This window comes from Pipistrellus hanaki (genome assembly GCF_964339955.1).
Source record: "Pipistrellus hanaki genome assembly, chromosome: X".
Classification (NCBI taxonomy): Eukaryota; Metazoa; Chordata; class Mammalia; order Chiroptera; family Vespertilionidae; genus Pipistrellus; species Pipistrellus hanaki.
In genome coordinates, this window is record NC_140524.1 from 26,995,986 (window position 1) to 27,284,343 (window position 288,358).

Consider the following 288,358-nt stretch of genomic DNA (forward strand, 5'->3'; position numbering starts at 1 on the left):
GGCAGAGTTAGTGGTGATCAGGCTAGCAGGGGGGCAGTTAGGGTCGACCAGGTGGGCAGGGGGGGCAGTGAGGGGCGATCAGGCTAGCAGGCAGGTGAGTGGTTAGGAGCCAGTAGTCTAGGATTGTGAGAAGGATTGGGCCTAAATCAGCAGTCAGACATCCCCTGAGGGCTCCTGGGTTGGAGATGGTGCAGGCTGGGCTGAGGGGACCCTCCCCTGCCCATGCACAAATTTCATGCACCGGGCCTCTAACGTATATACTAGCTGGCCCGGTGCATGAAATTCATGCATGGGTGGGGTCTGGCCAGCCTGGCCACAGGGAGGGGACATGGGCGGTTGGCCAGTCTGCCTCTGGTCGAACTCCTGGTCGGGGGGGACAATTTGCATATTAGCCTTTTATTATGTAGGATATACACTGAATAGCCAGATTATTATGAGCTTAGAGATCATAATAATCTGGCCACTCAGTGTACATCTTTTTAAAGCTCTGCACTGTAGCACTTGTGAAATCCCTAGCTGGCCCTCCATTTTTCCCAAGATGTTCTCGTGACTTCCTCCCTCCTACCCTCTAGCCTGCCCCATGCCCTCCGACCATCTATAAGTTGGGGTGAACTCAGAAAAGACTAAGTCCTCTCCAAACTGAAACCACACTTTATTGGCTCAGCCTGCAGATACATGAAAAGATAGACTTGCTCCCTGCGGGCCTGCGTTTTCCATCCTGAAAGCCCCTCACTGTCTGCCTGGGCCTGTCTGCCAGGCTCAGCTCATAAACTGCTGAGGTTGTACCGCATGGGAAGAAGCCCTGACAATGATGTAGGGGACCCATTGGGCCTCTGGTGCCTGGGGGTGGTGCTATCGGGACCCAGAGCACAGCCTCATGAGATGCTGGGTGAGGGCTGCGGCTGCAAGGCCTGCGGGGTGTGTGTGTGTGGGGGAGACAGGGGTGGGGGAGTGGGGGGAGCTGGGAGCCAGGAGTGGCCAGGCAGGGAGCCACTAGCTCGCAGAACCTTCCGTGTCCCTGGCCCGCGCACAGGATGTGCCCACTTCCTGTTTGCTCAGCCCAGGCAGCTTGCTGAGCTCACACTCTAACCGCAGTCTTCAAAGGCAGCCACCTAACCAGGCCGCCTGGGAAAAGGCAGCCGGGGGCGGGTGTGTGAGAGGACCTCGGAGAAGAGCACAGAGAGAAGTTCAGCCTTCAGTGTTTTTGTTTGTTTGTTTTATATATCTTTATTGACTTCAGAGAGGAAGGGAGAAGGAGAGAGATAGAAACATCAATGATGAGAAAGAATCATTGATTGGCTGCCTCTTGCACCTCCCATATGCCCTTGACTGGAATTGAACTGGGACCCTTCAGTCTGCAGACTAACGCTCTATCCACTGAGCCAAATCAGTCAGGGCCAGCCTTCAGTGGTTTCAGTACAGCCCTCCATTGCCTTTTTAGATCTGTCTCTACTGGCCCAAAGACCCACTTCTGGGAGTCCAGGGCTCTTCCAGCAGATTGCTCTGGCCTGAGTCCCATTAGGTTAAGCCCCAGCTGGCCAATGGGTCTTAAACACTTTTAAAACGGGTTTTCCTTCTGGGCAACACGTTTGCATTTGATAAGTTGCATACTAGGTACACAGAGCCCTCAGCTAAAGAAGTAATATGCGTCAGTAGTTTACTGAACAAGGCCAACTCCAACTTGATAATGGACTGGCAGACCTAGCTCTGGACAGAGGCTGTGCTAAGGCACCTTGAGGAGATGTGATAGAAACAGCTGTCAAGGTCCTTTGCACCTGGGAGTTTGATCCTAGGTGGGGCAGCAAGATACATTTGCTCAGCACTTGTTCTTTGCCAAGCACTACATTAATCCTGACAGAACCCCCTGAGCTAAGCAGTCATCCCTCAGTATGGGGAGGGGGAGGAATTGGTTCCAGGGCCCTTCGCAAATCCCAAAATCCAAGGATGCTCAAATCCCTTAGTGAGCCCTCCATATCCAAGCATTCATGGATAGAGGGCTGACTGTAGTTTAAATTGGGATTATTATTATTGCAAAGATGTGACCAGTATAAATGTGGGGCAAGAAAACCTTAATTTAGCACCAGTATTGTAGTGTGTGTGTGTGTGTGTGTGTGTGTGTGTGTGTGTGTGTGTTGAGGGATGGTCCACTGATAGAGAGAGCCATCTGAACCCTCAAGGGGGACACAGAGTTGCCAGAGACACAGGGTCTTTATAGGCTACATTCATATAGAGCAGGACCCCACCTGCATCCCCTAAGAGATCCCAATTTAGCAGAAGGTTATGGGTACAGTGCTGATTTGAGAGAGTAAGAGTTTGGATAGCCAGGGTACGTATATTTGGGAAAATTTCCCAAATGATTATTTTTTTTTAAAAAAATCCTCACCTGAAGATTTTTCCAGTGATTTTTATTTTATTTTAGAGAGTGGAAGGAACTGAGGAGGAGAGAGAGAGAGGAGAGAGAGAAACTGATGTGAGACACATCAATTGGTTGCTTCCCACAGGCACCCTGACTGGGGGTGGGGATAGATCCTGCAACCCAGGTATGTACCCTTGGTCGGAAATCGAACTCATGATCCTCCAGTGTGCAGGCTGATGCTCTAACCACTGAATACACCGGTCAGGGCCTCAAATTATCCTTATTCTCACCTCTCTCTCCCTCTCTCTCCCTCTCTCTCTCTCTCTCTCACAAACACACACACACACACACACACACACACACACACACAGTGAACTCTACTACAACCCTATAAGGTAGGCACCATTGTTTGCCCCATTTTCCAGGGGGACACTGAGGCTCAGAGGGACTCAGCAAACTATGCAAGACACAGTTAGGAAGTGGTGGAAGCAGAGTTTAAACATAGGATTGGTCTTGGTCTACAGCCCATGCTACCAACAGCTAATCTCAAGTGTTTCTAATGCAAAGTTACACAAAAAAGAGGTGAGGTGAGAGAATTGACACATTGGTCAAGTACCAGACTAGGTGCCACAGGGCCACATTGAAGTAGGTCCAGAGGATGGGGTGGGCATCTGGAAATCATATCATATGCAAAATAGCTGGATAGATTAGGGCTGATTTAGTGGGGTGACCTATAGGGGAGCCTTTGTCAACCTGGGGAGTACTTAACACCAGTAGTATTTGGCCTAGAGGATTGAGTAGAAAAGCAAGTTGACTTCAAACAGCTGATGTGTAGGGGATGTGTTCTGGGTGGCCAGGAATTATGGGAACAGATAAATGGAAGCCTGTATTCTTTCCAAAGAAGACATTTTCAATATTAAAATAGTGCCACCTGCCTGGCTGGGTGTGGGTCAGTGTTTGAGTGTCGATCCAAGAACCAAGAGGTCACTGGTTCGATTCCCAGTCAGGGCACATGCCAGGGTTGCAGGCTTGATCCCCTAGTAGGGGGCATGCAGGAGGCAGCCAATCCATGATTCTCTCTCATCATTGATATTCCTTTCTTTCTCTCCCTCTCCCTTCCTCTGTCTCTAAAAATCAATAAAAACATTTTTCAAAAATGATATCACCTGACCCTAGTAAATAGTAATCTTCCCTACTCTAGAAATGCTCAGAAACCACATAGTTCCTTGAAAACACCTGGACATTTCCAAGGTGAAGTCCACTTGGTAGCCCAACGTGTTAGCAGATTTCATGGTGATAATCTTAGGCAGGAAAGTCGAGAAGAGCAAAAGTGAGATGGGAGAAGGAGGGTAGAGGAGAGCTGGGTAAGAAAGGTCCATTTCTCATGCACACAAACAGTACACACAGAACTTGCAGCTCTGGGGACACTGGGGAGCCCCTGGTAGCAGGGGCTGATGGGAGGGAGAGACAGTCATCTCTGAATAAGTTCTTGGTTTAAAAACAAGAAAACACCTGCAGGCAGCTGTGGCGGTTACTATCAGAAGAGGAGGATGGGTTTTAGGGCACAGAGGAAAACTCACTGGAGGCCCTTTATATGGGAGACTGGGAGGGATTGGGCTCTCTGTCTAGGCCTCTATCCCAAGGTTAGAGTGACAAAGGCTGCTGAGCAGTTTCTATGGAACACTTGTATAAGGCTCTAACAAAGAGAAGGAGCAGGAGAAGACCTACCAGAAATGGAGTCAGGTAGAACGCCATTCAAATCTTAGTACATCACATATTGGCTATATGATCTCGGGCAATGAGTTCTAGTGAAGACATTAACAGTGATCATGTGAGCCTTGCTTGGGGAGGGGGAACGGTGTGTGTGTGTGTGTGTGTGTGTGTGTGTGTGTGTGTGTGTGTTAGTAACCAGAGTTACCCAGATAACCTGTATAGAGAGCACTCTCAGCCCAGTTCCCAACTCATGGAAAGTGCTTGGTGACTCTATATCAGTTTACTCCAGACTCAACCCAGTGTTTCTTCTCCTGCCTTGGCACTTGCTTCTATATCCCAGCTGGGGCCCATCTGAATCACTGCTCCATGATTTTGTGGTTCATAACCTTGTCAAAGGCAGGGTCCCTCAGGCCAAGCTATTCACAGGAGGTGTAACAAGTAAGAGGACTAAGAACTACTTACGTGGGACTGCAGGAAAGGAAATGAGCTTTTCAGCTTTAGGGCCTCGCCATGGACCACTGGGGCTTTCTCAACTACCCATTTTACTCTACTTGCTCAGTTCCTGTTTCACAAAGAAACAAGGAAGTGAAAAGATGGGTGGCCTCAGAGCAAGGGTTGGCTGGCTGGGCGGGGTTGGGGAGCCACGCCCACTCCCAGCTGAGACAGCCTTGGAGGGCCGGAATGGATAAACAGGGAGGAAACAGTTGTTATTAAATCTTTCATATATACATATATATATATATATATATATATATATATATATATATATATATATATATATATATATATTGGCACCAAGAGTGCCCAACCACTGATTTGAGGAAGTGACCAGTCAGTGAGTTGATAAAATGCACTGCTGTCTTGGTTTAGCTGGGTGAAGATTAGCCAGTCCCCCACCCCCTCCGCCCTTGCACAGTCCCAGTCCATGAAGATCTGGATCCAGCTGGCTGGCAAGTGAGTGAAGACTGACTCAGTTAATTTTTATTTTATTTTTGTTAATATGTTTTTTTTAGATTTTTTTAGAGAGAGAGGAATGGGGAGGAAGAGATAAAAACATCAATGATGAGAGAGAATCATCGATCTGCTGCCTCCTGCATGCCCCATACTGGAGATTGAGCCTGTGACCTGGGCATGTGTCCTGACTGGGAATAGAATCATGACCTTCCTGTTCATAGGTCAATGTGCAAACACTGAGCCATGCCGAAACTGGTTTGGCTCAGTGGCTTGCGGACTGAAAGGTCCTGGGTTCGATTCCGGTCAAGGGCATATACATTGGTTGTGGGCACATCCCCAGTGGGGGGTGTGCAGGAGGCAGCTGATTGATGATTCTCTCTCGTCGATGTTTCTAGCTCTCTATCCCTCTCTCTTCCTCTCTGTGAAAAATCAATAAAATATATTAAAAAAACAAACAAACAAAAAAACAACAACACTGAGCCATGCCAGCCGGGCTATTTTTAAAATGAACCATTCAAAATCTGTACATCTATCTATCTATCTATCTATCTATCTATCTATCTATCTATCATCTATCTTCTTACCCATGCACTTTCCTATTCCAAAAAGGATTTAAAGCATCAAGAAATGTATCTCAATGCCATCATAACCACTGTTGTCACAGATATGTGACCTCACACAGCTCTCCTTGGGTCCTAATTTTCTCATCAGAGGTAGTAAAGAAGGGACAAGCATCCACCGAAAGTGAGGAAGGAGGCAGCACAAAGCTGAGTCACAACACTGGGGGTTATTCTTAGCTTTGGCCCGAATGGGTAGTGTGACCTTGAGCAAGTCCCATTCTATTTCTGAGCTGCTGTTGACAATTGCCCATTTGTACAGTGAAGAGATTGAACCCACTTTTTGTTTGTTTGTTTGCTTGGTCATAGAGCTGCTAGTCAGGACTGGCTATCGAGTTTGTGGAGCCTGGTACAAAACAAAAATGCGGGGCCCCTTGTTAAAAAATTATTAAAAACTTCAAGATGGTGGCAGCAGAGCATTACATCAAGTGCCACTGCACAGGGGGATGTCCCATGAAGCTGGCCTGACGACTACTTCCAATACAATATGATAGGAACCGTATATGGGCTGCCTTTGGCTGGAGCTCTTTCTGTGGCAGCCCTGGTGACATTTCTGAGGAAGCCCAGGCTCTAAGGAGCAGAGCTGTAACAACACAAATTAGATAATTGCTCAAAAGCCTGTCTAATTTTTAATTTAGGTCCCAGCTCTGACCCATGAGCACAGTGGATAGAGTGTTGACCTGAGCACCAAAGGGTCATGTGCTTGATTCCCGGTCAAGGGCAGGTTCCATCTCTGGCATGAGCGGTCAGGTAGCCAGTTGATGTATCTCTCATATCAATGTCTCTCTCTCTCTCTCTCTCTCTCTCTCTCTCTCTCTCTCTCTCTCTCCCTCCCTCCCTCCCTCCCTCCCTCCCTCCCTTCCTCCCTTCCTCCTTTCCACTTTCTCTAAAAATATAAAAAACAATCCTTGGGTGAGGATTAACAAATACATACATACATACATACATACATAAAATTTGGGTCCCAAACCTTTTCCGTACCTAGCACCAATGGTGAGGCAAGAGTTGAAGTCATACTGGGCAAATAATAGCATTATCATCGCTTTCTGGCTTATAGGGTCCTGTCACATCCAGATTTTATGGGCTTCTCACTGTAACCTCCTGAGGCAGGTGTTACAAGTTGTTTACAGGAGGGATAGCTGAAGACCAGAAAGATTAAGAGACTTGCTCAAGGTCACCTAGCGTGCCCAGCTCTTGGGAAAAGAATCCTAACTCTTAGGAAAAGGGGCTTTTCCACATGGCCTGCTCCACAGTGGCAATCAGGGGCAACGAGGGGTTTGGTAAGCCCATCCTCCAGCATAAAGACAAAGGACCAAAGCCCAAAAGACATTTATTTATGTAAAATTTTTTTTTTATTGATTTCAGAGAGGGATAGAGGGGAAGAGAGAGAAAGAGAGAGAGAGAGAGAGAGAGAGAGAGAGAGAGAGAGAGAGAGAGGGAGGGAGAGAGAGATCAGTGATGAGAGAGAATCATTGGTTGGCTGCTTCCTACACACCCCACACTGGGGATGGAGCTGGCAATCCAGGCATGTGCCCTGACTGGGAATCAAACCCTGGTTCATAGGTAGATACTCAACCACTGAGCCATGCTGGCAGGGCAAAAGGTCATTTATTTATCTTTATTTCCTAAGGATGGATGTGTCAAGTGCCTGTGTTTATTTTTATATATATATATATATATATATATATATATATATATATATATATATATATATATATATTATTGATTTTGTACAGAGAGGGAGAGAGATAGAGAGTTAGAAACATATGAGAGAAAGTCATCAATCAGCTGCCTCTTGCACACCCCCTACTGGGGATATGCCCGCAACCAAGGTACATGCCCTTGACCAGAATCGAACCCGGGACCTTTCAGTCCCCAAGCCGACGCTCTATCCACTGAGCCAAACCGGTTTCGGCAAGTGCCTGTGTTTATGTTAGCCTTGCTGTGTGGATCTGAATGTTTCCCTGCCTGATCCAGAGTGCAAGCCTTAAAGCAGGATGGTAAGTGAGCCTGGAGGGACACTGGAAGGGAGGGTTTAGGGTGGAAGCAGCCCCCTCTGCAGCTATGCTTCTGGGGTGGGGCTTCCCAACCCCAAGACTGTGAGTTGGAGGGGGTAGTTAAGTAACAGAGAGGAGGTGAGGTGGAACCCCAGGTCTTGCACTGAAGAGAGGAAAAGGGGACTGTGTAAGCCACCTTGCACTGAAAGGCCTGCTAGTGGGTCTTGGTTAGACACCCAGGACCCTCCTGCTGCCCGGAGCCTGCCAGAACCCCAGGAGCAGGGGTCATGGGCCAAAGGTAAAGGCCTGGGTGGGTAGGCACTGGGGAAGCGGTGTGAGGAACACTGGTTGGGTCGGAGTCCCAGTTCACCAGCTTTTTGATCCTAGTTGAGCCTGTTTTCTCATCTGTGAAATGGTGTAAGCCATACTCCCCACCCTTTTCTGAGAGTTCTAGAGTCATCTGACTGGTTTGAATCCCGTTTTTTTTTTTTTTTTTTTTCATTTCCTGGATGAGTGACCTTGAGTGAGTTGGTTAATCTCTATGAGCCTCTCTTGTAAAATGGGGACAATAAAAGAACCTCCTCATAGGTCATGGGAATTAAGTGACAAAATGCAATAGTGTACCCTTAAATACTTATTATGAAGGTAGATCTCACATTTAGTGTTTTTACCACAGTAAAATAAAAAAAAAATTTTTTTTAAGAATGCATGTAAAGCACAGATCCTGGTACGTAAACACTCCATAGAGAGTGCTGATGACGACGGTGTTGGTGAAACTTGTAATTTTATTATTAGTAGTTGTCTTTGTGGTGTGAGCATGTGAAGGAGCAAATGACTCAGCCAACAGAGGCCCACTGTTGGGTGCTAGAGGCCTCAGTGACGCTGGTTCAGGGCTGTGGTCCTTGAATGTAAGTATCGCTGGCGATAACTGTCACAGGCAAACTAGGCCTGATGGTCCCAAGCTGGGGGACTCTGCCTGGTGCCTTTGCCCAGCACTCTCCTTCAAAGGCTTGGCTCTCTCTTCTCCCAGACTCTGCTCCTCTGAGCAAAGGTAGTGGCCCCAACTTTCCTGCACCACATTTGACAAATCCCCAGTGTGAAGCTCACCTCTGCCCCCTCCATAAGGCTCCAAGACCTTTATTTAGCTCAGGAAGTAGTTGGCTGGGCGTGGCATGCATGGGAATACAGGAACACTGCACGCATGCTCTCAGGCACGTTCTCAAGCACATGTGCTCCCCAAGCGAGCTTCTGGGAGCCTCACATCCTCACCCCACCCCGCCTCCCCTACCACAAAAGCCACAGGTAATAGAAGTCCCCAGCAACACAGCAGACACAATGCAAAACCTAAATGCAGGCTTCGTTGCCAGGTTGTTTTAAATATCTAGCAGGATGTGAGCCCAGGTGGTTAACGGCTGGGCTGGCCAGAGAAAACTACCCTTCCCCACCCCCCAACAACAGTGGCTCAGAGAGCCAGAGAGGGCTGGGAGGTAAGATAAGGGATTCTCCATGGTGCCGAGGGTCAAAAGAGTTGGACTGGTGGCCCATTCTGGTCCCACCATGTCCCAAACAAACACTGTGTATCTTGGGCAGATCCCATTCTGTCTGGAACTCAGTTCTCCTATCTGTAAAATGGGGAAACCAGACACTGGCCTCACATGGTAATGGTCATCCAAGGATGCTGAAGGATTTAATAGTATTGTCACTGTGTCTGTACTTTGGAAAGTTAAGTCAGGAAACCTGAGAGAGTGATTCAGCATCACTGTTCAGGCTTTTCCCAACTTTGGGTAGGGCCATATTCCAGAGCACTTTCCACATTCCCTCCTACCCCATAGCCAAATTACTATGGGTTAAACCCCTATCCTGTCACTTGGCATGGAACCCACCCAGGGTTTGGGAGCGATGGGCTCACACGTTGGGTGGAGGGCTGTTGTGCAGGCCCCTTCCCTGGCTGGTCTTGCTGTATGGCATCAGAGGACTCAACCATCCTTTCTCTCCCTTTATAGGCATAGCAGGAAGCCTGGAAGCGGCCCTTGTTCCTTCAGCCTATGGGTAGCAGCCAGGAGGTCACTGTAGGGCCAGGCACAGCTGAGGGTGAATAGAAGCAACCTCAAGGGCATGGGAAGCCCAAGGAGTTAGGAGCCAGTGTAAGGGAACAGCTCTGGTGGTTTTAGGGTGGGGCTCTCCCAGGGCCATGGGGCCCCTGAGGGTAAGGCACTGGCCTATATTGGCCTTTGAAGCACAGCAGCAATAGGCTCTGGTTATAGGTTAGGCTCACTGAAGGAAAGGAACTAGCTGGCTCACCTATCCTGGTGTTTGGAGCCAAAGATGAGGTGTATAAACCTAGAAGGGGGCCTGCCTGGGACCAAGAAGCCCTGAGTGGCTGGGTTCTGAGAAGGAAGCTGAGGACAAAGGTTTCTGGGCAATGGGCCAGCAGGAGCTCTTAGGGCCTGGGTGGTATAGGATTAAGGGAACTGAGTGACAGGGTTAGCAGGGGTGTTCTGGGCCTCTAGACACTCCAACCGAGGATGGCAAGAGTGGAGGCTGCCAACAGAGAGGCCAAGAAGGTGGTGCGCGGAGCTCTCCCAGACAAGGGCTCTGTGTGCTTCTGCAACCACTCGAATTCCTCCAATAGTTTGCGCTGCTGCAGTTCTGGGCCCACCTTCTCTCGGATGGTCTGGTAGTAGCGATTCAGATATTGGATCTGCAAAGGGTAAGAGGGATGAGGTATTCCTTAGGGTGAGCTGCCAAGAGCTAAGATCTTGGTGCCATCTAGTTCCCTGCTGTGGTAATCCAGCTGCCCACCTTGGCCCAAGTACTCGTAGATGCCCATAGAGGATTTATGCACTTAGTACCCAATCTCTGGTCCTTCACTCCTAATTCCTCAGCCATCATCAGGCTCAGGCATTCTCCAGAGCTTTTCAGAGGCAGTTTGACACAGTGGCTGTTTAATGTCATAGTGACTTTCTTGGGGTGTGTGTTGGGGGGAGTGGATTTCAGGCCTGGCAATGACAGTAAGTAGGGCAGGTTTTATCCCATTTTACCAGAGTCAGGGAGGGATTGATTTTAGTTCTAGGACTTGAGATGGCAGAGTTCAGAGACCTAGTCTCAGACTCCCCAGGAAGTTACTACCTGGTCTTACTGGAGCGCTCTAGAACCCCTGGGGTCTCTGGTGAGCCAGGAAGGCATACAACAATGTGTGCCTACAGATGCCAACAGTGTGAACCTTCCCAGTGGAATGGAAGGGGCATAGGGTCTTGGGGCAGGGGGAACAGAGGCGAGAGAGGCCCAGGGTGGAGAAGGCAGGAACTGGTTCGGGGTTTGAAGGGTTGACAGTGCTGAAGGGCACTTACCTGCTCTGGAGACAGCAGTCTGACATCAATGAGATTCCGGTCATAGGGTACCAATGTCACCACTTCAAAGGTCAGATAGGTCCCTGGGTACTGAAAGGCCACGGAGAAGGTGGAAAAGCAGGAAGTAAGTGAGGAGGAGGAGCTAGGCTGAAGGGAGGCTGGAACACTCCACCCAGAAGCTATGGGCACAAGGAACTGACCCTTATCAAACCCAAGACTCAGAGGAGGCTTGAGTCTCCCACAATTCCCTTGGTTATCCCCCTTTCTACCACTTAGCACCCCACCTTTGGTGGTTTCCTCCTAATTCGTGAATTTAGACTTAGGTCTGTATTTCTCAAACTTTGTGCATCCATACAGCATCTTGGGAGCTTGTTAAATGTGTAGATTCTGTGACCCATTCCCCCCAGACACTGGAGTGAGAAACTCTAGGGTGGGGCTGGGAACATACAATTAAATAATTTAAAGATAAGTATTAGAATTTTATGTCTATCTGTCTATTTCCATATATTTATCTACATATCTATTGATGAATCTATAGAGATAAGTATGAAGAAAAAATAGCAAATAATTCCCATCTCTCATAGAGCTCTTGCATGTATATGCTTAGAAAATTCTAACTACAAAAAGATACCCAACATTTGAAAGTCTCCTCCCTGCCTGCTTTCCTTCCTGAAAACATTTTAGACATACACAGTATATATGTCTATATTTTTTAATTTATGCAAAATGGACCCTATCATACACTATTCTGCACATTCTCTTCTGCACCCCACCTCAATAGTAAACCTAGGACAGCAATTCATATTAGCCCAGGGAGATGCAGCTCATTCTTTTTAAGGGTTGCATGAGGATCCATAGTATGTGGATCACGATTTATTTAACCAGTGATAGATGTTTCTACTCAAACTATGACCATTGATACTACAATCAACATTATTGTATATAAACACCTTGGTGACCTTTTGTGACTATATCCAGAAGGTATATATTTGGTAGAGAGAATGTTGAGATAAAAAGAACAGGGGGGAAAAAGTATAGGCATTTTTGTCTTATTTTGTTTTGTTTTGTTAATCCTCACCCAAGGATATTTTTCCCGTTGATTTTTAAAGAAGTGGAAAGGAGGGGGAGAGACAAAGAGAAAGAGACATCAATGTGATAAAGACACATTGATTGGTTGCCTCCCTTAGGCACCCTGACTGGAGATTGAACCTACAACCTGGGTATGTGCCCTGACCAGGAATCGAACCCTTAACCTTTCAGTGTATGGTATGATGATCCAATCAACTGTGCCACACCAGCCAGGGTCATAGCTGTATTTTAAATGCTCATTTTTACAAATAAACTTTACTACCATGTTGTGAAGTTACAAGGGCATTCAGTTAGTACTGCTGAAATTGAGATTGGCTTGAATTTATAGATTAATTTAGGTAGAAATGTCATCTTCAATACATTGAGGCTTCTTCCCGGAGAGCACCATTGACTTAAATCTTTTTTTATATTCCTGAGTAGAGATTTTTTCCATTAAGTTTTTAAAAGTTTGTACCTAGATAGTTTATCTTGTTGGTTGCTATTATACAAAATTGTTACTTCTCAGAAGCTCCCCTGGTGATCATTATGTACATTAAGAACCAATGATTTAGGGCAGGAATACTGACTCATTTGGTCTAGATTGGTACCTGGGCATTCACATTTTTTTTTTTAAAAGAGTTCTCTAGATGGTTCTAATATTCTAATACGCAAATAGGTTTGAGAAACTCTGATTTATGGAATTTTTCTGGAGCTAAGGAGGACTCCATATAAATCCATGTCCACACATTGAGATGCCCTTTTCCTGTGACCTTCTGTAAATCCTCACACACACACACAGCCCAAAGTCACTGCCATGCTGTTTAAACTTCCAGCCCATCTCAGTGGCACTTTACCTTGGTCTTTGCTTCTACCACGAGGGCCACATCTTCAAGGCGGATCCCAAATTCACCATCCTGATAGTAACCAGGTTCTGGGAGACACAGAGATGCAGGGGGAGAACCTGAACTCAGATTCCCTGTACCAACTGAGGAGTGGTTACAGAGTATGGCTGCCTGGCTGCCCTTGCCTGGTGACCAGGGCAGACCCACCGCTTGTTAGATTTACATTGGCTACCCCGAGGTAACCTGCTGGGCCTCAGCTCCCTCTACCTTCCCTTGTAGCCCAGTGGGGAAGACTTTAGGGTCCACTTGGATCCTGAAGGTACTTCTATCTCCCTGTGTTCAACTGCTTTTTACACCAATAATTGATTGGAGACTATAGTTGGATGTACAGCTGGGAACCAACTCCCAAAAGCAAAATGAGGGTAGGGGCTGAAGAGGCCTGTGGTTAGGGTGGAGCAATCCATTTGGGACTGAGTGGGGAGTAGAGGGAGAGCAGCAGTTGAACCCAGGTGTGCCTGTGCCTGCCATGCTCCCTAGACTGCAGTCCTGGGCTAGTCTTGGGGTGCAGGGTGAGGGGTGAAGGAACCCAAGAGTCATACCAATGGAAGTGAACATGCCCTTGCCCATAGTAAGACCGCTGGAATGGAATCCCACTGGCCCTGGAAAGGGAGATAGAGGTAAAGTTTTAGTGCTCTTGTATTCACCAGCTTGGAAATTAGCAGGCTCTCTGGAACAGTAGGTAACTGGGCACCTCTAGCAGCATTTGCTATATCATTGACTACCTTATCATTGTCTACCTTACAGACCAGATTGACTCTAGCTTTTATTTCTGCAGGGTCTCTGCCAGTCAGCTACTAGGTATTGCTACTCCTCTCTCTGGGGCCCTCCCAAATGCCAGGCAAGCAGCAGGAGTGGCCAAGCTGCCAGCATTTCTCACTTAACCCACAGAGCATCACTTTCCACTAGGTGGGTAAACTTGGATGGTCACCGCATCTCTGAGGGTCTTGGTTATTTCCATAACTGTGAACGGATCTACAATGTTCAGAAGAAGGAGAACCCTGAGGGAGTGTTGAGGAGATACCTACACTCGTGCACACACAGGAAGTTGCCAATGCCATGACCTGTCCCGTGACCATAATTGAGTCCAACATCCCACAAGGCTTTGCGGGCAAAGGCTTCCAACATTGGTCCTGCAAGAGAGATGGCCCCAAGTCAGTCTGCTGGACCCCAAACTATTCACCTTGCTGCTTTCTTGCTCTCTTGTTTCAGAGCCAACTACCAGGATGCTGCCTGTGGAGAGGGGTCGCTGAGAGGCAGGTAAGCCTGTACTATCTCCAGCACACCTTACACCGTACACATTATCTGGACTGATGACTTTATTACAATTTCTCAACATCTGTCAAGACACCTACTTCCTCCAGGAATCCTCCCATGACTCCTGCAGCCCACACTCACCTCCCCAACCTAAGCTTAGATTAAGAGGCAGGAGACCTGGGTTCAAAGCCTGGCTCTCCTAGTGACTCTCTGTGTAACCTTGGGCAAATCGCTTTCTCTCTCTAGGCTGGGTTTTCTTATCCATACAACGTATAGGTGATGATATAATCCCTTCCCCCCAGTAACTTCGCCAGGGTGGTGGTCTGAGTCTAGTGAAATCAGTGTCTAAGACTCTGGGTCCAGCCTGGTCTCTGAAACCTACCTGATGTACCAGCAGGAAAGATGAGTCTGGACAGATCGATATTTCCTATCAACACACGGGTATATGCCTCCTGATAGAGGATGGGAGGGGGAAGAGGGAGAAATAGGTGAAACACAAGAAATGGAGCCTGAGAGTTTCTAGCTGTTTGGCCTGTGTATATGCAGGTGTGTGGGCCCAGACCTGTTTCTGTGTGCGTGAGTGTGAGTGGGGGGGGGGGTGTTGGGAGGGAGGTGAATGTTCATGTGTGATCATCCAGGTTCTAGAATATGCCCAGAGGTGGCTGAGGGGGACCTGCCCAAAGCTTGGTGCATGGGATGCTTGTAGATGGATGGTGAGCTAAGACAGTGACAGCAGGGGCTTGGGAGGCAAACTCCCTGGGTTGGGATCCTGACTTGGCCACTCTGAACCTTAATAAGGCACCTTTAACCTCACTGGTCTCACTTTCCTGGTTTATAATGGGATAACCACAGTATTAGCTCATAATGTTACTGGGAGGAGTAGCGAGACTTCATGAACGTAAGGTACTCCCAACAGAGTAAATGCTCAAATTGAGGTCAGCATCCTTATTACCATTATCATGATCATCCTTTAGTTTTTTTAAGGTTTTTAAATTTGGGTTGGGGTCTGTTAATGTGTCAGGTCATCCTCGTTTGGTCAAGGCTGTTACCTTGTGGAAAAAGAAAGGAAAGTGGTCCTAGCCAATTTGGCTCAGTGGATAGAGCATTGGCCTGTGGGCTGAAGGGTCTCGGGTTTGATTCCAATCAAGGGCACATGCCCAGATTGAGGGCTTGATCCTCAGTAGGGGACATGCAGGAGGCAGCCGATCAATGGTTCTCTCTCATCATTGATGTTTCTATCTCTCTCTCTCCCTTCCTCTCTGAAATCAATAAAAATATGTTAAAAAATAAAAAATAGGAAGGAAATTGGGCTGACAGCAGCCTCTTATTCTGGTCAGGCTCTGTAGCAATGTGTTGAGTCCCCTTCAACACACACACACACACACACACACACACACACACACACACACACGTATTTCATCTCAGGCAGGAGAGCTAGGGCAGCAGATTCAACCCACTAAACTGTGAGCTCCTTGAGGCCTAACCAGTGCTGACATTTTCGCTGTTTCCAGCGCAATGCCTGAACCACAGTCTGCTTGCTGAATGCATGAATGCAGTCTCCTGCTCCCCACCTTCCCTCACCAGAGGCCCCCTAGTGAACATAGATGAGGTCCCAGCCTCTGTACCAAGCAGACCAGCCCTCACTGCTTCCTGAAAAGCCCCAGCTCCTTTCCACCTCTGAGACTTTCCTCCTGGAATGCCTTTCTTGCTCCTTCCTGCTGAGCACAGAGCTAGGCACACAGACAGCACCAAGTAAGTATTTGTTCATTGCTTTCCTGAAATGAGATGATAAGCTTGGGCACATATAAATGAATGCCATTCACATAATGGTTTTGGACTACTTCCAATGAGAGCACACAGGCAGCCACACAGATGATGAAGTTCTTTTGGTGGCCTGAAACATCTCTGGGGAAGAACTCGGGAACACTGGGTTTTGTGGTACTAACTTGCTGTGTGGACGTGGGCAAACTAGTTAACCTCTCTGGGCCTCAGATTTGGTAAAATGAAGGGGCTCTTAGTAGAGTGATCTCTTGGGTGGCCCCAGAGTGAGGATGGGTAGAGGAATATAGGTCTAATGCTTACCTTTTGGAAAGCAGATGGGGTGCCCCAGTGGACTGTTCTAGTGATGTCTGTGGTTCCGCCCCTGTGTAGAAGGAAAATCAACATGTCCAGCTCTGCTGAACATCTGAGGGTAGGGATCGTGCCTGTGTGCTTCCAGTGTGCTCTCAAGGAGGGTTTGAGTGGCAGAGCTGGGACAGGGGTGGGGTGGGAGTTGCAAATGCCCATCGTTAGCATTTACGGGTGAAGGAGCTGCAAAGCTATCAAGATCAAATTACTATATTGTTGGGCAATCCTAATTTTTCACAAACAGCTCCCCATTCTGGCAGTTTTTAAACTTGGCTCACTCTAAAAGCAAGGCTTCTTTCAGGCCTGGCCAGCATAGCTCAGTGGTTGAGTGTTGACTATGAACCAAGAGGTCGGATTTGATTCCCAGTCAGGGCACGTGCCCAGGTTGCGGGCTCTATCCCTAGTGGGGGACATGCAGGAGGCAGCTGATCAATGTTTCTATCTCTCTTTCCCTCCCTCTTCCTCTCCCTTTCTCTTTGCAATCAATAAAAATACACTTAAAACAAAAATAAAAGCAACACTTCTTCCAGGCTTTGTGAAAGGTGGGAGGGGATTGTCCCATTTTTACAGACTGGGAAACAGATCCAGAGACATCATAACACGCACACATCCAGATAGTTATTTACTACCCAGTGAACACTTGTGGCAGCTCCCTTGGAAGGAAGATAGAGCAGGTTTCATTCTCTCCATTTCACAGATGAGGCGTTTAAGGCTGAGATACCCTGTCCCTCTCTGAGCCTTAGTGAAGCCAGCCCTGAATCAAGCATTCACTCTCCACACAGTTGCTCTACTGTAAACATGGATCTGGTCCAGGAATCTGCTCAGAGTCCCAGTGAGCTGAAGCCAGAAGCCAAAAGGCTGACTCCAAACCACCAGCTGCAGCTGTTCTCCTAGGATGGCCCTTGTGGCCATCCCGGGAGCGGGGGAGGGAGAAATGGCCCCAGGGCCCTGGGGACTCCTCCTTGGGAGCCGATCACAGGGTGTGGCAGACTTCTTCAGAAGGAGAGAAGTGAGGTGAATGACCATTTCCCTGGCCTCACCCTGCTCTGAGCATGCCCCAAACCAGCAACGCCCCACAAATCCACTTCCCCTTTGCACACTGGCTGTGCCCAGTACACAAAGAGCCACAGTGGTCACTAGGAAAGGCTGCTGGGCTGAGTGCCTGCTCTTCTGGCTCCCAGGGCTGCACTCAGAGCATGCGAAATGCCTTTGTCATTAGCACATCCACCATTTCTACATGATAGAGGATGACAAACTGTTCAAAGCTACTCCTCCATCAGTCCCAGAAACACTTTTCCCCCAGTCCACTTGATTCCTAGATGAGAAGGGAAACTCTTCCAGCTCCTCTCAGCTCAGCTCCTGTGTGAATGATTGGTTACATATTTAGAAGGAATTGGGTTAGCCTGTTCTGCATGGCTGGCATATCCGGGTGTTCAGGGTGTGCACTGTGTAAGGGTAACACATCCAAAGGAACACCATTCACTTCATGGTTCTGTACTAATTTTCATGAGAGCACACAGGTAGACACACAGATTGTGAAGCCATGATGCAGGGGCTACAGCAACCTCTTACATAGAAACATGTTACAGCAAAACATTGATCTGCTGCCTCTTGCGTGGTCCCCACTGGAAATTGAGCCCACAACCTTGCCAGTGTGGCTCAGTTGATTGGGGTTGTCCCATGCACCGAAAGGTTGCTCGTTTGATTCTTACATGATCACACATGCCCAGGTTGTGGGCTCCATCCCCATTGGCGGGGGGTGGGGGGTGGTGGTGGTGGTGCAGGATCAATGTTTTGTTCTTGCATCATTTAACTCTCGCATCAATGTTTCTCTCTCTCCCTCTCCCTACCCCTCTCTCTAAAAGGCAATGAAAAAAACCTTTAAAAAGCAAACAAACATAGGACAGTGCTCTACATGTGGTTGTGCATGCACTCAGAGGAGCACACACCGACATATACCCATGCTCTGGGTGTCCCCTGAGGTTGCTTCTCTTGTGGGCCTGTTGCTTTTGGATTCTGCCCCTACTCCCAACCTGACATGGTCACCTCACCCATGCAGGTGGGAGGGGAGGGGGCTGAGGAGGATGCATGGCCTGGTGATGTGTGCATGAGTGGGTAAGAGTATGGGTACACTGTTTGTGCAGCAAGGCAGGGCTGCTAACCATGCCTGTTCAGACTGTGTAATAATATGTGGGTTTAAAAACATTTTATTTGAGCCAGAGGAATCATCCTTATTCTCACTGAGGTGCTGCATGGGCAACCTTACTGTTTTGGCCTCTGTAAGTTTCCCACTGTGCAGAAACACACACACACACACACACACACACACACACACACACACACCGCCTGCCTTGTGCCCCCCTTCCTCCACAGTGTAAAAATGAGAAGGCTCATTCAATGCAGGCCTCTCCTTTCTCAGATGAAGAATCCATGACCAGGATGGGAAAGCTTTGGCCAGCTATTGGTCACCCAGGATGTCTGGGCTGAAACAGCTAGGCCAGAGCGTAGTGGGGGGCTACATACCAGTATTGTCCCCCAGAATCCACCAGGTACATCTCATCTGAAGTCAGCTTGCGGTGTACCTCCTTTGATGGGCTGAGAAGAGGAGAGATGCTGAAAAAAGGAGCAGCCTATCCCTGTGTTGGGTGGGGTGGGGGTCCTCTGTGAAAGCAGAGGAATTCCCTCAGCCCTGGGGGCTGGGCTTCCAGGTTGACTCCTTTGGTGAAGTCATTATCTCCCAAAGGGCCCTAGGAAAGTCTTTAGCTTCTGCCACTAATGTCCTCAGCATGTATCTGTTTATCCTGTACTTCATAAGCAAGGCCCTGATCTCCAAGGAGGAGAGAAGGAAAGAGCCCAGAATGTGGGGGCTGGGAGAACCGCAGAGCGCACCCACTGTAGTCATCACCTTTTACATAAGGAGAAACTAGTCTGCAGGGGCCAAGGGAGTTGCAAAAGCCAAGGGGTAAAGCGGGGAGGGAGCTGGGCCTGGACTTTTTCTCTAACTTCCTGCTGCCTCCTAGAGCAGCGGGCCCTGAGGCGCCCAAGGTGCAGGTACTCAAGGATTGGGCTGGAGAGCAAGGTTTGGTAGGGCCCAGGAATTCCTACCTAGGCCAAGGCAGATGAGGACTTGGGAGATGCCATGGAGGGAATTCTGGGATAAGCTAGGCTGGCCCTTGGAGGATGTCTGACCTAGCCTTGTGCCCATGCCAGGCTGAGGCATCTGGTCAGCTTGACCCCCTCCACCCCCACAATTTCATCAGGCAGGCCTACAGGTGTTTGTGTCCTATGGAGTTAAACATTTGGCCAGCCTACATCTTGGGCCCACCTTAGTTGGTTCAGGCTGAATAAATGGACCTTTCTCTCCATGTGCTTGGGAGCTTTAAGAATTAACTAACATAAATAACTCACAAAACACCAAGGAAAAGCATCCTGCATTAGCCCTGCTTCCCTTTCAGATGCCTTAGCCATCAGTACTCACAAAGTCACAGCCTCTTGGGGGAAAATTGCTCAGGCCTTTTAACTCTAAGGAGACATTCTGCCCCAACCTACCCACTAGCCCTGACCCCAGCCCCCACGGTACTAAATGCCTCAAAGTTTAAATATGGACTCAGGTCCCAGAGCATTGCTTCCTCTACCCCCACTCCCCCTGCTCATACACTGGGATCCCTAGAAATTTCTTTTTCCTGAAGTACCTGTAGTGAGCCAGGGCAGCATTCAGACCACTAGCAGAGATGGTTTGGAAACTGGGTCCAGCAGAAAACTTTTCTTCGCTGTAAAGTACAAAGCAGGAATGGTCCATGAATGGGCCCAAGATAGCTAACAAAGGCAAATGAAGGTTACAGCTGCCTCTACCTCAGCCAGACTCTCCCAGTCCCACCTCTTGGTTCTATCTTCCCAAGTCCTGACCTGCCACTTATAGAGCATTCAAGGTCAGAGAAGGAGGGACTGTACACAGTATTTTTTCCTCCTCCACCTCCATTTTACAGATGGGGAAACCAAGGCCTGTATGGCCCACAGTATGTTCATGGTAAAGCAAGAGTGAAGAAACCTATTTCCTTATATTTAAAAACTTCCCTAGCCCAGGAACAGCATCCTTCACCTGAAACCTACAGCCTGCCTATGACCTGGTACTCTCAGGAAACTTCCATCTTCACCTTAATATTCTCAAGTGGTCCAGGGGCCAATAGACCTGAACCAGCTATCCCCAGGGAGAATGGGCTATGCCTGAAGCAGACACTAGGGGATGATATTGGGTTGTGGCCCTTGAAGTTGTTCTACTGTCAGCTGGGGCTGGAGAATGTCATTCAACACTCCCTGCCCAGCTCCAGGACCACCCAAGAATGATCACTCCTAGTTCCAGAGAGGCCCCCAAATACAAGGAGGGACTTCCTCCCCCCAAAGTATGGAGACCAAGTCCCCCTCCCTCCCCCACTGCCACATTAAAAGATAGTCAGCCAAAAAGGAGAGCCGTGGCCCTTCACCTTCGGAGTTTATCCAGCAGCTCTGCCCCGGAGAACTCGTCCACTGTGCCTTTGGGCACATTCTTCTCCAGCCAGACTAAGTAGCGGATCAACGACACGGCATCCTGCACCTGGAACAGGGCAAGCAGAGAAACCGGCTGAGGAACAATCTCAATCAAGGCTCTGGGATGATGGGACCAGGTAGCTGGTCTGGGAACTGAACTTTAAGAACATGAAGGTTTCACCAGCTATCCTATCTAATAAAAGGTTAATAAGCAAATTAACCATCACTCTGTCACAAAGATGATGGCTCCCATAGCCACAATATTGTGGCACCCAGTCCTCAGCCCTGCCAGTGTCCCCCAGTCCTGCGGGGGAGGAGGGCTGCTGCGAGTGAGCAGTATGAGCGGCCTGGCAGAATGCTTGCCTCATCATCATGCAGGTGTTTCATCCTGGCCATGGAGGGTCTCTGGGCAGCGGACACAAAGTGGCCAGGGAAGGTGTGTGTGTGTGGGGGGGAGGGAGTGGCGTGGGATGCTTGCGTCGTTGCCCCGGTGACCAAGCAGGTGTTCCGTGCCCGGCTGCAGATGGGCCTCTGGCCAAGCTGGGGAGCGTTCCACCCCCAGCCACAATAGGCCTCTGGGCCTCAGAGAGACTCTGGGCAGCAGGCACAGAGCAGCCAGGCCCCACAGAGAGCTAATGGAGCACAGATTCGTGTGCAGGGCTACTAGTTTGATAATATGAAGGGATTCTTGTTAGTGTTTATGTATGTGATCACAGAGTAGTGATGTTTTGAAGAGTCCTTATCCTTTAGAGGTATTTACTGACGTGTTGACAGAAGAAAGGATATAATATCTGGAATTTGCTTTAAGGTCACCCAGCAGCAGAGGGTAGGGAGTGGAGGAGATGAATAAAGGTTTGCAGACAAAAGTGGAATTGGTCAAAATTGATGACAGTTGAAGCTCAGAGATGCTGTATGGAAATCATTATGCCATTTTCTCAATTTTCACACATGTTTAAGATTTTCCATAAGAAAACGTTTTTTTAAATGAGGTGCTTTATCCTTATTTTATTGGGAATATCCAAAAGAGTGAGTCATCCTCTTGCCAGGGTGAGAAAATAATTACAGCAAACACTTATTTAACACTTGGAATGTGCTCAAAGCAAGACATATATCATTTAATATAATAATTACATGTATATAATTATATCTAACTAGAGGCCTGGTGCACAAAATTCGTGCACGAGGGGATGGTAGTGTCCCTCAGCCCACCCTGCACCCTCTCCAATACGGGACCCCTCTCACAATCCAGGACCTCTGGCTCCCAAATGCTCGCCTGCCTACCTTCCTGATTGCCCCTAACTGCTTCTGCCTGCCAACCTGATCACTCCCTAACCACTCCCCTGCCAGCCTGATTGATGCCAAACTGCTCCCCTGCCAGCCTGATTGCCCCTAACTGCCCTCCTCTGCAGGCCTGGGTCCCCCCAACTTCCCTCCTCTGCTGGCCTGGTCACCCCTAACTGCCCTCCCCTGCAGGCTTGATCTCCCCCAACTGCCCTCCCTTGAAGGCCTGGTCTCTCCCAGCTGCCCTCCCCTGCTGGCCATCTTGTGGCAGCCATCTTGTGTCCATATGGGGGCAGCCATCTTGTAAGTTGGAGTGATGGTCAATTTTCATATTACTCTTTTATTAGATAGATTACAAATTTATATAATTCATCTGATTATCACATATTTGTATAATTACATATTTATATCTATATACACATTATATGTATTTAAATATATGTATATACATTTATATAATATGTAATTATCTATACTAATAAAAGGGTAATATGGTAATTAGACCAGAAGACCTTCCAGGAGACCTTCCAGAAGCCCTTCCAGACAAAGCCATGGTGGCAGGGCCGAGGCAGAGGCAGTTAGGGGTGATCAGGCCAGGAGAAAGGGCAGTTGGGGTTGAGCAGGCCAGCAGACAGAATGGTTAGGGGTGATCAGTCAGGCAGGCAGGTGAGTGGTTAGGAGCCAGCAGGCCCAGATTGTGAGAGCGATGTCCAACTGCTGGTTTAGGCCTGATCCCACAAGGTGTCCAAGATTAGAGAGGTTTCAGGCTGGGCTGAGGGACATCTCCCCCCCTCCCCCATGCATGAATTTCATGCACCAATATATAATATAAAAGGCTAGTATATTATATATTGACTAGAGGCCCAGCACATGAAATTCATGCACTGGGGAGGGGGGTAGTCCCTCAGCCCAACCTGCACCCTCTCCAATCTGGGACTCCTTGGGGGATGTCCAATTGCCAGTTTAGGCCTGAAACTGGCAGTCAGACATCCTTCTCACAAACCGGTACTGCTGGCTCCTAACCATTTGCCTGCCTGGCTGCCTTATTCCTCAAACCACTCTGCCTGCCAGCCTGATCACCCCCTAACCGCTCCCCTGCTGGCCTGATTTGATACCTCACTGCTCCCCTGCTGGCCTGATCACCCCCAACTGCCCTCCCTGGCAGGCCTGGTTGCCCCCAAAAGACCTCCCCTGCTGGTCATCTTGTGACAATGTGGGGACAGCCATCTTGTGGCAGCAATTTTGTGATTACGTGGGGGCAGCCATCTTGTGATGCGAGGGTGTGAGGGTCAATTTGCATATTACCTCTTTATTATACAGGATTATATAATATAATGGAAAAATTTAAACATATATTAATTATTTATTAATATTTAACTGGTATAGCCAGCCCTCTGTAGTCACAGGCTCTGTATTCACGGATTCAACTAACCATGAAAAAGTTTTCAGAAAGTCGATCCCTAAACAATACAGTATAACAACTACAAGGTGGAATAAAAGTCGGTTTACAGATCTTCATATGCAAAATAATACATTAATAAATAATACAAGAATAAACTGTATTTCATGTACTCACAACTGTAAATCTACTTTTGCTCCACTCTCTATTTATACCACATTTGCATTGCATTAGGTATTATGAGTAATCTAGAGATGATTTAAAGTGTATGGAAGGAGCCCTATTTGGTTTGGCTCAATGGATAGAGTGTCGGCCTGCAGACCAAAGGGTCCTGGGTTCATTCCAGTTAAGAGCACATACCTCTGTTTCAGACTTCTCCCGCGCCTTAGTCTTTGCCCTGGTTAAGGGGGGGTGCAGGAGGCAACCAATCCATGTATTTCATTTACATTGATATTTCCCTCTGTCTTTTCCCTTTCTTCCACTCTCTCTAAAAATCAATGGAAAATTATCCTCGGGTGAGGATAAATAAATAAATAAATAAAGTATATGGGAGGATGTGTGTAGGTTGTATACAAATACTAGAACATTTTACATAAGGGACTTGAGTCTGCAGATTTTGGTATCTGCGGGGGTCCTGGAACCAATCTCCTGTGGATATCAAGAGATGACTTATTGACATTGTAACATATGTGTTTTATGTACACATTAAGTGACCATTGTAATCGAATGGATAGACAGAACAGGCTGTGTGGGGCAACTAGGCCGGCAGGGGTGTTAGTGAGGAGTGGCCAAAGGAATGAGCAACAGACTGTGTGGGGCAACCAGGTTATCAGGGGGTTTAGTGAAGGGCAACCAAACGACTGAGCAGCAGGCTGCGTGGGGCAACCAGGCCAGCAGAGGGGGCAGCGAGGGGTGACCAGGCTGGGGGAGGGGGGCAATTGGAGGTGACCAGGCAGGCAGGGGTGTCAGTAAACAGTGATCAGGCCAGTGAGGGGGGCCAGTAAGGGGAAACCAAGCTGGGGGGGGGGCAATTATGGGCAATCAGGCAGGCAGGCAGGTGAGCAGTTAAGAGCCAGTGGTCCCAGATTGTGAGAGGGATGTCCAATGACCAGTAGTCATCAGACATCCCCCTAGGGGTCCCAGATTGGAGAGGGTGCAGGCTGGGCTGAGGGGACCCCCCACGCACGAGGGCCTCTAGTGTATCATAGATAGTATAGTATCTATATATATAAAAGGCTAATATGCAAAGTGTCCCCTCAGGCTTTTGACCAGGAAAACAAGTTTGATCGCTCACTATGACGTGCGCTGACCACCAGGGGGTGACAAAGAACATGGTGGGTGACCAGCAGGGCACTGAGGGAGTGAGGGAAGGAGGAGGCAGGGGGAACCTCACAGTGCCAATGCACAGGTGGTGAGGGATGTAGGAGGTGGGGAGGCAGGGAACCAAATCAGCCCTGATTGCCAGCCAGGCCTAGGGACCCTACTCGTGGATGAATTTCATGCACCAGGCCTCTAATATATTATATATTTATTTAATCTTCAAAACAACCCTATGCTGTAGATTGCTATTTTTGAAAATATATATTTTGTTGATTTTTTTACAGAGAGGAAGAGAGAGAGATAGAAATGTCGATGAGAGAGAAACATCGACCAGCTGCCTCTTGCACACCCCCTACTGGGGATGTGCCTGCAACCAACGTGCATGCCCTTGACCGGAATCGAACCTGGGACCTTTCAGTCCGCAGACTGATGCTCTACCTCTGAGCCAAACCAGTTTTGGCTGTAGATTGCTATTTTAATCCTCATTTTACAAATGCGGTAACTGAGGTACAGAGAAGTGAAGCCACTTGCCCAAGGTCACCCAGCTAGGAGGTGAGCTGGAGTTTGAACTCTGATACCCTAACTCCAGGGCCTGTGTTCTAAACCACTGTACCATGCCAGGAGTAAGGGAGTAAAGCACTGGCTTATACCTAGGAATTCTGTGTCCACTTCCGTTTCATTGAAGGGGCTTCTTCAGGCTCCCCCTGCAGGGTCCCCTTTTAACCCCTAAGATTGGGAGCTCTGAAAAGGCTGGTCTGCCTTCCCATGGACTTACGTGGCTGTCCTTGAGGAGGGTCTGCTCCTTGCTGTTTTTCACCGCCTTGGTTACCATCACTGGGGAGTAGGTTTCTGTTATGACTTTACCCTGTCATGGGCAGAGAAGATGTCTGAGAACCTTTTCCAAGGGACAGTGTGTTTGAAATGGATCGACAAGAAATCCCTACTGAAGGGAGACTTGCCCATCCTATGGTGGCAATGACTTTTCCTTGTGTGCTTTCTGGCTACTCAGGTCTTTTCTAGTCTTCCATGGCCACCTTAACATTCCCTCCTTTCTGTCCTTCTATCACTCCCTGCCTCTGGATCCCACTGGTGCTCTGGGACAGATCAGAGCCTGGCCCCCACTAGTTGATGGGCTGTTCTGACAGTGAGTTTCCTGCCCATCATATCCTAACATCTATCACTTATTGAGCGCCTACTGTGCTCCAGGCACTGTGTTTTACATGCGTTACTTCCTCTATAGCACCTCAGAGCCACTCCTCTGAGGTTGGGACTCTTATCCATTTACAGGTGAGGGAAGAGAGGTCCAGCTTGGATAATTCAGTTGTCCAAGGTCATTGCACAACCAGTTGGGGCAAAGCCACGACTGTCTCAGGCTTGGCATTCTCAAAGCCTCTGCTCTACCAAGCTGAGTACACATGTACTCTCTCTAGCCTCTTTGACAATCTCTGAGTTCTCTGTGGACAGACAACTGATTTTTCTTCTTCCTTCTCTTCCCAGGAAGGCCTAGAAGGGAACTCACTGCATTATTTCTGACTGACCAACTCCCTGAATGGTTGAGAGACTTATCAGGGCTGGGGCCTGGCAAACCCACCTGGGGTATCACGTTGTAAAATGCATACATAGTATTGCTGGTCCCAATCCAGATCCTCACAGCTCCTGAGGCGTAGGCTTGGACGCTGTCATAGACTTGGTTATAATCTTCGAGTTGCACACACATAGGTCCTGTGCAGCTGGAGTTCAGATACTGCAGGGTCTCGGAGTTAAAGCGACTCTTGTTTACAAATAATCTGAGTAGGGAGGCAAGATCAGGAAGGTCCTGAGAATCTCTAAGGACAACGCAAAGGATCGGAGGCCCTTTGTTGCTGGAGGCCAGGGAGTGGGAGTAGACCAGGTTTGGAGTAGGTGGTAACAGCGGTCAGGGGGTCAGGAAAAACTCCAAGTTCATGGAAAGGCTGCATATGGTGGCAGGGTAAGTGGTGGAACAGTGAGAGGTAGAAATGGGAGGGAGTCCAGCACAGAAAGCCAAAGAAAAGCCATACCTGATGGACGAGTCCGTGAGCAGCGTGTAGGAATAGAAGAAGGGGTTATAAGGGATGTCATTACTGCGCAGATTGAAGAGCCCTGGGGAGGAGGAAAGGGACTATGTATGAGGTTGAACTGCCTGAAGCCAGCACATTTGATGCTTATGCCGCACTATTTCCTTTGGCACCCCAAAGATTGCCAGCAGCACCCCTGCTTCATCTATCTTTGCATATTTCTCAGTCTTTGGGGGTTGGGGTGTCTTTGAGGCAAGGATGAGAGCTATGGACCCTTCTCTCAGAAAAATGCAGATGCCCAGCCAGAAGTAAGCACACAGTTTCAGGGAGTTCCCAGATTACCTGAAGCCTAGAGCTGGGGTCAGATAAGAAGCCCTGAGCCACACAGGGACAGAACAGCTTCACTGGGTGCTAAAGCTGGATGGGTGAGTGCCGTGGGATGGGGGCGGGGCTGCTGGGAGGTGTTTACTGAGCTTCTTCCCCTTCATGAGACAAAAAACCTTTGCTGTTGTGTTCAGGCCACTCTTCCAGTGGCCTGGGGGCTGGCCCCAGATTGCCCTGGGCTTCCTTGTTGCTTTATTTAGCAGATATGATCTCCTTCCCTCTCCCCTTAGTACACATAGGCCATGGCCAAAGAACTCTCAGAAGTGGTGGGCACCTGGTGGCTGGGGGAGGAGTCCTACACTGCAGGGTCCAGGAGGCTGAGGGGTTGGAGGAAGCCAGTGGCCCACATGTGTACTCACAGGCTGTCTCATCAAGCATTGACAGAAGCACAGCAGTTGGGGCCTTGCGATGCTTCTGCATTTGGCTGCGGATGTTAGATACTTTCTCCTGCCAGGTGCTCCCTAGAAGCAAAGGAGCACAAAGAAAGCATGAGTAGTATACCTTCTCTTCGATACTCTCTGAGGGGGCTCCCTTAGAGCAATAGTTTTTCATTTCTCTAAAAGCAGTGGAACTCTTTCTTTAAACAAACTTCTACTCGTGCAGTCCTTAGGGATATGGGCTCTGGACCCATGCTACCTGGGTTCAAATCTTAGCTCTGCCATTATTAGCTGGGTGACCTTTGGCAAATGAGTCAGCAGCTCTGTGTCTTATTTTTCACAAGTGTAAAATGAGAATAAATCATAATGATAGCATCATTAGGGTTGTTATGGGGATCAAATGAATTCATATATAGGGTGTCCCTCCAAAATGTATCATTCACATTGAATAATTACAAAGGCAGTGTTTATTAAAATGCATTTCATTCTTAAAACTGAGCTATCAGGCTGAAGTGAGTATACATTTTTGGGGATTCCTTGTATTTAAAATTTTTTTATTGAATTTATTGTGATGACATTGGTTAGTAAAATTATACGGGTTTCAAGTGTGTATTGTATTGTGTGTTCACCACCCCAAATCAAGTCTCCTTCTGCCACCATTTATCTCCCTTTACCCTGAATGTGTGTGTGTGTGTGTGTGTGTATATATATATATATATATATATATATATATATATATATATATTTTAAATATATATTTTATTGATTTTTTACAGAGAGGAAGAGAGAGGGACAGAAAGTTAGAAACATCGATGAGAGAGAATCATCGATCAGCTGCCTCCTGCACACCCATTACCTGGGATGTGCCCGCAACCAAGGCACATGCCCTTGACCAGAACTGAACGCGGGACCTTTCAGTTTGCAGGCCAACACTCTATCCACTGAGCCAAACCAGTTTCAGCATGAATGCATATTTGTAATGCGCATAGAATGGTGTACTGGGGTATAGTGAGCCTGATACAACTTTCTGATCAATAAATATGCATGCAGAACAGAAAGCAGGAGAGCAGCCCTCGCTGAAGGGCAAAAGAATAGGACTGGGCCATGTTTAAGTGTCTTCCCTGCAGTAACCCTGGTGATTAATAAGCCACAGATCTGGTCTTAGGCATTTTGTATACATTGTTTTAATTCTTACTTGGTCCATTTTACAGAGTCTTAGAGGAGGCAAAGTGACTTATCTAGGGTCTTATAGCTGGCAAGGGGTGGAGCTGAGATTTTAATCCAGTTGGTTTGACTACATGGTTCACACTCTTAATCTGTACAGACCCTGAACTATATTGCTAACATTGTCAGTCTCCAAACCTGTCCTTAAATTCAGTGTCACAGAGCTGTACTTTCTGGGATGCTTGTATCCTGGTCCTAGGACTTTAATTTTCATCTTTTATTCCTGCTCCCTCTAAAGAACCTACCTCTACACAGGGTTAGGAATTTACCCGTAGAAGGTCATAACCCCTTAATAGGGTCCTGGTTGGGTTCAGAGATTAGCATAAATAACTGGATGCCATTTAAAAAAACTGCAAAAGCTAAAACAATTCAACAAGAATCAAAGCTTTGGGTATCACACCTTCCCTCCACCCCCCCTTTTCATTTCCCCCAACTTGGGTATAATACTTTTTAAGGTTTATTTATTTTTATTTTAATAAAATTTTAATGTTCAGATTATTACAGTTGTTTCTCCTCACCCCCCCCCATAGATCCCCTCCAAGATTTATTTTACTTTAATGTGGTAAAATAGATGTACCATAAAATTTATCATTATAACAATTTTAAAGTGTACAATTCAGTGGCTTTAAGAACAATCATAAGATTGTGCAACCACCATTACTATCTAATTCCAGAACATTTTCATCATCCCCAAAGGAAACCCTATAGCCCTTATGCAGTCTCTCCCTATTCCACCCTCTGCTGGATATTTCATACAAATGGAACCATACAATATGGAACCTTCTCTGACTGGCTTCTTTCACCCAGAGTTATGCTTTCAAGGTTTATGAATGTGATAATTATTGAGACAAATAATGAAAGAAAATTTAAATTGTCTGATACAGCCCTAGCTGGTTTGGCTCAGTGAATAGAATGTCAGCCCAAGGACTGGAGGGATCTAGTCAAGGGCATGTGCCTTGGTTGCAGGATCCCTGGCTTTGGTCAAGGTGTGTGCAGGAGGCAACCAATCAATGTGTCTCTCTCACATTGATGTTTCTCTCTGTCTCTCCCTCTCCCTCCCATTCTTTCTAAAAATCAATGGAAAAATATCCTCGAGTGAGGATTAACAAAACAAAACAAAAAGTAATCTGATACATACAGGTATCTTTGAGTAACCAACTTTTCAAGTTCTTTATTTTGCTCCCTCTGCCCTTTAATGAATTGCTAGAGAAACAATCTCTCATCTGTATAACTTTAGAGACTCAAGAACTTTATTTTCGGGCTTCCAGGCTCAGCTCTGGCGCCTGATGGCTCTTCCTTGGACTAGCAGCCAGCGATGGCTCGGTTTCCCCTCATTTGTGGGACGTGACAAAACTCATGCAAATTGTCTCCCAGTTTCTGGGAGGTTTTCTTCTTTATCCCCTCCCCTTCCCAATATAACCGTGCCCTTCTTTATCTGAACCAGATAAGTTTTATGTTTGATGGAACAGCCTTGGATATAAAGTTTCTTTAAAACCTGCCAAGATGCAGAAAGAATGACTCTGTAAGTTACATCAGAATGGATAAAGAAAATTGGACACAATTTTAAAATTTCATCAGAGCTGCTATTTTGAAATTTCCCTCCTGCTTTTTTGTCTCATCTCCAAACAACAAATGTGCATGGACCTGCAAGTGAAAAGGGGCCTCTCAGATTGCCCAATATTGCTAGGAATCCAAGTTCACTGGCCCGTTCAAAATTCCTGGGAAGATAGAAGGTGATGGTGGCCAAGACTCTGATTCATAGTCAGTAAGTAGCCTGGTCCCGCCAGGATTTTAGTCACTACTTACAAGAATCATAGAGCACACTGTTCATTTATGACATATTTAGATGGTGTCAGCAGGGCTAAGGTTACTGATGTTAGAGTTTTTGGGGTCACTTAACTTTCTTTTGTAGTCCAGCTGAAACTTGAGTCTTAATCTGTGCCACACACTGACCCTGATCTTATTTACTGCCTTTGTCCACCCTGGCCCACCCAAATCCAGCGACCTTAAATCTAAATTCCTCATCACAAGAGCGCTGGAAATCAAAGTTTGAATGAGTCAAAGGGAGTTGGTCTCCAATACCACATCAGCAACTCACATTGTGTCTTTTCTCTCTTCAAAAGGGTGTGTTATTTTTCATCTTTCTCTGATTCCCCTTGTTTTCTCTCTCCCTGCTTCCTATTGCTTCAAATACTAACACTCTTTTATTCCAGCATTTTCTAAATATGGTCTGAGGACCTTTGATTCTGAGTCACATTTAAGAGGGCTCAGAAATCTGCATTTTAAACAAACATCCCAGGCAATTGGAGTGGGCATGAAGTTTTGAGAACTATTGCTTTGGTACCTCACAGGACATTTTTTTTCCAGTCAAAGTAGCAGCAGCAGGGGCCCGTGTTGCTACATGTTGGGAAAGAGAGCTGGCTTGAGGATTCACCTGTGAACGCCTCCTGCAGGGCATAAATGGGCTCGCTTGGAACTGGAGGCCTCTTTGAACCCCATACCAGGTCCACAAGGTTGGTTGTGATTGGCTTCAGCTCTCTGTCAGAGCCTTGGAGGGCTGTGTCATAACTCTTCCAGGTGCCTGCAGAGACAGGAAGGAGTCACTTGTCCCCTGCCCACTTAAACCTCAGGAAAAATTGTGACTCAGGGACAATTAATTCTTATCTAGTCTGTCTCCTGCTCTGCTCCTGTAGCCCTAGCTGTCCAGAGCCTGTCCAAGCAGCCTGACCCTCCTGAGTCCTATCTTCTTACCTTCCTCTTTCCACTTTCAAAGACTAATTTCCCTGAGCCCGCTCCAATACTGTTCATAGCCAATTGGCTAAGCTCATCTTATTAAGTACCAATGGATGTGGGGCCCTCTTTTGGTACTCTCCATTTTGACTGAGCTTCAATGTCATATCCCAAAGGAATGCTTATGTTTAGGCCATCGGAAAGGCTGTCAAAAAAGCAATTACTGAAGTGGGAGCCTTTAGTACATATTCACAAGGACTTCATCCTTGGGGTCAGGCTGGCCAGAACCCAGGGAGCTGCATTCCTGGGGCGGGGGGGGGGGGCTGGAGTACTATGCTTCTTTACTCAGAAGCCCTCTCAACTCCTTTGACCCTTCCAAGCTGCCTTCCAGAAGAGGGCTACCAAATCAGTGATTCTAGTGCCCTAATTGGTGGAGTTCCAGGTCCCAAAGGGTTGTTCTGGGTTCAAAGACATCTTAGACTATTCATCTGCTAGATCTTAATAGTTCCCTGAGTCTTCTAGGTTAGGTCTCTTTAAAAAGTCTGTATTCATTCTCTTAAATATATTTTCATTACAAAATTCATGAATACGTTCTTGTTACAAAATATTCTGCAAGCACAAGTTCAAACACTATGTCTTTAGTCTCCCTGCCCTTCCTTGTACCAAACTATGCTTCTTTACATCCCAGGGAAACTGAGTCATCCTCATTGGTGTGGAAAAATACAGGGACTGAAGGAAGAACTTACCAATGGAGAAGAGGAGGGGGTCAAAGCCCACATGCCCTCCAGCAGGAGTCTCAGTGAGGAGCCAGTTGACAATGGGAATACTGCCAACTTAAGGGAAGACAGCAAGGAACAAAGGTCACCTCCAGGGCCAGCCCCAGACCCTCTAGCCAGGTTTCTGCCGTCACAGTGCTGCCATGTGTATCCTCCTTGATAGCAGCCTCAAAGTTTAGGAATGACCTCGAATTTCCCCAGCTTTCCATAGGGACCCAACTTGGCCTTGAATGTACCCCAGCACCTAGTACACCCTGAACTTACCATAGTCTGGGTTCCAGGGCATAGGGAACAAATCCATGCAGCCCCTTTACCTTCCTTATGGAGCTCCCAATTGCAGTCCATCTCTTTCTCAGCCTGGGTCCAGTAGCGACTGTCAGTCCAGAGACCTGCTTTCCCCATGGTCACCACTGCGGTTCCTGGGGCAGAACAAAGAAACTTGGAGGTGAGAGTGAAGGTGAGGGATGTGGTTTTACTAGTGCCTGTGCAAGAATCAGCAAGAGAAGCGTGGATTTCATTCAAGGAGCCAGGATCAGGGTGGGAGGCTTCTTCAAAAACTGAGACCTCATATAAGGCCTCTCTACATGTATGCCTCATTTGGCTGTGTGAAGTGATGCTTCCCCTAAAAGGACCAGCAAAGCAATACTTTGTTCCCAAGTGACCCAAGGGAATCAGCAGGCTTCTAGTGGCTAGACATAGGAGTAGGGACTGTCCCAGAAAAGAAGCTCAGGTAGTGCTAGGCTGGGCTTGGCAGTAGCAGAGGCAATGAGCACGGGAAGGAAGCCAGGAGGGCTCTCTGCCTCATGCAGAAGTGTGGCTGGTGGACTATGAGATGTGTGCCCTGGGGAACCTGATGGAATACCTGCTCTGGTGACATTTTTTGCAATGATGGAGGGGAGGCAGAGTAGTAAGGGGCTTCTGGACACCAGGTTCTGGGGTCTTGGGTGCAGACAACTAGCCACACCAGGGCACCTGTGACCACCTCTGAGTCGACCAATAGAAGCAATGAGGGCAGGGTAATAGTTGTTACCTGAAGACCCTGTAAAGCCTGTCATCCATGTAAGCCTCTTGTCATGTTCGCCAATGTACTCACTCTAGGAAATTAACATTATTGTTAGCTTTCCTCATGAAATCAGACCTCATAGGAAAGGCCCCCAACCACATCCCAGTTTTGTTTTGTTTTTTTGTTAGATTGACCCAGTTCTAAAAGCCAGGCATTTTGGGCACCTCTTCAGGAAGCACTCTGGAATTCCCCCCAGCTCTTAGGATCTCTTCCCTTGAACAACTATATCTCTTAGAGTCTAAACCCCACAATCTAGTACTGGAATGTTCTGCAAAGGAGTGTTGAATCCCTGGACAGAATTCAAATTCTGTGCAGTCTGGGATCATGTCTTTTGGTTCCTCTGGGTTCTTCCCTCCAACTGACATCCTATGTCCCCAGTCTAGCATAGTACATTGAGCCCATCATTTCTGCAGAGGGCTTTATACATTATAGTATTTTGATCCTCATAATTCTCAGACACAGAGTTCATTATTCCTGTCTTGCAGAAGAGGAAACTGAGGCTCAGAAGTTCAGACACTTAGCCAAGGTTCTTAAGTCTTTCCCAGCAGGTGGGCAAACTAATTCAAATAATCTTATTGACACTAAAATTCCTCCTCTTCTAAATGGGTTTGTGCTGGAAAGGTGGATGGAGTGAAGGGGGAAACAGTAGTAGGAAAGGGTGGGCAGGGCTCTGCTTTGGGAAAAACAGTTCTTCTTCAGACTATATTATTTCCTATCTGCTTCCCCTCCCCTAGCCTATATACACCCGAACTTGTGTAGTCCAGGGCTCTGGATTTCAGTGCCCCATCCATTAGGCTATGAAAAGGGCTGAGCAGGAAGGGAGTTTAGCATTCTTCCAGTCCTATTCCAAGACCTCATTCTATCCTCCTAAACATTCATTGTACATCTGCCATCTAGAAAGTGATAAAAATCCATTCTGAAGTTGTTTATAGTTTCATTGCCTGAGGTCAAGATTTGACAATGTCTTCTCTCCTATGTAAAGGATTGCATTCTTTCAGCTGCCTTAAACTCCCATGTCCAAGCTCCACATTTCCTTCCTTTGCCTGTTAAATCCTTCCTCTGCTTTTATCTTCTGAGTCATAACAATCTCCTGTTTGTGGCCTGTTTTCATAAGCTGATCTGGGGTAGCAGAAAAGGCAAGGATGGGGGGTGGGAGCCATCTCTTACCATGTGGGCATCCGTGTTTGGGATGATGTAGGCAGAGAGATTCCAGGTTCGCATCTGCTGGCGAAGGGCTGTGAGCTGCACTGTGGTGTTGACCACAGTAACTGGAAGGTACTTACACAGGACAGAATGACACCAAGAACACACAGAGACACATATTGTTTAGAGAAAATTATGCCTGGGCCCCCACCATCCGGAGGAGCCACCAGCCTCTTCTTAGGCAGGGTTTGGGGGCTGGTAGGGTGGATAAGCTGGGCTGGCCTGGAGAGGGATGGGGAAACAACTGATGTTATGGGTTAGTCTAGATTAAGGTGTATGGGCTGAGAGGATATGGAAATGTTGAAGAGCTTGGAAAGGAACCCTTTGTGAAAATAATGGGACCTTAGTCTAGGATTGTGGAAGTTGCAGGGGACAGTCTCTCTTTGGATATCTTAGAGGTAGTACTACAAATTTAACAAATAAAAATACAGGATTCCAATTCAGTCACATTTGAATTGCAGATAAACAATGTTTTAGTGTAAGTATGTCCTTTGCACTATTTAGGGCATACTTATGTAAAATATTATGCATTATCTTAAATTCAAATATAACTTGGAACTCTGTATTTTATCTGGCAAACCTACCTCAGAGACTTTTTCAAGTTTCCATTCACTGGTTTCAGATGGCAAAGGAGAGTGAATGAGTAACCCCAGGAGTTTAGGACATTGTCCAGAAAGATCTCCTCCAAGCCAGACAGTTTTTAAAGGTTGCTTTATCTTTAAAATAAAGTGTGGGTTTTTTATTTGTTTATTTTGGTTTGTTTTGCCTTCTACTCCACAATATATCCATGTTTGCTTTTAAGGAAAAGTAATGTGGCTGGCCCTGTCAGCCCCAGTGGACTTATAAAGTTGACAATGCACGCAGATGTATCCCTGAGATTTAGCAGATACTGGTAGGCCCACTAGCTCTCACCTTTTGGCTTACCCCTGCCTGGGGAAGCTCTTTTACCTATTTTGGTTTTGGAAAGAATCACTTGGGTGTCCAGCCAAGAAGATGATGATTTTTCTGCTCTAATCTATTGGGCTTTCTCTAAGTCTTCACACTCTAGGCCCCCCTCTCTTACCCTTCCATTGGCTCTTCTAGCCTTCTGTCTTCCTCCCTCCTCCCTTCTTTGCCTTCCCTTTTGCTGTTCCTCTAGAATTATTGTTTTCTTTCCTCCCAGCTTCCTCCTGGCCTCTGCCTAGACTCAATAAAGTTAGTTGTGGGCCTCCTATCCACTTTCTTTCCCCTTATCCCTCCTTCTGATGGGGCTGTCGAAGTCCAAGCCAGGACAGACGTAGATAGTCTGCTGTAGGAATGGGTGGGAGGGAAGGATGAGGGGTGAATATAAGACATCTGACAATTGGCTGCCCTTCCTGAGGAATGTTAATCAGAAACAGTTTGGCCCAAAGTCCAGAAATCAGAAGACAGGCTGGTAGAGGGAGAGGCTAGCAACTGAGCCAATGCGGGATGGGGAGGACGATGGGACCTATAGTGTGGGCTAAGCCAGGGACTCACAGGAGGGCTCGCTGAACAGTTTCTCACGTTCTCTCTTCTCAGGTCCATTGGCTTTGCATGGCCCCAGGCACAAACTAGAAAACAGGAGAGAAATCCAGGGTCACTTGGCTATCAGATAATTTTGAGAGAACACAGGGACGTGTTCTCCCAACCTTCCTTCCTGTCCCTTGCAGACCCTCTCTTGTTTGAAAACACACAATGCTGTCCAACTCTCCTTGAGGATAAAAATAATCACATTTCATAGGAAATCAGAATGAATTGGCTGGCAACCTGGGTCACAATAAAAGAAACCTGATCCATTGCCACTTTGGGAACGGTTTTAGTGCTCATTAAATCAAAATTTTCCTTCTAATCTAATTGGGTCTCTTCAGGGTCTACTGAACTGGAAAAGTTGTATGTAAATTAAATTTTTGTAATCAAATTTTCTTTGAAATGCTAGGATCTCACTAAATAATCACCCTACCTTCATTTTACCCTTCTATAAATCTAATTTCATATACATTGGGTTTACTTAAACTCAAGGCCCACTTGTATCATCTATATATATAAACAGCCAGTGACCATAATGGCCATAACAACCTTAACTACTGGTCGCTATAATGCCCACTGTAGCCAGCAAACCAGCTGACCAGGGAGTGGGGCTGGCCGACCAATCTTGCAGCCCCTCCCCCCTGCCAGCCTGCCCCTGATTGGGCTCTCCCATCCCCATAAAGAGCAGAGTCGGCTGGCCAAATGCTCCCCCCCCCCCAATCAGCCGGCTCCACCACATAGGCTTGCAGCCCCTCTTCTTGACCAGCCCAATAGGGGTGGGGCTGGCCAGCCAATCTCCCATAGCATCTCTCCCAGGCTGGCCCCACCCACCATGGGTCCCCACCACCCTGATCAGCCTGCAGCCCTTCCTCCTGGCCAGCCCTGCCCCTGATGGCTCCATCCCCACCCCAATAGGGATCGTGGCAGGCCAACCAATCTCCTGCAGCCCCTCCCCAACCCAGCCCCACCCCAGATTGGTCCCCCCACCCAGATCAGGGGCAGGACCAGCCGGCCAACCACTCAAGGCCCCTCTCCCAGGCCTCTGGCCCCCAACTGGCACCCCCCACTCCATTGGGGCAGGGCTAGCCTGCCCACCGCCCACAGCCCCTCCCCATGGCTGGTCCCACCCCCAATCGGGGCAGGCCCGCCAGCCAATCACCTGCTGCCCCTTCCCCTAGCAGGCCCAGCCCAGATCTTCTGGGCAGGCTGGCCAACCTCCTGCCATCTCCTCCCCCCAACAGGCCCAGCCCCGACCCTCCCGATTGGGGCTGGGCCGGCGGGACCCCGCCCATGCACTGGGCCTCTAGTTTCATATAATCCAAATCTCTGCCTATCATTCCAGGCCAGTTTGAAGTATGTAAAACAGGCAATCCCAGTCTGACATCATCACCTGGTGGGAAAAGGTGGGTTAGCATTAAAGAGCTCCTACTTTGTGCCAGACACTTAAGTCAACAATTTATTTATAGTATCTCATTTGATACCTGTAGCAATTCTGTGAGGTGAGTATTATTGTTTACTTTCTACAGAGGAGGAAACTGAGGCCCAGATCATTTTAGTAACTTGACCAAGTTTTGCCACGGTAAGTCAGTGGTAGGTCAGTGGTTTGAAACTGGGCCATCAGAGTACAAAAATCCAACCATGGAAGGATAGTGCCACAGAAGGGACAGAGTGCATGGAGAGACTTAGTTTCCAACTTGGGCTGGGCCCCAAATTTGGTGTGATCCAAGTAGGATTGCCAAGTATTCAGAGTGAACATTTCCTAAGTGCCTACTGTATGTCGGGGGCTGGGTTAAATCCTATAGGCTCTGGCCTTAAAAGTCCAGTGGTCTCTGATAGTCTGTCCCTCTAGCACCCCACCTTTAAAAATATTTTCATTGATTTCAGAGAGATAGGGAGAGGGAGAGAGAGATAGAAACACCAATGATGAGAATGATCACTGATTGGCTGCTTCCTGCATGTCCCTTTCTGGAGATTGAGTCCACAACCTGGCATGTGCCCTGATCGGGAATGGAACCACAACCTTCTGGTTCATAGGTCAATGATCAACCACTGAGCCATATTGGCTGGGATAGCACCCCGCCTTTTGAGAAATAATGGGGACCTGAGTATGGACACTCCCACTGCACTTTTACTGAGTGGGTTGAGCTATAGATAGAAGGAGGGTGACTGGTGTTTAACATCATGAATGCCCTGCCTGGTTGTCTTGGTCTTATAAACTCAAGGGGGAGATTAAATCTTATTGATTTAAAATAATGAATCCTCATTTCTGCAGGAGCAGATCTCTGACAAAATGATGGTGCTAAGATGCCAACATAAAAAGCAAGACTCAGCCAACCTATGTCCTGTTCTCTGAGGCCCAGGCTGTGGCTCCCAAGAGTAGGCTGTGCAGCCAAATCATTTTGTGGTCCCTGACACAGGGCCTGGCACTGGAGAGGTACTCAGGAACTGGGCACTGAATGAATGAGCAAAGTCCTGCAGACAGAGAGCAAAGGGAAGGAAGGCCTCTCTACAGCTTGAAGTGGAGTGGGTATGGAGAATGCTGAGCTGGGCTGTTCATTGTGACCAAAGAGGACAAATGGGGTACCATAAAGGGTGACAAAGACCAAGCTTTATTTATGCTCTTCCAAGCACTTTTCTCAATTAGACCTTGACTTTGGCCTGCCATGCCCATCCTATCCTTGATGGTCCTGAATCTACCAGTCTTAGAAAGAATATTCCTAAGTTAGTTTAGAGAGACTCTCCAACCCTTAATATCTGATTACCTCTTGATATCTGATCAAATTCCTCACTCCTACCCTTGGTATTTGATTACCATGGCCTGCCTTCCACAAGTATCCTATTAAGTCAATTTAGCAAGAATCTCCCTACCCTTGCCTAGCCAGCATGGCTCAGTGGTTGAGTGCCTATGAACCAGGAGGTCACAGTACAATTCCTAATCAGGGCACATGTCTGTGTTGCAGGCTCAATCCCCAGTGTGGAGCATTCAGTAGGCAGGCAATCAATGATTTTTGCTTATCATGGGTGTTTCTATCTCTCTCCTTCTCCCTTCCTCTCTGAAATAAATTAAAATATTTTTAAAAAAGAATCTCCTTATCCTTGATGTCTCCTCTTAGGAATTTCCCATCCATTGACTTCCTTTCTCTGATCATTGGCCATCTTTGTTGTATTCAGAGTTAAGCCTGGTCTTCCTCCCCTATTGCAATGTCCCTATTGCAATAGTCTTGAATAACATCTTCCTTACTTTTGTTTTTAATTGAGAGAGGAAGGGAGATTAGAGAGAGAGAGAGAGAGAGAGAGAGAGAGAGAGAGAGAGAGGGAGAAGACATTGATCGGTTGCCTCCCACATGTGCCCCTACCAAGGAACGAACCCACAATCTGGGCATATACCTTGACTGGGAATCAAACCCACAACCTTCTGGTATACAGGATGACACTCCACAACCAACTGAGCAACACAGGCCAGGGCTCTTCCTTACTTTAAAGAAAGTGCCAGAATAATTTTCCCCCTTTAACAGGTGGGAATGGAAAGGTGTCAAACAGACTAGATCTGAGTCTTGAGGGTCTCAAGGACTGGCCCTGGTGTTCTTCCTCAAGACAGAGGGAGGCCAAGAGAAAAGAGGCAGCTGGGTCCAGCCCTCACTCCAACCATTTCTGGACCTACCCTCCCAGCGTCAGAGGGGATGGAGAAATCGGGATGCACATACCAGAGAGGAGGACAAGCCAGGGGCAGCAGCCCCAGGAAGCCCAGGCCATGGAGTCTGCAGATGCTGGTGCTGGGTTAATGGAGGGACAGGGGAGAAGGGCAGGTCTCTTCCTTTCCTGGCCTCTTCCTCCAGGCCTTTCCTCGGCAGGAGCAGCCAGAGGGCAGGGGCTGGTGATGTGGAGATGTCTGGCTGGTTGATGAAGAATCCTCTTCTGCTTTGTTGTTTATGAAGGATCCAGGACCCAGAGTGGGCAGAGAAGCCTCTGCTTGCTACCAATCTCCTGGAATAAGGTGTGATCCTGCCCCTGGGGCAGAGTCCAAAGATCTGTTTCTCTCAGTCCCCTTTATCTACAGCAGCCAGCCTCTGGCCATTCCTGAATTCTGTTCCCCTCCCTCCGGTAAGCTGTTTCCCATTAGCTCCCCACCCCAGGCTCTGGCTACAATCCCACTTTGGCTTCCAGATGGAAGTTTATCCTTCCTCCTCCTTTAAGGTGGTATGTGTCAGAAAAAGCCAGTGACCTCTCTCCCTAGAACCTGGGAAGCCCCACTGCACTCCTCAGGGAAGTTGTTTATAGCTAGACAGTTACTTTCTTGAGCTGCAGTGAGTCCCCTCAGGAGAGCCCACTTTGAAAAAGTGCTGCTGGCAGAGGGTAAGACTGCCTTTCTCTTGGGACTGTTAATACCATTCACACCTGAGATGGGGAAAGGCCCAAAGGCCGGTTTGGAAGGATTAGGACAGTGGTTCCCAATGTGGAGCACACACTCCACAGGGGGGCAATTTGGTTTTTAAGGGGAGCTATTTGAGAATGAGTTATTGACAGTGAATTTTTTTTGCATTTCTTACAGTTCTAGGGGCCTCATAGACAGCATATAAATATATATTGTGACACATTTATGCATTTCAGTTCTCTATTTGTAGAGGGCCAAATGGGAACACACCTGGACATTCTTTAGATTGTTGTTGACTGGGCCCGGGATATTGGCGGAGTCATGTCAGTTGCACTCCTGCCCTGGGAGTGCAGACATATTCTTAGTTCCTGGCTTGTGTTTGTCCAGGAGGAAGGAGTGGGTGGGCCCTGGGCCCTCCCAGGTCCTTGTTTTCCTGTGAAACCCCCTTGGGATTGGAGAATAAATAGATGTGCTGCGTGGCTCAGGAGGTCCTCAACTGTCTCTTCAGCAGAGGAGGTCGGCGGCCCTCCCAGCTCCCAGATTAAAATCTATCTCTCTGTCTTCTCTCTTTATTTCTTTTATTTCTCAATCCCTGGCCATCTCCACTTAGAACCGGTTCATTCATCTCTTTCCGTGCAGGACACGGAAAAGGGAGATCCCCGCCGCATCAGGCCCCCGCATCTATTATATGTTTTGAAACTTTATTTTTTACTAGTGGCCCAATGCACAAAATTTGTGCACATTAAAAGAGGATTAATTAGAGGAAATATTTTAATATTACTATTTGCCCTTTCTCTATAATAGAAGTGTCAGAGATGAAAGAAAATTAGTAAAAGGTATATGAAAATCTCCCTCCTGTCAGAGTCTGGGATGCACCGTGGGACCCAGAGTCAAGTCCCTGCCCACTCATGTGTGCCTCAAAATTGTGCAAAACCCATACCCGGCTGGCCTGCCACATTGGGTTAGATCCAGACCTAGCAGATCATATCCTTGTCAAGCCCTGCTGGGTGGGGGGCATTGCCTGAGGTTGCCTGGCCTGGTGTCAAGGCAGGGGGAGCAGCCCAAGGGCCACTGGCTCAGTACCAGGGAGGGCCGTGCACCTTGAGGTCCCTCTTCAAGTCCTGCTGGGTGGGGGGTGTGGCCTGAGGTCTCTTGTCAAGCCCCACTGGGTGGGGGATATGGCCTGAGTTACCCTGTCAAGTCCTGCCATGTGGGGGGCACAGCCTGAGGTGCCCCAGCCCAGCACTGGGGCTGGGGGGGAGAGAGGATGCACCTTGAGGTCTCCTGTCAAGCCCCGCCAAGTTAGGGGCATGGCCTGAGTTTCCCGGCCTGGTGCCAGGGTTGGGGGAGCAGCCTGAGGTCCCCAGTCAAACCCCATGGGATTGGCGGAGGGGTGAGCACAGCTTCAGGTCCCTGCTGATTGCTCCCTTAAGTCTCCTTATGGGAACTTGACCTCCGCTGTGGGCATAGCCATCTTGTGTTATGGAAACCCCGCCTCCGCTGTGGGCACCGTCAGTTTTGTAGTGGAGTGATGGTCAATTTGCATATTCCCTCTTTATTATATAGGATTTCTTCATATCATTTCATATTATTTTAAAAAAAAAACAATTTTCTAGTGATTTCTTCTTCAGTCCTTCAATTGTCTTCTTGTTCTTTTATTTTTCTCTTTCATGGATGCCATATTCTTTGGAAGCTTATTTAGACAAAGCTAATGGCCTTTTATGCTCCCTCCACTTGAATAGGAATTCACTTATTATTTATTTATTTATTTAATTTTTTTAATTAATTTTTTTATGTAATACTTTATTTCCCCCCCATTTTTATTAAGATATTATATGTGTACATATCTTACCATTGCCCCCCCACTCCCATACATGCCCTCCCTCCCCAGAGTTTTTTGTCCATTGGTTTTGCTTATATGCATGCATACAAGTCCTTCAGTTGATCTCTTATCTCCCTCATATTTCCCTACCCTCCCCGCTGTAATTTGACAGTCTGTTTGTTGCTTTACTGCAGGGGTCCTCAAACTTTTTAAAGTGGGGGCCAGATCACGGTCCCTCAGAGAGCTGGAGGGCCGGACTATATGAACTACTAATTCCTACTGTAACACCTCGGCTGCGCTCACTGCCCAAAAAACTTGGCGGGCCGAATCAGACTCCTCTGCAGGCCGCATGTGGCCCGCGGGCTGTAGTTTGAAGACCCCTGCTTTACTGTCTCTGTATCTATCTTTTTGTTCATCAGTTTATAATGTTCTTTATTATCCATAAATGAGTGAGATCATGTTGTGTTTTTCTTTTATTGACTGGCTTATTTCACTCAGCATAATGTTTTCCAATTCCATCCAGGTTGCTGCAAATGATAAGAAGGAATTCACTTTTTTTTTTTTTTTTTAATAAATCTTTATTGTTCAGATTATTAAAAATGTGATCCTCTTCCCCCCCTCAATTGCTCCCCTTCACCAGGTTCCCACCCCACCCTCTGTCCTTTCCCCATCCCCCATTGTCCTCATCCATAGGTGCACAGTTTTTGTTCAGTCTCTTCCGCACCCTCACTCCCCTTTTCCCTGAGAATCGTCAGTCCATTCCCCTTCCATACCTCTGATTCTATTATATTCACCAGTTAATATTGTTCATCAGATTTTTTAATTCCCTTGGTTTTTAGATTCACTTGTTGATAGCTACGTATTTGTTGATCATAATTTTTATCTTTATCTTCTTCCTCTTCCGAAAGAACCCCCTTCAGCAATTCATATAATTCTGGTTTGGTGGTGATGAACTCTTTTAGCTTTTTTTTTATTTGTGAAGCTCTTTATCTGTCCTTTGATTCTGAGTGATAGCTTTGCTGGGTAGATTATTTTTGGCTGTAGGTTCTTGCTATTCATCACCTTGAATATTTCTTGCCATTCCCGTCTGGCCTGCATGGTTTCTGTTGAGAAATCAGCTGACAATCTTATGGGTGCTCCTTTATAGGTCACTACCTGCTTTTCTCTTGCTGCTTTTAATATTCTCTCTTTGTCTTTTGCTCTTGGCATTTTAATTATGACGTGTCTTGGTGTGGTCCTCCTTGGATTCCTTTTGTTTGGGGTTCTGCGGGCTTCCTGGACTTGTAAGTCCATTTCTTTCCCCAGGTGGGGGAAGTTTTCTGTCACTATTTCTTCTAGTATTCTTTCGGTATCTTGCTCTCTCTCTTCTTCTGGAATCCCCATAATTCTGATGTTGGTTCGCTTGAAATTATCCCAGAGGTTTCTTACACTATCTTCAACTTTCTGGATTCTCTTATCTTCTCCCTTCTGCAGAGGAGTGTCCTCTGGCTCTTTGTGTTCTAAATCTTTGTCTTGATTCTTGCGATCTTCCAGTCTGTTTTTAGGACTTTGTATAATATTTTTTTATTTCAGACAATGTTTTCTTCATTTCTAGTTGATCCCTTATTATTTCTAGTTGCTTCCTTTTCATACCCTCATAGGTCTCATTTATTTTATCGGCCTTTTTTAGGATATTGTTGAATAACCTTATAACTGTAGTTTTGAACTCAATGTCCAATCTTTTCTTTTCCTCCATCTCCTTCCTTTGTATCCTTCTTCTTGTCTGCATTTTAGTTGTTTCCCTGATTTGATGGAATAGCTTTGTGTGCTAGGTGTTCTGGTAGAGCCCAGTAGCACAGCCTTCCCAGTTACCTGCGGTGGACAGTCTTGGTGTAGTCCTTTGTGGGCTGTGTGTGCAGTCTTGTTGTTAAGCTTTGCTTATTGTTGGTATCACTGGGAAGCGTTGATCTCCAAGCCAATTGGCTGTGAGGATCAGCAGTGTCTCAGCTAGGAGGGCTTCTGTACTCTGCTTGGATAGGGCGGGGTCTCGAGGTGGCGCAGACAACCTTTGGTTCCCTGTCAGTCTTGCCTTAGAAAAGTCCTGTTCGTGGAGAGTTTCGGAACATTGGTTGCAGGCACGCGCACCTCTTTGGTAAAGGCGCAGACAACCTTTGGATTCCGGCCAGTCCCTCCTTAGAGAAAGCCAGCCTCTGGGAGAGCTTCTGTGCTCAGCCACAGATGGGGCGGAGTCTTGGGTTGGTGCAGACAAACTTTGTTTTCCCTTCGGCTCCTCCCCAAGACCCGCAGTAATGGCCTCTGGCTTCACACACCTCCAAGAGATCTCTGCCCGCTGCCTGACAGCCTGGCCTCTCCCTGTCTGTGGCTGTCTATCAGAGCAATAGGGTGATTCTGTTTTCCTCTCGAACAAGAAAGCCAGCCGCACGTAAGCTGTTCGCCCTCTCCGTGCTCCAGGAGTAAGCCAGTAGCGAACTCAGCCCGGCCCGCCCTCTCTGCGCACCGGGAGTAAGCCAGCAGCAATCTCGGTCCAGCCCTTCCTCTCCGCGCCGGGAGTAAGCCAGCGCTTTTTCCACGCACACAGTTCTCCGTACCTTCACAGTTCCTGAGGTTCAGTGTACCTTCTCTCTCTTTCCCAGATGGCAGAGCTCCTCTCAGCTAGGCGTCCGGCGCTTCAGGGCAATGCCTCCCCTGTTTTTCAGTTCTAAATTCAAATTTGTTGTGGTAGGCTGCATTCCGGTGTCTACCCTATGCCGCCATCTTGGTTTCTCCCAGGAATTCACTTTTTAAATAATAATTAATTGCCGAAATCAGTTTGGCTCAGTGGTAGAGCATCGGTCTGCGGACTGAAAGATCCCAGGTTTGATTCCTATCAAGGGCATGTACATTGGTTGCAAGCAAATCCCCGGTAGGGGGTGTGCAAGAGGCAGCTGGTCGATGTTTCTCTCTCATTGACATTTCTAGCTCTCTATCTCTCTCCCTTCCTCTCTGTAAAAAATCAATAAAAAATATTTTAAATAATAATTAATTATATGTCATGGGGTGGGGAACATCAGGATTTTAGAGATGCTTAGGTGGGGCATGACCAAATACTAGAAAAGATTGGGAACCACTGGATTAGGGGATGCCACTGAAGGAGAAAGAAGACCTAGAGAAGGGAGTTTGGGGGTTCCCAGAAGACAAATTTGGTTAACTGGACTGGACATTTCTGTTATAGCTTCTGGAACATGACTTTGGTTCTCCTAACCAGCATGGCTCCCTATGATGGAAGTGGTGAAACTCGGCCCAGCTTTGTCTCCACAGCTATTGAATTAGTTGACAGCTTGCTGTACCAGTGCCAAAGCAGCTCCCAGTAAATGTCCTCTAGAACCCTCAGCCTGGAAGGAATACTTCTTTTTTAAAAAAAAACAAAACACAAAAAACATATATTTTTATTGATTTCAAAGAGGAATGGAGAGGAAGAGAGAGATAGAAACATTAATTATGAGAATAATTGATCAATTGCCTCCTGCAGGTCCCCTACTGAGGATAGATACTACAACCTGGGAGTTGACCTATGACCTGACCTTCTGGTTCATGTTCAACCACTGAACCACACCAGCCAGGCATGGAAAGGAATACTTCTGAGAAAAAACAGACCCAATGAACAAGTGTTCACCTAGCCTGGAGGTCCCACTTTTATATTTTAAATTTCTTTATTGATTAAGGTAATACATATGTGTCCTCATCCCTCCATTATTTTTAATGTAGCTATACTCTGCTTACAAGCACAAGTTTAAGGCAGCTTTGAGAATCCATACAAATACAATAGAATGGACCATCTTGAAGAGGGAAAGGGGGCCTTCCTGGGACTCTCTGAGGGAGGGAAGTCTAAATAAGTGAGAAGGCCCTAGCCAGTTTGGCTCAGTGGATAGAGCGTTGGCCTGTGGACTGGAAGGTCCCAGGTTCGATTCTGGTCAAAGACATATGCTTGGGTTGTGGGCTCGATCCCCAATAGGGAGTGTGCAGGAGGCAGCTGATCAATGATTCTATCTCTCCCTCTCCCTTCACCTATGAAAAAAAGAGTGAGAAGATTCAGTGAATTCTACCTCGAGGAACAAAAGCCGAGGCAGAGCCCTCAACCTCAAAGGAGTGACTGGAGACAAGAACTTTGAGAACCCTGTGTGGTCTGGGCCTGCAGACATGCTTACTATCTTTTCTCTACCCCTTTGCCCCTGCCAGTCCAGGACTGAGAATAAAGTTATTCCCAGAGACCAGAGGTTTGGGGAATGCTCCCTCAAAGGCCCTTCCCTCCCATCTGCACCATAATAATTATCCAGAAGGGCAAGCAGGTCAATTTGATGGGATCATGCAGGAGGAAGGGAGTGCTGTGGCAAAGGGCAGTGTTAGATGACCCTGAAGACAGCTGTCTAAGACAAACGGCCCTACCTTCATCATCTTAGGAGCCAGATACCAGGGTTTCAATACTAACTCCCACTCACTAGCTGCATGGTACTGTGCCAGTCACTTCACTTCTGTGAACCCACAGTTTCCTTTCCCTGTGAAATGGGGTAATAATAGCACTAACTTCCTTAGGGGTGTGATGAGGGTTAAGTTGATTAATGTCTGTGAAGCTCTCAGAATGTATTTGCTATAGTCAATACATAAGTGTCTGTTGAGCTAAATACATAACTAGAAGTCATACCTGTCTCATCTATACCTTGTTATTTCTGCCCCTGGCATCCAACACTGCTGAAATGGCAGTTAATATTATACCAAAGATCAGCTGGGCTGAAGTGCCAACTCTGAAAGCAAATAAAACTATGAGTGACCATCCCCATCTTCTGGACTCTGCCCGGGGATGATCTCAAAGGCTACCAAGACTCCACATAGTACTTAGCCCTCTGCTTCTGTCATCAGAGTCCCTGTCTTTACCCTGGTGGCAACGATGACCTTACCTGCTACATCTAGTTCCTCCCTTATCTCCTTATCTCAAAACTAATGTCTTTAGTCACCAGTTTGTGGACTTGAACTCAAGTTGGCAGCAGAAGTGGAAAGCAATGATTCAGGGTGAGGAGGGTGAATGACCAAGATTCCTTGTATCACAGATGTTTGGAAGGTTCTTGAAGTCTCGCTTGGCCTCCACAGGCAGCCCATCTCTGCTTGTCTCACTTTTTGGTCCAAGTCTCACCTCAAAGCCAAATTCTGAAATTGGAGAAGTTCTTCAGGGTTTTTCCCATTCATGCCTCTTTTTTTTGCACCCTGCTCTCTCCCCAGGCCTGTCATCCTGCCTTCTGATCTAAGTATGCCATCTCTGGGCACCAATGCCTGCCTAACCTCCATCAGAATTTGCCCATCCAATTTGCATTTTTCTCCCACTCAGTGACAGTAGGTGTCCCAAGTCATAGTTCAGATCATGATAACAGGGAATTTCATCTGTTTGATAGAAAATGCATGTAAAGCAACCAGCTTTCAAGCAGCTGTGCTGTGGGACCCTCTGGAAGAGTGGAACCCAAGGGAGGCCTGAGAAGTAAAGTGAGAGCCAGCAGGCCAGAGTGGTAGAGGACATCTTGGCAATCTTGGGGAGCAACAAGTGAACAAGCATTGCCAGGAGAGGCACAGAAATGGCACCTCAGGCATGGTCATGGGGAAGGTCAGGAGGCAGGTTGAAGGCAACGATGCAAACAGCCTGAGAGGGCACAGGCAGTCAGTGCCATGAACTATTTGGTCTGACATAAATATTGCTACCCTAGCTTTTTGGTTGTTTGTTTCCATTTGCATGTAACATGTTTTTCTATCCCTTTACTTTCAATCTTAGTGTGTCTTTCTTTCTTTCTTTCTTTCTTTCTTTCTTTCTTTCTTTCTTTCTTTCTTTCTTTTTTTTTTTAAAGTATGTTTTTATTGATTTCAGAGAAGGGAGAGGGAGAGAGAGATAAAAATATCAATGAGATAGAACATTGATCAGCTCCTCCTACATGCCCCCTACTACTGGACATTGAGACTACAACCTGGGCATGTGCCCTGACCGGGAATTGAACTGTAACCTCCTGGTTCATAGGTAGATGCTCAACCACTGAGCAACACCAACCCGGCTGCTTGTGTCTTTCAATCTGAAGTGAATGTCTTATAGGTAGCACATGTATGAGTTTTGTTTTCTTATCTATTATTTTTCTTATTATTCTGAATGCAACATTTTCCCCATTTCTGGTTCTAGATGGTTATTGCTAGTATAGACCAAAAACATGTCATCTTGTTTATTTATTCCAGAATTATTTTATTATAATTTATTGATCTTTTTTAGATGTGCCATTATATCAAACAAAAGAGAAGGTGTATACTTTATCAATATTTACATTTTTTAAAATAAATCTTTATTGTTCAGATTATTACAATTGTTTCTCCTTCCCCCTCCCATAGCTCCCCTCCACCTGGTTCCCACTCTACCCTCTGCCCTTACCTCCCCCCCCCCCCCACCGTCCTCATCCATAGGTGTATGATTTTTGTCCAGTCTCTTCCCATAACCCCCACACAGACACCCCTTTCCCCTGAGAATTATCAATCCCCTCCCATTCTATGCTCCTGATTCTCTTAGATTCACCAGTTTATTCTATTCCTCAGATTTTTAATTCACTTGACTTTTAGATTCACTTGTTGATAGATATGTATTTGTTGTTCATAATTTTTATCTTTACTTTTTTCTTCTTTTCCTTCTTTTTAAAGAACACCTTTTAGCATTTCATATAACACTAGTTTGGTAGTGATGTACGCCTTTAGCTTTTTCTGATCTGTGAAGGTTCTTATCTGCCCTTCAATTCTGAATGAGAACTTTGCTGGGTAGAGTAATCTTGTTTGTAGGTTCTTGCTATTCATCACTTTGAATATTTCTTGCCACTCCCATTTGGCCTTCATAGTTTCTGTTGAGAAATCAGCTGATAATCGTATGGGTGCTTCCTTATAGGTAACTAACTGTATTCTCTTGCTGCTTATAAGATTCTCTCTTTGTCTTTTGCTCTTGGCTTTTTAATTATGATGTGTCTTGGTGTGTTCCTCTTTGGATTCCTCTTGTTTGGGATTCTGTGCACTTCCTGGACTTGTAAGTCTATTTCTTTCACCAGGTGGGGGAAGTTTTCGGTCATTATTTCTTCAAATAGGTTTTCAGTGTTTTGCTCTCTCTTTTCTCTGGCACCCCCATGATTCTGATGTTGGTATGCTTGAAGTTGTCCCAGAGGCTTCTTACGCTATCTTCAACTTTCTGGATTCTATTCTCTTCTTGCTTCTCTGGAAGAGTGTCCTTTGCCTCTTTGTATTCTAAATCTTTGACTTGATTCTTGTGTTCTTTTGGTCTGTTGTTGGGTCTCTGTATAATATTTTTTATTTCAGTTAGTGTATGTTTAATTTCTAGTTGGTTTAATTTCTTTTTTATATCCTCGAGGGTCTCCTGAAATTTATCAGCCTTTTCTAGGAAATTCTTGAAAAACCTTATAACTGTGGTTTTGAACTCTATATCCAATCTTTTGTTCTCCTTCATTTCTTTTGTTTGAGCTCTCCTTCCTTTTCTCAACATTTTCGCTGTTTACCTGAGTTGCTAGGGTAGCTTTGTGGGCCTGGGTGTCCTATATGTTTCAATGGATCAGCCTCCCAGTTGCCTGATGTGGACACTCTTGGTGCACCCCTTTGTGAACTGTGTGTACACCCTTGTTTTTGTGTCACTGGGAGGAATTGACCTCCAGGCCAATTGTCTGTGAGGACTCGCTGTGTCTAGAACGGAAGAATTGCTGTGCTGGAGACACGTTTATGGGGGAGGACTTGTTCCTGTAGGGCTTTGGTGCTCACTGAGTCTGTCTCTTGAATGTGTCCCTTATGAGAATAGTTAAAATCTGGTGTCATCTCACACTGACCACTAGATACTCTAGTTTCCGGATCTCCAATGGGGTGCAGTTCAGCTACTGTCTGAGGCCACCCTACAGGAGCTACAGTGAGAACCACAGTCCTCTCTTCCCTGCCTGGAGCTTGGAAGCTTTGGAGCTGTCTGCACCAGGTTACAAGTTTGCTAGGTTAAACTGCAATAGAAAAGGCCATTCATATGCAAAAGCCGTTGCTTGGAGCTTGGGTGTGTTTGTAGATTGTGCAGGGCAGAGTCTCAGGATGTCATTAGGCTGGGGCGTGGCAAACAGCGATGGCTGCCAGTCAGCCTTCTCTGCCTCTCTGACCGTGTCCCTGCATCTCACGTCCCAGTCCAGCAAACAATTATTTTTGCACTCAGCTCTGCAAGCAAGCCACCCTCACTTTCTGACCCAATGGCAGACAGTCTAGCTTCTCCCCAGAAATTGTCTCACATCGGGTTGAAGAAAGCAATGCCTGCTACCAGCTGGGATCTGCCGCCTGCCCATATTGTGCTCATGCCTGTACCTCAGTTTTTCAGCTCTTGTGCCCTGAATGCTACTTTCTCTTTTAATCTAGTTGTAGAGCTTCCTTTCAGCCAGTTTTCCTGTGGTTCTGGGTGATAGACATTTTGTTTTTAGTTGTAGTTTTGAAATTGTTGTGCGCAACAGCAGTTTAGGTGTGTTTACCTAAGCTGCCACCTTGGATCTCTGCCCCTAATCACTTCTGCCTGCCAGCCTAATTACCCTCTAACCACTCCCCTGCCAGCCTGATCGATGCATAACTGCTCCTCTGCCGGCCTGATTGCCCCCAAATGCCTTCCCCTGCCTGCCTGGTCACCCACAACTGCCCTCCCCTGCTGGCCATCTTGTGCAATGGTGTGATGGTCAATTTGCATATTACCTCTTTATTATATAGGATTCTGTATTTCCTATGCTCTATTTTACATCACAGTGACTATTTTGTAACTATCAATTGTACTTCTTAATCTCTTCACCTTTTTCCTCCTTACCCACTGGCAACCATCAATTTGTTTTCTATATCAATGAGTCTGTTTCTGTTTTGTTTGTTTGTATATATTGTTTACATTTCAACATGTAAGTGTAATTACATGTTATTTGTCTTTATTTGACTGGCTTATTTAACTCAGCATAATGCCCTCCAGGTCCATCCAAGCTGTCGCGAATGGTAAGACTTCATTCTTTTTTATGGCCAAGTTAGCATCTTTTCATGTCTATTGGCCACCAGTATTTTCTCTTTCAAGAACTTCTATTCAGGTCCTTTGCCCATTTTTTAAATTGGATTGTGTTTTGTTGTTTTTGTTTTTGTTTTTTTTGGTATTGAGCTGTATGGTTTCTTTATACATTTTGAATATTAACCTCTTATCAGATGAATCATTGGTAAATATGTTCTCCCATTCAGCTAGTTGCCTTTTTGTTTTGTTAATGGCTTTCTTTGCTGTACAAAAGCTTTTTAGTTTTATGCAGTCTTATTTATTTATATTTTTCTTTTGTATTCCTTGCCTGAGGAATATATCAGAAAAAATATTGCTAAAAGAAATGTCAGAGAATTTATTATCTATGTTTTCTTCTAAGAGTTTTATATTTAACTCTTTAATCCATTTTGAGTTTATTCTCCTATATTCTTGGTGTATGGTTTCTTTCTCTTTCTTTCTTTCTTTCTTTCTTTCTTTCTTTCTTTCTTTCTTTCTTTCTTCCTTCCTTCCTTCCTTCCTTCCTTCCTTCCTTCCTTCCTTCCTTCCTTTCTTCCTTTCTTCCTTCCTTCCTTCCTTCCTTCCTTCCTTCCTTCCTTCCTTCCTTCCTTCCTTCCTTTTTCTTTCTTTCTTCCTTCCTTCATTCCTTCCTTCCTTCCTTTTTCTTTCTTTCTTCCTTTCTTCCTTTCTCTTTCTTTCTTTCTTTCTTTCTTTCTTTCTTTCTTTCTTTCTTTCTTTCTTTCTTTCTTTCTTTCTTTCTTTCTTTCTTTCTTTTCTTTCTTTCTTTCTTCCCATGCATCTGTCCAGTTTCCCCAACACCATTTACTGACTGAACTGCCTTTACCCCATTGTATGTTTTTGCCTCTTTTGGTATGTATTAATTTACCATATAGGCATGGTTTATTTCTAGGCTCTCTATTCTGTTCCAGTGATCTGTGTCTGTTTTTATGCTAGTAACATGCTATTTTGATTACTATAACCTTGTAGTGTAGCCTTCCTTCCTCCTTTTCAAATACTTCTTTGTCATAATTACATATTTTCTTCTATAGATCTCAAGATCAGCTCTTCAAGTCTTATAAAAATAAATGTTACGATTCAAGTTGAGATTGCTTAAATGTATGTATTCAACTGGTGAGAATATCTATCTTTATAAAACTGAGCCTTTTTGTCCTGGAACATACCATGTCTTTTCATTGATTCAGGAATTTTGTGCCCTTTGGTCAATTTTTCCATCCTCACAATCACCCATTGTGGGTGGCCTGCTTTTAGCCCCTACCACTCCATTACAGGTGCTCTTGTTAGAGTCACCAATGACCTCTGGGGTGTTCTCCCATTGAGAGTAGGGGCTATATTTACTCCCTTTGAAGTTGGGAGGGTTTTGTGACCATTTTGACCAATAGCATATGCTGATTATGATATGACCCAGTTTCTGAAGCTAGATCAGAAGAGGTGATACTGCTTTATTTGATGCAACATTCCTTTTTTAAAAATTGAGGTGAAATTAACATAACAAAAGTAATCATTTTACAGAGAACAATAGAATTAGGTACATTCACAACATTGTGAAACCACCATTCCTAGTAGTTTCAAAACATTTCCACAACTCCAAAATCAAACTCCATACCTATTGAGCAGTTACACCCTATTCTTTCTTCTTGTCTTTCTGCCTCTGGCAACCACTAATCTGATTTCTGTCTCTGTAGATTTGCCTACTCTTGACATTTCATATAAATAGAATTGTTTATTATGTGACCTTTTGTGTATGGATGCTTTCACTTAGTGTACTGTCTTCAAGGTTCATCTAAGTTGTAACACGCATCAGCACTTCATTTTTCTTATGGCTGAATAATCCATCGTACGGCTGTATTACAATTTGTTCATCCATTCATCTGTTGACAGAAATTTGGGTTGTTTTAACTTTTTGGCCATTGCAAAGACTGTACCTATCAACATTCATGTACAAGTTTTTGTTTCAACACCTGTTTTCAATTCTTTTGGGTATATACCTAAGAGTGAAATTGCTGGGTCATGTGGTAATTCTGTTTGACTTTTTGAGGAATCAGTTTTCACATAATTTTACATTAGTACTAGCAATGTATGAGTGTTTAAATTTCTACAAAGCCTCACCAACACGTTATTTTTTGTTTATTAAAAATTGTAGCCAACCTAATGATTATGAAATGGTATCTCATGGTTTTGTTTTGTGTTTCCCTAATGACTAATAATGCTAATCATCTTTTCATGTGCTTGTTGGACACTTGTATATCTTCTTTGGAGACATCTCTATTTCAAGTCCCTTGTCCATTTTAAAATTGGTTTGTTGTTGAGTTGTGAGAGTATATATTCTGGACAGTAGGCCCTTAACAGATACAGAGTTTGCAAATATTTTCTCCCATTTTGTAGGTTATTTTTTTTTCCTTTAAAAAAATATTTTTATTGATTTCAAAGAGGAAGGGAGAGGGAGAGAGAGAGATGGGAACATCACTGATGAATGAGAACCATTAATAGGCTGCCTCCTGCATGCTCCCTACTGGATATTGAGCTCACAACTCTTGACTGGAATCAAACCGGGGATCTTTCAGTCTGCAGGCTGATGTTCTAGGGCTCTTTTCATTTTCTTGATAATGCCTTTTGATGAACAAATTTTGATAACGTTAAATTATTTATTTTTTCTTTTTTTATTTGTGTTTTTGGTGTCATATCTAAGAATTCATTGACAAATCTAAGGTCATAAAGATTTTCCTCTATGTTTTCTTGTAAGGGTTTTATAATTTTTTCTCACATTTAGGTCATTAATTTATTTTTAGTTAATTTTTAAATATATATATATATTTTATTGATTCTAGAGAGGAAGGGAGAGGGAGAGAAAGATAGAAACAATGATGAGAGAGAATCATTGATTGGCTGCCTCCTGCATGCCCCCTCCTGGGGATCAAGTCCGCAATCCAGGCATGTGTCCTTGGCTGGATTTGAACCCAGGACCCTTCAGTCTGCAGACCGACGCTCTATCCATTAAGCCAAACCAGCCAGGGCTTGAGTTAATTTTGTATAATGATCTTTGCATCCTGGTCAAGGCCATAGATGTAAGGGTTTCTTTCTAGATTCTCCATGCTATTTAAATGGCATATTGTATATCTGTCTTTATGCTGGTACCACACTATTTTGGTTACTGTAGCTTTGTAGCAAGCTTTGAAACTGGAAGTGTGAGTCTTTCAATTTTATTCTTCTTCAAGATTGTTTTGATTATCGAGGCCCCTTTGTAATTCCATATGAATTTGGTGCTCAGCTTTTCCACTTTTGCAAAAAACACCACTGGAATTTTGATAAGGGATTGCATTCAATTTTTAGATTACTTTAGGCAGTACTGCCACTTAATAATATTAAGTCTTCTAATCTATGAACACAGATCTTTCCACTTATTAGGTCTCTAGTTTGTGTAAGCAATGTTTTTCACTTTTCAGTATATAAGTATTTCTCTTCCTTGGCTATATTTATTGATAGATACTTTGTTATTTTGCTTGCTATTATTAATGAAACTGTTTTTCTTAAGTTCCTTTTGGATTGTTTGCTGCTGATATATAAAAATATGAGATCCTCACCTGCCATGTAAACAGTTCACCTATCCAGGCTGGTGTTGCTCAGTGGTTGAGCATCAACCTATGAAGTAGAAGGTCACAGATTCAAGTTCATGACTGGGTTGCAGACTCCATCTCTGGTGGGGGGCATGTAGGAGGCAGCTGATCAATGATCCTTTCTCATTGATGTTTTCATCTCTCTCTCTCTCTCTCTCTCTCTCTTTCTCTCTCTCTCTCTCTCTCTCTCTCTCTCTCTCTCTCTCTCTCTCTCTCTCCCTTTCTTCCCCTTCCTCTCTGAAATCAATAAAAATATTTTTAAAAATAAAAAATAAACAGATCACCTACCCTGAGACCTCCATGCTGTGAAGAAGATCAAAGTAGCTCATGGAGAGAGGTGGTTTGGCAAGGCCCTGAAACCATATGAAGAGAGAGAGATGCCTGACCAGTCTCAAATGCTCCAGCCACCTCCCTCCCTACAGTGCTCCAACTCTAGCCACTCTTTGACTGAAACTGTATAAGGGACTTTGAGCCAGAGTACTCAGCTCCCCAAATTCCTTACCCACAGAAATCATGAAAGATAATGCAATGATTTACGTTGTTTTAAGCCACTAAGTTTTAGGGTGACTTTTATTTATTTATTTTTTATTTTTATTTTTTTTTCAAATCGACCTGTTTTATTTTTTCTTAAAAAAAAAAAAAAAAAAAGGAACCAACCAAACAACAAAAAGGCAGCCACCTGGCTCCCACGGGCACTGGGCATGCGTCTCAGTGGGCAGGCCCATCAACCCCTGATGGGCTGCAGTTTGTTTGAACACAGCACTAGGTACGGGAGGTGCTAACATGTAGCAAAGTAAAGAAAAGTCGGTGAGAACCAGTAGTCTAAACGTAAAGTGCACGGCGAGGTCTGTGCAGGGCCCGCGGCCTGGCCTCACCCTCCCTTGGCCAGGAAAGGGGCCTAGCACAGGATTGCAGAGGTAACAGGAGGTTGTATCCACTGCCCACGATGGGGGAGGGGGAACAGACCCAGTCTCTGCTGCCCCCAGCAACAGCCTTCCAGAGCATCCCCTCAGCTTCCCGAGGGACAGTCAGCACGAAGGGTGTGGCTGTGGCCTTTCTGTGTGGTCAGCAGTCGTTGGGAAGACGGAAGAGGACCTGGGTCATGGCACACGGCCAGGGCTCTCCGAGACGGGCTATGGCTGATTGCCCTCACTGCTGCTTGCAGGCTGACAGCCGACGGATCTTGCCGCTAGTAGAACAGGCCTTGCGGGCAGGGTTGGAGGCAGCACTGGCCCGGCGCTCTGCCCTCGATCTGGTGCTTAGCTGCACTGAATCGGTGCCATTCGTGCACATGCTCTTGGGCAGGCCCCGGCTCTGTCCATTTTGACTGGCCTCCTCTTCCGGGACTTGTCCTAGGAGGAGAGGGCAAGTGTGGGCTGATGGGGACCCAAGCGAACACCCCTCCCACACACAGCCACCCCGTTTCCCACCCCCCTACACCACACGACCCCACTGTCCTACCTGCAGGGGCTCTCACCCTGGTAGAGGAAAGGCTGGCTAGCTGGCCAGGACACTTGGTGAAGGACCAAGGTTGTGGGACCAGTACCGGTGCGGGCTTCAGCCCTCTCACCTGTTTGTAGGCTACACCTTGCTGGGCTGTCCTGTGGGACTTGGGAGGAGCAGAGCTAAGGCTGGGTGTGTCTCTCCCAGAATAGCCCACTGGGATGGAGGGATCAGTGCCAGGGACCTATCATGGTATGGCCCCACCCTCACCCTCAATGCATCCTGGTCTCCATTTGCCTAGGACTTCAGGCCCACTTGCACTCCTGTGCTCACTGAGGCAGAGGAGAGCATGCACGGAGGGGCCCACGAAGCTCAGTCAGTGCACACCAAAACCTGGCTTGCTGCCTGAGGCCTGCCCTCCTGTGACATTGGTGGGAAACTAACCTCATCTGCCTGGAGCCCCCATCTCCTCTCCAACACAGAGCCCCCTCTCTGCCCAGGATGTCCAGGGCCCGACTCACGGCTTCAGGAACTTGCCACACCCACTCGTGTGTGCTCAGGTCAGAGATCATTCCTGCTCACAGGATCCTACTAGACAGAGTACGTAGGGGGTCTCAGCCATCAGCACAGCATCTGAGACCTGCCCCGCTCACCCTCCAGGCACTGTGCCCGAAGCAACTGATCAGACCCAAGGCCCAGCTCTCAGGGTGGATGCCAGGACCTCCATAGTGGGGACAGATGAGAGCCTCTGAGGGTGACCAACCGACTAGGATCAGAGTGGGAGGGGTCTCCAAGAGCAATTCAGGGAGAAGTGGATGCTCAACTTTGGAAATGGACTGTCCCACTTCTGGCATGGAGGTCATTCCCAGGCGGGGGATCCCCACCAGGGAAAGGCCACTCTGGCCTCTCCCACTGGCCCAAAGGGTACTTGGGACCCGGATCTGGGGACCTGTCAGGACCCTCACTCAGCCTTGCTAGGACAATAGGCTGCCTGTTGGTGAGGGTGACACCAGGTGCTTGTCACCTGTCATGGGCCCCAATGTCCCTGAGATGCAGGACACCTTGCTCCTGTTTTGAGAAGGGGACAGAGGCTCCAGGAGGCCTCAGATCCAGGACTGGAATGTGGTCCGGTCTCCCAGGACAAGGTTCCTATAGGGAAATGGCTAAGCCAAAGCCACAGTGACTTGGGACCCTAGAAGCACCAGCCCCAAGCTGACCCTGTGGCCACAGACCCCAGGACAGCAGGACTCCTGGACTTAGGGTGACTTTTAAAAATCATAGCAATTCGATGAATCTCAGAGGGAAGGGGGGAGGTAGGGAGGAAAGATATTAACCAAAGAATTTATATGTATACTAGTGGCCTGGTGCAAGAAATTCATGCACAGAGGGGATGGTTCCCTCAGCCCAGCCTGCACAATTGACCCAGATTTGGTTCTGATTGTTTAGTTTCTATGCCAGTGAGCATCTCTGGGCCTATCAACAGGGCCTGATCAGAAAGGCAGGGCTGATCAGCAGCCCGATGGAAGATCTAAGATAAATGGAGGCAGGGCTGCTGGCCAGGCTCAGAGGGAAAGAGAGAGGCAAGTGCTGGTCAAAAGCTGCCTCAGATGCTACAGATCAGCCCCTGCTTCTCTCTTCAGGTCTCTTTCCAGGCTTGCAGCCTCAATAGTCAGCCCTGGGTCACCATGGAAACCCCATGTTGACTTCTGGAAGGTCAGCCTTTGTTCCTGATCTGTGGTTACACCCTGGCTCTTTATTATAGAGATATGCTTAACCCGTGGACATAGTCAATAGAGTGGTGAAGGCCTGGGAGGAGGGTGTAGAGTGAAGGGAGTCACTGGGGAGGGGTGAAAGGGAACATATGTAATACTTCCAACAACAAAGCTAATTTAAAACAACAACAAAAACAACAACATAACAATAGATAACAGAGCCTTCTAATGCAAAAATCTAAAGGACCATTTAATTTTTTTAACATATATATATTTTTATTGATTTCAGAAAAGAAGGGAGAGGGATATAGAAACATCAATGATAAGAGAGAATCAGTGATCAACTGCCTCCTGCATGTCCTACAGTGGGGATCAAGCCTGCAACCGGGCCATGTGCTCTGACTGGGAATCAAACCACGACCTCCTGGTTCATAGGTCGATGCTCAACCACTGAGCTATGCTGGTGGGCTAAAGGAGAACTTTAAAGGGCACTGACCTTTCCATGGTAACTGATCTAGTAGAATTCTTCCTTTTCTTTGATTTCCTTGACAATTTTTTTCCTGGTTTTCTTCCTCTATCCATGTCATCTACCTACACTCCTTTGATTTTACCTTCCCCTTAAATGTTGATGCTCTGGCTTCAGTCCTTGTCTTTTTTCTTGCATCCCACTGTCCTTGAAAAAAATTTCAACCCTAAGCTGATGCCAGTCCAGACCTCTTTCCTGAGCTCTGGACTTAAAAAACCAATTGCTCACTGATCATCTCCCCCTGGCTAACCCATATTCACCATGTCCAAAATGAATCTCTTCATTTCCTTCTCATTCCTTATCCAAGTAATGTTCAATGTTCATATTTTAATGATTAGTATCCCTTTACACCCAGTTGCCCAAGCCAGAATACTGAGAATCATTTCAGACTCTTCCCTCTTCACTGCCCTTCATAGTCAATAACCATATTTTGTCAAATCATGTTGCACTGCTGAACAAATTGCATACATTACCTCACATCTAATTATCATCATAAATATCTTCTGCAACATTTGTGTTCTTCCTTAACACAAACATACACACAGTCTTCTGTATTCAGACCAGACATACCCAAGCCATAGCTGCTGTTGTCCATGAATTTAGAGTTGTTTTCTTTAGCAAAAAAGGTGAGCTGCTATAGCCATCCAGATATAAAACTCCAAAGTCAACCAGTGACTATGGCATGGAGGCTAGTTTGGAGGAAAGAGAGTGGAGGCAGACAAATCAGTTAGGGTCTGTGGCAGTTGCCACATCTCTGCCACTCACTGGTTCTGTGACCATAGGAAAGACTTGCACTTCTTTGAGTCTCAGTTCCTTCATCTGTAAAATAGGGATAATAATTTTACCTACTTGTAAGGTAGTTGTCAGGATATAATAAGATAAGCACATGAGTATTTGGCATAATGCCTTGTACACAGAGAGTGCTCAATAAATTATTATTGAATTTTCAAGAATGAGACTTAGATGAGAACATGGGTGACTCTAGCAGCTTGTCTTCTTTGCTGAAGACAACAGCTCCAAACTCATGGACCGCACCAGCTATGGCTTGGTATGTTGGGTCTAAATAGGAAAGATTGTCATGCATTTATGTTGACTAAGGTTGAACATGAATATTGCAGGAGATATCCTTATTTTTTTTTATAGTTGACACTATTACAGAGGTCTCTCATATCTCCCCCTCCCCGCCATCTTTTGCTCTCCTCTACCCAGCCTCTGTCCCCACCACTGCCCAGTCCTTCACCACATTATTGTCTGTGCCTATGAGCTATGCCTATGGAGATGGTCATAGGCTATGCATATATATGTTCATTGGTTGCTGTCTTCTAGTACTCCCAACCCCCATCCTGTGTTGTGTTCTGAGGTCAGGCTGGCATCTAGGGACTGGAGGAACTGAAAGGTGCTTGGAAGCTGACTTAACCTGCCCAACTGGAGCCAGCATGTCTGGAGCCAGACAGCAGAGGGCAGCAGAGGTTGGTGCAATAGCAGCTCCCTAGGTTGGAGTAGGGTAGGGAAAAGAAATCTAAGGGACTTGGGGTTCTAATTCCAAATTCGGGGTGGGCTAGGGATGCTGTCCAAAGGAGAGAAGTGTTCTTGGGATCACTCTCCATTAGGGCCTGGGATGAACATAGTTGAGGAAGTAGGGCAGCTTGTGAGGGGCCAAAGGGCTAGAACTTAAGGGTAGGAGCTGTGTAAGTTTGGATGTTTATGAAGTATTAAGGAAAATGCATTTATCCTAGTCTTGTGTATATTTGGACCTTCTCACATTTCTCAAAGTCCCAATGATCCCTGTCAGGGCAGAGTTATCAACTGGGGACCCTAGAGGGGGAGGATAGAGATACCATTGTGTGTGTTCAATGATGAATTCATACTACAGGAAGAGACTGCATCTCTAAGGTATGGCTAGAAGAAGCCTCAGGTTCATGAGGAAACCAAGGCACAGAGAAGGGAAATGACTTGCTTAAGGTCATATAGTTAAGATTTAAAGTAAAAGTCAACACTGACTGAGACCCTATAATATAGGCACTGCTGAACAAATTGCATGCATTACCTCACATAACCATCACAATACTTTATCAGGAAGAATCAGATGTTTTATTATAATAAATTTATAGATGAGGAAACTGCAGCTCAGAAAAGTTAAGCCATTTGCCCAAGGTGCAGCCAGGATGTAAATTCAGGAAGCCTATCCCCCCCTCCAACTCATAGACCAAAGGTTAGGTTTCTAGACTCCCATGTCAGGGCTATTATCATTAATTTATAGTGTCTTGAATGGAAAAACCAGTAAATTATATCCTGGTCTTGAATTAAGTGAAATAGTAAGGCAGTTTGCTACTTTATATGGATTCTCAGCTAACTATTTTGTGAGGTAAATACCCCCATTAAAATATCTCCTCTCATCCATTATTTACCTGCTTTGTGATGTTCTATACTGTGTGAACTGTCTGGGAGGTGTGTGGTTGGTGTGCTTCCGACAGAGCACTCATATGTTCTACTTTAGGTGGCTTCTTTATTAGCCTGCTCTAGCTCTCTCCTGGGCTACCATCCTACATGGATTGTCAGAATGGGTCCAGTGTCAGTAAAAGAATCAGGTAAAATAATGGAACCTTTTGGATGATACTCTTTTTTATTTTCCATTACTATTGCTTATTGTTGACCATTCTTTTTAAAAAAAATATATATTTTATTGATTTTTTACAGAGAGGATGAGAGAGGATAGAGAGCTAGAAACGTCGATGAGAGAGAAACATCGACCAGCTGCCTCTTGAACACCCCCTACCGGGAATGTGCTCGCAACCAATGTATATGCCCTTGACCGGAATCGAACCTGGGACCCTTCAGTCCACAAACCGGTTTCGGCATTGTTGACCATTCTTACTCTTATTGAATGTCTGTCTGCATGGAGACATGCATGAAATTCATTCATTCATTCATTCAGTCATTCAACACTTGCTAAGCACCTATTATATGCCAAACATTATGCCAGATCCTGGGGGTACAATGATGAATGAGGAATGCACAGTCCCTACCCTCATGGGATTTTGAGTCTAGAAGGGAAGTATGTTGATTGAAAATCATTCCCTCTCAGGTGCCTCTAACTAGAATTGGGAATCTCTCATATTCTCCACTTCCATTTACTTAGCTTGAGCTCTCAACATCTGTTTCTTCCTTGGTTACTGCAGCTATCCTGCCAGTCTATGTCCTCCCAACCCCCCCCCCCCCCCATTCCAGCCTGCACATAGCAGAAAGACCCCACCTTTGAAAACATCCCTTTTAACATGTCACATCCTTCCCTTGCTCAACCTGCTCAAAATCCTTCAATGACCCCCATTTCCTGTCAAATGGAGTCCAAATTCCTTCCCAGTCTGACCAGAGTCAAGCAATTCCATGAGTTATCCTGCTCTACCCTTCCCTCCCTACTCTTATTTCCTACCTGCCCCTCTGCTCTAGTAGGAAGAGTCTTCTTACTGCTTCTATACACAGCCATCTCATTCCTCATCTGTAGTTCAGTTCTATGTCTGCAAATCCTACATCACCTTCAGAAGATCCAATCTTCAGTAGAGTACCACTTTCTGCAGATAGCTTTCCCTAAATAAACCCCTTTGCCACACACTTCCATTCTTTGTTCTCTTTTTTCTGTGTTCCTGAGCACAGGTCCTGACAGGTGTGAGAATCAAATGAGAACCCATCATGGGAAAATGCTTTGTATTGCACAATGTGAGAGTGTCTTCATATTGATTCTAATATCTACCATTTATTGAACATGTGTCTTCTGAGAGACAGAACAGCTCAGTGGTTCATAGAATCATCTCATTGAATCCTTATAACATTCTATACAAAATAGATAATATTTATTAGATTCATTATCCAGATGAGGGAACCGAGGCTCAGAGAAGTTATTGTAGATATTGGGCCTAAGATTTCGCTTCTAGGGAAGTCTATCTGAGAAGACTGACCTCTTTTAAGAGATGGTCCATTGGTCCGAGCTTGTTTGAATTTTAATTCTGCTCTTTTAAACTTCTGTAATTAACTCCATATGGCCTTTGAAGGGATGCTTTTTTTTTTGCACTGGATTTTTAAAAATTCTAGTGATATCATCCCTGGCCAGCTCTCTGTTCCTATTTTATTATTATTTTATTGTTGTAAGCCACCTCAAAGTGTTTGGGAAACAAGATGTAAGTAGTTAAATCCATGCAATTAAAATGCATTTCTCCTGTCTCTATTCCCAGTGTCCAGACAGAAGTGGGACCTGGTGCAGGGTTATCATCATCATCTAACTCTGTACTTTGTGAAGGCTTGAGGAAAAGGCAATACAAGTCAGAAGCCAAAGGTCAATTCCTTCTATGAAATAAAAGGACAAAGAGTATGTGCCAGGTCTTCTAGAAAAATGTCAAACTATGGCAAGGTCTCAATTTCCTCCCACATTTTATTTTTTATTTTTAAGGAGTCATCAGGTGGTAATGAATGATTCATGCTTTACTTACTCTTGTTTATTTCCCTTCCTCGACCTTCAGATTTTTTTGTCCTTAATGTTTGTTCCGGGTTTTCATAAAGCACTGAGGTACTTGACTTGTGTTGGTTACATTTTTCTCCAATGTCTCCTTAGGAAAAATAAATAAAAGGAAATGACAGTATTCCAAAACCATCTTTCATTCTATCAGTGGAAGGATTGCACCTGCTATTTCTCAGGTCACTTCAATTGTTTCCTTTTACAGTAAAACTTCATGAAAAGACACTCCATGAGTACCAAATGGCTATGGAGGGACCAATCTGACCTTACTTTGCCCATTCTGGGTAGAAAGAGTGTTCTGCATAAAAATGGACTCCTTGTACTGAGTTTCCATACTTTAAGGCAGCAAATGTCACTCCTTTGGCAGGGCCATTTGTATGTGGAAAAACAGTATGGAGTTTCCTTAAAAAATTAAATATGGAACTGCCTTTTGACCCAGTGATCCCACTTATAGGAATAAATCCTAAGAATTATTTTTTAACAGCCCCAGAAGCACTTCCAGAAGAATGGAACAGCGGACTCTCCCTCAGAGACAAAGATGTGCTGCCCTGTCCTTCAATCGGATCCCTAACAATAGAGATCCCTTTGTACTGAGCATCCACATGCTTGTTGTCTTGTTCTTTGTGACTAAAAACATGGGTTGAAGTTTATGATCAGTACATGGTTGTGATGAAAAATTGGTTCTTTGTGATGCAGTCCAAGTACTTTACTTCTCTAAGTTCAAGTTACCTCATTCTACATTTTTATACTCAGACTATGAACAAGATTAAGGGAAGTTAGAGGCCAGGGTTAGGGGTCAACCTGTGGATGAAGAACTAAGTGAAGGGCCTTCCTTTTCTAATCCTGACTGCCTGCTTATAGGTAGCACTATGCTCTTCCCTGCTGAGCTTAAGTCACAAGACACAACAACTAGAGGAGACTGGAATTATGCGACAAAGACATTTAGGAAGGTAGGGAAAGATACTGGATATTTCCTTCCCAGTACTTAAACACTTTCAGTAAAGGAGGCAAGAAGAAAAGGCTCACATCCACAGTCACCAATGTAGCAAGGAATTCTCTTATTTGAAATGGATTATTTGCTGTGAATTTCTCTCTGGGAGACTCTGGTAATGGCATGCTGCCAGAGTATGTTTTAGTGAAGCTGTATCTTCTTTGCTTGCACTAAGGGTGGGGAGGAAAGGAGATGGGCTGGACCACCTTGGCCATATTTGAGTTACCAAATGACAATAGAATTCCTGCTTAGAATGCTAGGGAAATGGGCTTCTCTGATCTCTTGGGAGGAATTGTAATCACCAAGTTTTGAAAAGCCTAGGGAGTCTGTAACTGAAGACTGCCTTTCATTTGGGACAGGAAAAGACAGACACGGAGGGCAAGACTGTTAAGTGCAAGGGCGTGAAGCACCATTTCCCCCTGCAGGATGCTGTGGTTGGTTTGGAGAAGAGGAGGTGGTGCTAGTGATGGTGGAATGTGTCCTGCTTGATCTAAATGCTCACAGCCATCCTCTGTATTTTTGTGCCTCAATAATTGCCGTTACTATCCCCACTTTATAGGACAGGAAATTGAGGCACAGAGACAAACAGAGGTCACATGGCTAGTGAGTTACAGAGTTATAATTTGAACCCAGAACTGAATCTAGAGGCTTCAGTTATGGCTATTGGGAAGTCCACTTGGAATAAGCAGGGAGATGTGGAGAAGAAGAGGTAGAGGGGTTTATGGTAACATGACACCTCAAGGGCCTTGAGGTGGCCTCAATGCCAAGAGGTAACAGTACAGTGGTTAAGAGCATACATAAGGAAACCTACTAGTCTAAGTCAACAGTCTGTGTTCAAATCCCAGATCTACTGCTTCCTGGCTGTGTGAACTTGGGCAAGTTACTTTGATCTTTCCATAGCTCAGCTTCTTCATCTGTGAAATAAGGATATAGGGCTATTAATAGTCCCTACTTCACAGGGTTAGTGTGATTGAATGAATCAATACAGGATACTGTTTAGACAGTGCCTGACATCCAATGAAGGCTATCTACCGGTAGCCATTAACATTTGTATAGCAATGAAGTACACAACTGCTAGGCCTGTAGTTGGCTGAGAGCTCTTTGAGCCTCAGTTCCTCCCTGCAATGTACTTGAGAGTTCCTGTGATTAAATGAAGCAATGCATTAAGAGAAGAGCATACAGTACTCAATTCCCAACAGCTGTTTTGCATTATTATTACATCAGCCCTTGAAATTAACTCAAGGGAAGAGTCTACATTCTCCTGCTGGCCTAGGACCTGGGAGTTCAAATATTAAATGAGTGGGTGATTGGTAGGGGATGGGGAACACCCTTTGATTTTTTATTATGTATGTAAGTATGTATTTACTGTCTAAAATTTTACATATGTCTCATTTTTCCCTGAATTGACCCCCCCCTCCCTCAGCCATTGCCACCCCAGGTAAGCCCACCACCCCAGTGTCTGTGTCCATTGGTTATGCTAATATGCATGCATACATAACTTGATGAACAAGAATAGATCCAGAGACAAATATCAAGGGAGGGGGGTGTTAGAGAACAACCCTTTCATTTTTGATGCAAGTGACTTTAGGTTCTGCTGACAGACAGTGATGGGGGAAAGAGTCTATGGCCTCAGATACCCAGTGGGTCCAGATCTAGAGCCTCAGAAATCTAATCCCTGAAAAGTGGTAGAACCAGTAGGGAAGAACTTAGCTTCCAGGGCCAGACCTGCCTGGATTCAATCCCATTTCTATCACATTAGTGTGACTTTTGGCAAGTCATTTCACCTCTCTGCACCTATTTTGCCATGTAAGTAGTATTTGCACCTTCCTCAGAGGAGTGTTATAAAGATTAAGTGCACGAACATGTATAGAGAATTTAGAGGGGTGCATGGCACATAATCTGATTATTGTTGATATATTTCCAGAGAGACCAGAGAGATGAGTGAGAAATGAAGAAAGACTGTGGCCCTTCTCTCCACCCTGTTCCTTTCCTCACTGGCTGGAAGATGCTCCTGTCCAAATAGGAAGTTGAAACCAAAATAGCACAGTAAAGGAAAGGAAGCACTCCCAGAGCAGATGGGCTCCCACTCACAGTCCTGAGGAATGTGCTGACTAGTCAGGAACAGGCCTTTGGCAGTCACTTAATACAATCACGAAGCAAAGGGAAATGATCAAGTCTGTCACCAGGGTCAGTGCCAATTTATTTAACAAAGTGGCGAGGCCAAAAAGGAAGATGTGGGGAATGGGAGGCTCCATACATTCCTGAAGCCAGCTCACCAGACCCCCAGGGCAGCAGTCTCAGGTGAATGTAGGTGGAACCCCCCACCCCACATGCCCTTACAAAGTCCCCAAGGGAGCAATTTTGGCCAGAGGGTTGGGGTCTCTGAGCCGGGATAGGTGGGTTGGCGACTTGCATGGGTTAGGTGAACTGGGAGTATCATGCTTTCTTTATTCTACTGAGCAAACTTGTAATCAATTGCTCACTACTGGGCCAGGTACTGGGCTAGAAGCTGTGAGAGATGTTGGTGAGAATGATACAAGTAAGGTCATGGCCTACACATGGGGATTTGTTCCCTACACATGGGGAAAGCATCTGAGAAACACTGAGGGGTCAGGGACCAAAATGAATTGACCAGGAAAAAGAAGAATGTCTGGAAAGGATTAATGCTTAACATGGAATAAACTTTATTGGTGGAATTAGTGGGGGTGTGATTTCCTGGGGGGGTGGGGGGTAGAGAGGCCATGGCAGATTGTAAACTCATTATAAGAAAGGCTTATGCCTCTGTCAATCCCTTGACTAGTCACTAGCATGGCTTTACACTTAAAGAGACTTACAGTCAGGGCATTTATAATTAGATATCACCAGCTTTGACTGAGTGCCTACTGTGTGCCAGGCACAATGCCAGCTGCTCTCCTATTATTTGAATATCTTAGGTAATATATCTGAGGCGAATTAATGGAAATATTAAGTGACTGGACATGAATTATAAAAACGACCATAGGTATAACATAACCCAGTAATTCTCAAAGTGTGGTCCCCAACAAGCATTTCCTGGGAACTTGTTTGAAATGCAAATGCTCAGCCCTATATGTATCCAATCAGAAAATCAGGAGTGTGGCTCAACAATCTGTATTTTAACAAGCCCTCCAGGGAATGCTGATGCACAGTCAAGTTTGCGACCCACTGCTCTAACCCAGTGTTCTTTATTTTTTTTCTTTATTTCTTTTTTTAAATCAATCTTTATTGTTCATATTATTACAAAGGTTCCTCATTTCTTCCCCCCTCCACCAGGTTCCCACCCCACCCTCTGCCCTTTCCCCACCCCCCATTGTCCTCATCCATAGGTGCACAGTCATCCACCACTCCCCTTTCCTCCCCCTTCCCCGCCCCCCCCCCCCCCCCGAGAATTGTCAGTCCACTCCCCTCCCGTATCTCTGATTCTATTATAATCAACAGTTAATATTGTTCATCAGGTTCTTTAATTTCCTTGTTTTTTTTTTAAATTAATAAACTTTTATATTTTTAAGAATAAATTTTAGCTGGGACCGGTTTGGCTCAATGGATAGAGCGTAGGCTTGGGGACTGAAGGGTCCCGGGTTCGATTCCGGTCAAGGGCATGTACCTTGGCTGCGGGCATATCCCCAGTAGGGGGTGTGCAAGAGGCAGCTGATCGATGACTCTATCTCATCGATGTTTCTAACTCTCTATTTCTCTCCCTTCCTCTCTGTATAAAAATCAATAAAATATATTTTTAAAAAAAGAATAAATTTTAAAATCTAATTATTTTAAACCTTGTTTTTTCTGCCCTGGGAACTGAGAAGCAAACTTGTTTACATGTAAACTTGCCCTTAGGCTATCAAAAGGCGAAGCCATTCAAATGTAAATGGACACATTGTTTAAAGATAGCTGCTGGCTGGAATTGGATTACCTGTTCTGGGTGGGAAGGGCTTGTCCTCCCCTTTCTCCATTGAAATTAAGGTGTTAGCTTTAAAACCTCTTTTTGGCAAGAGACCTTAAACTTTCAGAACTTTAAATTTTTCAGGTAGTAAATCAATTACTTAGTATTTTCTCAAATCAATAATACCTCCACATGCCCAAGGATACACTTCACACAAAAGACACTTCCAAATAGATCAACCAACCTCATCAGACCCCCCACAAGGCACTCACAGATCAACACCCCAGCACTATAATAACCCAACACATCCAGATCTAAGCCTTCATCACTTGATTCAGCAGACCCTCAAGTTCCCCCAAAAGTTTCCAGCCATGTCTGAGAAGCAGCCCTGGGGCATGGGCAGGTGAGGAGTGAGCTGTTCCAGGCCTGGTTGCTTCGGGCCTGGCCTCTGTTGCTCTGGTCCGCTCCACAACCAGCTGCTCTGGGTCTGGCCGCTGCTGCTCTGGGCTTGGATGCTGCTGCTCCTGGCCTGGCTGCTTCGGGCCTGGCTGCTCTGGGCCTGGCCATTAATGCTCTGAGCCCGGCTGCTCCTGGCCCAGTTGTTGCCGCTCCGGGCTTGGCTGCTGCTGCTCTGGGCCTGGATGCTCCTGACCCGGCTGCTCTGGGCCCGGCTGCTTTGGGCCCGGCCACTCCGGGTCTGGCTGCTCCCAGCCTGGCTGCTCTGGGATTGGCTGCTGCTGCTCTGGGCCTGGCCGCTCCCGACCCGGCTGCTCCCGACCCGGCTGCTCTGGGCCTGGCCTCCCTGGGCTTGGCTGCCTCCGCCCCAGGCCTGGCTGCTGCTGCTCTGGTTCTGGCTGCTGCTGCTCTGGCTGCCACTGCCCTGGGCCTGGCCACTCTGGGCTTGGCAGCCACTGCTCCAACATTCTGTCTTTTTTTGTGTGTTTTTTTTTTTAAACGCATTTATGTTGCAATGTTGGCTGCTGAGTTGAGTTCTGTCTTAATCTTCGATTTTTCAAGATTTTCTTTGAATTCTTTCTTAAGTAATTTTACTATCTTTTGCTATAGCTTGATTTCTTCACATTGAAAACTTCTTTGGTTTCTTCCTCCTCGTCCTGGAAGCTCAGTAGGCTGGCCTGCGGCGCCCCTTTGTTCTCCGCAGCCTCCTGGGCGGCTTCAGCCTGTTGCCAGGGTTGGCACCACCCAGGAAGCAGCTCCCAGCCTCGGCTCTGTGGCCCGCGTTCAGTGGTCGAGGGCCCAGCGGCACCTCCCCCGCAGGGGCCCTGTCGCCCGGCTCCTTGCTGGTACCCAGCTTGCCGGTGCTCGGCAGCAGCTCCCGCTCCTCATCGCGTCCTTCCCAGACTGGAGCTTTTGTCTCCTCCTGCTAGGGCAGTCTAGCATCAGAGTCAACAGACCATCCTCTGCGCACAATGTGCGTGACTCCAGGGGCTCTGTCTTTCGCCGCTTCCCTGGGATTCCACCTCTCAGCCCCATCTCCCTCTGTTTGAGCCTGGGTCCCCAGGTTCTGGCCTAGAACTGGGGTTCAGTGCTGTCGGTTCTGGGGTTCAGCCCAGTCCGGGGCTTTTATTTCCTTCCTGCTAGGGAATGCCAGCAAGGTACTCAGCCTCCCCCTCCTCTCCGGCTCTGTCCTTTCCGTGCGCGCGCAGCATGTCTCCATACGTTAGGCTTTTACAGCTCCTCTGATTTTCCTTCTGGTTTTCTCTTTCCTTCTCATTGTAGAATTTCCAGTCAGTCAACTTTCCTGTAGTTCTGGGCAATGTCCATTTTATATTTTAGTTGTATTTTATTGAAATTGTTGTGTGCGGCTGCGGTTAGGTGTTTACCTGTGCAGCCATCTTGGATCCTCCTCTGTGCCTTTATATTTAAAAAGTATCTTATAGACAGCAAAAAATGTTGAGGCCAATATTGTTTTTTAATACAATGAAATGATATTTAAATTTACTTAGAGTAAATTTATATTTCATGTGGTTATTTATATGGTTGGGTTTAGGTCATCATTTCTCGATTTGTTTTTAGCCTCCCAATATACACTTCACCAACTTTTCCCTTTTTCTGCCCTTTCTTACATTATTTTCTTTAATTTTTTTTACTTTGAAATAATTTGAGATTTACAGAAGAGTTGCAAAGTTAGTAAGTGATTTCAGACATTTTTATCCAACTTTACTTAATGTTAACACCTTACATAAACATGGTAACATATTTATCAAAACTTAGACATTTACATTGGTATAATACAATTAACTAGACTAATGACTTAATTTGGATTTTCCCATTAATGACTTTTTCTGTTCTAGGATCCCATCCAGGATACCACATTTCAATTTGTCATCGTATCTCCTCAGATTCCTCCTGGCTATGAGTCTGAGAAACGCACGCGCGCTCGTGTGTGTGTGTGTGTGTGTGTGTGTGTGTTTTATGGTCTGTATAGTTTTTAGGAGTACTGGTCAGGTATTTTGTAGAATGTCTCTCAGTTTGGGTTTGTCTGATGTTTTCTCTTGGTCAATGTGTGGTTATAACATTTTGGGAAGAATATTATTAGGTGTTGTATCCTTGCCATCCCATCACATCAGGAGGGTATATGGCATCAACATGTCTTATTGGTGATGTTAACTTTGATTTCTTGTTCAAGGTGGTATCTGTTAGATTTTTCCACTTTAAAGCTGCTGTCTCTCCCTCTTCAAATTCTATTTATTTTTATGAAAATCACCAAGTTCAGCCCATACTCAAGGAGAGGAAAATTAAGCTTCACCTCCTGGAGGAACAACTATCAAAGAATAATACAAATATTTTACTATTCTATCTCTACCATTGATTGTCTAGATATAACAATTTTTTTTGCTGTTTCCTTAGGGTTTAAAACAAGCATTTTTAACTTATCACAATCTATCTTCAAACCCTATATATGATTTAATGTTCAATTTAGACCCTTAAAACAGCATACTTTGATTTCCCCTTCCCATCGTTTTGTAGTAATACATTTTGCTTTTACATACATTATAACTCCAAAATACATTGTTATAATTTTTGCTTTAAGCATTCATCTTTTTTGAAATAATTTATTCAAGAAACTGTATGCATGTGTGGCTTAGTATTCAGCAATCCAATCAAGAGGACCACTATGCAGATATCTGAAACTCCTTTTCTGTATTTTTCCTTTGTTTCCAAAGCTCCACCCTGCAAATCCCAGACACCTCAGTCTCTCAAACTTCAGTATTTTTCTCATCAACTCAGGGAGACCACTGTGATCTGGGGATTCCCTTCCCACACCATGATCCAGAAAGTGCCGGCAGGCAGAAAGCAAGAGCCATCATAGACATGGATAAGAGGTAAATACTGAAGCAGAAAAACAAATTATGAGGTTAAGTTGTCTACAAATGAACTGATGATGATCTTAATATATATATATATATATATATATATATATATATATATATATATATATATATATATTATTGATTTTTTACAGAGAGGAAGGGAGAGGGATAGAGAGTCAGAAACATCGATGAGAGAGAAACATCGACCAGCTGCTTCCTGCACCCCCCCTACCGGGGATGTGCCCGCAACCAATGTACATGGCCTTGACCGGAATCGAACCCGAGACTTTTCAGTCCACAGGCCGACGCTCTATCCACTGAGCCAAACCGGTTTCGGCCTGATGATGATCTTAACTAAAGGACTGACAGTGGGACTAGAGAGATGTGAAAATATTTGAAAGATATTTAAGAGGTAGAATTGACAAGACTTACTGATAGAGAGGATATGGGTGGTGGTTGAAATAAAGGGCAGAATCCAGGATGAACCACAGTTTTCTGACTTCAACAACTAGAAGGATGGTAGTGCCATTCACTGAGACTGGAGCAGGAGAAGTTTCTCTCTCTCTTTCTCTCTCTCTCTCTCTCTCTCTCTCTCTCTCTCTCTCTCTCTCTGTCTCTCTCTCTCTGTGTTGTTTATTAGGGGATGGAGATGGTGAGTTTAGTTGTGGACATGTGGATTTTGAGAGGGTAGTTGACTACGCAGATCTAGGGTTTAGAGGAGAGCTGGGGCTGGAGAAATAGATGTGGAGTATATGACATATTTAATGGTATCTTAGGCCATGGGAATGCATGCAATTGTCCAGAAAGAGGATGTCCAATTAGAGGAGAAGGCAGATCAGGACAAAGTGAATGTCCTGATTTACCAAGAGAGAGATTGATGCTGAAGGAATGGGCCACAGTTTAGGAAAGTCATGATGGGGGAGCAAAGGATAGAGTTGAAGCCCTGATGGTCCTCCTCTTGGATAATAAGTCTTGGGAGGGACTACTGGAGGCTCAGGCTGAGGGATGGGAGCAAGAGATGCTAGATGAGATGCTGTGAGGTCTCAGGGCACATTCTGAACTTCATTGTTCTCTTGTCCTGCCTTCCCTGTCTCACCTCCAGGCACAACCATCAACACTATTACAAAGAAAAGGAAAACTAGGCAAAACAAAGGCAAAATAAAAATGAGGTTTCTCTTACTAAACCCCAAAGTAGAAGAAAACCTCAACTGATATTTTGGAGGCTACAGCAGCAGTGTCCACATGCCAACATTGTCAACTTGGCCCTGTGCCCTGAATCTGGACATGTGGGATGGCTACACTCCAAGTACCACATTCATTTTTATCCTCACCTCTGGTACTGAAAGCCATGACAGGGCTTCCTAGGTAGCCAACCATGTGGCCAGGCCAAGGGAGCAGAGTAAACTCCAAAGCAACTGGGATAGACATGGAGAGGCAGGAAAGGGACAACTCTGTTTAGTGGTGGTATGGATGACTGGAGCCCAGTCTAAGGTGACTACCCTCAGTGGCCTCTCTGAGTATTTTTTTTCCTTTATACAATGCTAGTTAGTATTTATTCACGGAGACCATTTATATTTTGATCTTATAATGCCCATTTTTTTATTGTTTAAAGTATTACACATAGTAGTACATATATCTCCTTTTCCCCCCATTGACCTTCCCCCAGCCTTCCCTAACCCCTGTCGCATGCCCTCATATCCCCTCCCCGACCCAGTGTCTTGTGTCCATTAGTTGCGCTTATATGCATGCATACAAGTCCTTTGGTTGATCTCTTCCCACCCCCCCTTCCCCAACACTCCCCAGTCTTCCCGCTATAATTTGACAGTCTGTTCAATGCTTTTCTGCCTCTGTATCTATCTTTTTGTTCATCAGGTTATAATGTTCTTTATTTTCCATAAATGAGATCATGTGGTATTTTTCTTTCATTGCCTGGCTTATTTCACTTAGCATAATGCTCTCCAGTTCCATCCATGCTGCTGGAATTCCTTCTTTGTTAATAGCAGCATAGTATTCCATTGTGCAGATGTATCACAGTTTTTTAATCCACTCATCTGCTGATGGTCACAGGCTGTTTTCAAATCTTAGCTATGGTGAATTGTGCTGCTATGAATATAGGGGTGCATATATCTTTTCTGATTGGTGTTTCTAGTTTCTTGGGAATATTCCTAGAAGTAGGATCACTGGGTCAAATGGGATTTCAATTTTTTATTTATTTTTATGATATCAACCATATTTGAATAAACACATTCCTTGGAATCTACTTTATTTTTTTTATTAAATTATTATCTGTGTACATATTTTAACATTGCCCCCCCCCTCCCATACATACCCTCCCTCCACAGAGTTTTGTGTCCATTGGTTGTACTTATATGCATGTATACAAGTCCTTCGGTTGATCTCCTATCTCCCCCAGATCTCCCCACTGTAATTTTTCAGTCTGCTTGTTGCTTTACTGTCTTTATATCTATCTTTTGGTTTGTCAGTTTATAATGTTTTTTAATATCCATAAATGAGTGAGGCCATGTGGTATTTCTCTTTCATTGACTGGCTTATTTCACTCAGCATGATGTTCTCTAGTTCTATCCAGGTTGCTGCAAATGATGAGAGTTCCTTCTTTTTTATGGCAGCATAGTATTCCATTGTGTAGATGTACCACAGTTTTTTTTATCCAATCATCTGCTGACGGGCACCTAGGCTGTTTCCAGATTCTAGCTATTGTAGATTGTGCTGCTATGAACATAGGGGTGCATATATCCTTTCTGATTGGTGTTTCTAGTTTCTTGGGATATATTCCTAGGAGTGGGATTACTGGGTCAAATGGGAGTTCCATTTTCAGTTTTTTGAGGAAACTCCACACTGTTCTCCACAGTGGTTGCACCAGTCTGCATTCCCACCAGCAGTGCACGATGCTTCCTTTTTCTCCACAACCTCGCCAACACTTGTCGTTTGTTGATTTGTTGATGTTGGCCATTCTGACAAGTGTGAGATGGTACCGCATTGTTGTTTTGATTTGCATCTCTCGGATAATTAGTGACTTTGAGCATGTTTTCATGTGCCTTTTGGCCTTCCTTCTGTCTTCTTTTGAAAATATTCTATTTAGGTCCATTGCCCATTTTTTAATTGGATCATTCATCTTCCTTTTATTTAGTTGTATAAGCTGTTTGTAGATGTTGGAGATTAAACCTTTATCAGTGGTAACATTTGCGAATATGTTCTCCCACACAGTGGGCTTTCTTGTTGTTTTGTTGATGGTTTCTTTTGCTGTAAAAAAGCTTTTTATTTTGATGTAGTCCCATTTGTTTATTATCTCTTTAGCTTCCATTGCCCTAGGGTTAGTATCAGTGAAGAAGTTCTTTTGGCATATGTATGAGATTTTGTTGCCTGTGGATGCTTCTAGTATTTTTATGGTTTCCCGTCTGATGTTTAAGTCCTGTATCCATTTTGAGTTTATTTTTGTGTATGGTGTAAGTTGGTGATCTAGTTTCATTCTTTTGCATGTATCTGTCCAATTTTCCCAACACCATTTATTGAAGAGACTGTCTTGACTCCATTGTATATTTGTGCCTCCTTTGTCAAATATTAATTGAGCATAGTGATTTGGGTTGATATCTGGGTTCTCGATTCGATTCCATTGATCTATATGTCTGTTTTTGTGCCAGTACCAGGCTGTTTTGAGAACAGTGGCTTTGTAATACAGTTTGAAGTCTGGTATTGAGATCCCTCCTACTTTACTCTTCTTTCTCAGGATTGCTGTGGCTATTCGGGGTCTTTTATTATTCCAAATGAACTTTTGGAGAGTTCTTTCTAGGTCAGTGAAATATGCCGTTGGTATTTTAATGGGGAGTGCATTGAACCTATAGATTGCTTTAGGAAGTATGGACATTTTGATGATGTTGATTCTACCAATCCATGAACATGATATGTTCTTCCATCTGTTTACATCTTCCTCTATCTCTTTTTTCAGTGTCGTGTAGTTTTCTGCATATAGGTCCTTTACTTCCTTAGTTAAGTTTATTCCTAGGTATCTTAATTTTTTTGGTGCGATGGTAAATGGAATTGCTTTTTTAGTCTCTGTTTCTATAAATTCGCTGTTGGTGTATAGAAATGCCATGGATTTCTTGGCGTTAATTTTGTATCCTGCTACATTGCCAAATTCACTTATTAAGCCAATTAGTTTTTTAATGGAGTCTTTTGGGTTTTTTATATACAATATCATGTCGTCTGCAAATAAGGATAACTTTACTTCTTCTTTTCCAATTTGGATGCCTTTTATTTCCTCCTCTTGTCTAATTGCAATGGCTAGTACTTCCAGTACTATGTCAAAGAGGAGTGGCGATAGTGAGCATCCCTGTCTTGTTCCTGTTCTTAGAGGGAATGGTTTTAGTTTTTGCCCATTGAGTATGATGTTGGCTGTGGGTTTATCATATATAGCTTTTATTATGTTGAGGTATGATCCTTGTACTCCCACCTTGTTGAGAGTTTTTATCAGGAAAGGGTGTTGGATTTTATCAAATGCTTTTTCTGCATCAATTGATATGACTATATGATTTTTATCTTTCAACTTGTTTATGTGATGTATCACGTTTATTGATTTGCAGATATTGTACCAACCTTGCCTTCCTGGAATAAATCCAACATGGTCATGGTGTATGATCTTTGTGATGCTCTGCTGGAGCCGATTTGCTAGAATTTTGAGGAAACTCCACACTGTTCTTCACAGTGGCTGCACCAGTCTGCATTCCCACCAGCAGTGCACGAGGGTTCCTTTTTCTCCGCATCCTCAATAGCACTTATCGTTTGTTGATTTGTTGATGATAGCTATTCTGACAGGTGTGAGATGGTACCACATTGCTTTGATTTTCATCTTCTTCCTCTTGAATTTTCTGGAATAGTCTTGAGGTTTCAGCTCTTCCTTGAATGTTTGGTAAAACTCCTGTGAAGCTGTCTGGCCCTGGGCTTTTGTTTGCTGGAAGCTTTTTGATGACTGCTTCAATTTCTTCCATAGTTACTGGCAGATTGAAAATTTTAGAATCTTCCTGAGTGAGTTTTGGAAGACTGTATTTTTCTATGAATGTGTCCATTTCCTCCAGATTGTCTGTTGCTCATTGGAAGGGGGCAGGTGGCTCACACATCTTTTGCTCCTTGGATGGGGGCAGGTGGTTTGTGTGGCTGCTTATCCTCGGAAGGGGTGAGCTGCTCCTGTGGTTGCTACTCCTCAGAGGGGGAACTGGCTGCTCATACAGCTGCTGCTTCTTGGACAGGAACAGGCTGCTCACTTGTCTGCTGTTCACGTGGTTGCAGTGCCCTGGGCAGCTGAATCTCCTTCACCAATTCGGGCTGAATTCCACTCGTTTCAGCCACTCACTCTATTTGCTCCAGGTCAAGGCTCATGACATTTCCATCTATTCCACCACCATTTTGTCTCCCCCAACAAAATATTTTTAATATTCAACTGTTCCCAAAGAACAACCACAATGCCACATGCGCTTTTTGTCTGTGTTCCATAACAAAATGTTCTTGCCTTTGGTAGCTGAAAGAGTTTTTTTTTTTTTTTTCCTGTTTGCTTTTCTAGCACCTCTACTAAACCCACTAAACTGGATGCTGTCAGTGATACAAATTCTTGCTTTCCAGGAGACCATAGGGCAGTGGTTCTCAACTTTTTTTTTTTTTTTTTTTTGCCAAGACCCTTTTATACAATTCCTCAGGTTGTGGCGACCCTGCTAGCAGTTGAGAACCGCTGCTGTAGAGCCTAAGAACATTGGAAAACACAGATATTTACACTACAATTCATTAACATTAGCAAAACTAGTTATGAAGTATCAACGAAAATAATTTTACGGTTGGGGGTCACCACAACATGAGGAACTGTATTAAAGGGTTGTGGAATTAGAAAGGTTGAGAACCACTGCCCTAGGGGATGTGCCAGGAAAGAGGGGCCACTTTCAATTCTGGGGAAGTCAAGGACCCCCAGGCCTGCGCTAAGGTTGTTCCACTTCTTTGTTTCTTATATTCCTTTATTTGTGTTTACACAAGAGTCAACTTGTGATTCAACCCCTGAGTGGCAGTATTTCTGGATTGACCTCCACGTCTATAGGTCCTCTCTAGCTAGGGTTAAATTTTGTTTTCCCTGTGGCACTTAATACCGGTTTGGTGGTGTGGGCTGCCCCAGAGCTGGTTCTCTGATTGTCATTCCCGCTCTGATACTCAGGTTCCATAAAAACAACTTTCCCCTGCAGTCTCTTAGAATGTCCCCAGTTGGGTGATCCTATGTATTGGGGTTAGTAATCAAAAGCAAGGATTTAAAGAGGAGAAAGAGAGAGAGAGAGAGAAAGAAAAAAGAGCCAGAGTAAGTGCACAAACTCCAGTGCAAGTCTGTGCAGTCTCCCCCTCAACCCTCCCTCTCCCTTAGGTCTAAGCAGCCAGCACACTGTTAAATTTTTTAGGCTGCCCTTTTGTGCTCAGTTCAGCTATGGGTTGCTTTTTAGAATTACCTTCTGTTACCAGCCCTGTGGATCCCCTTTCACATTTGTGGATCATGCTAACCCCAACGGCAGTGGATTTTTTTTGGGGGGGGGGGTAAGCGGGGGGGGGGTGTGGTTCACAGACTTCCCCAGATCCTCTAGCTCCCATTGTGCGTGTTTCTCTCTTCTGCCTGGATCACAGACCTCACCTTATCCTACGTGAAAATCTGACCTTTCCATGAGAAGGTGCAGAGCTCCTCTGAATCCGCATATTTGTGTTGCTTGGGAACTGGTGTTCCTGGGTTTGCAGCTGTTCGGTGGGTGTTGTTGTTGTAGATGCCCGGGATTTTTAGGCTTTCCATAACACCCACTCTCCCCTTCAAGATGGCGTGGTCTCTGCGTCAGAGCCGGTTGCTCTGGGAGGGATTTCAGCAGCAGTGGAAGCTGCCAAGTCAGGGGAACCCCATCTGGCAATCCCCTACAGTCCCTTGAAGTATAGCTGTCCCTCAACTCACAAATAAACACTCCCCGTGTGACCACACACTCTCCTTTCATTCTCTCACTCACACACTATCTTGCAATCTGCCTTACCATTGTCAGCCATCTTCCTTCACCCCCTCTCTGAGTATTCTTGCCTAAATTCACTCCTGCTTCTCAGAACTAGTAAACTAGCAATGGTGTCACCACCCAGATATTACTCAAATTAATCCTCTGTGGTCTACTTTTCTCCAATTGGATCCTGTTTGTCTCCTTAATGGCTCAGAGCTCCCCAAGGCCAGGGACCTGCTGCAATTTCTGTTTGCTCAACTTCTTCAGAGTATACCCACCTTGGAAAAATGCCATGGGGCAGGTCAAAGGGGACCCTTTGTTATCAGGTTTACTGTCAACTCAGATATGTGGCATGCCTGACTTTTGACAGCCTGTAAAGTTCTTTTTAAGTGTGAGCCTCCTGGGGCATGTACAATTGGATCCAGTTCACCACAATTTAGTTTGAACTCAACTTCTCAAGGACACAGCTCTTGGGTAAAGTGAGGTATATCTGGATTCCTTTATTGAATTAAAATCTATAGTAATAAGAGAGAAATATGGTAATTGACTGTCATCCCATGATGCTACAGCCAATCAGGAGGGAATATGCAAATTAGCAGGACAAAAATGGTGGCGGCCACCGAGCCAGCTGGGCGGGTGAAAGGATTGGATTGCCCTGGTGACAGAGGAAGCCAAGCTTCCCGCCCACCTGGGCTGGCCACCAAAGGAGGTGCCTGTGGGCTCTGGCCATGGAGAAGGCCTGAGCGCACTGGAGGCTTGGGTCACTGGGCAGCCACCGAGGGAGGGGCCTGCTGCCAAGGGATGGGCCTGAAAATAGCCCTCAGCTCCTCACCCAGGCTGGCCATGCCACCATTGGAGTGAGGGTCCCTGCTGGGGGGCATGGCCAGCCTGAAAACGGCCCTCAGTTCCTCACCCAGGCTGGCCAGGCACCCCAGCGGGGACTCCCACCCTGAAGGGGGTGTGGCCAGCCTGAAAACAGCCCTCAGCCCCTCACCCAGGCTGGTGACACCCCCATGGGCTGAGGGTCCCTGATGGGGGGTATGGTCAGCCTGAAAACAGCCCTCAGTTCCTCACCCAGGCTGGCCATGCCCCCCCAGCAGGGACCCTCATCCCATGGGGGTGTGGCTGACCTGAAAACTGCCCCAGCCCCTCACCCAGGCTGGCACCATCCCAGTGGGGATTCCACCCCAATGGGAGCATGGCTGGCCTGCAAACTACCACAGGCTTCTTGCCCAGGCTGCCCTGTTCCTCAAGGGAACCTCCACTCTGATCTGGGACACCCTTCAGGCAAGCCAGCTGGCCCCCACCCATGTACCAGGCCTCTATTTATACTAATAAAAGAATAATATGCTAATGAGACTGGGAGACCTTCCAAGAGACCTTCTGGATGTTCTTCTGGACATAGCCATGGTAGCGGGGCCGAGGTAGAGGTGGTTAGGGGCCAAGAGGGGAGGGCAGTTGTGGGTGATCAGGTCGGTGGGGGTGATCAGACCGGTGGGGGAAGGCAGTTGGGGGTGAGCAGGCTGGCGGGGGGGGGCAGTTGTGGGCGAGCAGGTCATCAATGGGGGTCAGTTGGAGGCGACCAGACCAGTGGGGGACATTTAGGGGTGAGAAGGCCAGCAAGGGGGACAGCTGGGGGCAAGCAGGCCAGCAGGGGGGGGGTGCAGTTGAGGGTAATTAGGCTGGCAGGTGGGACAGTTGGGGGTGAGCATGCTGGCAGGCAGAGTGGTTAGGGGCAATCAGGCAGGTAGGCAGGTGAGAAGTTAGGAGCCAGTGTTCCAGGATTGTGAGAGGGATCGGGCCTAATCTGGCAGTCAGACATCCCACAAGGTGTCCCATATTGGAGAGTGTGCAGGCCAGGCTGAGGTATACCCCCCTTTTGTGTACTGGGCCACTAGTGAATAAATATTTTCTTTTCTAAGACTTCTACTGAGGAAGCCTGAGACCCCTAAACTGAGGAGGGAGAGTTGATGCAGGTTTTCCTCAGCAGGATGTGAACTGTGTGAGGCTGGGACTCCTAATAAATCAATGTCAGTTCCACGAGATGTCTTTTGATGGTTTTTCCTACATGGGAGCTTTTCACACTCCATATGAAGCCAGAAGACTAGGGGTGGAGGCTCAGGTGGAGGATAAGGTTAGGGTTTGATTAAGGTTCAGTCCATGGTTAGGGTTAAAATGAAAGAAAGTGGTCTGCACTCAGATGGAATCCACAGTCTTGGCCCCTACTGGGCCACATCAACCAAAGTTAACCTGCCTAGACATTTAAATATTGTTTGCTACACACAAATAACACACTGAGACTTGTTTTATAAATCTTTGAGGAAAATCATAAAGTTCAAAAGTTCTAGCTAAAGGTATGATGGTCTGCACTAATGACAGGAGCTATGGAGGGAGCAAGAAATTCAACCCATGATTGGTCATTAATGTGGCAGTGTCAGTTCTTTCAGCAACTGAGGCTTCACAGAGAGCAGTGTTCAGAGAGAATAGTTATTTTCAGGCTGAGGAGAAACTTGGCTCTGAGGAGAAGCAATGTGGAAGAACACTGTGGTGAGGTCTTCAGCACGTCTTTGGTTTCCTCCTCCTCCTCCTCTTTTTGGCTGACACTATATGTTAAGAACTGTGCTTATTGCTTCAGAAGCATTATCTTATTTTGTCCTCAGGACACTCTATGAGGAAAGTCAAATATCATCCCTTTTTGCAGATGAGGAAACAGACTGTAGAAAGTTAGCTAACTAATCTACAACTTCAGAACAGGATTAGGAGTGGGAGTTAGGCCTGTCTGTCTCCAGAGACTTTATCACTGCCATCTTCTGTTGACTCAATATTTTTCTGGAGACTAGGCTTGCTGGGAAGCTCCCCAGGGCACAGGTGGCACAGGGGATCTTGATACTTCTGATGCAAAATTATCCCAAGCATGACCCATCCATAATGCCCTTCCTTTCCATTGTCCCCAAAATCTGCTCCGCTTGGAACTTCTTAGTTCTGCTGGACCTCCTTGGAATTCCTCCAGGCCCACATGGACAAGAGCCTGCTCCCTGGTACTTACGTTGTGTGTAAAGACTCACCCCAAATAACTCCACGCCCCTGCCACATCCTGCTCCTCTGTGTCTTTTAGCCCTGCTGCTCTCCACAGCCCTCCTGCCCTCTGATAACTGTGGGAGAATCTGGCACATGAGGTTAGCTGGACCCTGTCCAGGCTGGATTTCACTTAGTTATTTCCTCACCATATTTCTAACCTCCTAGGCCCTCTAGAGACTTAATCTCAGTCCTGACTAATGCTGAACAGTCTGGTTTTAGCTCATCTGTGGATTTCATTAGTGTGTTGTTTACTGGCATTTACAAAGTTTCAAATGAAGCTGAACCTAGGGTTGGTCCTAGAGACTGAACCTAGGGTTGGTCCAAGTTTGGTGTTAATGAAGCTGAGCATGTAGGCCCAGCCTGCATCAGTTTCAGACTGAGGCTGACCCCAGACTCCATTTCACATTGAACCTGACCCCTATCCAGGGTCTGACTCTAGGGCCTGAACTATGAGGCAAGAATTGTCATGAACATCATATTGATAAACAAGCCAAGGCACTTACAAATATACTGGCTTAAAAGCTTGTCCTAGGGCCTGACTGGTGTTGATGAGTGGTTGAGCATCAACCTATGAAGGTCATCTTTTGGTTCCTGACCAGGGCACATGTCCAGGTTGCAGACTTGATCCTCAGTAGGGGGCGTGTGGGAGGCAGCCAATCAATGATTCTCTTTCCTCATTGATGTTTCTATCTCTCCCTTCCTCTTTGAAATCAATTTTAAAAAAATCCTCACCCAAGGATATTTTTTTCATTAATTTTTAGAGAGAGTGGAAGAGAGAGGGAAATACAGAAATAACTGTGAGAGAAACACATCGGTTGATTGCTTCCTGCATGTGCCCTGACCAGGGTATGGGCTGGGGAGGAGCCTGCAACTGAGGTACGTGCCCTTGACTGGAATCGAACCTGGAACCCTTTGGTCTGCAGGCTGACACTCTATCTCTACTGAGCCAAACCAGTTAAGGCTGAAATAACTTTTTTTTAAAATTTTTTTAAAAAAACATTTTTTAATATATTTTACAGAGAGGAGGAAGGGAGAGAGATAGAGAGCTAGAAACGTCGATGAGAGAGAAACATTGACCAGCTGCCTCTTGCACACCCCCTACTGGGGATGTGCCCGCAACCAATGTACATGCCCCGGACCGGAATAGAACCTGAGACCTTTCAGTCCGCAGACCAACGCTCTACCACTGAGCCAAACCAGCGATGGCTAAAATCACTTTTTAAAAAAAGTTGTCAATGAAACCAAGAGCTGGTTGTTTGAAAAGGTAACGAAGATTGATGAACCTCTGGCCAGGCTCATCAAGAAGCAAAGAGAGAGGACTCAAATAAGCAAAATCAGAAATAAAAAAGGCAAAATAACAATATACCCTACAGAAATACAAAGGATTGTTAAAAAATACTATGAACAACTGTATTTCAACAAACTAGGCAACCTAGAGGAAATGGACATATTTCTAGAAAAATACCCTTAAAAAACTCAATCAGGAAGAATCTAAAAATCTCAACAGGCTGATAACTATAGAGGAAATTGAAGCAGTCATCAAAAAACTTCCAGCAAACAAAAGCTCGGGAGAGGGGGGGGGGCGGGGAGGAGGGGGGCGGGCCGCAGACGGCTTCACAGGGGAGTTTTACCAAGGAAGAACTAAAACTTATCCTCCTCAGACTATTCAAAAAAATTCAAGAGGAATGAATACTTCCAAGTTCATTCTATGAAGCCAGCATTGCCCTAATACCAAAACCAGATAAAGACAACACAAAAAAAGAGAATTACAGGCCAATATCCCTTATGAACATAGATGCCAAAATCCTCATCAAAATTCTAGCAAATTTGATCCAGCATTACATCAGAAAGACCATACATCATGGCCAAGTAGGATTTGTCCCAGGGATGCAAGGATGGTATATCAATAAACGTGATACATCACATAAACAAATTGAGAGATAAAACCCACATAGTTGCCGAAACCGGTTTGGCTCAGTGGTAGGGCGTCGGTCTGTGGACTGAAAGGTCCCAGGTTCGATTCCAGTTAGGGGCATGTACATTGGTTGCGGGCACATCCCCAGTAGGGGGTGTGCAGGAGGCAGCTGGTCGATGTTTCCCTCTCAACGACGTTTCTAGCTCTCTATATCTCCCTCCCTTTCTCTCCGTAAAAAATCAATAAAATATATTAAAAAAACAAAAACAAAAACCACATAGTCATATTAAATGATGCAGAAAAGCATTTGACAAAATCAAACACCCTTTCCTGATAAAAACCCTCAGCAAAGTGGGAATAGAAAGATCATACCTCAACATAATAAAAGCCATATATGACAAACCCACAGCCGACATCATACTCAATGGGCAAAACCTAAAACCATTTCCTCTAAGAACAGGAACAAGACAGGGATGACCACTTTCACCACTCCTGTTTGACATAGTTCTGGAAGTGTTAGCCATAGCAATTAGACAAGAAGAAGAAATAAAAGGCATCCAAATTGGAAAAGAAGTAAAACTGTCATTATTCACAGATGACATGATACTGTACATATTACATATTTAGAAAACCCTAAAGACTCCATAAATTTTTTAGACTTAATAAATGAATGTGGCACTGTAGCAGTATACAAAATTAATGCTCAGAAATCTATGCCATTTTTATATACCAATAGTGAACTTACAGAAAGAGAGGTTAAAAAAAAAATCCTGAGAATTGAAGATGGCTACCAAAGGGAAGGCAGGCTATAAGATAATGTGTAAGTCAGAGAACGAAAGGAGTTGTGGACGTACTGAGAGTGTCTACTTGTGAGTGAGGGACAGCTATATTCCAAGGGACTGTTGGGGACTGCTGTACCAGGCTCCCCTGATGGGGCAGCCTCCACTGCTGCTGAAATCTCTCCCAAAGTGACTGGCTCTGAAGCAGAGACTGGGCCATCTTAAAGAGGAGAGTGGCTGTGATTGGAAGCCTAGCCTTACCTTTAACTAGGAAGAATTGGATACTTCCCAGGACCCTACAACCACAACACCCAGGGACCAGCTGCTAACCTACGAACACTAGGTCTCAAGCAGAGAAAATACATGGACTCGGATGAGCTCTGCACCCTTTCACGGAAAGGTCAGATTTCACCCAAAGGAGAGGTCTTTGATTCAGGCTGGATGGAGAAACATGTGCAGCAGGGTCTAGACTCTAGGGGTACAGAGGAAGTCTACACCCCACAAAATCCGTGGCTGTTGAGGCCAGCATAGTCCACATGGAATGTGAAAGAGGGTCCACAAGGCTGCTGACAGAAGGGAACTCTAGAAATCAACCCATAGCTGGGCTGGGCATAAAAAGGCAGCCTAAAGTTTTACCAGTATACCTGCTGAGCTGTGCCAGGGGAAAAAGACGTGCACAGAGACCTGAGCAGAGTTGTGCATAGTGGTAGTGCCGGGGTGAAAAAGTCAAGAGTTTGCATGCTTACCCTGGCTCTTTTTTCTCTTTAAATCCTTGCTTTTGGTTACTGAGACCAGTACATAGGATCACCCAATTAAAAACACCCTCAGAGACTGCAGGGGAAAGTTGTTTTTGTGGAACCTGGGGATCAGAGTGAGGAGAAATGATCAGAAAACCAGTTTTGGGGCAGTCCATTTCCCCAAACCAGTATTAAGTGCAGCAGGGAAAACAAAATCTAAATACTGACTAGAGAGGACTTACAGCCCCAGATGTCAATACAGAAACTGCCACCCAGGGGTTAAATCACAAATTGACTCTTGTGTAAATACAACTAAAGGCAGGCTGAGAAACAAAGAAATACCGCCTGCTTGAAAATAGGATTATGGTTTATGAGACAGAGGAGCAGTGGAACGCAGGGAACTTCAATACTGTCCTGACTATCTGACAGGAAACAGGCGTGCCACACAGAACAGTAGAGGAAATGAACGACCTTCACTACAGCACATTTTTATTTTTTATCTTTTACTTAAGAAAATAAAATTTTATTATTTTTTCTCACTTGATTTTACCTTTTTAATTATTATATTTTTATTTTTAATTAGTATTATTACTACTATTATTTTACCTTTTTAAAGTTTCATTTTATTTTCTCTTTATTTTATTTTATTTTGGGATTAATGTTCTACATTCTATTTTAATTTTTCCTTTAACATCATTCTACTCTATCTCAACTTTACCTTTATACCAACACTCTCTTTTTTGTCTTGTTTCTCTTACCTTATTCCTGATTTAGATTTTCCCATTCCTTCTTTTTACCCCATTAAAATTTCATCCTGCTTATATATCTAATTTTTGATCCCCTGCACCAAGTCCATGCACACTTCTCAGAGGCAGAAACACTTCCTAACTCACTTTGTGAGGCCAGCATTACCATGGTATCAAAGCTTGAAAAAGACACTATTAGCAAACTAAAAACAATATCCATTATGAACACCGATGCAAAAATCCTGAATAAAATACTAGCAAGTTGAATTCACCATATATAGTGAAGCCAATCATATATATTATATTATAGGGGGGTTCCCTCAATCAAGCCTGCACCCTCTTCAAGCCTGCACCCTTGGGGGATGTCCAACTGCTCCGTGGGATCGGGCCTAAACCAGTGGTCAGACATCCCTCTTGCAATCTGGGATGGCTGGCTCCTAACCACTCACCTGCCTGCCTGGTAGCCCCTCACTGCCTCTGCCTGCCTGCCTGTTACTCCTAACTGTCCCCCTTGCCAATCTGGTCTGCCTGCCTGATTATTCCTAACTGCCCCCCCTTGCCAGCCTGATCTCACCCCCAAATGCTCTCCCCTGCTGTCCTGATCTCACCCCCAACTGCCTCTGCCTGCCTGATCACACCTAATTGACCTCCCTTTCTGGCCTGATCTCACCCCTAACTGCCCTCTCCCCTGGCCTGGTTGCCCCCAACTGCTCTCCCCTGCTGGCCTGATCACCCCTAACTGCCTCTGCATGCCTGATCACCCCTAACTGCCCTCCCCTGCTGGCTTGATCACTCCTAACTGCCTCTGCCTCCATGGCTTTGTCCAGAAGGAAGTCGGACATCCAGAAGATGGCTGGTTGACCTGGTCTAATTAGCATAATACCCTTTTATTAGTATAGATAGATTATATAGAATAGGATTGCTTAAATGGTGGTGGTGGGGAATCCTTTTTCGTCAGGAGGAGATGCTCTTGGCAGATAAAATTACATAATCCCTATATCTGGACTGACAGTCAGCCATGTGTACTATACTGCCAAACTAGTCATTAAGAAATTGAACCACTTTCTTACACCTTAAACCAAACAGCTGATGCCTTTAAAACCCCTCCTCAGCCCCCACCTTAGGTTCCACCTTTGCAGTTCACCCAGATTAGGTTCTGATTGGTCAGTATCTATACCAGTCAACATCAAAAGCTCCACTAACTAGGCAGCCATTGGCTCATCACAGTTCACCCAGATTTGGTTCTGATTGGTCTGTTTCTATGCCAGTCAGCATCTCCAGGTCTATCATTGGGCCTGATCAGAGAGGCGGGGCTGATCAGTAGCCCCCACGGAGGCCCAGAGAGAAAGAGAGGCATGCTGTTGGCCAGGCCAGGAGTGAAAGAGAGAGGCAAGTGCTGATCAACAGCTGCCACAAAGGCTATGGATTAGACCCTGCTTCTCTCTCTCCCTGGGCCTCTCTTCACGCCTGATCCGCAACCCCCTTGGAAACAGCCTAAGTGCCCATCAGCAGATGAGTGTATTAAAAACCATGGTACATTTACACAATGGAATGCTATACTGCTATAAAAAGGAAGGAACTCTTATATATATTTGCAACAGCATGGATGGATCTGGAGATCATTATGCTAAGCGAAATAAGTCAGTCAGAGAAAGATAAATATCACATGTCCTCACTTATTTGTGGAATATAATGAACAACATAAATTGATGAACAAAAACAGAGCCAGAGCCAGAGAAGCATCGATTAGACTGTTAAACCTCAGAGGGAAGGCAGGGGAGGGTGGGAGTAAGGGCAAGAGATCAACCAAAGGACTTATATGCATGCATATAATCATAACCAATGGACACAGACACTAGGGGGGTGAGGGCATGACCAGGGGGGCTCTAGGGGGCATTGGGAGGATAAAGACATATATGTAATACCTTAATCAATAAAGAAAAAAATGTTTGTCTCAGGTTTTTGCCCCTTCCCTCACCTTCCTGCCATCCTCATTACAGGCTTTAATGTAGATCTGGGCCTTCCTGCATTGGAAACATGGGGTAGTAATGGTGTGTGAATGGGTGTGGTCTGGCCGCCCCTCTCCATCCTTACACTGGCCTGTGGCCGTGGCCCTGGCCACAGCATCATGCTGTCTCACTAGCATGATGTCTTTACTGCCAGGCCTCCATGGGGTTCTCTTCTCTGCTCCATCTCCTCATCCTAGCTGAACTGACCCCAAGTGGTCCTTAGAGGAATACAGATGACTGGCTTGTGGTGTTTATGGCTCCTCTGGTTGGAAAGGGTCACATTTGCCTCATTTCCAAGACAGCACAAAAAGGTGGGACCAAAACATACGACTATGTTGTGCTATGTGCCCAGCTACAGTAGTGGAAATGACTGGCTGGCACTGAATTGCCACAAACTCTCCCCTGGGTCCTCCGTACTAATTTCTAAGCACACTGGCTGGTCAAGGGCTGGATCCACTCTGTTGCCCTCATTAACCCAATTAAAGGGATCCTGTGTTCTTGGGTGTCACATTTATTTTCCAGCCTCTGCAAATGTGTAGATTATGCTTTCTATTTTGTTTATGAATTTTCTATTATTATTTTCTCTGCCTCCTCCTTCTATTCATAGCAGGGCCTGAGTATAAGGGAGACAGACAATGGAAGTTGAGGGCCACTCCATCAAGGGCTGGTCAGCCCTCTACTCACCTGTGGTGCCAGGATGCTGCATTACACATTTTGGGGTGGGGGTGGCACCTTTGTACAACACGATGGGTGCTTTGACTGCATGTTTGTGTCTTCTTAAATACATATGTTAAAACTATAGTCCCAAAAGTGATGATATAAAGAGGTGGGACCTTTGGGAGGTGAGTACCTTCACGATGAGATTAGTGCCCTTGTAAGAAGAAGCTGGAGTTTGCTTCTTGTCCATCTCCCTCTAGTCTCCAACATGTGAGGATACAATGAGAAGGCCTGAACTGCAAGCACCTTGATCTTGGGCTTCTGTGAAATATCAGTGCTTATTGTTAAAGCTGACTTATCTGTGGTATTTCTGTTAGAGAAGCCTGAACTAAGACAATGGGCCACCCCAACCCAGTGGCCTTTGCAGCTGCCAGACTGACTATACCTGGCTCTGATTTTTAAGTGAGCCCTTCTGGAGTTTGAGTTCTCAACCAGAACCCGAGAAGGGGGTGGCAGCAGAGCATTGGTCTCCATTTCAAGATTCTTCTGTAATGTGCCATTTGGCGAAATGCCTCTCTGAAGCTCTTGGTCTGTCAAACAGTCAGCAAAGCCCACAAGTGTGTCATGCTTCCAAGCTCACTCTTGACCAAGGGTGACTGTAAAGCAAATTGAAGTTTGACAGAGTCAAAGATCCCATTCTCAGTTTGACTTGATTCTGTGTGATTTGACAAACATTTACTAAAGGAGCCACTGTTCTGGGCTAAGCCTGGTGGCACTACCAGGTACAAAGATAAGTCTTCATTCCTGTCCTCAGGGACCTTGCAGTTGAGTTAGAGAGATGGGTAGGAGGGGCAGAGACCATTTCAATCCAGCATAATAAGAGCACTGTCACAAAGAGGTAATTCCTGGCCAGGCATTTAAAGGCTTAATCGTTTTTCCAGGTGGACAAGATGAGGAGGGTGACTTTGGGTAATAGAACATGAGCAAAGCAGGAGTAGCCATGAGAGTCTGGGGACCTGCAGCTGTTTCACCTTACTTGTTTTACTTTTGCCTCCCAGTGCCTGGTACCTAGCTGGTGAGTGACTGCTCCTCCTTGATCCTGGGGTATTGTATGCATCTGTGGGAGTTCTGGTCCCATGACTCCTGCTAGACTGCACGCTGGTTGAAGGTGGGTCTGTGAGAGAAATGAACACAGGGGGACACAGAGGGTTGGGCAATAAGCTGGTCTAGAATGCAGGTTTCCTCACCCCCCAGCCAGTGCTCTTTTCACTGCACCTATTTTTCTCTCAGTTCACACCCATCTCTCCCTTCCCTGAGCCCCTTTCAGCATTTTGAGTCAGAGCCATGCCTTCTCACACTATTCCTTACCTCTCTTGGGTTGTAAATGAGCTGTTTCCAATGCGCTCTGCTTGTGTCTCCAACTGGACTGTCAGTGCCTTCAAGGCAGACACTGGGGCGTTTTCTCTTCTGTGCTCTATACAGTGAGTGATAAGTGTGCAAAAAGGGGAAAGAAGTAAGAGTTGAAGAAATTCAGAAAAGGTCATATTTCTCCCCCGCCCCCCCCCCCCAATTCTCTTTCTCTCCCTCCACAAGAACTGTATGGTCTCATTTTCCAATGGCTGGTTTACTCAAACTTAGGGGTTGAAAACCTCTCTATGTACACACCTCTGGCCCTGTCCATACCATGTGCAGGGAAATCAACCATGATCTCTCCTGTGGAGTGTGCTGCCAAGAAAGAGGAGGAAAATGGACACAAACATAGCAGAAAGGTGTATCTTTCTTATTTTGTGAAGTAAATGTGTTCCTGAAATGTGTGTGGGAGTGGAATCCTGTATTTAATACATTGGGGAAAAACATCACTAGTTGAGGAAATCCTATGATGAAGAATTTTAAACTAATGATATTGAATTTTTAAATTTCATTTTTCCATAATATCTTTTGTTTATTAGAGTCTGGATCTATTCAGTTACCAATTATCTAAGAAAAATCCACCCATCCCAGAAGATACCAACACAGAGTAAAGTAAACACACAAATTTACAAAAAGGAATACATGTATTTTACATGCAATAACTTACTTTTCCAAGGGAGGAATCACACCCTAACAGACCCATTGTGTTATACTAGGACTAGAAGCTGTGTACAAATAAAAGTAGTTTCCTCACTGTTCTTGTCCAACAGATGGTTCTAGAAATGTAGTTTAGATTTCTATTAAATCTCATTGGGGCCTACTACCTGGTTTCTCCTGTGGAATCCACAGAGTATATATAGTACATCAGATATACTATATTTAGATCTCACTATTGCCATTTTGTAAGTGACCTTGGTCAAGCAATTTAACTTTTCAAGCTCTCAGTATATGGCTATAAAATAGGGACAATCATAGCAACTACCTCATATGGTTGTGATGCAGATGATACGTGATACTAAATCTCAAGAGTGTGGATCAATTGAACTAGGTGAAGTTGGGACTTTGGGAGAGGGGAGTATTCCCTCCTTAAGGTGACCCTAATGCATAGTTCCATTACCCTAGGGGGGTGACTTCTCCCCATCATGCATCTAACAATATAAACAATTTTACCCATGTGAAGGCAGGTAAGGGGAGGTAGGGCACATGTAGGCTTTCACAGGTCATTGACAGATTCTCCCATGACACTACTCTGGGCAAGGTGTCCTCCAGGGCTGGATGACAGTCTTAATCATAACTGTAAGTGAGAGCTTGCTTGGGTAGCTCATGAGCTCAAAATAGAAAGGTAGAGACACCACTGACATGCAAACCTGGAAGACTTCTGTAGCAGGTGAAGATGATCTTCCTCCCTCCCCCATCTCAGTCTCCTCCTTGAGGTCACCTGCGGCTGCAGGAGAGGTCTCTTTCCAGCAGGCCCATGCTTTTCAACTCCAGTGCCTGCAGCTTCTCTGCCAGAGAGAGGGCTTTATCCAGCACTGGGGAGCTAGCCAGCCGCACACAGAAACCCGATCCCAGGGCAGCTTTCAATGATGGGGAATGGAAATCAGTGGAGAAATGCCCAAGCCCCCACCCCCACCCTCGCCAAGCAATCCAGAAGGACATTTCTGAGTGTCCCCATAGTGTCTCAGCCAGTCCCCTGCAGGATGGAGCCCCAGTTGCCCCTGGCCACCTGCTGTTTAACACCCTCTTCTTTGTTTTTTTCTTCCCTTTCTCCCTTTTGCTACTTCCACACGTGTGCCTTACTTGAGCACCTCAAATAAACTACCTAAACCCGGGTCCATGTCTCTGGGTCTGCTTTTGAGTAAGGTGACCAGACGTCCCGCTTTTGGTGGGACAGTCCCGTTTTGTAACAATTTGTTCCGCCTCCTGTGGCACTTTAAAAAAGTCCAGATTTTTGGAAAGAATCTTTTATTGGACTTTTTTAAAACGGCGCGGGACACAGGACAAATTGTTAAAAAGCGGGACTGTCCCGCCAAAAGCGGGACGTCTGGTCACCTTTCTTTTGAGGGGACTCAAACTGAAACACAGTTTCTATCTTCTATAGTTTGCACAAGAGCCAGGTGAATGGGAAACAGGACCGTGAGAAAGACACATTACAAAAGAAATAGAATAAGCCTACCGGACATCTGGTTTCAAAGCACTGTCTTTCACCTACATCATTGTTATTCAAAGCCCAGAGGAGCAGCTAGGGCATCACCTGAGAGCTTGTGAGAAATGCAGACCCAACCCAAGCTAACTCAAATCTGCATTTTAACAAGATCTCCAAGTGCATGTGTGCGTGGTACTGTTTGAGAAGTCCTGCCCTACATTATCTTCCTGGACTTGTAGTGGATTCAATAGTGCCGCCCCCAACCCTCCCACCCCCACAATTCATGTCCCTCCAGTACTTCAGCATGTAGCCTTATTTATTTATTGGTTTCAGAGTGGAAGAGAGAAGGAAAGACAGACACACCAATGATGAGAGAGAATCACCTCTTGCACACCCCACACTGGGGATAGAACCCACCACCTGGGCATATGCCCTGACCAGGATTTGAACCCTGACTTCCTGGTTCATAGGTCAACACTCAACCACTGAACTACACTAACTGGGCCAGAATGTGGCTTTACTTAGACATAGGGTCTTAGCAGGTATAATTAGTTAAGAGGAGGTCATATTGAGCAGTGTGGGCCCTACATTCAATGACGTGTCCTTAGAAGGAGAGAAAAGGAGTCACAGAGACACACAGAAGAAGACCATGTGGCAGAGATTGGAGTTATGCTGCCATAAGCCAAGGAACACAAGGAGCCACCTGGAACTGGAAGAGGCAAGAAAGGATCCTCCACACAACCTTCAGAGGAAGTGTGGCCCTGCAGATTCTTTGGTTTGAACTAGCTTCCAGACTGTGAGAGAATACATTTCTGTTGCTTTAAGCCACCAAGTTTATGGTATTTTGATATGATGGCCCTAGGAAACTAATATACAGTATTATTATTCCCAATTTCGTAGCCGCAATAGTGGCAAAGCTAGGACTTGATCTGGGCACAGTTTGTGTTGCTGATTCAACACCCCTCAATAGGTGCCAGGCCCAGGAGATCTCTAGCAGCATTTCCAGGGCCCTGTTATTAGTGCTACCCTGCTCCTCGTTGATATCCGGGTCATGGAAGCAGGTGCAGGGACACATTGCTCAGGTGAGCAGATGACACAAGGCTGGGAGGGCTGGTTAATATACAGGGATGAGGGGAAAGCTCCTCACTTAGGTTTCAAAGAGCAACCACACAGAAGCAGGGCAGGAAGAGAAGCTAGCTTGACAGATGTTCTGACGGCAATAAAACTTGGGGCTGGTGGGTGGGTAGTTTGAGTGACGTCAGGTTCAGCTGGAGCTGAGAATGTGAGACAGTGACAAAGGAAAATAGCCTTCAGCCGCATCAATAGAAATGGCATGCCCCCAATAAGGAGTGACAGCACACTCAGTTTATATATTGAGCTGCTCTCGCCACCCAGGAGGACTAGGTCAAGGGGGACCACTTTTATTTTTATATTTTATTTTTTAAAATCTTCCCCTAAGGATATGTTTTCATTGGTTTTTAAAGAGGTGGGGGGAGAGGAAGGGAGAGAGAGAGGGAAAAACATTGATGTAGGAGAGAAACATCAGTCTGCTACCTTCTGAACACACCCTGATAGGGGATGGGACCCACAACCTGGGTATGTGCCCTCACAGGGAAATGAACACACGACCTTCCAGTATACAGAACGATGCTCCAGCCGAAACCGGTTTGGCTCAATGGATAGAGCGTCGGCTTGGGGACTGAAAGGTCCCGGGTTCGATTCCGGTCAAGGGCATGTACCTTGGTTGCGGGCATATCCCCAGTAGGGGGTGTGCAAGAGGCAGCTGATCGATGACTCTCATCATCGATGTTTCTAACTCTCTATCTCTCTCCCTTCCTCTCTGTACAAAAGCAATAAAATATATTTTTTAAAAAAAAGGAAAAAAAAGAAAAGAAAAAAAAAGAACGATGCTCCAACCAACTGAAGATTGGTGAAGTTTCAAAAATGAAACGATGATAATAGCTGCCATTTACTAAATGTTTCCTGTGTACCAGACACAGGACTAGGTAAAGTGCATAAGACAAACACTGCCTCTTTCCTTAGGGATCTTACAGCCTACTGGGCAAAGACACTTAGTCACCCTGCACCTTTGGCTCAAAGATGAAAATGCTGCTTCCTCAAAGTAACCTTCTCTGCGCCTCCATCTCGGTCAAGTTCTGTGTGTAAGTCCTTTCATAGCGCCTGCGCTCCTCTGCAGCACTTGTAGTTTTTCTAATAAAATACATGGATTTCTCTGCCTTGTGGTATACTGCCTGTCTTTGCCCAATGGCATCTAAAGGGCAGTAGGCTCAAAGGCCCTGGGGTGCATTTGAAGAAGAGGGAGAAGAGTTGTATTAAAGGATGTGACTTGGTTAGATGAGGGTCTTGGATACATTGACAGATTAGAACAAGGACCCCATAACATTAAATGATGGAACTACACAGGGATGAGGGGAAAGCTCCTCACAAAACAATGGATACATTGTTTTGGCTATGTTGTGAGGGGCAAGAGTGGGTGCTGGGAGACCAGTCAGGAGGGGCCATGGTCATAGCCTCTTGTGTCAATTTGCTATTGCTGCTGTAACAAAGTACTGTAGCCCCCCACTTATCTGTGGGGCATATATTCCAAGACTCCCAGTGGATGCCTAAAACCACATTAAACTCTATATATACTATGCTTTTTCATTTACATACATACAGACAGACACACCTTTTCACTTACAGGAAGCACATTACAGTTTCTCTTTGTTATATCCAAGTTACCAGTATCACTACTTTTGTGTTTGGGGGCCATTATTAAGTAAAATAAAGATTACTTGAACACAAGCACTGAATATCACTACAGTTGATCTGATAACCCTGATGGCTACTGACTAACGGGTGGGTGAGTGTATACAGTGTGGATCCTGGACAAAGGGATGATTCACATCCTGGGCAGAATAGAGCCAGGCTGCGTGATAGTCATCTCACTACTCAGGAAGGCACACAATTTAAAACTTACTAATTTTTTTCTTTCTAGAAAATTTTATTTAATATTTTCAGACCTTGGTTGACCGTAGGTAACTGAAACAGTGGAATATGAAACCACAGATAAGCCATAAACTTAGTGGCTTAAAACAACACAAATATGTCCTTTTATAATTGTGGAGGTCAGAAGTCCAAAATGGGTCTCACTGGGCTAAAACCAAGATGTCAGCAGGGCTGTGTTCCTTCTGGAGGCCTATTTTGGCTTCTAGAGGTACCCACATTCCTTGGCTCATGATACCTTTCCATCTTCAAAGCCAGCAATAGCCTATCAAGTCTTTCTTGTGCCCCATCATGCTGACTCTGACTCTCCTGTCTCCCTCTTTCACTTATAAGGACCCTACTGATTATATTGAGTCCATGCTCATTATCTGGGATAATGCCCAAATCTTCCTGTTTTAAGTCAGATTAGCAACCATAAGTCACCCTTACCACATAACATACATTTACAGGTTATAGGTATTAAGATGTGAACATCTTGGGGTGGGGGAGGGCATTGTTCTGCTACCCACACACCCTGATTTAAATACATTACTATATTTACTCTTCCTCCAAGAAATTGGTATTATTAATCCCTTTTAAAAAATATTATTGCCGAAACCAGTTTGGCTCAGTGGATTGAGCGTCAGTCCATGGACTGAAAGGTCCCAGGTTCGATTCCGGTCAAGGGCATGTACATTGGTTGCGGGCACATCCCTGGTAGGGGGTGTGCAGGAGGCAGCTGGTCGATGTTTCTCTCTCATCGATGTTTCTAACTCTCTATTCCTCTCTCTTCCTCTCTGTTAAAAATCAATAAAATATATTTTAAAATACATTGCATTAAAATACAATGTATTATTGATTTCAGAGAGGAATATATATAATCTATATCTATATCTATATCTATATCTATATCTATATCTATATCTATATCTATATCTATATCTATATCTATATCTATATCTATATCTATATCTATATCTATATCTATATCTATATCTATATCTATATCATCTATATCTATCTATCTATCTATCTATCTATCTATCTATCTATCTATATATATATATAAATGATGAGAGAGAATCATTGATCTGCTGCCTCCTGCACGCCCCACACTGGGGATTGAGCTCGAAACCCAGGCATGTACCTTGACTGGGAATTGAATCATGACCTCTTGGTACATAGGTTGATGCTCAGTCATTGAGCCATGCTGCCTGGGCTATTAGTTCCGTTTTATAGATATGACACTGAGGCTGGGAAGTGGCAGAGTCCAGAATCATCCTCCTGGCTACCTGGCTGTGGATCCTGTGATCCCAGCCCTGCCCCACACTGCTTCTCCATGTGCTATGAAGACAATGTGGAGGGCACAGGTAAGCTGATTTCTAATATGTTTCTGGCTGTTCCTGTCATACAGGGCCAAGTTCTGGGTGAGTCCAGAAGACAGAATCAGGTCAATAATCATGAGGAAGTACATTACAATTTTTAGTGACTCAGTGTTATAGCTGGAAGGGATCTGAGAGGTCGACTAGTTCGTTTTCTTCTCAGGAAACCAAGATCCAGAGAAAGGAAATAATTGAACCAAGGCCACACAGCTAATTAGCAGACTATTAAAGAACTTTTTATTACAGCTCTCCCAACAATGGTATAGGCTGCAGCATTATGTGAGAGACTCCTTATCACTGGAGGGGTTTGATCATCTGATGGGGATCCCAGCACAGGTGTTGCTGGCTATTGTGAAGGTTGTTAAGAGCAATTTTTTTTTTATTAACCATAAAATGCAAAAGTTTGTGAGTGGTTTACTTGTGTTAATAAATTAGAACAGTTTTTTTTTTAAAAAAAAATGTTGGTCATTTCATTTTTAAAATCTTTGTTATTGAAAGTATTACATATGTCTCCTTTTTTCTCCCACTGACACCTTATAGCTTGGCCTCCAGCACCTTATTGTCTGTGTCCATGGGTTATGCATATATGCATACAAGTTCTTTTGGTTGATCTCTTTCCACCACCTTGCCTTCCCTCTGAGATGTGACCGTCTGTTCCATGCTTCTATGTCTCTGGATCTATTTTGTTCATTAGATTCTATATGAATGATATCATGTGATACTTGTCTTTCTCTGCCTGGCTTATTTCACTTAGCATAATACTCTCCAGGTCTCTCCATGCTATTAGAGCAGTTCTTTCTACAATAGTATTACTCTCACTCATTAGTTCTCTGCTGTGTGGTTTTTATAAAAATTGGGTTTATTGTGACTACAAACATGGAGATGGTTTTCTCTTACTGACAGGCACATACATCTAGAACCTGGAGGATGCCACCTCTGCTATCTAGGATTTCAGTTTATAATAAAGGTTGATGCTATAATGATAAAAAGAATGGCTTTATTAAGGCATAATTTAAATACATTAAAATTCACCCTTCTATGTGTACAGTTCAAAGAATTTTAACAAAAGTGTACAGTCATGTATTTTGAAAGTGTACATTCAAGATAGAAAACATTTCAAAAAATTCAAAAAGTTCTCTGCACCTCCCTTTCTTAAGTGTTTGTTTGCAAATAACTATAGACTCACAAGAAGCTGCAAAAACAGTACAGAGAGGTCCCATGTGCCCTTCACGAAGCTGTCCCCAGCGCTAACATCTTACATAACTATAGCACAATATCAAAGCCAGTGAAATAACATGGGTGCAATATCATTAGCTGGACTGTATCCCTTCAGATTTCATAAAATTTTCCATGCACTCATTTGCATGTGTATGCTTGTGTGTACAGTCCCATGTGATTTTATCACATGTATGGTTTTGCATAACTGTCACCATAAAGGAACTCCCTGGAGTTCCTCCTTCAGCGTCACACCCAACCTCTCACCCCTCCCATCCCTGATCTCTGGCAGCCACTAATCTGTTTGTGTCCCTTTCCATAGGCTTTATTGTTAAATGCAATTTTCAATCAGAAAATACATTGTTGAATACATTCACATTGGGAAAATCCAAACTATTCAGGTATTTTGGAAGAATTATTTAAGACTCCTTTCTCATTTCAGCCCCTCTTCTGAAGACAATCTGTGTTAGGGTTTTCGTTAACCTAAGCTTTTGTCTATGTGGTTGCATACTGTAATGGCTAATTTTTAAAAAATAATATTTTTTATTGATTTCAGAGAGGAAGGGAGGAGAGAGAGATAGAAACATTAATGATGAGAGAGAATAATTGATCTGCTCCTCCTGCACACCTCACACTGGAGATTGATCCCACAACCAGGGCATATGCCCTGACTGGGAATTGAACAATGTCCTATTGGTTCATAGTTTGATGCTCAACCACTGAAGTATGCCAGCTGGGCATGGCTAATTTTACAGGTCAACTTGACTGGGACACAGGGCGGACAGATTCAACATTATTTTTGGATGTGTCTGTGAGTGTTTCGTTGGCATTTGAATAGGTGGACTCAGTAAAGTAGATTTCTCTCCCCAATCTGGGTGGGCATAATCCAATCTACTGAAGACATATTTAGAACAAAAAGCAAAGGAAGAGATCATTTGCCCCCTCCCTGCCTGCTTGGTTGAGCTGAACATCAGTCTTCTTCTGCCCTCAGATTGGGACTTAAACCATCTGCATTCCTGGTTCTCTGGCCTTCAGACTCAGACTAGAATTACATCACTGACTCTCTTGCATCTCCAGCTTGCAAATGGGAGATCATGGGACTTCCCAACCTCCATAATAGCAAGAACCATATAAATGTAGATATCTATATATCTCCACTTCTATTTCTGTATCTACATATTCTATTGGCTCTATTTCTCTGGAGAAGTCTAACATGCATACAGTACATACCTTACATGCATATGTAACTTCCTATAAAAATTGCTGTGCGTGTGTATGTGTTTGACATATATTGTATCATACATATTCCACAGCTTGGTTCTTTTCATTTAACTATATACCTTGAATAACTCTCTATACCCACATATTCATGCCGCCTGCATTAAAAAAATCTCTGCATAGCATTTTGTATTATGGCTGTCCCATAACTTAAAAAAATTAATCCCTTTCTGGTGGACATTTAGGTTGCTTTTGGTCTTTTTATAGTACAAGCAATGCTGCAATGACCAGATTTTATGCACATGCACAAGCACAAGCACTTTGAGAGAGGTGATATGCTTTCCAGAGTGGGAGAAAAGGGATGAATAAAGTTCAGGCTGACAGAGAATTGCTCCAAACACTGGAATGGCAGTGGGTCCCCCATGTGAGTGTCATCTTGGGCTGTTCATTCTGGAGGATGATAGCCACTGGGCTTGAGGATTTTGGCAGTGCCTTTTAGCCCCAGAATTTTGAGATCCTCTGACCCAGGCAAGGTTACAACACGGGACCAGAATTGTCTTTCCAGTCTACTAACTCCCAGGCCCAAGCTCTCCTTAGCAAGCTCTTAGATTCCATGACATGAAGACTTAGGAGGCTCCCCTTATTTGGGGGAAACCATGTATTGTTTTGATGAAGGATGTTTTGACTTAATGTGCTCCAGCCCCAGAGACACCACATGCCATACTCCTGCACAATAAATAGAGCCAAGCAATCATCAAGCTCTTCTTCAGCAGCAGGGGTGGCGATGAATCCATTTTCTTCTAAGAAAACTAAGGCCCAGAGAGGGGAGCTAATTTACCCAAGGCCACACAGATAAATTAGTAGCCTAACAAAGAACTTTCTAACTAGAGGGCGTAGGGAGTGCCTTTCAGACAATTTGTGTTCCCTGGGAGCATGAATAGGCTGGGAACGTTGTAGCAAGTCACAGTGGACTTATTAGCTCTGTTTTATCAGCCTTTTATCAGCCTTAGCTCCTGACCAGGGTGGGTCTTTAAAAAACTTGGAATGGTAATATTGCAATGCTCTATCTGCCTGACTCCTACCATATATGCCAAGGGGAAAACTGCTGGCCAGTGCTGGCTCCATAACTACTTATTACCAACTCACCACTCAGGCAGTGGTAATTGAGGGAAGAAACAAGTACAAGAATTATTAACATTTTAAAAGCATTTTCTGCTCTCAGAGGGTTGTTCCCATCTCCTTATTGGCTCATCACACAGGTAAGAAGGGCAAGCTCTAGGTTTCATATTGCAGAGGTAGGGAAACTGAGGCCCACTGAAAGAGAGAGTAGTTTGCCTCAGGTCATGCATGCCTCAAATTGGCCAGAGAGCTGGTGCAGGCACACTTGTTTCCCAATTCCCAGCCAAAGGCTCTTGCCAATACATTTTACTGCCACCCCTCATCTGATTGCCAGGGCCTTGTGCTTAGAGCCCAGTCTCTTGTGTCCAACTCAGAAGAGACACTGCACTATGTTCACGGCTCTGTCCTGCCCTTTGTGGCCAGAAGCCATGAGAACCTCTGTGAAACTGGAAGAACAAGGAAGATAGTTCAGCCAACAGAATCCAGATGTGGATTAGGGCCCATGTGCGGAAACCCACAAACTTCCCTGACCAAGTGTGGAACAAGTCTTCAGCTTGTTAAACATGCAAGTGTCTATATGCGTTGATGAGGGGGAAACTGCTGTGTGTGGTACTCATATCAGTAGGGAATTTTAAGGAAAGCACTAGAGGAGAGAGGAAGGTACCCTGGGCAGGAGTCTTGTGGTAGGCAAACTGAAAAAATCAAGACAGCAGAAGGCTTGACTGAAGGGCCTTGTTGGCCAAAGCAGAAATTTCACATGAAGGAAAAGTTGGAAGTAAGATTGGGGTAGGAGATAGTTTTCCTCCAAGATGGCTACAAAACGATCTTCTACCCCACATGTGCTTCTGCCAATGTGACTTCAAGATGCAGGGACTATCTATGGTCCTCCCCCTCCCCTGAATCTTGGAAGGCTTGTGGCTATAGCAGAAGTAAAGCTAGGTGACTTTGGAAGCTAGATCATAAAATGAAATATGGCTTCCACTTTGCTTGCTGGAACACTCACTTAAATTTTTTTTCAATTATAGTTTACATTCCATATAATTTTGCATTAGTTTTATGTGTAGAGAATGGTGGTTAGACAATTATATACTTTACAAAGTGTTCCCCTGGAAATATCAGAGGGAGCACGCACTCTTGAAACCTTGCCCTCCACTATGTTGTGAGGAACTAACTCACATGGAGATATCACATGGGGAGAGAGATGCTTGGCCTGTTCCCAGTTGCCCAGTCCTGTCTTCACTCCCCCTACAGTTCCAGCTCCAGTTACTCTCTGACTGCAGCCTTAGGAGGGACCCTGAGCCTGGGCTGCCCAACTGAGTCCTCTAATTCCTGGCCCACAGGAACCATGAGATGTAATAAAATGATTGCTGTTGTCATAAGCCACTGAGGTTTAAGGTGATTTGTACACAGCAATAGACATATGAGGGTAGTGTTGTACAAAGTGCTCTGATTTGGGATTCAGGAGATCTGGGTTCCTGGGTCTACTCTTGCCAATTACTTGCTATGTGACCTTGGACAGGAATCTTTTCCTCTCTGAGCCTCAGTTTCATTATTTGAATAAACAAGATGTTAGGATACAATGATTTAGAAAGTCCTTCCTAGTTCTAAAAATTCTCTAGTGGTGATAAGCCTCTGAGAAGCTGGAGCTTTAATCATTGAGCAGAAGACAATGTGCTGAGAAGAGGGTTCTAGAGATAAGAATGTCTGGATGGAGATGGAGCTGGGAAATCACTGAAGTGATGAGAAACCCCCAAAGGAGATATCTGACAAGAGGATGGAGTGGGGGTTGGGTAAGTCAGATGCAGACAGTATATTGGCCAGGAGCAGAGGATAAGCTTAAAGGGCACCAAAGAAGTTCTTCTGTTTGGAGAAAGGACCCCTCCAAGCCTTTCTATGCCACACCCATCCATCCCTGTCTGCCTGAAGGACCATTTGTTTTTGAAATCTCTGCTCTATCTCCCTGGTGGGAGAAATCCACAGGCTTACCACTTTGCTCAACTGGAACTTAGATTCACTTGGTGCCCATTGCTCAGATGTCAGGGCCTTGAGCAGTATCCACCAAAGGTATCCAAGCACACGGGGAAATCCAGGCCAAATGCTTTTGGTGACTTCCTTTGGACCCATTATGTTTCTGCCAGGGATTCCTGACCCGGGCCCTGTTCTAGAGTCTTTAGCTGTGGAGAATTTGGGTTATATGATGCTCCCACTGCAATGGCATCTCCTGTCTGCCATTTCTGTGAAATAGAGTTAGCCCTAGCTCTTTGTTTGGGATGGTCACTTAGGAAAACAATGGGCAGGCTGGTGCCAGTGGAGATGGGGTAGGTTTGCTTCTTAGCAACAAAGGGAGCATTTGAATGGAAAAGAAGCCCCGGGGCCTTCTTGGCTGTGTCAGTTGGTTATTTCTCTCTGCTCTTAGACAGACTACAGGCACTATTTTGCCTATATCCTGTGGCTAACACCTCCTCCAGTGTGAAAAGGGGCTACATTTCTGCATCCCTTGAGTGGAGGAGCTGGCATTTTCCACACTAACCCTGGCAAAGGCTCACAAGCTATTCATAGAATTGCAGAAACTGGAAGGCTGCAGCTGGGGAGGAGTACGAAGGTAGGAAGGAGACTGTTGGCAGAGTAGAACAGTTGGAAATGGGCTCCACTGTCCAGCCAGGGCTGAACACTATCTTCTCTAGAGGGAGATCAAGGACACAGCTAAAGCCTATTTGCAGCCTCTTCCTTTGCACATCCTCACATTTACTGAGCCCTTAGGATGAGCCAGGCACTGTTTTCAGCCTTCTCCATGGATTACCTCACTTAATCCTTCACAACAGCCCCTATGAGGTAGGTCTATTATTATCTCTATTTTAGAGATTAAATAATAATACTTTTAAAAACTCTGAGGTACATAGAAGTTAAATAAGCTAGTAAGTGGCTCAGCTAGGATTATGAATCCAGACAGTTTGGCTCAAGAGGGCCATACCTATTTACTAGTCATTACTGCCTGTTACACAACAGCCCAGTCACATTGTCCCAACCTCTGGGGCTGCCCTCTGAAGGGTCCCTTCAAGGCTTGCCCTCTTGGGGCCTACCTCATGCTTCAAATATGATAACAGCCATTAATTTACTGAGTACTTACAATGCACTCTACATGGCTTATCTATCTATATCACATGTGTCAAACACAAGGCCCGAGGGCCAAATCCAGCCCGCCAGGCCTTGCAATGTGGCCCGCACCGCGCTGTCATCACTGCACTCCGCTGTCAGTTTATGACATTGTCAGTTTATGACTGTTCAGTAAACCATTTGGCCCACGATTTAGGCTGGATTTTAGATTTTGGCTCCTTCTCTGATTGAGTTCGACACCCCTAATCAATATAAAAGGCTAATATGCTAAGTGTCTGACTGTCCGACCAGTTGCTATGGTGTGCACTGACCACCAGGGAGCAGACACACAACGCAGGAGCTGCCATGACGAGCACTGGCCATTTACAGAGTAACAGCAGCGCAGACCTGGTGCTGACAAAGCAACATTCAGCTTCCCCCAAGTGGGACACAAACCCTGCTACCATCCCAGAGCAACAGTCCACCAAATAGCAGCTGATGCTGCCATGGTGCAACATGCAGCCCACAGCCCAGCCCAGAAATGGTGGCTGTGGGCTCTGGGTAATGACATCACATAGTAATGCCTGGCTTCCTCTCCCTAGTGACTAGCCTCCTTGGAGTTTCTTCAGCCCAGGAACACAACTTGCTTTATAGCCAGGTGCAAATATTTTACACTTTAACAAAATGTCTGGGAAGCATTTTCCCATGCCTCATCTCATTTGATCCTCACAGAAGTCCTGGAGTAGGTAGATAGGAGACTCGGTGAAATCCTATTTTCTTTTCATTAGCCAGAAAACGAAGATTTATAAAGTTTAGAAACTTGACCCAACTGAAAAGAAGTAAGAAATGGTTGACCTTGAAAATGGCTTCAGGTTTTTTCACTGCACAGAATATAGTCAAACACCGATACAGTTAAATTTTTTACCCTTTGTTCTCCCTGAGTGATCTGCAATAATAATCTGCTTCATGTTGATATTTACTGCTGTGTTGCTAACAATAACTGAAAGAGAAGTTGGGGTGCTTCACTGGGCTAGAAAAAGTTTAGCTATATCAAAGCAGATCTAATTAAGCAAGTTTATTCTCTCTATATAAAAGGCCAAATTGATTCATGCATGCACTATACATATAAAGCTCTCGCTGGCACCAATCACACCCATGTGTTTCAATCTGTCATTGTTGATCGTGAATTTGGTTGACACTTCTATTATAGAAGGTGAATAGTGATATTAAAAGGTGAATAGTGATATTAAAATATTTCTTCTAATCAATTTCCTTTCAATCTGTGCACCGGGCCACAAGTTTAGTATAATATTCACAATGACCCTATGGAATAAGCATTGTTGCTGTCTTCATTCTATAGATGAGGAAACAGACTCCAGAAGGTTTAATAACTACTTCAACATCAAGCTAGTAAGTAGCAGAGTCAAGATTTAAATTCAAACCAAAGTCTGTCTGATTTCAAAGCTCAAGAACACATTTTACTTATTAATTAATTTATTCAACCAATCAAAATTTTTTAGACTACATGTCATATGCCAGACACCATGCTTGGCACAAGTGGGTATACATGGTGGTATACCTCCTCCAGCTTAGATCCTATCTCTCTCCTCCAGCATAGCCTGCTCTGTAGAATTGCAGACTCAGGAATCTAACTACCTGGTTGACATGACTATCTCAAACAGATATGTTCAAAACAGAACTCTTGACTCTTCCTTCAAAGTCACTTGCCCAAAGACTTCCTCAGGTCTCTAAATGGCATCACCATTCATGCAGCTGCTCAAGTCAAAAAGTTAGAGGCCATCTCATTTCTTTCTTTCCTTCTCCCTGTACATCTAATCTATCAGCTTGTCTGGTTGATTTTATCTCCAAACATATCCTAAATCTGTTCACTTTTCTTCATCCACTCTTTCTCCACCAATCCATTCTCCTTTGCAATAGCTCTATGAGATATGTCAGCATGTTTTTAAATCATCAAAAAATTGCCTTTCCCTGGTTCCAACACTCCAGTGGATTCCTATGTGCTCATAACCCACAGGGCTCTGTCTCTGAACTGGCTCCTGTGCTGCCACTGGGTCTCCTGCCCTTTCCCTGCATCATAACCTATGCTTCTGCCCTATGTTCCTCTAATATGCTAAGCTCTTTTCTACCTTAGCTTTTACTCACATATCTCTCTCTGCCTGGAATGTTCTCCCACACATCTCAATTTATTTATTTATTTATAAATATATTTTTATTGATTTCAGAGAAGAAGGGAGAGGGAGACAGAAATATCAATGATGACAGAGTCATTTATTGGCTTCCTCCTGCATGCCCCCTACTGAGGATTGAGCCTGCAACCTGGGCATGTGCCCTTGACCAGAATCAAACCTTTCAGTCTGCAGGCCAATGTTCTATCCCCTGAGCCAAACCAGCTAGGTCCTCCACATCTCATTTTAAATGTTACCGCCACAGAGAGGCCTCCAATACCCAGCTTCTATAACGTAGCCACTCTTCTCTCTGCATTTCTTTCTTTCTTTCTTTTCTTTTTCTTTTTCTAAAATTTCATACATACCTGTTTCCCCTATCCACTAGAATAAAAGTTCCATGAGAGCAAGGAGATGACTTCTCTTATTCATCAATTTATTATCAGCATCTAAAACAGTAGCTGGCACATAGGTATTCAATAAGTAAAGAGGCAGAAGTTAGTGGATACAGCAAGGAGGGGTACACAGGGTAGTGTATGATCCTTGGGTAATGACAAAGGAACAGAAGGTAGTAAGAAACATCCTGGCCCTCCTCTGAGTGTGAGACTAGAAAGGAGAGGTGTGGGGTCCCCAAGTTTCCACTCACTAGCCAAGTCACTTCACTTTTCTGAGCTGTAGTTACCTCATTTAAAAATGAGAATAATGGTACTGTCACCTAACAGTGTTGTTGAGGGACTCTGCTCAAACCCTCTATGGCTTCCCATCTCCCTCTGCATAAAAGCCAAGGTTACTACAATGGCTTCCATGGTCCCGCACCTTCTGGTGACCCTCCTCCCACTTGCCCTCTGCCCTCATCTCTTACTACTCTTCCTCTCACTCCTCTCTGTCAGCCTTACCAGCCTCCTCCATGTTCAGGCCTCAGGGTCTTCACCAAGATATTCTCTTTGCCTAGAATGTTCTTCCCCAAATACCTGCAAAGGCTCACCCCTCACTTCCTTTGGGTCTAGTCTCAACTGTCCATCTCCTCAGTGAGACCTTCCATGTCACCCCATTTGACACTGCACCCACCTTTCTGAGTACTCCTTCTCCCCCTTCTCTGTTTTGTTTTTCTCCATAGCACTTCCCATAGGCTGGCAGACTCTATCATTTACTTATTTCCTTGGTGTACCTGTGTCCTCCCCACTAGAGGGTAAGTTTTATTAGAGCAGGTAATTTAGCTGTCTTATTCACTGCCATCCCTACAGTCACTAAAACAGTGCCTGGCACTTTGTAGACAGTAAATATTTACTGAATGAATAAATGCATACATGAATGAAGTGCTGACATGGTGCCTGGTATATAAAAAGTGTTTGGTAAATGGTAGTTGTTATTACCAATAACTATTTCTTTGTGTATCCATTCCCATGTCTGGAGTATAGCACAGAGGCCTGCACTCACTACCCTGTTTCCCCGAAAATAAGACAGTGTCTTATATTAATTTTTGCTCCCAAAGATGCGCTAGGTCTTATTTTCAGGGGATGTCTTATTTTTCCATGAAGAAGAATACAGTACACATTTATTGTTAAATGAAAATAAAGGAAATTTATTACCTGTATACGGTACGGTAGTACGATAGTTGTCAACACAAACCAGACAAACTGTGAATCTTACAGTACCAAGAATTTATTCATTTATTCAATGACAATCATGTCATCATCTTCTGGAATATCATCATAACAATCCAATTCCTGAATTTCCTGGTGAATTTCTTGTGACTCCATTTCTTTCAGAATCAGTGGACCATATCTCTCATGTTTAGCCTAGGGGGGGCCTTATTTTCAGGGGGATGCCCTATATTTCACTCAGAAGGAAACCTGTAAGTAGGTCTTATTTTTGGAGGATGTCTTATTTTCGGGGAAACATGGTAGATGCCCAGTTAACACTTGTTGAAAGATAAACCCTATGTGAGGCACAAAGTCCCCTACCTGCCATAAGAGAAAACCAAAGGACATAGCTCTAAGAGTGCACAGGAGGGAAGGCAGCACCACAGGCTGTTTCTAAAAAATAAATCTCCAGCCCTATACCCGCCCTCCCCCCAAAAAGAGACCCCTAATGAGGGCTATTGAACCAAGGGTGATTCGCACAAAGTAGCACCAAGAAGGCTATGTGGATCCTTAACCAGCACCCCTGGTCTCCTAAGGGGTCTGTGGCTAAAATTCTGAGGGTTCATGAACTAGGGTTCAGAAAATTGCTTCTTTATGTCTTCTCTCTTTTAACTGTATTTTAGCATTTCCTTCCATCATGAATGCAGGCAACAATCCATCATGGATCTGTGACTTGGCCACCAACAGAAACCATATATATATATATATATATATATATATATATATATATATATATAATCACATTAGAATGAAACAGAAATCTTAAAATATCAATATGCCCATCATTATTTTGAAATTATGATAGTTCTACTAGTAAGACTCTCCACTATATATATATATATTTTAAAGAAACTATTTCCCATCAATCTTATTTCCATTCTGGTAAGAGTTTGTGGAAGAACAGATTAGGGCCACTTAGTGGTTGTTTTTACCCATTCAGTGGGGCTGCAGACCACTCTTCAGTGGCAGGCTGAGTACTTGTCTTCAGTAGGAAACTGCTGAATGGGCACAGAGGGCACCTGCATGCCTTCAGACCAGTCTGCGGCCTCAGGTTGCGCAGCAGTGAACTCAGGAGCAGGAGCGGTCCATTCACCCTGAGATTCCTCCTTGGTCACAGCCTTTTCAGCAGTGGCCTGCTCTTCCTTCTCAATCTCTTCAGGATCTCTGTAGAAGTATAGATCAGGCGTGACTTCCCATGGATATTGATAGGAGATGGTGCCACATGTGCACAGTTCGTCTTGAGTCAGCATCCACCACATCAGACTCACTGAGTGAGCCACCTTGTTGTCGCAACGGATGGCAATGTCTACATAGTGCAAGAGTCTGTGTTACACAGCAATGGTGGACAGGTTAATGTAAGATGCCTCTGTGAGAGTCTGGTGGTCAGCCCTGGGATCAATAATCACCAGGAGTTTCAGCTCCTGGAAGGCTTCCTGGATCTGGTTGGTGAAGGTTCCAGGAGTGAAGCGGCAATAGGAGTGGTTTCAGTGGCAGCAGTAGACTTTAGCACGCTGGTCAGCATTTCTGGACGATATGACACTGACATCAGCGGGGTTTTCGGTGGCAACAATGGCATGAACTGCCAGCAGGAGCTTCTTCCAGGTGCGCTTCAGATTGATGATGCAGATACCACCACATTTCCTTTTCTAGATGTACTGTGCCATTTGGAAGTCAAGGTTGGTGCCACCTAAGTGGGTTCAGTATGGAATCAATGTCCCTGGCTACAGCCTAAGTCCCTCTTCACAGCTGCTTAGACTAGTGGCTCTCAATCCTGGCTACCCATTATAATCACCTGAAAAGCTTAATTAAAAAAAAAAAGTCTGGCCACATCCCAGAAGAATTAAATTAGACTATCTGGGGTGGAGCCTGGCTTAGTTTTTCCCCCCAGCTTTATTGATTGATAAATAAAAATTGTATATATTTCATTGTACAACATAATGTTTTCTTTAAGTTTTTTTTTATTTTTTATTATTGATTGCAGAGAGAAAGTGAGAGGGAGAGAGACAGAAACATCAATGATGAGAGAATTCATCAATCAGCTGCCTCCTGCATGCCCCACACTGGGGATCAAGCCTACAACCATAATGATTTTTAAAGGTGTGCATTTATCATACGTATACATTGCAAAATGATTGGTGTTAATGTGTCCATCACTTCACATGGTTACCTTTTATTTTCCTGGTGAGAACACTTAAGATTTACTCTTTTAGTGAAATTCAAGTGTTTGAAGCTCCACAGGTGATTTTAACTTGCTGCTGCAGTTAAGAGTATTGTTCTATGGCTTGCGTCTCTAGGTATGGTCCAGGGCAGCAGCTACATCTCCTGGGAGCTTGTGAGGAGTGAGAGGGCAGGGCGGGGCGAGGATGAGCTCCCAACTCGCCCCGCAGGGCGGAGTTATCCCTCGCCCTCAAAACCCCTGGACTGGGAGAAATTCGCTCTCTTCCGCCATGCTGCCGGCGTGGGTGGGAGGAGCACATGCTAGCATGGTGAAGGCTCTTTTGTTTATTGCATCGGACTCGGCTCCCTGGTGGTCCTTGGGGATCATGAAGTCTGGGCATAACAGAGTGCAGACTCTCAGACCTCACCCAGTTCTAAATCAGAACCTGCATTTTAATAAGGACTCCAGGTAATTTGTCCAAGTGATAGTGTTTGAAAAGTACTGCCAAGGAGCCAGGCAGGAGAGTGTGGAGGGGGGCTGCTCCTATAGTGTGTGGCCACTTGGGTGGGAACATCTCTACTTCTCCATGAGTCCCCACCTAAACGCCGGCTCAGCTTTTTGCCAGGCTGGTGGTTTGACGTCCTAGTGCAAATATGGTAAATAAGGCCTTAGCCTGGACAAAAACCCCATGTTGAATAGTGACAGCCGAGCAAAGGTCTCCATTTCATTGGGAAAGCTGGGGCTAGCAGAATGTTTGCTAGGAGCCCTTTCTGACCGAGTGGTAACAATAGAATAAAGAACCAGCCCTCATGGCTCTGTCATGTCCAACTAACTGCAGGGCTGGGCCTAGCAATGATTGCTAGCATTGCAAGTACTGATGATTGCTCCGGGAACACTCTCAAAGCCGTCCCTGCAGCTCTCTCAACCAGCTCTCCAAGTACCTCCCCCACCCCACCCCCCCGCCCGCCCCCAAGTGATCAAATGTATTCCAATTCTATTATTGGTTTGGTTTCTAAATGTCCGCCCTATTTTGGCTCAGAGCCCTGATCTTAAAGACTTTGCCCAGTGGGTGGAGCCAGGACCTCCCTCCTCGCAAGGGAGTGCTGCTTTGCAGGGAGCACTCAGTTAGGGGAGACAAAGGCCCCTGGTTGGGGCTGCGGTGTAGAGGGCGGATTCCAAAGCGCAGAGAAGCAGTTGCAGGCCCCAGGGCAACAGAGGATGGAGCCTGTTGGCTTCCAGGGCTGGGCAGACACTGCTGCCTGGTCCCCTGTCAGTCCACGTTTCCCGCCAGGAAGCGTCTTCCTCCTGGAAAGTCCGCTGTCTGCTGCAGCGGGTGGCAGAGTCTGAAACCAATTTGCGCAAGTCCTAGGCGACAGAAAACTTTTTTTTTTTTTTTTTTTTTTTTTTTGAGGAGTCCTGTCAGAAGGAGAGTTTTTAAAAAGCCACCTGTCAGATCCTGTCAGGTCCCAGTTCATAAACGAGCACCTCCAAGCTCACTGGAGGAAGATGAGGGTGGAGGACTCATTCTCACAGTCCCGGTTTAAATATCACTGGAGGCTCTGGGTCGCAGTGCCTAGGACTCGGCCACAACGGTGCTGCCAGCTGTTTGCTGTGTAACTGAGAGCGGAGTCCTTTGAGGACACTGGGGCCATTGGGTAAACACTCTCCTAGTCTCTCCCGCAGCTGGGTGTGGACAGCGGCCTTTTTTGACCAGAGAAGCGAGGGCACCCAGCTGTTGCCCAGCCAAAGAGCTAAGGTGCCTCCTTTTTAAGGGACCCAAGCATTGGGTCCTTGCCTGAAAACATACAGAATATAAAATATTGTGCCTAGATGCTCAGAACTGGCCTTTGGGTCTGTACCCACCCTTCTCCATCTTGGCAGTAGTTCCCTTGGCATGGGCATGATCTGCACTGAAAAACTGGCTCCCTTCTGAGCTCATTCCCATCCCATGCTTTCTTCCTCCTGTTGGTTTGTTTTTCTTAATTCTTCTCTTATTGCCTTCTGCTTTCTGACTGCAGCTTCTCTCCCCATTTATTCCATCTCCCCGTCTCCTGTTTCTTTCTCATTCATTAAAAAATGCACTTATCAGCCCTAGCTGGTTTGGGTCAGTGCATAGAGCTTCCGCCTGCGCCTGCGGACTGAAGAGTCCCTGGTTCCATTCCAGTCAAGGGCAGGTATCTTGGTTGCAGGCTCCTCCCCCCTCCTCTGCCAGGAGCCCTGGTCCTTGGGGGCTTCTGCAGGAGGTAACCAATCGATGTGTTTCTTTCACATCGATATTTCTCTCTGTCTTTTTCTCTCTCTTCCAATCTATCTAAAAATCAATGGAAATATTCCTCGGGTGAGGCTATAAAAAAAAAAAGCATTCATAATGTATTAAGTGCTGTAGTAGCCTGTTCAGGCTGTCATAACAAAATGCCATAGACTGAGTATTAAACAACAGAAATTTATTTCTCACAGTCCTGGAAGCTAGAGGTCTGAGATCAGGGTGTCAGTGTTCTGATGGGAGTCTCTTCCTGGCTTGCACTCAGCCCCTTTCTCTCTGTGTCTTCACATGGCAGAGAGAAAGAGAGAGATATTTCTTCCTCTTCTTATGAGGTCACAATCTTATGGGATTAGGGCCCTCCCCTATGACCTCATTTAATCTTAACTACCTCTTAAAGACCCTATCTCCAGATATAGCAACATTAAGGCTTCAACATGTGCGTTTGGGGGAGGGACACATTTTAGTCCATAGCAAGAACCTACAGGGATTGCTAGATCCCTAGCAGCTATAGTAGTAGGAGAGATAGACAGCAGTGTTAAGAGATATGAATAGCTGAAACAGGTTTGGCTCAGTGGATAGAGCGTCGGCCTGCAGACTGAAAGGTCCCAGGTTTGATTCTGGTCAAGGGCATGTACCTTGGTTTCAGGCACATCCCCAGTAGGGGGCGTGCAAGAGGCAGCTGCTCGATGACTCTCTCTCATGGATGTTTCTAACTCTCTACTCTGTATCTCTCTCTTTTCCTCTCTGCAAAAAAATCAATAAAATATATTTTAAAAAAGAGAGATATGAATAGTATTGCTAAAGTGTGACCGAACGCAGTAGAAGAATGAAGGGTCAGGAATGAATAGATGACTCAAGAAACCAAGGAGGGCTTGACAGAAGAGGTGACTTGTAAGCTGGCTCTTGAAGCATGAGTAATTTGCCAGGCAAAGTGGAGGAACTATATTTCAGGGAAAGAGAATAGCATTTGCAAAAGTACAGTCTTGTGAAAGGCCGGTCTGCGTAATAATCAGTGAAAACTTCTGTGACACTGGAGGTGAAGATGTATAGGAACAGTGGAAGGAGCTGCTAGAGCTGCATGTTGGAGCCGTCTTATGAAGTGTTCAAACAAGAGAAGAGGATGGCCCAAGATAGGGCAGGGGCTGTGGGAATGGAAAGTATAGACAGAATGCAGGAGACATTGGTGAGAACAAATTGGCTGATTGAACAGCAGGGTGATGAGGAAGCAGGAGCGAAGGGTGACTCCCGGATTTCTAGCTTTGGGGACTGGCACTGAGATACAGAAGGAAGGAGTAGGTCCGAGGTGAGGGTGAGAATTGAAATAGTGAGTGTGAGTTATCTCTAGGACATCCTGCAAAGGTAGGCTGTGTGCTGGGGGTGAAGCAGGGATGGCATAAACTCTGTGTAGGTCCACAAGCATGAGAAAACCATTTGATGCTAGGGAAAGAACCATACCAAATGATTAGAGGGAATAGTGCTCTGAACTAACACAGGGCTGGGGATAGTACCAATTTCCAGCAGGCTAAAATTGGGGCATTGGGTAGAGTACACAGAAGGGTCTTGCTTTGGTATTGGGGAACATTATCTCTAGACTGAGCACTGTTCTGGTCTCATCTAACAAAGCTTAATAGCAAAACCCAAAGGGATATAGCAATTTCCAAGAAACTTAACAGAATCCCAGAACAAAGTTCAAGAATATTTATAGCAGAGTTTCTCAACCTCAGAACAACTACATTTGGAGCTGGGTAATTCTTTGTTGTGGGAGCTGTCCAGTACATTGTAGGATGTTTACCCTCATACCTGGCCTCTACTCAGTGGATGCCAATAGCATTCTTCAATTATAACAAGAGTGTTTCTGGACAAACAAAATAGCCTCTGGTTGAGAACCACTGAATATAGAAAACAGGCATATTAAATAACCCAACAAGGTAGGATTCAGAGCCTGGCATCCAATAAAAAGTTACCTGGCATGGACAGAGCTGGAAATTATGGCCCATAAGGAGGAGATAAATCAATTAATTGAAATCAAACCAGAACTAATAAAGATATTAAAATTAACAAATAAGAATATTAAGGTTGTTTTTATAACTGCATTCCATATGTTCAAAAATTTAAGTAGAGACATAGAAGATATTTTTTAAATACCTCAATCAAACTTACATAGTTGAAAACTATAACATGTGAGGTAAAAATACATTGGATGAGATTAATGGCTGACTAGACAATGCAGAAGACTCGTGAACTTGAATCATAGCAATAGAAACAAGTCAATATAAAAAACCTAGAAAAGAAAGTGAATATATATATATATATATATATATATATATATATATATATATATATATATAGCTTCAGTGATCTGTAGGAAAAATTCAAGTGGCTTAATAGAAATATAATTAGAATTTCTGAAGAAGAAAAAGAGAAGGAGGGAGGAGAGAAAATGATTGAAGAAATATGGCCAAACATTTTCCAAATTTGATGAAAATTATAAACCTAGAGATCCAAGGAACTTGGCAAAATCCAACTACTCCAAGTGCAGACAACATGAAGAAAATGACACAAAGACAAATCATAATCAAATGGCTCAAACTCAGTGATAAAGAGAATATCTTAACAGCAACGATAGGAAAGAGACATTTTATGTACAAAAAAACACAACAAAGATAAGATTTCTAATTGTAAATAATGCAAGTGAGAAGATTTTGAAACAAAAATTTTAAAGAACTGACAAAAAGACTTTCAACCAGTGATTGTATATCAGGCAAATTTTTCTTTCAAAAAGGAAGAACAAAAAAAGACATTCCAGTCATACAAAAGCTGAAATAATTCATCACCAGCAGACACGTACTACAAGAAATGGAAGGAAGATGATAACAGGCTAAAATATGGATCTACACAAAGGAAGGAAGAGCACCAGAAATAGTAACTACATGTATAAATATATAAGATTTAAAAATTATTTAAATATCTTTGATAGTACACTGTTTAAGCAACAATAATAATGTAGTGTGGGGTTTATTGTACATGTAAATGGAAAATGTATGACAGCAATAACACAATGGTTAGAAGGGGAGGAAAGGGCCTACATAATTGTAAATTCTTTATACTGTGTGTGGTGTGGTATATATCACTTGAAGATCAACTTAGGTGAGTTAAAGATGTTCAAAACTAAAAGTAATCAGTAAGGTAACAAATAAGTGAGATAAAATCATAAAAATAATACATTAGTCCCAAAGAAGACAGAAATAAAGGAACTAGAATAGATGAACCAAATAGAAAACAAATAACCAAATGATAGAATTAAACCTAGCTATATCAATAATCAAATGAAATGTGAATGGTTTAAATACATGAATAAAAGGCAGAGGTTGTCAAATAGGATATAAAATCAAGAACCAATTACTTGCTTCCCATATGTAAAGCATTTTACTACAAAGTTATTGATAAAAACAGATTTTAAAAGTACAATTATGGGGAAAGGTATACCGTACTAACACTAATTGAAAGAAATGTGGAATGACTATATTAACATGAGACAAAGTAGATTTTAAAGCCAAAATTATTACCAAAGTTAAAGAAGGTAATTTCATAGTGATAAAGGGTCAATTCATCAAGAGGACAACAATTCTAAGTATTTATGCACCTAGTAATAGAGCTTCAAAATATGTGAAGCAAAAGCTGACAGAACTATAAGTAGAAACAGAAGAGTCCACAATTGTAGTTGGATATTTCAACTCATTTATCAATAATTGATAGAATAGTAGACAGAAATTCAGCAATGATATAGAAGATATGAATAACACTATCAACCAACTCGATCTAGATGACATTTATAAACACTCCACGCCACATCAGAGAATACATATTCTTTTTAAAGGCATACAGCACATTTACCAAGACAGATAGGCCCTATTCTAGACCATAAAACAAATTTCAAAAAATTTAAAAGAATCCAAGTTAGCCCCAGCAGAATGGCTTAGTTGGTTGGAGCATACTAGTCTCGGCACATACTTAGGTTGTGGGTTCTATCCCTGATCAGGCAACCAATCAATGTTTCTCTCTCACATCAATGTTTTTTTTTCTCCTCTCTCTAAAATCAAGAAGCATATCCTTGGGTGAGGATTAAAAATAAAAAATAATCCAAGTTATACAAAGTATATTTCTAATTACAATAAATTTAAATTAGAAACCAATAACAGATTTATGGAAATTTTTCAAATATTTCAAAACTAAATAACATACTTTTAAATAATCCATGGGTCAAAAAAGAAATTAAAGAGAATGTTAGAAAGTATTTGAAATGAGTACAAATGAAAACACAACATGTCAGAATTTTTGGATTGCACTATAATGCCTATATTGGAAATGAATAAAGGTCTCAATGATTTTCTGCTTCCATCATAGAACTAGAGAAAGATAAACAAATTAAACCAAAGTAAGTAGAAGAAAGGAAATAATAAAGATCAGAGCACATTAGAAGTCATTAGTCATTAGGGAAATGCAAACCAAAATCATAATGAGATACTACTTCACACCCACTAGGATGGTTATAATAAAAACAAAAATGGAAAATAAATGGATGGGAAAAATGTACAGAAGTTGGAATTCTCATACATTGCTAGTAGGAATGTAAAATGGTGTAGCTGCTCTGGAAAACTCTTGGGCAATACCTTGAAAAATTAATTTACCCTATGATCCAACAGTTCCCCTTTATATCTAAGAGAACTGAAAACATTCACAGAAAAACTTATACACAAACATTAATAGCATCATTATTCATAATAGTTAAAATGGTAACAACTAAAATGTCCATCAGCTGGTGAATAAAGAACTGTGGTATATCCATACACTGGAACATTATTCAGCTACAAAAAGAAACAAGATCCCAAAACAAGCTACAACATGGATGAACCTTGAAAACATTATGCTAAATGAAAGAAGCTATTCACAAAAGGTCACATATTATATGATTCCATTTATATGAAATGTATTAGGAGGCAAATTCATGTAGCTGTAAAGTAGATTAATGGTTGCTGGGGGGTGTGAATTGGAACTGATTGCTTATAGACATGGAGTTTGTTTTGGGGTGATGAAAATATTCGGGAATTAGTGGTGATGATGGTTGCACAATTTAGTGAATATACTAACAACCACTGAGTTGTATACTTTTTAAATATATATATTTTTATTGATTTCAGAAAGGAAGAGAGAGAGATAGAAACATCAATGATGACAGAGAATCATTGATCAGCTGCCTCCTGCACACCCCTACTGGGGATTGAGCCCAGCATGTGCCATTGACCAGAATTGAATCCAGGTCTCTCAGTCTGCAGACTGACGCTCTATCCACTGGGCAAAACTGGCTAGGGTCTGAGGTGTATACTTTAAAATGGTGTATTTTATGTTATGTGAGTTATATCTCAATTTTAAAAGTAGGCAAAGAAATTGAATAGATATTTATCCAAAGAAGATTTATAAAACCATTAAAAGATGCTCAATATTTGTGATCATTAGGGAAATACAAATGAAAACCACAATGAGATACCATTTCACATTACTAGGATGGCTAAAATTTAAAAAAAAAAAAAAAGATGAGTAATAAAATGGTGAGATGGCTGAAACCGGTTTGGCTCAGTGGATAGAGCATGGGCCTGTGGACTGAAAGGTCCCGGGTTCGATTCCGGTCAAGGGCATGTACCTTGGTTGCGGGCACATCCCTGGTAGGGGGTGTGCAAGAGGCAGCTGATCAATGATTCTCTCTCATCGATGTTTCTCTCTATCCCTCTCTCTTCCTATCTGTAAAAAATCAATAAAATATATTTTTTTTAAAAATGGTGAGACGAAGAAAAATAGAACCTCACACTTATCTTGTGGGGCTGAACAGCTGCTTAAATATTGTAAGGTATATAAATGTCAAGTCTCCTATGTTATACACCCTAAACTAATATAATATTGTATGCCAACTATACTTTAATTTTAAAAAGATTAAACATAGACTTATCATATGACCCAGGTAAATACTCAGGCATATACCCACGATAATTGAAGATATATGTGTGTGTATATGTGTGTGTATATATATATATATATATATATATATATATATATATATATATACAAAATTTGAATATATATATAAAATTTGTATATATATAAAATTTGTGTATATATATATACACACACAAAATTTGTACATGAGTGTTCATAGCAGCATTTTTCACAATAGCCAAAATTAGACATATGACATTATTAGTACATACAACATGAATGGTTCTCAAAATAATTATTCTGAGTGAAAGAAACTAACAAAAAATGCATATTGTGTTATTCCATTTATATAAAATTATAGAAAATGAAAACTATATAGAACTATATAGTAACTGAAAGCAAATCACTGATTTCCTGGGGAGAATAGGGAGGGGGTGAAGCAAAGAATTACAAAGGGCCAGAAGAAAATTTTAGGGAGTGATAGAAACTAGATGGCAGTGATGATTTCATGGAGGTATGCATATGTTATAACATAGAAAATTGTAACAATATTTTACATGGCATACAAATTGTCAATTATAACTCAATAATGATATAAACCAAAAAAGGAGTAGGTCTTTGAACAGATGAGCTGCAAAGTCCTTTCCAGCTACAGTTCTTGGCACTTAATCAGAGGTAACTATCCTGAAACCTTGTAGCAAAATAGTGTTTTGTACTAGGATGCCCAAATCATTGAGACAATACGGGTATTTTGCTTGGATTACTCAGATTCATGCATTTTTCTTTACCTTTTTGGGACTGTGTAGACATAGCTCAAAGCCCAGTGAAATAATGAAGCACGGAAGGACTTCATCAAGCCAATGGGAAGATATCCAGGTCACTGGAGGAAACTGAGGAAATGACAGCTTAATGAGCTCGGCTCTTTCCAATTTCTTTAAGTCTGTGATTCAGAGGATTGGCTTGCCATGGACATTCCAGACCAGTGAGGCATCTCAGGGGAGAAAACAATGGAAGACAAGATGGAAATGAGAAATGGCCTTTTTAGGTCTCTTGACCCAAGACAAGGAGTTAAGAGGATATGGAGGAAGAGGTGGAAGTGTCTTTTCCCTGCAGGAAATGAGATTATGACTTGATGGGGTTTGAGGAAATCAATGTAAGAAACTAAAGACCTGGAATATCAAGCCCCCAGGGATGCCTTTTAGATGGACGTGCTAGAGGGGCAGGAAGAAGGAGGTGATACCCTCCCCACCTGTTAGCAGTGAAAGCCAAGAAGGTAAGGAAGGGAGAGAGAGGAAAAAAAAAGCCAAGAGGCATTCTTCAAAGTCATTTGTCAACTGTGCAGCGCCTCAAGCAAGTGCCATGGCTGACAGATCACCTCATGGGAAGCACCAGTGGAGATGGGCCCAGTCCAGGAGTCTGTCACCCTACCCTCAGCCAGCACCTGGAGCATATGCTTTAAAGGAAGACAATTAAAACCTTAAATGCCAAGAGTGACTTCAGGCAATATTTATACCTGGTATTTTCTTTTGATCTCAGAAGGTGATAAGTTATGAGCTTCAAGTTTAAAGCAGGGGAATTGAGTGTGTTCTTGTAATTTTATCCTACACAACAGAGCCACAGAAACTCTTCTTATTCAGAGGAATGTAGACCTCAAATATCCTTTCTCACTTCCACCCTCATTTCTCCTGCTGCCCCTATGCCCTATGTAGTGCACCTCCCTGTCCCCCTAAAGGCTGGTTACATTAACCAATATCATAATAATTCCTTAAATTAGTAAGAAATCTCATGGTTTATAAAGTCCCTTCCTCTCCATCATCTCATTTTTATTTTTATCCAACCCTGCTTCTTATATTAGGAGAGGAACGTGAAGGATTAGAATATAGATGTATAGATTAATTAATTATATATTTATTCAAATAATGATTGAACACCTATTATGTGGCAGACACTGGTTAGATGCTGAAACCATGTAATGAAACCAGATAATCACAGCCCTTGCCTTTGTGGAGCTCTGTCTAGTTGGGGGCTAGGTGGATGGGTGGAGACATTAATTCAACACAAACCTAATTGCAAACTTTGAAAGATGCTATTACAGGAGAATGGGTGTCAGGGAAAGTATCTCTTGGTGAACAGTTATTAGAACTTATAGCTGAGATGTTGATGGATGGACATTAGTCAGGAGAAGATGGGGTGGGGAGGATAGCTCTTCAAAAGGAGGGAAAAGTATTAGGAAGGCATTAAGACAATAAGGGACATAGCTTTGCAAGATAAAAAGAGGGGACAAGGCAAAACAGGAGTTTGGCAAGGTGGGTGGGAGCTAAATCATGCAGGGCCTTGCAGACTGTGGCCAATAGTTAAGTCTTGATCCCCAGAACCATGGGGAGCCACAGAAGGCTTTCCAGCATGACCAAACTGGTTGTTATGGAGAATGATGGAGTTTGAATGAGGATGAGACAGCAGAAACATAGACACTGTATAGATTTGAGAGATATTTTGAAGTAAAATTGACAGAAAATTCATGCTCTTTCTATTTCAGCATGGCAGGGATGTGAATGGAGGTAGTGGGGTATAGTGGGTTGAATGGTGGCCCACCAAAAAAAAAAAAAAAAAAAAAAGGTATGTCCATGTCTTAACCCCTGGAATCTGTGAATGTAAACTTATTTGGAAAAAGGTTTTACATATGTAACTAAGTTAAGAATCTCAAGATGAGGTCATCTTGGATTATTTGAGTAGGTTTAAATCAAGTGACACATGTCCTTAGAAGAGAGAGGTAGAGGGAGATCACACAGACAAAAGAGAAGGCCACGTGCAGATGATGTGGCCCCACGCCAAGGAATGCATGGAGCTATTAGAAGCTGAAAGGGGCAAGGAAGAATTGCACCTTCTTTATTTCAGACTTCTGCCCTCCAAAACTGTCAGGGAGTAAATTTCTGTTGTTTTAAGCCGCTAAGTTTGTGATAATTTTTTACAGCAGCCACAGAAACTAATATATGGGATCCTACTATATAAATACTACTTTTCTTTTTCTTTCTTTTTTCAAAAGTGTTACCTTTTTTCTTTTAAAAAATATATTTTATTGCTTTTTTACAGAGAGGAAGAGAGGGCTAGAGAGTTAGAAACATTGATGAGAATCATCGATCAGCTGCCTCTTGTACACCCCTTTATAGGGGATGTGCCCGCAACCAAGGTACATGCCCTTGACCGGAATCGAACCTGGGACCTTTCAGTCTGCAGGCCGATGCTCTCTCCACTGAGCCAAACCGGTTTTGGCAGCCTTTTTTCAAATTAGTATATTATTGAACTCATTCTTTGTGTTCAGAAAATGTATGAACGATGAAGTGAGAAGCCTAGAACAGCGTTTTTCAACCGCTGTTCCGCGGCACACTAGTGTGCCGCGAGATGTTGCCTGGTGTGCCGTAGATGCAGACAAGACAAGAATTTTATAATTTTTCACTATTTTGTTTACTTAATATTTCATAATAAAGTAATTATAAAATACTTTCTTTGTGTTTATTTGATTCCTATTCAAGAGAATTACTTTATATATAGTCAATATAGGCACAGAGTTAAATTTTTTAACATTTTCTAATGGTGGTGTGCCTCATGATTTTTTTCATGAAACAAGTGTGCCTTTGCCCAAAAAAGGTTGAAAAACACTGGCCTAGAAGATCTCAGTCTGTGGCCAGGATTAGGACCCAGGTGGTGATTGATGCCAATTTCTGATCACTTTAGGGGTACAAACTTGGATTTGAGATGGAACAAAGCTGCCCCAGATTATCCTTCTGATTTTAACTTCATTATCTTAGAGTTCTAAACCCATAACCAAACTGGTCATAGACTCAATACCTAGTTTTCAACAGTCTGCTCTGGCTCAGCACACAAAGGTGCCAGATTTGAGATTGTTTAATTTCCCACCTGATGTAAGCCCAGATAAGTTTAGACAGCAAAGCAAGAGGAAGAATAGTGCAATAGCCCACTGGCCTTTGGAGATAAACCTGTTCATTTGGGTGTGGTTGTCCTAGCTCAAGGGCCTTGCTGCTTGAGGAAGGAATTTGCATGCCTCCCCTGGGGAACCAGAGTATTTATAGACTCTAGAGGAGAGGAAGGATGGAGGCTCCTGGGAGACGTCATAGAGGATGTGCAGAGGAAATAGAACTGTTCTCAAAGACCAACAGGAGAAATGGGGACCTGCATGACTCTGGGAGAGACCAAAGGATCAGAAGCAATCTGGCAGGATGTCGGAAAAAGGGGCAACTCTGTGGGCTCGGGATAGTGGTGAGGCAGAGAAGCAGTTCTTCACCTTCTTGGAGGATTCCTCTTAGGACTTATCTCATTAGTATTATAAATAGTGAAGTCTATTTGAAATATTGCTGATTATCTGAATTCCATTGTCATATTTTTCATGGACATTAGTAGTGTGTCAAATGAAGTATATCTACTAGTATGAGTGAACCTCTGATAAGAGAATCTGAGAATGCATGTAGTTTGGAAAAAGTTGGAAGAAACATATAAATGGAATAAGCATTTAGGGGACATTTGGAGTCCATTTGGGAATGGCTGAAAGGTACCCTGTGGAAGGATTCAGTGTGCAGTGTGACTGATATAGTATTAAATGCCAAGAATGCGAATAAAGGTAGTTTGGTTATGCTTCAAAATTGCTACTTCTCTAATTTTTTGCAAAAGCAATACCTTATACTGGTTAGTATCTGTGTGCTTGGGCAAAGTGCAAGTCTGTAAAACAAGAACTCCATCTGTGGCTAGGGTTAAATCCAATTTGTAGTTTGTGACCAGGATTTGGGGACTTTGGATACCAAGGTGAGGAGAGAAGTATACAGCTAAATGAAGAAACCCTAGCAAAGTTTAATAAATCCCAACAGCCAGTTTTTGTCATCCAAATGGCTATGAGCATCTATTGATTTATAGACTAAGTTCCAGTTTGGTTCTGCATAACTAACATCATGTTCTGTAATTAAAATAGTACACACTCAAAATGGGAAAGTTGATTGCTGAATATATCTTAAGCATGTATTCTATGGCAAGCGTTGTGCTGGCAGCTCTGGTCTGAGGCTAGTATTACCTGGTTACAAAAACCAGACAAGGATGCTGCATGAAAAGAAACTTATAGGACAATATCCCTGATGAACATAGATGTAAAAATACTTAAGAAAATATTAGTAAACCAAATACAACAATACATTAAGAAGATCATACACTATGATCAAGTGGGATTTACTCCAGGATTGCAAGGGTGGTTCAATATCTGCAAGTCAATCAGCATGATATACCACATTAATAAAATGAAGAATAAAAACCATATGAACATGGAGGACAGGGGTAGACTAGATGGGGTCAATGGAGAAAAAGGAGGACAGATGTAATACTTTCAGCATTAAAACAAAATTCAAGTAGAAAAAACCCATATGATCATCTAAATATATGCAGAAAATGCATTTGACAAAATTCAATATTGATTTATGATTAAAAACTCACAACAAAGATTCCAGGTCAGGGCACATGCCCAAATTGAGGGCTCAATCCCTAGTGTGGGGTGTGTTGGAGGCAGCTGATCAATGATTCTCTCTCATCATTGGTGTTTCTATCTCTCTCTCCCTCTCCGTTCCTCTCTGAAATCAATAATTATATATATATATATATATATATATATATATATATATACACACACACAATAAATAACAAGTGTTGGCAAGGATGTGGAGAAGAGGGAACCCATGTGCACTGTTGATGGGAATGTAAATTGGTGCAGTGACTATGGAGGTTCCTCAAAGAAATTAAGAATAGGACTACAATATGATCCGGCAATTCCACTTCTAAGTATTTATCAAAAGAAAATAAAAATATTGTCGTAAAGAGATATATGCACCTCTATGCTCACTGTAGCATTTATAATATCTAAGATATATGCCAAAACCGGTTTGGCTCAGTGGTAGAGCGTCGGTCTGCGGACTGAAAGGTCTCAAGTTCGATTCCGGTCAGGGGCATGTACGGTGGTTGCGGGCACATCCCCGGTAGGAGATGTGCAAGAGGCAGCTGGTCGATGTTTCTCTCTCATCGATGTTTCTAGCTCTCTATCTCTCTCCCTTCCTCTCTGTAAAAAATCAATAAAATATATTAAAAAAAAAAAAGATATAGAAACCACCTAAGTATCCATTGACAGTTGAATAGATAAAGAAATTGTGATATATGTGTTATCTACACTAATAAAAGAGAAAGATGCAAATTGATCATACATCTGCGATGCCCACCAGCCAATCAGGAGTGAGCATGCAAATTAACCCAATAAAATGGCAGGTTAATTTACATACACAGGCACAGAACAAAGACTGAAGACTGAAAACTGAAGGCTCTGTTGTGGCCAGAGCCAAGACTGAAGGCTGAAGGCTGAAGGCTTGGCTCCACTGCAGCCCGGGTCCCAGGTGCCGAAGGAAAACCGGTGCCAGCAGCCAGGAGAAGGAAGGCCTATTGCACAAACATTTGTGCAATGGGCCTCTAGTCCTATATAATAAAAGGCTAATATGCAGATCAACTGAACAGTGAAATGACTAGTGGCTATAATGTGCACTGACCACCAGGGGGCAAATGCTCAATGCAGGAGCTGCCCCCTGGTAGTCAGTGTACTCCCACAAGGGGAGCGCCACTTAGCCAGAAGCTGAGCTCACAGTTGGTGAGTGCAGAGGCAGTGGCAGGAGCCTCTCCTGCCTCCAAGGCAGCTCTAAGGATGTCCATTTGAGAGCTTAGGCCCGCTCTCCATGGGCCTAAGCTAACAGTTGGACAACCCCTGAGGGCTCCCAGTCTGTGAGAGGGTTCAGGCTGGGCTGAGGGACCCCACCCCCACCACCACCACCTGCCCGAGTGCATGAATTTCATGCACCGGGCCTCTAGTTCAGTCATAAAAAACAATGAAATCTTGCCATTTGTGACAATGTGGATGGACCTTGAGGGCACTATGCTAAGTGAAATAAGTCTTATAGAGAAAGACAAATCCATATGATCTTTTGTATATGTATAATCTAAAAATAAAACATTAAAACAAGCTCATAGATACAGAGAACAGAGAGGTAGTTGCCAGAGGTGTGGGATGGAGGTGAGAGAAATCGGTAAAAAGGGTCAAAAAGTAAAAATAAAAAATAAATACTGTGCATTGCTGAGCAATAACAGCAATAACCACAACAAAAGAAATCTAGCCCAAATTAAAAAATATTAAGTTGATAAAAATTTAATTAAATAAAAGAAAGCTCAACTCTAGTCAGTAGAATTACAAAGACAAATAGTAGTAAGACAGTGAAAATTCATGTTCTCTACTGGTGCTTAACCAAGCAAAAATCATTTGTCATGGAGTTAGTTCCTGAGGCATCACCTAAGCAGCTGACCTCTTTTGCTATTTTTCAAGTTCCTGTTAAGTAGGTACAGAGAATAGCAGCTTTGAGGCTCTTCTTCAATACTTTTTGCTGTTACTGAACTTCTTTGCTCATAAATTTAGCTTACATCATAGGGAACAAATTGGATGAATGATATTGAGGAAATTCTATTATGAAGTGCTTCAGAAGAGTTGTATTGTGGAATAAAGGGCCTGTGCCCAACTAAAGCCATTTAGAGTGCCTTCCCAGTCTACTGGGGCACTGCTCAGCTGGTAAGATATCTATGCTGGGAAGGCACAGAGGGGAAAACAGGAGATAGGAGTTACTTTGACCTAAATCCCAGTCCTGACTGCCACCAGCTTTCTGTACAACCTTGGGCAAGTCATTTTTTTTTCTTTCTGGGCCTCAGTTTCTCCATATGCATAATGAGGGGTTGGGGCTCTTTCTATTATGAGATTTCTCTGATTACTAGCCAGGCTCATCATTCTCCAGATACCCTCTTTCCACTCCACTTTTTATATTACTCTAGTAAAAACAAGCACTACAATTGGGGGTGGAGGGAATTCACAATTTTGTTATTTCTGTTAGTATTGACTCATCTAAGAACATGTTGGCCAAATTGTAATGATTTTGCCCAAATAAAAGTATCCAATTATTGGACATTTGATATGCAGCATAAATCCACAGTATGACTATACAGTTTCTTCCTGTGTTCAATGAACATTAATTGAGCATTTTCTTTGAGCACCAATACTGCTGGTGAGAACACATAGTCTTACTACTTCATATTATTGGTAAGACATATATGCATACACTTACGAGAATATGTGACATTAATATAATGCTTACATAGTAGGAAAACCAAGCACTGTACTAAGTACTTTATATGTATTGATTTATTTAATCCTTCCAATAACCCAGGGAGCTAGGTAATAATCCCTTTTTTAAGTGAGAAACCCAAGCTCAGAAAGGTCACATAATTGGCCTGAAGTTACCTATTTAGTGACAGAGCTGCCTTATTCCAGAACCAATGTGCTTAACCTCCATGCCTCACTGCTTCCTAATTTGATTCAAGACAGTGTAAGTTAGGTGTTAGAAGTGCAAATTAAATGATATATGGACCCAGGTAAGTGGGAATTTGCTTCTGGAAGCCCAGTGAGGAAAAAGTGTGGGCCTTGAAGCTAGGCAGGCCTGGGAAAATTACTTAACCTTTATTAGCCTCAGTTGCCTCATCTGTAAAATGGGGCTGATAAGGAATAGAACTACTTCATAAGTGTGGGGATTAAATGAGTTAATACATGTAAATATTCATAATAGTACTTGACACATGGCATATGCTCAATAAAATTTTAGCTATATCATCATCATCATCATCATCATCATCATCATCATTTGTGGGGACATGAAGAGAGGAATGGGCTGCAACAGGATTGTACTCTGAGGCTTCAGTGGCTGGACCTACATGTTGAAAGTTGAGTTATAAGTTGCCAGAGGGAGTCCCTTTTGAGTTGGCTTTGAAGCACAGTGAGCTCTAGGTAGAGCAGTGAAATGCTTCACTAAAGTGTCTCCTCGCTCAAAAGAATGGAACTTGGTATTACCTTGGGGCAGGACATTGTCTCCCAAAGGCCCTGCTAAAATGAAAACTATACCTGGGAGGCAAAACCTCAAATAACTATTATTAACTTCCTGGTTCAAGTGCATTTATCAGATTAGCTCCAGCAGAGATTGGCACTTTTAGGAAATAAGACGGGGAAAGTGTAGTTCTAACCACTTAGCAAATAGTTCCTACACACCCTCATGAAGGAATCTTTGCATATTAATGCTTCTATTAATGTAGTTGATAGATCCTCCCTTCCTCCAACTGATGGACAGACATAAACTCCATCTGCAGCTGGACATTCCTGAGCATTGAACCACCAATCAGCACCTGCCAAATACCCTAAGCCCCCAATTCCTAGTCCCTAGGTCCCTAATCATAGGCCTTACATCAAACCACCAATCAGCGTGTGCTGAATACCCTAAGCCCCGTCCCCTATTCTCCCCTTAAAAAGTGCTTGTACCCCGGCCTCGCCCTCTTCTGCTCTCTTTCTCTGGAAGCAGCCGACAGTGGTACTCTACTCTTCAATAAAGCCTGTGTCCTGGCATCCCGGTCTCCGGCCCTCTTTATTTCATCTTTTAGTAATTATTGGGGGCGCTCATTTTTTGGGGTGTGTGTGTATGGGCTTAATCAGGGATTGGAGTATCATGGTTCCTAAAAATAACGTTATAAGGGCTTATTCCCATTAGCACAGTGATTTCAAGTATATACATTATCTCATTTAACCCCATAGCAACACTGAAGGGGGAAAAGCAGAGATGATCATTCCCATGAGACCTGGTAAGTTTAGGTGATGACAGTATGGCCTTATAGCAGATAAGAGTGGAGACTAGAGACCAGTTGGTTTTCCTCTTGTTTGGAAGACTCATTCCAGGGAAATAACACCGGGAAGATGATCTCAGCTACCAATGCTCACTGTTCACAGCCTGGGCCTTATGAACGAAGATGCTCTGCTTCACATCTGTAAAATGGGGCTGATAAGGAATAGAACGACTCCATAGGTGCCTTTTTCCCAGTGGAATGTAGCTAATGAGCCACAGGCTATTAACACGAACCCTATTTTACTCCCTTCCCACTACTTTGATTTAGGCAAAAGGAATGTTTTTGAAATTTTTATTTATATATTCAGAAGTATGTATTGAGCACCATATCCCAGGGAATACAGCGATACAGCTGTGCTTAATGTGGAGAGCCCTCTCTTGTGGAGCGGACAATAATGGCAGAGAGTGATTGCAAATAAATTGTGCATGTGCTGGATTGTTTTAACATTTCAAACATATTTTATTGATTTTTTTTTACAGAGAGGAAGGGAGAGTGAGAGCTAGAAACATCGATGAGAGAGAAACATCGACCAGCTGCCTCCTGCACACCCCCTACCAGGGATGTGCCCGCAACCAAGGTACACACCCTTGACCGGAATCGAACCCAGGACTTTTCAGTCCGCAGGCTGACACTCTATCCACTGAGCCAAACCCATTTCGGTTCAAACATATTTTAAATGTACCATGGACTCTCACATGTTTTTAAAATATATATTTCATTGTTGACAGTATTACAGACGTCCCCTGTCCCCCATTTTCCTTACTCCTTTGCCCCCCTCCACCCAGCCTCTACCCCACCCCAGGCCTTCACCACTCTATTGTCTGTGTCTATGGGCTATGCATATATTCACACAAGTTCTTTGTTTAATCTCTGATGGCACACATACGCATTGTCCAATGTATTTCTTGTATAAAGCTGGACTTAACACTTCAAGCAAACTCTTTTAACATGTGTTGAGTGCCACCTATGTGCTGAGGCCGATATTGGGGACTTTGGAGAGATGCAGAAGAATGAGAAGACAGGGTCCCCTCTTAGAGGGTTCCCAGTCCAGTGAGTGAGGCAGTCTCTTCCCTTGGGAGTTCCCGGGCTGCAGGAGCTGAGTCTAGTCTGGGAAGGCAAACAAACTTCAGGACCCACTTACAAAGGGGAATCCCAAGGACAGGCAAAGTGAATCCAGTCTAGACTGTTTGGAGTTGGGTAGACTGCCCTTGTCTCCTAATGATAGAGAAAGGGACGCCATAGCAGCTGCTGTGTGTCCCTGCAGTGAGGAGGAACCCAGGGCAAACCCCCCCCCCCCCCCCCCCCCCGCGCGAGTGTTTGTTATCTCAGCAAGTCTTCTGGGTAAGATGAAGGTGCGGCTACCTTCTGGAGGTGCGGCTACAAGAATGAAGAACACAGGGGCTGGGAGGGCTGAGTGGTGGCATTTCAGGTAGAGGGTGCCTCCTGGGGCCATTGGGCAATTAAGCAGTCTTGGGCACAAACCTGGGCAGTCATAATCAAACCTGGCTGAAGTTTCAGAGGAGAGAGGATGGAAAATGGTAAGGAGAGGGAGAGGGTCAGAAATGTTCCTAGTAAATTTGGGCAGCCTGGGCTGGGTCCTTCTCAAAGCTACCAGGATCCTTGACAGCTGTTAAGTAAGTGAGGCGAGAAAGGGTTAAGTGTGCCCCTCTGCAGCCCCAAATTCTTCCTGTGTTTGAAATCCTTCAGGTTTCCCAAACCCTCTGGCCCCAGCCAGGCGGGCATTGTCTGGGAAGCAGTTGTGGGCTGTCAGAGCGCAGAGCAGCCTTTGTTGTGGGGCCACCTCTAGGTTCCCTCTGGCGCCCAGGCCGGGGCTGCAGAGTGCGTGCCTGGAGGGGGGCGGTGCGGGAGGCTCGCCCCCTCTCCCTCTTCCTGGCCCCCTCCCTCCAGCCCTCCGGATGACCACATGACCAAGTGGGCTCTCCGCCAAACTCCAGGCTACAAAATGCAGCCCCTAGAGTGAGTAGGGAGCATTCTCACTGGCAGCCTGGACCACGGGCAGCTGGAGCCGCGGCGGCCGAGCAGCCAGCCACTTTGGAAAGAGCCCGCTGCCTTCCCGGAGCCCCTGAAGCCAGCTTGGCGGCGCTGCCCACTCCAGGGAGAGATAGGCTGCAGGAGGGGCAGAGGCCAGCCTGTGGCGCGGCCCGGGAGCCCCGAGAGCTCTGCGCCCACCAGCCCACACGAGCCGCTGCGAGAGTCTTTCTTGGCCTGCGGACGCCTGACTTCTCCGCCTCCCCGCCTCCTGGCCAGGCTAGAGGAGCAGCATGAATCTGTGGCTGTGCGTGCAGGCGCTCCTGCTGGTCTGGCTGTCCCTGACCGCGGTGTGTGGAGGTGAGTGCGTGCCTCCTGTAACCCGTGCTTCCCTCCTGCTCTCTCGCTGCCCGTGCCGCGTTCTCCGCCTCCGGGAGCCAGGCGCCCCCCAGGCAGCCTCTCCCAGCGGCGCAGAGTGACAGGGTGCCCACGGCAGGGAACCTTCAGCTTGTGTCTCAGGCATCACCCCACTGGCACCTTGTCCCTCCTGGTTGCCCCTCACAGTCCTAGAAGCTCAGGGCCTCCGGAGTGCTCCCCGTGTCCCGGGCTCCACATCCCACGTGGTGGAGGGTGGCAGGGGCATGTCCTGCTCCCCTTGTGGGTCAATAAAGTGAACTGACCTGAACCGGGTGGTCTGGGCTCCCTCGTTCAAGGTTTTCTGGACCCTGGAGGTTTGGAACCGCTGGCTGGTCTGGTCCTAGGGGGCAAGATACTGGAGATGATGTGCCAAGATGCAGACGTGACACTTGTTGCATAGGCAGGAGCAGAGCGGCGGGGGAGTGGAGCCCAGCTGTTGCTCCTTCAGCTGCATGTGGTCAGAGGCAGCCAAGCTGGTCCTCTCCACACTTAACTTACTCCAATGTCCTGTCTGGCCTCTTCTGCTCTTGTGCAAGAGGTCCGCAGACTCTGTTCTTCGATATCCTGGCTCAGCCTTCCCTTTGCCCCAGGTACAGGCATGCTTCACCTTAGTGCCCTGTCTCCAGGCACCAGACCAGGAAACAGTGCCTAACTTGATGCCTCCGTGCAGCTCAGGGAGGGGGAGTCCTTTGCCCCCACCTGCACCACATCCCCCACCTGGCACACTTGGCACTGGCACTCCCTTGCCCTCCCTGAGCCCTAGCAGTTCTAACCCTTGCTGCCTGCCCTCTGTGTGTCAGTGTGTCCTGCGGCTGCCAGCTCCCACCTCCAGCTGCCACAGTCTTGTGATCTGCCTGTCACTGGTGCTGCTTGCCCGGCACCACAGAAAGAAAGGCCAAGGCCAGGTGGATTAATGCCCGTGCTGGGACTGGAGTCACAGAAGGTGGGAGCAGAGGGGAGCAGAGGGCAGGGCAGCAAGTTTCCTTAGAGGAAGAGCACAGGGCCCCACTTGGTCTCAGACTCTCCAGAGCAGGAGAATGGCCTGCAGCCCAGGAAGCTCTGAGGGACCCAGTGTGGTTCTACCTCTCTCTTTGTAGGTCCCCTCCTTTCTCTGCTCTTGTCTTATGACACTGCCCTGGCCCTGGAGCGCTGCCTGGCTCCTCAGAAAGGCGCGTTGGTTGAGTCTGGCATTGCCTGCCTTCAGCTAGCTGTCCGGTGGTCTTTCTCTCAGGGCCCGAGCTCTGGGTGAGCCACCTCCTTGATAAGAAGGGAGCAGACTTTTTTCCCTTAGAAACTCCTGTCGGGCAGTCAATGGCAGGAAGAGAGCAAAAGATATGAATGGAAGACACCACCTGGGCCTCCTCTATGAGCCTACTAGCCAGTGCAGTTAGCAAGACAAGACCCCCACCTGATACCACTGCCTAATAGTCCAAGGTGATGCCTTTGGGAAAGAAAGAGTGGCTGCAGAGATGGTGTTCCAGAGGAAGCTGGGTTTGCCTGATCTGCATAGCTGGTGTTTCCCCAGAAGCTATGGGGAGACCCTTGGCCAACTGGCCACCACTAGAGCCCTTTTGGGATCCAGCTGTTAGGGCAGTACTGGTGAAGGGGAGAGCTGGTTTCAGAGGGAGGGGACACTATGTTGGCCCAAACCCTGCCACTTCTTGCTTTAATTCACTCTTCTTCATTAGGCTATCTATCTTCTACCTATCTGATTTGGTCAATTCGTTGCCTTCACCTTTTGCTTAAGCCTAATACAGCAAACTCCCAAGGCTTTCATTGCCTTCTCCACCCCATGACCTCTCCTGGTGCTGAGGAAGGGCACCTCCGTATATGGCAACCAGCCAAGGGTTTAGGTACCCATGTCTTGTTCCTCCTGCTTTCTGTCCTGGGTCAGAAACAGGACCCTGAGAACCACATTTCCCGTGGCCAAGACTTGCCTGCTTTCCCCACCCACAGTCCCCAAAGCCCCAGGCCTGAAAACCATACTTTCTTCATAACACACTCTGTCCTGGGTTGGAATGCCACCCCCCCCCCCTCCACCCAGTACGCACATACTCTTCCACCGCCTCCTGACCTGGGATACACTTTGCTCTTCTGAGTCTGAGAGCTGCTGGGCCAGGGCCAAGTGTTCCTTGTTCTGTCTGAGTACCTTTCTTTCTCCCCTTCTCCTTCTCCTCCCCCTCCCCAGGCCCAGCTCAACGCCTGCAGTCACAGTGATAGTATGAGAACAGCCTACTGTACCCTTCCCGCTTAGGGCGGGGCAACCATGGCTCCATCCCCAGTTCCTATGCGCTAAGCATCCATGTAACCTGAGTCAGGCCTCTCAGTGGCACAGGACTAACGCAAGTGGAAGGCCTGGCTGCCAGAGCATAAGATGTCCAAGGGTGGCAAAGCTGGCATGAGAAGATCACTCAGGGCACTGGGATGGGGGACTGGGCAAAGGAAGGAGGCTTCATCCTGGAGACACATGCAGGACCCTGAGAAGTGGAGGGGGCATAGCCAGCAGGGTCCCCACAAGAGCACCCATGTGGGCTTTTAAAGCCATCACAAGATAGGCTAGATGATGAGGAAAAAACAGGTGAGTCATTCCTGGTATGGCTGATGTTCCTAAAAAGTCACAGGTACCTCATTGTGCATTGGCAGACCTGAACTTCAGGCTGCCTGAAAATCAAACCCTGTTCATTGCTGCCTGTGGTTCTCAGAGCAGAGATGCTGGGGCTTCATTGCTGGTGGCATTTTGGAGAGTGATGGCTCTAGTCCTTCTAGCCTGGAGATTCTTTGGAGGATTGCTCCAGCCTCCCGTTAAGTAGCAAATGGGCTGGGAGAGACCAAGTGCACTGAGAAAGGCCTCCATTTATAAAGGGGAATTCTTTTGTATAACCAGGACCTGTGCAGTGATGAGAATTAACAGCCTTTAAAAGTCTCTTCGGACAGGATAAAGCCTGGGTTTCAGGTATCTGCTTATCTTAGGGTGAGCCAGACTCAGAATCAAAAGTAGGAAACAGGTGGGTGATGGGATCAGGGTGCTGGAGGAGCTGCAGACTTCCTGTTACAAGGACAGTGAGCTGCCCCACCCAATGGGATGCAAGATGCCAGGGGCTTCCGAGTGGCTGATATCCAGGGCCTGGTTGAGTGCTCAGTCAGCTCAGGGAGTTTTCTGCAGGCTTAGAGTCTAGACTTCTCCCTGGCCAGAGTCTGAGGCACCATCCTTGTTTCCCATTCTGTTTCTCTCCCCCCTAACCCCTTAGGACCAATCACCCCTACCCTTCCACCAATACTCACAGTCCTGGATGCTGAGCATTTGGAAATGATGCACTCCCCAATCCAAGCACTGTGCCTCTCTTCTCCATGCCTACTGTACTCTTTGGCCATAGCCTGTGCCATTGCCCCATGCTCACTCCACTCCTAGTAGTTGGCAGGGATGCAAGAACCAAGGTCTTGCTTACATTGTCTGGCCACACTCTCAGCACAGTCCTTCATGCCTTGAGTATTTCTCTGGCACTGCATCCTCATCAGCATTATTCTTATTGGCCTCACTGGGCAAGGAGAGCCTGGAGGTGACCCAGAAGTACAGGGAAGAAGCTGAAGCAGCTTGGGAAGGGAACTTAGTGAAGGTCCTTCCCTCCTCCCTGCCCGCCCTGGCCCAGACCCTTTGCCAGTGTGATAAGAGGGTAGATAGCTCTATGAAAGTTGGAAGTGACCTCCTGGCCCCTGTCCATGCCTGCTACCCTAAAGTGGAAGTCTAATTTATATTTTAATTCTCATTAGGTGATGGGTTTAGGGGAGGAGTTGACATATTAACTCACCCCAACCAGAAGCATAGAAGTGTGGCTGGTAAACAGCAGGGTGGTAATGGGCCTGTCACTTTTCTCCAGAGGGGTGGTTGTGGAGGACTAGATTGTGTGTGTGTGTGTGTGTGTGTGTGTGTGTGTGTGTGTGTGGAGAGAGAGAGAGAGAGAGAGGGAGGGAGAGAGAGAGAGAGAGAGAGAGCAGCAGGCCCCAGGAGTCTGGGCAGGGTGGGCTCTAAGGTAAGGTGACCTTACTTTAAGGACAAACTCACCTACTTTCAGCCCAAGAGGAGAATCAATAATTGGAAATTGTGTGCAAGTAGAGGAGAAATCACAAGAGCCAAGGAACCAAGGAAGGATGCTGGAGGCAGGGAGGAGGGAAAGGAGGAATGGCCAGGGGCAGCCAATGAGGCGGTGGTGGGGTTATATGGAAACTGAACTAGTGGTGGGGATTCTTAGATAGGTAAAACTGGGCTCCAGGAAGAGGGATGTAGCTGAGGGTAAATCCAATAATGTTGGGGAAGAGAGTCTGGGATTTCTAATCACTGCTTTGGAAAACATTTATATTTTTGTTTTATTATATTGAAATAAATTTATATGAAAACAAAATATTTCTGCAGGCCAGCCTCATAAGGCATTGCATGAGAGCACCCTGCCAGACTGCCTCTTGTCCAGCACCACATCATCTCCCTGCTCTGCCTATTTCCAGTCTTCCTTGGTTGGACTGCAGCAGCCCAGCCCACTCTTCATGCATAGACTTGCTGCTTCAGGTGGCCATTCACTCATTTGTCCATTCATTCATTCATTCATTCATTCATATAATATTTATTGGTCTCTAAATCTGGTCACAGGCTGAGTAGAACCCAGCATAAGGCACACGTAAGAGTCAGAGAACTTCCCTTCCACCAGCCATTCCCACAGGGTGGCCAAAGGAGATGTGAGCCCAGGAGATGCATAAACATTGGTGAGATGCCAGGAGTAAGATATGAGATCTCCAATACTCAAAAGGCCATCGCAGCCCTAGGTGGTTTGGCTCAGCAGAAAGAGCGTCAGCCTGGGGACTAAAGGGTCTCAGGTTCTATTCTGGTCAAGGGCATGCACCTTGGTTTCAGGCTTGATCCCCAGCCCCAGTTGGGGTGTGTGCAAAGGCAACCGATCGATGTGTCTCTCTCACATCAATGTTTCTTTCTCTGTCTCTCTCTCCCTTCCACTCTCTCTAAAAGCCAATGGAAAAATATCCTCGGTGAGGATTAAAAAAAAAAAAAAAAAAAAAAAAGTGGGCCATCGCATAGCAAAGGACCTAGGAGTACAATGACATGATGTTCCAGTTTTGGCTTTACAGTTCTTCAGCAAAGAACAAAAAGAAAAAAGAAAAGGGACAAAGGCATATGCGACTCCCTCTTGAATCTGGGTGATGGGTACATAGTGGTGGAGGCATTCATTTCACTGATGTTTTGTGTGCTTGAAATGTCTCTAGTGCATCAGTTTCAAGGGGGCTTTATTGCCTGCTGTTCCCCAGCCAAGTACAGGCACAGTATCCCAAACTGCACCCCTAATTATGTTCTAAACAAAGAACAAGTTTGTGCTTGCCAAAAACATGACAGGACTGTCAAAAGGACATAAACTGAGTTCCATAACTTTCAAGATGTGAGCTAGGTTCCATTTCCCCCAGGACAGTGTAAAAATTGCAAATTGTTCATCAAGATGGAAGACAAAAACAAAGAAAAGCTTTGAAAGCTTTGAGGAATGCCGCCTCATGGAAAGATTGTCCCCTGCCACAGGCCTGTGGTCTGTGGTCCCCTGCTTATTTGAACCAGCCTTCCTGTTAACAGGCTTTCTCCTTCTTGCAGGGCCCCTGCCACAGCCTTCTGCCAGGAAGGGGCTGGAGGAAGGCAATATCCACCACCTGGTGCAGCCCAAAGGGTCCAGGAATGGACCAGGACCCTGGCAGGGAGGTCGGAGAAAATTCCGCCGCCAGCGGCCACGCCTCTCTCATAAGGGCCCCATGCCTTTCTGAAGCAGGTACTTGAGCCTCTGGTCAGTGGGTGGTGTGGGAGGGCTGGGGGAGGATAAGCCCGGAAGCTGGGTGACCCTGTGCTCATCATTGGTCAGACACCTGTCCCAAGAAGTCCTGGCATCACATACAACGGGACTTACAGGGCACTCTTCTCACCCCCTCATTTTGAAGGAGAGGAGACCCAGACCCAGATAGGGGCTTGACACTTGGGAGACAATCTCCTGGCTTCCCAGGAGTTGGGTGTTGGCTCCCCTCCACCCTGGGGTTGGTCAGGCTGACCTAGTTGGAGAATTCTAGAAGTCCTAGGGGATCTTGATGAGCTGTGGATCCTCACCAGAGAGCAGGAGGAGGGAGGGGGCAGAGAGCCTTGGGGGCAGCAGGCAGAGAATTAGGAGTGTTGCCCAGGGAAGGAGAAAAAAAATCAAATGTGACAGCAGAGAGAACAGGGCCTAAGTCTATCCCTGGCCTGTTATCTCTTTCCCTGTAGCAGGACAGGGTGGCACCAACTCATAGTCTTTGGGCTTTATTTAGGTTTAGGGTTGTGATGGGGGGAGGGGGGAAAGCAGAATTAAGGCTGTCTCCTCATTTCCCCAGGTGATCCCTTTGACAGAAACATGTCAATGACTTCTCTCTGGTCATTTTTTGTCTCTTTAGGACTGAAGGGGCCCTCAAGTACTTCCCCCCCTGCACTTCTCTCTACTCCACAGATTGGTCTGCTTCTCTGGAGCCCTTATATCCATTTGCCTCTCATCTTGCACACGTCCTGGCTGCTGATGGTCCCAGCTCTTCTCACCCACCAGCATCCCTGAATGACGTGGCCCTTCTCTGGACTGACTTTGGAGACCCAGCACTGGAAGGCAATCCTTTTTCTGGATCTCATACTGCTCTAGTATCCACCCCTCCCATCTAATATCCCAACCTCCAAGCAGCCCTCCCTTCCTCAGGTTTGCCCTGGGGGCTGCATGGAAACACTCCCTTCTTGAATGGGCTCCAGTAGATGCCAGGTTTTCATGCCAGTTGGACCTTTAGCAGGCCTCCAGAGGAAAGTAAAGAGATGAGCAATGAGAGACTTTAGGGGCTTTGGCATGTGGACAGGGTGCCTTGGGGGCATTGGAGTGGTGGGTTGGTGCTCTGGTAAAGGGGAGGGGTGTAGCATTGGAGAAGAGGAGGAATAGCTTTGTGGTCACTTTCTCATCCCATGTTTGGCCTGGTTAATTCCGCCGCCAGCGGCCATGAAGAGGGGCATACAGCACTCTGTCACTTCTTCCATCTTACTGTTTCTTCTAACACTCCCCCCAACTCACTGCTCCCCAACTTCCTCTGCCCCCCACCACCAGCAAGTTCAAGCTCTAGCTCAGGAGGGGAGGGTGATGGACCTCAGGTGGCTCCATACTCTCCCAGGAGCAAAAGCCAAGCAGATGTGTTTTTGCCAAGAATCACAGAATATCAGAGCCAAAGGGAATCTTGCAGATCACTAAGTTCTGCCTCCTTACGCAAACTCCTGCAAAGACAGAGGCCTAGAGAGGGAGAGTGACCCACTGAGGGTCACTGCAGAGCCAGAATGAGGACCTAGGTTTCCCAAGTCCCACTTGATGATGTCCTCTTCTCTGTTGGTGTCTTCAAAACATATTAAGTGCCTTTTCTTGGGGTTGGGTTGGGGCCGGCTGGGAAGGGAGAGGACAGTGGACTGTGAACTGCCCCATGGTGGAAGTGACGCGGTGGCTGTGGTATGGGGACAGAGCTGCTCCAGCCTTTCTGGCCTGCCTCTAGGCTTCATTCCCCAATCTGGGTTGAAAAATCCCTTAACTGGCCAGCTGACACCATTCTGTTAGCACTCCCAGACCCCCAATATTTTCTTAGGGGCAGCTCAGGCACTGAGATTAACAGTCCAACCCCAGCACTGGTTTTCAGGAGCTCGGAGTTGGCCTTGAGTAATTGGACTCAATAGCCTTCCCTTCATGTTGACTGGACTTTCTTTCCCAGTGGCCTTCCCTTTGTGGGAGGGGGAGGGAGAGAAGAAGGAAGGGAATGAGGAGGTGAAGGAGAGAAGGAAGGATGGGAGGAAGAATAGGTCTGAGCAGGCTTCCTTCTCAGAGGCCTCCCAGGAGTGAAGAAAAGGGGAGACAAGACCATGATGGCCGTCTATGTATGTTTGGGGGCAGGGGGAGTCAGGGCCCCCAAGTCCCACAATGACCCTTATGTTGCCTACCTGCCTCTCACCCTTACCTCTGCTGCTGCTAATGCTACTGCTACTGCTGCTTTAAGGCCCACCCTGGGAGCCTGCCTGGGCACTTGCCTCTCCCCACATCCCTCAGACTCGGAGGAGGGGCTGGCCAGTGTCCAGAAAGCCCCTTCTGCCACTGATGCCTCCACCAGGAGCTGGGCCTTATTTCCCCTCTTCCTCTCTGTATCTCCTGCCTCATTAGCTGCCTAGCCCCACGAGGAAGGGAGGAAGGGGGGACATGAGGGATGGCACATGGCAGTGGAGGGCAGTGGGGACCTGGGGGCCTGTCTTATTTAAAGTGGTTGTGTATGATTCTTATACTAATTTATACAAAGATATTAAGGCTCTTTTCATTAAGAAATGTCCCCTTCCCATAGTTGTGTTCACTTGTGTTTGTAAAGATTGTTCTATGTAAATATGTCTTTATAATAAAAAGTTAAAGATGACAATTTGCCCTTACTTGTGGAGGTCATGTTCAGGAGAGCCCTTCCAGTCCCCGGAGGTCCATGGTTGTCCCCAGGCCCACATGTTGCATATGCAATGCAGTATGCTTGCATCCCAAATCGATTCCAGGTCACATGGCCACAAACCAATTTGCCACAAACTCACAAAAGGAATCTCTATGCTTAAAGGTTGGTTCGCATAAAATTCAGTCCACTTTGAACTGTTTTGGCATCTGTTTGGGTGTCCTATTTTTTTTTTTTTTTGTAGTGTCATCAAAAAGGATGTTCAGAAACAATGTATTTAAGAACATTCTGGTTAAAGGTGGGATTTCTACTAAAAATTGTTTTGTATCCTTGGTGGGTGTCTTCTACTTTTTGAACACTTTTGGGACTTTTTAGCCAGTTTGCCTCTCTTGAAAAATGTTATGTTTCCTGCAATAAATACATTTGGTAATGACTTTGTATGTATCACTTTATGTTTCACAAAGTGAAGGCGCTTAATGAATGAGATAGCCTGAAAAAGAAAATACAAGCAGCCCGATACAATTCTGCCCTATCTGTCTCACTTCTTCATGCTTGTTACAAAAATGCCAATACCTTGAAGAACACAAAGGAATATTTGGTACATGGTAATTCAGTTAATCAACTCCTTAGGTGCAAACAGGCATGTAGAATGCAGAATAAAACCCAGCAAGGAAGAGCCTAGAGTGATAAAAAAAAAAAAAGAGTGCACTTGATACATCCTGTGGGAAATGCTATAGATTTGACAAGTATTTAGTAGTACAGATACACAATTTTAAGAGAAGATTTTCATCAAACGTGTTAAAAAATCATAACACTGCTCAATAGGAGATAAAATAGAAAAAGCCATCCACAAGCATACAGAATGATCTCATCAACAAAATGCTGAGGATTGTGACAGAGAGATTTAAAAATATGACATTATGGTGGAAGTGCCTCTTAAGAAAATTGGTACAAAGTGACTTCTTTCAAAATTACTACTTTGACTTTTAGGCAAACTGGTTGTCAGAGTCATTGGTTTTAGGCAAGGAGGTTTTGGGTGGGTTGGCTTTATGCTGATTCATCTGTTATCTCCCAATCACCCCCAAAGCTCTAGTTTACCATGAAACCAAAGAGAAGGGGGAGGTGACAGGGCAGGACAACTTAGTACTAACCTATATGTGTGTAGCCCTTTAACAGTTTAGTGCTTAAAAAATACAAACATCAACTCAGGAGTGTCCATGGAAACAGAGATTCAAGTGATGCACTCTAAAAATGGAGAAGGGTTTGCTAGTCAAGGAAGCTAAAAAGGGCAAGGAAATGATTTTTCCTTCAGATCCTCCAGAGGGAACCAGCCCTGTTGACACCATGACTTTAACCCAGTGAAACTGAAAACAACACACAAAAAACATCAACTCATTTTATCATCCTAACAATTAGGCAGCAAAGACCACGATACCCATTTTACAAATGAGAAAACAGGCTCAGAAAGGTGAAGTGACTTGCCCAAAGGCTCCCAGCCAGTAAGTGGATCTAAAATCTGGACCTCGAATTCTGGAATGCACTCTTCCTATGGTACTATAGGAGGTACCCGAATTAGAGAGCAGAGTTAAGTACAGAGCATGTTTGGTATTCTCAGGAGGTGCAATAGAAATGGATGGCTGGTGGGGTCAGAGAAAGGCTAATGGAGGCTGACCAACTAACACTGGCTCCAGAAGGCCCAATTGAATCTGGTTAAGTTGGCAGGAGGATGCTGGGCAGTGGAGATGGGGACATGAATGGGGAGAAGCCTGGGGCACATGTAATCAGCTGGATGCTAATGGATGACTGGAAGTCTGAGCTCCTTGGAGCAGCGGGTGAGGGGAAGAGAACTGGTGTCATACCAAAAGAAGGCAGGACATATGGGTCGCCACCCTTTGGCAATATCTTGACTTGGCCAAATAACTACGATAGAATGAATAGGGGTTTATTTTAGAAAATGCAGAGGAGCCTGACTGCTGTGGCTCAGTGGTTGAGCATTAACCAATGAACCAGAAAGTCACAGTTCGATTCCTGGTCAGGGCACATGCCTGGGTTGTGGGCTTGATCCCCAGTGTGGAGTGTGCAGGAGGCAGCAATCAATGGTTCTCTCTCATCATTGATGATTCTATCTCTCTTTCCCTCTCCCTTCCTCTCTGAAATCAATAAAAATATATTTTTTTAAAAAGTAAATGCAGAGAAAAATAAAAGGAGCTCACTTAGCTGTTTCTGGACTGTAAGTCCTGGACCTAGAGATTGAAGGGGCAGAGAACCTAAAAGCAACGGTGCTTCAAATCCATCAGGAAATTAGGCAGCCTCTGAAATGACAGAGATTACGGAGGCAAACAGATTGAGACTACACACAACTTTTCAGGCCCCAGATGTGGTAGAAAATGAGCCCTGGCCACGTGGAAGCCTGGCACTTCAGACTCTCCCACAAGTCTTGGTTGACTTGGTATCCCCAAATGGGGCTGGGCTCTTCTGTCACAGAGGGAACTGCGGGACCTGGCCTGAGTGGCTTTTCTGAGATGCTTATATAATTCTATTTTTTCAGGCCTAAAGGTTATTTAACTGAAATTTCTTAATCCGGAGTTTCTTTCTGATAGAGTGAGCCTCTTGCCAGCTGAATGGCAACGTGAACGGCAACATGCATGGCAGCAAAGGACTTACTGCCTTCTGCCCCCGGTCCTAGAAGGGGCTGCTGACTCAACCAGCATTTCCTTGGAACCCCCCAAATGAAAGGCCTTTCCAGGGTTCCTTTGAAAAAGCCCGTTTTCTTTTCCTACTGGCCAGTGCTCAGAGAGGGAGCCTGGCAAGGGACTTCTCTTGCTGCTACCTTGGACTTTAGCCAAAGGCCGGAGCTGCATCCAGAACATTTCCTTGAATGTTGAAAATCAGGGGTTAGCAAACTTTTACTGTAAGAGGCCAGATAGTAAGGTTTTGTTTTTTTAACTTTGTGGATCATTTGGTCTCTGTGCCAACTACTCCAGTCAGCCATTGTTGTGCAAAAGTAGCCATCGACAAAAAGTAAGTGAATGGGTGTGGCTGTGTTCCAACAAAACTTTATTTAGAAAAACAGGTGTTGGAACACAGTTTGTTGGACCCTGTCTCAGATGAAGCCCTTCAACTCAGCCCTTGAACTCTTGCCTACGGCCCAAAGGGAGACTTCCATTCTGCAGCAAGGTCTAAATTTAAGGAAATTTAATAAACTGGTTATGAGTTGGCCTCCAGGACATGCTAACTGATAATAATTATACTAACAAAGGAAATTACTTTCGGTGAAAAGGGGAAGTCTGGAGTTGCTGTGGGTGGAAATTAGGCTCTTCCATGGCATTGTGAGGGAAAATGTCCAACAGAGTCAGATGAAGTGTGTGTGTGTGTGGGGGGGGGGGAGGGGATCCTCTTCCCCATTGGATGCTGCTGGTGGTGGAGTTCTTACATATTGAGAAAAGAAATGTACTGAGATTCACATGGGAGAACAAATGATTTTTTATTTGCGTGGAATTAAATCCCCTTGTTTCCAAAGTCCCATTTCCCTTAACCCAGTCATAGAAGTGGGGTTTCAGTAGAGCTAGAAGCAAAGTCAGTGACCAGAGTTTCCTTTCCATGTTGGAGACAGGTCTAATGCAGCATCAGGCTAGTTGTAGTCCATTAGTCCACTGTGAGTGTGGACCACGTGGGAGAATGCCAGGAAGCCAAGCATGAGCCACGAGCCAAGTGTGCTAAGAGGAACTAAGAGTGCCCAAGAGCGCAAGAGAGCAAGCTTCTTTGTTCAGGGAATTAAGTATCCCAAATCTCTAAGGGCTGACAGTGGCCTTGCCCATTCTGGCCAACCATGTCTGTCCCCAGGTGTGATTGACATTCAATTACCTTCCCTAGCCATCCCAGTCTTACTGGGCATGGGTATATCTTCCCTTTGTCCAGTCCCTTCCCCCAATATTTTGCAGGGAACATGCCTCTAATGTATAGCCTTCCTTTTGCTCATTTCCTGTTGTTAATGTAACTACTTAATTACAATAGTATTATTAGCACCACTAATTATTTATCTGTGAGACTTGAAAGTCAGTGTCTTGGCCTCAATGAGCCCTGTTTCCACACTGGATGGGATACTCTGCCTACTTTTCAGTACTGTAGTCAGGACTGAATGTGATGATGCAGGTAAAGTGTTGGGCACAGTGCCCAATCGGCAATAGGAGCTCACTAGTGGGAGCTAATATCTCCACGGTGCCTCACGCTAAAACCCTAAGTGGACAGGAACCATCATCATCTCCAATTTATAGATGAGGAAACAGGCTCAGGGAGGTCAAGGCTCTTGTTCAAATTCAGAAACCACTAGTTGGCGAGTCAAGCTTCAAACCTGGCTCCACCCTCCGCTTAGGTCAGTTACCAGGCTCCCAATGGGGGTTTGCACACCTCCCCGCCTCCCCCCATCCCCGAGTAAACCTTCGGCCACTGTAAACTTCCAGTGTCCTAAACAACCCATAGGGCCTCCACAGGAACAGTTTAGGCCCTCAGCCTTCTCTCCTCTCTGTGGCAGCATTAGCTTGGGCAGAACCTTGGGTAGGATTTCAAAGTCAGGCTCCTTTATACACTGGCCAGGGGCTCAGAAGCCTGAGTTCCATTCCCAAATCTGCTTCTGCCCAGGGATTACTAGGTCTCCTTGGGCTTTTCTGGGCTTCAACCCCCCTCACCTACTCAGGCCACCTCGAAGGTGTGTGTGTGTGTGTGTGTGTGTGTGTGTGTGTGTGTGGCTTTCTTGAAGTCCCAGCAAGCAGTGACCTCAAGTAAGAGGGAATTGGTGCTCTGGGAGAAGAAATAGGCATAGGGCAGGAAACAGGGACCTTGCCCAGTGGATTATGTGGGTCTACACAAGCTTCCCTAGAAGCTTAGCCCTAGAGGCTGCAGGAACCTCCGTTTCTTTCACCATTGCGCAAACCAAATGCTTTCTAATCTTCCCTGGGTGTTAAAATACTGGCAGGCTGCAGCCAGGCCAGCCCAATGGCCAGAAACTAGATGTTTGGTGCCCTGGATCCTAACCCCAGATTGACCGGTAACTGGCTGTGTGATCCTTGGCAGGTCACTTTATCTTTCTCAGTCCCCTCTCATGTATTTTTGTAGAACAATAATCTCTGTTCTTCCTACCTCAGACATATAGCATCCTAGAGGGTCAGAGCTGGCAGGCAACTGGAAAGTCATTCAGTTCCACGATCCCTTCATTTTTACAGCCCTTCATTTCTTTAAAGTGGTACTCAGAAAGAGGCTTGCTTAAATGGACATTACTAGCAAACTGCTTGGGAGTGCTTCCTATGTGCCAAGCACTGTTCTAAGCACATCACCTGTCCTGTCCTGACTTCCTTAGTCCCCATTACAACCCCATTTTTTAAAAACATATTTCTATTGGTTTCAGAGAGAAATGGAGAGGAGAGATAGAAACATTAAAGATGAGAGAGAATCATTGATCAGATGCCTCCTGCACACCTCCTAATGGGGATTGAGCCCACAACCCAGGTCTGTGCTCTGCCCAGGAATTGAACCTTGACCTCCTGATTTATGGGTCAGTGCTCAACCACTGAGCCACTCCAGCCAGGCCACAACCCTGTTTTATACTGAGGAAACTGAGGCACAGAGAGACTAAGTTCATCTGAGGATATTCTGTGGAATGCAAAAACTAACTGAGAGGACTAAGGTGGCATTACTTTAAAGAAAGACGAAGGCACTGTTGAAATGCCAAGCATTCCCACGAGGGCTGCAGTCACCGCTCTGCTGCAGGGAGAGATTAATTCTGGTGCCCTCAGTCACAGGGCAGCAGAAGTGCTTGTGCCTCTGGCTCCCACCCCAGAAAGTATGGGGGCAGGGGCCGGTGACCCTGTCATAGTTATGAGACTTCATGCCCCTGTCTCTAGGCTCCCAAAATTAATCACAGCCTAGAGTTCCTCTCACTTCCTTCAGGAACTCCTCGGGTGTGAGTGATGTGGAAAGAAAAGGGACAGTAAAGAAGGGAGGGGAGAGATCCCACAGGAATGCAGAGGAAGGGGTCTTAGGAGAGAGGACTCACTACAGCCCCTTTCATCTCCATCCAGTCAGAGATCTCAAGTGCCTCCACTTTATTTTTAAAAATATATTTTATTGATTTTTTTTACAGAGAGGAAGGAAGAGGAATAGAGAGTTAAAAACATCAATGAGAGAGAAACATCGATCAGCTGCCTCCTGCACACCCCCTACTGGGGATGTGCCTGCAACCAAGGTACATGCCCTTGACTGGAATGAAACCTGGGACCCTTCAATCCGACGGCTGACGCTCTATCCACTGAACCAAACCAGTTAGGGCAAGTGCCTCCAATTTGATAGTTTATTTTGTTCATTAGATTCCACATATGAGTGAAATCATATGGTTCTTGTCTTTCTCTGACTGTCTTAGTTCCCTTATAATACTCTCCAGGTCCATCCATGCTGTCGCAAAAGGTAAGATCTTCTTTTTCTTCTCCTTCTCCTTCTCCTCCTCCTCCTCCTCCTCCTCCTCCTCCTCCTCCTCCTCCTCCTCCTCCTCCTCCTCCTTCTTCTTCTTCTTCTTCTTCTTCTTCTTCTTCTTCTTCTTCTTCTTCTTCTTCTTCTTCCAGCCAAGTAGAATTCCATTGTGTAAATGTACCACAGCTTTTATTTTATCCACTCACCTACAGCAGTATGGTGATTAGCAAAGGGAAGGGAGATGGGGGGAGATAGAAGAGGGTAAATTGGGAATAAATGGCGATGGAAGGAGAAGACTTGGGATGGTGAACACATAATACAATATACAGGCAATGTATTGTAGAATTGTACACCGGAAACCTATATAATGTTATTAACCAATGTCACCCCAATAAACTCAACGAAAATAAATACATAATAAATAGAGAGAAACATTAGAAAATAAGGATGAGAGTAAAGGGGAATTTAACCTCCCCCCCCACACACACAATATATTAAAATATGCATATGTATGTATTTTTTAAAAAAGAAATATCAAGTGATGCTGTCCCAAGAAGTTTCAATCTGATTTCCCTCCTTCTTCATCCAAGGGGACCCTGGGCTACCCTCAGTTCAGCTTCACAGCCCTCTCCATCCCATCTTTGCTCCTATATTGCCTGTCATGTTGCAGGTCTCATGCCAGGTACAAGTTTCAAAAGTAGCTCTACCTCTCCTCAACCTATGCTGACATTTTCAGAACCCAAACATAAGAAAAGCCCATTTACAAGCCCCTAACCAAGAACAAAATCAAAATAATCTTTTAAAACATTGAGCTAAAAAAAAATGCTTACCCCTGGGTAGGACACCATGTGAGCAGTAGAGAAGACTTGCTCCTTACATTGCCTGTGGGAGTCTCTAAGGGAAGGGTATGTGCTAGTGGCTGCACAGTGTCCTCTATACAGCCCTGGTTGCTCCCCGGGCCCCAGCAGGGGTGTGAGGAAGTGAGTAGCTTTCAGGAAGCAGAAGGCCCCTGCCTGAGTTACCCAAACTCCATCTCCCAACACTCCTCTTGCTTTTCTGGTCTCCCCTTCCCTGGCTTTCTGCATCCCCAAATTCTCCCAACCCCTCAAGTGCCAGCCAAGGGCCCTCTTCCCCATGAAGTCTTATCAGATATTCCTTAGACAGGTGATGGCCAGATGGGAACCCAGGTTTGTCTCCTCACAGAACTTGCATGTTTACTAACCATATACTTTATTGGCCATCATCCCGATGGAGGTGACCACACCCACAGTGATGACGGGGAACCTAAAGATCATACCTTCCAGCACGGGATTTGGAGACTTAAGAATCCTGAATCCTCCAAGTACCAAGCCTGGGTTGCTCACTTCACCTTTCTGAGCCTCAGTTTTTTTTCTAACATGTAAATAACAATTCCTAGCTTCCTCAAAGGCTTGTATTATAGTGAGGCTCAGGTGGTTTCTGAAGTTCAAATGTTTGGATGTATGTGTGAAACAGGGAGGAAAATGCCTACCTCAGAGGATGTCTGATTTGCATATGAAAGTGCTTGGTCATCTGTAAAAGACGAGAGACATTCATTTCTCAACATTCGACAAATGCTTAATGAGTGACTACTATGTTACCACATTTCTTACCACCAGATGTTATAAAAAAAATCACAAGGGAATGTCTGACCAAGATTGCGGAAAGGGCTCTAGAAAGTTTATTACAGAGGAAATTCATCATCTAGTTAGTGAGGGTAGGGATGATCAGAGAGGTTTCTTGAGAAGTGGGAGCCCAGACCTCAGTGTGGGTAGAGGTTAAGCAGGAAAAGGGAAGTCCTGGCAGAGGGAGCACAGGGCTTGAGGATAAGCAACCAGAAGGCAGAGAGTAGATGTGATTTGTTCTTAAACCCATTTCACAGACAGGAAACAGGCCGGCCAACCTGGCCAGACACTTTGAAAGCTTCTTAGTTCAACTTTCCTTGTGCTAGGCCTCCCTTTCTCTCCAGGCCTCTGTCTTTGGGTTGGAGTCAGTGTAGAGTGAGATGCTACCACCTGCTGGCAGATTATGGGAACTGCAGGAGGGATTTACCATCAAGCCTGGGACCTGGCCACCTCACCTGTCCTGTTCCATTGAAGATGTGAGAAAGAGGAAAATCCAAGATGTGTGTGGAGGGGTGTCAATTGGAGTTAGTCAAAGCAGACTCTTTTAATTGCTTCTGGTGCAGGATTCTGAGTGTGTGAATGATTTCGTGGGTGTGAGTTTATGCCTATAACTTGAGAGGAGGTGCAGGTGCATCTATAGGTAATGGACGGAGGAGGGTTCTGTATGTGTGAACACTGACTGGGAAGATATGTGCATTTGCACTGTATTAAGTCTGTGTTCATACTAACTGCTTGTGCATGTTAGTGGGTTGGGGAGGAAGAGAAGTTGCCAGCCAAGGATTCCCAAGGGTGATGTTCTCCAGCTGGTGGCTGCAAAGGGCAGCAGCTGGCTTTCTGAGTCCAGGCCAGGCCCTGTCCACATCCATACAGGATGGTCCCTGGCTGCCTGGCTCCCAAAGAGCATTTCCTTATTCCACCGGTATTCCCCCTAGCAGGTACATCATGTAGACTCGCAGCTGTTACGGGAGATCGCATAGCCTCTGGAGGCAATGAGCAAAACTGATTTCTGCATGTGCTTACAGGAGAGGCCTAAAGGAACACTTGGATCCTGGCCAAGGCTCAATCCAGGGCTGCTCTCTTCCTCTGTGTATGCTAGGAGTTAGTTGGTGCCCATGTTATGCCTGTTATGCTGGTTATTTAAGATTTTCAATGTCATCCCTGTATACTTCCCACACACCCAGGTTGTTTTGAACCTGAAGTTTCAGGAGACCATGAGTTAGGGTGTTCTCTTGTCTTCAATCCTATGAGAAGGCTGTTGTTGTTATTGTTGTTTGTTTGTTTTTTTAAAAAACAGCCCTGCCTGTTTACCCCTCAAAATAGCATAAAATACTATTTACCCCTATAAATAGCATAAAAATACTAGTAAGTCCACCTTATTAGTCCCAGCAAGAAAAAATCCCTTGGTGAAGCCATTAGCCATCAGATAAATACTTGAACCATTAGGTAGGGAACAGAAAAGTCATATCAGAGTCCAATGACTCCCTTAGACTTTGCCCAAAGGCCCAGCTTTCTGAGTGAGCTCAGAGGGGTGGGAGCTCTGGATGATTTAAGTTCAGGTTCAAGGAAGCACCCAGGAGCAGGCCTAGCCTTGTCCTTTGCCCATGGGTGGGGCACACCAGCCACACTGCAGCATTTCTAGGAAAGACCCTCTTCTGCTCCCTGGCCTTTGAGGTCAGCTCCTCCTTGCAGAAATGCAAACAGCAACCTGTGCTTTCCACAGGCTATTGCCTGCAGGGTTCCTCTTTTGCCCACTGCATGAATTCCACTTCCAACTTCTGTCCTCCCTACAAGCTGGCCTGGAGGACTGTGAGATGGTGTGATAGAGGGCAGGCTCCCATCTCAGTTCTGCCACTTGGTAACTGTGTCACTGTCCCCCGCTGAGTGTCACCTTCCTTATCCATAACATAGTGATGATAAATGTACCTCTTGTGTTGCCTTCAAGCTCAATTAAGACACTGAATCCAAAACCACTTTGAAAAGGAAATTATTGCTGGAAGTATGCAAGAGGTGAGTGCAAAGCTCTTAGGTGCTCCCCTCAGCCAGCTCCCCAGCAAGACAGTCTCACCCTTATCAGAATTCCTTTTTTAATATCCAAGGTGTTCAGGAAGATTTGTAACCAACAGTCACATAGAATCCCAGGGCTGAGCTATCATTAGATAATGCAAGCTAATATTTATTGAGCACTTATATACTAGGTACTGCTCTAAGTGCTCTACATATTATATTCATTTAATCCCCACAACAACCCCACGAGAGAGAAACTCTCATCTCTATTTTACACACCAAAGCTCAATAAACTTAAGTGAATTGCCCAAAGTCACATAGTGAATCAATTGAGCCAAGATTTAAAGCCTAGCAATCTGGCTTTAGAACCTGTGCTCTTAGCCATTGTGCTCTATGGTCTCTACACAATACTCATTAGGCAGTTGTTTTGCCTCTGCTTGCATACTTTTTGTGATGGGGACTCACTGGTTCCCAGGGTAGCCTGTCTTCTTCCATGTCTGGCCAAACCTTTGGTGACCCAGACCACACAAAGATCTTAATTCCCTGAAGACTTATGCATAGGGTAGGCTAAAAACAGGAGATTTTAGAAAGCAAGCACTTGCCTGGCCAGAGTGACTCAGTGGTTGAGCATTAACCTATGAATCAGGAGGTCACAGTTTGATTCCAGGTCAGGCACATACCTGGGTTGCTGGCTCGATCCCCAGTGTGGAGCATGCAGGAGGCAGCCGATTAATGAGTCTCTTTCATCATTGATGCTTCTACCTCTCTCCCTCTTCCTTCCTCTCTGAAGTCAATAAAAATATTTTTTTTAGAAAAGAAAGCAAACACTCTTCTGGTACCCCTCTCCACACACAGACCCTCTGATCCCATTCCCTTTGGTGTGTTAACACCTTCTCCTCAAATGGAGATTGAATCAGGAAGTAAGATGCCTGCCCCACCTTGCTATTCCTCTTTCTACTGAGGAGAGTGAGTGAGCAGGGGTTCCTATAGTTAGAGCCCAGGGCATACACAGTCTTCATTGTACTAATAAGTGTTCAATAAATGTTGAATGATTGAATGGACAAGTGAAAGAAGGGCAGGCTCACAGCCTCTTTTCCGACCAGCCTCAATCCCCTGGAGGAGTTAGTTTTGCGCTGTGCTTTGAGATACTTAAAAGCAGTATTTCCATGGCAACAAGGCATAACTGCCACTACAGGACCAAATTCTTTCCTGTCACAGTGACTCTGATCTCGCTCCAGAAAAGATCCTAACTACCTGGAGTGACCGAGGAGTGGGTCACTGTCCATTGGGAGGCCAGAAGAGTGGGCACTGCCATGGGCAGATCCCCCAGAGCACATCTCCTCATGGAAGTTCCCAGGCTGATCGACCTTGCTGCAGTTTCCATGGCAACAACACTAGGCTAATGGGTTGCCAGGGTGATGGTGTGCTACTGCTAAGATTGCACGGGACTGGACCACACAAGGCCACTGAGTTGAAAAGATACTAATAACATCTTTCTGCATCTCCATGGCAACAACACTCAAGCACCAGGTAGGCTTTGTCCCAAAGGCAGATTAGACCTCCACCCTCCACACTCAGCAAGAACGCTCTGGGAGGTGGGCCACAGGGCCAGTATCGTGGGGGTTTGGCCCCTGTCATTTCCTTGCAAGGAGGTAGAGCCAGCCAGGGCTTGTTCCCCCTCCAAGGCCCCCTATCTGCCCCAGCCTCCCTCACCATACTTGTTGGGGTGTTTGGCCAAAGTAGTCTGGGTTTGGGCAGTTGGGACTGTCAGGGAGGACTGGGGCAGAAAGAGAGTTCAGGCAGGTTGGCATGGGAGAAAATGGAGTTGGGGCTCCATATAGGTCAGGAGCATCTCTTGGTGTTGCTCCCAGGCTGCGGGGCTCATGCACTCAGGCTGAGGAAGCAGCCAAAGCAACATCTTTCCCTAGCAAAGCCAGGAGCATGGGCCAGAGTTTTCAAACAACTTTCAAAGTTGTGACACTTATGAAGTCCATCAAAACAAGATTGGGGGAGGGGGTCCAGAGCCTCACCCATTCAATCTCTTCCCTCTTCCTACTACAAGTGTACCCCCAAAGCACCTAAGCTTCTGTGAAACATAATTTGAAAAACCTCTGGCCTAGGCCAGCCCCTCATAGTCTATATGGAGAGGCTAACTGGGAACCAGAGAGGGCAGGTATCTTGCTCAAGGCCTGCCATTAATAAAGCCAGGACTAAAATCCAGGACTCTCATGCTTGTAGGGTCACTCCCAATAAACCAGGAACTTCTGGGTGACTTCTAACTTGGGCTCTTTGAATTCTCAAGGATTCACTGGGGCTTCCGTTAAAATAAGGATGTGGAGAAGAAAGGAGTTTCCATTGTGGGGACAGGCAAAAATGTTTAGAATGAAGCTCCCAAGATTGACATTTTGAGCACCTACTATGTGCTGGACATTTCGCTAGAATATGTTTTCTGTGCTAGATGTCACCTTATTTCTTTATAACAATCTGTTTAGACAAGCTATTTAGAATGATCTTTCTTTAGCATATGAGAAACTGAAAGCTTCAGGGGCTGATTGAAACCTAGAGCTCTTAAACATTGAGCATCTCTTCAACAGGGATGCCTCTGGATTGGCTCCAGAGGGGATTCTGGAATGAATGCTGACCCATGGCCTGTCTCTGTTGAGCTTAGGCAGATAGATGCATTCAAAACATTGTAGATCTCTTTCACCTGCACCCCACAACTAATAACCACTTCTAACTCTGCCCCACCTGATATGAGTGGAGGGTACATTCAGTCTTGAAGGCTGGGTGCATGCTATTTCTTCACAACTCCACAGAGCTACTGGCCATAATAGGCAGAACATCTTGTGAGTTGGGATTTGGTGGGGTGGTAGTGATAGTGATTCCTAGTTGCCATGGACTCTCAAGGGTAGGTGTCATGAACACCAAGTCTGTCAAGTGGAAGGTCTGGGGCAGCAGCAAGCAGATTTGTCTTCCTAGTTGGTAATCCTGGTGTATATGGCCCTCTTTTGGCTGCCCCAGGAACTGCCAAGTAGGGGCTGCTGCTAGAGGCTTTCCTGGAACTTCACTGGGCCCCAAAATGCACTGAATTCTCTCAGGTTGTACTGCTCCCCCTGGACACCTGTCCCCTCCTTTGGATTCCATGTCCTGTAGGATCACTTTTCCTCCAACCCTGTCTGCCTCACAGCTCTCCTCCATTTCAAAACTCCCTCCATCATTAGAGCTTGTTTGCATTTGCTCTTGCTGAAGTGGGGAGCACATTGGACCCACAGACTGAACGTGGACTCTGGGTCCCCGCTCTGTGACTCAATGAGTTCCTGAGCAAATGATTTGGCTTTTTGGGCTTCAGTTTTCCTCTCTGGAAACTGGACTGTGGTGAAAATCAAACAAGATCTCAGTTGAAAGTGAAAAGTTCTCAGGGAGTCTCTCCCTGGCACAGTAAACCGGGGTTGGACTAGACCTAGGTTTGGTCCCTCTTCAGTGTCCTGACAACCCTCTTACTGACCCCCTACAGACCTCCTCACACTTCAGTGTGACTGTTAATTGCTCTCTCTCTCTAGATTGTGAGCTCTGGGACTGCAAGAACAGACTTCTCTGGCTCATTGCTATAGCCTCAGGCCCCTGCACAGGCATATAGTAGGTGCTTACTAAGTATTAAGTGAATAGAGAGAAAGACAGACTGCCCTGTACATTCTTCCTCCTTTATTTTTCAAACATTACCACCATGGTGCAGTCTCTTTAAGTCCCTTCTGTCCTTACAGAGCTCTGAGACTTACCAAATGTCAAAATCTTCACTGTGGTCAATGGCTTACTAGGCTGTTTATTGGAGCACCTCAGGCCTCATGACATGTAGATGTTGTATGCAAGTGTGCAGGACTTTGGCAACCCCAAATCATGTCCTATTATGTCACCAGCAGTGTTAGCAGCTCCATTCCAAGCTGCCCTTCTCAGCCAAAAGGCCGTGTAGCCTACTGGTTAGGTGCATGGGCATTAAAACCAAATAGCCACTTACTAGCTGTTTCCTGAACTGTAAATGGAGGTGTTGATAGTGCCTGCCCCATAGGGGATCGTGTGTGTGTGTGTGTGTGTGTGTGTGTGTTTCTAATACTGCTTGGTACCAAGTCCACACTCAAGAAAATTGAAAGGGAAAACAAGGGGGCAGGGTTCTTCATCCCAAATAAGAGTGTGGGGCTTCCCTTCCTCCAATTTCCCCCTTACCACCACCCCACTTTCTAATCATGGTAGGGTCACCTGGGAAGAAAGCTCTAACTGTCTATTCAAATCTCACTGATTTGGACCAGGCAGGACCCAGGCAGGACACCACCCCTAGTCTCAAGGTGTTCTAGATTTCATGGGGAAGGGCTAAGGCCATGGTAGGGGGTAGGCTGGGCCCGAGGTAGGGAGTCTCAGAAGGGACCTCGCCATCTCTCCAGTGAGTTTCCGAATGTTGCCCAAAAGGGGTCAGGCTCCCTCTGAAAGGGAAAGACAGGCCGTGGCGAGGTTGGATAAAAGCAGCTGCCCAGATCTCACTGGCGCCTTCTAGGTCTGGATGGAAACTCCTTCATTGAACTTGTCAGCTGCCTGCAGAGCCAGTGATGCTGAGTGGCTGGGAGAGGAAATCACAGGGCCAACTCCTCTATAGTGAGAGTCAGCCTCCCAGGCCATATGCCTCCCCTTCGAGGCCTTGCTTGGTGCACATGGACTTGGCAGCAATCCTACACACACACCCTCAGTGGGTCCAAACACAGTTCCATAGACTCTGAGGCATATGTCTCACTAGACCACTCTGTAGGGTCTTCCCTATACCTCCTCATACCCAAAGCCACCCTATTTGAGTTAGCCCCTTGACCTTCAAGGAATTCTTACTCCTTTCCAGCTATGGTCCACCCTACCTTAAACCAGCATTTTTCAACCGCTGTTCCGCGGCACACTAGTGTGCCGCGAGATGTTGCCTGGTGTGCCGTAGGTGCAGACAAGACAAGAATTTTATAATTTTTTACTATTTTGTTTACTTAATATTTCATAATAAAGTAATTATAAAATACTTTCTTTGTGTTTATTTGATTCCTATTCAAGAGAATTACTTTATATATAGTCAATATAGGCACAGAGTTAAATTTTTTAACATTTTCTAATGGTGGTGTGCCTCATGATTTTTTTCATGAAACAAGTGTGCCTTTGCCCAAAAAAGGTTGAAAAACACTGCCTTAAACTGAAAATATAGTCCTTCATTCAGTCCCGTTGAGGTGAGGCTAGGTTCTCAATTTCATAAGCACAAGGGACACAGGTTGGTTCTTGAGCAGCAGAATAACATGCTGAAAATGTTGTGGCCTAGTGAGGAACCAGCACTGAACTTGAAACACTGGGAGACAGAATACCTGACTTCTAATCTTGGTTCAGACATTGGCTATCTGATTGTGGGAAAGCCACTTCCCTACTCTGCACCTGTTTCCTCATCTGTAAATGAGGATGATGTTATAACCTGCATTAACAGCCTCACTGGGTTGACAAGAGGATCAAATAGGAATGTATATGTAAAAGTAATTGTAATCTAGAGTGCGCTCAGCGGTAGATGACAGGATGCCCTTCCTCCTGTCCTAGGACTCTGGCTCCACACTGGCTCCTTCCCCTTGGCCTTAAAATGTGCTCCAAGATTCTCTGTCCTTTCACTGGCATGTCTCTCCACTGACTTACACTTTACTTGCACCGCCAAAGTTCTGAGACAAATGCTCTCTGTCAGATGCCTTCATTTTCTCAGCCCATAGTCCATCCATCCTCCTATTCCTGCTCTCTGGCTTTTGCCTCCCCACCCTCCACCCTCCTTGATGTCTCTGCAGGCATTTGATTCCCTTGATCTTATCTCCACCAAAGCCCTCTGGTTTCTGTGGTAGGCTGTCTCTGTGAGGATCTCCATGATCCCAGCCTCCTGGTATTCTCTTGTCTAATCCCTCTCCCAGTGCGTAGACTGCACATAGTGACTGGCTTCACACGAATAGAATATGGCAAAGGTGATAGGCTGTCGTTTCCAAGATTAGATTGTAAGACTGTGACTCTTGTCTTTCTCACACTCTCACCATCTCTCACTTGTGCTGTGGAAGCCCGCTGCCTTGTTGCGAACTGCTCTATGGAGAGTTCCACATGGCAAGGAACTGAGGGTGGCTGACAGCTGGCAAGAAACGAAGCTTTCAGTCCAACAGCCAGTTAGCACCTGAAGCGATCCTGCCAACTGTCTTGTGAGTGAGCTGGAAGTGATCCTCCAGCACTTGAGTCTTGAGGTGCTTGCAGCACTTGGCAACACCTTGACTACAGCCTGTGAGAGACCCCAAGACAGACAGTCCATACCCCATTTCTGATCCACACAACCATGAGATAAAAACTCATGGTTTTAAGCCATTAAGTTTTGGGATAACCTGAAAAAGTACAAATCATGGCTGTTACTTTCCAGCATTCTGAGCTAAGTGGCTAACCAAATAAATACCACCAAGGAGAAAAGTGGTTGGGTCCAGCTTAGTAAATAGGGCACAATGAAATCAACAGATATGGTTTGTTCCCTATTGTCTGGGAATTGATAATCCTAGACACACAGGTGGAGGTGAACAGAAATACTCAAATCATTTAGTATCGGTGGGCCCAGTACCAGAAAGCATTGCATTACACTCCATGGAAGAATAAAAACACCCAGAAATCCACACAACCTAAATCTATTATTAATAGGGGAAATGGCAACATAAATTAGGACATAATTATACAGTGAAAGACTTATAGAGTTGAATAGAAAGAACTATATGTTTCAACATGATAAATCTCAAAAACATGTTAAGCAAAAAGAGCAATTTGCAAAAAGATATGTACATGGTATTATTTATATAAAATTTAAACACTCATAAATCAATCCTAGAAATTGTTTATAGACACAATGCACCATAAAAGCATAAAAACATGCATGGGAAAAGTATAGGTCTCTCTCCTCACTTCTAGATTCATGTACCCAGCTGCCCATTCACGGCTCCATTTGGATGTCAGATAATTTTCTCAAACCTAATACAGCCATAACTGAGTGCCTGGTTCTCTACCCTAGTCCAGTAAAAACCTGATTCTCTACCTCCCTGCAGTAAATGGCAACTCCAAATTGGCTCACTTGTGAACCTTTTAAGACTTTCTCAATTCTTTTATTTCTTTTACTCACTCCCACCTAATCTATGGACAAATTCTGTCAACTCTACCTTTAAAATATATCTAGATTCTTTCCATATCTCACCACCTCTACTATTACCACTGTGGCTTAAGTCACCATCACCTTTCACCTGGATTATTCCAGAAGCGCCTACCTGGTGTCCCTGGGTCTGCCCTTATTTTCACTACAGTCTGTTGTCAGAACAGCAACCGGAATAATCCAGAATAATCCTTTACTCCTCTTCTCAGAATCCTCCAGGAGCTCCCATCTCCCTCATTACAATAGCAAATAAGGTCCTGCAGGATCTGGCCAGCATTATGTCTTCAGTATCACCTACTATTGCTTCTCCTTCGAGTCCTCCACTCCAAACACACTGGCCTCCTTGTTACTCTTTGCTCATTCCAAGCACATTCCTACCACAGGGCCTTTGCACTTGTTCCGAAATGATGTTCTCCTAGATATCAGCATGGCATACTCCCTCATATTCTTTAGTATTTGCTTAAATGTCAATTTCCCAATAAAGCTTTCCCTACCTACCATATTTAAAATTGCAAACTCTCAGTCTTGGCCTGTGTGGCTCATTTGGTTGAGCATCGTTCCATGCACCTAGAGGTCCCTGATTTGATTCCCAGTCAGGCCACATGCCTGGGTTGTGGGCTCGATTCCCCAGTAGAGAGGAAGCAGATGGATATTTCTCTGTCCCTCTCCTTTCCTCTTTCTCTAAATAAAAATAAATAAATATCAAGAAAAACATATTTAAGCCAAAACCAGTTTGGCTCAGTGAATAGAGCGTTGGCCTGCAGACTGAAAGGTCCCAGGTTCGATTCCGGTCAGGGGCATGTATCCTTGGTTGAGGGCACATCCCCAGTAGGGGTATGCAAGAGGCAGCTGATCGATGATTCTCTCTCATCATTTTTTCTTTTTCTTTTTTTTTTAAAAGGAAAGATGGCATTTTCTTTTTTTCCTTTTTTAAATATATTTTATTGATTTTTTACAGAGAGGAAGAGAGAGGGATAGAGAGTTAGAAACATCGATGAGAGAGAATCATTGATCAGCTGCCTCCTGCACACCCTCTACTGAGGATGTGCCCGCAACCAAGGTACATGCCCTTGACCAGAATCGAACCTGGGATCTTTCAGTCCCCAAGCAGACGCTCTATCCACTGAGCCAAACCGGTTTTGGCTCTCATCGATGTTTCTAACTCTCTATCCCTCTCTCTTCCTCTCTGTAAAAAATCAATAAAATATACTTAAAAAAAACATATTTAAAAATAAAATAAAATCGCAAACTCTCTCCTCAGTCTTCCCATTTTTCCTTTATTTTCTCTCCATCGCACTCATGACAATGTGTCATAGTATTATAGATTTTACTTGTTCATTTACTTGTTCTCCTCTGCACACTGGAATATAAACTCCAAGAGGGCAGGGCTTTTTAGCCTAGCACATAGTGATTAGGGAGTGAGGGTAGGAACAGCTTCCACTCAATAAGGTTTGCCACTCCATGTGTGCTGCCACTGACATACTAATACTCGGGTTGTGACAACTCCCACCTCGCATGTGTAGTTATCATGGCCACTCCTATTAGTGATCCTTAATGGCTATTCAAGGGTTCCACATAGGGTTGCCAAGGAAGGCTTTCTGGAAGTCTCGGTCCATGCCCACAGCAAAAGTAGCTTCTGCCATTGCCACACCTGACAGCTTCCCTAGAAGGATGGGAGTGTGCATATGAGGGCATGTGTGGAACAGTGTGGAAATGAGTAGGATGGGGAATAGGGAGTGTAGCTGTGTGTGCAACTGTGGGGTAACCGCATATGCTCAGGAGGGAGAAGGGAAAGCTGCCCTTCTGGAGCCTTTAGGATGAGTCCGTGAAACAGAGGCCTAATTAACCTCTCAGATTTGGTCTTTGGCCTCCAGCAGGTGCGCCAGCCTAGCCAGATCTACTCACGCAGCGTCCCTTGAGGGGGCAAGCATCTCTGAGAAGGTGGGGGAAGCTTCAGGCATTTCCTTTCATGAGCCAAAGGAATGCCGGAGAAGCCCTGAGAACAATGGGGAGCTGACAGCCCCTCAGTGGACTTGTGACGTGGGCCCTGAGCTGGCGTACAGCTGCCTGCCAGAATTTGGGGCAGGAGAGAGGTTGGCGTGGATACAGAGGAACTGTGGGATCCTTGAAGGAGGAAGCCGGAAGCAGCTGGGGATGACACTGATAGGCATTTCCCGCCTCAGGATGCCCTCCCGCTTTCTTCACTGCCGCTGCAGCTGCAAAAGCAAAAGATGCAGCTTCCCTCTGGCCCCACATGGCTGTCCTAGAGGTTGGGAGCCCCAGTCAACCCCCACTCCTAGCCTCTCTCCCTGTCCCTGAAGAAGTCAGGCAGCTCCCTCAACCCACAATAGGGCACCCCTTGAGCCTAAAGGAAAGCCTCCCTAAAATCAATAAAAAGTATTTTTTAAAAGTGATTGTCTATAGCTCTTTTGCTGCCTGAACCCAGGCTTATGCTTCCTTTGCCCAAAGAGGGACCAGTTCTGAGGTTGTTAGCGCCTGGAAGATTTTCCTGCTCTCTTGCCCTTTCACTGGGCCCACCCAGCACAGTTCTGCTGGCCATCACTCAGTTTCCATATCTTGCATCTGTACCTCAGTGAATGCCACCGGGTCCAGAGGACCCTCACTCTGGACAGCCTATCCCACCCTAGTTCCCTATTCCAGGACTTCTCAATCTTTTTTTTGCAAGCAGCATACTCCAGGCGTGCTGCCACTGACATACTCGGGTTGTGACAACTCCCACCCCACATTTGTAGTTATCACAGCCACACCTATTAGTGACCCTTAATGGCAGCTCAAGGGTTCCACGTAGAAAAGACAGGTAAGGAGTCATGCGATTCCCAGCACAGAAGCTATCACCCACTCTTCTTCTCGAATCTAAAAAGGCCTCCAGGAATGAAAGCGACCTTGTTTAGGGGGAAGTCTGGCTCCATTCTTATTGATAATAGGGATAATCTTGAATCCAACATTGTAATAAAAAGTCACTTGCCTAGCCCGATGTGGCTCAGTGGTTGAGCATTGACCTATGAACCAGGAGGCCATGGTTTGATTCCCAGTTGGGGCTCATACCTGGGTTCCTGGCTCAATCCCCAGTGTGGGGCGTACAGGAGGCAGCCAATCAATATACTCCCATCATTGATGTCTCTATCTCTCTCCCTCTCCCTTCATCCCTAAAATCAATAAAAAGTATTTTTTAAAAGTCACTCATTTGTGTACTTCTGTACTTGATTAGTAACACCTCACAACAAATCTGCCTAATTCTATTGTTGACAGAATGGCCCATACAGAGCATGCTCTGGAATTCTATTGCCTAAGAGGGGTCCCAATGAGTGGTCCTTTCCTGGATGTCTCAGCCGGGGTGGGGTGATTGTGGGTCTAGATGGCAGGTTGCACAGGAGCCAGCACCAGGGCTGTGCTCACAGCAGCATCAGCTTGATTCAAGCCACCTCGAATGCAGGAAAGCAGCCTGCTAACTAGCCCCTAGGTACATAACGCAAACCTGGAGACCATTCGGACAGGAGCGCTGTAGAGTCTGAAGATGGAAGATGATGACACACTTCAGGAGATGTATGAAAGAGATACAGACATGGGAGCCCTTCAGTGAGAGAATGTGAAGGGTGCTCCCAGATGGTGCAGATCTATGTGGTCCAAAACAGTCACCAGCAGCCACATGTCACTATGGAACACTTGAAATGTGGCTAATGTGAAACAAGACCCACTATCAGTGTAAAACACACACTGGAATTTGAAAACTCAGTATAAAAATGTTGAATAACTGCCCAGCTGCTGTGGCTCAGGGGTTGAGCGTCAACCTATGAACCAGGAGTTCATGGTTCAATTCCTGGTCAAGGTACATGGCTGGGTTGCTGGCTCCATCCCCAGTAGAGAGAGTGCAAGAGGCAGCCAATTAATGATTGTCTCCCATCATTGATGTTACTATCTCTCTCCATCTCCCTTCTCCTATGAAATCAATAAAAATATTTTTTTAAAAGTTAAATAACTCATTAATAATTTTCAAATTGAGCCGAAACCGGTTTGGCTCAGTGGATAGAGCATCAGCCTGCGGACTGAAAGGTCTCAGGTTCGATTCTGGTCAAGGGCATGTACCTTGGTTGCGGGCACATACCCAGTAGGGGGTGTGCAAGAGGCAGCTCATCGATGATTCTCTCTCATTGATGCTTCTAACTCTCTATCCCTCACTCTTCCTCTCTGTAAAAAAAAAAAATCAATAAAATATATTTTAAAATTCTTTAAATTGAATACATGAGTTAAATAAAATATACTATTAAATATAATAAACATAATTTCAAAGGGACACAAGGACACTTTGGAGGGTGACAGATATCTTCACTATCTCAATTGTGAGTATGGTTTCACAGGTGTATGCATGTCAAACCTTAAACTGGAAACCTTAAATATGTGCAGTTCATTATGTCAATCATACCTCAATAATGTTAAAAAAAATTCGTTAGTAGCTCCTCCATTACTACCTGAGAGGGTAAATATGAACTAATTATACCTGCTTATTTTTTCCATGTAGCTATTCGAAAATTTAAAATTACATATATGGTTTGCATTATATTTCTTTTTTTTTAATTTTAGAGGATGTTTATTAAAGTTGGGCACAGTGAAACAATAAAGGGCTGGGGAATTGAGCCTAGGCTGCTCTGCTTTGGTTCACTAAGAAGTCAGAGAAAAGGGGCCTTGGGGACAGGGTCAGGGGGCTTGTAACTGCTCTTGCCCATATCTCCCTGGTTGCAAGCCTCGTGGAGTCCCTTAGAGTTTAGGAGATGCATGCCTTTAGCAGAAGAAGGGGATGATGGAGGCGAGAGCATGCTCCTGAGAAGGAGAGCCCACTGGCTTGCACTATATTTCTATTGGATAGGGCTGATCTAGTGATTCTAGTCCAATATAGAGCTCATAAGATGGAGACCTGGAGAGGGGAAGGAACTTATGTAATGAGGTGGAGAAAAATGTATTGCTAATGACAAAAATCCACAGGGCAAGAACTAACTATGTTGGTAAAAATACTTAGCTAAGTTCTTGAGAGTAGATTTCGGGGAGGGGTGAACATTTGCAGCAACCTCAGAAACCCTGAAGGGAAATGGTAAGGAGCAGAGGGAAAGAGGCACAGAGGAACTGAAGAGATGGAGGAAGTCTGTGAGCTGTGTGTGATGTGACCCCCTACCTATCCAGGACTCCACCTACCACAGACCTTCAGTAGACTCTACTCTCAGGGAACTAAGACAGGCTCTAGGTGTCGTGCTGTGGTTAATGTGATGAAAGCAAAGATCATGCCTAAAGCTGTAGGAACCTGAGATCACAGGAGGTCATGAGAATATAAGTCTTCCCAATTCTTCCACCCCAAGAAATTCACAAAAACCTTGGACAGGGCTCTTGACTTACATGAGTTAGGGCACAGAGGTGGAGAGGAGCTCAACTCAATGTCACTTGGATCTCAAGGGGCATGTAGGACCCTGGTAACTCTGGCATACACTAATATGATTAGAATTTTAAAAGTTAAGAAGAATATGATCAGAGGTATTGTAGCTTTATTTCCCTCCTCCCACCCCTTAATTCAGCAATTGAACAGAAAGCCTTTACTATGTGCAAGGTCAAACCTCCACTCCCACAATATTATATGCAGTGAAGTACACAAAAAATCCCACAGAGAAATCATTTTAGCAAGAGATGGCACAGGCAAAGAACAAAAATAGGAATATAGTAGTTAAAGATATATTGGAGAGCTTGGGGCCACCTAGAATATAGCTCAGCAGCCTGATAAGGCTCAAATGCAGCCTCAATAGACTATGGGCCTGACTCAAAAAGGTTCTGGATGTGTCCATAATCCCTGACCAAGAGGGAAAGGAGGGAAGGAAAGTGGGCAGCATCTAGAGGCCCAGAGTCAGCAGGAACTGCATTTTGAGGAACATAAATGTGTAGGGTTTGGCTCTGAGTTCCTGACTGATCTGGCCATACTGTAGATTGAGAATCCTAGGGTTAAAATGGGCTTGGAACAGCCCATATGTGGTCCAGGGTGTCAACACGGTGGAGGCTACTTGGTGCATCCTTCCATGCTATCCCACGTGGACTTGTGCTCACAAGTAAAGCCTGTTCATAATCTGCTGGTGATGAGTACCTCACCTTCTAGTGGGGAGGCCAGCCATGGTTGGAGAGCAGCTGTGCTCTCCCCCTGGGTCCTGTTATCCCCCCTTCTCAACTCCATTCAATCATTCACCAAGGATCTATTGAGCACCTACTGGGTGTATGGTCCTGTGGAAGTTATAGGAGTGGTCCCAGCCCTCAGGTAGCTGATGCCTGTGCATACATTGTTATGATATCAAGTAGTTGGTTTCCCAAGACAAATCCAGCTGAAAGACCATGGGAAGTTAGGGAGAAAGCATTTCCACTTGGGTGTATCAGGAAGACTTCATGGAGGAGGTAGCATTTGAGCAGAAGTTTGAAAAGGGGTAGGATTTGAATATTAATTCTTTCCAGATTTTTTTTTTATTTTTATTTTTTTTTTACATCAATCTTTATTGTTCATATTATTACAAAGGTTCCTCATTTCTTCCCCCCTCCACCAGGTTCCCACCCCACCCTCTGCCCCCTCCCCATCCCCCATTGTCCTCATCCATAGGTGCACAGTTTATGTTCAGTCTCTTCCTCCCTCCCTTTCCCCGATAGTAAATCCCTTTTCAGATAGTAAATCTGTTACTTAGCATTTTCTCATATCAATAATACCTCCACATGCCCAATGATACATTTCACACAAAAGACATTTCCAAATAGGTCAACCAGCCTCATCCAGGCCCCACCCAAGGCACTCACAGATCAACACCCCAGCGCTATACTAACTCAACACATCCAGATCTAAGCCTTCATCACTTGATTCAGCAGACCCTCAAGTTCCCGCAAAAGTTTCCAGCCATGTCTGAGAGGCAGCCGTGGGCAGGGACAGGCGAGGAGCGAGCTGTTTCGGGCCTGGCTGCTCCGGGCCTGGCCTCTGTTGCTCTGGTTCGTTCCACAACCAGCTGCTCCGGGTCTGGTCACTGCCGCTCCCGACCTAGTTGCTCTGGACTTGGCTGTTGCTGCTACAGGCCTGGCCGCACCCGACCCGGCTGCTCTGGGCCCGGTTGCTCCGGGCCCGGCCGCTCCCAGCCTGGCAGCCGCTGCTCTGGGCCTGGCCGCTCCCAGCCTGTCAGCCGCTGCTCCAGGCCTGGCCGCACCAGACCCGGCTGCTCCGGGCCTGGCCGCTCCCAGCCTGGCAGCTGCTGCTCCGGGCCTGGCTGCTCCCAGCCTGGCAGCCGCTGCTCCGGGCCTGGCCGCACCAGACCCGGCTGCTCCGGGCCTGGCCGCTCCCAGCCCGGCAGCTGCTGCTCCGGGCCTGGCCGCTCCCAGCCTGGCAGCCGCTGCTCCTGGCCTGGCCGCACCCGACCCGGTTGCTCCAGGCCTGGCCGCTCCCAGCCTGGCAGCCGCTTCTCCAGGCCTGGCCACTCCCAGCCTGGCAGCTGCTGCTCCTGGCCTGGCCGCACCAGACCCGGTTGCTCCGGGCCTGGCCGCTCCCAGCCTGGCAGCCGCTTCTCCGGGCCTGGCTGCTCCCAGCCTGGCAGCCGCTGCTCCGGGCCTGGCCGCACCAGACCCGGCTGCTCCGGGCCTGGCCGCTCCCAGCCCGGCAGCTGCTGCTCCGGGCCTGGCCGCTCCCAGCCTGGCAGCCGCTGCTCCTGGCCTGGCCGCACCCGACCCGGTTGCTCCAGGCCTGGCCGCTCCCAGCCTGGCAGCCGCTTCTCCAGGCCTGGCCACTCCCAGCCTGGCAGCTGCTGCTCCTGGCCTGGCCGCACCAGACCCGGTTGCTCCGGGCCTGGCCGCTCCCAGCCTGGCAGCCGCTTCTCTGGGCCTGGCTGCTCCCAGCCTGGCAGCCGCTGCTCCTGGCCTGGCCGCACCAGACCCAGCTGCTCCGGGCCTGGCCGCTCCCAGCCTGGCAGCCGCTGCTCCGGGCCTGGCCGCACCAGACCCGGCTGCTCCGGGCCTGGATGCTCCCAGCCTGGCAGCCGCTGCTCCGGGCCTGGCCGCACCAGACCCAGCTGCTCCGGGCCTGGCCGCTCCCAGCCTGGCAGCTGTTGCTCTGGGCCTGGCCGCTCCCAGCCTGGCAGCTGCTGCTCCGGGCCTGGCCGCACCAGACCCGGCTGCTCCGGGCCTGGCCGCTCCCAGCCTGGCAGCCGCTGCTCCGGGCCAGGCCACACCAGACCCGGCTGCTCCGGGCCTGGCCACTCCCAGCCTGGCAGCTGTTGCTCTGGGCCTGGCCGCTCCCAGCCTGGCAGCTGCTGCTCCAGGCCTGGCCACACAAGACCCGGCTGCTCCGGGCCTGGCTGCTCCCAGCCTGGCAGCTGCTGCTCCGGGCCTGGCCGCACCCGACCCGGCTGCTCCGAGCCTGGCCGCTCCCAGCCTGGATGCTCCATGCTTGGCTACTGCTGTTCTGGGCCTGGCTGCTCCCAACCCGGCTGCTCTGGGCCCGGCTTCTCTGGGCCCGGCCACTCCGTGTCTGGGTGTTCCTGGACTGGCCACCTTGGGCTTGGCCGCCTCTGCCTCAGGCCTGGCTGCCTCTGCCCCAGGTCTGGCTGCTCCAGTGCTGGCCGTTGATGCTCTTGTTCTGGCTTCTGCTGCTCTGGGGCCTGGCCACTGCTGCTCCGGGCCCAGCTGCCACTGCCTTGTGCCTGGCCACTCTAGGCCTGGTCGCCGCTGTTCCAACATTCTGTCCCTTTTTTCTCTTTTTTTTTTTCTTTTTTAAAAAAAAAACACAACGCATTTATGTTGCAGTGTTGGCTGGTGCATTGAGTTCTGACTTAGTCTTTGATTTTTCAAGATCTTCTTTGTATTCTTTCTTAAGTAATTTTACTATCATTTGCTCTCACTTGATTTCTTCACATTGAGAACTTCTTTGGTTTCTTCCTCCTTGTCCTGGGAGCTCAGCAGGTTGGCCTGTGGCACCCCTTTGTTCTCCGCAGGCTCCTGCGCTGCTTCAGCCTGTTACCGGGGTCGGCGCCGCCCAGGAAGCAGCCCCCGTCCTTGGCTCCGTTGCCTGCGCTCAGCAGTCAAAGGCTCAGGGGCACCCCCCCCCCCCCCCGCACCTGGGGGCCCCGTCGCCGGGCTCCTTGCTGGCGCCCGGCTGGTCGGTGTCTGGCAGGGGCTCCTGCTCCTCGTCACGTTCCTCCAGACTGGAGCTTTCTTTCTCCCTCCCACTAGGGGAGTCTAGGATCAGAGTCAACAGACTGTCCTCTGGGCGCAGTGTGCGCGACTCCGGGGGCTCGGCCTTTCGCCACGCTCCCAGGACTCCACCTCACAGCCCCGTCTCCCCCTGCCCGAGCCTGGGTCCCCAGGGACTGGCCCAGACCTGGAGTTCAGGGCGGTCTGGACTGAGGCTCAGCGCCACCGCCTGAGGCTTTGTTTCTTCCAGCTAGGGTAATCCAGCATCAGAGTCAACATTCAGTCCTCTGCGCGCCATGTGCGCTCCACTCCGGGGGCCCCGCCTTTCGCCATCCCCCGGAATTCCGCCTCACAGCCCCGTCTCCCCCTGCCGGAGCCTGGGTCCCCAGGGTCTGGCCCATAGCTTGGGGCTCAGCGCTGCCGGTTCGGGGGTTCAGCCCAGGCTGGGGGTTCTATTTCCTTCCTGCTAGGGAACGCCAGGCAGCACCCAGCCCTCTCCTCCTCTCAGGCTGCGACCTCTCCGCGCGCGCGTACGTGCGAGCGCGCAGCATGTCTCCGTACCTTAGGCTTTTTTTCAGCTCCTCTGATTTTCCTTCTGGTTTTCTCCCTCCTTCCTATTGTAGGGTTTTCAGTCAGTCGACTACCTGTAGCTCTGGGCAATGTCCACTCTACATTTTAGTTGTATTCCATTGAAATTGTGAGCTGCTGCGGCTAGGTGTCTACCCGAGCAGCCATCTTGGATCCTCCTCCTGAATATTAATTCTTAACACTTTATATAGTGTTTACTATGTACCAGATACTCTCCTAGGTACACTACTAATAGTAACTCATTTAGGACTAACCACAATCTTGTGAAGTAAGAGCCTCTATCTCCCCAAAGTTAACATATGGAAACGAAGGCACAGAGAGGTTAACTGACTTGTCCAAGGCCACACAGAGGGCAAGCAATGGAATATAGAATCAAACCTAGACAGTCTATGCTCATAACCACTATACTATACTGCCTCTTGGATAAGCAAGAATGGTGGGGAGTGAAGGAGTCAGAGTGGTCCAAGGAACAAAATAAGCAGAGAGGATGCAAGAAAGCATGGCCTCCTTATGAAAAGCAAAGACAAGTCTGTTATGGCTGGAGTGTTTGGTGCATGAAGAGGAGTAGTTCAAGATGGGGTACAGAAGAAAGGTGGTTTCAAACTATGTTTTCAGGCATCTGGGGGCAATGCATCTCATGGCACTTGAGGAGTGCAATAGCAGCGCTCACCCCAGGCCTGACTCAAGAAAGAGGTCTACCCCTCAGACCCAGCTGAGACAGTGCTGCCAATTTCCAGGAAAGCTTGTCCAGTCCTACTGTCATCCTCTAAGCTCTAAAGCCAGTGTTCACTCAGGGACAAGAATGGAAAATCCATCATGTTCAAGGCAGGAAATTCCACAGTGAAGGCCCCTTGAGTTGCATCAATGCAACGAGAGCCATCACCCATGTAAGGCAGGTTCTGTTCCTGTTTTGTTTGTTTTGGGACTGAATGTTGTTATTCCTTACTATGCCTGTGTTTATATTAGGGAACATTTGTCATAAAAAAAAAAAAGTCTAGGCAGCACTCCCACCAACAAGCTACCACGGATGGAGCCATTCACTCTGGCATTTCCAACCTCGATCCCACCTGATGGATTTCTCAATTGAACAACATCAAAGATCTCTTTTGGCTTCCATCTCATCTTAAACAATTTGGTGCTAAGAGGAAGCCATTTGATTCTGGAAGAAAAGCAACTCCTAGTCTTGGCATTGTCACCCATCTCCAGCTTGGGTGAGAAGTGAAACAATCCACAACAAATAAGAGCAGGACACCCAAGGCCTGGCCCCTCATGCTTCCACTCTGGGACAAACATCTGCAGTGCTGACAAGGCCAAGGCCATGGGGAGCAGCCCATAGGCAGCAGTTCTTACTGAATCTGATTTCAGAACTGGAATGGAAAGCAGGAGAGGTGACACCACCAGCCTCCAGTATGAGCACCCTTAGTTTGCAGATGAGATAACTGAGACTTGAAAGAACGCGAAGAGGACCATAATGAGACCCAAAGAAGGGAGAGGGTAGGGGGGAGTGGTGCCAAAAAATGTAGACTAAAAGAGAATAGAATAAGGCTCGGAGAAAAAGACCTGCCCATATGGCTTTTGCGACTGTCTAGCCAAAGGCCCTTCTGTACCTTTCTTCTGCTGCCATCTGCTGATCCCCACCTGCATGGTTTATCTCTTGCCCTCCTTCACTCCTCATTGCTTACTGGTCCCTGATACCAGCTTTCAGACAGATGATTGCATCCCACCTGGTGGGAATTGAATCTGCCCACCACGTCCCAATCCTTCCTCTCATTCAAAGTCCAGCCTCAGTCCCACTTCCTCCACCCTGGTTCTCACTGTTGTTCTCCTTTTCTTCCACAACATAACGTATAGGCTGCATAGTTTCACACTGGATTTCCTTCTCTCCTGAAGGAGATGACATTCTCCATCAGCCAGGGCAGAGGAAAAAAATCCTCTTTTTTCTTATTCTCTTTCCTCTCTCTCCTCTTCCCAACAATGGGCCGGTAAGACATCCAATGAGCCTCCCCGTTGACATGAGGGATCCACTGACCACCGAGGCGAGTAGTGACTGAGATCAGGAGTTGGAAACTGTAAAATCAGGGAGTAGGCAGGTGGCAAAAAAGAAGGGGCACGAAGATGATAAGAAGTCTCTGATGAGGAGAGCAAACTACTTCCCAAGGAAAGGAAGATAGTGATGACAAATTGCCAGTGACTGAGAAGCTGAGGAGGAGAAAATAAAATAGTGGCCCAGTTAAAATCTACACAGCATTGGCACCCCAACCCCTGTCTCATGTACACCTGGAAATACATGCCCTGCTCTGCCTGTGGCATTGCACTCATATTCAGTTGTGGTTCTAGCAGTGGTGGGAGTGGGGAGGATGAGGGCATGGGCGGTACACCAAGCCAATGACACTCTCCACCTAGACTCTGTGGGACCCACATCAGGCAGTTGCACACCCAACTGCAAGGTCTCGTGGATGAGGTGGCTGGACTGGGGGTTGGGTAGGGAATGGAGCCAAGTTGGCCTTTGACTCATCTCTGAATTCTTCCTCCTAACTCTCCCACACCTAGCACAATGCCCAGCATACAGTGGTTGCTAATTAATAGGAATGACAGCTTCCATTTGTGGAATCCCTGGTATGTATCAAGCTCTGTGCTAGGCACCTTGTAAGGACTACCTCGTTTAATCTTGACAACTCTATGAGGAAAGTGCTGCTTTTTAGTCTCATTTTACAGAAAATACCTACTCAGATATATTAATCATGACCTTAGATTAGGGGTGTCGAACTCAATCAGAGAAGGGGCCAAAATCTAAAATCCAGCCTAAATCGCGGGCCGAATGGTTTACTGAACAGTCATAAACTGACAATGTCATAAACTGACAGCGGAGTGCAGTGATGACAGCGCGGTGCGGGCCACATTGCAAGGCCTGGCGGGCTGGATTTGGCCCGCGGGCCTTGTGTTTGACACATGTGCCTTAGATCATAGAACAAAATATGAATGGACTAGTACAGTAATCCCCGTTGTCTGTGGTTTTGCTTTCCACAGTTTCAGTTACCCACAGTCAACCACAGTCTGAACATATTAAAAGGAAAATTCCAGAAAGAAACAATTCATAAGTTCTAAATTTCATGTAGTTGTACCATGATGAAATCTTGCACTGTCCTGCTCCATTCCACCTGGGACATGAATCATCCCTTTGCCCAGCAGATCCATGTTGCAAGATACCCACCCATTAGTCACTTAGTAGTTGGCTAAGTTATTAAATGGGTTATCACATAGAGAGTCCACATTCACATAATTTTATTATAGTATATTTTTACAATTGTTCTATTTTATTGTTAATTATTGTTGTTAATCTGTTTCCGTGCCAATTTATAGATTTAAACTTTATTATAGGTATGTATGTACAAGAAAAAACATAGTACACCTAGGGTTCGGTACTATCTGTGGTTTCAGGCATTCATTGGGGTCTTGGAACATGTCCCCTGTATATAAGGGGGGACGACGACTGTACTCAAGTTCAATCAACCTGATGCTAGAGTAAGACTTGTAGCCAAATCTTATAGTGTTGAATGAATAAAAGAAACTGGAACTTATAACTATGACCTCATTAATCCCGTGCTCAAAGCAAAAGTCATGAATTGAGGAAATGTGAAGGTCTGAGATACAGCTCCCTTTCCAATGCACAAATGTATGCACATATGCACGTACACATGCATCCAAGACTTTAGTGTAAATGTTTTAAACCCCAGCAGGAAGGTGACTCTACAGAGCACAGGCTGCTGGGGGTTGGAGGAAGAAGGAGGGTCTATGTCAGGACTTCCTTCACACTAAAAGTACACAGCAAGAAGGACAGACATCAGCTGAGAGTCTCAGCAGGGAACTGATAGCGTTCTGGGTAGGGGGTTGCCTATTTGAGACTCTTGCAGTTGCCCACCTGCTCCTTCGGTTGCAGGAGAGGTATGGGGTGGTATTATTTCAGCAAAGCAGTTTCCCAAGCCCTGGCAGAGTGAGTGGGTATCTTAGGAGTGTGTGTTCTTCGTCAGAACTGTTTGTGCCAAGCCCCAGCCAACAGTTGCCAAACACACAAAGTCAAAGAGAGGAGATCCACTTCCTAGGCACTGGCAAGCCAGGCCAATGCCCAAGGACTTGTGTATATAAGGACCTTCAGGCAGGCTATAGGAACACCCTCACCTCCTTCAGATCTTTGCTCATGAGTCATTTTCTCAGTGAGGTCTACTCCGTCCACCCTACTAAAAGTTGCACCCATCCCCAGCTCTACCAATCCTCCTTTAATGTTTTCTTTCTCTCCAGGAGCATTTTGTCATCAAATGTCATTTTTTATTTATTAATTTTCTTTATTGTCTGTCTCTATCACATTGTATGCACCATGAAAAGCAGGCTATTTTGCTCACTTCAGTAGTCTCAATTCCAAAAATAGTACCTTAAACATAGTTGGCACTCAAGAAGAATTTGTTGTGTGAATGAATTCACTGATTTCAATTCTTTTGAGTATTATACAGAATGTAATATTTACATTGTTATGCCCTCAGCCATTCCTAAGGGAGAGGTATGGCATTTGGGAACATAGCCATTAAACTGGCCAGTGTGAGAGCTTAACTTAGAACAAAGAAAAATTCTTATAACCATGACTTCCCTGCCAAGATCAGTTACTGCAAGCCCCACTCTTCAGGAAGGACCTCACTGACTCAGGTTCAAAGCTATTCAATCACATACAGAATCAATGAGAAAATTCAGCAATGCTCTGGGCAAACACAGGTCTCCTACAGCATTGTTTGTTTATCAGCACTATCAGTAGACAGGATCTAAACTGCAGTAGGAGTTGATGTAGAACTTCCTAAGCAACCGGAGGTCAACAACAGCCACAACAAAAACAGGGGAATTCCCTGGTTAGTGGCTAATATTAGCTTATCACACTAGCTGTGTTACCTTAAGCAGCTTACTTGGCCATTCTGAGCCTCAGTATCCTTGTTTGTAAAAATGGGAATGAAAAATGGTGCCTACCTCATAGGGTTGCTGTGAGGCTTAAATGATTTAATAGATGTAAGGTGCTTGGAACAATGCATGGTACAGAATAAGCACTATATAAATGTCACTTATTATTTGTGTTGTTATTTCTAGATGGTAAGTGTCTCCATAGGAGAGTATCCATATCCCCCCTACCCTTATGCCCAGAACAAAATATGTAAGCACAACATGAGTTAACTATTACTACTGCTATCAGTATAATGGTGAAGATGACGGTGATGAGTAGGAGTATGTAATTACTTGAGTTATGTCTCTTCCACAGGAACTTCAAGCTCCATGAAGGCAAAGCAAGGACCAAGGCTGCCTAGAGCCCTAGAACATAGTGAGTGTTCAATGTATACACAGTAGGTGCTCAATTGTATGTCACGTGTGACTTCCACCCAAGGCTTTAGTAATTCTCCTGCAACTTTAGGACTCAAATATTCCTAAACACAAGTTGGCAATGTCCCTCCATCCTGTAGGGCAGATCAAGGATATAGAAAGTTTAGTCCCTATTTCCTCTAGGGAAAATCACAGTCTAGTAAGTCCAGCCCTGAGAAATCACTTCCAAGCCATTCAGAAGTAAGTACGCCATAGAAACTGGTAGGTGAGACTGTGATCATTGTTACCAAAGAAATAAATTGGGTGATGATAACGAGTATACGTGTAGGTGGATGGCTGGGAGACTTTATGACATTATATGGGTAATCAGGCCTGAAATGGCAGCATTTGGGCTGAGATCTGAAAGATGAAGAGGAAGCAGGCTGCAAGATTTGGAAGAAGAACATTCTAGACCAGTGGTTCTCAACCTTTCTAATGCCTTGACCCTTTAATACAGTTCTTCATGTTGTGGTGACCCCCAATCATAAAATTATTTTTGTTGCTACTTCATATTTCCGATGGTCTTAGGCTCTACAGCAGCAGTTCTCAACCTGTGGGTCGCAACCCACAGGTCAAGAACCACTAGCAAGGTTGCCTAAGACCATTGGAAAACATAGATATTTACATTACGATTCATTAACAGTAGCAAAATTACAGTTATGAAGTAGCAACGAAAATAATTTTATTGTTGGGGTCACCACAACATGAAGAACTGTATAAAAGTGTCACGGCATTAGAAAGGTTAAGAACCACTGTTCTATACAGAGGAATAGCAAGTGCAGGGCATCATAGGGCTTGGGGTCAGTTGGAACACAGTAGAAGCTAGTGTGCCTGCAATATTAGGCAGAGAGGTGAGGTTAGAGAGGTAGGCAGGCCCTGTAAGCCACAGTAAGGTAGGTCATTAAAGAGCAATCTCAGATGACCAAGATCTTTCCCTAAGACAACCTGTCTAAACATATTGCTCAATTACCTATACATGCTATGGAAATGGATGGAAGATGTGGTATCCAGTCATGCATGCTCCCATCATGGTTATGGACAGTTCAGAACAGCAAAGCCTCTCTATTTTCAACCTCACCAGTTCAAACTTTGAATTTATCCACATGGAGGCCGGGATGAGTTGGTGGTATTTCTCTCCCAAATGAACCAGAAATAATCTGTTTAAAAGAACAGACTCTCCAGCAAGTTAGAAATCAACCATAGCTGTGCAGCCCACTGGGTAGGATTATATTGCCATTAGAGCAGGTTCCTGAAGGATCCAATTTGACAGCACTTTATTAGCCTTGTTCATGTTGATATGTAGTGGAAAAAGATTAAGAAAGAAAAAAAGAATCAGGGCTTTTTGCGGGGGGGGGGGGGATGGAAGAAGAGAACAATCAATATGTCGATTTTTAAAAATTGAATCAAAAGCATGGTCTCTGCCCAATTCATTTGAATTTCTTGAGCATCTACTGACACATTTTCGATGAAATATTTGTGTTCATGTCCTGAGACAAGTTTCCTACCTTCCCACCCCTCACTGAGAATCCTATTCAGAATCAGGTTCTAGGTTTGACTCCTTGAACCCACCTGACAGTCCCAGTCATGTGTGTTTCCTACCTGTTTCTCAGAGCTGTTGTTTTGACCTTGAAGACTTTCCTTCTTCAGCAAGACTCATCCCAGAAGAGTGTGTGGCAAAGACTGGCTATACAGAAATCCATTTGTTTTCCTACATTTCCCAGCCTCTCTTGAGGTTAAGTTTGGGCCACGTGATGAATTCTGAACAAAGGTGAGTCGTCAGAAGTAATGTGCACCATTATTGAGCTGAGGCAGTTAAGAGCTGGTGAATTGTATGCCCTCCCCTGTATAGCCCCCCAAATTCATCTGTTGAGACCCTTGATAGATCCTTCCTTCCCCCCAACTGGTGGGCAGAGTATGATGTAACCTGGCGTCTGGGCCAGGACATCCCTGAGACATTGAACCACCAATCATCGCGTGCGAGTGCCCTGGGCCCCAACCCTTCCTGTTCCTCCCCTCAAAGGCGTATTCACTGCTGCACTTGTTGCTGCTCTCCCAGTCTGTGAGTCAGCCTGGCTGGGTGCTTCTTCTCCTCGCCCTCTTCTAATCCTGGTTTTTCTACCCTCCTCCGTAATGAATCTCGCTCATTAGTGTGGAATAAACCTCCTCTTGAACATGCTTTAGTCTCCAATTCCCGTTTCTTGTTTCTCAAACCTTACAATCCTAACTTTCAATGTAGCTACATTTGGATTAAGGAAGTAGTTAAGGTTAAATGAGGTCATGAGAGTAGGACCCTGATCTGATAGGATTGGTGACCTTATAAGAGACATTAGAGAGCTTGCTCTACCATTTGAGGACTCAGTGAGAAGATGACTGTCTGAAAGCCAGGAAGAGAGCTCTCACCAGGAATTGAATTGCCTGGCACCTTGATCTTGGCCTTCTCTACCCCCAGAACTGTGAGATAAAACAAATGCATTTCTGTTGTTTAAGCCACCATGGCTGTGATATTTTGTCATGGCAGCTCCAGCTGATTAAGACAAAGCTTCCCCATTTCTCTCTTCCCTGGTGTGGAGATCTTGGTGACCACACATTCCTATAGCCCAGCTATCTGATGTCCACCTTGCATTAGACTTTGTGTGAAAGGCAGTAAGCCTTTCTGGTGCTCAACAACTGAGATTTCTGGCTTTCTGTGTTATTGCAGCATAACCTAGTCAGTTCTGGCCAATGCACACAGTAGCAGAGAAAAGTCATGCCTACCATGTTTGTCCAAACAAGAGCAAAAGTAGATGGGCACCACCAGCTGTTCTCCCTCTGGTCCTGCGAGATGGAGTATGTGTATTCAGACAGAAGTGCTTCCTGGGTCCTGGGATTCAGCCAACAATGAAGATATAAACTGCTCAAGGAATCCATTCAAGTTTCAAGTAAGAAAACAAGAGGTCGTGCTGCTCAAAAGTTGGGAAGTTTTGGGAGGTAAGGCATTGTCTCCACAAAGCTCCCATTGAAATGCAGACTAATTCCCTGGAAGGGGTCACACTCATTTATCCTCTGGACAACCAAGAAGCACATTCTTTAAGGACCAATTCTCAGGATAGGGTGGGGGGTTAGACCTAAGGTTTATGGGCCCCACCCCGAGTCACATATTGGAGGCAGACCACACAGCTTGGTCCAGAATTAGCCCTCCCCTGCTGTGAGGAGGTTTGAATTTCATGGAGGACTGGAGGGCTATCTCACCACTTCAGTTTCCCTGTGGTTTCTCATTGGTATGCCCTTCTGAGGCCAGGCAACCCACATGACCTTCTGTTTGGACCATCCATGAGGGAGAATGGAAGTGAACTTTGGGGCCTTCGTGTATTTTTTTGTTTGTTTTAATGCTTGGCAAGACTTACCTACAAGAATATTCTTCTATCTGACCTTCCAAATTCTCTTCTTTCAAAGTCAAGATCAAGTCTAATCTCCACCCCCCCCCATAAACCTTCCTGACCCCCCTTCCCTTTGTAATGCCTGCTGATCTCTAATAACAGTAGCCATAACCAATATTGATTGTATAACTCTACCTAGGAAGTCCTCTGCTATCTCACATTTCTTATATTCTATCTCATCTGATCCATTCAGATCCCAAAGGAGGTGTTATCATCTCTACTTAATGTCTAAAGAAACTGAGGTTCAGAGATGGGATGTGGCTTATCCAAGGCCACACAGCCTACTATATAATTCAGTCGCTGAGTAACTTGGAGTAAATCTCCTAACTTTTCTGTAATTGATCAGTAACAAACCAAAGAATGTTTTTTACTACCTGGAAGCAGGTATTAAATGTAAATGGAAAGAATTTTTTAACTTCCTGAAAGCAGAGGGCGATTTGTTGTATGGTCTCCTAAGGTCCTTTCCTGTTTTGTGTTTCCATGATTTAAAAACAAAACAAAACAAAACAAAACTCCAGCAAAAACTCTCCTGGAACTGAAGAGAGGAAACAAGTGCCAGAGAGGCATGTTTCTGTACCACTCCCCCAATGAGCCACACAAAACTAAGGTTATTCTGCCCCCTGGTGTCCTCTTGTATCACTGCAGTCACTGCTAGTGGCCTTTTGAGGTTTCAGGAAATTTCAATTTTAGATACACAAAAAAATATTTTTAGTACATACTATACAATATTTGGGATACACTTATTCTGAACGTCTTTTCTCTATTTGAAATGCCTATTTCATAGATATCTTGTTTTGTTTTGTTTCTAAATCTGGCAAGAATAACATGTTCACTCATTCATTCACTGATTCATTCATGCCTCACACATTTACTGAGTGCCCTATTGTGGGCCATGTGCTGTGCTGTACACTGTGGGTACAAATATGTATAACAGTAGGCCCCTTCCTTGAAGGGAGCTGCAGTTTAGTGGGGCACATACACACAGATCATTTTGATACAGTTAAATGTGATGCAAGGAGGGCGAGCTTGGCTTGAGGGAAATGGAGACATGTTAGGAAGAGCTTGGAAATAAGAGTTGGTGGTTGTTTGATGACTGACTGATTTCTTTAGGGAAAAAAGCCTTCATGAGAGAGGTGTATGTGTGTGAAGGCATGGGTATACATGTAAGGGACCCATCTCCCACTGTCCTACCACAGTCATAGTGGCTTAAACAACCCACAGTATGTTGGGGCCGTAGGGTGGGTTTGGTAGGACAGTGGGAAATGAAGTTGAGAGCTGGCTGGTGGTCAGGGCATGGAGGAACATGTGTGCCAAGTGGAGGGTTTGGACCTGATCCCTGGGTCTTAGGCAATCCTTGAAGGGCTTTAGGAAGGTAGTGACATGGTGAAACATGAATTTCTGTGATTTCATTCTGGTTGTTTTGTAGAGAATAGTTTTGTTGTAGAAATGTAAGACTGGGGAGACCCTTGGGAGGGTTGCCAGATTTAGAAACAAAACAAAACAAGATATCTATGAAATAGGCATTTCAAATAGAGAAAAGACGTTCAGAATAAGTGTATCCCAAATATTGTATAGTATGTACTAAAAATATTTTTTTGTGTATCTAAAATTGAAATTTATCCTGGCCAGAGTGGCTCAGTGGTTGAGCATCGACCTATGAACCAGAAGGTAATGGTTTGATTCCTGGTCAGAATGCATGCCTGAGTTGTGGGTTCTATCCCCAGTGGGGAACATGCATGAGGCAACCGATCAATGATTCTCTTAACATTGATGTTCCTATCTCTCTCTCCCTTCCTCTCTGAAATCAATAAAAATATATTTTAGCCAAAACTGGTTTGGCTCAGTGGAAAGAGCGTCGGTCTGTGGACTGAAAGGTCCCAGGTTCGATTCCGGGCAAGGGCATGTACACTGGTTGCGGGCACATCCCCAGTAGGGGGTGTGCAAGAGGCAGCTGGTCGATGTTCCTCTCTCATCGATGTTTCTAGCTCTCTATTCCTCTCCCTTCCTCTCTGTAAAATATCAATAAAATATCAATAAAATATATATATATATATATATATATATATATATATATATATATATTAAAATTTTTAATTGAAATTTAATTAGGCATCCAGCATCTGGCAATAGAGTCATCAAGGAAAGAGATGATGGAAGCTTGGACTAGAGTGGAGGTAGAAGTGGGTTTGATAGTAGAAAAACTCAAAAGGTTTGCAGGAATGGAAGAACTTGGGGGCAATGTGGATGAGGGAAGGTGAGAGAGAGGTGTCAAACAGAATGCCCAATCTCTAGTTTGGGCTGCTTGCTCTGTGTTGGGTCCTCCAATTGCACCCAAGTCTAACCACCCCACACACTGAGATAAAGAGCCCTTCCTAAAACAGAAAACCCCTGGACCCAGGAGCAAAGATATCATCCAGATTTCCCTCTGCCTCCTGTCTGATTCCTCTCCTCACCTGCTTGGTATTGCATTTTGGTCTCACCTCTTGTTTGGTCCAGCTAATCAGCCAGGGTCTCCTGCCTGGAATTAAACTAGGACTCCTTCAGTCCGCTGTTCTTGCCTCTCTGCACTACTCTTTGCAACAGCTAGTATGAGGCACCCAGCCTATGCCTCCACGACTGACTAGGACAGTTCCTTAGTACCATGGAGGGAAATTCCAAAAATGGAAAAGCCACAGGTTTCCCTAGGGGCTTTCTCACCCCCAGAAAGCGGGGATTGGAATGGTAGCCTGGCTTCTTGGAGCATCTTGTGACTCAACAGTGTCCCCAATGGTCACATATATACACTGCAGGCTGAGGTGAAATGGGAGATGGTTTGTAGACCATTAGGAAAGCTTTACTTTCCTGATCTCTCCCCTGGCTGGGCACAGGGATCCTCCTCATGCTGGTGACCACCCATCAGGAGTGGTAATGGCAGTCCTCAGCTCTTAGCGATCTGAACAACACATCTATTCAGTGGGCCTGCTGGTAGAGAGGTGACCCAAGATGACATCAGAAGAATCGATCAACTAGGCCCTGAAGTTTCTGTCCTTGGCAGGACTCAGCAAAAAGCTCCAGGTGTAACAGGTTAGGGACTCCAAAATCCCCAACCTTTGGTATTTGGTAGATACCTCCCTACAGATAAAGGTAGCTGTGTTTGAGTAACCCCTCACTCACCTGATTGTGGACATCCCTACCCAGAAAATTGGAGGTGGGTCTCACAATTGGGTTCCCCACAGTGGGCATGTTGCCAGCTAGACAGTGGGTCTGGCTACCATAGAGGATGGTTGCCGTCTCTCCAGCAGGCCACCACCTTTTCTGGGATTACAGCCAGTTAGAAAGAACCTATCAAATACCCATCCTCTCTCCCCTTAACATCAGAGACTGTGAATGTGTGACCAGAACCAAGGTTCTATGCCCCAAGTAGGGGAGCTGGGAGACATCAGGGCCTCATATGACCTTGTGGGCTGGAGTGCAAGGCTGGTTTGGAGTAAGGATCCTGGAGGAAGGATTCTAAGGATCCTGGCTCAGGAAACACAGCCCTATGGCTGTAGGAACTTGCTGTGAGGGCGTGGGGACACCCAGGCTGTGGTGGGAAAGCTGAATGATCACTGTGATCACTGATTCACTGCTGGTGTCTCCAGCACCATCTGGGTGGAGATTATGAGCCATTTCCTAGATATGTCATGCACTCTGCTTTCTAGCAGGCTTTGGTCATCAGGCTTTGCCATGCCCCTGGGAGTCCTGGCCTCCATTTTCCTGGGGCCAGGACTTTCAGAAATATACAACTTATCATGTGCCTCATCTGTAAAATGGGAATAATAATAATACCTCATAGGATGGTCACTCAGGCTATCAGGGTTAATACGTGTAAAGTGCTTTGTTGTTGTTATAATAAATAGTTCTCAGAGTCTGAGATTGAGCCTCTGCAAGGATCTAGACACCAGCTTGGGTCTGAAGTGCCTCAAACTCTCTCCCTTTCCCTCAGGGTCTCCAGTTGTTTACTTGTCATACAGTCCTGGAGATAAGTGAAGGAAGTCTGTCCATTTTCTTCCATCATCTCATTTGTCCCAGAGAGCTTTGGCGGTTGTAACTAAGTACCATAGACAGGGTAGCTTAAACAATAGAAGTGGATTCTCTCACAGTTTTTTTTTTTCTAAAATTTTTTATTTATTGATTTGAGAGAGAGAAACATCAATTTGTTGTTTCACTTATTTATGTATTAATTGGTTTATTTTTATTTTATTTTATTGATTCCAGAGGGGGAAGAAGTGGAGAGAGAGAGAGAAATTGGTTGCCTCCTGCACTTATCCTGATTGGGGATTGAACCTGAAACCTAGGTATGTGCCCTGACCTGGAATTGAACCCACAATCTTCTGGTGCAGGGGTCAACGCTCCAGCCAACTGAGCCACACTAGTCAGGGCCATTGTTTGTGCCCTGACTGGGAATTGAACCCCAACCTTGGCATATCAGGATGATGCTCTAACCAACTGAGTTACCCATCAGGGTGATTCTCTCACAGTTCTGAAGGCTAGAACTTCAAGATCAAAGTGTTGGCAGGGCCCTGTCCGGGTGGCTCAGTTGGAGCATTGTCCGGTACACCAAAGGGTTATAGGTTTGATTCCAGGTCAGGACACATATCTAGGTAGTAGGTTTGATCCCCAGTCAGGGCACATATGGGAGGCAACTGATAGATGTTTCTCTCTTACATAGATATTTCTCTGTCTCTCTTCTTCTCTCTCTAAAAATCAATAAACATATCCTTGGGTGAGAATTAAAAAAAAAAAGATTTTGGCAGGGTTGGTTCTTTCCAAGGGCTGGGAAGCAGACTCTGTTCTAGACCTCTCCTATTGCTTCTGGCGGTTTGCTGGACAGCTTTGGTGTTTGTTTCTTGCTTATGGATGCATCAATCCCAATCTCTACTTTCATCATTATTCTGTTGTTGTTAATCTTCACTCAAGGATATTTTTTCCCCATTTATTTTTAGAGAGAGTGGAAGGGAGGGGGAGAGATAGAGAGAAACATTGATGTGAAAGAGACATATCAACTAGTTTCCTCCAGCATGCACCTGTACCTGGGCCAGGAATCTAGCCTGTAACCGAAATACCTGCTCTTGACCAGAATTAAACCCAGGATCCTTCAGTCCCAGGACTGGTGCTCTATCCACTGAACCAAACCACTTAGGGCTCTACCTTCATCTTTACATGGCCTTCTCCATATCTGTGTGTCTGTGTCCAAACTTCCCCTTTTTATAAGGACACCCCTGATATGGGATTAGTGCCCACCCTACTCCAATATGACCTCATCTTACTTGACTAATTACATGTGCAATGACTCTATTTCCAAATGTCACATTCATAGGTACTGAAGTTTAGGACACTAACATGAAAGTTAGCGGGGGGGAGAGAAGTTTGGTGGGGGCACAATTCAATCCATAACAAGTCTTTTGGGCTCCTTTCTTTCAAACTCCTCTCCAATCCTCTGTCCAGGGATCATTCTGTTTCCTCCCATTCACATTTGCACTTCCCCCTCCTCCGGCTGTTTCATCACCTCCATCCCTCCTTTCAGTTCACCTCTCTCCAGAGAAGATCTAACTCATCAGCTTTCAGCAGAAAAATTATCTCCTCACCCTCGCTGAAAGTTTCTAAGTAACATGGAACATTGAGGACAGTGAAGGAAGCAAGAGAGGAAAATGTTATTTAGTTCCTTCTGGTTTTCAGTGGAAGATAGGGCTGAAACTTCCATGGTCTTTAGACAATTTCAATCTAGTCCTGAAAAAAATGTTTTGTGGCTGTTCTTGTTGACTTTTTAGGCTACAAGTAGATTTTAAGGAGAACAGTCAGTCAAATTCCTCAAAATAGAGGGAAATCACAAAACCAGAAAAGAAAGGGCAACTTTAAATACCAGTCTCACAACTGGGAATGTTGTTCTCCTCTGCCACCTGCTGGTCACAGCTAAGAACGGCAAATGATCCATACTTTTCAGAGTCAGGGCCACTGTTCTGAGCCTTGTGAATGGAGGTGGCTCAGAATGCCAGGCCCTACGGAGTCCCGAGGCCCATGGTCAAGATGGGACCTTGACCAGCCAGGGAACCCCAAGGACCTTGACCTGCTAGAAGTTAGATGAGAGAATCCTGTAGATGCAAAGAACAGAGTAGGCCTGAGATTCGAGGGAGTGGGGCGAAGTAGGCCCCACTTTGCCCTTGAGGCCTTCTCAGCTGCATACATGCCTGAGCAAGACACTGTGTCCATTCATTACAACACAGAGATGTTTCTTTCTTTTATTAAGTAATACTTTCTTTCATTTTTTTCTGATATAAAAAGTAACGCATGCACATCTATATAATAAAAGCCTACTGACTGTTATGGCAGAACGACTGGAATGACCCGTTGCTATGATGCGCCACCAGTGCTGCTGCCGAAACCAAGGGCCCCAGGGCCAGTTGCACTGCAGCTGCCAAGGCGCCAGTAAAGAAGAATTCGAAGGTGGCCAGCGTGAGTGTGCAGCTTGAGATGAAGGCTCTGTGGGACGAATTCAATCAGCTGGGAACCGAGATGATTGTCACCAAGGCTGGCAGGTCAGGGTGCCCCTCTCCCTACAGCAACCCTCCCCATGTGGTGCCAGTGTCGGGCATCGGGTTTTAGCCCGATGCACACGAGAAAGACTGAGAAGGGGGGGGGGTGCAGCCTGGCCATCTGCAGGTCCCTCTCAGTGCAGGGCCAGCTCCTTTGCTCTCTGATTCCCAGCTCTAGTGACAGCTGTCTGGTGTGCCGGGCCAGAGGGTACTGCTCGGGAAGCCAGAAAGGCAATGGAGAGAAATCCTGTGTACCTGCTGCCTAACCAGCAGCCCAGGACCTGACACCATCAGAAATGGACCGGCTCAGAGCACACCAAACTTGGGGGGAAAGCAGCCACCTGTGAGGGGCCTTGCCACCAGCCGGGTCCCAGTGGCTCCCACCTCGAAGGAAACTAGGTCTTTGGTTCCTTAGTTCAGTCTATCCCAGCTAAAGAGGAGCAGCAGTGTACATTTTAGGGGAGAATTAAGACTCTAAAACAGTGTGTTCTGTTCCATGGAGATTGCTACTCAGTTGTCTTAGGCCTAAATTCTGGGTGGTTGTGGGGCCTGGCTCTGCCACTGGGGCCCACATCTTGCAATTGGCCTGTATTTGTTGTAAGGGCTCAAAGAGAAGCAGGGGAACAAGTTTTTTGATGCAATGGATTTGATCAACAGACAAAGGCGGGAGCCAGGCTGTGTTTAATGTACGCACAGAGGCACCAGCTCTGAGTCCACCTGGCCAAAGGGAGCGCAGGGTCTATTTGCAGAGCCTTCTGGTGGTTTCTGTTTCCTTGCTGAGGCCATCCTCCCTAGAAAGCCTGGAGACCATGCTCAGCTCCAACTCAGTGGGTCTTCTCTAGCCCCGCCCCAGCCGGCCCCGCCCCCACGCCCCCCTCCCCATGGCCAGCCCAGACCCCACCGTGCATGAATTCGTGTACCTCTAGTTGTAAAATATTTTTAAAACCACACAAATATAAAAGTTAAAAAAATAATTTAGGTTGGCAGCAGAGGGTAGCTTGGGGGCTTTTCCATAATCTTTACCAGCACCCCCAAAGTCACTCAAAATACACATGCAATTTAAGAATAAATTCTGCTTGCTATGTGAAGGCAACCTGCAATTTCAAGACAGAGCCCCTAGCCTCCCTTTGAATGACATTCTGGAGCCACCACAATGCTACTAGATAGAGGGGACTATTCTTTACAGAACGGAGCATCAACTTTCACCATTTTTGTGCCTATGTATTATAACTTTAAAAATATTTTTAATTGAGATATAATTGACATAGAATTCATTTATAATTGAGAAATTAGTTTTAGGTGTATAATACACTGATTGATATTTGTATATAGTTTGAAATGATCACCACAAAAAAGTCTGTTAATATCCATCACCACATATACACATGATCCATAAAAATCTACAATGTATTTTCCCACCTTTCATTTCTGAAGGCTATGCAGATTGTTTCTGGTTTTTAAAAAATATATTTTTACTGATTTCAGAGAGGAAGGGAGAAGGAGACAGAAACATCAATGATGAGAATCATTGACCGGCTGCTTCCTGCATGCCCCATAATGGGGATCAAGTCTGAAACCTGGGCATGTGCTCCCACCTATGGGACTCAAACCATGACCTCTCGGTTCATAGGTTGATGCTCAACCACTAAACCACGCTGACCGGGCCTCCAGTTTTTTGCTCTAATGATGGTGGGATTAACCACTATGGATTTATGCCTTTGTGCTCCTCTAGGGTAATTTCTTAGAAGCAAATTACTACTATGAATGTTTCCAAGCTCTTGTTATATACTGCTATATTGCTTCTTGGAAGGTGACACTTGTTTACTGTTTGACAAGCAGCAGACATGCACATTTTTGCTTGCCTTCGTTGACACTAGAGTTGTAGATGGCACAGGTTTTTGAGTCCCACACATTAGGCTATGTGCTGGGGTACTATAATAAGGAAATGGGAAAAAAGAGAAAAAAGAAAAAGAAAAAAAAGTGGTCTATGACTCCACTGAATTCCTGACCTGGTGGGAGAGAGTGACCTTGATCAAATAATGAATGTATAATTACAAACTTTGATGCATGCTCTGGAGGAGGTATGAGGAGAATGTAGCAAGAGGGAGAAGAGAGTGGTTAAGGACACATGTCCGTCATGGTTTAAGCCAAGAGAAAGGGGGAGATAGGATGTGGGAGGAAGATGGAGTAGTGACACTCAGAACTGTTGGGCCTTATGGGTCCTATAAGAATTTCAGGAAGTTCAGCTGGTGTGGCTCAGTGATTAAACATCAACCAATGAACTAGGAGGTCACTGGTTCAATTTCCAGTCAGGGCACATGCCTGGATTGCAGACTCAATCCCCAGTAGGGGGCACATGGAAGGCAGCCATCAATGTCTCTCTCTGATAAATGTTTATTTGAAAAAATTATTACTTTAAAGAGGGAGAGAAAGAAATATCAATGATGAGAGAATCATTGATTGGCTGCCTCCTGCATGCCCCACAATGAGGATTGAGCCCGCAACCTAGGCATATGCCCTTGACTGGAATTGAACCCAGGACCCTTCAGTCCACAAGCTGACACTCTATCTGCTGCATCAAACTGGCTAGGGCTCTCTCATCAATATTTCTCTCTCTTTCCGTCTTCCTTCCTCTCTGAAATCAATAAAAATATATATTAAAAATGAATTGCCGGGACCGGTTTGGCTCAGTGGATAGAGCGTCGGCCTGTGGACTGAAAGGTCACGGGTTCGATTCTGGTTGAGGGCATGTACCTTGGTTGCGGACACATCCCCAGTAGGGGGTGTGCAAGAGGCAGCTGATCGATGATTCTCTCTCATCGATGTTTCTAACTCTCTATCCCTCTCTCTTCCTCTCTGTGAAAAATCAATAAAATATATATATAAAAAATGAATTGCAGGAAGCTACTGAATGTTTTTATTTGCCTTTTGAGAATCATTTTTTAAAAATTAAAAAATTTTAATTGTGGTAAAAAATTTTAATTGAGGTCCAAAAAAACAAAATTTACTACTGTAACCATTTAAAAGTGTATGGCTCAGTAGTGAGACATAGATTCATATTGTTGTGCAACCTTTCCCCAAAACGTTTCATCTTGCAAAACTGAAACTACCCATCAAATGACAACTTCCCATTTTCCCCTCCTCCCAGCCCATGGCTTCCACCAATCTAATTTCTGTGTCTATGAATTCCACTAGATTTTGGGTACTTCATCTAAGTGGAAAAATTAGTCTTTTGAAAACTGGTTGATTTATTTCAATTAGCATGTCCTCACAGTTCATTCATATTGCAGCATGTGGCAAAATTTCCTTCAATTTTAAGGCTACATCTGAATAATATTCCATAGTATGCATATTGCCACATTTTGTTTCTCTATTCATCCATTGATGGACATCTGGGTTGCTTCCAGGTTTTGGCTATTATAATATTCTTATGAATATGGGTGTTCAAATATTTGTTCAAGTCCCTATTTTCAATTCTTTTGGGTATATTCCCAGAAGTTGGATTGCTGGTCATATGGTAGTTCTATTTTTAATTTTTTGAGGAACCTTGAGATCACTTTTAAAAAGCAAATTCAGCAAGGCTGATTTTGTTGCCTACAAGACAATAGAAAATAGTGTTGGCTGCTAAAAGCTATTCTCTTCTTGGACTACATTAATATACCTTACTAAGTACTATGAATGCATTACTCTAAAGTTAAAGGATCTCAGTGTGAATAATTAAATGTATACACATTTCAGAAACAGCAATTGTATATAACTTGTATCTTTAAGTGCTTTGAGGGATAATCTTTATTTTTTACCAAATATTGTTGAACACTTGCTCTGTGCAAGGCATCACATGGGAACCCAAAATATACCCAACTTGGTTTCTACTTTCACAAAGCCTCTAGTCCCAGAGTGGGCAGCAATACCCTTTGGTGTGTGGTGTGTTAAAATTGTGGTGCAAAGGGAAGATTCTAGATGCTCAGGGGAGAGAGGAGTCCTGGGGAAAGACTTCCTGGAGAGGGTAACATTAGGGTGTGATAGGGTTTGGCAGGTAAAGTGACAGAGTTTACAGGGTTCCAGGTGGCTGGCACACACTGAGCCAAAGCAGAAAGTGTCTGTTTAGGGAAGGTGAGGGCATGAGAAGTCGAGTGGGAAATGCAGAGAGTTGAGTTGAAGAGGTCAAGGAGAGCTTTAATACCAGGATGAAGAATTCAAACTTCTGTGGTAAGTGGAGTTAAGGGGCTTGGAGGTGTTTTTTTTTAAGATATATTTTTATTGATTTCAGAGAGGAAGGGAGAGAAAGGGAGGGAGGAAAGGAGGGAGGGAGGGAGGGAGAGAGAGAAAGAGAGAGAGATATCAATGATGAGAGAGAATCATTGATTGGCTGCTTCCTGCATACCCTCTACTGGGGGTCGAGCCATAACCTGGATATGTGCCTTTGACTGGAATCGAACCTGCAACCCTCCAGTCCATAGGCCAACACTCTATCTACTGAGCCAAACCAGCAAGGGCCTCGGAGGCATTTTGATTAGGGGAGTGATGTCAAAGCAGTGAATTGGGAAGGTTAGTCTGGCAGTGATGTGTGTGGGATAGACTAAGAGGGAGAGTTACTGGCATCTGAGAAATTGGTAAGAAAGGGTTAAAAGGGATAACCCAGTATGCTGCGAAGTAAGTTAGAGAATGACAAATGCCATATGATTTCACTTACATGTGGAATCTAAAGAACCAAGTGAACTACCAAAATAGAAACAGACTCATAGATACAGAGAACAGATTGATGGTAACCAGAGGGTAGGGGGGTCAGGAAGCTGGGTGAAACAGGTGAAGGGATTGAGAAGTACAGATTGGTAATTACAAAATAGTCATGGGGAAGTAAAGTACAGCATAGGGAGTACAATCAATAATATTGCAATAACTATGTACGGGGCCATAGAACTTGAAGAATCGGGGGACCACTTTGTAAAGTATGACTGTCTAACCACTATGTAGTACACCTGAAACTAACACCGAATAACATTAAATGTAAACTGTAGTTGAAAAATTTTTAAAGGGAGGGGACTACACTAGGCCTGAGGTAATGAGGGTTTGAATTTGGTGGTGGACTGTGGGAAGTGGGCAGTGGAAAAGAAGGGCCAGATAAACGATCTGACCTTGGCCCCTTTTCTGTGAATGCCCAATCACACCATCTCCCCGCCCCCCCCCCCCCCCCCCCCCCCCGCCTTCCTCTTCCTTCCTTCTTTTAAAAAAAATCTTATGTCTTATTTTATGGCCAGTCTTATTCACTTAGGTTTCCTTCAGAACCTTTCATAGTGGCTTACACTTAGCAGGTGCTTGACAACTATTTGTTGAATTGCAACTGGTGACTGATTAGAAGTGGGGCAAGGGCCAAAAATAAACAAGGGTTCAAGCCTGGGTGATAAAAGAGAATGCCAGGGAAAGCTGCTCAGGTTCAAAGTCAGGTTGAATTTGAGCTCCTGACAGGTTATCCAGCTGACTTGAAATCTTGGGATATAGCTAGTAGGGAGATATTTTTTTAAAAATATTAAAAAAAATTGATTTCACACAGGAAGAGAGAGATACAAACATCAATGATGAGAGAGAATCGTCGATTGGCTGCTCCCTGCATACCCCACACTGGGGATGGAGCCTGCAAACCCGGCATGTGCCCTGAGCGGGAATCAAACTGAGACCTTCTGGTTTATAGATTGATGCTCAACCACTGAGCCACACTGGCCGGCCAGGCGAGAGAGGAATTTTAAGGTGCATCCCCACCCTCACTTCCACTCAAGCTGAGGAGATAGTGGCTGTGTTTAAGGGTCAAGTTTTGGTTTGAGATCATATTTTGGTCTGCCACTAGCTGAACACCAAGTTAATCAGTCTCTCTGAAACTCACCTATGAAAGTGGGATACAGTAGTATTCTATAAGGTGGTTGTCAAGGCCAAAGGTGAGGTAAAATGTATTAATATACCATCTGGGATAAGTGATAGTTCTAGTTATTAGTTATTATTGCTATTATTTAAAAAATATATATTTTATTGATTTTTTACAGAGAGGAAGAGAGAGGGACAGAGAGCTAGAAACATCGATGAGAGAGAATCATCAATCAGCTGCCTCTTGCACACCTCCCACTGGGGATGTGCCCGCAACCAAGATACATGCTCTTGACCGGAATTGAACCTGGGACCTTTCAGTCTGCAGGCCGACGCTCTATCCGCTGAGCCAAACCGGTTTCGGCTATTATTGCTATTATTAAGGTTAGGGGAAGGAGCATAAATCATGTCACTCCTGAGTAAGGCTATCCATGGCTTCCTGTTGCACATTGAATGAAAGGCAGCCTCCTGCCCTGGGCCCCTCAGACCGGAGCTATCAAGCCCCTGCCCACCTCTCACCCATTACCCCTTCACCCACACTGTGTTCTGCCTGGTCGTCCCCTAAAAATGGCAAGATGCTTTGCTGCCTCAGGACCTTTGCATTCGCTCTTTGCTTTGCTTGAAAGGTTCTTTGTAAAATCTTGTACGTCATGCTTTACGGGGGGAGGGTAGCGGGGGTATGTATATACTGTGCAATCATTCACATGCAACCTAAGTGATCTTAAGTTTCTCATTGTCTCCTCTGAGCCTGACTTTGCCCATCAGAACAATGAAACTGGATTAGATCATCCCTAAGGTTTTCTCTGTAACACTTTGTAAACTTAAGGAGGTAGAGTGTGGCTTTAAATTATTAGACTGCACCAAGAATCAGGTCTTTAATTTGCCCTGAAGTCAGAAAGGCCCTAATGGTTCTCCTGGAACAGCAGCCCGGGATTGCAGTTTCTAACATCTGGAAAGGCAGTCACTGAGGCTGTCCCGTCACATTGCCTGCTGCTGTGTAAAAAACTGCTGGGCGTCAGTCTCCATCCACTGGGGGGAACCACTGCCCCAAAAAAACAAAACAAAAACTCCACCTTCTTCTGCCAAGGCGTTGGGTGGAGCTAGAAACACTGTTTGTGACAACACTGAGTCAGCACATTCATCAGGGTCAAGCTCACAGTGAAAAGGAACTGGAAGAGGCTCTGGTTGAGAAGAAACCTCCAGCTGAGGCCTCTTTAGTATCAAAGGAAATGGAGTCAGAATGTGCAAGTTCATAATGGAGATAGCAGGGGAATGAGGCATAATGTTCAAAGTGCTAGAGCTCATATTAGTCTCCCCCAAGTATTGAATTTATGGACTTTGTCACCCCAACAGATAAAAGCTCAAAACTGGTTTTCAAAAGTTGCAAAACGAATTATGTGAAAACAGGCTCTTTTGAAGTTATGTTGACACTACTGAGGCTATGTCGGCAAGGACAGCTGGGTTCTTGCAAAATGTATATGTTGGGATTTGTCAGATTTCTGGGCCTGGAGTGCTCATGGATATGACCCGAAGTGACACTTAAGTGCAGTAAGTATCAACATTCCTTCTCCTAACAGGATTATTTTGTTGCCTGACTCCCCAGGGTTAAAACGAGGATCCTTGGCTAGCCTCTGAAAGCACTGACTTCTTTATTAGCCTCTGAAAACATGCAGCTGCTTCTCCTGTCCAAGGGCAAATATACTGAGAACTCTTGATATTTCTCTGTAAGACAGGAAATGACAGTATAGGCATAGCTGTGGGGACTGCAACAGTCAGCTGGACCCAGGGACATAAGGCTCCCTCCTCAGTTCTTCCTCACCAAGATCACACTTAAGATTTTTCACACAACATATATTTATTCAGAAAAAATTTTGCAATAAATTATAATAAAAAAAAAAAGAGGACACAAAATACAGAATCCCACTAGCAGCTTTGCTTAGTGACCAAAACATGTTTGAGAAATGTAACAATTACAGAACAAGAATCAGAAAACTGTGAAAGGGAGACTAATGCAACATTACCACATAAGTTTGACCTGTTTCTTCCCTAAAACCAAAGATGCAGTCCTTCCCTAACAGATCTGAACTCCTTACTTCATAGGTGTTATGGACTTGTACGTTGGAGGTACTTAGGAATCAGAGGTCAGGGTGCTAGACGTACCATAGGGAGGCAGATCTATTATGTCTGCTCTATTTCTTGTCTCCCCTACCTAGAGATTGTCTAAAACTCTCAATCATGCATACATCTCAGGACCAGAGCTGGAAAAAAAAAAAAAGGCTGAGGCAATGAACTAAGTGCATTTGCCTTATGAGGAAAGAGCTAGGATGCTGCACACAGTTCCCAGGTCAGGCACTGCTCTATCTTTGTGTTATGACCTTGCCCCACCTCTGTAATATGCCTCACCTATAATTGCTTTCTGGCCTAGTAGAGATGACAAAAGTGTTTTGTTCAGTATCTTCCATTGACTACACCAACACCTAGCCTTTAACTTATCAGATCTGCAGCTATTTGGTACCAATAATTTGATTCTTAGTACCATAAATCCCAGACAGGAAAGGGTTTAACCAGTCTATTACAACATATGAATGTTTTCTTTCCCCAAAAAACTCAAGTTAGATGGTGGAACTGGAGAACCATTCAGCTGTGCTGTTTCTCTCGGCTCTCTCCTTTGACATGCCAAAGTTAGGAGTCAATGCCTAACACTGGACACAATGCCTGTTCATTAGGCTCCTTGGGTTTAATAGTAACAGGCAAGAATAAGTTAACTCAGGGTGGTTTTAATGAAAGAAAACCAAAAGGAAGCCACTGTATAAGGTAGTTTTGCAGTCTGTGGCTGGTTTGCCAACTGCCATAGATTAAAATTTTTTTTTTGAGAGACTGAGTAAATGAAGAGTGTAGAGGGTTGTCTTGAGTGGCAGAGAAAGGTGCTTAGTTGGCCCCACTGCACAATCTTTCTTAAACAGAACTGAACTAAGTGGCTGGGAGCCAAAGAGAGCTGGCTGTACAGTGCAGTCAGCCTTGATGAGGGATGGGGCGACACTGACCCCTTGTACATCAGAGGTTCCCAGAATTATCCTCAATCCTCAGTACTCTTTCGGGTTGGGGGGGGGAGAAATATCTCCAAAAAGGCCTGCTTGAGGTGCAGACTAGCTTTTTTAATGCGGTGTAAGTGTTTCAAAGTGGGAGATAGCTCCCATAGTTCTCATGTAAAATTTGAAAAAGAGAAGGGATAGTAGGAAGCAGGACCTGTCAAACATGAACGTTTTCACTTGTGAACACTCAAAGAGTTTCCACTCTAATTCTCTCACATCAATGGAATGTTATTTCTAATAGTCTCTAAAGTTCTGCTACAAAATGAGGTCTGAGACAAGAGAATATGGTTCCACTCAGTGCAGATCCATGAAAAGGCCAATGTTACAGAGACATATGGATACCACTGTAGTAGAAATGCACAAATGCATGTAATAAAAACAAGTAGAACGTTAACTCACTGTTGGGGACACCCAAGGAGTCACTAGCCTCACTCTGACTTCCTTCGATGTGATAGCACTAGTAGAGTGCAAAGAGGGGGTGGGAGGGAAAAAGTGCTTTAGAAGAAGAACTACACACAAGTCTGAGCAACACCAAGTAGTGCTTGTAGGCCTAGAACAGGAACATCACAGAATTTAGGCCTAGGGTGCTAAGGACAATCATGACAACTGGGCAGGGACAATAAACACATCCCCAGGAAAAGGAGTGTAAATACAGAACTCTTTGTCTTATAAAGAGAGAACACAAAAACACCAAAATATGGTAACTTTGGCTTGGCAATATAAGTCTAATAGTATTTTACTGATATGGCAAGGGAGGGATTAGGAAACTCTTCCTTTTTCATGCCACAACATTCTGCAATAGACCCTTCCTGTTACATGACTTTGCAAATCACTCTGAAATACTTGGTGTCCAAGATCTTCCACCTCCAGAAGCTTGGAGAGTAGTTAAGAGAAAGGCTTATTGGTCTTCATCGCCTCCCAACAGGAAACCCAAGAGAAACTGGCTAGCACGCTGGCGGTCACTTGCAGTCTGTCTTGCCAACAAGTTAGGTGGAGGCCTTAGGAGAAGACTTGTGAAGAGGGTAGCTACAGGGCATGAGAAAGAAAAGGGAAAATCTCCTGTCAGCAAAGCCTCAGGGATGGGGGTGGGGGTCAGAAGATAGGGGCAGTGGGAAGGAAGTGACTATCTTGTGCCTGGACATTCTGATTAACATCCACTCTGGCCATTCTTATTAGGTAGTCTTACCGATCATGTTGGCACTGACATTGTTGTATTCAGAGAATTTTAAGAGTTCTCGAAGGAATGCCATCAAGTAACGGAAAACATTTCTATGGCATCTTGGAAGCTGAGAAATCACCTGTTTTTTTAAAAAAAAAAAAAAAGGTGTAGGTAGTGAGGAGAACAGTTGGAAGAAGGGAGTAAGAAGAGCCCAAGGCTGCAATAAAAGTAGTTTATAATCCAATCTTTACAGGACCCCATTCATCTATCACAACCCTCCTTGATTTACTCATGACCAACACAGTACCTGCCCATTAATAATTTCCAAGTCAGAATGGTCATACTATTTGGCCCCTGTCCACTCAATGACCAGGCCATGCCATCATCACACATTCACATGCACACCTCACATCACAAGCAGGTCGGTGTTAATCTTGTCTTTTCTCATTTCCTCATGATGGGAAAATGACAGGTACCCTTGGCATCTGTCAAGCTGAATAGTTTTCTCAGCCATGTAATTTAGCATGGATGGGAGCTCCTCCCAATACTCACTAATCTGATTCAGAGGTATTCTCAGCTATTGCTACACCAAGCAGATAAAAAGAAGGCTCAACAAGTAGTGTCAGCCAGAATCCCATGTATGATCAGCTTCCATAAGCTCATGCCACAGTAGAGGTATCTACCCTACTCAATGGGCCAACTGGAAGAGGGTGCAAAATATAATAGGAAACAATACAACCTAAAATTTAAGGGTCCCAACTCTCAATGCTGGTGGCAAGCCATGAAAAACATATCCAAACCTGTCTTACCATGTACCTGGCTACTCATCTGGTTTTGTAAACTCAATGGTTTCTTTATGGGGGAGCCTGCCCCAAACACATCCTCAGAGCAATAAAACTTACCTGTCTGCAAACCCGGGGATCCTGAGAAGAGTCAAGGCATCGCTGATACAGCTCATAACAGATAACAGGTTCTGGCAGGGCTTCCAGGAAAATGAGGAGAGCTTCAGCCACAGAATGATTACTGCCAGCTGGATAGACTTAAGTTAAGGGAAAGGAATTGCAGGAAAAAGGACACACCTGATTTGCTCCTCTCAACAACTGCTCTCTTCCTCTTATTCAGGGCATACTGATCCTAATAGGGGCTTGATTATTTTATTTGTCCATGTACACTGTAGCTGAGTTGTGACAAAATTTATCAGACTCTTGGGAAGTTTGGGCCAACTTTAGAGTCAGGGGAATATAGCCTGCAGAATGACAATCCACACTGTATCAGGCCCGGAAACTAGCCCCATCCTCCTCCCTGTCATAGTGACAGGACATGTGGTGGCAGGAATGATAAATTGCTTGAAGCAGAACAGTACCAGTGCTTTGGGTCCTATTTTCTGTACTTATTAAAAGTCATTATTGTGCCAAAACCAGTTTGGCTCAGTGGATAGAGCGTAGGCCAGCGGACTGAAAGGTCCCGGGTTTGATTCCGTCAAGGGCATGTACCTTGGTTGCGGGCACATCCCCAGTGGGGGGGTGTGCAAGGGGCAGCTGATCGATGATTCTCTCTCATCGATGTTTCTAACTCTCTATCCCTTTCTCTCTTCCTCTTTGTAAAAAATCAATAAAATATATATATATTTTTTTAAAAAGTCATTATTGCCCAGATGGCGTGGCTCAGTGGTTGAGTGTTAGCCTATGAACCTCCTGGTCACAGGTAAATTCCTGGTGAGGACATATGCCTGGTGTGGGGCGTGCAGGAGGCAGCTGATCTGTGATTCTAGCTCATCAATGATGTTTCTATCTCTCCCTCTCTGAAATCAATAAAAATATATTTTACAAAGTCATTGTTACTTACCCTTTATTCTTTTTAATAAGAGTCTGATACAAAGAAAGGTCAAAATTTCTTAAAAGAAACTGAGAAACAATTGTATAGTCAATGACTACCTTATAATAAAAGAGACTGGAGGTCAATGGGGGAAAAAGAGACATATGTACTACTATTTGTAATACTTTAAACAATACAAAATACAACAAAAGACACATATAAAGAAAAGATGGAAGCACAAACATCAGATGTAGGTGGGAAGAAGAGTTTGGCCAAGTACTCATCCAGCTTCCTAAGCCTTTGTCAAAAAGGATACGGATTTTCTCGGGAAAGCAGGTATCCAGGCAATCTATGATCTGCTGTAACTCTTCCTGCATTCCAGGGGTTTGGAACAGATCCTCCTACCAAAGAAGTCACAAGGGATGGAACAAAGCAAGATAATCCCAAGATTCTGAAGACCACCCAGGGATCAGGAGAGCAGTGTGCATATTCATGATTAGGAATGGAGGTGTGACAATGGTGCCTGCTCTCTCTGTCATCTGTATAATTTGTGTAAAATCTTATTTCAAACCAGAATATTATCTTCAAAAGTTTTAGCCAGTACCAGATACGGCAGAGGATTAGACCAGTGGTCGGCAAACCGCGGCTCATGAGCCACATGCGGCTCTTTGGCCCCTTGAGTGTTCTAACGCCACTGCTTCAAAATAGACTCACCCAGGTCAAAAACAGACTTCTGTGAATGGACCATGAAGTTTCAATCGCACAGTCCATGGTATTTTGTGGAAGAGCCACATTCAAGGGGCCAAAGAGCTGCATGTGGCTCACGAGCCTCGGTTTGCTGACCACTGGACTAGATGGCTAGATCAGGAAACCAGGTGTTCCCACTTCTACCATGTTGATAAGTAGAAGAGTCTAAACAGTAGAACCACATTCAAACACTGATACAGGTACCTTCATTTTCTGAAAGCTCATGTTATGCCACTTTACTTTTCTGAAAGAACTATGCTAGTACTTGCTTTCACTAACGGAAAGCAATCCGAAAACAAGTTTTTGCTTTTCTGAAAACAAAAATAGCATTCAGTGTATGTTTTGAAGCAAGCTATTAAACAGGCATCCCACACCCAAGCAATGAGAGTGGCCTGGATAGTCTCCTTCCCCACAAACCACACCCAGCATCAGCATCTCAGCATTAAGCCACCATAGCTTTGAACTGCCTGTAAGTATCTGTGCTTTATCTCCATTTGTTTATGCATTCCTGATTTTACTGTATGTTAGTGTTATTTGGTATGCTTTGGTAGGTCATTTTTTAGGTCTGGGAACATTCAAAAATATTTTCCTATAAGTTAATGGTAATTACTTCTTCACTTTACACCATTTTGGCTTAATGAAAGTTTTCATAGGAATGCTCCAGATAGTGGGGGAGACCTGTATTATGGAATGCTGGGACAGGAGTAGATGGTATGTCCACAGCAAACCTTGCCGCTCTTTTTGGTCCCAAGGGATTTCTCTTTTTGGGGAAAATAGGTTGGGGGTGACTAGCATATTAGATAGGATTTAAAAGAAAAATGAAGATCAAATTTTAAAAATGGGTTTGAAGTTTGCTTTAAACTTTAAAATCTGCAATGCCTACATGACAGCAAAAGCAGGTGTAACAGACTCAGGTACACAGTGGTTCAGGGAAAAGCATGTACAGTCGGGAGACAGGCGTACTCAGTTCAGGACCCAGATCTGCCACTACGCTTATGCTCTGGTCTTACGTAAATCACTTAACCTGCAAGCTTTAGCTCTCATGTCTGTCAATAGGGCTACATCCATGTTGCCAGACGATCTGACAGTGCTGCTGTGTGGAGGTATCTTGGGACAGTTAAAAGGTCTAGACCACCATTTGCCCACCATCCAGAACTGAAATATCATTGCTGACATGTACACATAAGGAACTGTTTGACATTGAAATTGGGTCTCAAAAGAACTGGTGGCCAGAAAGAAACTCACTACAGACTGATTCATATGCCTTTCAGCATAATGATTATTGCTTGTTTCATTTTTGATTCTTATATTTCCAGTAGGACATGATCTCACTCATCTAGGGGAAATGGTGAACAACATAGACTGATGAACAAGAACAGACCCAGAGATAAGGAGCCATGGGTCATACTGCTGTACTTCAAAGGGAGAGTGGGGATAAAAGGGAGAGATCAATCAAAGGACTTACGTGCACACATATGAGCCTAACCAGTGGTCAAGGACAATGGGGGTGGGGTGGGGCATGAGTGGGGGAGTGGGGGATTGCTTGAGGACAAATATGTGATACCTAATCAATAAAGAAATTAAAAAAAATAGATCCAGAGACAGAGAAACATAGATCAGACCATTAAAACTCAGGGAGGGTGGGGGTAAGGGGGAGAGATCAACCAAAGGACTTGTATGCATGCATATAGGCCTAACCGATGGACACAGACACCAGGGGGTCAGGGCATGAGGGGACTATGGGGGAATAATGGGGGAATAAGGACACATATGTAACACAGTAATCAATAAAGAAATTTTTTTTAAAAAAGCTCTAGACTAATGTGAGGTATGATCATTTCCCACTGGACTCACCTACCTTCCAAAGTTGTAGAGAAGGCACATTCTCACTTACCTGGTGGCAGGCATATCTGAATAAGTGATCTACCAGAAGCCAGATCTCCTTGGGGACCTGAAGGGGTCTCTCACTTGTGCCTTCCTCCAAAGGAACCATCTGCAGAAGGGATTTCTCCTAAGAGATTAAAAAGGATGAGAATCAAAAGGGTCTCAATAATAACTTTTGTCTAGTTACTCTCCAAATTCTGCTTATATGGGTACAACTTGGTCTTCATCTGTTAACATTTTTGTGTTTTTTTCCCTCTCACTGGGAACACTCCTGATCAGAAGGTACTTGATACTGATTCGCACAGTTAAAGGATCTCCTTTTCTAGATACTTCACTTAACCATTAAGCATTCCATTTGGGTTTATTAGGTTTATCACTTGGATGCACTGTGTGCTATAAACCCTTTCAAGGGTGACACTGAGAACCAGCACTCCAGCAATTTGGTCATGGTGGAGTCCACACACCACGAGAGCCTTGTGGACCATTAAATTGCAGTTGTCAACACAGTACTCTGAGAGAGCAGGATCTACTTAGGTTTTTGTTGACTTTTAACTTATTCTTCTTTTAGGTTTTACCACAAATATCAGAGTTTTCCTTGTTGATTTAAATGAGGTTCGCTGGTCCTCAGGAATTCAATACAATTCTTCACATTAGACCTACGTGCATGATTTCAGGCTTGACAAAAAGTCTAATCTTAAGGCACTAAAAGTCGTAAGCCTTAAGATCCAAAAATAGTAAACTGAAGACAGCATACCAAGAGCCAGAAATACAATGAAAAGTCTAGGGTCTGAGTCCAGAAGTTATTTTTTATATTAATAGCTCAGCAAACATTTCTTGGGGCTTTGACTCCTTTTACCTATCTTCCTACTTACTATCTGCTAAATTCTCCTGAAAGAATATAAAAGGAAAAACACAGAAGTGACATAAATTGGATTAATAACTAAATATGAACTTGAAAATGATGTGTGAATAAGCTCAATTTTCTTATGTTTATATAGTCAAATATAAATTATATCAAAAGATGTCTGAAATGGGTTAAAAGGGATCTGAAGGCAGCCTTCAGAAAAATCCCAGTGGAGAAAACAGTGACCAACTTTTTTGTATCTTTTCCCTATCCTCATCCTCCTCCAGCTTATGGTCATATATTATGTATATTCAACTTTAGGAAATTCTGTAAATTCCATGTACAACACTCAAGCCATGTAGCTTTAAGGGAAAGAAAAGAAACATTTTACTATTTCCAGAGACTGTGTACACCAGAGCAGAGGCAAGGGCTTTTCTTAACATTTTGTTCTTCAATAAGCTCTGGTGACCTTTTTTTGTTTTGTTTTGCTGCACTTTATTTTTTCCCTTCCATTTTTTAAATTTATATGTGTACATATCTTACCATTGCCCCCCCACCCGACCCCACTCCCATACATGCCCTCCACTGGTGACCTTTTAAAGCCCCCGTATCCTTCTGGGTGGTGGTGGTGCGGGGGGGTGAGAAAGAGAAGGTAGCATGACAGCTGGTTACCATTCAAAATCTATTTTGTTCACATTTACTTTGCTTCCTTTCTTTCTTTTTCCCCCCAGGCTTCTATTGCTTTATATTCACGTTCCTTAGAGCTGCCAGAACTTCTAACAGTGGCTCATCCTCTAACTTCTTTCTGGTTGCAAGTATTAAATCCAGGCATCCACATGGTACTTGAGCCAAAACACTGTCCATAATGCACTCTGCTCACTTTTTGGACCAAATGCAACACAAGTACAGATTCTGTAGAAGATGCCACCGAACTTACCATATACAAATTATTCAGCACTGATTCATATACTCATAAAAAAAACCTGGCATCCAATAGGCACTAAGGCATTAAGGCAACACAGGCACTTTCCAAGATGAAAAGACAGAGCCTGGCCTGCTATTAACAGGAAAAGGCTGGGAGCAGAACTGTCATAATCCTTAGTGGCTTAAAAGGTTAATAAAATGTCAGTAGGTTGTATACACCATCCATTATCTGTTTTAAAATTCATGTGTGATAATACGAAATGTCACACTTGTGGTCTCTGAAGTCTAGAGAAAGTTCATGCATAAGAAATAACACTTTTTTGAAAGTCCACAAATTATCCTGAGCTCTTAACTTTCAAAGAGAAACCAGGCACATGTTGTCTTCTTTCAACGACACATTCAATGTGTGATCAGCCCACACAATGTAAAGCTAGTGCTGATAACGCACAAAAAACAGTACACCATCCCCACCACAAAAAGGGCTTAACTGCACCAGATGTGGAGGTCACATTGGTGACTGAGTGCTTTAAGAATGCTTTTCAAGCCCCTGTTTCTCTACTTGATAGCCCTATATGGAGCCAGGCACTCCCCAGCCCTAGGAGGCCAAAAGCCACAAAAGGAGCACTTCCAGCCATTCAGGAGACCTGGTGCTAGTCTCCTTTGCCCCACACTCCTGACACCCTTGATGTCAGAACAGTATGACTCCGGTGAGTTTTTCAATTGTGCTAGGCCTTAGTTGCCTCAGCAACGGAATGGAGAAAGCACCTGATCCTGTCCGAAGGCAGAGATTGGGACCAGATGACCCTTAGGAATTCCTTCAGCTCTGCTGGCTGCCGCACTGGCGTCTTACTGTCTTGTGACAGCTTTTAAATACGTCACTGCTTCCCATGTCATGAGCAGGCAGGAGCCATCTTCAGATCCACAGGTCCCAAGGAGAGTGCCGTGTTTCCCAGAAGAACACCTTCTGTCTCAGAGGAGTGCCTAAACATTTGATGGCGTCAGCACAGTTTAGATTAAGGAGGCATATAATTCATCAAAGTGTAAAAAAATCTAACAGGAAAATACTACACTGGAGAATAAGATGGCCAACTGTGGTGTGCGTGTTTAAGGCAGCTGATGGCCAGAGCAGGCGAGCCAAGAAAGGTGGCCCAGGTGTGGAGGTGACTGCACATCTAGAGGAATTCATGTCCTGACCTTGATGGCTGAGCAGTGGGCAGCGGGTCTTCTTCCTCAAGGCCAGTGATACTTGAGATACCAGATGGCTTCATTTTTCAACTGTGGTCCAAAGAGAGGGTTGAGTTGGGCCAGAATTGCAATCAGCCAAAAGAGATAGCAGCAAATTGAACAGGTCACCACATGGTGATAACTCCCCAGTTGGGACCCTTAGGGATGAACCAGGGCACCAGGAGGCCGACGATGCTCCAGAACATGCTCATCACCATCAGAGGCACCGAGAAAACGCTGTATACCATGGTTGCCACTGGAGCTGCTAGCCCCTGCCCCACCACTGCACTTGGGTCCCACCTGGAAGACCCAAGTCACTCTTAATGCAAGCGTAACCCACTTTTGGTTTTCTTATCATTGGAAATGGAGGACAGCTAAGTGGTACCATCCTCTATCTTATGAGTATTCAGATGTATAAACAGCTCTTTAGTTATTTCTCATTTCAAAAATACAAGTATGGAACCTTGAGTCCTATTGCTTTTATGTCCTGGGTCTCAATGACTTCACTGGTAGAGTAAGTATCTTTCCTGTACCACAGACACACTAACAGCCAGCTCTGGGGGATTTTCACAGAGCCAGAGGTCTCTGAAATGGGAAAGCCTAGGGACAAATTCCAAGGACCACAGTTAAATGTTAATCAAGCACAGGGAAACGCATAGATTGCATTACCTTTTCTAGGAAGCTGTCTTCTTCCTGAGAGCAGAGCAGGAAAAGAAAGTCATTGACAGATAGAAAATTGTTAGAATTAATTTACAGAATTAGAAACAGATCAGTATTATTAGAACTCAACTAGCTTTAAACAGTTTTCAATTCTCCAAATATCATGATTGAAAATGAAACAATTCTCATATGCAAAGTCCTCTATTATGCATATTGAATTTTTGTGCTGTTTACTGAGACTATCACTAAAGAAACATTCATATGCAGTTCTAGATTTCTGTGTCCTTTGGCAGCTGCCAGCTGACCTGGTCGGATGCCCCTGATGTTTCCTTCTCCCAGGCTGCCTGGAGGCAGGCCCGGCTGCTGCACTGTGCAGCTTCTTGCTTCACCCTAATGCAGAGGTGGGGACCGTCTGGCCTGCAACCTATATAAGCTCCTTGAAATCATTTGGTCTGATCCTGCCAAGGCATTAGGGGTAAGTTAATTAAATGTTTGACCAAATATAGCAGCCTAATTAAGCCGATAATTTTATATGACCTGTAAGTGATGTTATATCTAAATGCCCGTTGGCAGAAAAAAAAAAGAGGTTCTCCCCTCCCTGCCCTAATGCCACTTCAATGGAAAAATTTGGTTGTAAGCCTGATGGTGGTCATTCAGAAGGAGGTGGTAAGTTTCTCTCCTCTCAACTGCCATTCCTCTCACCCTGGATAGACACACTCCTTTCCATCTCCTCATATCCACTCCCCTCCTCAAAGGACTTTAGAGTCCCCAAATATGGAGGTCCCTCTGTAATGTAAATTAATATTATTTCAGATATTTGCGGGCCAGAACACCCATCTTTATCCCTGTTGTGTTTATCCTATAGGATATAAGAGAAAAAAAGAAAAGCAGGGTAAAGGGAAGAAGCGCTGAATTAAAAAGCTTTCTAAGCATCTGTCTTTTGTGTTATTATTACAATCCAATAACAGCAACAATAACTACAGAACCACCACTTAAGGAGCTTCTGCCATATAGTGGGAACTGTGCAAAGTGCTCATACACAATGTCATTTACTCTGCACATGTGTGCAAAGTAGGTATTATCCCCACTTTACAGATGAGGAAACTGAGGCTTTGAGACGATTAGAACTCAGGTCTGACTCCACAGTCATTACCACTATGCTCCCTTAGACAACTCAAAAAGGACAATCTGACTGCTTCCTGGGCAGAGAGGCAAGGAAAAGAGGCGAGAACATATTCCACTCCATAGCAGGCTAAAGACAGTGAGAAACCCTAGTTATAAGGCAGCATAGTTAGCAGAAAGAGTGCAGGCATTGGTGTTAGTCCTGGGCACAATCTGTTCTCTTATTAATGATGTACACACCTTAAGCAAGTTACTAAACTCTGTAAATCCTTAGTTTCTTCATCTCTAATATAGGGATAACAAAATTTATCTCATAGGGACAGAGAAGCAGCTTAAACCCAGCGGTGGTGGGACAGTAGGCCAACAGAAGGCTTGGGTCCCTCAAAGCTCCTCCTACCTGCCCAGCACCTCCCAACAGGAATCCTTCCAATCATGCCATGGGCCACCAAGAACTCGAGTATAGCTCTAGCCAGTTTAGCTCAGTATATAGAGCATCAGCCTGCGGGCTGAAGGGTCCTGGGTTCGATTCTGGTCAATAGCATGTACCTCAGTTGCAGGCTTCAGGGCGAGTGCAGGAGGCAACCAATTGATGTTTCTCTCACATTGATATTTCTTTCTGTCTTTCCCTCTCCCACTCTCTCTAAAAATCAATGGAAAAATACCCCCAGTTGAGGATTAAAAAAAAAAAAAGATGTTAAAAAGCAAACAGATAAATAATAATTAAAAAAAAACAACTCGAGTATAAATCACACATCTAAGGTCTAATAGTAAAAGGAGAAATCTCATCTCCTGTTGCTACCAGAGATGTGCTGGGACTGTGAAAGTGACAGAGTATGTTCTCTGGCATTTCGAGTGGTAATGCTGAGTGCATTCCCCTGCAAAGGACTACAATATACGGCGGGTAGGCTGTTAGTATTAATAGATATATTATGAATTAAACATTCTTTTGTGGGTTTACCTGGGCTTTTAAATACCACATATAAAATGAAATAAAAATAATCAGAGTAACAGTGCTTCATAAAGTATATAGTATTTATAATATTACTAGAGGCCTGATGCACAAAATTTGTGTGGGGCTAGGCCCTTGCAGCCAAAGTGGCTACCTCGGTGGCTGCCTCAGCCCTCGCAGCCACTGGGGCTGCCTTGGCCCTTACAGTCCTGGCTTCGTCCTGAAGGTCGTTCAGCCGTCCAGTCTAATTAGCATATTACACTTTTATTATTTGTGGATGGAGGGGTGTTCCTCAGCCTGGCCTGCACCTTCTCTAATCTGGGACCCCTCAGGGGATGTCTGATGACCGGCAGTCAGATATCCCTCTCGCAATCCAGGATGACTGGCTCCTAACCACTTGCCTGCCTGCTTGCCTAATCACCCCTAACCCCTCTGCCTGCTGGCCTGATCACCCCTACCTTACCTCTCTGCTGGCCTGATTGCCTCTACCTTGCCCCCCTGCCAGCCTGATCGCCCCTACTTTGCCCCCTGCCTGCCTGATAGCCCCTAACTACCATCCCCTGCCAGCCTGAACTTGCCTCTAACTGCTCTCCCCTGCTGGCCTGATCACCCCTAACTGCCCTCCTCTATTTGCCTGATCTCGCCCCCAACTGCCCTCCCCTGCTGGGGTGACCTCGCCCCCAACTGCCCTTCCCTGCTGGCCTGATCACACCTAACTGCCTCTGTCTTGGCCCCCCACCACCATGGCTTTGTCCAGAAGGAAGTCAGATGTCTGGAAGATGGCTGGTCAACCCGGTCTAATTACCATATTACCCTTTTATAAGTATAGATAAATTATATAGGATAGGGTTGCTTAAATTGGGGGGAGGGAGCCTTTTTCAGCAGGAGGAGATGCTCTTGGCAGACAAAAACACATAATCCCCCTATCTGGACTGATAACCAGCCATATGCATTATACTGCCAAACTGGTCATTAAAAAACTGAATCACTTTCTTACACTTTACACCAAACAGCTATTGCCCTTAAAATTCCACCTCAGCCCCCACCTTAGGTTCTGCCTTCACAGTTTATCCAGATTTGGTTCTGATTGGTCGGTTTCTATGCCAGTCAGCATCAAAAGCCCCACCTCATAGGCAGCCATTGGTTCCTCACACTTCACCCAAATTTGGTTCTGATTGGTTGATTTCTATGCCAGTCAGCATCTTGGGGCCTATCTCCAGGCCTGATCAAAGAGGTGAGGCTGTTCAGCAGTTGTCCCAGGCTGCTGGTGAGCAGGTTGAACTGTTGACCTCTGGGAGAGAGAGAGGCTTGGCTGCTGGTGAGGCCCGGAGAGAGAAGCAGGGTCTGATCAGCCTGCTTCTCTCTCCGGGTCTCGCCAGCAGCTGCAGCTGCTTCTGATCAGCCCTGCCTCTCTCTTTCTCTCTCTGAGAGGTCAGCAGTTCAGCCCGCGCACACAGCCTGGTGTTCGGTTGAGCCTCCGTTCATTGTGGATTTTACAACCCTGGCTCTTTATATAGATAGTTGTAATACCTTTTAATTTCAAAGTTAATTCAGAGTGCCAAACATCTAATTTAACACAATTTTGGAGCAGAAACTTTTAAAAAATGTAGAGTAATTATAAGCAAAATAGAGACAGACTCATAGAGTACAGGCTGACAGCTGTGTGTGTGTGTGTGTGAGGAGGGGGGTATGGGATGGATGTGTGGAGGGTTTGAGCAAAAAAAAGAAAGAAAATATTCACAGACTTGGATAATAGTGTGATGATTACTAGGAGGAGGGATGGTAAAGGAAAGTGGAGAGTAAAGGGAGGGGGATAAATGGTGACAGATGGAGACTTGACTTGTGGTGATGAACACACAATACAGATGATGTGCTGTAAAACTGTGTACCTAAACCTATATAATTTTGTTAACCAGTGTCACCCCAAAAAATTCAATAAAAATGAAAACAAGTATAGACTACTTAGTAATAGAGAATTAGCTTATCTGACACACTCAATTTTCTCTCCCATGAATACATGCCACATGATATGATGAGTAAAACTAGGCAGAGTTGTTATATATTAACCTTCAAACCAGGCCCTCAAAGCAGTTTTCTTTGAGCAGCAACCACTAGCAGCACCAGGCACTGTGCTAATGCCTGTGGGGGGTGGGGAGGAGGAAAATGAGGCCATAGGGAAGAAAGATACAGTCCCTCTCTTGGTTTTACAACTGAGTTGGGGTGAGAAGTCCCAGAATTTATGGCTGATATTGTTATAATTTACAAATATGAGTTCTCAGTAAATGGTTAAAACCAACAAACAAATAAAACAGCATTCAAAGGAAGGAGAAACAGCTTTCACCTGGGAAAGTTGGGGGACATTTCACAACAGAGATGGGACCTAACTAGCCCTTGAAGGATTCACAGAGTGTTAAAAGGTAGCAATGGAGCCGAAACCGGTTTGGCTCAGTGGATAGAGCATTGGTCTGCGGACTGAAAGGTCCCAGGTTCGATTCTGGTCAAGGGCATGTACATTGGTTGCGGGCACATCCCCAGTAGGGGGTGTGCAGGATGCAGCTGGTCGATGTTTCTCTCTCATCGATATTTCTAGCTCTCTATCCCTCTCTCTTCCTCTCTGTAAAAAATCAATAAAATATATTTTTTTAAAAAAAGGTAGCAATGGAGTGAGGACATTACAAGTGTAGGGGGCAGAAGTAAACAATGGTGCAAAGAAGGTAAATAATGAGGTGAGATTAGGGAAAATTTAGCAGGTTTGCGGAGAACATGGGAAGATGTTGACAAAAACAGTGGGAAATAAATATGAAAAGGTGTGTTGAAGTCAGACTTTGGGGGACCTTGAGTGACAGATAAAACAATTTGTACTGAATTCAGCAGGCATGGGGGAGCCATTGACTACCTTTAAATAAGGAGGTGACAGGCCCCAAAGTTGTATTACAGAAAGACCAAGCTGACATCCTGAAGAGGCAGAAATGAAAGAATAAGGATACAGAGGAAAAGGGAATGTCAAAAAGCTATCAAGGTGTTTCAAGAAGGAGAGAGTAAACACCTTACCTACAAATCAAAAAATCATATATTTTTCTTTAAAAAGAATGTATGCACAAGAGCAATCTCTGAAAGAACAATCAAAAGGATTTTGATTAGATGGGCAGTAGATTTACATTGTGAGTTTACTTTCTTAGCTACAAGCATAAAGTGTAAATTACAGTTATTTCAACAGTAGGATTAAGTCTGAAAATAGAAGCACCACTTAGCCCCCACTAATAAACAGCATACTTGAAAGGTAGCCCTATGGTTATTGCTAATTCAACTGACTGCCCACTCTCTTCAAACGGCTACACCATTGACCACATTTAAAAAGGGAACCTCGTTCAGAATTTCTCCAGTGGAGCAACATTGGCACACTACAAATGGCACACACATAGCAAATCATTCTTTACCCCAGCATTTAACCTTAGAAGAATTTTCCCAGTAGTAAATGCAGCTAAAATAATGTAAAAGAGTCATTTAGAGGCAGATTCAAATTTAGAAATTAAAATCAGAAAACTGAATGATATTGAAGTTCTAGAAAGGATTGCTTCCTGTGAAATTGAAGAGAAGAAACACAAATCATACACCTAACAGGATAAGGAATGGGTGGTTAGATTAGTAATACAAAGGAAACACCTAGTAGAGAAACCACTGGAGATGAATTAACCACCGAGTTGTTTTTCTTATTATTTTAAATTTTTGATATTATTTTCCTAATAGACATGTCCCCTAGCAAGTACAGTTTATCTACCCACCACTTAACTTGTCCCATCTCTGTATTTACAAGCCAAACCTTAAACCAGATCTGGTGCATTCAAATCTGGTCTCCTCTACATAAGGGAGATAGTGAATTAAGGTTAACGGTAAAAGTGAAAAATCACAAGATTTCTATTGTTAACACAAACTACAAACTTGTAGTCTAGTCTACAGGCAACACTGGAATGTTCCTCCTAATGTGTCCATTTACAAGCTCACACCACTTATCAAAGCCTCCTGCTGGTTCCAAATGTTCTCTGGCTCTTCTATAAACTCATCTGTTGACTTTTGAGACTCTCTCTCCCCTGTCCCCACTCTAACTACACACTCTTATCTTTAATATACATTCTTCCCAGGGAAATCTTATAATTTCACTTTCATCTTTAACCTTAATGTACTATGTCCCTTATGTCTGTAAGAGCCTGCTTACCTAGTAGTACACGTTTCTTAAATACTTGGGGACTTTACTCAAAACTCTTCTATGACACACCCCCAAACACTTTCCTAGTCCACTTTATTCTTAGGTGCTGAACTAATTTCTAGTTATGTTAATGCTACATGCATGGAATATTCATTAAAGCCAAAATAGGCTGATTTTGAGATTGATTTTTACAAAGATTAGCTGGTTAATCAATAAGCTTTTATAGCATATAAGGGCTTGAATAAACAGCTCAGAAAAGGAATCTATTATTAACACAAATTACAAGCTCCATAACTCTCATTCTAAATGACATTCCAAAATATTGACTTCCCAAACACACTGGACATTAGCCAGTAAAGGTGGTTAATGTTTACATGATCTCTAACCAAAGTCCCTATTTATCTTAATTTAGAATTTAGCCATACTATACATACAAGAAAACTTCCATTGCCACAAACACTCCATAGTATTTTGTATCCAATGTGTAATAAGTAAATACTGGTGATTATATGCTAATCTTAATAAACCATAAAAATCTTATCTTAATTCTGAAAAAGAAAAAAAATAATTACAAAGAGATTCTCCTGCTTGCCACTTGGGCTAATCCCAACTATTCGAGAGGGGCAAAGTCACTGTCATTGAGATGGGAATGAAGAATAAAAGTACTCATGCCAAGAGGGTTTGGCACAAGAATCTTTTTGAAATGGTACATGGAGAGTCAACACAGGCACTGAACTTATGTCTGGTTTCACTCAAAACTTAGATTAAATACTAATACAAAGATGACAACAGATACCATTACTAATAGCATCATCTCATGGGATATGAAATATATCATCTTGAGACTTGGAACAATGCATTTCAGAAGGGCAAAATCAAGAGTGAGAAAGGTAATACAATTGGGGTACAGACACTGTTAGATTTCTTGTTTACTGCTCACACTAATATGGATAAATTTTCCATCAATTAAATACAGGAATTTAATAATGCGAAAATGCAACAGGCTGTGAAAAAAATCAAAACCCTAAATTCCACATAATAAAAGCTTTAAAAGAATAAATGACAACTGCACACATACAATTTAATAAGAACTCAGCAATTTTGTAATGAAAAATTGATCAGGGTTCTACTTTTTCAAACCTTGAATTATTTGTGCACAAAAAGAAGGAAAGGGTTTCCTATAGAGCCATTAACGCCACTAAAATTTTTGGCTATTTCTTATTCATGGTCAAACATGGTTAAATTACCTGATAATATTTTAAATAAAAATTTTAAATTGTATGCTTGTTGAGCTCCTTCCAGTTATTTTAATATGGGACAATTACAGGGGGTATTGTAATGCTTTTGCCAACTCTGACCAAAAGTAAAGCTAGATTCCAGTTTATAGGAAATAGGTGGGAGGAGGGAGTTTAAAGGGATAAGTTTAGCCCAGCTGGCATGGTTCAGTGATTGAGCATCAACCCATGAACTAAGAGGTCACTGGTTCAATTCCCAGTCAGGGCATATGCCCGGGTTGTGGGCTCAATCCCCAGTGTGGGGCATGCAGGAGGCAGCCACTCAATGATTTTCTCTCATCATTGATGTTTATATCTTTTCCTCTCCCTTCCTCTCTCTGAAATCAATAAAAGCATATCTTTTTAAAAAGGGGATAAGTTTAAAAAATTATGAAGAGGAAATAATCAAATTTTGGAAATGGTGGATTCTTGACTAGACAGCTGTTCTGGACTTTTAAAAATTCAATTCTATTAAAGAAAAAGAGGGAGAACTGTTCTGCTCTAAAAGAGACTTAAGATCTCACCAAGTATACTGTATGAAACCAAATTGGATTTTGGCTTTAAGAAAGCTAAAAAACAAAAAACAAAAAACCTTTTGGAACAACTGGATAAATCTAAGATATGGACTGCCTAGTTTCCTTAGGCATAATAACGGTACTACTGTGCCTATACACAAGTTGTCCTATTCCTTAAGAGAAGCAGGCTGAAATATTCACTGTGAAAGTGACATGTCATCACTCAATTTCAAATGGAAAAACCAAAAACCAAAAAACAAACAAACAAAAAAACACACACCCACAAAAAAACCCCCTATATACAAGGGTGGGCAAAAGTAGGGTTACAATTGTGAGTACATGACAGTTTATTCTTGTATTAGTATTTAACAATTATTGTATGATTTATTTGTATTGCATCTATAAATCTACTTTCGCCCATCCCACTCCTACATGTATGTAAAGCATGTGAGTTTTCATTGTACTGTTCTTTCTTTCTTTTTTAATCCTCAGCTGAGGATATGTTTTTATTGATTTTAGAGACAGAGGAAGGGGACAAAGAGAAAGAAACATTGATGTGAAAGAGAAATGTCTACTGGTTGCTCATATACATGCCCTGACTGGGGGGTCGAACCCACAACCTAGGTATGTGCCCTGATTGGGAATCAAACTCACAACCTTTTGGTATACGGGATGAAATGTCAATCATCTGAGCCACTTGGCCAGGGATGTACTGTTCTTTCAATTTTTCTGCACATTTGCCATTTTCATTAAAAAAAGTTGAAACAAAGAAAGCTGGAAATAGTATTTGAATAGAGATAAGAGGTTATGAGAAAAAGAAAAACAACTTCATTTATAATATATTCTAAAAGGTTAAATGTTAAATTTGAAAGACAGAACTATGATGGTCAAAGAAAAAACAAGTCTGAAAAATAACAGAATGTCAGGATATGAATTTCTGAAGAAAATGGTTTGCTCTTGGACAGGGGTAATACCCTCAGTCATGAGGGCTCTAGGGAAACATGTGTAATTCCAAGAAAGAATGCTGGGACTGGACTCAAGTACTTTAATCTGCCATCTGAGTCATAGCTAAAACAATTCCATGGCAACAGAACAGATCACACACATCAAGCCAGCAGTCTGCCTGCTGGCCCAGCCCTCAAGCTAGATGATACAATCATGCTCTGGCCAGGCAAAGGATAAAGTGAATTCTAATGGTAGTGATAATGCAGGCTGTCACGTCAACTACTTTTCTTTGGCAAAAGATCAAGGATATACTTTTAGAGCCTAAAGAGGTCTGCACACAAATCTAACAATACATTCATTTAGAAGAAAACTTAATAGGATGAACTTGTTATTAAGTCACTGTATGCTCCTAAAGATAATATAAGCATTTCCTCCATAAGGGCATGAATATTACAGCTTAGCGACAGGGAAGGGGAAATCCTCCACTTTTCCTTTCTTAAGAGAGTCACATTAAACATGTATCAAACTTCTGTGAACATTATAATCTTCTGGAATGCTGATATGTGCAGATTCCTGGGCCTCACACCCTGAGATTCTGATTCTGTTGCCAGAGGTCGGGGGAGGTACCTGCACTTGCATAACCACCCCAGGGCTTCTGAGGCAGGCATTCTGAGGTTCACATAGAGGCCTGGGCTGCAGTAAGCAGCCAAGTTTGACTTAGATTAGATAAGATATAACGAGGAGTAGTGGACTGGGAGTCAGAAAATCTGTGTGATAGATTTGTCTTAACTTATTCCACTTTGGAAAAGTCTCTGTGCCTCAGTTTTCTCATATGTTTAATGAGCATAATACTGCTTCTCCCACCTACTGTATGTACCTCATACACATGCCAATTTATACAAAAGTGGCTTGCAAGAATGACAAGGGTAACAAACAAACAAGCATCATATCTTTGAGAAGGGAACCTTTAATCTAATTCAATGATTTTAATATTACCTATTATATTCTTGACAAGAGCCTATTATAGATTACCCTTTCCTTTTTCTTTTTAGGCTTAATCTAATGTAAGTAGTGCTAGAGTAAGTGACAGTCTCATTTTTATTTATCACATGACAGCCTACCACAGTCCCACCCTACTCCTCCCCCCAATAAAAAAGAAAGAAAGCAAAGAGACAATGAGGACATCACTTAAGTATTGTGAAAAGTTTAAAGGAGTTTCATATCTTAGGATGGTTCTTACCAAGTCTATGAGTTTGGTAACAGGAACTTCGCGGATTGGTCTTTTCATTCGGCACAAAGCCTCTAAGGATGTACCGAAACAACTGGGGAGGTAATTTCCACTGATGGTCAAAAAGTAATCTTTGCCTCCATCCAGGTGAAGGACGAGAATGTCTTCAATTTTATCTTCCCCTGAGTTCAGGATGGTCACAGAGTCTTTGCTGACATACACATCAAGGGAAATGTCTACTGTTTCATCTGAAATGGAAAGGTGACACATGGTAAAAGAAACTTCCAATGGGAAAACAAAATGGGGATGAGAAATAACAGAAGGAATATCCTCTAAAAATAATCAAGTGACAAAGCAGAGACTAGACACACAAAAGAGGTATCCCAATATACTGACGGTGAAGGTAAGAGACACGTGGTTAGATAACAAGAAGTTAAACAAAGGGCGGGGATATGGGAGTCATGAGGACATGGTACATCACAAGCAGAGACAATGGTATAGGAAAAACTCACTTGGCTCCAAGTAGCCCTGAAAAGGTTCAGCCCGAAGCCATGGCTTGCAGTATTGGGTGTCATTAAGCTTTTGGATGAAAGAAAAATGACAGGGAACCTGTCCATTGTTGGTGATACGAAACTTCTCCTTTTGTAGTTGCCGAAACTTCACATTGGTAAACACAAACTGAGGAAGGACAGACACAAACATGCATCACTAGTAGGGGAAGTCAGTCAGTTGGATTATTCCATAGAAAATATAAGTAAAGAATGAGGTCATTATTAACCAGATATGCGACTGCCGTATATATTCACTACCTGAGCCAGATGTACACTATCCCCTCTCATATATTACTACGCTCAAACCAGCAGAGGAGTTAGGCAGTCCTTGCTACTTCTCTAGGCTACTCTGATTGTTCCTGGAATCCTAACAAGATAACCTAACCTTGGGTCAGGATTCCTGAGATATGAATTAGTCAGCAAATCCAAAATATTAAACAAGAGTAGCTAAAACCTGAGGGCTTATTTTGTACCAGGCACTGTTTTAAGAATGTCACATGTATTAACTTGTGTAATCCTCACAACTACCCCTTTATCCAGAAAAGTAAACTGTAGTTCTAAAGGAGTAAGATACTAGCCGTGGTCATAAATTTACTAAATGGCAGGGCTGGGACTGGAATGTAGGTAATCTGACTTCAGCAGATACTATCTTCATCATTTTGCTCTGCTGCCTTTTCTAAGTCGCATGGTTTTCCCCGTGCTAACCACCACGGGCAGCAGAAGAATCTGGCTTGTGTTTTTGCTCACCTCCCTCCTGCTGATTTCTAAGGAAGGAAGGAAATCATTTTCCATTCTGTCCATAATGCGTACACTATCTTCAAACACTTTCCGATACCTCCGTTCATCAACAACCTTTACCTGAAAGAAAACAAACCTCTTTTCAGTCGTACATGCTCCTAGTTCATCTTTTGAGACTACCTAACAATTATAACTGGTCATTATAGCAATCATTTAAAATAAACTACGGTTCTAACAACATCCTCAACACTCTCTGTTATCCCACTCCATACAAAACTTTTGCCTGAGACCCTTATTTTAGTCTTATGGGCTCTCAAATATCTCTAAGAATCAAACAATTTTTAAAAGATCACTAAAGCAGTTGGTTTGAGAGTCATCTCATGTGCCGAAAGGTCACTAGTTGGATCCCTGTCAGGGTACATACTCAGGTTGTGGGTGTGATCCCAGTTCCGGGTGCATGCAGGAGGCAACCAATGTTTCTCTCTCTTTCCCTTCTACTCTCTCTCAAATCAGTAAAAACATTTTTAAAGTAACTAAAGCAAACATAAATGAAACTAAACATTAGAGAATTACACACTTTAAGATGAAAGTAAGGTTAATTGATTAACTTCCTGGAAAAGTGAAACCTCTATGCTTAGAAGTTTGGAAATAATAGTAACATTATTTGAAAATAATAATTTCTTTTTCCATGCTTATTTGGGGGTGGAGAAAATGTGATTATTTTGTAAGTGATTTCCTGAACTGTACAAAATGAATATCAAAACATACCTATTATTGTTTCTAACAATGATCATAAAGTGTTGAATAGCAGAAATCATGGTTAAAACGTTTAACTCTCTTTGCTGTTATGCACAATGCCGAGAATCATTATATCAACACTCAGATTATTCATAATGATAAAGGTATGTTAGTAAATGGAGCCTATGGCCATTTTAGGAAACAGCTGACCCAAAATGTCCTAGATTAGACTAAAAGCATGATAACAGATAAACAAGTCATCCTGACCAAAAGATCAAAAATCCTCCTATCTGACACAGCACTTTCAGCTTCCTGACATAGCTGTTTTTTTCACTATTAAGACTTCATATAAATCAATGACAAAAATGAACACAATTAACACAGCATTTTAACTTATTGAGATCCAAGTCTCTTTTTAGAATAGAAAACTTCACAAATTCAGTACGAAGGCAGTTAGAGGTTATAAAGCAAATATGGAAAATAAAAACATCAAAGCTGAGCAAACATCTGTGGGTAAACAGAAAAGCATATGTAAAGGTATAGAACTGTGCTGTCCAATATAATCAGCACATAGGGACCTTTAAGCTATTTCAAAGTGAACAGAATTGAAAATTCAGTCCCTAAGTCACACTAGCCACACTTCAAGTGATCAACAGCTTCCTGTAGCTGATAGCTACTGTACTGGACAGGATAGATCTAGAATATTTCCATCAACACAGAAAGACCTATTTAATAGTACTGGTCTAAAAAAAATATAAATTCATAAGGGTAATTGGCTTAGCTGGGGAGAAGGGGTTTGGTCAAAGGGGGGAAAAGGGATAGAAAAGGAACTGAAGATCTTCAGCCTTATCCGTAAATTTTGCTTACATATTTTTAAAGAGAAAGAGCTTTCGAATTCCTGTGTAATTTAAAAAGTAGTAAAAACTAGAAAGATAGACCTTAATTAAAGAGACATAAAAATATACAGGAAGCATGAAAAATTTTAAATATCCTGCTGGAAGCTGTGGAGTAAAATGTATGGAGTATTACAAATACTCCAAGGTTCTGAAAAGAAATACCAACAAAAAAGCCAAGCTTAATTGATTAAATCAGAAAGACAGTGTTTCAGGAAAGACATCCTTTAAAAAATGGATTAAGAGAATTCAAATAATAAAACAGGATAGCCAACAAGTACAAACTAGAAATTAGGTGGGCTAAAAGAAGTATCTGAAGGCATATCTAGTCAGTAAGTTCTTTAGACCTATAGAAGCATTGTGGGATAGTGGAAAGAACACCTATAGTAGTAGGCTTGGGAGTTAGAGTTAACAGATTTGAATTTCAGCAATCCTTCTAGCTGAATGTTCTTCAAGAAGTTATTTAAATGCATTGGTTTTCCATTTGCTCATCTGTTAAAAATGAGAAATATTTAACTCAAAGCATTACTGGAAGGAGTAAATGAGATATGTGTAAATTGCCTTACACAGTCTCTGGCACACACTAACTATTTGAGGAACATTTATTATTATTTTAAAATTTCAAAATGCACAAAAGTGAAGTCATGATTGCCTCAATAAAATTTAGAATGTTTTAAGATTAAAAAAAACCCTAATTTTGTACATAAAAAATTCAAATTCATTCCCCTTTAATTCAGGAGTAGGATAAGACATGTTAGTGATAACCTATCTCAGAAACCCCCCAAATCAACATATACTCAGAGGAAAGTAATTATCCTCCTATGCAGTTTGGCATGTCTTACCTCATTAATCCTCAGAAGTAGGTACTAGTTTAACCCCATTTTGTAGAGGATAAAATTAAGGCATAGAGATGTCACATAAATTTTCCATGGTTACACAGAAAGTGGTTGGGCTGGGAATTGAATCTAAGCAGTTCTAGCTATAAAATCCATTCTATCAAGCACTGCACTATACAGATTCTTACAGATTACATGTCTGAAGGTCTGGAAAATCTACAAGAAATCATCTAAATGTACTAGCTGTAATAAATCAACAGGATCCCAAGATATAACCTGCATAATAATAACACACAGCTAGAATATACAATGTGAAAACAAAAGCTTTACTCACAACAGAGACAAAAAGTTAAATAATTGACCATTTACCTAGCCCAGGGTACAATGGAGTTTAAAAAAAAAGTGAAACCTGTGTTCCTGGTTGGGAAGATGTCATTATAGGGCTGACAATACGCTTCTTAAGGTACAGTATATATAAATATAATATGCTTCTTAAGGTACAGTATATATAAATTTATATAAATGTATATAAATATACATATATTTAAAAATATATGTATGTGTGTGTATGTATGTGTGTGTATATATATATTATATATATATATACACACACATACATACACACACACACACATACATACACACACAAATTTGGTTGTCTTCTGACCAGTCTGTGCTTTTGCTCCTGCTATCAACATCCCTCCACCAGGAACCACTCTCCTGGTGCTTCAACTTCTTACTACCTATCTTATAAAGAGGAAATATACTAATTGACCATCCCTCCATCACAAAGATGGCTGCACCCACAGTTGAGGCCAGGTTTCCATTAGAACCCTTAAGGAACAATCAGCAGGAACCTGAGGCTATACCCTCTCCTCCCCCCGCCCCTCTGGGGCTTGACAGAAGACCTCGGGCTGTGCCCCCCCTACCCTGGCATTAGTCTGGGGGACCTCAGGCCGCACCCCAGCCCCAGTGCCAGGCCAGGGGACCTGAGGCCACGCCCTGTGCCTGGCAGGGCTTGACAGGGGACCTCAAAGTGTGTTTCCCATTCTGGTGCTGGGCTAGGGGACCTCAGGCTGCTCCCCCTGCCCTAGCGCCAGGCCAGGGGACATCAGACTGCATCCCGCGCCCCAGCATCGGGCCAGGGGACCAGAGGCTGCACCCTCCCCCCCCCCCACGCCTGGCTGGGCTTGACAGGGGAATCTCAGGCCGTGCACCCCACCCAGCGGGGCTTGATGGGAGACCTCAAAGTGCACCCCCATGATGGGTTGGGGGAACTCAGGCTGCGTCCCCATCCAGTGGGGCTTGACAGGGGACCTGAGGCCATTCCCCCACACAGCGTGGTTTGACAGGGGATCTCAGGCCACGTCCCCTACCTGGCGGGGCTTGATGGAGGACCTCAAGGCATGTCCCATGCCCTGGTCTGGGCTGGGGGACCTCAGGCCACACACCCCTGTCCTGGCACTGGGCCAGGGGACCTGAGACTATACCCACTTCCCGGCAGGGCTTGACAAGGGTGGGACTGCCAGGTCTGGATCTAGCCCAATGTGGGGGAGGGGGGGAGCAACCGGGTCTGGTTCTCTGATTTTGAGGTGCATGTGGGTGGGCAGTGACTTGACTCTGGGTCCCATGATGTGTCCCAGACTCTGACAGGACAGTTTTCATATACATTTTACTAATTTTCTTGCATCCCTGACACTTCTATTATAGAGAAAGGACAAATAGCAATATTAAATTACTTTCTCTAATTAATCCCCTTTTAATGTGCACGAATTTCGTGCACCGGATCACTAGTTTCTGAAGAAAAGCTACTCATCCTGTATGTATAAGGACTTTAGGAAGCTGAGGATACTCCCTCACCATTATGCAGCATGAGAAACATCTGTGTCACTAAAAGGCCTGCAGAGTAAGAGCCATAAAGACAGCATTTAGGAGGGTCAAGGGTACTAACTTCTCAATGCTGCAAATGACTATTTGGTTATGGAAATATTTATTGCTCACTGAAATATTGATCTGTTCTGAGTCTAAAAAATGCTGTAATAACATAGATACTTAACACATAATCAAATGAATACACAAACAAGCTTTTACCCCAATAAGGAAGAGGGCGCTAACAGGCTTGTGGTCACTGGTTTTTAGTTCCATGTGACTCCGGTAACGAAGCTGATTAACATTGGTTCCTCTCCAGAGAATTCGATCGCACCAGGCTGGAACCCGGCATTTTCCACTGCAAATAAAGAAAGGAATTATAATGAGTACATACCACACAAGAATGTAATACCTATTTCATGCTCTTGTTATATACTTCTTCATTAACAACCCCTACTATTATCATCTCTACCATATTGCAAACTCTGTGAAGGGACTGTGTCTGCTTGTTTGCCATTGAATTCCCAGTCCCTAGTAGGGTATCTGTTGCAAAGTAGGTGTTCAATGAACACTTATCTAATGAATAAATAAACAGTGCTCCTAAAGATTAGGATTACACCTTCAACAACATTGTCCTGGGGGAAAAGTATAATGGTACCTGCTTAAAATATCCTCAGAAGGGCAGGATTATATGCAGAACATGTCCTTTTCCTTTGCTCTATAAACTACAATGATACTTCACAACAAATAGACAACTAATAAAAATTTAAAAATCCAATACTATATTCCTAGACTGGGCTTACTCCCTGGAGATGAGTAATTGGATTTCTCCTTGAAACCTAGATTTTTATGGATAAGTCTAGTTTGTAATAGAAATGAACTAACATTTAAGCATGACAGTCTGAATACGTAAGAGCCCATAGAATACCAAAGGTGGGAAAAAATTCCATTCATCATTCTATTAAAATAAGCAACACCTGATCCAGAAGGTGACACAAATAAGTTCTTATCAGTAGCTCTTCAGTTGAATTTCAAGTCAGGTGAGTGGAAGAAACAAGGCCAAGAGTACAGATCTTCTGCCAGTGTCACCTTTCACTTTCTGACCAGCTTCTGTGGAGCACAGACTCCTCCCTCCCCACCCTAGTGCTCCCCGAGTCTAAAGAAGCTGAATATGTCCAGGGGCTCAGCCAGCTAGGAAACAAAGCAATAGATAATAGGTAGAAGACAAATAGTTACCAGAAATATATTGGCAATGGCACTTTACTAGGGGTAATTAGGAAACAAAGGGCCCCCAGACAGCGGGTCTCAGCTTTCTCTGGCAGCTGCAGATGTTGAGCCCAGAAGTCAGTATTTTTTAAAGTCCCCAAGAAATTCTAAAGTGTGCTCAGGACTGAGAACCACTGTGCTGGAAGAACTTCCATGGCTCTTTGTTTTTATTTTCTGGTGTCTTGAGTCAAATAGTTAGGAAACAGTTTGAAAAACGGCAATAGGTAAGGAAACAGGGCTGAGATCAGGAGGGTCAAAATCTAAGCAAGTCTGCCAGGGTGAGAGAAATAAGGTACTGCAGATAGTCCATAAGACTGCAACAACCCTGATATAGAAGTTACACATTTTAAAAATATGCTCATCTATGCCGAAACCAGTTTGGCTCAATGGATAGAGCGTCGGCTTGGGGACTGAAGGACCTGGGTTCGATTCCGGTCAAGGGCATGTACCTTGGTTGCGGGCATATCCCCAGTAGGGGGTGTGCAAGAGGCAGCTGATCGATGACTCTTTCTCATCAATGTTTCTAACTCTCTATCTCTCTCCCTTCCTCTCTGTACAAAATCAATAAAATACATTTAAAAAAAATAAAAAATAAAAATATGCTCATCTTTGAGTTCACATGAATTAAAAACTCTTCTATAACAGCACTGGACCATTAGGTGTTTTATATCTGCTTCTGACATCACCTAAAAATTTCCTAGCCCTTCACCACTATGGGGGGCAGAAATAAAATCAGGCCTTCACCTATTCCATGAGGAGGCTTTTGCTACTTTACCTGGAATCCCATCGGTCTGTTTTGGAGTCATACTTATAAGTGGGGATAAATCGGATTTCCCCTTCAGCGAAGTCAGAAAAAGCCTTTTTCTGTGTGCGTTGAATATTTAGCTACAAATAGAAAGAAGCATCACATAAGCAAGATCACACCATCCTATCCTTTATAATAAAAGACTAATATGCAAATTGTCCTCTCGACCAGGAGTTCGATCACTTGTGGTGACGACGTGTGGTGACCACCAGGGGGTGGCACAGAACATGGCAGGCATTGGCGGTGATGCACTATGACCTCTCGTGGGCTATCTGGGGGTGGGGGGTGACAGGGACAGAGGTGCGCTGAGAATGTGGGCTGTCCGCTGAGCTTGCTCTCACTTCCCCTGCTACCCTCCCCCGGGATGCCAGGCTCACACGCCAGGGAAGCCCCCACACTCAGGTGCCAGGCACCCGGGAGGAGCCTGCCCTGCACCCATGTGGTATCTCCCAGGTGAGCCAGGCTGTAGCTGCCAGGACGGCAGGGGCCAGTCAGGCTTCCTATGGGTTTGTGCAGGAGCTGGTCTGCGAGGCCACCTGGGAAAGAGTGTGCTGCACCACTGGGTAACCCAGAGGCCCACACTGCACCCCAGTTTGTGGCATCTGGCCACATTCACCACATCTTCATGGGGACTCAGGCGCCGTGACTCAGGTGGAGAGGTCATGTGGGGGCCTAAGGGCTCAGGTGCTGCCCAGGACCCAGAAGTCAGCTGGGACCTGCCCTTCCATGCCAGATGCTCATGCTTTGATTGCTGGCCTGACCTAGGGATTGCACCTGTGTATGAATTTCATGCACCAGACCTCTAGTCTTAATATAAGTGACAATCTGGTTGATTGGCCATTTCTAACTAGTTAGTTCCACAGCCTTTGCAACTGTTAAAATATATAAATAAAATTTCTGTACCTTATGAATTGAATCATGTAATTCCCATAGCATCCAAATTCACCAACATATAGGATGCTCATTATGAGCACACTGTGCTGACTGTTTATTGGTAATAATGGTCAGGTAAAATGGAAAAATTAAATATAAATAGTCTTAAATTCCCTGAAGTTGGACAAGAACCATCTAGCACAATTTTACTTTTTAAAAAAAGCACACATGCCCAGTTGGTATGGCTCAGTGGTTGAACATCGACCTATGAACCAGGAAGCCACGGTTTGATTCCTGGTCAGGGCACATGACCAGCTTTCAGGCTCGATCCCCAGTGTGGGGTGTGCAGGAGGCAGCCAATCAATTATTCTCTCCCATCATTGTTATTGCGCTCTCTCTCTCTCTCTCTCTCTCTCTCTCTCTCTCTCTCTCTCTCTCTCTCTCTTCTTCTCTCCCTCTCTTTCTCTTTCTCTCTCTCTCTCACTCAAAAAAAAAAGCACATAGTTCTAGCCCATTGCTCAGTGGTTAGAGCATCAGCCCACAAACTTAAGGGTCACCAGGTTCTATTCTGGTCAAGGGTACGTACCTTAGTTACAGGCTCGATCCCGGCCCTATTTGGGGCGCTTGTGGGAGGCAATCAATGTGTCTCTCTTACATTGATATTTCTCTCTCTGTCTCTCCCCCTTCCTCCCACTCTCTCTAAAAATCAATGAAAAAAAAAAATATCGTCAGGTAAGGATTAAAAAACAAACAAACAAAAAAACACCACACAAATATTGAATGGATAATTCCAAAAGTCAAATTCAGTGAAGAGCTACAGATTGTTTTGAAAGTTATCCTCACACAAATATTTTACCAGAAGTACATAAGACTAAGAATTTAATCCAACTATAACCCCCTGGGAGGCAGAGTAGATAAAGCTATGCAAAGAAATTAGCCAACCAACCTCAATGTGAAGGAAGACAGCCAAGAAAGGCTCACTATAAAAACCACTCTACTGCAAAACACCTGAAATTTGACTATGTCAGATCAAAAGGCTCATGGAAGGATTTAAAGACATTCAAATATGAAGCATTCAGTCTTAGCATACAGTACTCATAAACTGAAACAAAAATTCAAGTCATGTGCTAGGTTCCGAGGCAAATTTACAGAAAACTAGGTCCCAGAATATCAAGTTTTATATAAATATTACCAAAGCAATACTTTCCCCACAGGTTTTTAACAAACCCCAACCTCTCAATCAGTTCACATTAAACCACAGTCTGTGTTATTTGTCCCAAACTTCTCTTCTGTGCTTCCTGATTCCCTGGTAGGACTTCCCTCTTTTACCTCCAAACTATTGCTGAGCCTGCCAAATAATCATAGAGCAGCTTTCCTATTCCATCTGCCAAACCACATCAACATGGCTGCAGGCCCACTTCCTCCAGGAAGTGTTCTTGAATTCATCCCACCCATCCTCCAACTCATTGACACAAATCTTTTTCTTAGTAAAAAGTTAATGAATAACCTTATATTTACTCTTTATCACTATCTCACCTCCTGCCATCTAAGCGCTTCATAAAAGCACCACAAACCTTGTGTGCATTCACTGCATCACTAATCACACTGTTTCCTAAGACAATGAGACCATTCCATATATTTCTAGAGTAAGACACACCTCCCAGACATCTGTCTCATGACAATTTTATCTGCTATCTAGGAAAGTACCTATAAAATGAAAATTTACTTACCTGGTCAAATTTCAGGAGTCTCGGAAGATCATTCCTGCTAATGAGACACTTCACTTCATTGGCATCAGGCATGCAAAGTCTATAGTTCAAATCTCCCAACCAGATGACCACACTGAGGATAAAGAAATATATGAACATGCTAAGTAAAATAAGTCAGTCAGAAAAAGTTAAGAACTACATGATTTCACTCATATGTGGAATATAAAACTAAAATTCATGAACACAGTGTGGTGATTGCCAGAGGGAAGGGTGGGAGGAGGGTCCTAATATATGGTGACAGGAGAAGATTTGATTTTCAGTGGTAGGCACACGGTGCAATACACAGATCGTGTAACACCGAAACTCACACCCAAAACCTATATGCTCATGCTGACCAACGTTACATTGGTTAGCATTTAATAAACATTTAAATAATAAACATTTAAAAGAGAGAAGTATATGAACAGAAGTAGCCATAATTAGCATCAATCAGAGAAGAAAAATGGGCAGATTATTGATAAGGATTTGTTTGTCACCATCGACAAGTGGCTGAAGCTGTAATTGCCCTTTAGGAGCAAGCAATATCAATACCTGAGAGGGACTAGGGAGTATAAAATAGGCAGGAGGGTAGGCACTCCAAATATGAAGAACAAGGATGAGGAAATAACACGGTGTATGTATGGGATTCAGAAGCCAAGGAGTTAACTGCCTGAGAGAAACATGTAGTTTATTTGCTGGACTATAATAGCTTCAAAATTTTGCTTGGCTGCTTGCCAGGTCTCTAAGGGAAGAGAATCTGAATGTTTTCTGCCTCTATAAGCCCTGGGTTCTGCAGGCTCTCCACTAAGGTCTGTGTCATCTGAATGACACCTCTCCCAGGCAGGGCTCACTCGGAAAAGTGGGTCCAGGGCGCTCTGCTGCAGCCAATTTGTCTACCCCTGCCCCAGATCTATGCTCCAAATCCCAAGCAGAAAGGAGACTGAAATACGTTGCGAATCTATGGGCTCCCATCACACCAACAGGCCCCTACATGTGCTGAGATCCCCACAGGTGAGACCTTGAAATTACCATACCAAAATGGATTCTCCTGTGAAAGACTCAAGCACTGAATGAGTCTCTCTGCCAATCTTAAGTGCAACATGGAATTTCTGGAATCCTGGGGAAATAAATTTATGGAACTTCAGGGCAACTTTATGACCATTAATGCTAAGGCCTTGACTTTGCCACTGTGAAGCAGAATTCCATCTGATCCTAATTATTGAGACAATATGATAACAGGCCAACATCACTATCCTTCCCTACTCTTTCCTCAGTTACCTGACTCTCTATTGATTCTAATATCCTGAGATTATCTTTTGCTTTCCTACAATTCCCATCTCAAACCACTTATTCTAAACCACATCATCCTCTCAGAATTTCAAGTACCAGTATTAATTTCGTTACAACTGATCATTTTCTACCACCCAACCCATTCCTCAATTGGTTTCTGCTTCTATCCTTATTAAGTCCCATTCTTCACTAAACTTTCTCTCATATTGATCCATTGGGGGTCTTTAAATATCCACCACTCCTATTCTTTATTTATTTTTTTAATATATTTTATTGATTTTTTACAGATAGGGAGGGAGAGAGATAGAGAGCTAGAAACGTCGATATCGACCAGCTGCCTCTTGCACACCCCCTACTGGGGATGTGCCCACAACCAAGGTACATGCCCTTGACCTGAATCGAACCTGGGACCTTTCAGTCCGCAGACCGACGCTCTACCAATGAGCCAAACCGGCTTCAGCACCACTCCTATTCTTGATGATTCACAGGTATTAAAAGAACAATCTAGATCTATATATACTGGATTAAAAAGAGATGCACAATAAATAGGACAATATAGTTCCATATAATAAGCGTGTGCTAATATGTGCATAAAGAAAAGTCTAGAACAGCCCTATTCAAAAGAAATACAATGCACATCACAAATGTAAATTTTTTAGTCATTTCATTTAAAAAGTAAAAGAAGCAAGTGAAAATAACTTTAACAATAAATTTCATTTAACTCAATATATCCAAGTTATTATCATTTCATCATGTAATCAAAACTAAAAATTTTAGATATTTGACATGTTTTCCCAAGTCTCTGAAATCCACTGTATATTTTATGCTTATTAGCACATCACAGCTCAGCTTAGCTGCTTTTCAGAACCCCAGCCACCTCTGGCTCCTGGCTGTCATATTGGACAGCATGGACTCAGAAGGATACACATCAAACAGTAATGGTTTCCTCTGGAGAGAGGGACTGGCTGGGGAGAGTAGAGGATAAAAAATCAGGGATTTTTACTTTTAATCTTATCCTTATTACATTTACAACAAACATTTCTATTTTATAATTAGAGAACAATAAAAATTGACTCCAATGGACAGACCCTTCCTGCGTTACTTGAGATGCCCTAACACAGTGGTTGGCAAACTCATTAGTCAACAGAGTCAAATATCAACAGTACAACGATTGAAATTTCTTTTGAGAGCCAAATTTTTAAAACGTAAACGTCTTCTTAAGCCACTTCTTCAAAATAGACTCACCCAGGCTGTGGTATTTTGTGGAAGAGCCACACATAAGGGGCCAAAGAGCCGCATGTGGCTCGCCAGCCGCAGTTTGCCAACCATGTCCCTAACAGAATTAACCTTTCCTCTGATAGCATCTACTTTCTCTGCCTCAATGCATCTATTCCTCCAAACCCCCTCTTCTTTGTAACCCTATCCCTAAATGGTAATCCCTTGCTCTTCACAGTTCTACAGTATCTCATCACGCTTATTCTTTTCTCAGCTCTTAGTATTCCAAGGCTAAAGGAGACTTAACCACTCACTCATGTTTCATGATGTTCAGCGGCGGGAGGGACTGATTTGGGACCACAAAACTCATTCGTGCACAGATGTCTTTATAATCTTGATTCCTTCTCTCGAAGTCCTCCACATGAGCAGCCAGGTGGGAATTGACAATGCAAAATGTAGTGTTGTGAAATACAAACCTCACTGCTACCCCACCTTTGTTTCCCTGTTGGCAAGAGTAATTGTTCAGTTAGTTCAAAGACACAAATAGCAATTGAACTTCACATGGACGTAAGTAATAAGATCATTTCCAAAGGAACTCACCATTTTCCCCATGACTCCGGTTCCAACTGTTTCTGTAGCAACATCACAGATATGTTGCCACTGATCCTTTCTGGCAAATATCATGAGCATCATTCCAACAAGGCGAACTAGTTGAACCTATGAAATTCAAGGTGTTAGAAAAGGTTGATATTAATGCCACTCTTTTTAGATACCACATATCTAACTTCACACAACTAAAGTTCCATCAAGAAGATGTAACAAATACCAATCTGTATCCAAATCATCTAATTTCTCGGTGGACCTCCATGAAGAAGAAACCAAATTTCTCTTGAGAAGCTCTTCTGACCAGTAAGTTAAAAGTCTTTGGGGGACAATGAGTGCACTCAGCTCTAGAGTCATTATTTTAATCACTTTTTTTAGCCAATCATGAGTAGGGTGTAATTCAAATAGTCAAGAGAAAACCTCTATCCCAGTTTGTTCCTTTTTCCCTCCTTCCTAGTTTCTAATTTCCAATTTCCCTTTTATTTTGATTATCTTAAGTCTGTGAACTAGAGCTAGACATATGTATGAAATATGTATTAGGCAGGGGCCAATTTGAGAGGAATAACGTCATCAGGATATTACTACATCACTGTTAAAAGATACAGATAAAAATTACTCAGGCAGATAACTCCTTTTAAAGGTCTTAGTGTGGTAGCCCTGCAATTTAAACAACTCTTATGGTAGCCTTTACCTTGTGCCTTCTAAAGACCAACAAATTTGGCCCACCTTGCTAAAGTCTTAACTTATGACCAAGTTTAGAACTCATTTAAATACCACAACACTTTGCATTCTTGCTCTGATTCCAAAACATACCCTATGTATCCACATGCTTCAAACTGCTTTTCTGTAAAGCATTCATTTCTGACAATGTCAGTGAACAATTTCAACCTTAAACTCTTACTACACAAATCAGTGGCCTTATAGGTAATTGTTTTGAGTTAATTATTGTTATAAGAACAAATTTCTTTTTTTTTCTCCTAAAAGCTACCTGAGCAATAAAAATACAGGATCAGAAAGCACAGGGATTTTTTTTTTCTAAGATAGGTATAAAAAGGATTAGTCTGCCCTATTCCAGTATTACACCTGAGAAAACATACACGATTAAATCATTCTTTTGGAACAAGTTATACATAACAATAAATTCCAGACAGTTCTATTTAGTCACACACTAAAAAGATAATTAAATGTGACTTACTTTCTTATACTTGGCTTGGGAATGCAAAGCCCTTTCCACAGCCATAGACCATTCTTGTTCTTTGATGGATTCAAAGTAGAAAAAGGCTTCTGTACTCAAGTCCAACTCTTGGAATCTGAGAAGCAAGAGGATGCAAAAGCTATACAGATCCCATAATTACAGCTGCCTACCTCTTGTCCCATTTTAAGACATTAGGTGGAAAAAAATGGGAGAGAGAAAATTTTTATAGAACTGCTCTGCTGACCCAGGTGATGTGTAAGGATAAGTAGCTTTCTTTTCAAAAGACTCCCCATAAGTATATGCACAGGCTATGCAAGATGTATACAGACACCCCTCCACAAGGGATATAATAGAGTTTTGCTTATTCATCCTAGAAATAGTAACTGTTATAACTGACTCCATGTCTCAGTTTCTGTGAAGAATATAGTTTTCTGTAAAGAATATAGTTTATAATGTATTTCGAGATGCTTCCTTATACCATTTTAGGCATTTGTTCATTTTTGATCTCAGAAATTTGACCAACAAGCAACTCTCACTTAAGAGTCTACAGCAGGATTTTACTAAACAGTGTTGCTGTTTTTTTAAAAAAAGGAAGGCGAAATTTCACATAAACTAACACCAAATATACAGCCAAAAGGAAAGGCCAAACGTGTTCTTTACCCAATGCAGTAGATATCAGGAGGATCCGGATCACAGTTCAGCCAAGGCTCTAACCCACTATCAGGAGACTGGCCATTCACATTCCAAGTTCCAACAAAAAATCTAATACATAATACAAAAAAAAGTAAAAACAAATGTCAAGAATGAATGAAACAATGGAAGTTCTCTCATCACTTCTATACAATGTTATGTTCACAATAAGCCAACATAATTTCTCAAATGTTTTGCCATAAGAAAAACCGCCTGCATGTGGAACACAAAGGCAGCGAGCTTATTAGCTTTTACATTAGATGACTATACATAAAGGAGCCAATTTCTATTTAAAAAACACAAAGTTAATTGATCTGCCATATTTCTTTTCAATTCAACTCCATCCAAACTCATACTTGAAAAAAGAGCTTGTTGATGGGGAAAAGGTATCTTCATGCTATGTGTCTAATATGGATAACTATTCTGTAAGGAGATATACTTGAATTAAAAAAAATTAATTCCAGAATTACAGGTGTCTGTAATTCTGGAAGTAAGATATAGTTTTAATGGGGAAAGCAGAGGAAAAACTCCTGATTGTTTTAACTGTTTACACACAAATATAAGCATCATGGGGGCTATAAGGAACTGAAGGTTTTAGCATAGGATATAGCTATGATTGAATTAGAATAAATGAGGCATAATGGGATAGCAGATGGGACTGGAATCTTGGAACAGAAGGGTACATGCTGTTCACAAATAAAGAAAAAAATGTGTTATTGCTTTGTACATTGGAATACACACCAGGCCATGCCACATCACATACCACACACTGGGTCCAGAAAAGAAGATATCAACAAGTAAGGGTGACATGAAAAATATAATACAGAGGAAAGAATATAAGACATACCTCCCCACCAAGAGGATTGGGTGAAATGTTCTTTAATTAACTACCAAAATAAGTTACGATCTAGTGGTTATGGTGGACTTTAATTTTCCAATATTTGTGGGGGGAAAAATTCAGCAGGCCAGATAGATAAACACATTTGCTTATGGATTGTGCAACGGGACAATTATCTAGTACAGTGACTTTCAATCTTTTTCATCTCGTAGCATATAAACTAATTAATAAAATTCTTCAGCACAAACAAAAATATATTTTTGCCTATCTGACGAAAAATAGGTATAATTTTGATTCATTCACACCAGACGGTTTTGTTGTGTTGGCTGTTGTCATTTTCTTATTTGATGATCTAATGGAAAAGAGGTCAGTGTCCCTGACTAAATTATCGGGTATTGCATGTTTTAAAAATTCTTGAAGTACACCAGTTAAAAATTGCTGCTCTAGTACATGTGAGCTTGATCTGGTTCCCTAAGAGTAGATAGAAACATTAGCAGACACAGTATCTATCATTAGTAGTTGGAAAATCCAAGGGAAATTGTGGCATTTGTATTATTTTGGATAGACATAGGGGCTTGAATCAGCTGACCATTCCTTTTCATTATGCCTTGATTCTTAATTAAGCTAATTAAACTAATACCTTAAATATCAAAAGGCCATTTTCTGCTATACTTCAGTAGTGCAAGACAGACCTACCTAAAAGTTTGAATGTTGACATACTCTTTTTCTCGCTTTGCCAGGATATGTTTGATGAGGCCTTCCCGCTTCCCAGACTGGTTATTTGGTACAAAGAGCTTCCGCATGGTATCAGTCACTTTGGGCTGTTCCTTGTTAGAAGCTTCTTTGTCACGTGGAAGCCTAGCAAATAAATGAGAAATCCAAAAGTTAAACTGCCTAAAATAGAAGTCTTCTACATGAGAAATATGTTTTGACATAGGACTTACATTCTGCTCCCTGCAGTGGGTGGGGGTGGAGGTTCCCTGTGAATCCCAATAGGCTGACTTTGTGAATTTATTTTCTTCTCCAAATTCATAGATGAAAAATTATCCTCAAATCCAAGAATCCCTGAAGAATACAGAATCCAGCATCAAACCAGGCGGCGGGGGGGAGGGGCGAGGGAAGGGGGGAAGGAGGTAACATGCAACTTATCCAGGACAAATAGGGCTTTGCTTTGATCAATGGGTTTGATTTGAGCACTGACACATTAACTAGGACAGTTAATTTGAACCTTAAATAATAAGAGGTAACATTTATTGAAGATTGTGCACGATGCCTGGTTGATAGTAAGGGATTATATCTTATCTTGCTTAATCATCACAAAGACCTTCTGAGGTCAGTGGTATTAAAAATCTTCCCATGTTACAGAAAAAGAAATGGAAGCTCTGAGTTGTTGAGCAACTTGACCAAGGTCATATAACTAGTAAGTTGTAGAATTTGGAATTCAAACCAAGGAAGTGTGGCCTTGGAGCTTGCATTTTTAAAACTACACTGCTAACCTGGCTCCTGAAGAGCTAACATGCCACAGACAGGATCAGGAGTGCACCTTGGTCAGCATGGACTCCATAAAACCCCTCCATAGGAATTGCCTGACACTAATATTTTATTCGCTATCTATATAAAATCTATTGACTCTGCAATGATCAAAGCAACCAGGAAAAAAACGAATCTTTTCAGTACCTGAAGGTTGGTCCTTAGGGTCTAATTTCTGGTACCAGCTGGATGAGTCCTTTTGTGCTGGAACAAGAATGTGTGAGTGTGCTGGAGAGATAAGGGTCATGGTCAGAAACTGGGGAGCCCGTCATTGGGTGGAATTTACGACAACCAAAAGCCATTCACTCAGCACTCCTCAAATGCAGGGCCAGCAGCATTCTTGAATGTAAAGGAAGAAACTAAGAAAATGAGGGCAGCTTGGGGATCATTTAGGGACAGAAGGCAGATTACACTCTGTTGTAAGCTGTCATGTCATGATAATGAAGATTCTGGAAATTGGCTCAGTGTCCTTAAAGGTGACACTTGTTCCCTAACCCATCACTGGGTTTATTCTTGAATTTTTTAAAAAGCAGCTATCAAGACTCAGGGGGTGAGGTACTTTGTTCATGGCCACTTGCCTCTGTATCAGCATGCCAGAACTTCACTCCTATTCAAATAGTAGAAAGAAAACTGCTGAGTCTTGAGTTACCTTCTTGTGCAGCAAGGATCTCTGACAGGAACTTCAAACGGCGTTCCTCATTATGGATTTCAAAGTGGCGCTCTCTGGTCCAGTCCCCCTGAACCCGAATTCTGGAGCCACCTAAAAAGAATTGAAATCCATACGCATATAGCTATGGAATACAAGGCTTTCTTGGGATCATATTCTCAACTTACCAAATTAATAGGAGGAAGTCCAGATCACAAATATTTCAGACCTCTAATATAGGAAACATGTCTACCAGATCAAGAGGTTCAGTGTGATAGTGGTGGTGGAGGGTAATGCAGGGTTGGAGGGTGGTGCAGAAAGGGAAATCTAAGGGGTTGGTGAACCATGTCAATGAGCAGTCCAATATAGTGATATAATATATACTGAAATCATAGTTTCTTATGTTCTGATATATTTCTCAGATGTCAATTCAGGGACTTCTAAATTCTAGCAAAAGATTAATTCTGCAACCGCCCTCCTCCCATCTCCTAGCTGGAAATTCTTACCATTTCAAATCTAGATCACATAGTAAGAGTATCTGAAGTGTGAAGAAAGTAAAAGAAATAGGATGATTATTCCTAGGTACAGATGTACCTAGGCAATCAAATTTACAAACTAATTAAAATGAGAATAATATGGGATTGGTTTCAATTATTCCAAAAAGAAGCATCTATACTTCATTACTAGCGGAAAAACATATGTCTTGGATAAACTTATAAAAGCAACCTATGTTCATGAGTTGTCTGGTTCAAGTACAACCAATTGGAAAACAGTATAATTACAAGCGAAATTATCTAGGACTTTACAACATACAATCTCCATCTTTTCTGATGCCCTATAGTTACCATCTATATCTATTGTATCATCTGGATATGGTGATCTAGGAAACAAACCTATGTACTTGTTTATATTTTTATTTTAACTGATTTATTTACATCTATTGCTCTCTCATGCCCCTGGAAACTATAAGCTCCTTGACAGTAAGAGGCAGCCTGTAAGCACATGCTTTTGATGGTCTCCCAGGGTTGTCTACAACAGAGGGGCTTCTCAGGACTCAGAACTTGCAAAGCTAAGACTAGGAATGTCCCAGGCAAACAGAGATAGTTGGTCACTTTACCGGCGACAATGACATGATGACAGACTTGGCAGACAGAAGGCATTTAATAAATGACTTTAACTGGACTCTTTCATACTTGTAAATAACAAAGATGAGAAAATGAAATGAAAATCCTAGTTTCTCATGGTAGAAATCCACTGCTGAATCTTTGACTCTTTTTTTTCCTTCTGCGTTTCCTTAAGTTTCTATCTCCATAGATTTGGTGACCAGAAAAGAGATAAAATAGAGAAATAAATTTTTTAAAAAAGAAGGCACCCAAGGGATCAGAAATAAGAAAATAAATGATTTTGCCACTATAAGGAGGAGATAAAGAGGGGGCATGAATAGATTGCCAATTAAGAGCAGCTGTGAGATAGAGGGAAATACTCCTTCAGGGCACAAGTAGTCCTTTCTTTCTCAGATAATTTATATTAAAAGCAACAAAAAAGAGAGAAAAGTTTCAGCATGATAGAAACTCAGAACAAATAGTCTCTCTCTTTCTCACAATCCTTGAAAGATATTTAAGCACATCTAAAAATAAATTAACCCATTTAATGGACAGAATATTCCAGAAATTGCTTACAAAATAACACTAGATGCTCTCTCCCCATGGTGCATGGGAAAGAGGACAAATTACCCCATGACCCTACCTTCTAATTGGCTCCCTTCTAAAACCTTCTGGACTTTTTGTGATCAACAAGCATACCTAGGTCCTCAACTTTTCTGAACATTCCCTGCAACTCTCAATGGTTTCCAACTACAGCTGCATTGGAATTACCAGAGGCACTTTTAGAAAATACTGGCTCTTAGGCCCAACTTCAGGCCAATAAAACAGAAACTCTGGGGGATGAAGCCCAAGCACTAGTAGTTTTTAAATTACTCCTTAAGTAATTCTATGTGCATCCAGATTAAAAATCAGACTCACCTGCCAACTGGCTAGTTCCCCTGTACTCCTCTAAAATGGAGACTGTTTGTAGCCTCCCACACCCTGTGTAATTTAAGATTCATGTCCTTGCATGTATGGGAGTGGGAGGGGGGCAATGAGGGGATATGGACACATGTAATACCTTAATCAATAAAAAATTTGGGGAAAGAAAGATTCATGTCTTTATTTGTCCTAATGCCATTTCCAGTCCATTCCCTCTTCTTCCTAGGAAAAATCCTATCTCCTTTGAGACTCACCCATTGTGTATACCGGCTTCTTCCCCTCCTTCCTCCATGAGATCATTTACTATCTTCCCAGAAACTTCTGAATCCAGGGCTCAATATCTGACACATAAGACTTCCTCTCTACTCAAACTCCTGCCTTAATTTTTGGTCCCTTAAAAATTAGTACAGAAAACCCAGCCAATGCCTTCAATTTCCTTATCCAATGACCTTGCCCCTCTACCTCAGACACCTACTCCATTAGTCCTTACTGGGACTCCCTCAGTTATACACTGGACCTTTTCATTGTAGAAACACCACCACTTCATAAATCTCTAACTCAAATAGCCCACTCTGACCTGCTATTCCTTCTACCTTACTTGCTCATATGGCAACCTCTCTAGCCCATCGATCCCTCCTTTCTCAGCATCCACTCACTCCCTTTTGCTTTCATTTCCCTTTATACCAACAGATGCCATTACTATGCTCTGTTCCAAAAGCCCAGAACTTCCTTTCCATTCTGTTCTCCCACAGCACTTAGCTGGCAAACATCTAATCCTCAGAAATCCAACTAACTGCCTTTTCTTTCCTTATACCTGAGCAACTAGAGAGTGTAACACACATACATTCTAAATTGATTGCTAACCTCAACCGGGCACTCTATGATAGGGAGCAACCTAAGTTTTCATAGTCAACTAGTGTCCTACTACAATCTAGAACAATTATTTCATATCTTTTCATTTATCCTCAAACTTTGCATCCCCCTCTTCTCAAGCACTCTTATTCTAAGCTAAATGCTTCGCTTCACTTCACACTTCAGAGAAAATGGAAGCCATCACATAAAAACCTACCTGTATTTGTACTCATTTTTTCCTTTCCTCCAGACATAAGAAAGAAAAGGTCACATTTTCTTTTAATTACAGCCCCTATCAAAGGCCATCTTTTCTTTGAATTACAACCCCTCTGATTCTCACAGGAATCTTACAATCATTCCTAGACACTTTCCTGGAATATTTTTAAACTGTCCCTTTCGTAGGCTATTTCCCATCATCATTAAATTAAACCATATTTTAAATCCTTCCTGTTTTGAAAGTAAAAAAAACTTCCTGGATCCCATATTTGCTCCAACTCTAGTCTGTATCTATATCCCCCTCCACAGTCAAACTCCTTCAAAAAACCAAAGTCGCAACCTGCTCATCTCCCATTTCTCTTTTAAATTCATTCCAATATGACTGGCTCCAACCACCTCTACGAAGTTAACTTGTTTTATTTTATTTTTTAAAAATATATTTGATTGATTTTTTACAGAGAGGAAGAGAGAGGAATAGATAGTTAGAAACATCTATGAGAGAGAATCATCAATCAGCTGCCTCTTGCACACCCCCCACCCGGGATGTGCCCGCAACCAAGGTATATGCCCTTGACCGGAATCGAACCCTTTCAGTCCGCAGGCCGACTCTCTATCCACTGAGCCAAACCAGTCTCGGCTGAAGTTGACTTGTTAAAGTCACCAATAATCTCCATATTGCTAAACCCAATGGGTACACTTCAGTTACCTCATTTGACATATTAGCAGATATCAACAGTTGATCATTCCTTGAAATGATTTCTTCCAAAGGCATGACACCATATTTATCTAGTTCCTCTCCCTCTCTTCTTCCCTCTGGTGTCTAATTTTCAGAGCCCTTTAAGGCATCTTCTTCTCTAACCTTTAAAAAATAGAGTTCCAGACGGCCCAGCGGGGGGGGGGGGGGGGGCCGCAGCGAGAACGTGGGCACCACTTAAGCCCCCCCCCCCCCCCCCCCCCCCCCGCCAGCAGGCACGGGGCATGCAGCGAGGGCTCCGGGCAAGCCTCTTCTGCCTCCTCTTCCTCCTCCTCTCCTTCATCCCCAACCTTGCCATCATGGCCTCGTCAGCCTCGTCAGCCCCGCCACCACCGCCACCACCGCCGCCCTCGCCATCTTGCCTGGCCACCTCCGCCATCTTGCTGCCCCGGGCCCGCCCCATGGCCGGTCGCAGAGCAGCTCCAGGGCCTCGTTATATGAAAGGGGAATGATCTGACGATTCTCAGGGAAAAGGGAAGTGGGGGTGTGTGGGAAAAGACTGAACATAAACTGTGCACCTATGGATGAGGACAATGAGGGGTGGGGAAAAAAGAGGAACATCTGTAATAATATGAACAATAAAGATTTATTTAAAAAAAAATAGAGTTCCAGCCGAAACCGGTTTGGCTCAGTGGCTAGAGCGTCGGCCTGCGAACTGAAGGGTCCCGGGTTCAATTCAGGTCAAGGGCATGTACCTTGGTTGCAGGCATATCCCCAGTAGGGGACGTGCAAGAGGCAGCTGATCTCTCTCGTCGATGTTTCTAACTCTCTATCTGTCTCTCTTCCTCTCTGTAAAATATCAATTATATATATATATATATATATATATATATATATATATATATATATGTGTGTGTGTGTGTGTATGTGTGCATATATATATATATATATATATATATAGAGAGAGAGAGAGAGAGAGAGAGAGAGAGTGTGTTCCTTAGAGTTCAATCCTAAACCTTTCTCTCACTCTATAACAGCATTGTCATTGGACTTACTGTGATGATGGGCATGTTCTATAACTGCACTGTCCAATATGGTAACCAATGACCACATGTGGCTAATGAGCACTTGAAATGTGAATAGTGCAACCGAGGTACTGAATTTCTAATTTTATTTTTAATTAATTTAAATAGGCACATGTAACTAGTGGCTACTGTACAGTATCTGATAACACAGCTCTATATGCAATCACATTCTCTCTTGGTTTCAAATACTATCTATGTACTAGAAACCCAGGCCTGAGCTTTGGGCACATATATGTATATTTACAGTAGCAAACCCAAAGCCCACTTCCTGCAACATGCTGTGTGCCTTAAAGTTTATATATGAAGTCCAAGGATCAAGATAAAATTTGGTTTCAGTGCATATTACTAAATGGGCAGAAATAACAAAGAATTTTATTCAAATGGTTACTTATTTCCCTTTTATGATCCAGTAACTTGAACTCTGGAGAGAGTAACACATGGCTAATTTCTACGTAAGAGGCGCCAACAAAACTAATGCCACAAACTAGGTGTTTATAAGAGAAAAGGCACACTTTAATTCAATTTTTCAGCTTTGGATAAAATACCTATTTCTACCCTAAGAACAGAATATTTCAGTCTCTTCTTTCAGCAGCAATGTCAGTCACTGCTGAACTACCTTTGCTCAATTTTTTCAGAGTTCTTTTTGCCTTCTTTCTAAGCACAAGAAAACATATAGTTTAAGTTATTTGCTCTCTTGGATACCTGCAGTAGAAGTCAGGAGCTGAGTTTACTTAACCTTTAGAAATCAGCCCTTAAGATTTCCAAAATCCAAGACTTCCAAAGAAGAGAATAATATAGTAACGCAAACCGGAAAAGCTCACCCAAACTGTTAAATGCAAATTAATAGTGCCAAGGACAGGGACTACGTGTCTAAACAAAAGTGACAAAAGAGTATACAATTCACAACTCCAAGATAAGAGCCTGGTTCCACTCATCCAAGGATTCAACCAAGAGATAAGGCAACCAGTTTGATTCAGATTCCTATGGTCACATACTCTTTCCCACAACAATCAAACAGTGCCCATTTTCTCCTCCCCATAATACAGTACAATTAGATAAGCAAAAAACAGTTTGCACAGAAAGTCAATGATTTGCTTCAAACAGATACAAATGAAAGAATGAAAATAGTGAGAAGATAATGTTCTCTCTAATAAAGGGATGCCTTGAAGGAATGGGGCTAAAATAAAAGCCCAAAATTATTTTAAGATAAAAAAGGTATGACTGGTAAGAGGGACTCTATAGCCTCCCAAAAGAATATAACAAGTAAAGAAAAACATTATTATTTAACATATAAAAACAATAAATTTATATTTAAAAAAGATTAAAGCATAACAGCAGTTAAAAAACAACCAATGTCCTGGCCAGTTTGGATCATCATCCTATATACCAAATGGTGGTGGGTTTGCCTGACAGGTGTGGCTCAGTGGTTGAGTGTCAGCCCACGAACGAGGAGGTGACCATTTGATTCCTGGTCAGGGTACATGCCCGGGGTTGCCTGCTTGATCCCCAGTAGGGGGTGTACAGCTGATTGATGTTTCTATCCTCTATCTCTTTCCCTTTCTCTCTCAAAAATCACATAAAAATGTGTTTTTGTTTTTTTAAAAAAGGTGGCGGGTTCAATTCCCAGTAGGGGCATGCATGAGAGGCAACCAATCGATATTTTTCTCTCACATCGATGTTACTTCCTCCCTCCCTCCCTCTCTCCCTCTCTCTTTCTCTCTCTCTAAAAATCAATAAATATATCTTTCAGTGAGGATAAAAAACAAACTCATAAATCTTATGTGCTTTAAACGTTTTCTGACCCTTCCTATAATTATAAATTCCATAGCAAATATTTAATTGATAGCAACAATACTGATAGCTCAAAGAAGTTTAGCCTTAGAAACACAGATTGTATTTTCAACTTTTTAAGAAATTCTTGTCAGCCACCTGCTTTTTCTTATGCTTAGTCTAAGAAATACTTATTTGTATGGCTGCCTGAAGAAAATGGAGAATATAGGATAAGATGGTAAGATAAAAAATGTGGCAAAAAGGTGTCTTAAATAGAGTGGGTAGTCAAGAAGCTGTTTGTTGAATGAAAATTAGTTCTATTCAGAAAGATACTCACTGTTTGAAGCTATATCAATCAAAAGATTTTCTTCTGCTTCTGAGGGGGAAAAAAGAATAGGATCAGGGAAGAGAAACCAGTTCAACAAAAAGAAGTTTATGTCTAACTAAAAAACTGCTTCTTTCAATCACCACTTCTAGGTCTTAGAACACATATTTTAAAAAATCCTTTGCTTTTTTTGTTTAGCATTTAAAAAAGAATTTTAATAGTACAAGATGCTAAAGATCATGAGCAATTCAACTAAAAGAAAAATGAATTGAATAATTAACCAAACGGAATGCCTCAAAGCAAATCAAGGAATTAAAATAGTAGGGAACATAACATGTTAATTCAAGTGAAGATGAGTTTAAATCCCCCCAACTATAACATACAAATTTCATATAATGAGCATAATTTAGATAATTTTTATAAAAACCCAAGGAAATGACCCCAAAAGCCCAGAGGTTAATTACTTTTTACACTCAGATCTAGTCTCTGAAAATTTCCCAGTGATCCCATTACCTCCGCCCCTGCCCCATTTAGGAACAAAGACTACTCAAAGTTCTTTATCTTCAGGCTACAACTAGTACCCATGGGTCCAAGGCCTCCCACGCCCAAAAAGGAAGTATAAATTGGGGCAAAGTAGTCTCCATGTTCAGAGTTCTCTTTTCTCTCCAGGGCTCTCCTGAAATTCCTTCTTTACCTTTAGTGTCTAGATCCAACCCACCTCTTCCTCTCTTGCTTCCCTGGATTTGACCTACAGCACCTGCCAGACCTTCCTAGTTAGCTGCACTCTGGGTACTGAGTCCTTGGGATTAGCCTGGATCCACTGTGGCCAAATGGAGTAGACTCAGCCTTTCTAGTTCCTTCACAAGCCAGGATTGTATATTTGGCTCCATTATTCAGGCACAACAGAAGCAACTGGTAAGGTACTAAACTGTTCAATATTGGGAAACATTTTTAATACTCTCACTAGCATGATGAAGCGAGGGACATTAAGACATAGCTGTTTATATGTTTGTCCTTGTTCTTCAGTAACTAATTCTTTAAAACGCAGTATTTATAGACTTTTCAAAACAGGGCACAGGTCAGGAAACAGAAAATATGAAACCTCGAAGTAACTTCCTTTTGTTTTGGGGAACTACTGTGTGTGTGCACACATATTTTCCTAGATTCCTATCTAACACTGTGGTATTTCTTATTAAAAACAATACTAAGAGGGCAAAAGAGACTCGAGAAGTAGTACAAAAAGGTATAGTTAATAGGATACTAATCTAAAGCCATCTTTGGCTTTTCTCCCTAAAGATCTGGTTTTGCAACAAAGGGTGCAACACCATGAAAAGTGAAGTGACTACAGCAACTTGTGTGGTATGCAGGTGCCTTGTTCAATGTCTCTCTCACACAGCGCAAGCTGAATGGTTATGACTTCAATCTTCTCTACAATGTGGATACCATTCATTGCAGGTATTTTTCATTCTTAATACATGCTGCCTTAAAAAGTCATATCCACTTAGTATTTCCACTTGCAAGAACAAATGCTAAGAAAAGATGTGTAGAAAGATTTATGTACAGGGATATTTATCCCATTACTATTTATACTAGCAGAAAATAACCCAAATGTCAAACACAGCGAAATAATTACATTATGGGCCATTCATAAAACAGAATAGTATACAACTATTAATGGCAAGGGAAAATACTCATAACATGATGGCATGCAGAACGGACAAAAAACTATATATAGTTTGGGTCCCACCAACTCTAAAAGTGTAGAAAAAGGGAAAAATGTGGGTGTTTATCTCTGAAGGATGGGAATTTGCTTTAGTTTACACATTTCTGTTCTTTCAAAAATTTTTATTATATACTTTTGGGACAAAGAAAAAGTTCAATGTAGTTTAAGAAAGAATCCATGCAAGGTAGAATTCAAGTTTTCCAAGGAGCTGTATGTACTATATGTAAAACTATATGTACAGCTCATACAGAATGCTTCTGTCTGATGAAGCCAAGGGACCCACTGGAAACATAATGAGTTTGTTCTCTAGTAATCAGTTTCCTTTGGAGAGCAATGTGAGATGACACAAGCAACACCTCCTACACACAATTTTTTGCTGCTCATTGTAGCAGATGAAACAACACATGTTCTGTTCTCTGTCCCTAAATGTGAGGGCAGGAAGCCAAATATATCCTTCCCAGAGCTGATTTTCTTATGATTTACCAATGTCAAGGTAAATTGCCAAATGTTTTAATTTCAAACGGTGAGGGGATAAAGTGCCGAATGTATGTGAATCCCAGCAACCTTGATACTTCACAATAAGCAGTTTGTCAATTAAACCCAAGAATGTCACTTAAATATACATATGAGTCTGTCAGCATAAAAGACTATCTACACAGGTAACAGACTATATTTCTAATCCCCAGCCTGTGAATGTCTCTCTCACACAGGGCAAGCTGAATGGTTAATGGGAGGGGGGGAGGAGGAGGAGAGAGAGGAGGGGGGAGGGAGGTGGAGGAAATTAATTTCTGTGTTTTGTTTTGTTGTGTTTTTTTTCCCTCAATATAACCCTTCAGCTCTCTTAGACACAGCATTTATCATCTTCTCAATGGTAGGTTCATGCAAAGAGTACTATGTTTCATTTTATTTACAGTGATAAATTTAAATATGTATGGTATTACACAAGGCAATAATAACATTATAAAACTAGCTAAGCAATTAAAGCTAGTACCTTGAACACATCTAAAGTGGCTATTTATAGGAATGATATCTTGAACAAGCTGTTCCTTCCCGTGCAACTGGATTATTAACCTAGGAAACAGAAGAATGTATCAACGAATAGCTACTGAAAATTCCAAACATTTAACAATAAAATACAGTGCTGTGTTATTACACAAATGTAGACTGTAATGATTAGGCTTGCTTTATCTTGTTCCCTGGATCTGAGCATCATGATAGCTAGATATTGCTCCAGGTCTAAAAAGATATAGTGGTTATCAATATCTGAATACCCACACTGTTCTATGCCATAAATAACACAGAATAGCCTATGTCCTAAGAACAGCTTACAATCTTAAGAGCATGAATTATAGCATGCATACCTTCAGAGTATGCATACCAGAGTGAAGAACTAATAGCAGCTAGGTGTGAATTCCATAAGGGCAGGGACTGTAGCTTTCTACCATAGTATTTCTAGCACCTAGCACAGTGTCTGGCACATAGCAATTGCTCAAGTTTGTTGAATAAATGAATTAAAAATTTCATAAAATACCTCTATATTTCTATCCCCATAGCTTTTACCAAAGAATGGCTCTATCTTGTCAAAGTATACAGGTACATGGAGGACTAAGAGGAAGTGCCCAGCCAGCTGGATCACTCAAAATAACCAGAGAGGCCAACAAGGTAGCAGGTATCACCAGACTGCGCCTATATCCCTTATGTTTTTTCCTCTGGTTTCCAACTTCATGCTGGCAGTTCTAAGTAAACATTACTAAAAAACTTGCCCCACCCCACCCCAGTATAAAATGTGAGAATTCTAAATTCCTATGCACATCTGAAATATTAATTTTCATTCACCACTTATCCGTTGTGGCCCAGAATCAATGTACAACCTACTGGTAAATGGCCATTCTGAACACATTCCCACTTCCCCCAAACCTATCGCTTTTCAGGTGATTCTCTTTACCAGGAACACTCTTCTTCCCAAGAGCCACCTCAAACATCATCTTCCGTGTAAAACTTCCCCAATACCCCAAGCAGAGCCTGAGACCTCATCCCCTTTGTGTGCCCCTGTAATACAGCACTTATATACTCCATCATAGTTATATTTATTTCCCAAACATGTGAGCTCCTTGAAAGCAAAGACCCTATCACATTCACTTTGTCTCCTGCCTAATAATAAATATTGGTTGAATAAACAAACTAGATTAAACTATAAACAGATATGAATGTCTAAATATAACTATTCAACATCTGACATAAAAAATGTCATTGTTTTGAAGGGTTTGATTTCGATTTTACCATTTGGGGATATAACCTGGAGAAAGAAGTTGCTTAGACAGAACTAAGGGAAATAAACTAAGGAAAAGAATACGTACTGCTTTCCTGCTCTGACCTTAATTTGCAGTGGTTTGCATTTTAAGGTGACTAGGGGAATATGGGACCCTTTCAACCTGCGAACTTCATGAGTTGAGCAGAGTCCTAATAAACCCAGATGGAGACCAGAAACTAAATAAAGGCTGACAAAGCAAGGGTCAAGGAGGAAGAACTTACTCTGAGAAAAATGAACACATACCAATATAATCTCAAAGTAACTAAACTAGAAACCGTGTTAAACATTAGCAGTAAAGCTTCAACTGGAATGTATTGCTAAAAATGATCCCAAAACAGGCAACACGGATGGATCTTGAAGGCATTATGCTAAGTTAAATAAATCACACAGAGCAAGCAAATACTGTATGATCTCAACAAAACCCAACAAGAAACAAACTCAGAGATAGAGAACAGATTGGTAGTCTTTAGAAGTAGGGGATAGGAGGTGGGCAAAACGTGTGACGGTGGTAAAAAAAAACACACAGATTCAGTTATGGGGCTGTATTTTACATTCCCATAACTTATTTTAAAAAACTGTAACTCTCAACATATACAAATATTGATTCTTTACACTGTACACCTGAAACGCAACTCCCACAAAAGCCCATCAGAAAACAAAGATAATTTGAGAATTGAATTCAATTCCACAAGCATTTAATGAAAATCTACATGTTAGTCACTAAATAAATTGTGGCAAGAAAGTAGGGCTAAGCATAATCACACAAAAAAATGCTACATAACCATTCCTTTTAGAACAGAAAGGAACATGACAAAACAATGGAAATAGAATTTGGTAGTTATCAAGCAGTATAGAGTGATAAATTGTAAATGTGGATTCAGCATTATCCCTAGGAAATACTATGATTTGTTCAAGGTAGGTTCAAGATGAAACAACAGCTTGTATCATAATCTATTTTCCTTGGATAAAAAAAGAAATGTTATCTTGATCCCATTTCCAAAAATCTTACTATTTTTAACTAATGTTAGTCTCTCATGTATATTTCTCCACGGTCAATAGAAGCAGCTCCAGAACTAAAGATTAAAATAGGCTTCAAGTTCTAGGACAAAAAGGCCTAAAGTAAAAAAAGTTCTGGACACCCAATTCAGAGAAGGAACTCAAGAGATAAGAATTTGAGGATTATAAATGAAATGATAGTATTGGGTGTCTCTAATAAATGATCTCTAAATAAACTTCAGACAATGTAATTCTGAGATCGTTATATGGGTGTAACTCTCGCTATGTTACATCCTAACTGTGAGCAAGTGACTTAATTTCTGGGTGCCTCAATTTCTCTCTCTATATAAGGGGATTTATGAAAAGTGCTTAGAAGAGTAGCTGGCACAAATCAAGCCATTGAATGTTAGTTGTTGCTATACCCCCATAACCTATGCAGACATGGAACACAAGAATTGGATTTCATGTGGGAAAGACACAAATAGTCAGGAGAGCTACCACTGCAAGTTTAAAAGTTCTTCTAGTACAAGATCAGATAGAGTGAGATTTTTATCTCAAGGCCAGCTGCTCACTCCTTTATTAGCTGAAACCTAGGCTAAGATGATCTCAACAATGCAGCTATTTTATTTAATCCTCATAATTTTTTTTTTTGTCCATGAGGAATCCAAGGTACAAAAAAATGTACTGATTTGCCCAAGGGTCACATCTCTCCACCCTTTTCTAGCGTCACACAATGTAATCCTGAGAAGTGGCAGTGGTTTCAATTCACATTTATGTTAAACTGATTTGTATTAAATTGGTCTTACAGAGTTTGATGAAACCTGGGGAAAAGAATACAAGCTTCCTACATCAACAGAACTGACTAAGAAAGCCCTCGGGAAGAACTATTTTAATAAAACCAGTTGATGTCAGATAGGGTGGCACTAAGAGTCTCAGAAAAGGGCAGGATAGGCCAGCGGGAATGTCTTCTATATAATTAGATACAGACTGAGTCTGGACAACCTAAAAGCAGGGACTGAGAAAAAAAAATTGTTTTTTAGGCAGAATCCAGTGTTGGGTGATGGCAGGATTTAAGTGATCAGCAATTTTTAAACTCTAATGTCAAGAAACCTGTGAATAATCAAGAGAGGTGGCTTGAGCACAGAGGGATAGATAGGGACCTATGAAATGTAATTGTCACCATAGATACTTTTAAGATGAGGCATTAGTGGCCCTGGAGTGAAACCAACAGCTATAGTGATAGCTTATCAAAATAATCATTTGATACATCAGTCAACAGTATTTACTGAGCTCCTACATGCAGGGCAGAGTAGAAGGTAACACAAAGAAAAAAAAGCCAAATGTCATTTCTATTTCTGCACATTTCATTACTTTTCTCACAATCAATAAATGAGGCACTTACTGGGCTACATTAAACCATTACTGAATTAATGAATATGCTTCTAACCAGTGGACTAAGCGGGTGGGGAGACTGGAGGAACCAGTTGAATGGGGTTAAGAAAAGGCACTTCTGTCAAGGTTAACAATGAAGTGATTCTATAACACTTTTACTTTTTTGTAAACCACTCTCACGTTTATTATTCTTTCAGTTCCAACAGCAAAGGCTATACGGTACACAATTAATGTTTTTATTTAACTGATGACAGCAGGAAGGCGCAGACACCTTTATTGACTTGCCCCAGGTTACACAACTCAGTCAGTTGCAGGGGTGGGAACTAAGAACCCAGGGCTTCCTGCTTCCCTGCCCAGTGAGTCCTTCCACTGAGCCACACTCCCAGGAGCCAGCCTGCAGCTTAGGAGTTGGGAGACAAGGCCCTGCGGTTAGAGCACTCGCAGATCACACCTGGCCCTGAACCTGTTGTCCAGGCGGCGTCAGTGGGAGGAAGGTGGTTGGCTCCTGTGTTTGGGGCTGGGAGGGGCTGGCAGGCTACACCGTGGGAATGAGCTGTTACTTACTCATACTGCCCGTTCCTCAGGGCTAGGGTCAGGGTGCAGGACTCCTGGACATGACCCCTGATCTCCACACCCTCCACAATATGTGGGTTTTAGTCAAGGTTTAGCTCTAAAATGCGGCCAGTGAGGGGTAGACCGTGGCGGGACGGAGGGAGACTGCCGCCCCTCGGCCCGCCCACCCTCTGTACCGGAGGCTCGGCCTCCTGCGCCAGCCCCCTCCCTCAGCGAGGCTCGGCCTCGGGGCCTAACGACTCCGGCTCCCGCCCCGCCCGCATTCCACTGTCCCTCCGACCCCCACCCCGGCCCGGCGCGGCCTCCCCTCCTCCTTCCCTCAGGCGGATACTGCAAGGGGCTGGGCTCCGACTGGGAGCGGCGGCTCCATCCGGGCGGCCTCCTCCGGACTCGGCCGGGCGGCGGACAGCGGGCGGATCCGACGACGCTGCCTCCCGAGTTCTCCGACACGCGCGCCTCTGTTGCGTGTCGGTTAGGAACGCTCCACGCCGAGAGCGGCAAGCCGGAGCCAGGAGCCGAGAGCTGGACGGAGAGAGAGCGTCGCCTCGCGTCCCCGCCAGTTTCCCAGGCCGCCGCGGAGCCCGCCCCCTGCGGCCAAACTGCGGAACTGCAGGGAGATACCCCATAGGATGGGGTGTCTGACACGTCCAGCATGGAATACATTTTAAATGCTGCCCTTAACTCCAGAATTGTCCTGGAGACTTTGAAGATTGTTACAGAAATAAAGCAGAGTCGTATCTATGAGGGAACTCAAAGGAGTCTGGCCAACAGGACCCACATCATCCATTCAAAATGTCCTTATAACAGTTACAATGCGCGGTCCTGGGTATCTCTCAGATGTTCCTTCCTCTTATTCCTTCCACCCACTATATCGGAAAAATCACCGAAGTTCAGATCTTTGAGCCCTTTCCAGGTCGCCTCTATGCAGGCAACGACCAAAAGTATATCGCTGGCCCTGACCCCTTGCCTAATATACCCCATTGTTACCACAACACTGAATAACAAAACTAACTCATACTTTCACACAGCCACCCAGGCTTGAAACTTCAAAGCCATATTCTTTCTTCCTCTTTCCTCATTTCTCTGTATCCAATCAGTCAACAAACCTTGTTAATATTTCCTTTGGAATTATGTTTTCGCTCTATTCGCACCACCATCACTTTATTGTAAGCCATTGTGGTAGATCTCTCCTTTGACTATTTTATTCTGTTGACATTCATAAGAATATTATTCCCAGAGGAATGCTTCAGCTGATATTCATTTGCTCAAGAATCTACAATGGACGATATGTCTTATTTTAAACCTAGAGTAATTTAGACAGTGTGTTATAGAGGTAGATAGACCAGTGGAACATAATACAGAGCCCTGATACAGATCACACATATATGGAAGTTGATATGCATCATGTGATATTTGAAATGAGAAGGGGGAAATGGATTATCTACTAAATGGTGCTAGGACTATAGATTATCCACAAGGAAAATTATAAAACTATATCCCTACATCACACCACAGAGGGGGAAAAGCTGTAAATTAAATTAAATTAAATCTGTAGATTAAAGATATAAATGTGAAAAGCAGATCTTTAAAACTTTCAGAAGAAAATAGGAGACCATCTTTATGACCTCAGAATATGGAATGAGAATAATTACTTAAATATACTATAAGGATAAACAATAAAAGAATTGATTGAAACACTTAACTATATTACACTTCAAAATGCATGCACTCCAAGATAACATAAAGAAGTTAAAAGACAAGTCACAGACTGGGAGAACATATTTTCAATATATACTATGAATGGCCAGATTATTATGGTTTCTAAACGCATAATAATCTGGCCACTCAGTATATATCCTATATAATAAAAGGCTAATATGCAAATTGTCCCCTTGACCAGGAGTTTGACCAGTAGGCAGGCCAGGAAACCACCCATGTCCCCTCCCCCTAGCCAGGCTAGCCGGATCCCACCCATGCATGAATTCATGCACTGGGCCTCTAATATATACTAATAAAAGAGAAACATGCAAATTAACCATCACTCTGCTATGCCAGCCAGCCTGTGCAAATTAGAAGGCCAAAGATAGCGGCCACCCAGCTACTCCAGACTTGAAGTGGCCGGGTAGGGCAGGATGCCTGCTATGAGAGGGAAGGCAGGGGGCAAAGGGATCTACAGGACCAGCACTCTAGCTGCAGCAAAGATGAAGACTGCAGACTCCAGAATCTGCAGTGAAGATGAAGATGGCAGACTCTGGCTGGAGCCTGCAGCAAAGACAAAGAAGGCAGACTCTGGCCTGAGCGAAGGCCTGGGTCCCAGGTGCTGGAAGAAAACCGGTGCTGAAAATCAAGGAGGGGAATGCCTATTGCATGAATCTCTTAGTGCAATGGGCCTCTAATATATAGAGAGAAGGAGTATAAGTTGAAAAGGAATTTGACATCATAAAATAAAATTGTATATGTAATATAGTTCAACCCAGAAATTCCATTTCTAGCTATAGACCTGGGCAAAATTTTGCACTTTGTGCATGAGAAAGCATGTAAAATAATGTTCATTGCAGAATTCTTTGCACTCTCAGAAAAAAAAAATGGAAGCAAATTAAATGTCCATCAGGAGGTGAATGGATAAATAAAGCATAGTATTCATGAAGTTGGTTACTATTTTTAAATTAAAATGAATAACTCAAACTATATGTATTAACAGAGTTAGATCCCATTAAATACAATGTTGAGCATAAAGAGAATATTGCAAAACATGTACAGTATACTATTTTATAAAATCTGCAAATATTGTATGTTTTTTATGGCTATAGTAAAAGTCTATAAGCCAGGGCTGGATTGCTCAGTTAGAGCAGAGCGTTGTCCTCTGGTCAGGGCACATACAAGAATCAATCAATGAATGAGTAAATAAGTAGAACAACAAATCCCTCTCCCTCTCCCTCTCCTTCTCCCTCTCCCTCTCCTTCTCCCTCTCCCTCTCCCCAATAAAAAAAAAAAAAAAAAAAAAAAAAAAAAAAAAAAACATGAAAAGGCATAACCACCACCAAGAAAGGGTATATGCTGAGACTGGAGAGGAGCATACAGGGAATATCACCTATATCTGTCATATTTATTTTTTATACACAATCTGAAAGTTGCTGTTGCAAGATTTGGTATAATTGGGTGGTTGCTACATATATTGGTTATGTTATTTCCTGCATTTTAAATTGTTTGCTACCAATGAAAAAAATAATATGTAGGGGTCAGCAGTGTCAAATGCTGAAAACAGGACAAGAAAAATGAGGATTGAGAGATTGTCTTCAGATGTGTCAAAGAGTTCACTGGAGATCACAAAATAAATTATTTCAATAAGTGATACAAACAAGGTGACAATTGAGAAGGAGTGTATCATGAGGAAATAAGAGATCATGTATTGCAGAGGCTTGAATATAAAAAGGAGTGGAATAAAATTTTAATTAAATGAGCTAGAAGGGTCAAAGAGAAAGACTTGGCAAAGCCTGAAGCCACTTTAAAATAAAGAAGAAGGAGGAACCAGTGAAGGGGGCACATTTAAGATACTAGTGAGGAAAGCAGAAACTTTGCAAGAAAAATTTCTCGGTAATTAGGAAGGGCAAGGATCCAAGGCAGAGATGGACACATCAATCTTAGAGAAATTCATACTTCCTCCTTCAAGTCTATAATATCCTCAGCATGTAAAACAGTGCCCTGGATATAGTGGGGAACTCAAGTATTTGTTGTAAAAAATAAGAGGTGGTGTCCTGGCAGGGTAGCTCAGTTGGTTAGAACATCCATATGGCAAGGTTTCAGGTTCGATCCCTGATCAGGGAACATATAAGAATCAACCAATGAATGTATGACTAAATGGAATAGCAAATCCATGTTTCTTTCCCCCCCTCCCCCCCGCTCAATCGTCAACAAATAAAAATGAACAACAACAAAAAGAGGTTGTGAAGAAATGGAGGTGAGGACACTAAAACTTCTAGTTTCTCAAAGAGGAGATGATGCTTTTCTCAAAAAATGTAATAAGTGGATGTTGCAATAACAAAAATAATCCCTAATCCTGGTGGCTAACATTGAATACTCCCGTGACAGCCATTCCTCATGACTTTGCATACATACTTTTAAAATTTTAATACTCACTAAATTTCTGTATTGTTTCTATTTTAAAGATGAGAAAACAGACTCAGAGAGATTTAGTAACTTGCCCATTAACTATCGCTATTCAAACTGACATTTGTCTAAATTCAAAGCTGGAGCTTTTTTTTTTTTTTTTTTTTTTTTTTTTTTTTTTTTTAATAAAATATATATATTGATTTCAGAGAGAAAGGGAGAGGGAGAAAGAGATAGAAACATCAAGGATGAGAGATAATCATTGATCAGCTGCCTACTGCACGCCCCACACTGGGGATTGAGCATGCAACCCGGGCATGTGCCCTAATGCTCAACCACTGAACCACACCAGCCAGGCAAAGCCAGAGCTTTTTAACCAAGATAGTTTGTCATTCATTCCGTATCAATAGTAAAAATAGTGTTTATTTGGAACCTTCAATGTGCCAGGTACTATGGTACCTGCTCTAACTGGATTATCACATTTAACCTGATGAAATTAAAGTTGAGAGTAGAGGAGGGTTTGAGAACTTAAATAAGGCAGAGAAGGAGGGAAGGCAGTGTTGGAGAGTGATAGCAAATGCAGAAAAGTTAATAAAGGGTTTTAGAGCAACAGAGAGAGCCTTATTGGAAACAGATGGCACGACTTTCTACAGTGATCCAAATGAGCACACATCTATAACTTTCTTTGGCAATGTTTGACACATGGAAGACAAGGGTAAAAAAATATACCAAGAGAATACATTAGGCTTGGGAGAGCAGAAGGTCACAATCTCTCAATCCTCATTTTTCTTGTCCTGTTTTCAGCATTTGACACTGCTGACCCCTACATATTATTTTTTTCATTGGTAGCAAACAATTTAAAATGCAGGAAATAACATAACCAATATATGTAGCAGGTCCCAATATGACAGATATAGGGAGTCTAAAGTGGTGTTTAGGATGCATTGAAATAGCTGGCCCTAGAATCAAAGTTAAGTGAATATATGAATCCCCTCAGACTAGGGCCAGCAGAGGGGACAAAGGCAACCCTGATGAATTTAATCTTTTCCTTAGGCCTGATGCTGTAGTAAATTATTATATCTCCTTTGGGGGGAGGGATCATTTTGGGGACTGTATGTGCTTCTGTATGTAAAATCATTTTTGTAAGTTGAGTAAAATCATTTTTTTAAGTTCACAACTGCCTTCTGACTCATCTGTGGTTGTTATTGACATCACTGTTTAGTCATTCAAGTTTGAAACTTCAGGTTTATCCACCAACCCTGCTTCTCCTTCGCCTATGATACTCCAAAACTCAAGTTTTGCCACTTCTATAGTAAATTCTTTAATGTAGAGCTCTGATCATTCTCACCTATCAGATGGCATTTTGCCATAACAGAAAAAGGTCCTGTGTTTATATACAAGAGACATCCAATGCAAAAAGTTAAATGGTCTTTAACAAAATTCAAATAAATAAAACACTAGCTTCAAGAAAACACAAGCCTCACTACCTTCATCACCACACACACACACACACACACACACACACACTCACACACCCACACACACACAATTAAATGGGTACTCTGTGCCTGTCTTTATCCATTAGACGATTATAACTATGTGCTTAGGATTTATGGGCTCTTTAGAGACAAAATAAAAAATTGAAATCTAAAAAAGAGACTATAAAACACAAAAAGAAAAGGAAAACTCAAAATATTAACCATTTAATGAAATGGTTACAAAATATAACATTATACTAAGTTCATTAATTATTAAAATTTGTACTTATTAAAAAAAGTTATCTTTGAAAACAATTTTTAGGTTGGATCGTCTCACTTGCTAGAATTTCCAAGTATGCATAATAATTATAGAGAAATTACAGCCATTATCAATTAAATTAGTCATGCACAAATAATTTCAAGAGCACACTTACAAAAGCCCTTTCAAAAATTGACAGCAAAAATATAAATATTTTAAATGCAGAAAGCTGAAGCTTTCACAAGCAAGAGATCTTTGAGCCTGCAAAGGCAAAAACAGGCCTGCTTAACATAGATGAGGCTGGGGAGGAAGATTTCAAATAGGTGAGTCAGCAGCCAGAGGTTGGAAAGCAGATTAGGCAGAGGTATAAATGATTCAATGATTTTTAAATTACCACTAGTTGAAAAGCCTTGTTTTTCATATGCACAAGTCCAACTTAGATATTTCTTTCCATACAGAGAATCATAAATAAGAGTGTGTATGTGTGTATATATATATATATATATATATATATATATATATATATATATATTTCATAGAGGAAGGGAGAGGGAGAGAAGATAGAAACATCAATGATGAGAGAGAATCATTGATGGGCTGCCTCCTGTACATCCCACACTGGGAATCAAGCCCAAAACCAGGGCATGTGCCCTTAGTGAGAATTGAACCTCCTGGTTCATGAGTCAATACTCAACCACTGAGCCATGCATAGAACTCATTTTTATTTACATATTTCCGTTTATGTTTTTCATTCCTTGTAGAATTTGGGGTGAGAAAGGTTCATTAGATGGTGGCAGGCACCTTCCCTTTGCTACTTTATTTCTGCCCACACTGTTTCTTTTTTAAAAATATATATTTTATTGATTTTTTACAGAGAGGAAGAGAGAGGGATAGAGAGTTAGAAACATCAATGAGAGAGAATCATGGATCAATTGCCTCTTGCACACCCCCTACTGGGGATGTGCCTGCAACCAAGGTACATGCCCTTGATCGGAATCGAACCTGGGACCTTTCAGTCCTCAGGCTGAGGCTCTATCCATTGAGCCAAACCGGTTTTGACCACACTAGTTTCTTAATTCCCTTTGTCCTATTTCATTCTGCTAGGCTAGGCTCTCCTGTCAGCTCAGTGAATCCCATAGCCAGGTCCTCAGAGATTGGGGATATAAACTAAAAGAATATAGACTTAGCTTGGTATTTAAGGCTCCAAGGAATCTGTCCTGAACAAATCTTTTCAGAATTACCTCCCAAGAACAGTCTTCACAAATCCTATGCTCTATCCAACATTTCCCTTAGAAATTGAACATGGACAGTGGTTACTGGCAATCAGATGGGTGTGCTCATGACTCAGGTAGTTTGTTGATCATGCAGCTGAGTAATGCTAACTTGACATTTTGGTCTTGATCTTTAGATATTGTTAATTTTAAAAAACTGGTCATAAGTTGTTTAATGTATATCAAAGAAACAAAGACATGCTGATGTTGAAACACAGGTGATAAAAATGATAAAAATTCTACAAATTCTCAAGATGATACTCATCAGACCCATAAGCTACATTTATCTGATCAAAATTCCTACAGAGCACATAAAGGTTGCTCTAGGACTTTGAAAATCTTAAAAAAAAGTTGAGTTATGGCTAAATTCAACTCCGTTTTTAGCTTATTGGAAATAAAAATGATCCACATCTGCCAAGTAAAAACATTTCTCTAATCTCATTAGTTGGAAACAAAACACAGAAATTAAAGTAAGCAAGCTGATATTTTTTAAAGCACAAAAATTTAAAAATCAATCAGATTTCAAAAACAGTTTTTGTCTAGTTGTGACACTTCATCAACTCTTTGATGGATCCAGTGGGACAAAACATGAAGATTAGCTGAGCTCCCTTCTTCCGCTGATCTCACTGCCATTGTCACAATTGAAGGGCAGAATACACTCTTAGTTTTTAGGTTGTTTTCTGTCTCATTCCAGAGTATAAGACACAAAAATTTAGGGAAAAACGCTTTCTGGGTAAGATATGTTAGGTTACATACCCCATTCCTCCACCCTAATAGGTAAGAGCGTCCCAGGTGAGAAGGAGACAAGTAGGAAAAGAGAACTTAGAAGCTGGGGTCTGTGGTCCTGATGAGGGGAAGCAGCATTGGGTGGCAGTAAGGACCATGCCATTAAATGCCTGATGAGGAGTAGTCCACCTTAATGGATGGCAGCAGGGAGGGACGACATGGTGACTGTCCATCTTAGGGAAGGCCAGTGTGGAATATATTAAGAGCCCAAGAAGTGGACACCTCCTTCTCACCACTGCTATTTTATATATTTTATTATTGATTTTTTTTACAGAGAGGAAAGGAGAGGGATAGAAAGCTAGAAACATCGATGAGAGAGAAACATCGACCAGCTGCCTCCTGCACACCCCCTACTGAGGTTGTGCCCGCAACCAATGTACATGCCCTTGACTGGAATTGAACCTGGGACCCTTCAGTCCACAGGCCGATGCTCTATCCACTGAGCCAAACCGATTTCGGCTCACCACTGCTATTTTAATCTTACATAAACTCTGGAGTTCAAAATCAGTAGTAAGGTCATGAAGGAGGGAGAGGGTGACCCTAAATCTGAGTTTAATCATGAAACCACACACACACACACACACACACACACACACACACACACACGCACATACGTACGCACACCCAACTTTTTGTGGATGTGTCTAGATTGTTTTCTGCTCTTGGGAAGAATGTTGAAATTAAACCAAGATAGGCAGTGTAATTCTCAGAACCTTATCTGTCTTGCTAGGATGACTGTATCCCTAGCACGTAGCACAGTAATTATTCAGTGGTATCTGTGGAATGTATAACTATTCCTTAAAGAAAATAATGTACGATTTAGAGTTTTCCTATGGGTGATAAGCATCAAAACAAGTTGGGAGCTGGTCTGGCTTGGCTCAGTGGTTGAGTCTCGACCTATGAACCAGGAAGACATGGTTAGATTCCTGGTTGGGACACATTCGGGCTCTTGCGTGGTCAGGGACATGCAGGAGGCAGCCAAGCAATGATTCTCTTTTTTGACGTTTCTATCTTGCTCTTCCTCTCTAAAATCAATAAAAAATAAGTTGGGAGATGCTACTCTAATCAATTTAACTATTTAATTTCTTGATCACATGCTTATTTTTACTTCCATCAAGTTAATGCTGTCTCCCCCCGCCCTCCCACCCCCCCGCTAACCTCTTCTGCAACTGTGCCTGCTAGAATCTGCTGTTTTTCAATGCTCACCTCAAATGGTCCTTCTTTCATGAAGCTTTCTCCCTGCCACGTCTCAGCTGGAAAAGAATGCACCCTCTTCTGAATAGCAGTGTCTCTGTGTACCTCTTATAAGACTTGGAATTTCTCAAGGTCGGATTGTTTTGTTATCATATTGTTACAAAGTGCATAAGCACAAGATAGTGCTGGTCATTCCAATCTTCACTCCCCCCACAATCTTCTCAGGGCTTTAAAATTATACTTTTTAAAGTAAGCATTTATAAAGTCTCTCTCTCTCTCTCTCTCTCTCTCTCTCTCTCTCTCTCTCTCTCTCTCTCTCTCTCTTTCTTTCTTTCTTTCTTTTCTTTTCATGTTAATCCTCACCAGTACCAGTAGAGAGATGTGAACACAAAAGAGAAACAATATTTCATTATACGACACTCAAATTTTAGTGTCCAGAAGGAAAAATTTTATTGGAACCTGGCTATGCTCGTTGTGTTTACCTATTGTCTATGGGAGCAGAGTTTAGATATTTTTACAAAGACCTTATAGTCTACAAATCTTGAAATATTTACTGTCTAGCCCTTTATAGAAAAAGTTCTTGACCTGACCTGTTTGGCTCAGTGGATTAGAGCGTCGGACTATGGACTGAAGGGTCCCAAGTTTGATTTCAGTCAAGGGCATGTACCTTGGTTGCAGGTACATCACTAGTGGGGGCTGCACAGGAGGCAGCTGATAGATGTTTCTAATTCTCTATCCCTCTCCCTTCCTCTCTATAAAAAAAATCAATTATATATATATATATATATATATATATATATATATATATATATATATATTTTTTTTTTTTTTTTTTTTTTTTTAAGGAAAAGTTTGCTGATCCCTGTTCTAGGTCACTGGTTCTGAAATGTGGTTCCAGACCATCAGCATCAGCATCACCTGGGAACTTGTTAGAAAGGCAATTGCTAGCCATACCCCAAACCTATGGATTCAGAAACTCTGGGAATGGGTCAGCCATATATGTTATAACAAGTCCTCCAGATAATGCTGATGTGTTAAAGTTGGAGACTCCTGATCTAGGACCAGGACAAGGACCTAATCTGTTTTCTTTACAAATCTCCATAGTCCTGATATCTTGTTCTGCATGTGGTGGATAAGCTGTAAAAGAGCCTTGAAAAGTGTTCTATGAATGAAATCTGGCCAAAATGGACACCTGGGCAAAATTAATGAGGACAAGTGGGAGAAACCACAGAGGGCAACATATAAATCTGAAGGGTATGTGTGGAGGAGGAAGACCCAATGTAGCTAGGGAGCCAGCCCCTGGATCCTCCTCCCTTCACCTCATTTTATGTAGATACTTAACAAAGATGAATTAGATATGGTCCCTGTCCTCAAGGTGGTCACACTCTAAGTAGGGAAGTGTCCTGTTTCCCCTCTTCTCTCTCATTTACTGCCTTTCTTCAGAACTTACCTTTGAGGAATTGCTGACACTAATAATGAGAATGAACAGAGAAAATTAACTTGGCAAACAACAGTTTTGCTTTGTTCCCACTTTGGTTTAGGACTGACTTACAGAGTGACTTTCTCATATCCTGGCCTTTTCCTTGGCTCACTCAGTGTGAAGCTCAAATCATCCCTGTGCTTTTTTTTCTTTTTGTTAACTACCAGCAATTGAGTGCATATTACATGCCAAGGCCATGCTAAATGCTTTACATATACTTTTACATGAAATCCTTATAAAGCCACTTTGAGTTAGGTATTATTATATTTATTTTACAGATGCAAATCTGAGGCTTAGAGAAGTTAAATAATTTGGTAGAATTGGACTGTCAAGCCTTTTTTACTCTAGAACCCATGCTGGTAATAATCGTGCTATTTTTGTGCCTCTAATAATATTCACCATTTGCAATGTTGCAAAAACAATGCAAACCAAATTCAGATTACTTAGCATGTACTTCATGTTTTAGGATGCATGGGTGTGTAGAATTTCAGGGAGGGAAATATTTCAAAAGCAGCTTTATCCTTTTCCTAAGCTAGATTATGTATGATAATTAAAGAAATATTTTTATCAATATTTATTTCAGAGAATAAGGGGGGGAGGGAGAGAGAGAGAGAGAGAGAGAGAGAGAGAGAGAGAGAGAGAGAGAGAGAGAGAGAGAGGAACATCAATGATGAGAATCATTGATTGGCTACCTCTTGCATGCCCCACACTGTGAATCAAGCCTGAAACCAGGGCATATGCCCTGACTGGGAATCCACCCATGACCTCCTGGTTCATAGGTCCATGCTCAACCACTGCGCCATGCCTGCCAGGCCAAGTGATAATTTATTTTAAATATATTTTATTGATTTTTTACAGAGAGGAAGGGAGAGAGATAGAGAGCTAGAATCATCAATGAGAGAGAATCATTGACCAGCTGCCTTTTGCACACCCCCACTGGGGATGTGCCCGCCACCAATGTACATGCCCTTGCCTGGAATCGAACCTGGGACCTTTCAGTCCACAGACCGAAGCTCTACCACTGAGCCAAACCGGTTTCGGCCCAAGTGATAATTTTTAAAAGTAGAAAAATCATTTAGCAGACAACTTAAAAGGATAATGTCATAAACAGTTCCTTAACCTGGCAACATTATTATAAATAGTACAGTAATTTATATTTCTTTTGTTATATTACACATTAAATAACTGCATTGATTCTTCAGGTATGATTTTTTTTTTCTCACTCTGTCTCACTCCTGTTAGGGAATATTTCAACTGGTCTATTTTTAAGCAATATTTTTCAATTCATCTTTAACAATATTATTTAGTTATTATATAAGTATAAATACCTTCATAGAAGAAAATTAAAATGAAAAGCAAAAATAAAAAAGTCACCTATAATCCTACCACCTTGCTGTAACAACTTTTGATATTTGGAGTAGAACCTTCCAGACATTTTTCTTTGTGGAAATTTTTTTATGCAAATAGTTTACTTTAATTTTAATTTTAATTTTTGCAAAAATGGGACCATTTTCTTTTCTTTTTAAAACAATCCTCACCCAAGGAGATGTTTATTGATGAAAGAGAGAGAGAGAGAGAGAGAGAGAGAGAGAGAGAGAGAGAGAGAGAGAGACACTGAGACACTGAGACATGGATAGGTTGCCTCCTCTACGTGTCCCAACCAGGGATCAAACTCACAACCTAGTTATGTGCCCTGACAGGGAATCAAACCAACAATGTTTTTGATTACACTCCAACTAACTGGCTGGGCCATTCTACTTTCTTCCTTGCCTTTTTTTTTTTTTTCACTAAACAATATATTAGGAGCATATTTCCACGTTCACAGATACATATTTACCAAATCATTCATAATGACTGCACAGTATTCCATTTATAAATGTATTGTACAACATTTTGTCAAACAATTCTTCTTGGATATCTAAGTTGTTTCTATTAGGTTTCTCCATTCTCTGCACTCTAACTGTCACAAGTTCCAATATTGTTCCAAGAATTTACTCTGGGTACATGCAAGAATCCCAAATTCTCCAAATTCCACCTTATAATAACTTTCATGTAGACCTAAAAAAAATTATCTGGCCATCTTTACACCAGAGCCTATGATTGACAATTTCTCCTTATAAACTCAGAGGGAACACTGTAAAGACAGATGGCAAAAATATTTCTCAGTCATTTTCTCAATATGATTTCTACTGTCAATGAGAAAGCCCTATGAGGGACAGAGAATTTAAAAAGGGTGAAGTGAAAAGATGAGTTTTGAAGCCAGACAAGTTGAGATTTGACTATGGCTTCTGACACAAGCTATAGGACTTAGATGAGTTAGTTAGCCACCTAAATCTCTGTCTTCTGATATGTAAAATAGGGATAATAGCATTTGTTTAATAAAATTCCCAGTAGTATTAGCAATATAATATGTAAAGAATCTAGGACAGTGTCTGACACAATAGTGGGTGCTCAAAAAATGTTAGGTGTACGCAAGCTATTACCATTACCTTTTCCTTAACATACAGAGCACTGAGGAAATATCACCTTTTAAAAAATGCCACTATTGTAAATGTGTTCAAGAAGAATGGTGAGAGTGAAAACCGGTTTGGCTCAGTGGAGAGAGCATTGGCCTGGCCTTCGGACTGAAAGGTCCCAGATTTGATTCTGGTCAAGGGCATGAACCTTGGTTGCGGGCACATCCCTGTAGGGGGTGTGCAGGAGGCAGCTGATCGAAGTTTCTCATTGATATTTCTAACTCTCTCTTCCTCTCTATAAATCTCTTCCTCTGTAAATCTCTTTCCCTTCCTCTCTTAAAAAAAAATCAATAAAATATATTTTAAAAAAAGAAGAATGGTGAGAAAGCTTACTGATATAATCTGGATGGTTACTAAAGCTGTAGGCAAGATACTATTACCAGAATTTCTGAAGAACTCTGACCAGTGAGATCACAATGTGGTTTTAAGTCATGCTGTGATTTCGATGATAAACTTTAGGAACAGCATCAGAGAAGGAACACCAAGCCCTTGACTTTGCCTTTATGAACTTTATAAAAGTATGTACTAGTAATACCATCATTGGACATGCATTCTGCTGGCTACTAAACAAGTTTGGCTATGAAAAATGACCATTGGATAACTTCTACAATATCCACAATCTGACAGAATGGATGTATTGTCCAGTGTTCTAGGATTCATTTTGAGGCTCCCAAATATGGCCGGCCCCAAGGTTCTTTACAAAATGTTGCTTTGTTCTTCAACCTCAATGGGGCAGAGCAATTAAAGACCATGTCAAATGAAAAGACAAGAAACGAAAATACTAGTAGCATCAGATAGAGCAAGGTGTGGAGAAGGATCAGAAACCAGGTGACTCTTGTTCTTTTTAAAATCATTTTTAATTTTCAATTATAGTTGACATACATCATTATATTAGTTTCAGGAGTATATCCCAGTGACCAGACATTACATAAGTTAATAAGTGATCACCCCAAAAAATCCTGCACCGGTCCAGTACCACACCTAGTTATTGTAATATTATTGATTATAGTCCCTATGCTGTTCTTTACATCTCATGGCTATTCTGTAACTACCAATTTGTACTTCTTAATCCCTTCCAGGTGATTTGTTGAACAAAGTCTACAGATCATGAATTTTAGGCAGATTTGCAAATAAGGTAGCACATGCTCTGTAAATAGCAGCTGTTGCCACAAGCCAAAGGGCAATATTTACATGAAACCTGTCTCAAGGTCTATGGATCAAGCTTTGACCTTTCCAGCCAAACTCATAGACTTGGTAGCACTTTCAGCCATGTCATCTTGAAAAGAAAGGATCACATCAGACATACATGGAAAATTCCCAATGTACAAATATATTCTACCCCCCAAAAAATTAATTTCTAAAGTTTTGTTTTGGAACTTGGAACACATGTTCACACAGAAAAGGTGTTATAAAAGGAAGTGACTTTCCCAGATTTCCTCATAAGAGTACATTTAGCCCACAATGTAAGTGAAATACTGCACATTGGCCCTGACAAATACAATGGAATGAAGTACCCTTGCAAGCAGCAACATATCAGCACACAACAAATATTTCTTGAGCCTTTCCTTTTGAAGCCTTAGGCAATGAAAAGGGAATTCAGTCCTCCCATAGCTGCTGTTTGCTGAAAAAGAATTTCTCCACTGTCCTTATCTGGAAGGGTCGTTCTCAAGTCAGGTGGATGCATGCATTTCAGCATCTCTCTTTTTCAGTGCTTCTTGAACTTTCTCATCAAAGAACCCTTTATGACTGAGAAGATTTAATAGGTAGTGGGGAAGGGGTAGAATGTCTATCTGGAAGTCTCTTAAGCTTTTATTTGGAGAAACTTTAAACTGTGCTGTGTATTCCTTAACACATCTGCACATTTTAATAGAAAAAAAAGTGTTTAAAAACAATCATTTAAATGAGTTAATTCCGTCCTACTTTTTGACTAAAGTTGATGCTCCAGAAATATGAACCATTTTTATACTGATGCTCACTGTATCTGTGGGACAGTATGTTTGTGTACTTCAGGATGAGAAACAAGGGCATCGGGGGAAGATGTAAAGTAAATAAGTTCTTTTTGTTTTTTTCAATCCTTCCACCCCCTCTCTTGACCTCCACCAGAGCTTTCTGCCTGCTCTCTGTGGACTAGGAAAACAGTGTGGTGATTGACAGAGGTAGAGGGGGATGGATAGATAGAGGGGGATGGAGAGATAGAATAGGGCATGGGGGGGGGAGGGTTTAATGATAATGAGAAAAAAATAAAGTAAATGAGTACACAATAAAAGTAAAATCAGAGCAAAGCTAGCTAGCGCCACCAGCCTCTCCTTTACCTATCAGTGACACATTCCTTCAATCACCAGTGTCTTGCTCATATCCCTTTCTCTGCAAAACCAGTCCCAGTACAGGATCTCACTCACAGTAAGGTGTAAATGACGAATAATAGCTAAAATGTCACACTTTTTTTTTTTTTTTAAATATTAAGAGTCACAACTGTGAAACAAAAAAGGAATTTAAGGTATTATCTCCAGGAAAAAGCGGATATATTTGAGGGGGACCAGCAATTGTGTGCCTTTCTGCATTTTGCAGAATTCACACTTGATTTCAAATTGGTAATTTACCAAGGAGTGTTGAGGGAAATTGATCACAATTTCTTTACACTTTGGAAAGTATTTGCTTCATTTTGGAAATTATAGGTTTTGTGACTGTTGTTTTGCTCTCTTTTGTCTCTGAAATTTAAAAACTAGGAGGTAAATCTCCCTGTTATTGATAAAAATAAAGGGCAATGAGAAATAGAAACGGTAATATTTAATAATTGATATTTACACACTGTTGCGTCCTTTACAAGATGCTTTTATATTCGTGATCATGTATATTATTGGCACTGAATTATTACTAAATAATGAGCATACAAATATAACACATGCCAAAAAATCACAGTAATTCAGTCTAATTACTAATATTAGGCACTTACCATGAGTTGCCCAGGTTCTATGGGGACCTTGACCTTGCCCCCAGAATTTTTACAATTCAGTCGTTTATGGCAAAAGAAAGGCATATTGGCCATCTGAAAGGTATGAGTTGAAAATAGAACACATATGTATAAAACCCAAGAGTCATTTTTGCCTTGGAAGATATGTTTGCCGCTACAATGGAGATTCAAGGAGTGCTTTTCCTTGTGCAGAATGTACAGAATGTGCACCGATCCATGGCCCCTTGGACCTGGGAAAGGGCAGTCCTGGCAGAGGAGGAGGGAGGGAGGGAGGAGATTCTGGCTTTTGCAAATGGTGAGAAAGACCTCCGCCAGTACAGTTATAAACAGAGGAAAAGTTCTTTGTGCAGGAAGGGGAAAGCACCTCGATGTATAAAGAGCAGATTTAAGGGAAAGAGGATTCCTTGTGCACACATCTGCGAGGGGAGCTCGGGCTGACTGTTGGGGGCTTATGGGAATGGAGATTTGAAGGGGGCTGGAGGTTGTGGCTTCCCGCCTCCACTCCGGGTCCGTGCCCCACACTCAGGCAACAGTTGGTCGTGTGGGGCCAGCTTGGGCTGGGAGTGGGGAGGGGGAGTCTCGCGATCGTTGAGGGGGGGGGGTGGGGAAAAAGGGGGAGGGTGGCGGGCGGGGGGAGGCCATGACGTAGGGTGGGTGGACGGAAGTGGGGCAGGGTTGAGGGTTATTTAAAGAAGGGGGGCCGAGCATAGGGGCTGGAAGCGGAGTGATTCCCCACCCTTGCTCCATCTAGCTCTTTCCAGCGCAGCCTGTGCGCCGCCCAGGAGCCCTCGTCGCCTCCTCGCCTGTCTGCTTTTCCCGCTCCGAGGCCATGGAGCAGGACACCGCTGCAGTGGCAGCCGCCAGGGCAGCCTCGGATGCGACCGCCAAGATCGTGGTCGTGGAGGGCGAGCCGGGACCGTCCACCTCTCAGGAGGAGGGAGCGGCCGCCGCCGCCGCCGCCGCCGCCGAAGCCACCGTGGCCACGGAGCAAAGCGAGGAGGTAAATCGGAAGGGGGTGTGTGTGCAAGGGGGGGCGGGTGGAGAGAGATCCCGTGCCGGCCACTCAGGGGGCCCCAGACGGCGACCTTTTTGCGCCGACAGGTACCCACGAGCTCGGGGGATGGGGGTCGCAGGCGCAGAGTGGGGTGGGGGCGGCGGCACAGTTTCTGGCATTCGCTCCCCTCCCCCTTCCCTGCTCGCCGCCTGCAGGGCGGGGGCGGGGCTGGGGCGCGGGCGCCGCGCGGGGTGCAGGGCGCCGTTATCCCAGGGCTGGGGGGGCTCCAGAGCCCCTCGGTAGCCCCCAGCCCCCTTCGCATTCCCGGAACTGGGGTAACGCGCGGGGTGGGGGATGGGGCCGTGCAGGAACCAGCCTCCGCCTCTCCCTCTCCTCTCGCTCCCTCTCCCCCTCTTCCCGTCGGCCTCTGCCTGGGAAATCTCGGCCCTTCAATCCCACACTCGTGCTAAAGGGGTTTTGCTGGGGCTTATTTTTTTCAAATTTGAATTTCCAGGTGCCAGTGGTTGGGAGGCAGAGGACGTTCCTTCGGGGAGACTTTTGCTGCTCCGATTGGCAATGTCGGCCTTTTGGGTGGCGGGGGAGAAAAGCCACATTCCTTGTTCTGTGGGTCCCCGCCTGCTGAAGTAGGGGGTGTCACCCCGAGAAAAGGAGGTCTCCGCGCTGGACCCCCTCCCGCCCAAGTTCAAACCCCAAACTGAGGAACCCTGGACGCTGGGCTTAGGAAAATTTCCAACGTGTGCACCCTCACCCTCTCCTGCCCCGCCCCCAACGGTATAGTGTTTCACTCCAGGGCCACCCAAATGGTCCCCCATTCCGGCCCCAAGCCTTTTGGGCTTCTTCCTCCCTCTCCTAGTAGGCGCTGCTGGCTCCTGGACACAGGCAGGTTATTATTTTTTTTTTTTAAAAAAAAACCCCAGCTTCGCCAGGATGAGCTGCTGCTAATATGCACGAGGGGACTGCTCAGACACGTATTAAAGCCAGATCCAGAAAATATGTATTATCTTCATAAGGCATAGTCTTTCATGTGGATCGAGACTTGCAAATAAAACTATGAAAGGAATTGCAAAATTGATATAAAAATAGGATGGGGCATAAGGATTTTTGATGTATAACAACATTGTAGGATAATTTATGGGTGGATTCCCCCCCCCCCATTTATGAATAGACATCACAATTTAAAAAACGTTGGGTAATTAAAATTATGGTTAAGAGATCTCAAGTGGCTTTGTCTGAATCATTATATCAGACTACGACCAAATGAAAAGCTTTTGAGGGACATTTACATCTTTTGCTGTGAATTAGAATAATTTTAAATTCAGCAGTTGCTTAAGTGACATACTTTACTGTTACAAGGTTGACTAAAAAGAAAGACAATTGTAGTGCTAAAATCGGTAGAAAACATATGCATTTTAAGATCCATGCAATACTTGGATCAGTAAGACAATATTGATGATTAAAGCTGGGCTAAATACCAAGTGTCAATATAAATCAAATGTTGGGAAATTCAGAAACCCATGTAAGGTGTCTTTTATTTCCCAGACGGGGCAAATGTTAACTGCTAAACTGCCTTTTGTATGACTATAAAGGTTGCTGAATTTCCATGTTGAATACATTTTTTTGAATTGTGAAAAGAATGGGAATCAATTAAAATAGCACTGAGTTTATATATATTCAAGAGATCTGTAGCCTCATCAGAAAGTGCCTTAATAATGGAACCTTATTTGTCCACTCAGCATAGGGAAGTGAGGTGCTGCATGGCAGGAACTTTCTGGGTATCTGAAGGTTACTAGTACTTTCCTCATTACATCTTTTTCTTTTTCTTTTAAAATTTTCTTGAGATTTAAATAGTACCAAAACATCTACTTAAGTTTTTTTTTAATTTATTTATACAATTTCTTCAACTAAACTAAACTAAATATATTACACATTACCTTGACTCCTTAAATGGTCCACTAACAGTGCAAACTAACCTTTTCCTTATATCCATCAATTATTGTACTCTGTACAAAGGCATTAGAGACCTAAGAGGTTGTTTTCCCTCAATTAAGTCACCACCTCCCAGACACTTTCAGAATTGTGTTGATTTTTCAATAATTTCTCAGCCTTCTCCCTCAATTGTCAGGCTGTTAGCTATCACTTTTTAATTACCTCATTAGAATTTTTTATGATAATGGATGTAGATGTTAAAGATTGAAAGTATCTATAAAAATAAAAATACAATTAATGCAGCAGGGAGAGGGAAATAGTTACACCTGAACACCAAGGAAAAGGGACATAACTGTAGGGGAAGTCACATTTTAGTCCTGGGCTTCTGCCATGCCTCCTTACTGTTGACAGTGTGCCTTCTTCTAGTGGTCTTTCTCATGTCATTTGCTGCTGTTTTTATTCTCTGTACTTTGGAAAGCCAGATTATTAAGCTTGCTTAGAATTGTATATCAAATAAAAGAAAATAGGCTCTGAATGAGAGCATTTTCATGAAGCATAAAGCAGATGAGATTTAGTGGATTGACTTCTGACATTTAGCTACAGATGGTATTTTTGCTTATCTTCTGGTTCTTCAACTTTTTTGAAGATAGGTATTTTTGCTTACCTTCTAGTTTTTAAACTTTTTTTTGATGTAAGAGATAGCTGGATAACTTCACTGTTAGGTAATCTAAACTGGAGCTGGTATTTTGGTAATAAAAACATCAAGAAAAAGGTCATGGTTTTTTAAGACAGGGCATCTTGATGACCTTAAGCTACATTCTCATGACATCTCAATCACCAGATGATGAAATCCATAAGGAATTTATTAGAATAGCAGTCACCTTTTACCTTTTCCTGTATGAGAAGCATATTTTTGAAAACATACACATACACAAATAAGAAGCTGTAGAGGGTAGGTTTAGAATTTCTTGTGGAAGATAGTGCCAATTAAGTAATTGCCCACATCTTTTAATAGCACTGTTCAAGATTAGGAATTTAATTAGCATATAATTAAAATTTTATGGTATTTTACTGCAAGGTAAGCACAAAAAAAGTAATGAGTAAAATGTTTTTCTAATATTAAAGCCTTAATTCTTTTTATAGATCCCACATTATTAGATATATATTTGTATATATGAGGTAAAGTAATTTTCACTGTTTTGAAATTTGAAAATGACTTCATATAGCTTTTTAAGGAATAATAAAGGTGTTGGGTTTGTTATCCAATTTTCCTTTACTTGTCGCTTTGAAAATACAAAAGAACTTATAGCTTATGTCATTTTAAAAGTGTGTGGTTGAGGGGATTTTAGCAGTTTTCTGATCTTATCCATCCTGGATTACATTCAAAATATAGTGTTTTGAATGTAATCCTGGATGGATAAGATCAGATACACACACATACACACACACACACACACACACACACACAATGCTGTAAATCAAGATGGCTGTTATTTGGATTAAGAATAACAACAATATCAGATCAGTAATCCAAAGTAAAACCATGAGGAGGATCAAATCTCTTTTTTAAAAAAATATTTTATTGATTTTTTACAGAGAGGAAGGGAGAGAGATAGAGAGCTAGAAACGTCGATGAGAGAGAATCATCAACCAGCTGCCTCTTGCACACCCCCTACCGGGGATATGTCCGCAACCAAGGTACATGCCCTTGACCGGAATCGAACCCGGGACCTTTCAGTCCGCAGACAGACAGACGCTCTACTGCTGAGCCAAACCGGTTTCGGCAGGATCAAATCTCTTGATTTCAGTTTGGATTTCCATAGAATAGAAATTTTAGTAAATTTTGGAAGATATATATTGTACATTAAATATTGGAGCATGTTTGTTTTTAAAGAAAATACATTTTATTGATTTTTTTTTTTTACAGAGAGGAAGGGAGAGGGATAGAGAGTTAGAAACATGGATCTGCTACCTCTTGCACACTCCCCACCGGGGATGTGCCCAAAACCAAGACACATGCTCTCACCTGGGATTGAACATGGGACCCTTCATCTGCAGGCTGATGCTCTATTCACTGAGCCAAACCAGTTAGGGCTGGAGCCATGTTTTTCTTATGTTTAAGGTTACATTCTGTTTTTGATTTATGATCTAAGTTTTCTGGAAAAGGTTGAAAAAAACATAAAATGAACATAATTCCTTTAGTTTTCACAAACAGATTTGTATTTTGACTTGTGTAGTCTGTGTTAAAATTGAAATACTCTCAAATTTGGTACCAATATGTAGATTCGTGTTTTTGCTATTTTATTTCTTGATTTCTTGCAGGGAAGGACTTGTATTCTATATACTGATTTGTATTTACAAGTACAAGCTTGTCTTTACAAAGCATAGAATGAATGAGATAAGCCCCCAGATAATCTCAGTATTTTTAGGTGAAATTAAAGCTGATTTTTTTTTTTTTTTTTTTTAGTTTTCACTAAATTACAACCTTTTAAATACCAAAGGTTAATAGTTAATAGCCCTGAAAAACTGCTTCTATAAAATATTTATGTAATATAAATAATTAAAATAGTTTTTTTTTCCCATTTGGAGAAAACATAAGCCAAAAGATTGCAACTGTACTAGTTAATTATTTTAAATATAAATGATCAATCATATTACATTAAAAAGTTTAGCCGAAACCGGTTTGGTTCAATAGATAGAGCGTTGGCCTGTGGACTGAAAGGTCCCAGGTTGGATTCCGGTCAAGGGCATGTACCTTGGTTGCAGGCACATCCCCCGTAGGGGGTGTGCAAGAGGCAGCTGGTTGATGTTTCTCTCTCATGGATGTTTCTAACTCTCTATCCCTATCTCTTCCTCTCTGTAAAAAAATCAATAAAATATATTAAAAAAGAAAAAGTTTAAATATACTAATTAAAATATGGAAACAATAAGATATAGTCTCTTTTTAGGAACAGAAACCACATTTTTTTTTCTTCTTTTGAAACTCTGATTTCTTTCCATTACATAATGTGTTAGTATCAATATTTACTTTCCTTGAATTCTTTGGCTTGTGGTTGATAATATAAGTATATTCTAGATTTATTATTTTATTATTTTAAGTATATTCTAGACTTTAAATCTTTTATTCAATGATTAGATTTTCTTGTGCTTTAAGTGAAAAAAATAGGCAAGAATGTTCAATGTTTTTCTTTTTGCTTTTTAAATATGTTTTTATTGATTTTTAGAGGGAGAAGTAGAGGGAGAGTGAGGGAGAAGGAGGGAGGAAGAGCGGGATAGAGGGAGAAAGGGAGGGAGAAAGAAACCATGATTGACTGGCTCCTGCAAGCCCCCTACTGGGGATAGAGCCAAAACCAGGACATGTGCCCAGCATCCTCTTGGTGCATGGGATGGTGGTCAAGGAACTGAACCATAGGGGCCAGGGCTCTCCTTTTGGCTTTTATTTAATGTTGTTGCTCTGGCTTTCACAATTCTTTGGATTTTTAAAATTGGATTTCAGGTGCACAGAACTGGATTAATCATAAGCCCTGATTCATAACATGCTGTCATCATTGGTCCATGCATGGCTCTTATTTATTTACTTATTTATTTAGTATTTAAGTAATTTTTACTTTCTTCACATGAGAATGTTGATCACTTTAAAGACCCTGCTTTGCAATTTGATGATTTATTTTCTTTGAAATTCTAGAAAAGTGTTTCTCCATTTCAACTCAAAATTGCTGCTAAAGTTTCTAAATCTGAAAAGGAAATGGACCCAGAATATGAAGAGAAAATGGTAAATATATTATTGGATAGGATAGTGAATACTATAGTTGATTTTTATAGAGGAAAAGTGAAAGATTTAAAACAATACATGTGTACATATAATGAGTACAGAATCATAGATTGTAGAATTGGATTTTTTGTTGAATAAATGAATCTCCACATTCTCAGATGAGGAAATAAAAGAGCAGAGAAACTATGGAATATTTGGGATTAGAATCCACATCTCTTCATTTTTGTTCAGTGCTCTTTACCCCATAATAAGGTGTTTTGTGCTAGAAGTACTTTATCCACTAAGTGAAAATACCTGTGTCAATATCAATATGGCTGAAAGAAAGCAGGTCACAAAGCCAGACATATTTTTTTGCTCTCTCTCTCCATTGCTTTGGATTTATGAATCCTACACATTATGAAACATATAATATGATAATATGTCTTCTGAAGGTAAGGATATTTCCCAGTGTGTGAAAATATTACCTGTTTAAGCAATATAATATTAATTTATGCTCATCTGCTTTGCTCTACATTTAATTATTTAACTTTTAGTCATTGAAATCCATATTTTAGGTTTAATTTAACTATATATTTTTATGCTTGGGTTTTTTTTAAATTTAAATTTAAATTTTTTAAAATATATTTTATTGATTTTGTACAGAGAGGAAGGGAGAGAGATAGAGAGCTAGAAACATCCATCAGCTGCCTCTTGCACTCCCCCTACTGGGGATGTGCCAGCAGCCAAGGTACATGCCCTTGACCAGAATCGAACCGGTCCCTTCAGTCCCCAAGCCGACGCTCTATCCATTCAGCCAAACCGGTTTCGGCTATGCTTAGCGTTTTTTAAGACCAGTGAATTTGATAGACTTAAAGAGAAATTAACAGGTAGTTGGAACTGAGTTTTTTTTTGTTGTTGCTGTTGAGGGGTTGTTTTTTGCAGTAATATTATAAAAATAAATAAAGATTAAGTTCATTTTTTTGGTGCTTCATAGTGATTTTATAAAAGTCCATTCCTTAATGTTTAAGGCCATAGCTAACAAACAGTTAATGTTTTAACAACTCTAAAAACAACATTCCAGTGAGGATAACATAAAATGAAAAGGTTTTGGCCTCCTTCCAGCTACCGGTCTGAATATATTTGCCTAATTCTTGTATTTATGTTAATAATCTCTTATAAATTTCTGGTGTTATTAATTATGCATCCTTGATTAGCAATAAAATATTCTCTACCCCTTGAATAAAAATCATCTTAATTATTTTCTTTATCTGGAATTTTAAAATTTTCAGTGAAAAGAGTTTAATTGCATTTACATGGTACAAGTTCTATGACCTTTTATAATGTATTGAGAAATTATAATACATATCAATTTTGTGTAGTAAATATACTATTTCGTGTGTGTGTGTGTGTGTGTGTGTGTGTGTATTTTCCTACAAATCCTGCTTACTTTTGGGGGAAACTTTATATACTGTTATCATAAAACATAACTTTCCAGATCATTGTAATTGAAGAGAAAAATGTTTATTGCATTATTGTACCATACCATTGAAAATGTTTTGAGACAAGGTGACCCTGGATTCTAAGATTACAGTTATTTCTAGAAGCAGCTTGAAAATTCTTAAGAGTTCAGTTTATTTTACATATATATATAATGGTTAATTTATATTTCCATATCTGGGATACATTATATATTATGATAATTTTGTTAACTGCTCAGGAAAATAAAATCATTATGGTTTGGTAAGAGAATTTGCTTTTTGGCCAACAACTCTTTAAGCACTTCTTATTGGGGGTATTTACTAAGTCTGGCAGATCATTTGGCTTCTATTCAAAATATTTGAAAATACCATTATCAGAGTTGCTACCTACTAGTTATGGGAGCTTGAGCCAAGTTATTTACTCTCTCTGTACCTCAGTTTTATCATCTGTAACAGGGAAAAATACTAGTACCTATCTCATAGGTTTATTAAGAGAATTAAATAGGTTAGTATGTTTAAAGCTTAGAACAGTACAAAGTAAGTACAGTATAAGTGTTTATTAAATAAATTTGAATGAATAAAAAAGAAAATCATTACTTTTTATTTTGTTTTGTGAACTAGAAAGCAGACCGAGCGAAGAGATTTGAATTTTTACTGAAGCAGACAGAACTTTTTGCACATTTCATTCAACCTTCAGCACAGAAATCTCCAACGTCTCCTCTAAACATGAAATTGGGACGCCCTCAAATAAAGAAAGAGGACAAGCAGAGCTTAATTTCTGCTGGAGAGTATGTTGACATCTCTCTCTACTTTCTTCTCTTTCTCTTCCTCCTTCTCCCTCTCCTCATACACTCCTTCCCTCTTCACATATTAAGTATAATCTAATGTTCAAAAAATAAGTTTATTATTAGTACAAATGTATTTCATAGGCAACAATATTTTTTTTTCTTCTCACTAGCAGTTAATCAGTAAAAATATAGGCTGGTTCTACCCACTTTTGAGCAAGATCCTAGGTAACGCGTTGCTTTTTTTTCATAGAAGGTATTAGCAGTATATAGAGACCTAATTGACACCTTAGCATTTGGGTTGAATATGAAGATTTTTTTTTTCATCCCAGCTACCGCCACAGGCGCACGGAGCAAGAGGAGGATGAAGAGCTACTCTCAGAAAGTCGGAAGACATCTAACGTGTGTGTTAGGTTTGAGGTGTCACCTTCATGTGAGTACTTCATCATGTTGTTGTTGTTTTTTCTAATTTGGTTTTAGAAAAATTGTACTTGATTGCATTAATGAAAGTATGAGATATTGTGTTTTTTTTTTTCTTCCAGATGTGAAAGGAGGACTACTGAGAGATTATCAGATTCGAGGACTGAACTGGTTGATTTCTTTGTATGAAAATGGAATCAATGGCATTTTGGCCGATGAAATGGTAAGGAGTTGGTAGCTAAAAATGCATTCTCAGTTACCAATACTTTTTTTTTTTGTAAACTTGAAATAACTGAGCTGAACTGCCCTTCTGAGGTCTGGAGGCTAATTTTATTTAGTTATTATAGCATGATAGGCATTTTTAAAGTAAAGAATGGTTTCTTTAAGTAACTTTTAGATCATATATGTCACTGGCTATAAAATTCTTTTTTTTTAAAGTATGCTTTTATTGATTTTAGAGAAACAGAGGTAGGGAGGGAGAGGGAGAAACATCCATGAAAGAGAACCATTGATTGGCTGCCTCTTGCACGCCCTCTACAGGGGATCCGAGCCCACAACCTGGGCATGTGCCCTGACCAGGAATCGAAATGGGGAACCTCTAGGTCCATGTGAGGACACTCAACCAAGTGAGCCACACAGGCCTCGGCTAGCCACAAAATTCTTATTGAGAGTTGCTCAAAGGGCATTAAAAACCTTGTACTTTTGTTTTTGTTTGCACTTTGGCTTCCAAGAAGCTCAGAGGCAAAATGAATGCCAGAATGGAGCATCTGTGTTAATTTTTAATGGTCTGCTTATTGTGTGCCCTTTGTGCCTTATCCTATTCTTTACCTTTTAGTTTTATTTTCCTTGATCCCTCTTTATTTCTATTTCACTATTAATTTCCGTTCCATGTTTTCATCACAGGCCACCTGAAACGAGTTTTCATTGTAGGCTATCTGAATTTATTTGGGGAATGAGGCAGGGTGTATAAGCCAAATACTAAATGAATGAATGTATAAACCAAATAATAAATGAATGCATGCATGAATGAATGTAAATATCTCCATGTGTGAGCAACCAGAAAGTGAATAGATGGAATAAAGAAGAAAATAGTAAAGAACGATGTTGTATCTTGGCAGTTGAGTGCCAGATGGGAGGGAGTCAGGAAGTAATCCACGAAATGACATACAAATAAAACGATAAAAGGAAAAATTAAGGCTATTTAATATGCTAATTTAGCTGATCAGGGGAGTATCTAAAGGCCTAGATTGGTATTTTAAGTCCAAAGGAATAAGATGGAATTTAAGAGAGGACAAGGGGAGTTCTAGATCTATATATCCCAGGGAGACTCATTTACATAACTACTCTAAAGAGTCTTCATATTGAATTTATAGTGACACCAGATATGATTTAATAACTAAAAGGGAAAGATACTCTAAGGAGTATAGAAAAATTGGGGGAAAACAAGAAAAATATTAAAAGTAAGTCATAATTCTGCTAACCAGCAATAACCACATTGAACATTTGGGCATATTTGTTTTCAGTTTTTTTCCCTTTCAGATGTATTTATTTTGCATAGTTAAGTTTTAGTGTATATAAAAGTGTGTATTTTTATTTTTTCAAATTCATATGTATTTTCTACATACTTTAAACCTTTTTATAAAAATAATTGTTAGCCCTAACCAGTTTGGCTTAGTGGATAGAGCATCAGCCTGTGGACTGAAGGGTCCTGGGTTCGATTCCAGTCAAGGGCACATCCTCAGCTGTGGGCTCGATCCCCAGTAGAGAGCATGCAACAAGGCAGCCGATCAATGATTCTCTCTCATCATTGATGTTTCTTATCTCTCTTTCCCTCTCCCTCTCTGAAATCAATAAAAATATATTTAAAAAAATAAAAAATAAGAATAATTGTTAGTTACTGCATAATAATCCTAAGGAGGTACTGACCATAATTTTATTAATTTCCTCCCTTATTGCTGATCATTTGGATCAGTTGATGTAGTGTGCATGTGCATGTACATGCGTGTTATATAATAATGCTATTATGCGAACCCTTGTATTTTATTCTATACCTCAAATTATTTTCATAGGTTTTCTAAAAGTGGAGTTACTTGGTTAAAGAGTACAAACATTTTAAGCTTTTGATGTGTAGCATAGAAAACTGAAGCGGACAGAACTTTTAGGTTTAGGTTTATAAAAGAAAATATATACTTTGCATAGAGATAAAGCCAGAAGTTGTTTTAAAAGGCCCTACAGCATAGGACATTGTTCCCTTTCCAATGGTTAGGTGGTATGTTCTTGGTGGTAAATATATTATTTTTAAAAGTCCACTGGACTGGATAATCTCTAATATCCTTTATGGCTTAAGAGTTCTGTTATGTTCTGTTCTTTTATGGTTCCTTAGGTCTTCAAGGGTGTAAGGTACTTATACAGAGCCACATGCCCCTTGACATGCATAGTCTGAATATTTCATGCCTGTGTTGTAGTGGTGGGGACAATAGGCAAGAAAGACTGGTATATAAGCAGGCTGGTAAAATAAATGTGTCTTTGTGAAATACACACTCAAAATTCTTAATTTTAAAATAGTAGAAAAAATTACATAGTAGATTGTTTGCTGTTTAGGAGTTAAAATCTTCTAAATAGAGAGTTGCTTTGTTGAGCAACTTTCTAATGGTAAGTTCTTAGTTTTTTTTTAGTTTTTTTTTAACTTTTCCCTGTGTGAGATAGTTGACAAGTATCTTTTGTAATGTTGTTATTAACAGAATGTTTCATTAAATAAAAAATGCTCATGGATATTTTTTCCTTGTGATGATAATGCAGGGTCTTGGTAAGACTTTACAAATGATTGCTTTGCTTGGTTACCTGAAACATTACCGAAACATTCCTGGACCTCACATGGTTTTAGTTCCAAAGTCTACTTTACACAACTGGATGAATGAATTTAAACGATGGGTCCCATCTCTTCGTGTTATTTGTTTCGTCGGAGACAAGGATGCGAGAGTAAGTGAGAAACAGGTTTAAAAAGGCAATCAAGACTAACATTCTTTCTGAGGTTAAGTTGCATACCATTGCCATAAAGACATTTAAGTTGGCCACTACTACTAAATAACACTTAATTTGTGCTTACTCAGGCTCTGTTTCAGTGCTTTTTAATATATTAATTTTATTCTCACAACACTGTTATGTGGTAGATGTGTTACTTAATAATAGATTAAGTAACAGTCCATTATTTTGCTTATCTGCATTTATTGTTTTTCTGTTAATCCTCACCAGAGGATATTTTTTCCATTGATTTTTAGGGAGAGTGTAAGAGAGGGTGAAAGACAGAAACATCGCTATGAGAGCACATTGATTGCCTCCTGCATGTGCCTCAACCCGGGGCCAGGGATCTAGCCCTTCACCAGAATTGAACCCCAGGCCCTTCAGTCTAAGGGCCAATGCTCTAACCATGAGCAAAACTGACTAGAGCTGCATTTACTTTTAAGTAGCTCATTAACTTAAGTATGTTTGAGTTGTACTTTTAAGAGACCTTTTATTTAAAAACGTTATTTTATTAACAGTATATCTCATCAGTAACTATCATTTGTGCTCTTTTGACACAAGAAATGTGTAAATTTGCGTGACTTAAGGTTTTATATTTAAGTTTTTGACTTTTGACTTTGACATGTATACATGCACACATATGTGTATACACACACATGAATGGAACCTTTTCAGTTTGTATTGAGAGCCTTGTGTTTTGTGTTTATGCATAGACACAGCTTTCAGCTTTTGTCATTGAATATAAAAATATACATTGAGTGGCCAGATTATTATGATATCTTAATGCATAATAATCAGGCCACTCAGTGTATATCTTATATAATAAAAGGCTAATATGCAAATTGTCCCCTCAACAAGGAGTTCGACCAGCAGGCAGGCTGGTCAACTGCCCATGTCCCCTCCTCCTGGCCAGGCTGGCAGGACCCCATCCATGCACAAATTAATGCACTGGGTCTCAAATGCGCGCGCGCGCACACACACACACACACACACACACACACTGAGTGTCCAGATTATTATGCGTTCAAAGATCATAATAATCTGGCCACTCAGTGTATGTCTGCATGCATTCTTAGATATGAAACTCTGAGCTCTTATTTAAATTAGCCTTTTGTCAATCTAGGCTACACTTATTTTGGGAGTGTAGAATTATTTAAAAAATAATCAATTGTGCAAAAATACAAAAATTAATAATCAGTTTAGGAAGCATATTATTAAACTTTGTCTTTATTTTGTCTCCAGAGAACATAGTTTAAAGAGTTATCCTATTTTACATATTTTAGATAGGTTATCAAAATATATATTCAAAAGAATGGTAACAATGAATTATGTAATTCTTTTTTAATTTTAAAAAAATATATTTTATTGATTTTTTAACAGAGAGGAAGGGAGAGAGATAGAGAGCTAGAAACATCGATGAGAGAGAAACATCGACCAGCTGCCTCCTGCACACGCCCTACCGGGGATGTGCCCGCAACCAACGCACATGCCCTTGACCATAATCAAACCTGGGACCTTTCAGTCCGCAGACCAATGCTCCACCACTGAGCCAAACCAGTTTCAGCTGTAATTTTCTTATTTTGCGTGAAAAAAATGGCATAAATTTATTTAAATTTAACTTATAATTTTAAATATTGCACTCATACATTTAGAATTATAGGCTTGATTTTGCCCTGTGTCTAATATTTCCCAGTAGCAGATTAGTCACTTAGAACTCTTTCTAATCACTACTGTTATTTAATGCAGCAATTTTTACCCTTTTTCATTTCATGGCACACATAAACTAATTACTAAAATTCTGCAGTACACCAAAAAATTTGTTTTTTTGCCCATCTGACAGAAAACTAAGTGTAATTTTGATTCATTCACACCAGATGGTTACTGTTGTGTTAGCTGTTGATTATTAATTTTTGTCTTTTTGCTTAATTCATTATTTTTAATTTGACAATCTTAGGGAAAACAGATTAGTTTTTCCTGACTAAATAGGTAGCGAATGTTTTAAACATTTTTGGGGCACACCAATTGAAAATTGCTGATTTAATATTATATTACTCCTTATAAAACTTTGTATTTCTGAATTATTGAATTCTTTTTCTTGAAATGATATCTTTTTTAAAAAAATATATTTTATTGATTTTTTTTTGCCCCCCTCCCTCCCTCCCACACATCCCCTCCCTCCCCAGAGTTTTGTGTCCATTGGTTGTACTTATATGCATGTATGCAAGTCCTTCGGTTGATCTATTATTTCCCCCAGATCTTCCTCCCCTCCCCACTGTAATTTGACAGTCTACTTGTTGATATACTGTCTCTATATCTATCTTTTGGTTCATCAGTTTATAATGTTCTTTAATATCCACAAATGAGTGAGGTCATGTGGTGTTTCTCTTTCATTGATTGGCTTATTTCACTCAGCATGATGTTCTCCAATTCCATCCAGGTTGCTGCAAATGATGAGAATTCCTTCTCTTTTATGGCAGCATAGTATTCCATTGTGTAGATGTACCACTGTTTTTGGATCCAATCATCTGCTGATGGGCACCTAGGCTGTTTCCAAATTCTGGCTATTGTAGATTGTGCTGCTATGAACATAGGGGTGCATATATCCTTTCTGATTGGTGTTTCTAGTTTCTTGGGATATATTCCTAGAAGTGGGATTACTGGGTCAAATGGGAGTTCCATTTTCAGTTTTTTGAGGAAACTCCACACTGTTCTCCACAGTGGTTGCACCAGTCTGCATTCCCACCAGCAGTGCACGAGGGTTCCTTTTTCTCCGCAACCTCACCAACACTTGTCGTTTGTTGATTTGTTGATGTTGGCCATTCTGACAAGTGTGAGATGGTACCGCATTGTTGTTTTGATTTGCATCTCTCGGACAATTAGTGACTTTGAGCATGTTTTCATGTGCCTTTTGGCCTTCCTTCTGTCTTCTTTTGAAAATGTTCTATTTAGGTCCATTGCCCATTTTTTAATTGTATTATTCATCTTCCTTTTATTTAGTTGTATAAGCTGTTTGTAGATGTTGGAAATTAAACCTTTATCAGTGGTATCATTTGCAAATATGTTCTCCCACACAGTGGGCTTTCTTGTTGTTTTGTTGATGGTTTCTTTTGCTGTAAAAAAGCTTTTTATTTTGATGTAGTCCCATTTGTTTATTATCTCTTTAGCTTCCATTGCCCTAGGGTTAGTATCAGTGAAGAAATTCTTTTGGCATACGTCTGAGTGAAATGATATCTTGATGAAGATCACAAGCAAAATAGAAATATCTAGGCTTGTGTTTTCATATCTCAGTAAAAATGTATTTTAGTGATTTTCAACTATATTATACAGAATCCAACAGTTTATGAAGTATCTCTGAAGTACTTAATGACTTGTAAAGAAAGAGTGGATGCATTTAATTTGTGACTGCCCTATCTTTACCCCATGGTAAGTTGGCAATTCTTCTGGTAACTTCAACATTTTCTAATTTTGAAAACCAACCTTCAAAACGGTGTTTTTCAAATTGCCACTCAAAGGTTGGGAATTAATCTTAGTGGGTGGTGATGACAATTTCATAAAACACTGAGATAGAATAGAATAGAAATAGTAGAATGTTTTATACATAGTAAGGATATACATTGCTTTTTTCTATATACATACATTTATAATTAATGTGCCTTATTCAACACTTACACATTGATATTGGTATGTATAGAGAAAATCCAGGTCATTATGTATTGACAGATTTGAACCTTGGTACCACATGGGAAAGATTTATTGGGCCTTTCTGATTTCCTGGCCTTTTGAAAACATTATATGAGGTCAATATTTTAGTAATAAAAATTTGATGTAGGCAACAATAGGTGTTTAATTGAGTTGGGAAATTATTAAAGATATTCCTGGTCCTGTCTGATGCTAGTGTAGTCTTGAAGTATATAGAGGTGTGATTCCCAAACATGGTGCTTTAAAAAAAAAATCATATATAAGCATTTATTCCAATAATGTCAGTAGTATGGGGAGAGCAGTCAGTCACTCTAGAAATTCTGATCTGATCCCCTTCGTGAGTAGGCTGATTAAACACACACTAGAGGTCTGGTGCATGAAAATTCATGCATTGGAGGGGAGAGTCCCTCAGCCCAACCTTCCCCTTCTCACAGTCTTGGAGCCCTCAGGGGCAGGAGGTGACCTGGCAATCAGGGGAGGGCGACACCACCATCACACTTCTGTTGCTGCCACTGCCGGCAGCTCAAGCCTCAGCCTGTCCTGGTTATCTGAGCCTCAGGTGGCCCTGTGTGGCTGGGCAGCTGCCATCTGAGGCTTGCCTGCACCTCGAGCTGGCCCTGGGTGGCTAGGGGGCTAAGAGGACTGGGGGACCCTGGAGGCAGGCACTCGGAGTGGTCTGGCCTTGCCACACGCCTGCCACCCTGGCGGGGCTGAGGGGACTGGGTGCCACCATCTTGTGGCTGTGCGCATCACCATCTTTGAGGGTGTGACACTCAATTAGCATATTCCCTCCTTATTGGCTGTGGGCACTGCCATATTTGAGGGCGGGGCAGTAATTAGCATATTCCCTCTTTATTAGATAGGATGAAGGAGAAGTAACTCTGCAGCTGTGAGCTGCAAGTGTCACAGAAAGAGGAGGGGAGCATCTGTGGTCAGGCCTTCATTGGAACTCAAAGTCCGATAACAAGGTGGCTAACTTCTATGATGTTACAAACAGCTCTGCTCAGTTCCTAGGACCTGAGAATGGTCAGTTCTTGAGATAAACTCCTGGAGGGGGTCAGGCTCCTGGCACAGCAATCAATCAGTGTGTCCTGTCCTTGGTCTGTTCTCAAAATGTTTTTTTTTTCTTTCTGTGTAATGGACCCATTGAGGCATCTTATCTTTTTTTGGCCTTGTTTCATCCTCCACTTTCCCAGGATCTGTAAGAAAACCTCTTATCTATAGTTAGTAAGGTGAACAATTAAACTGTAGCTCTGTTCTTATTACATACCCTTCTCCATTATGAAGATCATTATGGCCATGTCTCCTAACAAAATTATGTCTGAAGGAAAAAGATTATTTAGCAGCTTCTTTGAACATTTCAGTTAAAATCCAAGAAACCTGGGTCATTCTGCCAAACATGATTTTTTGACCTTTTCCTTTTCCACTCTGGAGGCATCAAAGATCAAGGACATAGAAATAGGAGATCTGTTTTTAGTTTTGGCTTTGATATGACTGTATGATGTTAAGTAGATCTTGCAGAGCCTTAATTTTGTCACCTATAAAGTGGGAGCTTTTGAATTTTGTGATCTTAAATGTTTTGTCAAGATATTGAAATCTTTCAAGTAGTTAACAAATTTCAAAGCAGAGCTAATTTAAATTTTAAAATGTGCATATAGTCCATGAAACAGTAAGAGGAACCATTAAACGGAGTTTCACAAAATCAAACAAGGATAAGTGTTTGCAGGACTGACTGAATGGGGTCTGGCACCCTGGTTCCCTTTATTTTTGTTTCTAATTTCCCAAACATTTTAATTAACTTCTTTAACTTGACTACTTCGAATAGTGCAACTGAGATTTCTATTAAGGCTTTTCTTTTTTTTTTTTTTTTTCCTTTTTATTTTTCTGTTCTTTACTTCAGTCCGGGCAATCCTTTTATACATAGTGGGCACTCAGTGAATATTTGTCGAATGAGTTCACAGTGTTTTGGTGCATAACTGTGAATTTATGAAGTAAAGACTTTGCAGTGAACAATTAATTTTGTTTACGCACTGTAATTTCAGATGTATAATAGTAATAAACTCCACCAAATAGTTTTTGCTGCTCCCTGTTAACTTCTGTGGTTTTATTCTGACCCATTCATCTGGAATTCAGTTCATACAAGTTAAAAGTGCTATCAGTTAATTGGCTACCATGTTGGCCAGTGCCTGTGAATATTTAAAAATAGTTTTAAATGGGCTCCTTACTAAGATAGAGCAAGTATCCTTTATAAAATCACATTTATAGCCTCATAACAACATCAGGAAGTTCACAAAAACATGAATAGGCTTTTATGACCCCTTAACCAAATATATGACTTGTCCTTGCTAGAGTTCTCAAAGGGTTGAAATCTCTCATGTATATTGAGTTATTTCCATTTGTTGAAACTATAATATGTTGGTAATGCTTAGATCTTGCTAAAAATGTGGTATTCAGAAAGCAGTTACTTTGCCTATGTCCTTTTGAACCCTTTGTGATATGAAGAGAAAGCCTAGTAATTTGGTAATCTTTTGGTGATATATTCTGTACTTGTTTAAGGGAAGCAATTGCTTCTCTTTTATTGATCTGGTGCACAAAATTAGTGCACTGGGGGTGGGGGGTGTCCTTCAGCCCAGCCTGCACCCTCTCCAATCTGGGACTCCTCGAGGGATGTCTGACTGCCGGTTTAGACCTGATCCTGGTGGGATCAGGCCTAAACCGGCAGTTGGACAACTCTCTCACAATCCAGGACTGCTGGCTCCCAACTGCTCGCCTGCCTGCCTTCCTGATTGCCCCTAACTGCTTCTGCCTGCCAATCTGATCACCCCCCTAACCACTCCCACGCCAGCCTGATTGACGTCTAACTGCTCCCCTGTCAGCCTGTTTGCCCCCAACTTCCCTCCTCTGCTGGCCTGGTCACCCCTAACTACCCTCCCCTGGAGGGTTGATTGCCTCCAACTGTCCTCCCTTGCAGACCTGGCCCCTCTCAAATGCCCTCCCTTACAGGCCTAGTACTTCGCAACTGCCCTCCCCTGCTTGCCTGATCATCCACAACTGCCCTCCCTTGCAGGCCTGGTCCCTCCCAACTGCCTTCCCCTGCTGGCCACCTTTTGGTGGCCATCTTGTGTCCATATGGGAGCAGGATATTTGATCACATGGTTGGCAGCCATATTGTGTGTTGGAGTGATAGTCAATCTGCATATTTCTTTTGTATTAGATAGGATAGAGGCCTGGTGCATGGATGGGGGCCAGTTGGTTTGCCCTGAAGTGTGTCCTGGATCAGGGTGGGGGTTCCCTTGGGGCGTGGCGCAGCCTGGGCGAGGGGCCTCTGGTGGTTTGCAGGCCAGCCACGTCCCCCAGCGACCCAAGCGACCCAAGCGGAGGCCCTGGTATCTGGGATATATTTACCTTCTACAATTGAAATTTTGTAGCCTGGAGCGGAGCCAAGCCTTCTGCTCTCTCTGTAGCTGCCACCATTTCTGTTTGGATTTGTTTACCTTCTATAAATGAACTTTTGTAGCCTGGAGTGGAGGCTTAGGCTGGTCAGGGCTACAGAATCTTGGCTTCCTCTATTGCCGGGGAAACGCAAACCTTTCTCCTGCTCTCTGTGGCCGCAGCCATCTTGGTTGGGATTAATTTGAATACTCGCTCTGATTGGCTGGTAGGCATGGCTTGTGGATGTAGAGGAGTGATGGTTAATTTTCATATTACTCTTTTATTAGATAGGATAGATATATGGATAGATATATTAGCATGCCATCCTAATAATTGACACTGAGGTATCTTTGTGCCTCAATTTTCCTATCTTTAAAATGGATGAGTCCAAATAATTTCTTAGAATTTTTAATCTTCTTTTGATATTTTAATTCTGTGTTAATCTTGTCAGCATATTCTAATACAGTGGTTATCAACTTTCCTAATGCCGAGATCCTTTAATACAGTTCCTCATGTTGTGGTGATCCCCAACCATAAAATTATTTTTGTTGCTACTTCATAACTGTAATTTTGCTACTGTTATGAATCATAATGTAAATGTTTGTGTTTTCCGATGGTCTTAGGTGACCCCTGCGAAAGAGTCATTCAACCCCCAAAGGGGTTGCGACTCACAGATTGAGAACCACTGCTCTAATATAAGGAATCTTATTTTGCTATAGGCTATTTTTATTCGTGATGAAATGATGCCAGGAGAGTGGGATGTTTGTGTTACTTCTTATGAGATGGTTATCAAAGAAAAATCTGTATTTAAAAAGTTTCATTGGCGATATCTAGTCATTGATGAGGCTCACAGAATAAAGAATGAAAAATCTAAGGTAAGCCAATTCTCAATATTTTTATTAAAGGTTTATTTTACTATTATGTCTGTTTACTTCTCTATTCAAAATAAAAAAATCTGAAGGAAGATTGTGTTTTTATTCATGGAATATGAATTAAAATTAGTATTTTAAACAGTTTTAAAGTTTAAATTATCGAATACAAAACACATAAAAATTGAGCACTTTTAATGTAATGAAAATTGGGTGTTCATTTGCTATATCTGTTGCAGCCTAACTCTGTTCTGCAATAGTATTTTGATATTTTGTTAATATTTGATGTGCAAATATCATTTGCATTGGTTTATCTTTATTGAGGAGTTATCTTAAGTATATTCGTCTGGATTAGAAAAAGTCATTTCTTGGAATTATCTGACTTGTGTGAATTAGAGTGTGGTGTTAACATAAAAATATTATATTTCTTGCCATTCATCTCCACCAACAGTAGGAAAAGCATCAGTTATTATTATGAACCTCTCTTTGGATCACTGGGCTACTTTGAGAGAACAAAAGGACAGAAGTATAGCAAAACCACTAGGTGGATCATACTCCTTTCAAACTGGAACTAATACTAGATAAAAGGATACATGTTAGAGAATAATTGTTTATTTGAGACTATTCTAAAGATGTGTATTTTTATTTATAAGATTACTATTATTTTATCCTTTTTTGTGCTTTCATTTGTGTGGCCATGTATTTTGAAAGTCAATGTAAGATAACAGGGAAATTGGGCTCAACTCTGCTGCTTAAAAGTTGCAACCAGGTCAAGTTAAAACTTGGCTAGGCTTGTAGATGACATAATTGACAGGGTGAGGAAGATATTGTGTAAAGTGACTAGCTTGAATTCCACAGAGTTCTGACTGTTTATGTGAACCTAAAACGGAGACAATACATTTTTTGAAGTGGGGGAAGGGTCTCAGGTATGACTCTAATCTGCATTCTTATAAGTGTAGAAATGTGTTTAATATTTTATTCAGCTTTGCTTTAGTGAAGCAATGTCACTTGAACTAGAATGTTTTCCATAGATAAAATACTTTTAAATTTTATTTTCTAATTATTATTTAAAAAAATACTTTTATTGATTTCAGAGAGGAAGGGAGAGGGTGAGAGATAGAATGATGAGAGAGAATCATTGATCTGCTGCCTCCCGCTGGCCCCCTACTGGGGATTGAACCCACAACCCGGGCATGTGTCCTTGACCAGAATCGAACCCCAGGATCCTTTAGTCCACAGGCCAATGCTCTTATCTACTGAGCCAAACCAGCTAGGGCTAAGTTTTTGTTTTACTAAAAAAACTGTATTGGTTGGATAAAGGACTGAATGTTGAATATTCTAATAAATAAAACAATGTTAACATAACTATTATTTCTCTAGCTTTCAGAGATTGTTCGTGAATTCAAGTCAACTAACCGCTTGCTCCTAACTGGAACACCTTTGCAGAATAACCTGCATGAACTCTGGGCCTTACTCAACTTTTTATTGCCTGATGCCTTTAATTCTGCAGAGGTAAGTTTAAGTCATATATATCACGTATACTTTTCTTTCTTTAAAAAATATATTTTATTGATATTTTACAGAGGAAGGGAGAGGGATAGAGTTAGAAATATCGATGAGAGAGAAACATGGATCAGCTGCCTCCTGCACAACCCCTACTTGATCAGAATTGAATCTGGGACCCATCAGTCCTCAGGCCAATGAGCCAAACCGGTTAGGGCACGTATTCTTTTCTTATGTTCATAGGCATATGTTTTCAAAGCATAGAATATAGATTGATTTATAATTTTTTTCTTTGTAATTCTTTATCTGTGTGTTTAGGTTTTCTCAGAAAATAGTTATTAAGTACAAATATTTAAAACAGGGATATTTAGAGAAATCGTTTTTTTCTTCCTTCCTTGAGATTATCCTGCCTGTTAAACTTTGCTTATATCACATTGCTGCCACAATTTATGATTTGAGATAGGTTGAGTTCAGAGCAGTGCATTCACAGTTTTCTTTTAATCAAATTGGGAGGGCTTTCCGCAGAGTGATTTGGCAGGTAGAGTCTTTAAAATGATCGTTGCTTATTGTAGGCATTAACATTTGGTGAGTACTAAGGAGCTCATAGTATGTGATTAGAAAACAATGCATTTTGTAAATGTATGGTTTATATTGCTTTTATCATTAACACAAGATTATGAATAGAATGATTTAAGGACTTTTGAGCTTGATTTTCCTCATTACTGATATTAATTGATAACAAAAAGTACCAAGTTTAGTTACCCATTGGTTTATATACCTTATCTTGCTTTTTTTTTTTTTAAATATTTTTATTGATTTTTTACAGAGAGGAAGAGAGAGGCATAGAGAGTTAGAAACATCGATGAGAGAGAGTCATCGATTAGCTGCCTCTTGCACACCCCCATTGGGGGTGTGCCCGCAACCAAGGTACATGCCCTTGACCGGAATCGAACCCGGGACCCTCCAGTCCGCAGGCCAACGCTCTGTCCACTGAGCCAAACCGGCTTCGGCTGCTTTTGTTTGTTTTTTATTGTTGGATTAGCATTTTTGTTATGATGAAAATATAATGATATGTCCTCAATTCTATATTCATAGTCCTACTGGATAAAATGCTGTTATGGTATAGGAAGCCTAATAACATCGTTTTAAGGACAAACCGCTGATTGAGTTTCTGTATAATGGAGTTCAAATTTTGTTAGCTGCTCCAGCATTTTTCTATTTTCAGAAGTAAATAATATTGGCCATTACAGTTTACATATTTTGAAAGTGCTTGTTAAATATATATATTGATTTCAGAGAGGAAGGGTGAGTGCCTCCTGTACACCCCACACTGGGGATGGAGCCTCCAACCCAGGCACTTGTCCTTGACTGGAATCGAACCTGGGACCCTTCAATTTGCAGGCCAATGCTCTATCCAATGAACCAATCCACCTAGGGCTGAAACTTTTAAAATGAATTATTGGTATGTCAATTGTATAAAAATTTATACAGTATTGATTTTATATGAAAAAAAAAACCCCAAACCTGTGCACTTATTGCAGAATTTTCTCACCTCCATAGGACTTTGATTCTTGGTTTGACACTAAAAATTGTCTTGGTGATCAAAAACTCGTGGAAAGACTTCACACAGTGAGTAATAGCAGATAAGAAAATTTAGTAATTAAATACAGATTAGCAAGCCAAGAAACAAACTGCCATAGAATCTGTTTGGACTGTGGGTTTGCCTCTTGGCTCAGTCTCATCACTTCTTCCTCTCAACCTTTCTGACAGCCTCTTTGGGAAACAAACTGTACTGTTTCCTCAGCCTCTCTATGGAATAGTTTTTTTGTTTCTGCTCTTCCCAATGGATAATGTGGTCCTCTCCAGAAGAGACTGTTCACTCTCCACTCTCCACAGGTCCTCAAGAGCACATTGGTATTCTCCTAGTTCCCCAATGCCAGTTCTAAGCCACTGCTTCTCCACTCATGTACAGAATTCTTCCTTTGAGGCTCATGTCGCCACTCATTTCTTCTTGTCATCTGCTCATCACCAGGTGACTCCCTCACATTTATTGAACACCAATTTTACATTCTTTGATAACTTCTCATATCCTTTTAATACTTTCACTCATGTAACTCCTTTTGTTCTTATTTTGTTACCTTACAGAGATCTCCAGTCCTGGACTCCTGCGTTTTCTCTCCATCAGCCTATTTCTGTGGTTACTTTTTTCTGTAGCCAGCGATGAGCCCATTTTCTAACACTTGGACCACTCTTTTGTGAATACTTCCAAACTCCCTTTATCTCTTGATCTTTCATGTCTGACCTGAAAGCCCTAAACTGGAATAATGTAACTATGTGTCTGTCTTGGGGTATAAATTCTGCTTCTGCCACTTATTAGCAGAGTGACCTACTCTGTACTCAGGCTGTTCAACACTAATAAGAAGATTATATAACTATACAGTTTGGAACCACAATTTCATGTTCCCTAACGTAAGCTGGAATTTGAGGAGGCTAGTGATTCTTTACCATGGCCTTGTACAGCATTCTTTCCCATCCTATCTAATAATAGAGTAATATGCAAATTAACCACTACTCTGCTACACCACCAGCCACGCCCACCAGTCACACCCACCAGCCAATCAGAGTGAGCATGCAAATTAGCCCAACCCAGATGGCTACCAGAAGGGAGGCTTGGGTTTCCCTGGCAACAGAGGAAGCCAAGCTTTCCACACACTCTGATGAGCCTAGGCCTCCACTCCAGGCTACAAAGTTTCAATTGTAGAAGGTAAATAAATTCCAGATACCAGGGCCTCCACTTGGGTCGCTAGGGGGCATGGCTGGCCTGATAACCACCTCAGGACCCTTGCCCAGGCCGCCCCACACCCCAAGGGAACCCTATCCTGATCTGGGACATCCTTCAGGGCTAACCAGCTGGCCCCCACCCATGCACCAGGCCTCTATCCTATCTAATAAAAGAGTAATATGCAGATTGATCATCACTCCAACACACAATATGGCTGCCCCCATGTGGTCAAAGATCCTGCCCCCATGTGGACACAAGATAGCTACCACAAGATGGCCAGCAGGGGAAGGCAGTTGGGAGGGACCAGTCCTGCAAGGGAGGGCAGATGAGAGGGACCAGGCTGCAAGGGAGGGCAGTTGGAGACGATCAATTCTGCAAGGGAGGGCAGTTAGGGGTGACCAGGCTGGCAGAGGAGGGAAGTTGGCGGCAAACAGGCTGACAGGGGAGCAGCTAGACATCAATCAGGCTGGCATGGGAGTGGTTAGGGTGATCAGACTGGCAGGCAGAAGGGGTTAGGGGCAATCAGGAAGGCAGGCAGGCAGGCGAGCAGTTGGGAGCCAGCAGTCCTGGATTGTGAGAGGGCAGTCGGACATCCCTCCAGGGGTCCCAGATTGGAGAGGGTGCAAGCTGGGTTGAGGGACACCCCTCCTGCCCTCGTGCACGAATTTCATGCACTGGGCCTCTAGTTTTCTATAACAGCTATTTCATACCTTCCCTACTTCCCCAAGACTTCTATCCCAGGTATTCCATGCCCCCTCTCCTTTTGCAGCAAGTAACAATATTCTTTTCTCAAAGAGAAAATAGAAGTCATTAGGGTAGGAACTTCTTCAAGGATATCCATCTTCCAAGGGTATCTGCATGTGTGTTACTTTCTCTCTGAGTGGAACAGATGTTGTTTCTCTGGGCAATGCCTAATTCTTCCCATGTTAACCATGGATCTCATTTTTTTCCTGTTTCCTATGGAGCTTTCCCCATAATGTATCCTTTTTTACTGACTGAATTTTCTACCTCTCCCTGCATATTGGTTTGTTTCCCTTAACATTCTCAGGTATCTCATTTATTAAATCCAAACCTACACCTATGCTAACAACCCTCACACATACAAAACAGTACTCCCTCAACATTGTGTCCTTTTCAGTGATTCATTTTATTTCTCATCCTTGATAGTTAAGCTTCTTGAAAGAGTTGTTTATCTTCTCCATTCCTGTTACCTAATCCCCTATTCACTCTTTTTAAGTTATGAAATTTTTATTAAAATGTTTTTAAAATAATATATCTTTATTGATTTCAGAGAGGAAGAGAGAGGGAGAGATAGAAACATCAATGATGAGAAAGAATCATTGATTGGCTGCCTCCTGCACGCCCCCTACTGGGGATTGAGTGCACAACCTGGGCCTGTGCCCTTGGCTAGAATAGAACCTGGGACCCTTCAGTCTGCAGGCCAACACTCTATCCACTGAGCCAAACTAGCAAGGGCCATAGTCACTTTAAAAAAATATATTTTTTATTGATTTTAGAGAAGAAAGGAGAGGGAGAGATAGAAACATTAATGATGAGAAAGAATCACTGATTCTCTGCCTCCTGCATGCCCCTTACTGGGGATCGAGCCAGCAATCTGGGCATGTGCCCTTGACTGGAATCAAACCTGGGATCCTTCAGTCCACAGGCCTGTGCTCTATCCACTGAGCCAAACCAGATAGGGCTTCACTCTTATTTTTATGTACAGTTCTAATTTTTTTTGTCTTATTGGAGTTTTGTGTGGAAGTGGATGCAGATGCATGTTTGCTATATTTTTGGTCAGTTGTTTTACTGAGAATCTCAAGCCTTATTTACAAATTGAAAAATAAAAACAAAAATGTATTGTCCACCCCCACTTCTCCCCATGTATAAGCTTCATGTGGCAGAAACCATGTCTGTTTTCCACCACAATATGCTGTGTGCCTGATCCATAGTAACTACTCATTAAGCAGTCATTGACTTGAATCCCCAACAGCCATCATGCTATAAATATTTGTTCAGAGTAAAATAGAACAAGTCAGAAAACAAGTTACCTTAAGTAATGGGGCATTTATTGTAAGAATGCAGAAGAGGAATAGAAGACAAATCTCCCAAGAATCTTGTCATACAAGTCATAGTACAGTTGGGCTTCAGATGTCAAACTTGGTTAGGTTTAGGCACAGGTTGTTCTGTCTCTGGTGGGCCTTATTCACTCCTGGATTCACTGACCACTGGCTTCTATGTATTCCATACAATTGAAGCTTATCTCAAAAGTCTTTGATGATTTTTAAGTTGTGCTATTCAGGGTACACTTTTGGTCAGTATCTTGGCTTCTCTGTACTATTTAGCACAGCTAGCCATTCTTCCTGCTTGAAACTCTTACCTGCTTGATTTCTAGGGTATGGGATGTATTTTCTCTTATCTCTTTGTCTGCTCCTCTCAGTCCCCTTTATGGGCTTTTCTTTTTCTGTTCCCCCAAATTTAGTGTTTTGTAGGGCTTTGTCTATGACTTTCTTTTTTTAAAATCTCCATTGTTGAAAGTATTATAGATGTCCCCCTTTTCCTCCATGACCCCCCTCAGGCCTTCACCACACTATTGTCTGTGTCCATGGGTTATGCATACATGTTCTCCCTGGGGATCAATTCCTATAGTTTCAGCTATCACCTATCCTATATAATAATCCTACATGATAAAAGCCTAATATGCCAATTGACCCCTCGACTGGGAGTTCAACTGGGAGTTCTATTGGAAGTTTGACCAGGGGGTGACGGTGACGGTGACGGTGGTGACGGTGGTGGTGGTGGTGGTGGTGGTGGTGGTGGTGGTGGTGGTGGTGGTGATGGCAGGTTGCTGGGGGAAGGGAACAGCAGTGGAGGCGGCAGGCAGGCAGCCAGAGGAAGGGAGGCATCCCGGAAGCCAATAGGGACTCTACCCATGCAGAGATTTCATGCACTGGGCCTCTAGTACACTTTTAATTCCCAATTTTATCTCTCCATATCTCTGTTCTAAGGTATAGACTTATATATCCCACTACCTTCTAAGTCTTCTGCATAAATATCTTACAGGCAGTTTAAACTTTTAAGAATTCCCCATATGATCTCATTCATGTGGAATCTAATAAACAAAATAAACTGATGAACAAAATAAATTCAGAGACACAGAAGCATGGAACAGATTGATTAATCTCAGAGGGATGGCTGTGGTGGGTGTGGAGAGATTAACCAAAGAATTTGTTTGCATATATGCATAACCAAAGGACACAGAAAATAGTGTGGTGAAGGCTTGAGGGGGGTGAAGGTGGTCAATGGGGAATAAAAGGGAACATCTGTAATACTTTCAACAATATAAATTTATTCAACAAAATAAATTTAAAAAGAATATGCCTTAGAACAGTGGCCGGCAAACCGCGGCTCGCAAACCATATGCAGCTCTTCCACAAAATGCCACATGCGGGTGCACACGTACAGTGCAATTGAGACTTCATGGCCCATGCGCAGAAGTTGGTTTTCTGCCTGGGCGAGTCTATTTTGAAGAAGTGGTGTTAGAACACTCAAGGGACCAAAGAGCCACATGTGGCTTGCAAGCCGCAGTTTGCCGACCACTGCCTTAGACAAATTTAAGAGGTCCAAATAAAAAACCAGAAATCTGCCTTTACTTCTCCCTTTTTCTTATCTCCCATTGATCTCTAATAATAATATCAATAGTTTTGTAATGTCTGCTGTGGTTAAGTTCTACATATGTACTACCACAAATTGTCACAGCACCTTAGGAATAGGTATCATTATTCCTATTTAAAAATGCTTGCCATATATATATATATATATATATATATATATATATATATATACACACACATACATATACATACACACACACACATACACACACACACACACACACACACACACACACACACACCATATATATATTTTTGGATGAATGGATGAAGAAACAGGCTTTGAAGGGTTAAGGAAATTGACCAGCTCATGATAGCTAACTGGGACTGAGTTGATTGTAGAATTGACTTGGTCTGGGTTTGAATTCTGCTTCTACCACTTATTGGCCAAGTAACTTTGGTGATATTTTAAAAATTAAAATAATCACATTTCCCTAAAAGATTTATTGTAAGGAGTCAGTGTGAAGTTCATGGTGCAGTGTCTGACACATTGCAGGTACTCTATAGATGGTAGCACTATTATTTTTTGTGATAGAATCTTCCTTGTAAGCATATACTCATTATTGCATCTTTTTACTCTGTTCATTTATATCTTCCTTAACATTGGACCATTTTCTCCTCATTCATATATTTAACCATTTTGAAGTTTCCTGAATTTTTATTTCACTTTTGGAGACTCCAAATTGACTTCTTCAAAGGTTTAAAAATCTTATATGGCAGGAGATTTTTAAGGCTTTTTTTTCTTTTAACTTATTTAATAATCTTGTCTTACTTTTTGTTGTATTTTGTGCCATCTGATTATGCATGTGTAATTTAGGTTTATATATGAAATGTCTGATAAACTTTTATAAAAACTGTAACTTTTTAGGTTTTAAAACCATTTTTGTTACGTCGTATAAAAACTGATGTAGAGAAGAGCCTGCCTCCTAAAAAGGAAATAAAGATTTACTTGGGACTGAGTAAAATGCAACGAGAATGGTGAGCTATTTTATTTTTATTAGAATTTATGTATAAGGAGTTATGAAAAATAAGCTTTGAAGTGGTTCAGTTATGCCTTTAGTTCAAAAATTACATTGTATGTTTCAATGGCAAGTTAAGTAGCTCACATATTTCAATGGAAAATTGGTGAGTATTTCATTTAACCTTTGGGAAAGACATTGGCCTTGGAGTCCATAAACTTGGGTTTGAATCCTGAGCTTTTCCTCTTAATAGTTTAAATAGCAAGTTATGTCACCTCAGTTTCACTTCTTTAAAATGGGGATAATAAGCTAATCAAGATGATGTCAGGGTTAAAGAGGATAAAGTCACAGACACATTTGTTATTTTTTCCATCAGTAGAAATAGTAATAACTATAATAACAATCAGTAATAATGAGATGGGTGAAAATGTCAATGGCTATGCATATTAAAAAAATAGAAGCTCATATGGTTTTATAAATACAAGCAAAACAGGAAATTAACAAAAGAGGAATCACAAGGAATCATAAATTAGACATGTTAATCCTATCTAATAAAAGAATAATATACAAATTGACCATCACTCCAACACACAATATGGCTGCCCCCATGTGGACACAAGATGGCTGCCACAAGATGACCAGCAGGGGAGGGCAGTTGGGAGGGACCAGGTCTGCAAAGGAGGGAAATTGTGGGCAATCAGGCCAGCAGGAGAGGGAATTTGGGAGGGACCAGGCCTGAAATGGAGGGCAGTTATGGGTGACCAGGCTGGCAGAAGAGGGAAATTGGGGACGACTGGGCCTGCAGGGAAGGGCAGTTGGGGAGGGACACAAGCCTTCAGGGGAGAGCAATTGGGGGGGACCTGGGCTGCAGGAGAGGGCAGTAATGGGTGATCAGGCCTGCAGAGAAGGGCAGTTAGGGGCAAACAGGCTGGCAGGGGAGCAGTTAGGCATCAAACAGGATGGCAGAAAGTGGTTAGGGGGTGATCAGGCTGGCAGGCAGAAATGGTTAGGAGCAATCAGGAAGGCAGGCAGGAGAGCAGTTGGGAGCCAGCAGTCCTGGATTGTGAGAGGGATGTCCGACTGCCCGTCTAGGCCCGATCCTACTTAGATCAGGCCTAGACAGGCAGTCGAACATCCCTCGAGGGGTCCTAGATTGGAGAGGGTGCAGGCTGGGCTGAGGGATACACACCCCTGTGCACGAAATTTTTGCACTGGGACTCTAGTAGTGTAATAATGTTGCTAAGAGAAACAAAATGATGCTTATATAAATAAAATTAGATAATTTATAACATAGAATGACTTCTCTACTATTGAAACCAGTATAAGGTAGTTGTGAAGAATATATTTTTCTGGACTCAGGCATATGATCAAACTCTGGCTTTATCCCTTCTGTAGCTCTAAGTTGTTTAACTTCTCTTAGCTGCTTAAATTTCTGTCTGTAAAATGGGGGTGATAATAGTACAAATCTCAGGGTTTTTATGATGATTTAACAAGATGATTTATATAAAGCCCGTGATGTAATATCTGGCACTTGCATTCAGTACAGATTGGCTCTTATTATAATTAAATATTCTTACCATTCAGATGGATACATTGGTCTATTTTTGCCTGGATGAAGGTCTAGAAAAGAAAATGAAAAATGTTTATAGGATCAGGAAAAAAATGACCTAGGAAGCCAGATATAAGAACTTGCGATTGTATATTGAATAATTATCAGATATAGTTATTTGAATAGTTATCAGCTGATTGCAATTTCTAGTAATGAAAAAAGTAGAGGAACAGGTTAATAGGCAACAGACAAGTTAAAGTGTTTCAGCCTTTATTACTTTCTTGGATTTGCTGATCAGATTTACTATCAAATATTTATTTTTTTA

At 43.4% G+C, this 288,358-nt stretch overlaps 4 protein-coding genes and 1 pseudogene across 13 annotated transcripts in view; 2 read left to right on the forward strand and 3 right to left on the reverse strand.

The window, feature by feature from the left end:
- Positions 1-8,141: 8,141 nt before the first annotated feature.
- Positions 8,142-40,267, reverse strand: XPNPEP2 (X-prolyl aminopeptidase 2). The gene is made up of 21 exons (XM_084870657.1): positions 39,887-40,267; positions 36,153-36,226; positions 34,620-34,730; positions 33,420-33,483; positions 32,704-32,808; positions 32,360-32,446; positions 31,318-31,464; positions 27,642-27,743; positions 26,902-26,983; positions 26,454-26,649; positions 25,638-25,727; positions 20,820-20,929; positions 20,031-20,108; positions 18,862-18,933; positions 16,294-16,354; positions 14,594-14,663; positions 13,983-14,087; positions 13,497-13,556; positions 12,910-12,986; positions 10,988-11,077; positions 8,142-10,338 (listed from the first exon to the last, which is right to left on the reverse strand). The coding sequence occupies exons 1-21, from the start codon at positions 39,933-39,935 to the stop codon at positions 10,144-10,146; spliced, it is 2,025 nt and encodes a 674-aa protein (XP_084726783.1). The 5' UTR covers positions 39,936-40,267; the 3' UTR covers positions 8,142-10,143.
- A 67,470-nt stretch (positions 40,268-107,737) lies between these two features.
- On the reverse strand, positions 107,738-108,500 carry LOC311614789 (small ribosomal subunit protein uS2-like; annotated as a pseudogene). Its single transcript has one exon. The product of its transcript is annotated as a small ribosomal subunit protein uS2-like (transcript).
- A 20,400-nt stretch (positions 108,501-128,900) lies between these two features.
- On the forward strand, positions 128,901-138,588 carry APLN (apelin). Its single transcript, XM_084870914.1, has 3 exons — positions 128,901-129,362; positions 135,058-135,229; positions 135,879-138,588. The coding sequence occupies exons 1-2, from the start codon at positions 129,296-129,298 to the stop codon at positions 135,222-135,224; spliced, it is 234 nt and encodes a 77-aa protein (XP_084727040.1). The 5' UTR covers positions 128,901-129,295; the 3' UTR covers positions 135,225-135,229; positions 135,879-138,588.
- Positions 138,589-140,156: 1,568 nt separating this feature from the next.
- Positions 140,157-241,179, reverse strand: OCRL (OCRL inositol polyphosphate-5-phosphatase). 4 transcript variants are annotated; one of them, XM_084870711.1, is made up of 21 exons: positions 241,100-241,179; positions 227,151-227,261; positions 226,649-226,705; positions 225,916-226,036; positions 225,668-225,829; positions 224,104-224,205; positions 223,444-223,558; positions 222,246-222,362; positions 221,960-222,147; positions 219,123-219,234; positions 216,490-216,599; positions 214,671-214,806; positions 210,122-210,232; positions 209,336-209,501; positions 208,836-209,071; positions 198,596-198,619; positions 194,945-195,061; positions 192,620-192,704; positions 191,391-191,518; positions 190,516-190,627; positions 188,074-190,355 (listed from the first exon to the last, which is right to left on the reverse strand). In XM_084870711.1, the coding sequence occupies exons 1-21, from the start codon at positions 241,101-241,103 to the stop codon at positions 190,228-190,230; spliced, it is 2,442 nt and encodes an 813-aa protein (XP_084726837.1). In that variant the 5' UTR covers positions 241,104-241,179; the 3' UTR covers positions 188,074-190,227. The 4 variants fall into 4 exon arrangements, with proteins under 4 accessions (XP_084726838.1, XP_084726837.1, XP_084726835.1 ...); XM_084870709.1 differs by having other exon boundaries at positions 226,649-226,729; XM_084870712.1 differs by lacking the exons at positions 188,074-190,355; positions 190,516-190,627 and adding an exon at positions 140,157-140,227 and having other exon boundaries at positions 226,649-226,729.
- Positions 241,180-257,834: 16,655 nt separating this feature from the next.
- The window catches only part of SMARCA1 (SNF2 related chromatin remodeling ATPase 1), an 85,122-nt gene continuing 54,598 nt past the window's right edge, over positions 257,835-288,358 (forward strand). For 5 of the 6 annotated variants that reach the window (XM_084870705.1, XM_084870703.1, XM_084870707.1 and 2 more), the window contains exons 1-10: positions 257,835-258,170; positions 263,797-263,883; positions 265,962-266,128; positions 266,458-266,558; positions 266,668-266,768; positions 269,345-269,524; positions 277,417-277,572; positions 278,947-279,078; positions 280,630-280,698; positions 286,394-286,503. In XM_084870705.1, coding sequence (XP_084726831.1) covers positions 258,000-258,170; positions 263,797-263,883; positions 265,962-266,128; positions 266,458-266,558; positions 266,668-266,768; positions 269,345-269,524; positions 277,417-277,572; positions 278,947-279,078; positions 280,630-280,698; positions 286,394-286,503 — 1,274 coding nt within the window. In that variant the 5' untranslated portion in view covers positions 257,835-257,999. The remainder of the gene's footprint in view (positions 258,171-263,796; positions 263,884-265,961; positions 266,129-266,457; positions 266,559-266,667; positions 266,769-269,344; positions 269,525-277,416; positions 277,573-278,946; positions 279,079-280,629; positions 280,699-286,393; positions 286,504-288,358) is intronic. The other variant, XM_084870706.1, reaches the window with a different exon arrangement.

Coding starts and splice junctions, on each gene's coding strand:
- OCRL (XM_084870709.1), bottom strand. Junction 226,037..226,648: donor CCCTAAGGACCAACCTTCAG/GTACTGAAAAGA, acceptor TGTATTCTTCAG/GGATTCTTGGATTTGAGGAT. Junction 222,148..222,245: donor CCGGAGTCATGGGGAAAATG/GTGAGTTCCTTT, acceptor TCTTGCCAACAG/GGAAACAAAGGTGGGGTAGC.
- APLN (XM_084870914.1), top strand. CDS start 129,296: ATGAATCTGTGGCTGTGCGTGCAGGCGCTCCTGCTGGTCTGGCTGTCC. Junction 129,363..135,057: donor CCTGACCGCGGTGTGTGGAG/GTGAGTGCGTGC, acceptor TCCTTCTTGCAG/GGCCCCTGCCACAGCCTTCT.
- XPNPEP2 (XM_084870657.1), bottom strand. CDS start 39,935: ATGGCCTGGGCTTCCTGGGGCTGCTGCCCCTGGCTTGTCCTCCTCTCT. Junction 27,744..31,317: donor CCTGCAGGAGGCGTTCACAG/GTGAATCCTCAA, acceptor CTTTGCTTCTAG/GGAGCACCTGGCAGGAGAAA. Junction 11,078..12,909: donor TGGTAGAAGCAAAGACCAAG/GTAAAGTGCCAC, acceptor GTGGCCTTTCAG/TACCCAGGGACCTATCTGAC.